The sequence below is a fragment of the Lepisosteus platostomus genome, chromosome 9 (genome assembly GCF_059453375.1).
Source record: "Lepisosteus platostomus isolate fLepPlt1 chromosome 9, fLepPlt1.hap1, whole genome shotgun sequence".
Classification (NCBI taxonomy): domain Eukaryota; kingdom Metazoa; phylum Chordata; class Actinopteri; order Semionotiformes; family Lepisosteidae; genus Lepisosteus; species Lepisosteus platostomus.
The window spans coordinates 35,253,951-35,542,308 of record NC_142619.1 but is presented as its reverse complement, the minus strand read 5'-3'; the positions used below and the strand labels follow the sequence as shown (position 1 = coordinate 35,542,308).

Genomic DNA, 288,358 nt, shown 5'->3' with positions numbered 1-288,358 from the left:
ACCAAGTATTAGCTAAATGCTTAAAGGATCAGTAAATTTAACTTTTTCTGTGTTTTTTTTTCAGGTTTCCACTGACATTCATCCTGTATTTGACTAGTTTTCAGGGCAGTTTTCTGTTTTCAAATTTTGCAGCAAATTCTAGAATTAAAAATATTTAGGTGTGAGAAATATTAGGTCATCAATTTATTGCCAACATAAAAATCTATTTTACAAAAAATGTAACATAATTATTTTTCCTTAATTAGGAGATGACAGGTTGCTCTGAATTAAGATGTCTACCACTGTTGAATTTTAGTGCACAATGTGTTCTAATGCCATTTGAACAAGCCATTCATTCAGACCAAAAGCCGTTAGCCTTTAGGTATTGGGAAGATGCTTTTTAATAAGCAAAAAAAAAGTCAATTTAAATGATTGATAACATCTTTAACATACATTAATAGGAAGTGCTTTACTAGTGTAGTGTGTATGATGAATCAGGCTGACATTCTGTACAATTGAGCTATAAAATCCCATGTGAGACATATCTGAATAATGTAGCTCATCTTCCAGTTAATTCACATTTTTACTATTGTATTTTATATAGAATTCAAATATCTTTCTTGTTCATTGGTAAGTAGCAACAAAGTCTAATTGGCCATAAGTTAATGTTAGTATTCTGGCAGTTACACTTTTACAATCAAATAAAGCAGGCAAAGACATGCAGGATCCTTGGGTAATTCATATTTGCTGTTTTTTTTTGTTCACTCTACACTGATGTGAACTGCTTGAACTGTGTTTTCAGTTTATGTACATGTAAAACATTGCATTAAATGAAAATAGAGATAAATATGGATAAACAAAATATGGCAATGTAATGTAGCAACATTTACGGATTTCTGTAAACCAGCAGCCTGCTGAAGACTTGGAAACTGTATATTGTTCATTTGAGGAAAAAAATAATTAAAAGAATATTGAGGAAGAACATAAAACTGAGAAATCTGTGAGTCCCCCGAGACTGGAATTAGACACTGATGGTTTGGGTTGTCTGTTAAATAGACAGGCATGTGAACAAAAGAAAATAAACTGAACAGATTTTACCTGCCTTACCAGTTTCAAATTATTGTTGATTCACTGCAATATGTTTGAAATCAGATTTGGTCACATGTAAAATGAATTTAGAATTTTGTTATCTTTTCCTAGACTTTGCAAAAACACATTTTACTTGTCGAAGGCAAGAGTTACTGAGGAAAGACAGAGCAGTTATGTCCATCTTTCTGTCACTGCAGTTGTACCCCTTTGGTACAGAGAAGCAAACCTTTTGTGCAAGTGAGGGCTCAAATTATGGAGTCTGCAGGCAGAATAGGAATGACCAAAATTCTAAATTTAACTGAAAGGATATCATTTTCAACTGAAAGATCTCAGAGCTTTAATGATACAGTATTCACAGGGCTGTGTATATTATTATAGTGTGCTGTCTATCACCACAGGTGTGGTGAAATAAATAAAATAACTTGTTTAATAATTAATATGTTTCATATTTAATTTAAACTGATGCTGAATTATATAAATATCAGGATAAAATGGAGTTCAAATCAAAAGACTATGATTACTAAATTGCTCAGTCCGTAATACGTTTGCTGCTGGTAAAAGCACTTTAAGACTGATTTTAAAAAGTCACTGAAAGGTTTACTAATGAGCAAGAACAATTTTGAGTAATTGTTAAAATGTATTTTCTGTTATTCTAATTAATCGAATATAGATTTTAAAAGTATATAATACAACTCATTACCAGCTAATTTTTCTATCAAGACTGATTTTATATGTACCTTTAGTTTTTAAAGAGTAAGTTTATTTGTTGCACACAAGCACATCCTAAAAATAGTTGCAGGCTCTTTATTTCTTAGAATACTGACATTGTGCATACAGTATGTAAAAAGTACCTATAAATTATATTAATTGTATCGTCTAGATATACCAGCATAATCATACCTGTCTAAGCAGTAAAAGCAAATGTATTATTGATCAAAATGGCCTTGCTTCAAACAAAATTCACATTTGCCTGCAGCAAGAAAAAAAAATGCAGTCTACAAAACAAGTCCATCCACCCACCAGCGCCAAGGCTGTGTCTCTAAGAATTTTACTCTTGAGCTTGAGTTTGTCATTTATTTCTGTTAACCACAGTAGAAAGAAAAACAAAATATATGTACTTCAAAGCTCTTCGAATGCTTAAGGGTATAGCTGCTGAAAGGAGGATAACTGATAGTAGTATTTCTAGAATAGTGATGCTAAACAGCTTTTTTATACTCCAAATAGATGGCAGTTTCTATTAAGTTCAAGTTCTGTTTGACTTGGGCATTAATACTTGTCATGAGACAGTAGCTGGATGTTACAGAAGATACAATTAATTCTAATCCAATTAGAAAGGGAATTCTGTCTTTAACATACATTCCCTTAAATGTTTGTTTGTCTGTAACAGCACATTCAAAACACAAACAGGTTCCATTTCTCATGTTGCAACATTATATCTTAGAAATGATATAACATTTCAAATATTGCACAAACCGCTCCACAGAGGATGCAATCTCTATAGCTTTACACACCACACTAACCCACCTGGATAAAAGGAACACCTATACAAGAATGCTGTTCATTGACTTTAGCTCAGCATTTAACACCATCATACCCATAAAACTTTCTACCAAACTCAGGGCTCTAGGTTTAGATACAACCTTCTGTAGCTGGATCCTAGACTTCCTCACCAGCAGACCCCAGACTGTCAGGATTGGCAACCTCACCTCCAACACACCTTAACACCGGTGACCCTCAAGGCTGTGTGCTCAGCCCACTGCTTTACTCCCTGTTCACCCACGACTATACTGCCAAGTTCAGCACAAACACCATCATCAAGTATGCTGACGATACCACAGTCGTGGGCCTGATCACTGACAATGATGAGACTGCCTACAGGGAGGAGATAAAACAACTTGCAGACTGGTGCAGAACCAACAACCTATGTCTCAACATCAGCAAAACCAAAGAGCTGATTGTTGACTTCAGAAGACAAGGAAAAGTTCACTCCCCCATCTACATAAGGGTCTGCAGTGGAGATGGTGAATTACTTCAAATTCCTAGTTGTTCACATCTCTAAGGACCTTACATGGACACTGAACACCTCCAGTCTCATCAAGAAGGCTGAAGAAAATACACCTACATCCACAGATCCTCACCAACTTCTACAGATGTACAGTGGAGAGCATACTGACCAGCTGCATCACAGTCTGGTACGGCAACTGCACCGCATCCGACCGTAAGGCACTACAGCGGGTGGTCAAAACTGCCCAACACATCATCGGCAGTGCCTTACCATCCATCCAGGAAATATACAACACCAGGAGTCTGAAAAAAGCCACCAAAATTATGTCTGACCCCACTCACCCCAGTTATAACTTGTTTGTTCCCCTACCATCTGGCAGAAGGTTCCGGTCACTCCAGTCGCACACAACTAGACTCCAAAATAGCTTCTTCCCCAGAGCTGTCAAGTTGGTGACGCCCCCACTCCCTCCCACCATATTATGATCTCTCCTAACGCCTTCCTGTACCCACAATAACTGTACTCCTACACCACTACACACACGTGTAAGCCGAAATTGTACTGTCCCCTCGATAGCCCAGTAAAACTGTACCTGTCGTAATAATATTTAATATTTATTAATTAACCATACTATTTTTAACCATACTATTTTTGCACTGTTCCAAGAATTACCTTGCACTGTTTTTGTCCTGTTATATTTTCTCTGTTTGCTGAATTTTGCACAGTTTTGATTACTTGATTACGTTATTTATGTTATGTTATTACAGTGCCTTGCGAAAGTATTCGGCCCCCTTGAACTTTTCAACCTTTTGCCACATTTCAGGCTTCAAACATAAAGATATAAATTTTTTATTTTATGTGAAGAATCACCAACAAGTGGGACACAATTGTGAAGTGGAACGAAATCTATTGGATTTTTGAAACTTTTTTAACTAATAAAAAAATGAAAAGTGGGGCGTGCAAAATTATTCGGCCCCTTTACTTTCAGTGCAGCAAACTCACTCCAGAAGTTCAGCGAGGATCTCTGAATGATCCAATGTTGTCCTAAATGACTGATGGTGATAAATAGAATCCACCTGTGTGTAATCAAGTCTCTGTATAAATGCACCTGCTCTGTGATAGTCTCAAGGTTCTGTTGAAAGCGCAGAGAGCATCATGAAGACCAAGGAACACACCAGGCAGGTCCGTAATACTGTTGTGGAGAAGTTTAAAGCCGGATTTGGATACAAAAAGATTTCCCAAGCTTCAAACATCCCAAGGAGCACTGTGCAAGCGATCATCTTGAAATGGAAGGAGTATCAGACCACTGCAAATCTACCAAGACCTGGCCGTCCCTCTAAACTTTCAGCTCAGACAAGGAGAAGACTGATCAGAGATGCAGCCAAGAGGCCCATGATCACTCTGGATGAACTGCAGAGAACTACAGCTGAGGTGGGAGAGTCTGTCCATAGGACAACAATCAGTCTTACACTGCACAAATCTGGCCTTTATGGAAGAGTGGCAAGAAGAAAGCCATTTCTCAAAGATATCCATAAAAAGTCTCGTCTAAAGTTTGCCACAAGCCACCTGGGAGACACCCCAAACATGTGGAAGAAGGTGCTCTGGTCAGATGAAACCAAAATCGAACTTTTTGGCTACAATGCAAAACGATATGTTTGGCGTAAAAGCAACACAGCTCATCACCCTCAACACACCATCCCCACTGTCAAACATGGTGGTGGCAGCATCATGGTTTGGGCCTGCTTTTCTTCAGCAGGGACAGGGAAGATGGTTAAAATTGAGGGGAAGATGGATGCAGCCAAATACAGGACCATTCTGGATGAAAACCTGTTGGAGTCTGCAAAAGACCTGAAACTGGGACGGAGATTTATCTTCCAACAAGACAATGATCCCAAACATACAGCAAAATCTACAAAGGAATGGTTCACAAATAAACGGATCCAGGTGTTTGAATGGCCAAGTCAAAGTCCAGACCTGAATCCAATCGAGAATCTGTGGAAAGAGCTGAAAACTGCTGTTCACAAACGCTCTCCATCCAACCTCACTGAGCTCGAGCTGTTTTGCAAGGAAGAATGGGCAAGAATTTCAGTCTCTCGATGTGCAAAACTGATAGAGACATACCCCAAGCGACTTGCAGCTGTAATCGCAGCAAAAGGTGGCTCTACAAAGTATTAACGCAAGGGGGCCGAATAATTTTGCACGCCCCACTTTTCATTTTTTTATTAGTTAAAAAAGTTTCAAAAATCCAATAGATTTCGTTCCACTTCACAATTGTGTCCCACTTGTTGGTGATTCTTCACATAAAATAAAAAATTTATATCTTTATGTTTGAAGCCTGAAATGTGGCAAAAGGTTGAAAAGTTCAAGGGGGCCGAATACTTTCGCAAGGCACTGTACATGTTAATGTTATTGCTATTGTGTTACTGTCTATTGTCTTATCATCTGTCCTATTTAAATACTGCACCTGATTGACTAATGAGAAACACTTTTCATTATACTATGCACCTGTGTAAGTTTAATGACAATAAAGTTGAATTGAATGTGATGCTGTTACTGCATTCAATGAGCTGCTCTCAACGAGCCTTTGTTTTCAGTCTTAAATATTTTCTTCACACAGAGAGGTGAAGCTAAAGAACATCTATTTCAGATTCTTCTCAAAACGTTGTCTTTCATGCATTGTGTGTGGCATTTGTGAGATCTTTGAAACATTTTGGAAGAAAATCTTAAAAAGTATATGTGGTTGTAAGAGAATCTACATCCCTGAGTGGATTTTTAAGTAGAGGCTTTATAGGAGGCAACCATGTTTCCTCTTATCAGGACCAATAGCTGTCACTGAGCCACTGATAGCTGAATAATTGAGTACAGGTACAATTGAAATAATACAGCTATAATAATATTGAGCGTAAATGGCCAAGATATTCAGGGCCAGATAGATAGATACCCTATGAAGGGGTGGGATATGGGGAAAATTGAGGATTTTTAATGAGAAAGGTAGACAACCTACAGTAAAACTCTGTGCTATCTGAGATTGTGGTCTGTGCATAGAAGGATTTAGCATGCCCATAACAGACAGGAAAAAAGGCCAAGAGTTAGTTTATTGTTCTACGTTAGTTTAAATGATACAACCTTATGGAAATAAAACAATGCTTCTATTATGGAAGACTAATTTTGTACTGCCTCAAGGAAACCATCTGATCGTGTCCATGTGGAATGCTGGTTGAGTCCTGTGGTCCAGACATCTCCAGACATGATAGGTCTGAATCTGTGGTGGACAATTGACAGGGTGCCCATCAAGTTGGGTGGGCTTGGGTTTTCTAGAGTGTCTTTAGCTTGCCTCCCAGCAGCTGCAAATGTTGTTTGTTAGTCAAAGGCAGCTGTGTCTGTTCTCCCTCTGCAGCTGTAGCTCTACTATTGGGTATTGATAACACCAGACAGCCTTTCTTAGGTTCATCACTGTCACATTAGGCAGGAAATAATGAGATAATTAAATTCACTAGGAAATATATCTTTCTTAAAAGTTTCAGTGTTTGAAAAATACATCTTTTAAATGCATCTGCATGTAGAGGTAAACATAGGAGCTCCATTTTAATAAGACATAATGTGGCTGTTCTCATATTCCATATGGCATTACATAAACACCAAAAGCAGAAAAAAGGTACAAACAATGGGCAGGCTTTGACATTTGACTCTACCAGTTGTTCTTTGGACCCAAATGAAACAAGCCTTCTGTATTTCCCATAGTTTGCTTGATCATTCTGTATTTCATTATGTCACCATGGCTACCACAGAGTGCCCAAAGCTATGTAGCTGCCTGAAATTCAGAAGTTCAACTTCTTGTCAGTGCACTACCATCTTCATCTCTAATGGCCCACAGCTGTGTAGCTGCCCTACACTGACACCTTTCTGAGAACCTCTTTAAAACTTGTTTATTGCCACAGGCCCCCTTTAACAACTCTCTCTCCATTCTGAGTTCCACATCTGGCTGGAAACTAAAACCTTAGTGCACATCTCAATGCGTCAATCACCTCTCTGGTTTTCTGTGTTGTACCATTTACCTCTGATTGTCTAAATGTATGTCTTGTCTTTTAAATGCTATTGATTACCAGCAAAGTAATTGGCAATAGTGTTAACAACACACTTATATAGTGTCTTACTTGGCACTTTGAAAAATAACATAAAAACTCATCTCTGTCACACACAAAGGCCAACAAAGACAGATTATAAACATACTTTTCTGCATGAATATGAAAATATTTATATGAACAGCTACAGTATACTGAAACACTTTACAAGCATAATACATTTTGACCACTAATTTCTAATTATGTACATTTTATTTTTCTCCTGTAACAGGGATTAAATTACACTTTACATTCAACTAGATCCTCATTGCACATATAAAGCATACGTTTCAGTATTTCTGGTGGTGTATGATCACTCTTCAGCTTAAAACTGTATGATGGAGAGACTGAACATAAGGACAGACTATGAAGTTTCTATAGAAAGTCAGCCATGTGTAACTGCAGGCAATCTCTGAGTGCTGAAGGAACACATGGTGGTATTTTGCATTTGACCATAAAGTTAGGAAATTTTATGTACAGTATATACTGTATGTGAATATGTCTCACGGGTTTGCTCTCCTGAGTTTAATATCACTAGTTACAAAGCAGCATCTTAAAGATTAAACTGAAAAATTATTTGTCAGCATTATTTTCCTGGAAAAGTTGTTTAGTATATTGTAGTACTATAATATTCAAACTACAGAATATGTTTATAAAATCTACCTTGGTTTGCCATTAAATCATACTCACAAACGTACAACAGCAAACAATTGAATAATTTAACTATTTGAAAGCATACGAAAGGTGCATAGGTAAAGCTGGAAATGATTTGCTGTTTGCAAGATTTTAAGTCCTCCGTGGGTAAGAAAATCAAAACTTTTGTAACAGACAATTAGAGAATGATACAGTATGTTCTATATTGGCAGTCCCTCCTGTCCAAAATGGTGGAATGGCCCTGTGTTGGTTCTATCCTAAGCGCAGTAAAATAGTAGCAGAACGGGCATTATCTTCAGTGTACTATGCTTTGAGAAAGCATAGTGTATACATGTAATAAATATATTTAAATAAAGTGAATGTATCTTAATATGTATGTTCATCTTAAATCACACTTTTGAACACAAAGGATATTTTTGTTCTAAAATGATCAAATTTATAAATGGAATTACAAAAATATTAAACATACTTTTGCTGTTTGGTGGGCAGTTAAATGTTTGGAGTTCCTAAAAAAAGCAATCCATAATAAAAGGATGATATAAAGTTTAGGTACAGTATATACGTAAATTGGCATTATCTGATCATCTAATTGTGAGACAGTCACAATGGCCAAATATCCAGGTGAGCAAACAGGTGGTACTAATCGTTAACTCAGTTAAATCATTATGTCAGCCATTTTAGAACATCAATATTTAACAGTAACCATTAATATTGAACAGTGACTTCATCTTTGTTAGTGAGGTCATTAAGATAGCCTTCATGGGGATGAGGATTCACATCAGGATAAATAGAACACACAAAAAACAGAACATATAACAGGAGGAAAGGAAAGAGGAAGGAAAAAAGGCTCAAGCAGAAGTATCACAACCATGATGAGGAAATCTGAGAACTGGAGTTCTGGAGAATAAAACTTAGGTATTGTTAAGTAAATGGACTTGTTGTCTTATATATTTGTGGAAATACTAATTTCCTATTTGTGGAATCCACCAACTAAAGAAAATGTTTATTGTTGCTTTGTATAGATTGCTTTGTATATTGGTTCCCAGTCATTTAACAGTTGTTTTTAGAGAGTAATTTAATCCTGAGTAGGATCCTTGTTTAATAGGATGTAAGTTGCTTCTTGCCATTTTAAAATTGTGTCTCATTTTTGGGGAGAATATTGTTTTCTATGCGTTGAGGGCAGTACTCTGATGCTCACAGTGTTGTAAATATCTGTAATTAATAGTAATGAACTGTTCTGGTTATTACTGTTTTACCAAGCTGTGCCAGAGAAACAAAGAATACAAGTGTATTATATTCAGTTCTCCCTGACTAAAGGAGATATCATTGTTGGTATTTCTTATAATTCATTTGCAAAGCAAGAAGGTGTCAGGACATGATTTTTATACTGATTTAAACTTCTAATATTTTACAACTACTCATATCGCCCCCTTTTACAATGATGGGCGGTGCGGTGGCTCTGTGGCTAAGGTTCTGTGCCTGTGGTTGGAAGGTTGCTGGTTCATATCCCGTGGCCGGCAGAGGAATCCTACTCTGTTGGGCCCCTGAGCAAGGCCCTTAACCTCAACTGCTCCAGGGGTGCTGTATAAAATGTCTGACCCTGTGCTCTGACCACAAATTTCTCTAGTGTCTCATGGAGAGCAAGTTGGGGTATGCGAAAAAAAGACAAATTACTAATACAAGAAATCTATATGGCCAATAAAGTGATCTTATCTTATATAATATTGAGATTACATTAATCTAATGATCACAAATACACATTGCTTGATAGTAAAATTATATTTTTTCTTTGTGGTTCCAGAAATTTGGAGGGAAGATGAGAAGTCCTAGTATAGATCCCTGTGGTACTATAAAAATGAACATTTGTTCAGTTGTTTCTTAACATGTTCTCAATCCCAAAAAAAACATTCCCTTGAAATTTCCCGACTGCTATCTGCAATTTAAGTTTCAATATTTTTTTATGTACTTTACCAAAAGCCTTTTCTAAATCCATGCACACTAGCCCCTAGGATTATGTTCCTATATATATTATCCTCTAGTAAATTTCTAATTATTGTTTCCATAAATTTACATTTAATAGAAATCAGACTTATTGGCCTTTTTACAAATGGGTTCTAGATTTTCCAATCTGTGGTTAATACCCTTTTTGGATAGTGACTGCAACAACTGTTGGATGAGTTGTGTTAATGTAAGGTCATTTCCTTAAGTACTTGGTAGTATCACATGTGGCCCTAGGGATTTGTTAATCCTGAGTTTTTAAGCTAATTCTGATTTAAATTCAAAAGGCTTTATTGGCATGAGCAATGAATTATACTGTTGCCAAAGCAGAAACAATTAGAGAACATTTACAGACATTTACTATTTAATGCAGAACTTACTCCGTATGCAGCCTGAGGCATGTCTTTGATTTCTTCATTGGGAAACACCTCAGTGAATTTACCTTTAGTTCTTAAGCTATTTCCCTTTTATCGTCTATAAGTTTTTTATTTTTATTGTGGACCTATTTTACTTAAATTGTTACTGTTCTTTTTCTGTTGGTATTCCTGGAATAACATGATAAATGCATTCTAGAGATGTACACAATTGAATGTGTGGAAATAAAGTAAAATGGGGGAGGGGTGTTCCAGTCCCAACTCAAACAACACATTTAAAAAATGTCATGCTTTATTATTACTATATTATAGTTAAATGCATTGACCTTTTCTGTTTAGGTTTTGTGTGTTATTTATAGAGAAAATAAATAATAATAATTCCTTACACTTACATTGCATACTGTAGCACTTTTCTAGATGATCACCTGGATGGTGCTCCAGTACACTCACCACACATTAGCTATCAGTGGCAAGGAGAAGAGAGTAATGACACCAATTCAAAGATGGGGATTATTAGGAGGCCATGATTGGTAAAGGCCAGGGGGAAATTTGTCCAATACCGGAGTTAACAACCCTTTCAGGAAATGCCCTGGGATTTTTAATGACCATGGAGAGTCAGGACCTCCACTTTGTCTTATCCGAAGGACGGCGCCTTTTTATAGTAGAGTGTCTCCATCACTATACTGGGTCATTAGGACCCTCAAAGACCACAGAGTGAGCTCTCTCTACTGGTTTCACTAACACCTCTTCCAGCAGCAACATTAGCTTTCCCAGGCAGCCTCCATCCAGATACTGGCCAGGCTCACACCCGCTTAGTTTCAGTGTGTTGCCGATAGTGAGCTGCAGGGTGATATATTGTAGGTGCTGGAAGTCATGATAGAGGTTTGTTAACTGTTTTAGTAGAGGAATACACATGCTGTAAACCTTTTATGAAGTTGATCATCTGTTGTTATATTCCTGTCTCTCTCTAGTCCTTTCTAATATCTGTTTTTATTTATCTGCAGTTAATTACATTTTTATATAATTTAATGAAGTGCTGTCTCCTCCTTATGTTGTGTGTTGAATTATTTAACCATTTAGGTCACTGCTTTCTAGCCCTTCATCTATTTGCTTTTGGAATAGATTTCTTCTGTTTCACATAGAATCAATTTTACTGTTGTTATTAATTCTCCACCAATTCCATTTCATTTGGCTTCTTTGAAGCTCTACATAATTTCTTCAAACAGTTGTTTTTTGTTTCTAGCAGTACAGTTTATTACAAAGCTTACCATTCTATGCTCTCTGCTGAGAAAATCATGTTTATGCCATTTATTTAATTTTCTGTATTGACTTCTGTGCCATGTTTTTAGTTTATTTCTTAGAAGGAATCACAGCATGTCAGTTAACTCTCACTTTCACAGATATAATCACCTCAAAAAAGGGACCTACGGCACCTGTGTTCTGCATTTTGCTTACAAATCGTAGCACATTGTGTGGCACTGCCTTTTGTTCTCATAAGCTTTAAGATTAGTAGGAGTTTAAAAAACATGAATTACACTCTAGCTCAGAATAATGGAATTTCCTAAAGAAACCCCAGACAGTAACTGAAATTGATAACCCCATTTTTCTTTAATTTTCTCCTCTGAAGGAGTGCCTTTTTCTGCTCGAGATCCATTTTAAACCAAAATGCAGCACAATAGCTGCTTGTATTGATCACTAACTTCATAATAAAGCATCGTTGTGTGTTCAGTAACTCTTTTTCTTTACCTAAATCTTATCCTAACAATGTTGGAGTTTGGGTTGGTATTGTAGCAGACCTACTACAAAAAGTGTATTTAATCTTATAAGGCTTGTGGCTGTTTCTTTCTGGTAGTATTGAAAAATATTTTTATTAACACCTGATCACTACAGGGGCATTGAGATAACACCATAAATTAATAAAATAATTCTTCCACACAGTGTTTAATATAAAATATTTTTCATAATAAAATATTATCTTTCAGGAACTAAAAATGTGATTTTGCATTCTACAGTCTACAGGAGAGTACCTGTAGTTTTCAGAAACACAACAGTCTTCCACTACAAAAAACTTGATTTGCAGTGTACTGTAAATTCTACAATAAAAACTATTACCTGCAGGTTTACAATAAGGAATCAAAGGAAAACTAAACCAAAGCACATAAAGGAGACATGAAGGAGTAAATTACATAAAAAACAGAAAAATGCAGTTGAAGAAACAATGGCCTAAGTTGCTAGAAATACTAGAAATGACAACAGATGGCGGGACATTCAGCTTGCAGACAAAACATCACATTAATTGGTAGTGACCCTTGAACTTTTATGAAACGTACAGCTGTAAGGAAACATAAGTTTAGGTATAAATGTTATAATGAAAAGTGAGTTAACCTTAATAAATCCATTAAAACTTCAAGGCTGAGCTCAATAAGCATAGCACTCTGCCATGGTGCTTCAGAATAGAGTAGGACAGATTGCTTTGAATCAGTAGTTAAAAAACAGCTGAAAAAGTTTAATAGAGGATTATCCAGAAATTAGGTTTTGGATCTGACGCTTGTAGCAGCAGTGTGTAATTAAATGATAATTGATATTTAGATTAATTTAAATATGGACCAAGGGGAATTAAAACAAGACAGCTTAAAGATAAGAATATTGATTACATTTTTGTAATCGCATCAGTCGATCTATTGCTTATCTCCTACAGTATGACAGACACAACTAGTGAGGCACCTTCTCAGTATTAGCTGATGTGTCACAATGTTTTCCCCTAACAGGATGGGCCCTAAGAAATTAAATTGAGTTGTGTTTATCAAATGCACACAAAATACACTAATTATTTTCATTTTTAAAAAAGGATAAATAAATCATTGGAGTTCAAAAACAGAGATGGCACACCCTTTTCCTATGGTGGGCAAGATTTGATTAAAAATTCCATTAAGCAAGCCATACATAAGACAAAGTTGTGATATAGAATATCAAAACACTGAACAACAATAGTTTTGGAGTGTTTTACATTATTGTTGTTTCTTTTACAACAATATATTTCTCTTTAATATGCAATGAGCAGTCATTGTGTCTTCATAGATGCCAGTTTAGCCAAACTTACTAATTATCCTCTAGGTCCAAGAAATCTTTTAGCATTATGAACCACAATTATTATTCAAAATAGAATAGCTGTGATTATTGCACAAAACATAAATCTCTGTTCTGTTAAAAAGAACATTGGTGGGATATCTCATTCAACAACTGGAAAAAAATAAATAAGCAATTGTATACACTCACCCATTGTTACACAACTGCTCAATGCTTTAAAAGCTTTTGCTGCAATGAAATGTAAATACCTAGTTTTCATCGCTCTTTTTGTTACAACAAAGTCTCTTGTGATCTCACTGAACATTCTTTTTATTTGTATCATTATATTAACAAAATGTGTTGCTATTATAATGTTGACAAAAAGTATTACTTCAAGTGTTAGTAAAGCAAAGCATTCCCCTGACTGCAAAATTTGAAACAATATAAAGGACTGAAAGAGCTGAAGGGCAGTTAAAACACATTTGAATTCCCTTGAATTTATCTGTGCACTTGTTCAACAGTAATCAATATTTACCATTCTATTACATCAGAGAGGAGTACTGTGATTGGTGAGAGGTAAAGAACATTATCACCATATATACTGTACATGCATTATGTGTGGGCTTTTTAAGGTTGGATAAGGTGCAAATTGAATTCTGGAGGATTTCTTTGACTGGCAAGTTGGACAAAAATAGTCTTGCCAAACATGATGCTTGACTTCTCGATTATATGAGTTTGTGACATGGCAGTCTGTCACTGATGTATTTACAGGAGTAAATACTTTATTACTTACCTACAAGGATCTTGTATATGAAGGCCCACACTTATAGTAGCCCATTCATAGGAATGCACCATTTCTAATTACAAGTGAATGAATCACTTTTAATCTTATAAATATCTATAATGAATTGTATTGTGTTCCTGTATTGTTAGTGCATATGTATAATTTAAGCTGCCTGTAATATGGATGTGGATTGTTTCATGTATTGCATTATTTTTATGGTTACTTTTTGTTTTGGAACATTCCACGTCCTGTAAAAGTTTGCTGGGAAGCAGGGCATGGAGAGGTTTTTGAGAGTCTGGTTAGTAATTTTGTGTGCAGTAAAGGAGGAAAAGTGGTGGTAATCCACAAATGTTATTTTCCTTGTTTTTTTTTTCGTTGGTAGATAGTCTTCTGTTAGGTTTATGTTTTTATCCTTGTTTTGTGAAGTTGTTTTGTTTTTCTTTGTGTCCCCCGTCTTGTGTTCCAGCGAGACATCCGGAGTTTGCTGGCGGTCCTATCTGGCCCTATACTTTTAATAAATCTATCCTATGCTTGCCCTGGAAGCTTGATTTTTGAATGTTTTGTTTCAAATCTGGATTGGTGGAGGAACTACACTACCCACACAGACAGGATTGTGTATTTGAGTTCTCAAAATACCTTATTCCCTGTCCTTGAAGAGCACTGTTATTCTTATCAAACACAACTTACATACAAGTTTTACTAATGACTATTCTAATCCTTTATCATGTCAGAATTTTACCAAGAGGAAAAATTTAAACAAATCACATTTTAGTCTTAAATTTTAACAATTTATTAAAAAAATAAGTTTACATATGACAATTTCAATATTTAAAGAGTTGTCAACTTCAAAAATATACTATAATTCTAAAGTATACAAGATGTTAAGCTCACATATTTGTTCAACAAACTCACATGATTTCACAATGTAAACTTTCGTATAATGTAACGTTTTCCAGTTTATTTCATTGTCAAACTTCAAAAATGCAATGCAGTTATTTTCTCCATCATTATAACCACCGGTAAACATAAAGGTATAATCTGTAATGCAATTTTTTTCAATGTTTCAGCAAGAAATATTATTGGAAAAATATCAAATTAAATAAGAAAAAATATAAAAGTTATTTTTCCACATCATATTTCTTTACAAACCCGCTGCAGGGTCATTTCACCAAAGGAGTTACCAATGTATTATTAGTACGCTTGTTTACTAAATCTGCACTACAAGACACAACTGATTTAAATCAGTGAATACTATATTACAGTACCTATACAGACAACATGAAAATTATACCTAAAGAAAACGTCTCTGTGAAACTGCCACTTATCAAAGAAGTGAAAGATTAAAAAAGGGCTTTTAATTGCTTGTCTTAAAGGAGTAATGGCAATATGGTTACTTAATATTAAACTGCTTCATTCACATATTTTCATTCCTAAAGGTGCTCTATGCAATGTTCCTGACTGTCATTTCAGAAGAGGCAGGAAACAGCCTGTTACCAAATCAACTATGTTCAAAAATATTATATGGAAATAGTCACTGTTATGTATTAGTGCACTGTTTGCACAATGCACTTTTCATTTATTGCTTCATTCTTTATTAAAATATAAAAAAATAAAATTACATTTACAGTATTATACCTCACTTGTTAAGTGCTTTCCTAAGTATTAGGAACTACGTGCCAGTAATTATAGAAAATACCCCTTCTGCAGAAACCAGCAAAAAATCATGAAGAGTTAGGAATCCAAACAAGAATAAAAATGTGTTTTTGTGATTGTGATATTTACATTAGAGATATTCCTGCATGATTTGATGTATGCTTAAACATAAAAATAAATACATTTATAGTTATTGAGAGGTAGAAAGTCATTACTGTACAGTGTACATTTCTCTGACAGCTTTCCTGACAGCAATTTATTTATCAGTAATTATGGAATTTGAGTAAATATGACTAAAAATATATATGCATGTTTAAACACGTGCATGTTTGATTTGTGGATTGTTAGGGTCACTTTATAGCCCAATATGAAATTTACTGTGAATCTCCTCTTTGTAGGATGACAAAAATCCATAGATGGAAGACTAAATAGCCGTGTAATTCTATGAGAAAAGCAAAGCAGCTAGCTTTAATTCCCCACAGGAAAGCGATGAGGAAATGACTGAGTGGACAGAATTGACAGGTGAGGTAGAAGTGACTAGTTGTGGTTAGCTATGGTTGGTTCATTATTTACTGCTACATACGTTACAACAGTAGATAATCAGAGGAATAGCTAAGAAATTAATTCTGCAACATCCTGTGATGTTAGGCTGCATACATTCTAATATTTGAACCAGCAGTGGATAGATTTATGTATAATAATGAAATGAAATCTGAAATATTTCGAAAACAAGCATCTGCTTAGATTGGAACAAAACGCATTATACGGCAAATCAGCAGCAATCAACATACTACTGTCCATTTATTTGTTGGCTATCTTTGTTCACTAGATGAAAAAGAACAATAATTACAAAGTGTTCACTTCTGTGCAAGACAAATAATAACCAAATACAAGCAACACCAGAAAACCTTTGTTAGCAGTCTAATAAAGTACTTCAGAACTGTAGTTGACAACACCATGCATGATTACAGACTGCAGCAGTCAAATCTCTATGCATGCCATAATGAGATCATCGTTCTGGTTCAGTCGGATATTAAAAAATTAGAGCAGTTCTTAGGATTGTGTTTAATATGTCCTGATTACCATGTCAAGCACAAGGAAACTCTGGGCATCCAAATTCAATATTCCACAGGTTGAAGATTTTATGTCACTATACTGCTGGGATTTTTTAAAAAACAATCTCCATTTCATGGAACTCTCCAAAATACCACATGATAACACTGACTTAATCAAAATAAGGAAATAATTTGACCTTAATCAGAGGAAGGTTGAACAAGATAACATGGAAATGTGTCTGTCTGTGGACAAGCAAGTGATTCCATTTAAAGCAAGAAGTAATCTGAAACAGTATTACCCCCCACAAAACCAAAAAAGAAGGGTTACAAAATGTTCTGCCTTGCTGGTGTTAGTGGCATCATCTATCACATGGAGATTTACGCAAAGCAAGCCGACCATCCAGCCGATTTGCCTTCAGTTGGTGCAAGTGCAAATGTAGTCATCCGGCTGCCCAAACTATACCCTCTCATTGCAATTACCAGCTTTTCTTTGACAACTGGATTTGTTGTCTGGAGCTGCAAACTGAATTGGCAAATACAAGTATTTGGAATGGTGAGGTTGAACTGTGTTCCAAGCAATAAAATGCCATCAGACACAAAACTGAACAACAAGAAACAAGATGGCAAAAAGAAACATCAGCTTTCCTTCTCTGACGTCCAGTGTGACCTACTGTAGCACAAACCGCTTGCTGGGCAGCCAAAGGCTAAAAGAAAGGAAGTCCAAGTTGACCTGAGGAGAGTCTGACAATGGTGAAGAAGAGAACGTTTTAGATGCTGCCTAACCTGGACTTCAGACAGGATAAGCGTACATGGATAAGGCACAGCAATGCAAAGATGGAGGGTGCCAAGAACACACAAAAGTTAAGGGTCAGAAATTTGCCACACGGAATTGTTTTATGGACTTAACTAAACAGACCTTAGGTTGGATGAACACCTATGCTAGCTTCTAATGCAGGGTAAAAGCAAAGCCCTGACAGAAGTGTGTTTTCATCATTTGACTACTTTCCAATTGTTTATATTAGTTTGCATTATCCACTATTTTTAAATGTTATTAAGAAGTGACTGATGTAATGATAAAATATTTTTGGTGGGTCTAAAAACCTATGGTCAAATTGCTGGGTTTATTATAAGCAATGAAAAAAATGGAAAAGCTGTTTAAAATGTTAAAATTCAGGAATTTGTCGTTTTAGAATGAATTGAATAATTGAATGTTTTTAATGTAAATCATTTTATATTTGCTTTGTTAACAGGAAATGTAAAAATTGTTAAAAATCTTTTATAAAAAAATGTACTGTTTGTAAAATGTATTGCTAAAATGTTTTCTTGAAATGATACTAAGAAGTTCATTTGTAAATCAGAACAATTGAATATGAATTATATTTTTTATAATTTTTTATTTTTTTATTCAAATGCTGTCCAATAGTTATGGTACAATGCATGTTTGAACATTGTGATCAAATTTGTGTTTCTGGGACCGAATTCATTACAAATTCATGGATGCATTTTGTTTGTTGTTCTTTGAAGTGTGTACCATAGAGGGATACAATTAAAGCTTAAGATTTAAAACTAATTAAGGTGAAAGACATTGCACAATGATCTTGCACAATATAACGATATTTTGCCTGTCAGAAACAAGGAGACAGAAAAGGTCACAGAACAAATGCTGGTGTTAACATATTTTGGTACAGTAGCTTTGTGTTTAGTGTCCTGACACACATTTCGAGTTTTTATGCTGGTGCTATCGGTATGTGCCCTTTGTTCAATTTTACAGTCAAAGAAACATTTGTTAATGTCAAACTTTGGTAACTCTTTTTTCAGTGAAATCCCCTAGAAGAGAATAAAAATTGCAGCTATTCAAATCAATGATTTACATTTTTAAATGAGCAAATGCAACTGAATCTGAATCTATAAAATCATTCACTCCATGTGCAAGTAAAAATGAGTAATTGTAAAAAAAAAACTTGTATTTACTAACAAAATATGACTTAAGTGATATGATTTCAGAGCATCATAACACTTTCTAATACAATGTTTCAGTCTGAGGTACATTTACTCTACTTCATCAACATGAAAATAATTTAAGTAATAATAAACATGTAAAATATACTTTTGAAATTGTCTTTCTACTGATCTTAAACAGTTTGTGTTTGTTTACACTGTTGAAAAGCAAAAAGCAACAGCAGAGTCTTGTTTCTCACACAGCAGAGTCCTGTTTCAATTTTATCTCACATTTGATTTTTTCAAATCCTTTCTTGCATGATGGTACTGGTTGGGAACCAAAGCCCTAATAGTTGTCGAGTGTTTCAAAATAAACATGTTACAGAAGACAATTAAACAATTAAGCAACATCTTGCATTTACAGATTCATATTTAGTGCAACTTATATACTGCATTGAGAACAACCTACGTAACATTTTTCTATAAATTTTATTAAAAATATTAAATATTAAGACGTAAATAAAACTCTCAGTATTGCTTTGCAATTTTGTGATTCTAAATTATGCTGTACATTAGACAAGAAAATGCCTGTGAGATGGAGAAAAATGCATTTTATCTATACTTGTGGAACACAAAACCTTGGGCTTTCTGTCCTCATAAAAAATTCAAGCTTCAAGTCTAGCTAGAAATGACAAGGAATTTCTTAACAAGGGTCAATATGTAAACTGCTTTCCATTGATTATGAGACAAAACTACACATGAAACCAGTTTTGTTTTTAAAGCCAATACAGCCAATACATAAAGATTTACTAAATGGATGTGTTTGCTTCAGTGGCATTAATTAGCACACAATTGTGTTTTCTGAATATTTTTCTGTCATAAATGGTATTTAAGAAATATGTAATTGTGTTGCTTCTTATGTTGGTATATTTATGAATTTATGTCAGGATTAAATTTCTGGTTTTAATTTAATAATTGAATATTTATGGTTTTGTGTTTAAAGATGGGAAAATAGCTATTCACAATATTATATATACTTGCTGTTGTGATGTGAAATTTTCCACTTGAATAGGATGAGTTAAGCTCTAAAATAATACTAAAAATAATCATCTGAAAACTGCATTTTGACAAGAATTATTCTGATATTTTAATATTCTTTAAATGCATTATTTCATTTATTTTAAGAAATGTAGCCTTTCCCTTTTCTCTTTTTACTTTTTCCTTTGCAGGACCTGCACTCAAAAGTTCAGTGACCAAAATACCTATTGATACTTTTCAAAGATTTGAATAAACGTATATGCCCATATAACAGAAAAACAGACTTTCATTCACCAAAAGTGATACCACGTATTTCAAGAGGTCTTCGATAGTTTTTTTCCACTTTAGAGAAAATGATTGTCAAGTAACCTCTTCATATTATGAAGCATCATAACACACAACTGCCAAATGTTTCAATTTGCCAGCTGTACAGATTAGTGCTTCTTAGTTAGGGTCTACTTAATTTGCAGAGAAATATCAATATGTTTTTTCTCTGTAAAATGCCTTTAGAGAGCCTTTTGTAGAGCCTATGACAATTGCGGAATTAACAGATGATAGTTAAAGTAACAGTTTAAGAAAAATGGATAGATCATTGTCTTCTCAGCCAACGAGTTAATAAAAATGCATACAGTAAGGTATACTTGTTATTTTGGCTGTTAAAAATGAAAAGAAGTTCTAAAATATTTTTTGTAGATTCTGGACGATCAACTGGTAAAAGAACCAATTTCTGAAGAAATCAAAAATCGCATGAAGAGATGAACAAATCATTTACCGACATCTGCATGTAAGGTTCCTGCTTTAAAACTTAATGTAAGCTTCATGCAGCGTAATAAAATTATGTTCTTCCAATTTAACGTGAGTCACTTGAAAGCTCTTTGTGGACAAAATAAATGGTAGACAAAGACCTGATGATTGTAATTCAGTCTATTCATTGTAAAGATGGTTTCAACTGATATATCAGATCACTTATTACTTAGTAACTTTATTACTAAAGTTATTTTCATTGTCAAACTCTTACTTCATGACCTCCTTGAGATCTATGAAATCGCAAACTGAGTAGACCCCAACTCCTTACAAACTAGCAATACTTCTCACTGCCTATTGTAAAGAAAGGAGCAAAAAAGCTGCTTCTTTTTCTTAAACTTCCAAAACATTGGAATTATGTTTCCTCGTAAAATATATGACAATTTCAGAGACCCCAAAACCTCTGCATTAGTCACATATTATAGGTTCATGTTCCTGAAGCCAAGAGCAGATCCTCATGTAGAGATACCTTGAAAACATCACCTTCCTCTTGGGATAGTACCTTGGATAGTCTTTACAGTCTCTTGCAATTTCTTTGTGAATAAATGTCTGACTCTTCCACAATAACTATGAGTTGTTCTTAGCAATTGTTCTTCAAGGGGTCTCAGTAGGGCATCAACTGGATCTTCTCCAAGTGTGTACTGAAAAGAAATGCAGAAATGAAATATCAGTAAGACCAAATTCATTAAAACAGGATTAATTAATCCTATTATATTAATATATAATAAAAAGAAAATATATACTCTAATGTGTTGGAAGTAGAAAATAACAATTAATGAACAAAGAAATGGCATTTATGTAAATTTCTAATTTGTATTTTTCACTAACCTGCTCAAAATACTTATGTTTGGATATGTTGCAAAAAAGCTGAATCATGCTAAAAATTAAACTTTACCATGCTCTTCCTTTATCATGCAACAGCAGTGATCTGTTCCCAAGACATATATTAATTTGTTTCTTTAATTAGAGTAACACCACTACAGAACAAACCCTGTCTCCAAAAATCAATTGCTTGGTACACACATCTACAGGGACCTTACAGTAAAGTCATGTTGAGAAAGCTGACAATTTAGAAAAGATTTCAGAACACAAATTCAAACATCATGTAAATGAATGCTGTCGGCAAATTTGTAAACAATCCTGTAAGTTCTAGTATTAAAATCAGTCTTTTGATTAAAATATAAAATGCTTGGCAATTTCTTTTCTTATTTGGATAGTGACTTGAAATTAATGAATGCACTCAGTCTATCTACATTTAGAGTAAGAGCTACTTCAAAAAGCAGCTAAGCCACATCAGCTCCAAATACTGCAGTCAACATCATTAAATCAAAGTGTCATGGACAGGCCCTTTCCAGTCATATTCATGAATAAAGCATCAAAGTAATTTTTCTTTCCAATAATGAAACTACTTTTACAATGCTCATAGGAAATAAAGAGAAATTACATTTTTATGGGAGCTCATTTACTTTCAGTTTGGTCTAGCATTAGGTCACTAAAAGTACATTCGTTTATTATGGTATGCACACATCAACCAGCAATAAAGTACCATTTACTGTCTACTATTGATTTTATGTGGATAATAGTGCATTGTCCAGATCTCATCCTGGATTTTAAAAGTACCGTCAGCACTAAATTTTTACAACTCTAAATTTTTACAACTCTTCGGTGAGCATGGTGATATAACACTAGAGCACTTTATTACCAAAGAAACTGCAGTCTCAGAGATATTGTCTATGGAGGGATCACAGCCATTGCAGATTTTGTTTGCTGAAGTTCCGAATGACAATCAGGAATTAGAGGCAACTGAACACTTTTCTCCGGGGAAGTCAATATTTAGGACATGAAAGGCTATTTAAGCTTTTCTTTTTGGAAGCACGTTTAGCTACAAAAGCTAAGCTACAAAAATCAATCTCTGCAAAACAGATCTTTGCTACCTCCAAAGTCCCCAAGAAGTCATCAAGAAGGCGTCGCCTGCCTGCAGACTGTCATCCCATTAAAGAAAGATACCAAACCTGAGGTAGAGCCAACCCATGCTACCAATACAAATTCACTAAATGAAGTGACATCATTATGCATAATTCCAAAAAAAAATCTACACTGCTGTGTAAAAAAAAATAAAGTAGTCATTATAGACAAATCTATGGTAATCTTATGATTTTATCAAATGTTTTTAGTGCTTTCAGAAATGCACAAGTAAAGAATAGCAACACAAGAAAGGAGCTCACAAGCACAAAACATAAAATGTGAGAAGAGAGATTAATTATAACAAGAAAAACTAAAAAGGCATCTGTCCTAATAGATTTTTAGCACCAACACTATACAAATTACCAAAAAAATGTAACCATGTACTACTACTTCGTGGTATTTTGATATCCAGCCTGACCTGCAAGATAAGAGTCTTTGGGTGCAATTAGGTCTGTTAACAACAGCTGTCAGACATGAAGACTAATAATGACTTGGGAATCATTGCTGAGGAGGAGTCCGAGATTCACTGGCAAAGTTACCTCAGTACCTCAAGTCAGAAAGCTCAGCAGTTACATGTGATAAGAAGTGTTTTACCAGAGGGCATTCCTACGACATAAGATGACAGATGCCATTTGCATCAGTACATCTGTGTCATAAAGAATTAGGAGCTATTTTAATGTGACATCGTTGACTGTGGTGTGTACATTTTGTGTGCATGTTTAAAATGAATTAGTGGTGTAAACAATTTTTTTGAAGACGAAAAATGTTTACCCTCACATCTTCACAGATTATCTGATTTATACAGTGACAGACAGAGGACTATCCTGGCATATAAAAATCATGTGATGGACTAGACCACTAGTAGCTGCTATCAAGACAAATCAGACACTGAAATGGGGGGTGGAACTGGGATGCGATAGGGTGAGAGAAGCATGAAACTTCAGGGAAATTAATAAGTTTACATTCTAAAAGGCAACTAAGTCATTATCATCAAAGGTATTGCCCAAAGTGTGGATGACCACAATGGATAGATCTGTCAACCAATATGTGTTGTGATCATGAGATTAATATGAATTATAAGAACAATATAATACACAAGTATGTTTTTATTCTAATATGATCAAATATATGCATGAAATAACCCAAAGATAAAATATTCCATTGTAGGGATCTTTCACATTCTTCTAATGATCACAAACATAAATAGGTCGACTGGAAAGAAAAACATAAGTTTTCAATATGAATCTAGAGAACACCATATATATAAATACATATAACACCTTTTATTTCAACCAAACAACAGACTACATTTCTATGGTTGGGAAATATAAATAGAATGCAGTCAACGTTCCCTCATTTAATACCAATTGCTGCAGGTTCTCCTTAATGCTAAGTAATGTCAAGTATGTTGATGTGTGCCCCATAGTATAAGAGGGAGATGACTTTCTATTGGGAGCTGAGATAATGAAGCAGGCTAATTTAGCTAATGGCCAGGAACACTGCCACATTGATACTAATTGGTTTGGAATAGTTTTAATGGATGAATGGTTGCTAATGAAACATGCACACTGATGATATCAACAGAAAAGAACAAAATTCATGGCAGAGGCAAAGATGGAAACTGCTCTTTGGATAACAGCGTTGCTAACACACCTATCAGTTGATCACTGGGAGATGGGCTACAAAGCTAAAAGATTAAAGCAATAATGGGTGACTGGAACACTGGATGTCTAGAGCCCAGATTAGCGATTTTCTCTAAACTGATGGCACCTTGACAGCTAAGTTAAAAGAACTATCGATCGATCTATCATTTCTACAACCCGCTCCAAAGTTTCTTTAATAGTACGGCAAGGATGACTCAAAGTTCACTGAAAATGTGATAAATGTTACTTATATAACTAGTGTCATTACATCTACAGCAAACTTATATATATCTTTGGTTCTTTTAAACAGTTGAAGAAGGATTTTGTTCTAAACATCTGGAAAGTAATGCTTTGTAGTTTGTGGACAAAAAAGCTTACTTAGGTCATTTAACTGTAAACTACAGTATAAATCACTATAAAATTACTATATAAACATGAGAATTCATGCCTGCAAAATAGGAGAAATTCATTTCTTGAAGTAGATGTTCTTGAACCCTCAAATTTCTGAGCTACACAAAAAGGTTAAAAACCTAAGTGAACCAAGTGAAAATATTTCCATAGTTTTCTTTACAAATGAAGGATCTTAATCATTTATCACTGAAGCTTGAATAAAACCTGTCTTATTTATTGCCTGTTTATTAAATTACCTTTCAGAAATTGCTTTTAAGTTGATATCAGGACCAACTTAAATATCTGAAAATCATTTGATCTTAATCATTTAACCTGTACACTAGTATTACTACTGAATCTCCTCTTTTTGTACCTACGTAAACAAAAACAAAAGATGGTGCATACTTTTTGAATGACTTCATATACAGCTCTGAAAGAAGGCTGTTTTTCATCATGATAAACACCCCGATTTCCATGAAGAATGAACACTCCTTCTTCTTCAGCTGGTATGCAGTTGCTTCCATAAATGCAGTGGTCAGGGCGATAGTTCCATTGGCAAGGGAACACAAAGAGACTCTCTAAAACAAAAATAGCAACAAAAGGACTTCAAAAGTACAGTACAAAACACACAAATTATATTTTGGAACACAGTTGGAGAGAAAAGCCCAAATGCTATTTTACATTATTGCATGCCATATCAATTATGGTATCATTAACGGTACAATTACATATTAGGACATTCAACATACAAATTATTAAAGAGGAAATAGAAAATGTTCTTTTGTTTACAACACCTACACGAGGTGAAGTATACAGTACCAGTTAAAGCTAAAACCCCTTGTGTTACTGAATTCTAACATGGCTTTCAGGAATACAGAAACACACAATACTCATAGTGTGCAAGACTGGAGTGATCACATTGTATTGTTAGTATGTAAGAGTAGAATTAACACTGCAACCTCTGGAGGATCCAACCCATCTTTAAGATCGTAAAAGGTTAGTAATCTACATAAAACCCAAATTTGAGTAAAAAGCTTTGTAGGCTTATTGCATACGATGCAAAAACATCACTGCAGGATTTCAGATCCACAACTTTAAAAAAAGAAAGCAAATGGTAAGAGCAGGGTTTTATAGAATTGTGATTAGTTATCTGACCCAAAAACTTTATCCCTTCTTACTGATGAGTGACCACAAGAGTTAGGAACAGAAGTATCAATACAATGCTAGTGACAAGGATTAAAAAATGTTCCTACTTCTGAAACAGGTTAACCTGATCCATTTCACTTACACTGGAGGTGTGCTAGTACCAATTTTGAAAGTCCACTTATATTTGCAGCCCTTAGCCATCGCCAGGTTTAACAGCACTAAACAAAATAATTCTGCTCTGAAATTTGTGGTTTGTAGAGATGTTCATTAAACTGCTATCATTCTTGTCAGTCATTCTAATGCAAGATCTCCCAATGTGAATTTGTACTCACACTGACACCTCACTCACGCACACATTCAAAACCAAAGAGGGTCCTCTGTAATCACCAGGATTCTGCTTTACTGTGACATAAAAATTAGTATTTTCCAATATGAAAATATAGTTCTGAATTTTAGATTCCCTTGTCATTGTCACAGCCATTAATAACTTATGCTGGAGCTGACACTTCTCGGTGGCGAAAGGACATACTGAAAGAACATTCTGAGAATATAACATATTTAACGGGACTGCAGCTAATAGTTATATCAATATATAAAAAACAAAGTAGAAACACAGCTGTCTTGCAGAGCAAACAAACTTCCAGCTGCATGGAAAAGGCTTTGTTTAATACAACAAAGGCGTTAAAATCAGTGTCAATGTTTGGCTCAATGTTTTCAAGGTGGCCCTTACCCTCTTGCCCTAGGAACAATAACCACAGGACGAATAATACATGTTCTAGACAATTAAATTAATTTAACATTTTAATGTATAACATTGGTTATATTCTTTGTGATTAGCTAGAAAAGAGGGTTCGTTATTCCTAAAGTGTGTTGTACTTTCAGTTCTAGTGTGTTAAACTAATTTGCTTTTCTTTAAACAAAAACACTTATGCAGACTGACCTGCAATTTAGACCACAAGACACCACAAAAGGTAAAGTTCATGGTTTAGCTCAGTACATAGATATTTATGATCATTTAAGAATCTGCATTCTTCAATTTCTATGACACTGTCTGCTATAATGTATTCTTGTAAAAGTCAACAAATGAATAATGTACAAAGTTTACCTGGGTTGTGGTGAAAGATGATGTTTAACAAGTCTTGGTCTCCCCAGGTTATGTTCAGCTTGTACTTTCGAAGTAGTGGCATTAACAGCTCATCCCAATGAAGATGAACAGTAGTCATATCATTCTGTGAAATGGCCAGAGAAGGGATACCTTTGATTTTTACACCTCAAATTTATAATTTGTGATACTTACAAGCAAATTAATAAATAATATTAAAGTTTTCTAAAAAGCCATCTTTTCAAAACATACATAAACAACATAAAAGCACACATTCCTAAATACAGAACTACAAAGTCCCAAGTGTAAAAGCTATAGGAGACCTAATCTGACAATTTACACTTGGTGACAGACCCGAACCTTGACTAAAGTAACATTTTTAAAATATACTCTTAATATCCTAAATACCCTTAATCATGAATAAAGGTACAGATAAAAGAATAACTTGTCAATAGCCATAATATAAGAGCTATAGCTAATTACTAATCACACATAAAATATTAACTTTCAAATAGGTGGTAAGCATTAAAGAAAGTGCTTGTTAGCATGTTGTAACAAGCTACTGTACTAGAAACCTTTTCTCAGCATTGAAGGTTTCACAATTAAGCTGAACAGTTCTTTCAGCAGAATGACAACTATGACATCTTCTGGCCAGCAATGGAATAACAAGGAGTCAGAATGAGCAATAGGATGGTAATTCAAAAGCTTTTCTTTTCTCTTTTCTTTCTTCTTTTGAGAAATAATTTAACTAAAAAGCCATTATATTTTAAGCTTTTCATGAAAATGAACACTTTCTCCTTATCTTTCAGCAAACACAGTAATTCCTCAAATAAAGCAATAAGTTACATTTGCTTCTGAAAAGGCTGTCTTAAATAAAGCAAAGATAAGATGAAGGTTTTGTTTTCCATTTGCAGAGCACTGGTATCAATTTGCACATGCGTTCCACTCATGGTAATGCTCACACAGTGAACAAGGTGGTACAGTGGCCAGCATTACTGCCTCACTGTGCTGGGGCCCTGGGTTCAATTCCAGACCTGGGGTGTTATCTATGTTTCATGTTCTCCACATTTGTGTAACTTTCCTTGAGGTGGTCTATTTTCTCCCACCATCCAGGCGGATTAACTGGCTTCTGGAAAAATTGACCGTGGCGCGAGTATGTTCATGTTTTGTGTCTGTGTGTGCCCTGCAATGGACTGTCGCCCCATCCAGGGTGTATCCTGCCTTGTGCCCATTGCTTCCTGAAATGGATGGATGGACAGATGGATAATGTCGATGATAATGAGATGGATAAGAGTACTTCTCGTGTTCATCCGCTCTTGCGTATTCCCACAATTTATACCACTCAGTGAAGTAATCGGCCACCAGATTTGCCATCAATCTGTGCGAAGGGCCGCTTTAAGTGAAAAATGATCCCAAATAAACCATATTACCAACCAAACCAAATTAACCAATACAAAAACATGATAAGGAGATATGCATTATTTGAGGGATTCCTGTAGTACAGTTACATAAGAAAAAATATACTCATAATAAGAAATAGGAAAGCAGGATTTTGATGGTTTGGGATAAAAAATAATCTGTTCTGTATTAAAAGGGGAAAATGGGTTAGAAAATAATCCAATACTACAATAATCTGGCACTGACCTGCAGTGATCTGGTAAAACTCAAGAGAAAATGCTGCATTCCATTTCTTATACAAGAATGCACTTCGCAAAAATGACATACTGCCAGTGCAACTTTTAATTACGTAAACTTATACTTGTTTCTAGACACTTTAAAACCCCCATAAGCCTGTGTGGCAGAGAATCAGACTTCAAACAAAATGGAAAGTACCTTAAAATGTTTTTGTCGAATCCTAGTCATATTCATTAGCATTACACCGGAGTTCACACCAGTCTTTCCATAAAAAGGATGCCTGGCAAACCGGTTATACCATCCAATACGGGGCTCTTCGTGCTCTGAAGCCATGGCAGCAATCTGAGTAGAGTTAAATTCACTGAGAAAAGACCAAATCTCATCTACCGGCTGTAGGAATAAAATGTCTGTGTCAACATACAGCAAAGAGTCCACGTCCTTAAGGATTATCTGAAAAACATTTAAACACAAGAGGTAATCAGTGCTGCATCATTGAAAACATTATGTAAATCCAGCAACATTACGCAGGATTGTTGTAGCATTTCCTGCCAAAAAGATCATTTTAACATTTGATTCCAATTAGGAGCTTCCTTCAATTATGACAATGAAAAGCAGGTTAATGCAGCAGCAAAAATTGGCTTCTCCACTGCATTGCTTCATGTTCAGCATAAAAACTCATTTCAGAAGCTAGTTCTGTTGTAATGATTTGCACTGCAAACATTCTAAGCAGAAACAACAGAGAACATTAAAGGCATAGCACAAAAGGCAGTAAAGGAAAAACAGTATTAGCCTCTCTTTAGAGTGGATGATGTGAGCTATACCTCAAGTATAAAATTCAGACTACTGCCAAGACTTACCTGTGTTGGTGCAAAATTGACTGAACACCACTAATAAAAGGAAAAGTAATTTTCGGAGATCCTTCAAATAACGTACGCATGAACTCTATAATTTCTGTTCTAGAATTCGAGTAATTACAAGGAATTACAAGACAAGAATTCTGTCTGCCTGTTATGAGGCTATGTAGTCACTTGTAAACACTGCTGTGCTTCTGCCAAGGATAAGAAGGCACACAGATTAAAACAGCTAGAGGTTCATTTGTTAGACTTTAGATTTGACTATAAACTATATTTTAAAGTAATCAACTATACACAGAACAAATCAAAGATATTTACAAGACACCAATGATCTTTATCAGTCGTTGCACTGAAATTGTCAGTCACAAGCCTAAACCTCCTTCACCCATGTGTCAATGGTGTGTGCAGGAGAGCACATATGCAAGAGGAAATCAGGGGATTGGCGTCAGCTGTGTACAGCCTGTTTCCCTACAAAATGGCCAGTGCGTGAGTCCTAGATGACTCGGAGAAGTTAGGCCCTCGCATATGTTGCAGCGTGTCTCCCAGAAAGTGAATAGGTTCCAGCACAATTCCCAGAGGGGACTGGTTATTAACAGATGTTATAGACAGCATGATGAGAGGGAGCACGGCCATCTGAACGAGACGTCTGTGTGACTTTTGAGAAAGTAGCAGCCTAGGTGGTTTTTAGCGTAAAAAGGAAGACGGGAACAGAGCATGACCAGCTAAACAAAAAGGACCATGATGGACTGATTTATAAGAGTAAGTCCACTTCAGTAAGTAGTGTGAGGTGTGTTATGTGAAGAGGTGAAAATCCCCCCAAACAAATTTCACCTTCACAGGAGACAAACAAATTAATTATAAGGCCCCTTACAAATACTCAAAATGCCCCTTTTATTGTATAGGAAATCAAGGTTCTATTTGCAGCTGAATGTATCACCCTTTAATTCTCAATCATTCCTATGTACTTTCTAATAAATAATAATAATTGCTTACACTTATATAGCACTTTTCTAGACAATTCACTCAAAGTGCTTGACAGGTAATGGGGATCCCCTCCACCACGACCAATGTGCAGCAATCTGGATGATGCGACGGCAGCCATAATGAGCTGTACACTGACCGCACACCAGCCATCAGTGGGGAGGAGAACAGAGTGACGAAGCCAATTCAGAGACGGGGATTATTAGGAGGCCATGATTGGGAAGGGTCAATGGGAAATATGGCCTAGACACCAGGGTAACACCCCTACTCTTTTCGAGAAGCACCCTGGGATTTTTAATGACCACAGAGAGTCAGGACCTCGATTTTATGTCTCATCCAAAGGACGGCGCCTTTTTTTTTTTTACATTATAGTGTCCCCATCACTATACTGGGGCATTAGGACCCACACAGACTGCAAGTTGAGCACCCCCTGCTGGCCCCATTAACACAACTTATAGCAACAACCTTAGTTTTTTCCAGGAGGTCTCCCATCCAGGGACTGAGCACGCTCACACTTGCTTAGCTTCAGTGGGCTGTCAGTTGTGAGCTGCAGGATGATATGGCTGCTGGTTACTTTCTAAGAAAAGCCACTCTTTTTGCAATACTTTTTGCTCACTCTGCTTTGCATTTTGTTCAACTGGCAAATGAAACTTGTATGTCCGAAAGTGTGTTTACTGCAAACTTACAGGCAGAAAGAGCCTCTGTGAAGCACAGGGCTTGAACAGTTTCTTCCACTCGGCTGCATTCTCACTGGGAAATGTGATGGAGTAAACCGTGTAGTTAAACTTCAGACGAAACTGCTGTGGCCATGACTCCAGCTGTATCAAAGTAAGAAATTAAAAATAATAAAATGAATCATGTGTTCCTTTAAGTCTGAAAAATATTTCAACCTTTATACTAGTGAATACAAAAATGAACAGAAATTAAACCTAACTGTCATATTGTTTTTTACTATACATATGGGGAAAGAAAAACATTTTAATTGCTTTGTCATTTTATTTACAACAGGTTAAGTATGATGTTTCTCTGTGAGGATTTAAAATGATATTAACATCTTTGCAAAATATTCAAAAACTCAAAAACCTCAGTAGCACTACCATTAACTGTTCATGCCATTTTAACTACTTACTTTTTATATCACTGAAAGTTTTTTTGTAGAAAAAGAATCCATCTTTAAAGTATTGTTTTGTTACACAAACTAACAATGCCTCTGGCCATTAACCTATATTGTTTTAGCAGACCACTTTATTCTGGTTCAATCAATATTTATTCAATCACTTATAATATGTTATCCAATTGATTTAATAAATTAAGTGTCATTCTCTCGCACAGACCAATTTGCTTAAATTGAGCTGAGATCACCAAAGGCAGTGAATAATACAGAGAATGGAGAAACTTTCCATTTAACACCACAACATAATGCAATGTCACACAATAACGTTCACAATGTTTTCTAAATAAGAATTTTCTCATGGTCTGTATAAAGGAAACCTCGAGCAACAGAGGAAAGCTCCAAGCTTTCAGTTATATAATGTGTAGAATAAAAAAAAAACTTTAGATGTCATCAAACTACATTTTGGGAAACGTTTGGATTTGTATCACACTCTGTTAGAAGCAGACTGAAATGGCTTACTGAGAGAAGTAAATCTTCTGAAAACAAACTGAGAAAACTAATTCAACCAGTATAGGAGCCAAAAGAAAAATCGTCTTTCTTACCACTTCTTTAAAATTCCCATGAAGCTGATCTTCTGCAAAGATGTGAAACTGCAGAGGTTTTAAACTGAAAATGACAGCAGACTTCAGCATTGTAACAGTCTCTTCTAGCCTCTGTCCACAGGCCACCACTGCAAGATGCATTGGTTTGGGAGAATTCTTGGACACTTCAGAGTCACCTGGCTCTTTATTCACGTATCTGTGATGATAAATATATAATTATTTCTAACATAATTAAGTCATATTAATCAATATTCAAACACCTAGACTAATAACTAACCATGCTCCTCCAAACAAGGCGCTTCTTGCTTTACAGCAAGGAAGAATAATACACTAAAACAAAACTGAAAAAAGGAGTAATACTTTAAATAGCTCAAGTGAACCTATGATAAAACATGAGTAGTGAAACAGAATTCTAACTCTTTGCAACAGAATAACAGGTAGTTAAGCAATGAGTAAATAGTTCAAGCAAAATTTGGTATATAAACTGATGTATCTTCAAGAGAAATCTAAAGCACTGTGTTGTAAAAGTTATTTAGTTTTTGTAATACCACATTTCTGTTTTACGTCTAAGATCTATAATCTTTTCAGTTGCAGTTAATTTGGGCCTCACAAGTTCATTAACGTTCCTATCCAGCTACTGTGCAGGAAATGGAAGAGGCATGCTCTGTTCTGTCAAGGGGAGGTCCAGTAAAGAACAAGGGCATGTCTCAAGTGGCTGTACAAATTAGGCTTGCATCAATGACTATGAGTCTTGTGAGGGGTGATATGATCTCTAGACACCATTATAAACATAAGGCCACTTTGAAGTATTTTGTGACCTTGTCATTTAAAACAAAACCTTTAGAAAAAATATGCCCTGAACAACCATAAAAGATACAAAGAATGATTTACATCTTCTTCCTGGGTTGTGGAAAACTCTTTACACAAATTTAATTTAAAAATCTGTTGTGGGTTCCATAATAAAATTTTCATGTTAAGATAAGAGTAAGTAAAGAGCAAGCTTCTTCCCCAGATGTACAGTGCAAAAATAAGTGTAATGTGGTTTTCACCAGGTCTCTGTTTTACTCTTCTGGATTGGAATCATGTCAGGGAAGCATCCAATTGATTTATTTAATTCTTTAAATTTAAGTTTAAGCCTTTAAACCTTAATTAAAAATGCAGTTTATATTAATTTGTTAAAAGGTCATTCTCATTTGTTTATTGTGATGTATATTTTTAAGTGAATGCTAAATTTGGTGTTCAATTATTCTCATCATAGGGTTTTAAAATGTTCTTTCACTCATCTTTATTTCAGTTGTCCTTGCTTAAATGGCAGAAGCTTTTTTTCTCTATTTCATGAATTGCTACAGTAGCTTCTACTATGATCTGTCTCTTGTGCTCTACACACCTCTGTGATTAGCACACAAACCTGTTAACCATTTAAGGACAACAAACCCTGAGTGAGCCTGTAATTTTGCTCTCCTGTCCCTCTTTCATCACTCAGACACAGCAAGGGTAAATAACAGACAATTGCTGTAACATTATGAACTGGAATTCTCTCTATATATTCAAGTGACAGCTAAGAAAAGGTCGCTAACTTACATAAGATTTGAGTTACATTAAAACTTGAGGAAATGAACCCTTATGTAACCTGGAGAGTGGGTGTGTTCCGATTTTCAGAAGGCTTTTGATAAAGCTCCTTATAAAACATTAACTCTCAAATTGCAAATGGTAGGCATTCAATGTAATGCAAATATTTAGTTTTAGAATTGGCTAATGGACAGAAAACAGTACAGATAAGGTATGAATTAGTTCAGGTGGGTAGCTGCGTCAGCATGCGTAGGCTGCAAAGGAACAAGTAATAGGTTTATTCCATGCTGAAAAAAAGAAGAAAGAGAACACAACGTTTCGGCCGTGGAGCCTTCTTCAGGTGTGAGAGAGACAGGGCCCTGTCTCTCTCACACCTGAAGAAGGCTCCACGGCCGAAACGTTGTTCTCTTTCTTCTTTTTTTCAGCATGGAATAAACCTATTACTTGTTCCTAAGGTATGAATTGTCAATTTGAACATTACTGAATGTTAGTGGAGTACCACAGGGATCTACATTAGGATCATAAATCTTCCAAATGTATATCAATTGTGCACATTCTCTTACAGTTACTAAACTAGTGAAGTTTAGAGATTACAGAGACAGTAAAAACTGATCAAACACTTTAGAAGTGGTAATTGAAATTTGAACTGTTTTAGACAAAATTCATGATTGGGTAAAAACCTGGCAAATATTTAATGTAAACAACATAGTATTACAACAACAAAGCAAAAACGGGCAACAGATACACAATGGGAAACCGTGAAACAGAGACGCCACTAATGTTCAGGACTAGAACAATCATATCTAGCACACTGTTTACAATTCACAGTCACACTACAAAAACATGTAGCAACCAAATACATTCCCAGGCTTAAAGGAATGTCCTACACTGACAAGCTGAAGGAACTGAACATTGTGTGGTCCTCAAGAGGACCCAATTCAATCATCTTCAAAGCCTTTGGCAAAGTCAGCCTAATGGTTGATAATACTATTAATAGAATCAACAGTGAAACAAGACCAGGGACCACAAGTACAAACCATAGGGAAGAACAATTTTAACTAAAACCCCAATCAATTATTTTACAGAAAGAGTTGTGGGAGACTGGCTTTAAAATACTTTTAAATGAGATCCTCAGATCAAATATCAACTTGCACCAAATGAGTTAGATGGGCAGAGTCCAGAGCAAGAGGCAAAGTCCCCTGTGTATATGCAACCATGCACAAAATGCTCTGTATGGCATTTACAACTTTAAACACATTTTACAAAGACGTTTTATTGCTTTACAGGACATCTGCTTTTCCAAAACAATGTTCACGTACATTTTTCTTTCTTGTTAAAAACATTGCATTTTGCAGCTTATGAGCCACCAATTCCTCTGAGAGTCTACACAGTAAACAGTCACCTCTGAAGAGAGTGAGCTGTTCGGTTCGTTTTAGGTGTTAAATACCTGATAAAAACAACAACTTGGCACTGGAGTGGCTAAACCAACCAAGGCTCTCGCTCAAGAGCAGGTTGAGCTGCAAGATGCCGAGATTGTAGGTTCAAGCCTGGGCTGTGACCACAACTCCCCCAGGGGCGGCACACAGCTGGCACAGCGCCGTGGATTGCAGGGCTGGGGTGAGCTGGCCAGAGCTCTCTGGGCTTGCAGAGATACAGCTACCCTCAGAGGCTTCCCAGGTACTTGCCAGCTTCCCGTGTTGTTGATCAGAGAGGCACCGCTGTACCAATCAGTGCTGTACCTCTCCCTGTCTCCTCCATGTTGCAGGGCGCATAGCCCCAGATGTGACCAACATGTAACTACCAAATTCCAAATTAAGTGCATACAGAAAATAACTGGCAATTCAAAGTGAAAAAAATACAACTGCTACATTAACTAAGTGATATTATACACAATCGTCATAGATTTCATGTGGATTTTCCATTTCTGTGCAGTAATTTGTCTCCACAAACTTGATACAAATTGGAGATTAACATTTTTTCCCAAAACTAACTTCGCTGGGTTACTCAAAAACTCATAATGTTTATTACTGTGTGACTGTTAAACAAAATGCTTTATGAAATGCTCTGGACATAAATGTAAAACGCTCACAGTGATTTCATAACCACCTACACTGAACCACAACATCCTCGTCTCCTTTAAGCTTTCATACCTTCATACTGTTATCGCTTACAAATTATAAGCAAACAAAATAGCTGGGGAATATTTATAAAGACTACAACATCAAAAAGACTTTTCATTATAGTTATGTAAAAACAGAATTGAACATTCAGTAGTAGACCAAGCAGAAATACACCAGTGGAATTTTACTACAACAATTTATTATATATCATTTATAGTTATAAAACTATATACAAAATTGTATTTAAGTCTAAAAACGTAATGACAATTTTGTTTTTGAAGAATAAACCTTATACCGTATATACTATGTCAGCCAGGCCTACCTAAAAGCCGATTCCATAAAGCAGTTCATTCCACAAACACCAGGGGGCGGTCTCCAATAGGGATTCCAGTAAGACACTGACAAACTCTTACACCTGACAGAACGAGACAAAAACAGGCTCCACATAAAATAGCGCTCACACTTATTTCAGATATTTTATCTCAGTATCAAAAATATCTCCATAAGACCATTTTCCAAATAATAATAAAAACTCACATAAGTTCTGTGATTTAGTAGATACACAAAGCAGTTGTCAAACTGTGAAAATATATTTTTACAATGCTAAAAACCTTTCATAAAAAAAGGTTTTTACAAATAGTGATCTGACTAAAATTAAAGGGGAGAATCTAAATAATTTGAACAAATATAAGAATTTTTAACCAAAAACAAAAACGGCAATCTTGTTAAAGTCACGTTTGTAATCATGTGGTCACTTTGGAATGTCAATTCTGAGAAGTAGTGCAATAGGTGCAAAAAGTGTAGGAACAATAACATCAAAATTCAGGAGGCAAAAAGAGGTCATGTGATTTTGCAACTCTCCTTGCAAGACACCTTGTCTTCTTTAACCAGAAGCAAACTGTCCCTTCCAAATTTGTTTAATGGATCAGAGGGATGATGAATTTTCTTAAATTTAAGATAATTAAATACAGTTAACTTTTTAAAGTCTTTGAGACTTTGAGCCTCCCTTCCAGACCCTAGACCTCAATCTGTTATCAGCTGGTTATTCAGGTGAAACCTGATAGGACTGGCCTTCCACCTTTTTTGGCTTAATATCATTAGTACTTTGCTTTGCTCTCTGTATTTTGTGTCTGCGTCTCATGCCTTTAGTTTTACTTTTTTGAGGGAAGATTTGGGAGGGACATGGGAAAGGGATTGGAAATTATCTTTCTTTCCATAAATTACTCTGACATGAAACACTGTATGAACAATTTGCTTATTCTGTAATAGTTTAAAAGATCTGTTGGTGTAAAATGCAATAGAGATACTTGTAAAAAAGAAGTTATGATACTTGGTAATGGGAAGTGTAATCAAAAACTTACAAATGACACCTTTTCACCGTCAACAGTGGAATACATACCAATAGGGAGCTAACATTATCCTGCCTTCACTGGCTACAGTTTCACTTCATACTGTTTAATCAGCACTTGCATTGCTCTTCCATGTACAGTATAGTTACTCTCAATTTATTAACTTAATTTTTATTTTTACCATATTATACTTGCACAATTGCACCTTGATCATTGTGAATTCTATGCTGTATGCTGTCTTAATAAAGGCATCTGCTAAGCAAATAATAACAAAAAGGGGAGTTTTATAAATATACACAGTGCTGTGTTCAGTCTTTCTTTGTTCTGTATTACATGATCCAGTGAACAGATCCTGTAGTCTGACAATAAATGTTTTATTTGCTCAAGAAGTATGAATTTGGCCTAAATCCTAGTGCTACATGTACAGAAGGGCAAGGCCAATTCATACTTCTGTAGAATTACTCAGAACACCCAACACAGTTTTTATGCAAATTACCAGCACACCCACTCTTTTAGGTTACAGAAGACAAGACTTGTGCAAATTTGACTTTAAATATAACATCTATTTCAGATATACAAGTAGTGTGGTAGGTTCCTTCCATAGATGAATAGCATAGAGTTAGTGGTCACCACCAGCATTGGCTCAATCTTATACTCAGTCTTGCTTTCTTTTCACACACATTGGGCAAACTCTGCATATTATCGCATCTCACAAAATGCTTTTTCTTTGAGAATTTTGAATAATTGTGTCAGGGGAGCACCCAAATGATGTTATTTACTGTGTGTTTTGTATTTAATTACTAATGGTACAGAGCAGTGAAGTGACTTGAACAGAACATCCATTTCTAACTGAGTTATCCAATATAGTGCTTCTGACAAATTTACATAAAATTCAGGTTGCATAAAGACTTACAGAACAGAATCTTTACACAGCCTGAGGAGTGGGTGTAATTAGGTTGGGAAAGAAAATTAAAAGAATTCTGAGTAAATGACAAACTACTTAAATATTACTTTTTTTCTCATCTTACCTTTAACTATGAAAAAAAATATTTTAGTGGTCACTGTTAGCGGTCACAACAGGCATTTGTCACGGAGACACACTGGGAGTGGAATGGCTGATCCTGGAACTACACACTGGTGTCAACCGCAGAGGAGAGAAAAAGGCGACTGTGGAGTAACTGGATTATCTTCCTGTAGGCCAGCATATGGAACGGTGCAGGCCTGCACTAAACGTAAGGCTGTGCAACTACATCAGAAATTTAGTCTGACCTACAGAAGCTTTTGCCACATATTTGCAATATCACAAATCAAAGGCTTTGTTGCAAACTAAAAGTAAAATTTCAAACTGGCTTGCATTCTACCACACAAGCTTTATGGAGTGGCCTGAGAATTACTGACCTTGGCCATTTTCTATCATCTTAGCCACTGAACTCTCAATGTTCTCTTTCAAAGTTACCTCTGCCCTCACATCCCTAACCAGTTTTCTCCTTGCCCAGCAGTTTGGAGGGATGGCCTTATCAATGCATTGGTGTGATCCACCTTCCATTTCTTGAGGATTGAGTGCATTCAGTTCACAGGGATATTAAGAGACTTAAAATATTAATTTGTTCCCCCCTCCTGATCTGTGTTTAAAAATTAATTTATTCCTAAATTATCTTGAAAGTTCCTTAGTCTTAATGGTTGAGTCTTTGCTTGAAATTTACTAACTTACTAACTGATGCTGTATTGTATTACTGTCTCATATGTTATATGTTATGAGCTCTTCATGGGCAAGACAAATTCCCTTAGGGGCAATATGGTTAATTCAAATCAAAGAGTTAACCCAAGTTAAGCACACCAGGGTGTCTCTATATGTAAGGGACACGTATGCGTTTCATGTAATGGAGAAACACGGAGTAGTTGAGAAGAATTAATCCATTCCAGCCTTCCCGAGATTGAAGACAGAAGAGGTCATCTGAAGAGAGGAAGAGGAATTTAAGTGACTGTGTTAGTTAGATGTTCTGAGGAACGAACAATAGAACAGTAGACAGTGCAGGCTTCTCCAAAAGAGAACCACCAGCACATCTGGGAGCCGGGAGAGATCCCATCCACAAGATACAGTTACAGACTGTATGTTGAATGCTGGAATAAATAAGCACCCTTTTGCTCACGGTCTAGGGTGTTCACAGCCAGAAATATTTAACCTGGCAAGATCTCACAGCCCATCAATGGTAGGCCAAGAACTGGGACACTAGCACAAGTCATGACATCCATTCATATATCTATTCTCTTGTGCCTTAAGAATCATTAAAGTGTATTGTATTCTTTGTGGGTACATTGCCATTGTGATTGTTTCCCAGTAGCTATAAGGTACTCTCTAAATTCAGAGTCTCAACTACTAATTAAGAAGAAAAAACATCCAATGACTACAGTGATCTGTCCAACACTTTTCTTCCTTGTTCTGACATTAGATTATTCTTTATTGCCACACAACAATTTGTTGAATTTGCTATCAGTACAGCAAGAACACAGATGAGACATACATACAACATATACAGTACAAATTGAAATAGGACAGAAGACAGACAAACATCGTAAAATACATATGCAAACAACTTTCCATGTAGCATCATAAATTATATAATAGAATTGTATGACATTTCTGGGTCTCAGAAGTGTTGGGCCCCTTCCCAGATATTCTTTTTCCCTCTACTTTGGTCAACAGCCATAATCTCCCAGAATCTGACCCTGTATTTCTTAAAAGTGTGCTTTCATCATATTTAATGAGAATGATAAATATATACATCTATCCCCCAGCCACTGATTTATGCAAAACTCTTTCAAGGCAATGCACACTCCAGCTTGGACCAGTTGAATGGAGAGGGGAGCACAGCACAAATTGCCAATTACACTTGAAGTCTTTAATCTAACACTTCCTACATTACATGGCATAGATCTTCAATATAAATACCAAAATAGCTATTTATGTACAGTCCTTACAGACAGTATACACACCCTTACCAAAGTTATATATTTTGTGGCCTAACAGTCTTAAATCAAGACACATTAATTTAGATTTTCCATTTATTTAAACATTGAAACACACAACCTCCAAGTGAAAAACAATTGCTCAAGCATTGTGAAAAATAATTTCAAATGAAAGCTAAAAAAATGGGTTGTCTAAGTGTACACACCCCTTAGTAATAACAATTGTAAATGAGCTCTGGTGTAACTACTTTTCAAATCACAAAATAAGCTAATTAGACTCCACCTATGTTCAAATTTAGGCTGCTTTACTTGGCAGTGCTTCTTAAAGTAAAGCCATAGTTATCACTGCTTAAAGAAACCTAGGGACCAGCCTTCAAAATTTGTGAAACATTTTGTTTTCAAATCCCTCCAGGTTCATTGAAACAATTTATACTTGTTGGAGCTGAATTCACTCAAATGGTAGACACCAAAAAATCACCCATAGACATTTTTGGAGAGAAGTTGATGAGATCAACACAAAACAAAATTGTTTTTCTACAGGTCCTGAAGTAGGGATACTAAAGTAGTAATAATAATAATAATAATAATAATAATAATAATAATAATAATAGTAATTGCTTACACTTACAGTGCCTTGCGAAAGTATTCGGCCCCCTTGAACTTTTCAACCTTTTGCCACATTTCAGGCTTCAAACATAAAGATATACATTTTTTATTTTATGTGAAGAATCACCAACAAGTGGGACACAATTGTGAAGTGGAACGAAATCTATTGGATTTTTGAAACTTTTTTAACTAATAAAAAAATGAAAAGTGGGGCGTGCAAAATTATTCGGCCCCTTTACTTTCAGTGCAGCAAACTCACTCCAGAAGTTCAGCGAGGATCTCTGAATGATCCAATGTTGTCCTAAATGACTGATGGTGATAAATAGAATCCACCTGTGTGTAATCAAGTCTCTGTATAAATGCACCTGCTCTGTGATAGTCTCAAGGTTCTGTTGAAAGCGCAGAGAGCATCATGAAGACCAAGGAACACACCAGGCAGGTCCGTAATACTGTTGTGGAGAAGTTTAAAGCCGGATTTGGATACAAAAAGATTTCCCAAGCTTCAAACATCCCAAGGAGCACTGTGCAAGCGATCATCTTGAAATGGAAGGAGTATCAGACCACTGCAAATCTACCAAGACCTGGCCGTCCCTCTAAACTTTCAGCTCAGACAAGGAGAAGACTGATCAGAGATGCAGCCAAGAGGCCCATGATCACTCTGGATGAACTGCAGAGAACTACAGCTGAGGTGGGAGAGTCTGTCCATAGGACAACAATCAGTCTTACACTGCACAAATCTGGCCTTTATGGAAGAGTGGCAAGAAGAAAGCCATTTCTCAAAGATATCCATAAAAAGTCTCGTCTAAAGTTTGCCACAAGCCACCTGGGAGACACCCCAAACATGTGGAAGAAGGTGCTCTGGTCAGATGAAACCAAAATCGAACTTTTTGGCCACAATGCAAAACGATATGTTTGGCGTAAAAGCAACACAGCTCATCACCCTCAACACACCATCCCCACTGTCAAACATGGTGGTGGCAGCATCATGGTTTGGGCCTGCTTTTCTTCAGCAGGGACAGGGAAGATGGTTAAAATTGAGGGGAAGATGGATGCAGCCAAATACAGGACCATTCTGGATGAAAACCTGTTGGAGTCTGCAAAAGACCTGAAACTGGGACGGAGATTTATCTTCCAACAAGACAATGATCCCAATCAGGGCGGAGCGGTGGCTCTGTGGCTAAGGATCTGCGCCTGTGACTGGAAGGTTGCCGGTTCAAATCCCGCGGCCGGCAGAGGAATCCTACTCCGTTGGGCCCCTGAGCAAGGCCCTTAACCCTAACTGCTCCAGGGGCGCCGTACAATGGCAGACCCTGCGCTCTGACCCCAAGCTTCTCTCCCTGTCTGTGTGTCTGTGTCTCCATGGAGAAAAAGCTGGGGTATGCGAAAAGATGCATTCCTAATGCAAGAAATTGTATAGGGCTAATAAAGAAACATTATCACATTATCATTATCACATACAGCAAAATCTACAAAGGAATGGTTCACAAATAAACGGATCCAGGTGTTTGAATGGCCAAGTCAAAGTCCAGACCTGAATCCAATCGAGAATCTGTGGAAAGAGCTGAAAACTGCTGTTCACAAACACTCTCCATCCAACCTCACTGAGCTCGAGCTGTTTTGCAAGGAAGAATGGGCAAGAATTTCAGTCTCTCGATGTGCAAAACTGATAGAGACATACCCCAAGCGACTTGCAGCTGTAATCGCAGCAAAAGGTGGCTCTACAAAGTATTAACGCAAGGGGGCCGAATAATTTTGCACGCCCCACTTTTCATTTTTTTATTAGTTAAAAAAGTTTCAAAAATCCAATAGATTTCGTTCCACTTCACAATTGTGTCCCACTTGTTGGTGATTCTTCACATAAAATAAAAAATTTATATCTTTATGTTTGAAGCCTGAAATGTGGCAAAAGGTTGAAAAGTTCAAGGGGGCCGAATACTTTCGCAAGACACGGTATATAGCGCTTTTCTGGACACTCCACTCAAAGCGCTTTACAGGTAATGGGGTCTCCCCTCCACCACCAATGTGCAGCATCCACCTGGATGCGACGGCAGCCATAGTGCGCCAGAACTCACCACACATCAGCTATTAGTGGGGAGGAGAGCAGAGAGTAATGAAGCCAATTCATAGATGGGGATTATTAGGAGGCCATGATTGGTTAGGGCCAATGGGAAATTTGGCCAGGACACCGGGGTTACACCTCTACTCTTTTCGAGAAACGCCCTGGGATTTTTAATGACCACAGAGAGTCAGGACCTCGGTTTTACGTCTCATCCGAAGGACGGCACCTGTTTACAGAATAGTGTCCCCATCACTATACTGGGGCATTAGGACCCACGTGGACCACAGGGTGAGCGCCCCCTGCTGGCCCCACTAACACCTCTTCCAGCAGCAACCTTAGTTTTTCCCAGGAGGTCTCCCATCCAGGTACTGACCAGGCTCACACCTGCTTAGCTTCAGTGGGTTGCCAGTTGTGAGTTGCAGGGGTAGCACTTATAATTTATTTCACAAGGTGAAATTAGAGCATTTACAATGATGACCTGGACAAACATTTACTGAATCAATCTGTGCGAAGTATCTTGCTCAAAGGTATAATAGAGTTTCACCCAGATGGTATACTTACAATGTCACTTGTCAGATACAGAGGACAATGCATCAGGCTGTGCTTCCAGTGTCACTAGCTTAAAGGTAAGTGGACTTGTGGCACATTTTTATTATGATGACGCACAAGTAAACTGTTCCAGAAAAATGTCAATTTTCTGGTTCAGCTGGTATGAAGTGACCAAGGACTGGTCTTGTATTGGTCCTACATTATTGGTCATAAGGACAACAATTGACTATTTTTATTTTATGCCATTTAACGGTATAAACACTAAAATCAGCTGCTGACAAATAAAAATTAATGGCACAGCAGTCTTGTTACTTTCTTAAATAGAAATCTCACCTATTGCACTGCTGTATTTTTTCAGGACATTTCCAATGTCTAAACCTCCTTTCTGACTCTATAATGTAACCACCTTTATTGCTACTGCAGACCCCTGACTTTGTTGAGTCCAACTGAGATAATCAGGGGAAATGGCCAGCCATAAGCAGAAGAAATACAACAGGCTTAGCCTAGGTTTACAGCTGGACAGCTCAAAAAGCAAGTGAGGTGAAATCTCCTGACTGAGGTCAGCTGGTGGATATTTTAGGCAACAAAAACAAGGATTTCCTGTCTTGGGCTGTAGGTGGAACATTTAGATTAAGATGCTGATCTTAAATATGATAGACTAAAATTAAAATTAAAAATTAAAGCTAAAGACCATTTTAAAACAGTCCTTCATAAAGAATTAAAAAAACACCCTCTGCATTATATAAAATGACTTTTCAGTAATTGTGTACATAATATGCTTAAAAATCTCGTTCACGAAAGCGGGTTCAAAGTAACAGGCCTTACAGGATTTATAATAGGCATGTCCTGTGAAATAAGGAAACCTAATGGATGATCTCATAATAAATGATAAACTAATAAATGCATGAAAACAAAGCCATTTTAGTGCAATAACAAAGCAATATAAAGACAGTCCTCTATTACTTTTTTGGTATATGCAGATATGCACAAGCACTTATCTGTGGAAAGATTTTTAGCATGCTAAATAAGAAATATTGAATGTCCCTTATGCCACTAATTTTCAGTAAAGGTTACAAGCTAATTTCTTTTCCCCGCATACCTAAAGAAATATACTGTACTGTAATATCTGAAAGACAAAATGTAATTAGAAAAAAAAAATATTTTTCATGCCATTTTTTGTAAAAAGGTCAAAGGAATTTAAGGAGAAACAAAGTGTGTTATAAAACATTCAAAAAAGAGCCAGGGAGCAGTTAAAGGAAAAGTGTATAATGAACTGCCAATACAGTAAAAAATAAAAGGTATACTGCAAAGAACCTGAAAAAAAGACAGTATTTCCATATAACAAAAGCAAAGAATGATAAAGGGTTAACCTCTTCCAACAGTGATTCAATACAAATCCACTGATTGGAAAACAACATGAGCAGCACATATCAATAAAAACAACGTAACCAAACCAAGTAATTACAGATCAATAAGTGCAACACAGGGTGGCATGGTTAGCATTTCTGCCTCACAGCACTGAGGCCCTGGGTTCAATTCTCATTTTGGGGTGCTGTTTGGGGTTTGTGTTCCCTGTGTTCACGTGGGAACCCCACGACCCCACGTCAACAATATACTGGTTAGTGGGAAATTGGCTCTCTATCTGCCCTGTGTTGGACTGGCGTCTCTAGCTCTGGGTGTACCCTGCCTTACCCCGCTTGCTTGCTGGGATTGGCTCTGGCTCCCCTGTAAAGAAGGAATTCGAAAACGGATGGATGGAAGTGCAACATAAGCGTATGATACGGTATATTTAGATTTTCAGATGGCGCTAGTAAAACTTCCCAGAATGGAACAGAACAAAAAACTCTCTGCCAGCACGCACTTTGCCACTGAAAAAGGAGCAGCGCAAAACCGACAACAACAGGAAGCATTTTAACTGTGATTCCTAACCAATGAGTGATGTTATATGAGAGCATCCCAATACCCAAACGCTGCATCCTAAGTCTACTCCTGCTCTATGTCACAAACGTGCTGTCCTGAAGGAAGGGCTTAGGGCTTAGTGTGACTGTTGGGTCACGGCCTTAGCTTTATTAGACTCTCTAACAGAGGTTACAAGTGATGCTGATCACTGATCCCATAATGCATAAAACTAATTTCAGTCCTACAGCAAAACCAGCTGATACACATGGATATCTCAATTTTCAAAGGTAATTTATTCCCCAAAAGCTGTCCATATTGTGAAATTTCAAATAAAGAAAAATTCCCATTACTTGCAAATCATCCAATATCACAGTACCATTAAGGTAACAGAATTTTCAAAATCACTACTACAATTTTATGATAATTAGCCCATTGAACTTTTAAAGTAGTGAACAAGATACAAAACAAATAAAAATTGTGAACTGTTGCATATATGTACATCATAGCTACTTTCAAGCCAGTGCAAATGTCTCTCAGGTGCTTGTCTCTTTCAATTCTTTCTCTCACTTCACACTTTACAATCGGAAGGAATGGTTTCCTTGTTTTCTTTGCTTTTGCAACACCTGAACCACCAGCAACACATTTGGCAAACACAATCTTAAAAATCACAAGGTGTCTTTGGTTTAGCAGAAAAAAAAGCTATGCACAGCAAAAAACAGGTCTTACAAATTTGTTTCATTTTAGAAAAATGTACTAATCTAGCATTGGTGTAGGGAGAGGTTGTTGCACCTAGTTATTTGGTTATTTTTACCAATTATTGAAGAATGTCTTATCAATTATTTTCAACAGAAGGGAGATTTAAATAGTGTACAATATCACTACAATATTTTAAATAATCATGGTTAGTAATAATAAAAGTGCTTTATATGATATATTCTGTCATCTAGAGAATATAAAATGACGGATAATTGCATCAGTATACATGTATGTTAAAAAAATAAGTACTACAAGCAAATACTAAGTTATGGTTATGTCTAGTTATGGCATTTTGATGGTTTACTATATGTATGGTCTGCTTGAAGTACATATAAATCTAATCTGGCCAGCCATTGCAAATTAACTTGGCACTCTTGCAGTAAACAGCATTCTTTGATGCTCAAAGGCTGCACCAGTTGGCCTGGTGTGACTTATTTGCCAGTTAATCAAGACAATTTAACTTTTAATACAGTATTCCCAAGCTGGTCAGTCAGGCGCTCAATCAGGGAGGATATCGTATAAGAACTCCAGAAGCCTTACTGCTCAGTCAAAAGACCTTACAGTATTTATTGGAGGTGTGAAAAGTCAACACACAGTCTGTAACCTCTTTTAAAAGGTAGCTTTCCTGCTTAAACAGAACTGTGAAAATGACGCACTACAAAGCAAAGCAATCTGGTGCATATACAAACAGGACCATGTGTAACAAAACATCACCAGTATCCACCACATGAAGCCCGTGAGCCACCACGGACACAAACGATAGGCGCTCAAGACGTTTAAAGCACTATCTGTCGAGCATCAACTTATGTGTTAAGTTTTATTTTATACATGTCAACATCAACTAAAATATTACATTACAGCAATCTGAAGTCTGTTCGTTTTAGGTTTATTACCAAGTATGATTCTATAGAGAGGTGTGTGGGGATAATTTCTAAACAGTCTGAATGGGCACCACTCACACCAGGTGGTGCCCCCCTACTTAACCCTTCTTAGCCTCTGTGAGGAAAACAGAGGTAAATTAAACGAAACGGACAGCAAATACAAGTTACCATGGTTAAAAAAAGGCTTCCCCTATGTACAGTGTATTGCAGAATTCAGTTCTTTACCCTTTATTCTATTCGGATTGAAAGCTTGCGATAATGTCTCGCGTTTCCTCTGACAATTTAACTCGAGTCGAACCACCTTAACATTAAGGATGCCTCCTGCTGGCTGCACTGCATATGAAGTGGTTCACAACTGGTTTAAAAGGTACTGCAAGTTCGTTAAACAGCGTGAAATACATACAACTCTTAATTCACGATCTTCCCTAAATCAGCGCAAGGCATCTGTAATGTAGAAATGCAGTTCAACTTCTGAAAAGTACAATCTGCTGATCAGTTTTTTAAGTCACCAATACTGGATGACCGACCCCCCCCCCCACCACCACCACCACACAACCTTATAAATAATTAAATTCTAAATCATCTTTTGTTTCAGGGCTTGTTTTATCAAGATAAATATGTAGATCTTCCCTTTTCACCACCACCTCACCTGTCGTACGAGCTCGGATTCTGGGGGCCTGTTTTTCCCGCTCCTTTCCTGACTCCGTGCCCGCTGTCCCCCTGCAGAAAAGCAGTTCTGTGCTGCGGTTTCCTCCCCGTCTCTCCGACTTGTGCTTCCAGTGAGGAGGCGAGTACACTGAACACATACAAAATAGAGCAGAAAGCAAACACTATGCACACAAGCAGCACACGCAGATATCGCCGCATTTCGATGAAAAAAAAACAATAAACAAACGTTAATTTCTAAACTAAAATTCCCAACATGAGAAGAGCGACAGAGGCAAGCCTTACAACTGCCTATGGTTACCGCAGACACCAGAGAAACTACTACCTCCTCCTCCTCCACGACTGTCAAGCTAGTAGGCAGCACTGGCTTCTGGGAGGAAGAAGCTAGAAAGCAGACATTCAGAAGCATTTCAACAATGCATCATCTACGTTAACTAGCTCTGCCTTTATCTATAGGGGAATTCTAGATGTTTCTAAAGACCAGATACGTTTTTACTCTTTTAAGCATGTATGAATATAATTTTAGGGGAGACAACATTACTTCAAAAAACTTCAAAAAACAATGAATGATTTAAATTAGATTTATTTTCATACAGTATGTATGGAAAACAATTATCTGAAATAAAATAAGTTCTGCAGAGATCTTGCAGTTGAGGAAGCTGAACAATTTTAAATCTAATTAGGGTTTTTTTATGTTTGATTTTATTTACAAAATTGAATTATGATGAATAGTAAAGGTCAGTTGTTCCCCTGTCACTGCCCATGCCTGTCTGGATGCCCTTAAAAAAATAGGGAAGTGTTTCAGCATCTGCATCTGAAATTACACAATGTGTTTGCTCTGACTTTACGCTTCATAGACATATTAAATTAAGTTCAACTTTAAATATGTAATAATTAATATTATAAGGAACAGGCAGAGATTGATTCCACATTGAAAACTAGATGAAAATACAATGTCGGGCCTGAAGCAGGCTCAACAGCTTAAACATTTTTTTATTTCTGCTTTGAGCATGTAATTATAATAATTATATCCATTAGAATACTATGTATGTTTAAACTGGTAAACTCTGTGAAAACCTCTTGTTTAAGCTATTTGTGTTTAAATTACCATATCAGGTGTACTGTCCCATTTACACAACAAATATTGAATGGCTTTGTTAAAAAACTATTTTGCTTTGTAGAACATTGCACCTTAGAAAGAAGGCTTGTGTTGAAACACCCTAGGAAGTCTTGTTTCCTGCTTTGTTCCACATTGACACACAGATGTAGAGCAACTCAAACTATAGAACAAAGATATACACTATCTCCACACATCTGCGAGTAGACTGTGCTGATCCCTCTTCCTGGAAACTACAAAAGACAGTAGGCAGATTTAAATTAAACTTAGTCAGAGATCAAATAAATTTAATCCATCTTAATCAGAGATAAGTTATTATTTGGAATCTTAAGTACAGATGAGGTGTTCCAATGTGTACTGCTATCTACCTCAGCAATTTGAAGAGATTTAGCTTTTGGGCATTATATAGACTTTGTCCAGTGAGAAGTCCAAGATAAGTATTGTTTAAGCATCCAGTAGACAGCAAATCACAAATGATAGCGATTGAAATCATATTATGAAGTTGCAGTATTTGTTGTCTCTTACAGTTAGATAAAACCTGAAATTTGGTTACAGTTAAGGTAAATATATAGATATCAACTAATATTTATATTTATATCAACTACTTTTGTGTTTTTTTGTAAGACACAAAAAAGAAAAGATGGACTATACTGACATTTGCAATGGTATGTGGGCACAACATGTAGTAATTCACACAGTTATTTTATGATTACCTATATTATTTTGAAGTAAGGATCACCTCAGAAACATTTCATGTGGTACACAGAACTGGACAACCCTTAATATCTCATCGCATGCCCCATAAGTGTTTTATGCAATGAATTTCAACCAACTGGGCCACTGGTTTCTCTTCCATCTTACAACACCTAAAACTGTCATATCCACCCTTATATTTCTATTTATTAAAAAAAAAATTAAGCTCAAAAGTTTTACTAACCATTATAGACCTATTAGTGAGACAGGATGTACATTTTACAGCCCCCAAAAAGTGAATGATAATAAATTAGTAACACAAAAAAAACAAAAATTATAGCCATAAAACTACTAATTATTTATCCTAGTAGTAGGGGTATGAGTAAGTAAATTAATTACAATGTTGCATTAACCTGACATAGAGGTGCAAACCCAGGGCACAGGGATTTAAACTTCACAGCAAGTTAACTGACTTTGATTTGGGGATTTTCACCGAAGACTGAAGACTGCCAATCAGTATAGTAGAAATACTTGTTCAAGTCAATAATACTTGTTCCAGATAGTTTACATTCTTAGAAAACCATTGCCCTTGTCAGTTTTTTTGGGGGCCCCTTTGGATGTCTGCCTAAATGTAAGATCTCCAGCCCTCTATTAAATTTCTCAAGCTCTCTGCTGCCTCTGTGTTCCGAGCTGCACTGACTGAAGATGTGCGATGACTGTGTGAGGCAACTTTCACTGAACAGTAAAACAAACTACAAAATGCCTATGTATCTTTGCTACTAGATGGCGCTGTGTCCCAAAATAGTTTTATGATCGGTAGATTTATAGTTATCGAAATAGATGTATTGCAATTATATTACACAATGCACATGATCACCCACTTTAAGCAACCAACCCCTTGCAACAAAAGTTTGTGTTACAGCTTCTGGCAAACAGACAGATATTTTAAAAATACTGCCACTGCTGTTGCTACTACAAGCATTGTACCACACAGCATCAGCTAACATTCAATAACAATCTATTGAGAAAGGCAATATAAAGTAGTCAAAGTATTATTATGTTATTTAGATGTAATACAGAACAATGCTTAATATTCAATAATAATAGTAATAATTAATTACTGCTTACACTTATATAGCGCTTTTCTGGACACTCCACTCAAAGCGCTTTACAGGTAATGGGGACTCCCCTCCACCACCACCAATGTGCAGCATCCACCTGGATGATGCGACAGCTGCCATAGTGCGCCAGAACGCTCACCACACACCAGGGCAAGGTAAGGGCAAATGGGAAATTTTGCTAGGACACCAGGGTTACACCCCTGCTCTTAATATTCAAGCGAGAAAGGAACAATATGAAATATCTATTTACAAGTTGTAGAAATATTCAGGTTTTCATATACACTATACATACCCACCAATCTATTTTCTAACCACTTCTTCCAATTTGGAGTCACAGGGGAGCCGGACCCTATCTCAGCAAGTCACAGGAGCAAGGCGGGGTACACCCTAGACAGATGCGAGTCCATCACAGGGTCTAAATCTAAGACACAGACACAAACACATACTTACATCAGGGTCAGTTCTCTCAGAAGCCAGTATGTTTTTGGATTGTAAAAAGAAATCCAAGCTTTCAGAGAAGCATGTTCCCACATGAACACAAAGAGAACATAAAACCACACAGATAGCACCCCAGTCTGGAATTGAACCCAGGGCCCCAGCACTACTAACCACTGTGCCACTCCATATATATAGTATACATATGTAAAATATTCTATTCACACTTATGAATACAAGTATTTTTAAATATATCTTAACAATGAAATAAAACCATGATACTGAAATAAAAGATGGACACCTCTTCCAAGACCTATCCTGTAATTTCAGTCTTTTCACTTTTCCTCAGGCATTGTGACTGTGTGATTAAATTTCATATGAAGTGAATGAGATAAATGTCTCTCATCACATCTTTATTTTCATATTACAGCACATATTCGTGCTGGGGTGGAATGGTGGCTAAGGCTCTACACTTACAGCTGGAAGGTTGCTAGTTCAAATCCCATGGCTGGCAGAGGAACCCTATTCTGTTGGGCCCCTGAGCAAGGCCCTTAACCCCAACTGGTCCAGGGGTGCTGAACAATGGCTGACCCTGCACTTTAATCCCAAGCTTCTCTCCTTGTCTGTGTCTCAGAGAGCAAGCTGGGGTAAGTGAAAAATGCAAGAAATTGTATATGGCTAATAAAGTGATCTTATATTTATACTCATAATTGCAACATAATGAACTTTTACAACAGTGGGTGTGTTTGTCAGGGGAGTGTTCTGTCAGTTTCACTTGAGAACAATAAACCTAAGCTTATTTCTAGAAGAAACAATCCATTTCTTTCATGTGAGATAGTTCAACCAAACTTCAAAGGGTAAAAAATACCCTTTTCAAATAACACACTGGAGTATCACATTTCAAACCAGGTTCTAGAAAAACACATTTGAAAATGTTAGAAGCCTCCTTTTTATTTTTATGATACAGTGATACTATTTGTAGTTTTCAATTAATAACAATCAGCAATATTTGATGCTGTCTTCTCAGAATACTGCTAACTTATGTGTTATGAGGCATATTTAAGTAGGACACAATGCTCCTGAAGAAAAAAAAAACTATTGTTGCAGTTTCTGGTGAAGATTGTTAAATACATTAACTTAACATTTTATTACTCTGAGGTGTGCGGTCTGAGCCACAATTATTTTAGCCCCAGTACACCACACAAAAGTCTGATATATTAGACAATGGGGGAGAATGAGAAACCAAATTGGTATTAGAAGTAATGAAAGTTAGCAACAATATAAATACACGAAGGTGTATTTTCTCTTGTTTCTTTCCCCCCATTTCTTCTTATCCAACAACAATGACCACAGGTAGTATTGAGAGTGTTTGTCAGGTCTTTAGAAGTGTGAATCCTTAAAATCCTGTGTTGACTGCAGGATCCTTCTGGTGTGAAATTAAGGCTAGTACCCGAATTGCATGATTTTAGTGCCCCTGCCCAAAGTGTTGTTTGGAGTTGATAAAGTGTTAATTTAGCTGTTTACAGTACACTGAAATGCTAAGTAGGTTTTCACAGCCTCCATTCACACTATCTAAATGATTAATGCTCATCACATTTTGAAAGCAGAAATGTCAACAGCAATCACATGGTCTGAATGCACATTTAAATAGGTTGCCTGAATAGGAACGTGATGACTAAAATAAATTACTGAGGTTGATTAAATGTATTCTTTCATCCCCTGTAAAAAAATGGTTGGTTTTTCAAACAGAGTATATCTTAAAAAACATACACAGTGCTCTGTTCCAATGTATTTGAAAGAGAAAGAATGAGCATAAATAAATGTATTCAATTAGATTTTTCATTATTAGAATAAAGAAATATAGTAGTGATCAAGTGAATTGTCATCTATGACAATTATAATTATCATTGTTTCTATCTCTTAATTTCTTTTTCCAAAATAACTACAAAACCTGATATTGACTGTTAAGGGATAGACTTGAATATTAGTTTTGTTTTGCACAATGTTCATTTTAGCCTGATATATTATATATATATACTGTATACAATATATATATATAAGTTAACTTCAGCCATACATACTATGTCAGAATAATGATTGTATACTAGTTAAAAACCACATTAAAATAGAAAAGGTTCTAAAGGGTTTAGACATTGATAACCTTGGGGAACTCTACAAAGGCTTTATAAGGAGCCATTGAAAACGATACTTAAAATCCTTTTAGAATTTACTTTATATGATATCTATTTCATAAACCTTAAGTTCTTCGTCATATCCCGACCATTTGTATACAGTGATCACCATTATAGAGAAGCATATGAACATGTTTGGCCCATGTACTTAATCTAATTTTACTGCTTTGAAAGAAGCAAAGGAATCTGCTTCAGTAACCTTGGTAGACTTGGTAGACTTTGTTTTATAACAAATAATCCTGTAAAATAAATTAAAAGAAAGCATAATTCTAAAATTTAAAAAATTGGACACTCAAGAACAGTTTCAGAATGCATGTGCACATTTTTCCCATTCTAAAGATACAGAGATTCTGATGACTGCTGGATGATTTTTTTAATATTCAGCAAGCATTAGTCACACAAATGTCAGGGAAAGAGTTTATTTAAAGGAGGACATATACTGTATATATTAAAAGGGAAAACAAGGTGTCCCCCTCCACTGATCCCCCTCAGTTTTAGCACTGTAAAGAAGCAAGCAGATCGAGGTGAACAGGTTTGATTGAAACAGGTCTGGAGCTCGAAATGAAATGAAATGGCCATATGATTTACATCCAGGTAATCATGTTTCACATGCGTATTAATACATATTTCTAATGTGCCACCAGAAGGACAGCCGGCAGCTATCTGGGGTGCACTGCAAGCTGAAATCTCCATACATGTCCATTCAAACTGGCTTGGTGTACAAGAAAGAGGAGGGGGGTTCTGGCCAGTTTCTGTCCTGCAGTATAACCAGCTCTCTTGGACATTTCATAGTTTCACACCAATACATATCTGGAAGACAGTGCCACCTGTCACACATCCAAAATGACAGCAGTATGGAAGCAGAAAGAAGGCATTATACAACTTTCAGGGGTTCTACATAGCCCTGATATGAACTATGTTTAACACATATAGGAACATCTAGAAAGGGAACTAAAAAGAACGTCAGCTGCATTTCACTTCAGAATAAGGAGCAAAGTGTTATTCAAAAACTGATTAATAGAATTCCAAAGTGCTTCTAATGCACATGGTATTACAATTAAATAATAGTAATATGTGGACAACAAAATCTTTTATTGTATAACATCGTTCTTTTGAAAAGCTGATCAACACATTTGTGTTCTCTCGAATTCACTACTGTAAATATTACTCAGTGAACCTCAAACTTGGTTTACTTATGTACACTAGTCACTTTCAGGTACAACTTATTATTCTGGTCTACTTACTGTCCCCCAAGCCTATCTACATTGTATGGGTGACAGGGCCTTCTGTTCTGCCCCCAAGCTCTGGAACTCCCTGCCCAAGGATATCAGAGTCACCTTCTCTAAACTCATTCAAATCCAGACTCAAAACCTTCTTTTTTAGAAAAGCCTTTACTTAACGGTTCCATTCTTCACCCCTCTGTTTTTCTTCTCTCTATATTGTAATTGTTTTCTCTTATGTATTCTTTTTATTTATTGTTGTTGACATTCTGTAAAGCACTTTGAGAAGCCACCTTAAAAGGCGCTATATAAAATAAGGTTTATTATTATTATAAAATCCTGGCTCTCCACGGCCATTAAAAATGCCAAGGTGTTTCTTGTAAATAGTAGGGGTATTACCCCAGTGTCCTGGCTAAATGTTCCCCTGGCCTTTACCAATCATGGCCTTATAATAATCCCTATCTATCAATTGGCTTCATCACTCTGTTCTCCTCCCCACTGATAGCTGATGTGTGGTGAGCGTTCTGGTGTACTATGGCTGCCGTCGCATCATCCAGGTGGATGTTGCACATTGGTGGTGGTGGAGGGGAGTCCCCATTACCTGTCAGGCGCTTTGAGTGAAGTGTCCAGAAAAGCACTATACAAGTGTAAGGAATTATTATTATTATTAGAAATGTAGTCATTCTTTAAAAAAATCCTCTGAAACTGATGTTCATATGTTCTGTACATACTGCACTACAGGGTGCCATAATGGTGCAGTGGATAGGATTGCTTGCCTTGCTGCTGCACTGGGTTCAATTCCAGACCTGGGGTGCTATCTCCGTGGAGTTTGTATGTTCCCCCTACATATGTGTGGGTTTACTCTCACAGTCCAAAAACATACTGGTAGGTTAACTGGTGCGAATGTCTGTGCCCTGCTGTGGACTGGCATCCCATCCAGGGTGTCTACCGACTTGCATTCATTGTTTGCGCTTGCTCCGGCTACCCTGTGACCCTGAATTGGATGAAGCAGTTAGAAAATGGAAAGATGTACATACTATACGAAGTGGTTGTCTTTATAAGAAATCACATGGCAATAACAACGCTACTTTAAAGATGGATTTCCATAGATCTCAGAAAAAAATGAAAAAGAGTCCTAGTAGGTACCTACCTGAGTGAATTTCAGGAAAAACAAACTGCTGCTGAATGTGACACTGCCGAGCCCATGTGTGTCACTTTCCCCTGCACCATGATGGAGTAGGACACACAGTGGAGTAGGAAACATTGTCTTCTCATGTCCTTTCCATGAGACCTTAAACCAAACTCTTAATCACTTTTGATTATATTTCAGAAATTGGAGCAAATTAAAAGAGCAACAGGCACCAAACTCCCTTTTCCTGTGTCAATACCTATTCTTTCTTATCTGGCCTACCTTAATTTTCCCTTGATGCACAATTGTTTAATGCAGTAGACTGCCGCAGTAGGATGCAACTGATTAGCACTGCTGCCTCACAGGTCGTATTCCAGGGATGCATTCTGCGTTAGGTCTGTTTGTTTTCCCCATATTCATGTGATTTTTCTCAGGTCTCCTCTTATATTCTAAATATATAAGATAAAGATATATATCTCTAAAGTGTCTATTTGTACTCAAGTGTTGTCCCATTTTGTGCCCTATACTTTCAGAAAAGGCTTCACATTGCCCTGTCCCTTACTAAAAGGAAGCAGCTTTCTATTCATTATTATGAAAAGCATTATGAAGGCAAATGAAGGCTGCTTATATAATCTGATTTTTGAATGCAGAATTTTCCCATTAATGTATAGAGGGTGTGATGCTGGGCACTGTTAGAAGACTGTGTGTGTGAATTGTCATTAGTTGCAAGTTAGTAGGCCAGAGGTTATAGTAGTAGCAAGCTTTGTGTTTTGAAGGTGGGGTTAGTGTAGTGTTTTTACCAAAATAATTAGAATTTTCTGTAAAGGAAGAAACTTCCTTTACTTCCCAAATAAGCCTCTCAAGTAAAGGATTTTTGCAGTAAGTAAAGTACTGTATATGTCCCAAGTAAAGTATTTTTTGCTGTAAGGAACATATGAAAATTATTTATTGTGAAATGGACTACCAGACAAAATTGCCTAACGATTGTTGCCATAAAGGGTAGATGTGGCGAGTCACCATTTCCAGTGCCTATAGAAAGCCTACATCTCCTCAAACTTTTTCATATTTTGCTGTGTCAGTGCCTTAAGAATCTCATGCATTTAAATACGTTTTTTTTCCCTCGTATCTACATACCATACTCCACTCCTTTAAGTTGAAAAAGCTTTTATTGGGCAAATATAAAAGAATTGAAATATCTGAACTGGATCAGTGTCTTCCCCAAGTTAGTGTTTGTTCGAAGCACTTTTGGCCTTTTGGCAGTCTTTTGCCACAAGTCTCTTCCAACTTTGCACACCTAGATTTAACAATATTTGACTATTCCTCTTTCCAAAACGGTCAAGCTCTGCCAAGTTTCTTAAGTCATGCATCATTATTTTTTATCGTTTTAGATTGGAACTTTGACTGGGCCGCCCAAAAATTAACATTTATGTTACTTAGCCTCTACAGTGTAGCGACCTGTGTGCTTCAGGTCACTGCAATGCTGAAATGTGAACTTTCATCCATTTCATCTTTCTTGCAGAGGGCAGCAGTCCTTTACCTCAAAGACTTCTCTCATTTGCTTCATTCATTTTCCCTTTTATCCTGACAAGTGATCCAGTCTCATGCCCCAGTTCCAGTGGATGAGAAACATCCCCATAACCATAACATGAGGCTGCCACCACCATGCTTCACAGTAGGAATTGTGTTCTTTGTGTAATGTGTTGTTTTGTTGGGTTTGTATCAAACATGACACTTTTCTTTTAGACCAAGAAGTGTTTTTTAAGTGTAGTTCAATTTTGGCAGACTACAAATCCTTTTGCCACTTGTTTGCAGTTTCACTTAAACACACTTAAATACCTAAATACTGGTACTTTTTCAGTAATGCTTTGCTTTTGCCCCCCCTCCTACCATAGACGCCAGATTTGTGGGGACTTGGGATGTTGTTTTCTCACGCACACTTTGACCAATCTTGGCCATGAAAGCCTGCAGCTCTTTCAAAGTTGCCATTGGTCTCTTGGTTGTCTCTATGATCAGTTTCCTTATTACTCTGTCATTAGGTTTGGAGAGATGGACTGATCTATTATCTTGATGGCGTTTTACAACTTCTGCTTCTTAATAATTGTCTGCTCCTAAGAATATTCAAGTTCTTTGAAATTTTGTTATCCATTCCTTGATCTGTGCCTTTCCACAGTTTTGTCCATAAGTTGTTTTGAAAGCTCCTTGGTGAGTCTTTGCTTTGAAATGAAAAACCCAGGAGAGGAACCTACAGATGCTGCTGAATTTATACTGCAATGATGTGACTCGCTATAATTTAATATAGGTTGAGGCCAGTTAATATGCTGTATAAGTTTGAAGGTGACTGGTTATATCTAAGCTAATTACAAGGTTACAAGGGCAATAGATACTTATCCAACCAAGTGATTTCAGATTTTAATTTTCTACAAAATTTCTAGAATATTTTTTTCACTTGGAAGATGTAGGGTAGGATGTGTAGACAGTTTTAATATTTTAATTCCCAAAAATGTATACACTTATTTGCAGTCTCCAGATTGTTTAATATTGTCTTTTTCATAGATATATAATTATAACATTGATAATTATCATTATATAAATGCTTTTTACTAATTTATAGTTATATTTTAAAATATAAAGAATATAATTTATAATTAAGCCTAGTCAAATCTAGCAGATATTAGACATGCAGAAAATAATTTTGTAAGCTGATTAGACAACATAAAATGCAAGGAAAGTAATATTTGTCATACCATATTAACGTTTTGTTTTGCAGAGTAATAACCTGCAATAAACTCATCAGTGATGGGTCCAATGACAGGAATGTGTCTATAGACCAAATTAACAAAAAACTAGACATTGAATTCATAATATAAGTTACTGAATAGATAACTGAACCTTAATAAAAGCCATCTTTTCAAGAGGATGCTTGTTCACAAAGACATCAATATTATCCCAGTACATAAGTTATTAAATGAAAGTAGATTTGAAGTGAATTAAGCAAAACAAAACAAAATTATGAAATGTTTCTTTTAACTGCTTATTACATAACAAATCCTTATATTGGTCACTACTCACTTGTTGAAGGCTTGTGGAATTCCTAGGATGGTTTTCATAAGAGTTGGTGAGGAACTTCATTCCATATCCATTGTCCCAGCTGCCAAAATTATGGTCTAAGAGTGTGAAAAATTATTCAGTTCCCTGTTTTCTTTCCTTCCACAAAAAATGTTTAGTACAGAAATTAGCTATTACCTTTGCTATTAACTGACATGAAACTACCATGACAAATAAGAAAAGCTGAACATCTTTTTACTTCCTCAAAATCTCTGGTATGTAATTTTATTCACCATTTCTAACATTTTTTAGTAAGAGTCCAAAAACTTCTAAATCTAGTTTTTTGGGGGTTAAGGTCTCATTTTTGAAGTCTGTTCATTGAAGACTGGGCTAATTAAATATCATATCTCATGTATTGCATATTGGCCACTGCCTGTTGGAATAACCTGTTCCTCTCAATCAGGTTCTTCTGACAGTATGTTGTGTGACTTAATTACTGCAGCACTTGTGCTGATCTCTTTTGCAGAACTGATAAAGATTGCCTTCATCCATAACTGGCACTGATTACTCACACTATTCAATCCCACTTCGACTGGTCCATGGCTATTTGGCAAAACACACAAGGCAAATGTAACCAATGACCTGGATTTTACTCTCTTCTTAAGAACGTTTTTTTCACTTTGTTGTAATCTTTTAGTAGAAAGGGTAGCTTTTTCTAGGAGATTTGCAGCTCAGGTGCTGGGTTCTGGATGAGTTCATAGATGCAAATCCCAGATGGGATGCTGGCGTTGTACCCTTGAGCAAGGTGATTTATTTAGATTGCTCTAATAAATATCCCACATAAATTAAGACCCTTTAGGTTGTCATTGTAAATGTAGATGTTTTCAATTCCTTTATCTGGATATAAAATGATTAAAATTAACCCCCCCCCACCACACATTCAAAAAGATGTCTTGAGGTCTTTGGACTGTGCTTCTCAAAACATTAATTTTCTGTATGACTGTCATAGCATTCCTCTTCTTTGTGGTTCTCCAGCAGTTTTTAAATATACTGTTTTAGAATCTTATGTTTCTTTCTGTTTTTCTGCATCACCCTCCTAGTGTTCTTATCACACAGCCATTTTTAGACATATTTGCATCAATCTTTTTTAACAATATTTTCTGCTACATACCCACCCAATTTGAGATAAGCAATTTTGTGTTTGCGAATCTTAGCTCACAGTTACATGCAACTACACATGGGGAGAACAAGTGTGAACTGACTCTTTGGACTCATCCACATTAGTTAACACATCACAGGCAATTTAGCCCCATACAGGAGGATCAAAGCTGACTGAAGCAGAGATGTGTCAACAGCATTTGAAGTCAGCAAATGTTGCAGGGGTCACTGGGAACCCAGAGAACACTGACTGAATAATCCCAACCCCATCTTTAGCTGCACTCCGAGAACTATGTGCCAGCCCTTGCGAAATTGTAGTGACACTCAGTACACTCAGTGACATGATGCCTGCTGGAACCTGTGACACCTGAATAATAGTGCTCAAACTGCATTCTAACAAGCAGTGGAATTGCTCGAGGGCGACCTCTTCTTCTTTGTGAGACTCACGAGTAGACCCCAGTGCTCAGGGAATATGTTAAGAATGTGGACTTTACACTGTGGGGATATTAGTAAGGAGAGCGTAGTTTGCCTAAAGTCTACCAACTGCAGAAAACAAGGGCCTTTATCTTTTGCAGTTCCATAAAATCACACAAAATTCTGACCGCTGTGTAATGTACACTCCATCATACTGCTCATTCTTACCATTTAGATAAGTAAACGACGAAACCATGTAAACATTACACCGGCAGCTAACTGCTCAATAAAGAGCCTTGAAAATTGTGGGGGAGTGTGAGCAAAAGGAAAGCAATTATGTGTGCATGTATTCATAATTAGTGTCCACAAGAAAATGTAATTTTTGAAGTCCATTCCAAGAAATATTTTTTATAACAGAGTAGATCCACTTGAAAAAGTAGTAACCATGCAAACAAAGGATGACAGACATAAAAACAGGAAAGCAGGGAAAAGATAAGACTTGGTAGTTTGTCTACTTGCAGCTCAAATGGGAGCTAAAACCTGGAGATCAAAGACCTTTGTTCAAATGAGGACAAAAAAAATCAAGAATGGAGAATAAATCCTGAATAGTGATTAGAAGAGCAAAAATAAAAGTGTCATCAAGAGATTAAAAAATACAAATAATTCTGGTCCTTCAGTTGGAAATTCAAGTAGAACAAGTAGGAGATTGACAGTATGTTGTGTAGCTCCTAACTAACATATTGGAGTCTGTACCATAAATGTATACAGCAAATCTGACAATGAACAAACAGGAAATACCGTATTTACAAAGGACCTGATTGAACCTGAGGAAGACTAAAGGGTTCTTTTTCCTAAGTGGTGCTAACTTTAAACATAAAAAGACTTAATCTTAATTCCTGAAAGTAAGGAAGAACAATTTGAAATTTAAAATATTATGGAATGACCCCGGCATCAGAAAAAGCCGATCCTTATTATGCCTGAAAGTCACAATTAATACATGACAAACTCATCAAGACAGGTGACAATATGTAAAGTGTAACTAAACCTGCTATCAAAACTAGATACTTTGGTGAGAATAAGATGGATTAAAATGCAGAATCCTTTGTTGCACTGTACGTTGAAAAGCAAAAAAAAGCCATGTTATTCAACAGTTGAGATTACTTTTATTTCAGTGAAATGTCCAGGTGTCTTCATAATTATGACTACTAATGTGTATTGGTTGCAAACCAGTTTTAATTGATCTTTTGTTTTTTTTTAAAGATAATCTTCATATGTTTTGACTTCATAGGCTGAAATCCTTAGTCAGTTGACCACCATATGGTATCCTTGGGGAAAAGGTGTTAAACCCTTACAAGACTTAAAAAGCCTGTGATCATATTCAAGATGAGAACAATAGTATGCTGGGGTGATTAACAATCAGTGAATAGAGTAATGGTGAGTTTTAATAGGTTGGAGTGCCTGTTTTCATCAAACTTTCTTAAATGTTCTTTTGAGGAAGACTTGGTTATCTAAAAATACTTTAAAATGCTTCAAAACCTTCTTGACTGTGATAAGGAGCACACACTGTGATTGATGCATTAGTTATACTACTGCTGCAATTTCAAAAGAATCATCCCCAAACCATGAATAATAGCTGGTCTACAAAAGAACAGCCACAACAAAATGTATTAATTCTATATAAAAAACTAAGGTTATTACAACAGGTTAAAAACTTTGTTCTAGAAAATTAAAAGATCCTATGATCATGACACTATGACATCTAAGTAATTTCCCTAATGACACCAACTTTAAAGTTAAATTTAATTTAGGAAAATATGCACCTCTTGAAGATTTTACTCAAAAGCAATTAAGTAGTTAATTGGTACATTAAGGTCATTTTTTCCTTTGGGAAAAACAAAACCTTAATTACATTCAGTACAGACCGTACATTTAAGACTACAAGGAATTATTTAAATTTCAAAACACCCAAATTCCCATATTAATCACTGATCAACGTGAATCACAATAAATTCTTTGCTATTTGAAGCTCATGAATGGCATTTCTTTTAGTTTTGAAATTCATGCAGTTTCACAAGAGTAAATGACAGAACATGTTTTGTAGAAATTACTTTTAAATCATCACCCCTTAATGCTAAATTTCTAAACACCTAAGAAGTATGTTTATCAACCAACTCTCAAATGTACAGTGTAGTGCATTAGTCCAATGCTGATCCAAAAAGAAATAAAAAATATGGACACTGTAATAACTTCATATTTAGGATGCATTTTACTAAGGAAGGAGTCTATAATTTTAATTTTATTTTGTGATCATTTCTATAATATAAACCACTCTAAATAATGACAAGCTAGCATCTATAATATAAAATGAATGAGAAGCAGATCGAGATAGATCAATCTCTAAACAATGAATTCATCATTTCATTCTTTTACTTATAAATTTTTTTGTTCTGACAGTAAAACCATGTAATTAACTGAGATGTTCATATACATATAACAGCACAGTTTGGTAAAACCGCAACATAACAGTGATATGATCTATTAGAATATCGTGCTGTAAAACGTTGGCAAAACTGTATACAAATGTTTTTTTTAAAAGAACATTTTCCCATTAAACCACACCAAGTACCAGCAGGTGCATTAAGCCACTGAGAAGAAAGCTCTGTTGCTATTACAGCTAATCTGTTTTATCAATGTTACTGTACACTTAGAAATATAGCTGCTTCCCATTTTCTCCCGTAATGCATCATCAACAATCTGGAACATTTCCTTAACACTTTTATCCATTTCATGCCATGATAGAATCCACTGTGGAAAGGGACAGAAATTCACAAATTTAAGTGTATATTGACAATGTAACACTGATTTGAAGTAAAATACTACCACATTAACATGGCACTGTAAAGTTTTGTACCTTTCAGGAATATAGGACAAATTCTTTTTTGCTGTATACTTAGCCAAGGCTGAAAGACATCTTTACAGTATTTATTTTAAAAGTGCACTCAATGCTCCATCTTTGTCCAAGGACCAAAAATTGACCAGTGCTAAGGACATTCTGGAAGACTTCCAAAATGCAAACCATCATGCCTGCATGTCATGAAACTGGGGTGTATCTCGATTAAAATTTGAACTTGTACATCTTGGTGTAAGTTTTACATCTGTTCCAGACCACTAAAGAAACTTAAGAGGGGTTTGTGGGGGGTGGTGGTGGGGAAGGGTGTGAGAATGAGGTTTAGTGGGATTCTCCGTTTACTGATGATCCTTCTCCTCGAGGTGAGGACGACCTGGAGATTCCTCTTTCAGTGTTATCAGAACTGGACCCACTTTGACTGTGCTGGTCAGCAGATGTAGCGCTGGAAGTTGGTGTGGACTTTGTTTTCTCCTTAAAGTCTGTAATAATAACAGTCAGATCTCCTACTGTGACTTCCAAGTGCTGTGCACTGCTTCTGTCCACGTTTTTTAATCTTGGCCTGCAGTTGCAAAGCAGAAAAACAACAGTCAAAAATTAGTATTCCGACATCTGTCATGGAGAAAGAAAAAATGCAGAGACTGAAAATTAAATATTTAGTTTTCACTGATAGCTCCAGTGGCAAACCTTTGAAAATTAAAGCAAAAGTATGAAACAAGCGTTAACCTAGCAGTCACCAGGTCCCAATGGCTGCGGTAAAATGACTGAACATCACAGGGTAGAAAATAGTTAGTTATGGGTTCCCGTGTTTGATGAGCAACAGCATTTCCTGTGGGTTGTAATAGACCTACAGAAGGCAGTGCACAAGGGGAGGTTCCATCTTTCCAAAAGCCAAACTTGACAGTCACAAATACACTTTATAGCATTGACTGACATTGTGGAAGATGCATTGTGCTTTTGATTCCTTCAGGCTAGCTTGAAAAAAAAACTTTAACAAAAACATTTAATCAGAAATTTTGATTCAATTGGCAAAGAAAAACCATAACTTCATAATGAATAAAATTATTTTAAATACAGGCATCTCTGCTTTAATGCGATAGGTGCCTTCCTGTAAAACCTCTCGTTATGCAAAACCGCACAATAAAAATAACAGGGCTTATGGGAAAAATGAGATTAGGGGTAGACCATTCAAAACGTAACCAAATGCCTAACCAAAGCTTAATAATTTATTAGTTATCCTAATTAAAATGTCTACACAGTTTAAACACGTCAAATTCATAGTGTAGCATTTTTATGGAACGGTTCATGTGGGCAACAAGAAGACATTTAGATAGCACACGCACTCTTTATTACAGGCCTCCATCAGCCTGTTACCTGTTTCCTGAGACCATAAACCCCTCGAACAAAACTTAAACACACAAGAGCAGCAAAGGGAACACATACACACGTTAGGGTGGATACAGGTCTTGAGAAGAAAACAGGGGTAAACATCAACCAACCAAGTACAATTGCCTAAAAAAACACTACATAGCTAAGGTTAGCTAGGTGTTAGCCTGCGGGCCCTAAGACCATCTCCTGACAGTGGTTCCCAGCCTGCACCGAGGCGCATACTAATTATCCAGGTGTTCTTCCACCAAGACACCAGGCGAGGGCGCTACAATAATAAATACTATAGTAAAGTTAGGATTTTACCTTGAAAAAAAGTGAACTTCAACACCTCAAATTCTAAGCTTTAAGTATATATACATGTATAAGGAAAGTGATTAGCTTTTTGATGCTCAGTGTACTTTTTTACACTTTTGCCTTGAAAAATCAAATACAATAATAATAATAATAATAATAATAATAATTAATAATTGCTTACACTTATACTGAGCTTTTCTGAACACTCCACTCAAAGTGCTTTACAGGTAATGGGAAATCCCCTCCACCACCACCAATGTGCAGCATCCACCTGGATGATGCGACGGCAGCCATAGTGCTCCAGAACGCTCACCACACATCAGCTATCAGTGGGGAGGAGAGCAGAGTAATGAAGCCAATTCATAGAAGGGGATTATTAGGAGGCTATGATTGGTAAGGGCCTATGGGAAATCTGGCCAGCACGCCAGGGTTACACCCCTACTCTTTTCAAGAAACGCCCTGGGATTTTTAATCCACAGAGAGTCAGGACCTCGGTTTTACGTCTCATCTGAAAGACGGCGCCTGTTTACAGTATAGTGTCCCTGTCACCATACTGGGGCATTAGGACCCACATGGACCACAGGGTGAGCGCCCCCTGCTGGCCCCACTAACACCTCTTCCAGCAGCAAGTTTTTCCCAGGAGGTCTCTCATCCAGGTACTGACCAGGCTCACACCTGCTTAGCTACAGTGGATTGCCAGCTGGGAGTTGCAGAGTGATCTGGCTGCTGCCTCATACAAGTATGAGTGCAAACAAATCTTTACAAGAGCAATAAAATTAAGTAGAGTTGATGTAACAAATCAACAGTACATTGATAGAAATAACATGCTGAGACAGAAAAACATGATTGATGTATTTTATTATTGATATTATATTTTTTAAATGGCTTTGAACATTCAGACAGGGAGGCTCATAAAGTGTTGGGCACAGCATTCCACAGTATATGGAAATTTCTGTGGAAAGCCCTATTATTCAGTGTAAGTAGTCTTGTCCTGGGGACACTCGGTAAGACAGAATTTAAAGAGCAGAACTACTAAGATGGAGCATTCCACCTCAGCAGGTTTATGAGGGTTATAATGTTTTTTAAAAAAGTGGGTCCTGAAATTGCTTATAATTAAAAACTCATCTGCTAGAACACATAGAAGTATTTTGATAGTTGACAGTGCTCTTAAAAGCACCAATAAACAGTACATTATAGTAGTAAACATCTACAAAACAAAATTGTAGGAACAGGTTCTCAGGAAGTGCTTGAGACAGAATAGGTCAATGTTATGGAGATGATATGAGATATACATATACATGAGATACACATCTGAAATGATAAAGAGGTTTGATGAGCTTACCAAACTGTCAAAGACCATGCCAAAGGTATCCAAACTGCATAGGCTGTGTGGATTCTAAGACCTCAACTAAGATCTGAAAACAATTGGTCATGCACATTTCCTTGGGGCTGTCATATGCAAGGTTTTTGTTTTGTTTGGCAAGTAATGAAACTTCTGCCTCATTGTTCCATACTAATATATATTTCTGCCACAAGTATTCCTTCTTCTGCTGTACTGGAGAATAATTATTCCCCAGAGGTCCTTATATCTTCCTTCTGATGGCTAACCTACTTTTCCTTCTTACCAGTCTATAACCTTCCCAGGGATTTCACTACTCCTTCCCAAAATACACCAAAGACAGGGCCAGTGACTACTTCTTAACACAGCTATTAAGTATAGTTTTATCTTCCTTGAGTGGTCAACAACAATGTAAAGGGTTCTTTTCCTACATTTCTTTACCTTTGGATATTGCCTATTATTTATTCAAGTACAACAAATCAAATCTTCCTACCCAAGACCCTATCTAAAGGTTTTGTAGTTATCTTATGTATTTATGGACTATATAATAAAATGAGCTGAAAAACATCCAGTGTGATATATTAAGATACTAATATTTTGAAACACAATTACTACAATTTGTTTCATGATTATTAATACTGGCATGAAGAACTTTATTCTCAAAAATAGACAGTAGCTGTTTTCAAGAGGGCCTTAGTTTTTTTTCTAAACATATATACAAAACAAATTCTGGGTTTTTACAATTTATTAGGTATAATGATAATAATAATGTTATCACATTACAAAAAAAGATATTGGTGTGCTGGAATCAGGCCAAAGGAAAGCAACTCGATACATTCGCGGGCATAAAGGATTGTCCTCACTGACAAGCGAAAACAACTTCCGGTTCAGGAATTTCAATGTAATTAACTTTAAACCACAAAAATATATTGCAGAGTGCCTTTCATTGCAGAAGGTGAGATTCGAACTTAAATGCCATCCTTTATAGGAGCAGCACTCTGTGCCTGACACATTAAGATAATAAAGGATGGACACTTGCTTATTGATGTCAGCAGCTATCTATCCCAAGATGGGTAGTTTTCATTTTCTATTGTAACTCTGTACATTGAAGATGGTACCATGGAATTTCCTGGCCAGTTATTGGACTATGAAACCCTCTAACATTTGTAATCTATGTTTTGTCAAATTAAAGCAATCCCAGAGTCCATGACTGCTGACCTCACTCACGTTATGTGGGTTTTGATCACTTGCACAAGGTAGGGGGAACCAGAACAAAATTATTCCTCCTTAAATAGGGTCCCAGAATAAACATTTATTTCAAATCTGATCATATCTGTCCATCACAACTCCTGTACTTCAACCTTACCTCATTTTCTTGTGACCGTTTTTTTTGAGTGTCGTTTCCTTTTCATTTTTTTCTTTTTCTGCTTTGTCTTTTTTCTCTTTCTTTGGTTGTGTTGGGGAAGCAAACTGCTGAGTTACTTGTTGTGCAACCAGCTGGGAAACTGGCCGCGGTTTCCTGTAATAGCAAAAGGGTACAAAAGCGTTATAGAGGATAACTGTACAAAACCCAAAAAAGCACACCATTAAAGAACACTATATTTTGTAATATTTACAAAATAATCACAAACCAAACAGTGAACAATTACAACCTGCATTAAGGTGTGTGCATAAAAAATCTGATCTTAGTTAAAACAGGCATTAATTTCAGATGTCTTTAGAACAGAGCCAATGACAAAGAAATTTTAACAACTTAGCACTTAAAACTGTTTATTCATTACACTGTTTCACTACTTTAAAAGGCTTGCTTAGCGTGTACATGTATTAAATAGAATTTATCTGGTGGTACCAATAAAACATTTATGTTTGAGATCTTACACACAGAAATATAGACTGTTCATTTTAGGGAATTAATAAAGCTTTAAACAAGAAAAATAAAACATTTAAAGTATAGTTTGAGAATCCTTAATGTCATTTGATATTAAGATGCATCACGTAAGCACTCTGTCCACCTTTTGAAGAGAATATGCAATACAACAAGCTTGAAAATGGTTATTAAGGTATCTACACATTGAAGTGTTCTATTTTCAGATATTTGTTGTTGGGAGTTTCAGGATGCATACTATAACTATGCAGGTAACTGAAGAGTGGACAATGACAATGTAAAGTTAAAACCAGAGACTGTACTGAAACTTTAGGATACCAAATCTTGGAATTGCAATTATTAATTTACTAAAGATTAATCTAATTTAATTATTAGAGACATGCTATTTGTTCTTGTATTAGCAAGTAATGGACATCCTTTATATTTTAAGTCACTGGATCAGGCATTTAGTAAAAAAATGGCATCTACTTAAGTAAACAATGCTGCATGAATTATACTCTAAATTTTTCCATTTAAAATCTATACTCAAGAGCCTGCTTCCCATGACAAAACACTGACAACTCTTTAAAGAACATACCAGTATTGGCAGGTATGTAAACAGCATTAGCCACTGAGTCTGTGATAAAACAATTGGAACAATAGAAAGTTATTCACACGAAATAGAAATAGAAATACCAACCCCAAACATCTAATCCAATAACAAAACACTAATCTTCCCTTTCATTTAAAAAATTTAAATTACCATAATGTTGCTTCGGATTCCATTTTTGCATAAATATATTTAGGCACAAATTCATTACAGTTCTTGATAGCACAAGTTATTACTTTTTAAGGTAGGCAACCTTTTCATGATGTTAAGTTTAAGTTCTATATTAATATGAGATTTTCATCTGACCTGACTGATTTTTATACCAGTCCAAATTAAGATGTCACTTCAAATTCAACAGAGACTGTAATAATTTCCCCTCATGTGCAAAAATTTTCACAGGAAGCAAGGACTTTAAGAGTGAGAGATATCTTTACATATTAAGCCCTTCAACTGCTCCACATTGTGCAAGTGAAAGATATACCCAGAAACATGCATATTAAAATGTACAGCCTATGTTTTTCAATTAAAGATTATTGCTCAATAATACTTTATATGTATACATATTGCAGTTTAACAGAAAGCTTTTACCAGAGTACAGATGACAAAAAAAGACTAATCAAAAGTAAAATCAAAGACTGCATTTTTCTGGAATACTGAAAATGTGTAATATTGAGGGTGATATGAATGCAGAAAGATTTCATACATAAAAAGCTAAAGCACCACAAATATTTCACGTCTTCATAATTCAGCACAGAAGCAATATGTCAACTGAAAGACTTACAAGCTCATCAGTTTCTGCGGGTTAAAATATAACTTTAAATATATTTTGCATAGACAATATCGCAAAACTGTAAATAATTAAACTAAACACTGAAACAAAACTGAAAATTTTCAAGACCTCGACATGGATCTTTTCAAGAGCTCAGGAACCTGCATCTACAAGCACATAAAAATGAAAGGCATACATAGGGATGTTATGAGTTTATACATAGGTCAAAAAGAATCTCATGCAAAGTGGAGCCTTAAAAAGGTCAAATAATTCATTTAGTGTAGGTGCATAAAACAAGGCTACTGTAGGTCACTGTTATTGGTCTATTTCTGCACTCAACGTCTACTTAATCTCATAGCAAACATCACTATCCTGTATCATTAAAGTGAAGAGGCTAAGAAGCACATCACAAAATAAAATGTATGCAACCATGTTATGATTTATAGTTTACCATCCAACAGTATTATCTTTCTATTTTCTGGCCTTGACTCATAAAGAAGCCCAAAAAACAATAGATCTTGATGATAGCTCCAGTATTCTCAGAAGCTTGGAATTCATCCAGTGGATGTCTGGCAAAAATGTAACTTTATAAAAATTCATTAGTGTAAACTGCGCTACTAAAAGACCCATCTGTTCTACTGCCATAGTATGAACATGTAACAGAAATCGCCCCTGGAAGTGATCTTTCAATCCAATCACTCCCTTTTTGTACACACTGCCCTGTTTTCCAGCTGACATTAAACAGATGAGCCCTACAGGCCTCTGACACAGACTGCACCAAAAGCTGTACATTTCAACTAATGTGGACTGAAAACACAGAAAAAAAATAATAGGCCAAACGCAGAGAAATATAATAAAAGACCTGGAAGAGCAAATGGCAGACAAACAGAAAATGCTTCAGTGCTGATCTCTTGTTAGTAGTCAATGACTGCTTTCTCAGATAGTGCTGTGAGATGAACTGCCACATTAGGAAAGGTGTGATTTTTTAAATATTTATTACCATCATAAGCTAATATCAGTCTTTGAATGGATCCTGTAATAAAGAAAAATGAAAAATAGAAGCCGAAAATGGATATAGAACAAAACTCAAATTTAATCAATTTTAAGCACTGAAAAATACTGTAATGCAGAATGCTTCTGCATAAATAAGGCCAACTAATAGGAATGCCAAACACAAATGACAAATCTTTTTTCTAACTAATAGCCAAAAAACATTTTCATCAAAGTATTTATCTTTATATTTCACCCTTTAGTGAACCTTTATCACTGTATAACACAAAATGGTGGGGAAAGGTGATCTAAATGGGTTGTTTTGTTCTGCATTATTCTTGTTCTTCTTCTATTCATTCATGAATTCACTTGGTCTTTGCTTATCTCAGCTACTGCACAAACAGCTTCAATAGACTTGCTGGTTTCCTTACAATTTTTACATTATATTTTCTTCATTGAGCAATATAACATTAAAAAAAAATATAGACTGAGAAATGAGATCCTGAAATGCCTCATCCCCATTATTTTTATTTTGGCAATGATTTGGACATTTTCAGCTATTCAACCCAATTATTCAAATTCAACTTATCAAATCTTTTACCACAGAGCAGTTTACTTCATATCATTCTCATATTCCAATACTGAGGTGATATGCACACATATGCTAGCTAAATGTCTGACTGAGACAGGAGTCAAATGATAACCTAAATATCACCCTTCCCTTAACAGAAAGGGGGACTATAAATGTATTGTTTCCTAGGTTGTGGGGTATCAATTAAAAAAATATAATTCTGTAAATAGAGGCAAGGTACACACAGTACTCATTACTTTTTATCTGAAAAAGAGGTGGAAACAGGCTTAATTTCAACAGTAATCATTCAATCAATTAAGCTGCCACATTAGAAAAAACAATTTAATGGAAACTGTACATCCATCAAAGGAATAACTGCAATCTAATGAATACCTTAAGAAAGATAAAAATAGATTAACTATATATCAAAAATAACAAAGTTGCATTTATATAGCACTTTTCATCTCAAAGGAACCCAAAGAGCTTGGAATGTACCCACTTCAACAACCACTTAAATGCAGCACCTTACTTTTACCACCAGAGTGACCTGAGGCAGCCATTATGTGCCAGCAGCTGTACGGTACAGTAGATCAGGTACAGAAGTGAGAAATTCATTCAACAGTTGAATCAAGTAGAACTGACAGGCAGAACAAATTCTGGTGTCCAAAGTGGAAATATAGAAATAAACCAGGATACCTGGGTTCAACATCTCAGCACCTCATGTATCACATTGTCTCACGTTACCATACTGGGGTATTGATTTGGAAATACTGGTCAAGAAGGAAGAGTGCCACTTATTACTCCTCCAACACCACTTACAGCAACAACATGGCTTTCCTTTGAGTTCTCCTATTCCAGTAATGACCGAAGTGACCTCATACAGAAATACATGGATGACTGTTTATTATTTTGTACAACCTGCAGTTTATCTTTGGGCCATGACTGAAAGGAAATAAACAGCATCTGACATCTAGAACACATAAAAATGATATGGAATGGAGAATCTGCTAAATTGATTAGAAAGCCTATAATAAATCATCCTCATATGTAATATACCATCCAATAATACAATCACAAATTTAATACATGCCAGACACAGGCCAGAGCTGTATGTCTGGTCACAACAAATTGTAAAATCTTTCCACTAAATTTCAGAAAAATTGAAAACTAAACCATGTTTTATTCAACTTTTTCATCCATCAGTATTTGTGATCATTGGATATAGAAACCCTTCTGTTACATTCTATCAGGGTGTGATGCTTTTTGTAAATCAGAAATATAAGAAAACAAGTAAATACAAAGGAATGATACAAAAGAAAACAAATTAAACTAGAGTGCAATTTATTTGAAAGTACTTCGAATAAACGCAGAACTATTTCACAATTTAACAAGGAAGGCAGAAAGACTTTTGTCTGTTACAAGCTCTATTGGTGCTGAAAGAAGTGTTTTTCTGTCAGCCTGAATTAACAGTCTACCTGGCATACTTTTTGGATGAAACAATAAACCTACAGTATACAATACTGTTTTAACGTGGATATTCATAAGAATGTAAAGGTTAAATAAACGCCTGTAGCTATTTACATCGCTTTTAATCCACTTGATAATTACATACTTTGAAGCAATGGAAAGGGGCTAATTCAACTGCAGAACAGAATGATCCTTTAATGAGTACACATTACATGGCTTGATACAAGGCTAGTTCAACTTCTTTACGCTAGCAGACTGAATTACATGCTAAAATAAATAGGGAAAAACACAACATTTTAATTATATGATGCTTTTTTATGGTGAACACCTGCTTATCTTCAGCAGAGCAGTAACTGTCTCTAGACAGCAAGGTCTAGCTCTTGGGAGTTTATAATGTGCTCTAACCTCAAGAGTCCGAGGCATGGTCTAGAGGTGTGATAATACACATTAGAAAATGTACTACAATGCATAGTGGAGAGTAGCTGACATCGTGATTTGGGGTATATTACGTGTCAAGGTTCCTGCAGACTTCATGGGAGAAGACAAGATTATGGTAGAATTCACAAAAATTGCGGGTCATATAAAAAGTAAAGATGATGTTAACTAATTGAGCAAAAAACATAAGACATATGGAGGTAGTATAAATATTGTTACAGCTAGATGGGAGTGGTCAACACCTAGCTAGTATCAACACCCGCAGTTCACAAAAGCTTCAAAGCAAGAAAGGAACTGAGGTATTGGCTGAGGTTAGGGAGTCTGGGACATAACATAATAAGAAACTTGCAATGGACATAGGGAAACTTGAATTATTGTTCTTTTCAAAAAAGCTGTGCCAGAGAACAAAGAGTTCACATGCCTCTAATTATAACTACCGCTCAGGTATATTCCTAGAGAAATCCTTGCAAGTTGAAGGTTATGATTATTTCTTTTAGCCACTGACTAAGCTGCTTGGTCAATTCCTATTATTCACCATTTTCGTAGCCCCCCCCCCATTTGTAACAATATAAACAGAATGTTCACTTTTCTCTGTGTAAACAGAATGATTACTGTAATGACTCATTAAGTTGAGCACTTAAAATGTAATTTAACCTGGTCTGAAACGTTTTACAAGCACTAAGAATTTGAAAATTAACAATGAATGAGAAAGAGCTTATGTGTCAGAGAGAGATAAAAAGATTTTGTGTGTTTGAGCCATTCACGACACTGAGAGACAAAGCTGTGGGGGATGCTGTACACACACAAGATGGCATAGTGTATTGTGTATATGCAGTACACTCAAAGACAAAAGCAACACAGCCTGCTCTTCTCACTGTTTTTTTTTTTAACTTGCTGGGGCACTGTGCTCAGACAAGTAAAGTTGGGGCATATAACAGACATATAAAATTACATAAACAGCTCAAACACACATGCAGTTATAGAATAACAGTAATATACTGTATAGCAATAACGATTTTCATATAATACTCTGGACTCAGTTTTTAGGGTGCAGTTTCTGTCCCTCGGAAGTAGGGGAATAATTAGGACTGTGGTAACAAAAAGTCAAATGCAAGTAAGACATAAGACATAAGACATTAAATGGGAACCCCTGTATATAAGTTACCCCTTCGTAAAAAATATTTATCTTTGAAATTATGTACTACAACAGATTAAACACAACTCATTATAATAATGTAACTCAGCTTCTTCAGGAGCTTTTAGGCATAACTCCCATTTGATAATTTACAGCACATTCCTGAAAATCTTTAGAATACACCAGTCACACACACTATCTGATTGTTTAGAATGTCTAATAAAATAAATACATTACAGTTAATCAAATCAGAATTTTCATTTATGATCATTTTTATTTCAGATAAACTGTAAAATATAACACTCAATATGAACACAGAATACCTAACAGCCCTTACAGAATGTTCAGTAATGATAAACATCAGCAATTTTTTTTCCATACTATTACTCCTCCTTCTAAACAACTACAGTACCTTGAGTTTTAAAAAGAAAACATTCATTTACTTTGAAATCTACGTTATATTGTGTTAAACCATAAAACAATAAAAAGAACACTTTGTGCTTATTGAGAGCAAATGCACTTTAAAGCAATGGAAATTAGGAGTGTGTGGGTGAGGTTGTCAGCTGTGTCTGCAATCAGGCTCCCATGTGGATTTGCAAAACAAATTCATGTTACACAAAAGTGAATATAATACTTATTTTTTATTTACAAACTTATCTACGCAGCCTCTCTAGGATTCCCAACTGTTGATTGTGAGGAAAACATACAAAAGCTGGCTGTAATGTTTTTTCTTTATAAAACACAGGTACTTTGGGCAGATCATAATACATTACTGGGCATTTCGTAACTGCACTAAATTAGTTCAAACAGTGCTAGAGAAGTACAGCAGCAATATCCATTAGCTGAAATGGCTGAAATGTTGAAAAAATGCTGTCCTTTATAATTAAAAATGAAAATATGCTTCTTTCTTTGTGAAAAACATGTTTTCAACAGTGATTAAAGCACCTCAACAAGCCTGATGGTTTTCAGTGGCTGCTTCAAAAAGACTGCATCCTAGAATGAGATAAGCACAAGGGATGAGACAACGTTGCTACACTGGGATCTATAGTCTCATGGGGAGCAGGAAAAATAACAACAGTTCACAATCAACAAGGTAAGACCAGCTCTCAGATGTTGTATTGAGTTAGTGCTTTTGAAGACCAGGTAAAATGTTCAAACAACCACACAGAAGTATTTGACTAATCCAAATGGAAATAGCCCCAAATCAATGTAAGTATACTGACATTAATACTGTATATGCCCTGCATTACAATCGATACTGGATTTGTGCAATTGATTTTATAAAACAAAATTTAAGCCTAATGGAGTCTCACATAATGGAATTACGAGCTCTGAAAGGCTAGAAGATAATGTGCAAATTTTCATCACACCCTGAAGGAAACAATACAGGGCTGACACTACCCCCCCCTCACCATGTATTCTATTCTGTACTAACTGTCAAACCCTTTTATCAACCAACACCAAGACACATTATCCACTTTACTAAACCACATATTTAGATGTAATTTACATATTAAATTTTGAACTATTCAATGATCAATGTCCAATTTCATTGCAACACTACAAAAATTCATATCAAAAGGACGGGCATACTCGACTGATAATGACTAATAAAACTTGTAATGGACGTTTGCCCATTTTAAAAAGCAAAATTCTCAAAAAAATTGCAAAACATAATTTTTTATATAGTGCAGGAAAATGGTATTGCCCCCTGTGTGGTTTTCTGCATTACTGCATATTTTTCATTGAATATCACCAGATCTTCAACCAAGAGCTGATATTAGATAAAACAGACCCTGAGTTAATAAATAACACAAAACATTAATAATTTATTTATTTATTAAAGTTATGCAACCCCTGCCCTGTGTGAAAAGGTAATTAGCCCCCTTAAATGTAATAACTGGTTACCCTATGTTTAGTAGCAATAATTGCTTAATCATCAATAATTGATTATTGATCAGTCTCTCACAGCATCGTGGAGAAATTTTATCCCACTCCTCCACGCAGAACTGCTTCAACTGCTCATTGCAGGTTTTGCCACAACATCTCAATGGGGTTTAGGTCTGGACATTAATTAGGCCATTCCAAAACTATAAATCAACCATTCTGATACAGACTCGCTTGTGCAGATCATTATTTGCTGCATGACCCACTGCTCTTCAGCTCAAGATGGGATGGTGTAGAATTCTCTGATCCAGAGCAGAATTCGTGGTTCCTTCAATGATGGCACGCTGTCCAGGTCCTGATGCAGCAAAGCATCCAGAAACCATGAAAATACCACCATGCTTGACTGGTTGACGTCTGTAATGAGGTTCTTACCATGGAATGCAGTGCTTGGTTTTTGCTATAAATAACGGGCCCGTGTCAGCCAAAATGTTCCACTTTTGACTCATCTGCCCATAAAATATTGTTCCAGAACTCCTGAAAATCATCCAAGTGCATTTTGGCCAATTTGAGGCAAGTTCTCAAGTTCTTCTTAGTGAGCAGTGGTTTCCACTTTGCTATTCTGCCATAGGTCCCATTTTAGCTCAATGTCTTCCTGATGGCAAAGTCATGAACACTGACCTTAGCAAAAGCGAGAGAGGCCTGCAGATCCTTAGATGTTGTTCATGGTTTTTCTGTGACTTTCTGTGACTTTTTTTTTTACTGTGGCATGATGTGCCTCAAGAACCTGTGTGATGACAACTTCACTCAGATAGTTAATCAGATTTAAATTGGGCATGGCTGGTCTAAATCAGGCCTGATTGTTAACCAAAATACTCAAAAAGCTGACTCTCACTGTTCCTTTAATTGGGTTGAGTTCAATGGGGGGAGCAATAACTTTTTCAGTGTTGAAGATTGCATGTTTGATTACCTTGCACACCAAACAAATGAAAGACGCACCTTACTTTGGTGTCATTTTTCCTCTCCAACTTTTCTCCATGTACTAGAATAATTAATGAAAAGATCTGACCACTGTGAAAAATGCGAAACTATGCAGAAAACCAAAATACTTTTGCACAGCACTTGCTTACCTTAAGCTTGGCACAAATGGTGATTTTAGCTGTACTATTAAGTATATTAAAAAGCCCGCAATTTCTATGAAAGATTTTCACTCAACTGTGACAGGACAACACAAGGGTGCCTTCTTTCGAGTAATGAAGATTTCCTGACCCTTGTTGGCATGATGAAAGCAGTACATCTGTGAGAGAAGTTCCTTGAAGAATTAGACACTCTGCTTTAATAATAAATAAATAAAGGTTGTCTAGAGACACCAAGGAGCAGGCTACATGCAGGTACGCAACAGTTGACCACTGCTGAACATGACTGTCGCACTTGAGTGTCAACAGCACAAGAAAAAAAGCTGTGAAAGCAGAATTGACAAGAGAATGCTGTCTACATAAAAATAATTTGCATGATCTGTGGTCATTCAGGAAAAATCTAAACTGTAAGTCAGGCATCAATGTGAAAATGGATAAAATAACAGAATTTAGAGACGGTCTGTTGGGATGATGACTGCATACAGATATAGTTCTTTAGCACTTAAGGACAACTAAATATCACTAGGTAAACCATTTGCAGATTCAACATTCACCATTGGTGGTGGTGGAGGGGAGTCCCCATTACCTGTAAAGCGCTTTGAGTGGAGTGTCCAGAAAAGCGCTATATAAGTGTAAGCAATTATTATTATTATTATTATAACACTAAAAACTGAAACAGCTATAGTGCTACTTTGGAGCTATACCACAGCTTTACTGAATTTCCCTCCATGCTATTGCACTTCAGACGACCAAATTACAATGTTTTTCAATCAGTTACTATGAGGTGGGCTGCTATAAATGTGTCCTTCTTGACAAAACAGAACATTATAAATCCCAGTAGTTATAACTGAGATTGTGATAATTTCATAAAGTGATCCTATACTGGTTAATTAAGTAAAAATTCAAAACAAGTACTACAATACCATAGAAACCACAATCTACAGAGCTTTGGATGTGAACAGCGTTTCCTTTGCTGTACAGAACAAAATATTTTTCCAGCAGGTAATAAGAAGGAAATGATTTTTTACTTATCATTTCATCAAGTATAGATCAAATAATTTAGTAGGCCCTAAGACCCAAAAATAAATACCGTGAAGTGACAAACACTTGTGACAGACACCCACAAACGAGAGAAAATGATATTTTGCTCTTCTGTATGGTGCTTCCTGTCTACAGAAAAAGAAATCAGTAAGTTAGAAGTAAACTAAATGGCAAACACTGTATGACTCATAAGTGCCATTAAGAGGATTATGAAAAGATGATGCAACAGTTTTTTTTTGTTGCTGAGACCGAAGGGATAAACAAAAAGATTGTATCCTCCATGCTTTCAAATTCTAAATGTCAAGTTAGACCAAATTCATTCTCTATTAATATTATGGCAATAAGATCTTATATCACTTTAAAAAAAACATGAGTATAAAACAATAATAAGCAAAAAAACATCTGGACACAAACTAGACTGCACAAGGAAAAAAAAGACATTTTGATCACACTGAAAACAAAACATTAACTAAAGAACATTTTGAGAACAGATTTCACTAAAAGTGTCAAGTCTTTGCAGAGATTAACCTTAGATTTCTGACAACACAATGCTTTAAAGTCCTGTCTAAGTGTCTTTAGTATGCTCTTGTAAGATGCCTGACCCATTTTCCTTTACCACTTTTCTCATCCACTTCAGTGATTTCACTCCAAATATATGCTGTGGTTTCCTTCTTGTTGTGCCCAACCTGCTTACTAAGCACATTCTGGAGTGTATTCAGTCCCCCTAGTTAATGCTGAAATCAAAAACACAGGTCCATGCTGAGAGGACACACTGGCAAAGTTTTTATATTTCTTTGTGTTTACATATTGTAACAAACTGAAGTTTCATTTTACCTTGACTATTTTCCTACTCTTGTATTAAAGGGAATCAGAACATCATCATATAATTAGAAGTGGCAGCATAGAATAACAAGTAGGAATGGCACATTCTCTTTCAGGTAGTACTGATGTTGACCTTGAACAACAATACCTTTTATCAGATTTAATTCATGTCATTTAAAAATAACATTGAAGTTTCTGGTGATTAACAAACCACTCAACCTTGACTCACAGATGCACTGTTATACATACAGAGACCATACAGTGGCTCAGCAAGTGTAAATCTAGAGCAAAAAGTCTCCAACCCTGAAACAGGAGACCTCTTATAAATGTCATCCTATAGGCCACCCTAAATCATCTGTTTTTTTAAAGATGAGGACATTAGAGATCAATTAAGCATGTAATCTGTGCAGTTAACATAATTCTGGCTTTTGATGACCAAAAGATATTCTTATTTTTGTTGCAAATGATCTCTAAATTACTGAAGCAAATCACCTGGTAATTTACCACAATAAAACTGTTCCAGATCCAACCATCCATTTTCTAACCACTTCTTCCAATTCAGGGTCACAGAGAACCTGGAGCCCATAACAGCAAGCAGCGGGCACAAGGCAGGTTATACCCTGGACAGGATGCCAGTCCATCTCAGAGCAGACACAGAGACGTACACATTCACACCTATGGCCATGTTTTCCTCAAAGTCGATTAATCAACCAGTAGGTTTTTGGACTGTGGGAAGAAACTGGAGCACCCACAGGAAGCCCACGTGAACATAGGGCTTCAAGCTACACACAGATAGCACCCCAGGTCTAGAACTGAACCAGGTCTTTTATTTGTTTCAAATGATTAAGACCTAGAAAACCTGCTGGTCTGGAGCTCTCCAAGGCCAGGTTTAGAGACCCCCGTTTTAAAGTGTGAAGTACATTTGAAAAAGGGTACAAAAGAGTTACAATCGACAATGGAAAAATATGCACCAATGAGTCTTCTTCAAGCAAAAGCAAGAGGAAATGAGGGCTTTAAGAATGGTTCAAGCGGTAAAAGCTCTTATGAAAGCACAGAGAGAACTCTATGATCAGGGGTTCAAGCCTGGGTCATGTCACATTGTCACAGCATTGTTTTATTGAGAAGATAAAGCCCTGTGGAATGTTCTCAAACTGATGGGAACATCATGCATGGCACACCTTTTTAAAAACTGAGATTACAGGCACATAAACACACAAAGCTCTAATCAAAGAGCCATTGTGGCAGAAGGGGGTCACAATAAATTAGTGAATGTACTTTACTTACTTGCTCATTTCTATTTCTGAATCGGTGAATTGGGAAGTCTTTATCATAGGCCAAAGCTTTATTTACTAGCTAAAAGCTACCACAACCTTCTGTGCAAAGAAGTACTTAGTTTTCAGTCCCAAGTGCCACCCATATAATGCATATATAATTCATGCATATATTGTAGGTATTGCACATATACTTGAGGAATAAACTCATTTACATATTTATCACTTTTAATAGAGTATAGTTATAGTAGATGGGTTTGCCTTTTCAATTTCAAAATACCAGAACATATTGTTCTATACTTAATAAATTAAGCCCTAATTTAAATTAGGGCTTGCTTATACACATTGTGCATTTACTTTTTTTAAACAAAACAGGCCTTCTCTCAATCTTTATGTACAGATTTCATGACTGGTTTTGTTTCCTTGGCTCAAAATTGTCATGTGCATCTTTTTATTCAAAGCTTTCATATTGGGTTCGTCTTTCATCATTAATTATTTCCTTAAAGCACTCTTTTAGATAGTTGGCCATGAATAATATGTTTTTAAGGAAGCTATCTGGTTACAATAAGGCCATCAACCATATCACCCTGCAACTCACAACTACAATCCACTGAAGCTAAGCAGGTGTGAGCCTGGTCAATACCTGGATGGGAGACCTCCTGGGAAAAACGAATGTTGCCGCTGGAAGAGGTGTTAGTGGGGTCAGCAGGGGACACCCTGTAGTCTATGTGGGTCCTAATACCCCAGTATAGCGACAGATACATTACTGTAAAAAAGGCGCCATCCTTCAGATAAGGCGTAAAACCGAGGTCCTGTCTCTCTGAGGTAATTAAAAACCCCAGGGCATTTCTTGAAAAGAGCAGGGGTGTAACAACAAGCATCCTGGACAGATTTCCCCCTGGCCCTTACCAATCATGGTATCCTTATGATCCGTATCTGTGAATTGGCTTAATCTCTGTTCTCCTTCCCACTGATAGCTGGTGTGTGCTGAGTGTCTTGGTGCACTATCCAGGTGGGTGCTGCACATTGGTGGTGGTGGAGGGGTCCCAATTACCTGTAAAGTGCTTTGAGTGGAGTGTCCAGAAAAGCGCTATGTAAGTGTAAGTAATTATTATTACAAGAAAATCAGTGTTTTCAATTTCAGATGTTCATTCTTAGCAATACCTCTGAAGTACTTAAATTGGAAATAAAGAAAAGTACATGGATTTTGAAAATTATGTTAAAATGACATTATAAGACAATCAGATGGATTCCTTATTCCATGTAAGAGACAAAACGAATGTGTATTTCATGAACTGTCAGCACAGGAGGCATGGGCAGTTGGAAAGTGGGTATGAAAAATACTAAAAGAACTCATTAAAGATCGCTGTAAGTTCGCAATGCTTACTTCAGACCTTAAAAGGGTGGTCTGGCAGATCTTGTCATGTTTGGTCCTCCCACCTACTAGGCAACTGTTCTCCTTTGAGCACCATGTGCTAAGGTCGACGTTTGGTTCAGATTTGCAGCTAAAGATGACTCACTGTTGTCTAGCACATTAATGTCTGACTCACACTTACATATAATTGTTTATAACGGAGTATAATAAGAAAATACTTGTGACACTCAACTTTACATTTTCAATATGATGTAAACAGTGCATTTAAGAATAATCTACTTTGTATCTTTTCAAAAGGGATTTGAATTTAATTTAGCTTGTATCACTGTCCCTCTAACCCAGTCTAGTAAAGATACAGTACAACAACAGCAAAACCTGTTACCTCCGTGCTGTTCACACACCATCCACTCTATGTAGCTCCATGCTTAACAGATGGCTGATTGCCTCCCACGATTTCTAGCAGTTCAGATTTCATTCTCCTTTTCCTTGACAAAAACATGGCCACTTAATGCATACTTCATTAAGAAAAATCCAAGTCCCCCACTGCAATGAAGAAAACTGCTCCACAAACTCACTTTCAAGGTTCTTTTGCCATTTTTAGAAGAAATATATATTTGTATATTTTCACTCCTAAAACAGTGTTTGGAAGTGGATACCTTTTCCAGAAATATTTGAAACAATAAAGGTGGGAGGCTTGGAACAAACTACCAAGTTGAAGCCTAAGCAGCTTACTATATCTGCCACAGAATATTACAAAGCAAGCCAAAGGAAGAAAAATTATATAAATAACTTTATGGCTTCATCAAAAATGATTGAATCTATGTAATCCCTCATTTTCCACAGGGGGTGTTTTTTTTTTTGTTTTTATCAAGGCCGCTACAGTTCAAGTCATTATGCCAACCACAGTTCCCAACACAAGGCTATGCCCTGCAAAAGACTGTTCTTTTCAAAGTGTCAGCAAGTTCATTATATAGCCATAGATCAGCCCGGTGCTGTCATTAAGAATTCTAAATAATATATGTTCAGGTGAGATTATTTAATACAGAACCTGTTTTAAGGTACTCTGATTATGTAATTGAACTTTAATGCTTAACAAATACAGAAATACCTAAATATGTAGTAACTACATTAGACAATATTCTGTATTTCCTGGAAGCTATTATAACAACATATTAAAATGGCATGTTCAGCTTGACTATTAAATATAAACATTATTTTCTTTTTACTAACAACAGAGAAACCAAAAAAGGAACATATATACTGTATGTTAACAGATAAGATATGAAATAGAGTAAAAGTGAGTCATTCCTATGAAAAACAAAGCTTCAGATGCAACATAATCTTGAAGAAAAATTACCAATTTTGACATCTTTTAGCACCTACAGGGTTGATTAAAATTGATTCTCTAAGCTTTACTTCACAGTAATCTATTCAAAAGGATAGAAACGTGAACAACCTCAACACGTTTCCTTGATAGACAATTCTCAAGTATTCTTTTAAAAATAATACTAAAATATAGATTTACAGAAAATGTAGAAAAGGAACAATGTTTCTCATTGTCCTCTTAAGTGCCATCAAATAATGGATATTTCAGTGTTGCCAATCAAGTTTTATCTTAACTGAACGTACTTTTGTACATCTTTTAACTTCTTTAGGAGTGCAAAATGCACCATTAAGACACATCAGATGACAACAACGATGAATTCAACATCGACATTATCAATTTTTTTTAATTGCTAAACATGATCTGGTAATTCCCTTTTTAGACGTCTTCCCATGTAACTATCCACTATTAATCAATTTAACTATAGTACCTCATAATATCTAGGCGTGGGTGAGGAGTGTATGTGTGTAGTAGGAGTAGAGGGTGGTGATAAAACCTGAATTGCATGACGGCAACACTGTTGGCATTGGTTCTGGGAGCTTTTGACTCACCTTGGCACTAAACCTCCAGTACAGGGCTATTCTGTCTGTGACATGCTAAAAGATAAGTGGGTTGAGATGTTTATCTAAAATGTGAAAAACACTAAATCAGAAATTCTAAATCAGGTGGATAACATACAACAAATAATTGGTGACATTTTACTTCAAAAACTAATTAAAACATCTAAGTACTTCAATAATCCAAAGTTTTCATGATTGACATTGCAGCTAAAGCCCTGAAGAGAAGATGGGTGTTTTGTCATCTGGTTTTAAAACTGATATATTTTTATAAAAAGCAAGGATTCAACTGATGAAGACCCCCAATTCAATCCCATTATGGTTTCTTTTAATGATACTCCTCTATTCAAATTAACATCATAGTTGTTAATGTGTGCTTAATGTGTCTTTTAGCCGATTTCTTTTTGCTGGTAACACTTTACCTGGGATATTGATTATTTGTTCTGCAATTTATTTATAACATCAAGCGTACAACAGGCATTTTCAGTAGATTCAAAGATCTTGTCTGACTCAACAACTACATTTTTGCTATTTACTTACATCCAAAAAAAACAGTGCAATAGAAATGTCCCAAATGTGTCAGCATTCACCAATTAGAATTTCTAGGTTTCCAGCTGCCCACTTACTGATTTTGAAGAAAGGTGTATTCATTTTCATGAACTTTTTAAATTTCTTATATTAGAAACAATGCCAAAACAAACCACTTGTTTTCTTGGTTTTGAACCTGTCTTGGAAAACATAGATGATGACAAAATACACAACATTTAATAAAATGATCAAACTCAAGTTCAAGTATGAAGTCAAACAAACATGGCGTGCCATATCTATATTTCACACACACAGCTCCAACAGGCTAATACTACAGCTCATCCTTGACCAAACTTATGAAGAGGATTCGAGTGTAACCTTATAACCTATACTTTTATCCTGAGAAGAGGTTTGTGTAAACATTTTGCACTTGAGGTTTAGGCCATATGAAGGATGTGATTTCTGTGATTTTACAGAAACTAATCTAGTTTCCACAGCCTACATAGCCAGAAAACTCAACAACTATATCTCTCTATCCAGAAACAATCTATATCAATTATAAGGGTAACTTATATTAACCAGAACTTAACAATGAAGAAAAAAACATCTGAAGCTGCAATTACCAATGTATTCATGTATAAATGCTTATATGTCCTACATTTTTACAGCAGAGGTACTGGAGGCACTGATTGTTTTTGGATTCCAGTAAAAAGATTTTCTTGTGAAATGTCATATGTCCGTATCTTGTTTGGAGATTTTAAGTACTTAGTAAAAAGTCTCTCTGTAAGATATATCATCATCTCTTTTAAATGGAGATTTATAAAAACACAGAACAGAAGAATGTAAGAAAAGGTTATAAACAAGAGGAGGTTCAGCCCATCAATCCTGTTTCACTGTTAGATGGTAATTGATCCAAAGATCTAATTTAGATATTTCTTGATAGAAGCCAGGATGTCAGCTTCAACAACACAGCTGGGTGGCTTACCCCAAAACACTCTGGGTAACAAAGTACATCCTGTTTAAAATGCTCCTCCATGTAGTTTCCAATTATCCCCTCGGGTTGGTGTTTCTCTACCCATTCTGAAGAAATCTTCTGGGTTCACTTTGTCAATGCGTTTGAGGATTTTAAATACTTGTGTCAGATCTCCTCTTAATTTTCTCTGCTGAAAAGTAAAAACTTCAGTTCCTTTAGTCTACCAGTATAGGACGTTGTCTTAAGTCATAGAATATATCTGGCTGCTCTTTTCTGCACTGAATCCAGAGCAAGAAATTGTTTCTATAACATAGCGACTACAATTGTAAACAATATTCTAAATGAGACCTTACTACGGTCTTACACAATTTTAACATAATTAATAACAATCATATAAATTAAAAAGAGCAGTGTTCCTAGTAAACATACGTGTGGTACACCAATAACTACATCTCAATTGAAAATTCATTCCTTACCTGTATTTAATTAACCAATTATCAATCTCAACACTTGTGTTTCCCTGAATGCCTACTGCATACAATTTTATAATTATTTGCTCAGTACCTAATCAAAAACCTTCTGAAAATCTACATACACCATATGATATGCCCTGTTTGTATCCAATAATGTTGTTGCTTGTTCAAAGAACAAGTTGGATATTATTTCCATATAGGTGAATCCCTAGTTCAGTACTAATAATTGTTTCCATATCCTTACATGTACTAGAAGTCAGACTTCTAACTGGTTTTTAATTACTTGATTCAGTTTTCTCATCCTTTTTATGGGTGGTTACTACATTAGCAATTCACCAGTCCCTAGATCTAGCTCTATCTTAAGGGACTGTTGGAAACATTATATCAATGGCTTCTAAATAACATTTCCTTGAGTTCAATTGGTAAGATACCATCAGGCCCTGGGGATTTATTAATCCTGAGTGCTTCTAGTAACTGAAACACTTCTGCCTCTTCTACGCTTCTACTATTTAAGACAGAACTTTGACCTTCAGCTGCCTGAGGCATGTTGTTGATTCTTCCTTAGTGAATACTTCGGTAAAACAATCTTAGTACATCAGCTATTCCCCTTTCATTGCCTATAAATTGCCCATTTTTGTCTGGGATAGGATATTTTATTTTTTCCTTGACAGTTCTTGTGCTGTTGTAGTACTAACAAATGTATTATTTATTTTAAATTCAATTTAATATCCTTTACAATTTCTCTTGGCCTTCCTATTAAACATTTTATGACATATAATGTATGCACAAAATATGACACATACTAATGCAGTAGTATACAACATACTATACAAGTAGTATACAGAAAAGCAGGGGAAACCTAGGTTACTGCACTTCACTTGCAGACTACAATGACTGGCTGACTCCTTGCACAGCTGTAGAGCGAGTGAGGTGATGCACACATATTCTGAGACATTCTACATTTTTTAAATGATATCTCTCAAAAGAGTACAGACCAGGCATTAACAGTACGAAAGGGCTGGGATCACTTTCAATAAACTGTTTCTCAATTTAATTTACAAACCATATCATTAAAAATTCCTTACAGTTGTGCAGTGCATTTCTTCCCAAAGGATATAACACTTCACATAAAGCAGGAGAACCACGTTATCCACCACTGACGATCAGCGCCTATCTGAATCATGCGTGGCAGCTATTACACACCGGCTGCCCCACTACAAATCTCTGCTTTTAGTTTGTGGTACAAGCTGACAAACAACATTTAAAACAGAAAAGTACGTCTCATGACTTACAGGATGAGATTTCATAGCTCTTCCAGGAGAAGACTGCTGGCTTCAATTTTCTTTGAGACATTTGGAAATAACATTGCAAGGAACATCGAAAGGAAAAGCTTTTAAGCTTTTCTGCTGAAGAATTCAGAATTCTTCCTTAAATAGCTCATCGTTGTCAAGAAAGTAAAATAATTTCAAATAATAGGTACCATATAAATGTAATCTTTCCTGCAGTCTCTAAAAGAGTCTTATCTGGCTTTTTTCCATCTAGTTGTGAAAAACTTCCCAATGGCTCCAATCACACTACAATGTATTTAAGTTTTTAAAATATGACACCAGTTGTCTGCAGCCCACACAATATAACTGGTTATATGTATTAGATAGGATTGTATAATGAATTGTGTCAAAAAATATTTCCACAGAGACTGAGCCTGAAATAATGCCAAGCACATGTGGCCCAAGTAATCAGTGCTAAGCAGAAACCAGATTTTAAAAAAAGAATACCCTCACACTTGCTACTGTTAATGTAACATACATGGAAAACTATTCCAGCAATTTGCTTTATTTTACAGACAATAACCATAGTGTAACCACATAGTAATATAAAAAACAACCTAAAGACTGAAACTCAAGCAAAGGAAAAGGCTAAATGTGTTGGGAAGCACTTTAAAATGCAACATCACCACACAGCAAAATCTTAGGGGGATTAATTCCCTCCATCCCCCTCCTTTATGCTATTAAAGGCATGTTTGATGACTGAAAGAAGATGATGAATTTGTAAGATATACAGCACTCAAGATTAATGGCTTGTATTTCAGATTCCCATGAGGAAAAGTTAACAAAATCTTAATTCTTTTCCTTTCCCAGCAAAAGTCAGAGATGCATTTTAGCTGGAAAAGATGTTTGGGAATGGAGAAGTCAGAACTCTAGAGATCAATTTCATAAAGGTGAGAAACACAAATCCCAACACAGGAAAATAAAAGAAGGAATCAGAAATTTAAGATCCTGTAACTGCACATGTAAGGGCACATCATAAAAAAACATATGGAAAGACTCTCTTGAAAAATAAACCTCACCATGAAACCATGTTCAACAGTAATCAATAATACTATAATGTCACTCAGATTCCTAGATGCAGATGCAACAGAGAGGGAGTCCAAGGATTGTATAACAGCAAATGCTGCATATTAAACTCAAAAGAATGATTCCTGATCTCTGAAAAGATCACTTTATTGGCCATATACAAGTTCTTGCATTAGGAATTTGTCTTTTCGCATACCCCAGCTTGCTCTTCATGATACATACAGACGGGGAGAGAAGCTTGGGGTCAGAGCGCAGGGTCAGCCATTTATACAGCGCCCCTGGAGCAGTTGGGGTTAAGAGCCTTGCTCAGGGGCCCAACAGAGTAGGATTCCTCTGCCGGCCATGGGATATGAACCGGCAACCTTCCAGCCACGGGCGCAGCTCCTTAGCCACAGAGCCACTGCACCGCCCCAAAAGTGTGCGTTTATATGCTGGTTTCTATTATGGGATGCATATGCACTCAGTGCCCTTCAAAAGTAAATTCAAATGATTACATAAAAGTTTGGCGCGCTCAATGGGTCACAACAAAATAACGAATTTTACAATATGAATCTTTCAAGAATAATATACCACAATACTTATGGTTATTGTAAATCACTGGATTGATTTAGATAGTTCTAAATCTATTACATGAATGGAAGTACCCCCGAAATAAAACACACTATATTGAGCATAAATATTCATATTAATTGTATGATCACAAATGCAACTTGCTTTTCTGTAAAGGAAAAATAACAGTTTTGCAGTTCCAATACAGGAGGAGGGCACTCCATATACTGTACATTTTAGTGTTCCAAACATTTTGGCTATCCAGAAAGGTACATATCTCCATTTTATAAGTCTACAAGAAATGTTTAGAACATTTGGTGCAAATTTAAAAATACTAGTAAAGTTATCACTATTATAAGACTTTACTTGCTTTTTAGTTTCACCATGTTATAATTTTCATTCTTAAACAGTCATCTTGTTCTCTTGTACAATATTCCAAAGTCATATTTCTATCCACTGTACCAGACACATATTTTTGCCATCTAAAAAGATAGGATAGTCAATACACAGATTTTTCCATCAAGAACAGAGGTAACAGATGTCGCACCAACACAGAAAGCACAAATTAGAAATACTTAAGAGATATGAAGTTCCACATTACAACAGAAGACTGTTTTTATAGTTCAGGTTGTTACACCCAAAGAAGGCTCCACTGCTGAAATGTTGTGTTTTCTTTCTTCTCTTTTCAGCATGGAATAAACCTATTACTTGTTCCTTTACAACAGAGATATGCCTCTTGTAAGTTTTCCAAACATCATATTTCCAGACATTCAGCTTCTTAATTGTTTAATGATGCAATAATATGATAATTAATTAGGCTGGATCTGCTCCGGCACTGTGGGTACAGGAAGGGACAGACGCTGAATTGTCATGGTAAGACAGAAAAGTGTGCACAAATACTATAAAGTACTGTCCACTGTGCTATATTTGATTAACAATATCTATGATATTGTTTCAGGTTTTAAAAACACCATTTTACAGTTAGAAATTACTTCTTGCAGGTATGCCTGCTACCTCATTATGACAACTAAAATAACTGTGAACTCCCTTCTCTTTCATCTTTTCCCCAAAGCTATTTTACATCACTTTTTAGAAACCTCTGTTAAAATAATAACAACATAGAGCTTTTAAAGCTTTGGAAAAACATTTTTGAAACACAAATTCTGAGTTTAACAGAATGTTGATCAAAATATATTTATTTTGCCGTGTGTCTTGTTAAACATTGCACACGAGAAATGAAGATGAGCTCTGCTTTTGTCTGAGTGCTTTATAGGACATAGTTTTACCAGACGTTTGTTCATTCATTAAGCAAAAATAATAACACTTTTTTTTCTCTTTCAGTACTACTCATTTTTGTGTCACATTAACATTTTAATTCTAGATCAAATTAGTGAGTAACACAGGGGCTCCTCGGGGGACAGTTCTTTCTCCGCTCCTCTTCACCCTCTAGACTTCGGACTTTAAATACAACTCAAAGTCGTGCCACCTCCAGAAGTTCTCAGACGACTCTGCAATTGTGGGATGTATCAAGAGTGGGCAGGAGGAAAAGTACAGAGGATTGGTCAGCAGCTTTGTGGAGTGGTTTGGGGAGAACCACCTGCAATTGAATGTGGCAAAGACGAAGGAGCTGGTGATAGATTTCAGGAGGAAAAGGGCCCAACCTACTCCTGTCTACATCCATGGGAGTGGCATGGAGATAGTGGACTAATACAAGTACCTGGGAGTGCACATTGACGATAGACTGGAATGGTCTAAGAACATCGAGGCTATCTACAAGAAGGGTCAGAGCCGACTTTACTTCTTGAGGAGGCTCAGGTTCTTTAATATATGTAGTAAGATGCTTCATATGTTCTATCAGTCGGTGGTGGTGAGTGCCATTTTCTATGAGATGGTATGCTGGGGCTCTGGGATTAGAGCAGTGGATTCTAACAGGCTGAACAAGCTCATCAGAAGAGCAAGCTCTGTCATTGGGTCTGATCTAGACCCCCTGGAGGTAGTGGCTGAGAGGAGAATGGTGTCCAAACTAGAGGCCATCATGGACAACATCTCCCATGCCCTCTATGACATGCTTGTGAAAATGAAGAGCACGTTCAGCAGTAGGCTGATCCAACCATGGTGCGACAGGGACCGCTACAGGAGGTCATTCTTGCCTTCTGCCATAAGACTGTACAACGCATCCACTTTGTGTCTGGGCAGGGGCAATATTGACATTGACCTGTTTTTGGGCTAAACAGTAAACTCTCTGCTACATCTGGCTTTCCCATTTACAACCGTTTTTGTGCAATATATGCCAGGGACTTGTGCAATACATTTATATTTATATTGTGCAATACAACTTTTTGTATTGTTCTGGCTTGTTCTTTGTTTATTCTGGACTGTGAGTAACTCTTCTTAGTGCACTTCTCACTGAGTGTACTGACTGTATTGTATGGTATGTATTGTTGTATCATTGTATCATTTCGTTACACTGTGCTGTGTTGTCTGTGTTAAGCTGCTGTTGCACTGCAATTTTCCTCACGGGATCAATAAAGTATCTATTCAGCATGGTAATATTTTAACATCATGACAGAAAACTGCAAGAAAACTGATGGAGATGCAACAGTAAATACATTTCTTTAAAATACAACATTCAATAAGTCTTAATTTTCTCAGCAAACTTAACCTTGCTCCTAACTTACTACTTGAACAATGTTTGCTTTATCTCTGGTACAATTTCTCAATGTGCTTTCAATTATGAAATAAGATTTTTACTTCTCTCAAAGCACAGAGCACTAGCAAACCTGTAGTTTATAAAACATGTCTTTCTCCACAGCTATTGCACACAACCTGCTCCAAAAGTACAAGGTATCGGTATTCTAACATTTTAGACTTACACAAAAAAGAAACATACCCCACTCATTAAATTAATAAACATCTGCTTATTATCATCACGCTAATAAAACACTAAAGCAGGCAAAACAGCAATTCAAGCAACAATTCAAAGTACAAGCTATGCATAGAAGCTGGATTTTCCTCAATAAGGACTACAAAGAAATCTTCACTTTTGACCCCAGCTAACAGAGACACTGACCATATCACCTTCAAATCACTTGCTTAAACTTCCAGCTGCCCTGAGCTGAAATGGGATCCCTGCTGGAAACAAGATATTGCCTCTCATCTTGGCTACGCTAACCACCCGGTGACAATTTCTAAATGAAACAGAAAGCCTCTGATTCCACACTGATTAAGCCATTGCATACTAATGAACTGGGAGCATGTAGAGCCTGACAGCTGCTGTGGTCTCATCTCCTCTGGCAGCTCCGACATCTCGAAAAGGATGACCTGCTTACAATGTGGCTTGTGAAACACAATTAAGAAAACACAAATGAATAGGCTGGGATTTACAGAACGCCGTTATTTTTCTAAACAACTCTTTGAATTAAACATATGTGTGGCATACTGAAAAAGAATAAAAAATAAAAAATTAAACCTGAATTAACCAAATCTAATGCTAATCAAAATCTTTTGTTCCAAGTCTGCAATGCAGTGAATTGCTCACATTTAAAGGAGCATTTAGGGACCTACTGGTTTCTTAAGGGCATGTTTACTACAGAACAAGCACTCAGTAGTCTAGGCATTTTGAATCACAAGAAGTAGTGTCACAACAAATATTACCACAGTACAGTGCTGTCAGCTGGCCTTGCCAAAGCCTCTCCCATGACCATGAAAAGCACTTGCATGACCGACTGCAAGTGAGCTGCAGTAATTTAATGTCTTTCCCCATTCCCCTGAGGTCATCCTCTCATCCTGGCTCAGAAAGAAGCTTGTCAGTACTACGAGGCGAATACACAATTTATCCACTGTAGTTAGATTAAAACTTGGAGAGTTTCTGAAGAATGTCAGCAAAACAATAGGAGACAAAAACTCTCCATATCACTTCTTTGAAAAGCAAAGTATTACCTTCTAGGTCATCACTGCCCTTAATCTCTGTATGGCCTGGCCTTGACAAATTACCACCTTGTGATAAAAATTAAGAGTATACTAAAACAACTGTTTTGCAACACATGTGGTTCTATTTTTTCAGTATTGATAATATTTTGTAAGAACATTTGATCTCTAGTAATAAGAAAAGACTAGACTATAAAAGGCAAAACAAACTCAAATCGGTATGCTGCCTTTGAAATGATCCATCAGAACTGTTTAAACAACCATGACATGACAACAATCAAAATGATTTACATAACCAATTTGGGTCAGCTTTTATGAATAATATTTCCAAATAGCTTTAATTTGATATACAAACCAGGAATGTGGCCAGTTAAAATGTTTAATGGGCAATGCAAAGCAGGGTAGAAAATAAGATGCATTTACTGGACCAAAAACCTGGACTAGTAGGAAGAGGCCTGTGTTAGGTTTTGGGATGCACTGTAATCTACTGATTAAATGTATGGAAAGGAATATCTGAGAATATACTTGATATAGTTTTATAACAGCCTGTGATCAAATAGCTGGCAGCACAATTTAACAAAAAGAATCTGATATTGACTGATGTGCACCAACTTACGTTTGCTCCTTAGATGCAGTTCATATGAAATGGAGGACTGAATTAAAAAACACAAATAGTTTGATCTGTGGATTACTTTATTTTACAACTCAGAAAATAAGCTATTACTGTTTCAGAAAAAGATCTCTTTCTAAGCAGATGCAGTACAGACCTGCCTGTGATGATCAGTGATTATCTTAAACCTCTGCTTGTTCAGAGTGACATTACATGCAATCTAAATGTTTAAACAGCCTGTGCTACTATGGTTACAAATAACCAGCCTAAGTATAGTCCTAGAATTATCAAGACAAGTTGGAGTAATCTTACCAGTTTACTGGGTTATGAAAATAAGAGGAGAGGAGAGCTTTAGCAGGTGGAATGGAATGCTTGCTTGTAGACATTCATATAATATTCAGTAAGATATAATAAGCATAATAAATAAACAGGTTATCTGTTTGAATGCATGCAATTAAGTGTAAATGTATTCATTATTTTTGTTATAAAATAAACCGATTTTGCAAAAGCAACACATTCATTCAGATAGTCCTTGTTGCAAGTTAAGTCGGGGAACGGCAATGTCATTTTGGCAGCAGACACAAATGTCATATTTTCTGGGACGTTTACATGCCAGGCAAGGCTACTCTTGAGTGTTTAAACAGAATCGCAAGGACTCCATTTCGCCAATTAACATTTAAAGCCAAATACCCATAAATACTGAGTACAGAGATGTAAAATGTGCATAGCACTTACGACCCAATAAAAATAACTATTTGGTGCATGCGGTTGTTGACTGGGTGAAATGGCTTACAGAACCCATTTTCTTTAGGCCTATTATGCCTGCATATAGAATCATTATAAGTACATGGCGGTTAATTCAAATTATCTTGAATTTATGCTGATGACCTGCTGGAAAAAAATGTATATACCCAGTAGAGGAGAACCTGAAGATTCACCAGTTCCAGCTCCCCTCTCCATTTCTTTTGATAAACTTTTTGATAAAATAAGTAAAGGAAGATACAATCAAACTGCATGTGTCCAGATATGGTGTGGATATGGAATCACGGATGATAAAATAGGATATTTATTATTTCTGAAGTGCGAAACATCACATTTGTTACTAAGTTAGCTGCCAATGTTTAAAATAGATTTTTATTATAGACATTTACATACACTAGGTAAAGTTAGCTTACAGTATTTATCAATGAAGAACAGAGACCCCATATTTAATTGTTAGCTATACATAAGATTGCCACCCTCTAATTATTTGAAACAGACTGCCTGAGCCCTTTGCTGACGTTTTCACATGTTTAAAGTTTTTCCTTGGATATGTGCCTGACACCATCAGTGTAAGTGCCTCTGCTTGTGGTACACACAGAAGTATCTGTCCCGGCTTAGGTGGCTGCACCAAAAACACTGAATCTTGACATTGGCAGCATTTTGGAGCATACAATTAATACAAAAAGTGACTGGTATTTAATGTCCTCAATTATTTTTTCTTAATGAAATAATTCATTTTATCACACAAAAGGCTTGCTCATTCTGTTCCAACTTCCAAACCAGTATAAAAATGTTAGTAAACTGAATCAACTTTGCTAATGGTGTTAGGATGTGAAAACTTCAATTTTGTATTTACAACACATCTAATCAACACATTGACCAATTCAAATACCAGATGTAGTATAATGTAAGCTATTCACAGTGGAATTTGTTCTGTAGATCTGCACCAACACTTTAAATCAGAAAGTGATTTCACCAGGGTTTTTCTAAAGCAAATGAAGATCTGGTGAACTCCATATACTTTAAACCACAATACTTCTTAAAATAAAACTTATGCCATCATATAATTGTGGTCAGTTCACACTGGCTGAATATCAGGGATTGCATTCAATAGCAAGGGTCAATAATTCAGGGCACCTTTCCCCTGTGAAGAATGTCATAACCAAAGCATAAGTACATAAATCATCCAAACTGATGAACCTTGTTGTTCACAAGGCAAGCCTTGACTTCTGCTCTGCACAGCAGGAAGGACAAGTGAAGACTCAATCAACACTCCCCTCCATGCTAATACAGAAGCTGAGACCCTGTCTATGCCATTTAATTGAAAATTATAAACCGAGATCCCACAGAAACCACACTGCATTTATTATTAACTCATTCTATGTATTCTGGCTGCGATAGAAACACAAAAACCACAGTACAGTATCTGTTCTTTATATTACTGTAGCTGGCTTTATTGTACGTCATTAAAATGATTATGATTGAATCGCCTACATCATTATTCAAAAGAAAAAAAACATTTAAAATGAACATCAATTTTTCCTGTGTTACTGGGGTGTTCAAAGACATGTAGGAAGCAGACTTTCAACGCTTAAGACGAAATAAATGTTCTCCCGTGTCATAATGGCAATGCACCAGACGGAAATATTCACTTGATAATACTGAACACAGCGCTTACGTATTTCATGATACAACAAATGATTCATACGATGTGCTAGTCTAGCGACTCAGGATAAGTATAATCGTAGGAGTTGGGAGAAACATTTTGGCAGGATGCTGTGGGAAAGCCCAAGACAAGCGGTCAGGCTCATGTAAAGCAGCCGGTCGCACGGTATGCCCACCGAAAATAGCAGATCAACTTCGCATAATAAACACCGGTTAAAAATTATAAAGTTGCAGATACAAGTTAATTTTAAACAATTTATATCGCCTACTTAGTTTCACCGCTCTAAGTATGTATTTTACAAACAAGCAGGATCCGTTGTGAAATAACAATGACGATAAGGAGATTCACTTATGCAAAAGAAAATTGTCATTCATCAATATCTAATTAACCCCGTTATGGTAAACATTAGCTACCTTTTCAACATTCAATCATTTTCGCTGAGCATTCCGGCCAGTCTCAGGTATTATTGTTTTTTTTTATGTTCTAAAGCATCAAATGTAAAATACCTGCCCTTGCACATAGCATCGTGAACGGTGACCATTAATAATAGCGATTAAATAAATCTACTTACCGTGTTGATGTTCCCTTCCTGACATCACACATCATGCACTTGAAAGCCTCGGCGCTGTTCCTGAATGTGCAAACGCTACAGTCCCAGTATCCTTCGTCAGAAGAAGGCTTGGGTTGCCGCTTTGGCCTTCGAACAAAATAGCAGACGGTCAACACTGGTTTAATGCAGCGCTTACAGCCCCTTACATTCAGCTTTGAACACTTGTTTATAAACAAAAAAAGTACGGACCCCTTTTGACTTCAAGAGTCAAATTTACGAGGTATATGTTTTGACACTGTAATAGAACAGCCCGTCCGCCATGGTTGCTACACTACAGCGGCCACCTCATTCACACACACAGCGTTGAAATGCTTTAATTATTCAGAGCCACCGCATTTTAGAGCAACCCTCTTTCTTATGCATTGGTGAACTGCTTTACCTTGTCGGGCTCTTCTTGTCTCCCATGTTGCTGAAACCTGATTTGTTTATACTGAAATACGAACAGAAAAATTTGATACAAAAAATGACTAAGGCGCCCGGATCACAGCTCCCAGCTGTCGTGGAAACTCCAGTAGGAGGATCACGTGGTGGGGGGCTAACCAATCAGCCGGCAGACAATTTCCTGAAAGAGAAACATTAAGCTGAAGGCGGCAGGTTTGCATATGATGGAGGTTACGGATGTTGTTTTGTTTTTTTTCTTTCTTCTCGCTTGAGTCATCTGAGGTCTAGCGTGATCCAAGTCGTACGAGGATCTTTGAGTTTCAAACTGATGTTTCATAAATATTAATCCAAACGGGAAAATCAATTTCTTTTCGTCTCAAAGGCAGTTGGGGCGTGCGGTGTTTATGTCGGATCAGCTGATTGAACTGGGGGAACTGTGCTACAGATTAAAGTTTGAAGAAATGCTTTTCAGTTCCAGAAAATATCTGAGACTCTGAGAGATGGAGCTAAGCTGTAAAAATATTTTTACATCGTAATAAAAACTTAACCTGTCTATTATTGTAAAAATATATTGGTCGCGGTGACAATTTTCCCTTCTGTTTCTCGAGGATCATTGTCCACTGCATCATCCTGAGATATTTTGGGACATTTCTGTTGATTGGGATCCCCGAAGGAATTATACTATATGGCCATGTTAATAATTGAAGAGGTCTTTTACATCGATGTTAAACTTCAGGGACTCCCAGTATTTTGGAAAAAAAATGATTGTTCTCTTAAAATGAGGGGGACTTCATCTTTGTAAAGTCGGTCTAGCTTTCTTTGAAACCTGCAGAAAATGAATGGATGGATGCCCTTTAATCTACCCAACATAGTAGTGGATTCTATTAATATGCAATTACAAAACGAGCTTTGGGAAACATAAATGTCATACAGTACTAAATGAGGGACACAGGACCACAAATGGGTGGAAGTGTCCATAAATTTGGGAATTTTGCAGAAGCAAAAGGTAGCATAGTTTAAATAATAAGCATTCACACAAGCAGTGTGTTCTAGGTGGCAGGACAGCCTGCACATAGCAGTCAAATATGTCAGGATAAGGAAACAGTAGAGGACTCAGGATTCCCTTCCCCTAGCAATACCAAGCTCTCCAAGAAGGACAGTTATACAGGTGCGGATAATGGAAGAAGGCAATCTACACACAAAGAATACAACATTAGTTTACAGTTACAAGTAGTTACCTAAATAAAGTAATGAAACCAGGTATCAAAGCACAGCCATAAACAAGAGAACATTATAAATAAGATGCAGTCCATGGGATTACCAGCTTCTCATAGGAGGTGAGTCACCGGCTGCCACAGTGAGGTGTAAGGTTCCCTAAAATGGTATCCTGTTACTGTACATGGTTACTGAAAACATAGTGACAAACCATACTATCTTCAAACATTTCCATCAGCTAGATACCATCAGCACCAATGATCAACTTCGAGTCTGATCTTGTTAGGTCTCAGAAGCTAAGGTCTGGTCAATACTGGGAGGAGAGGCCTCCTCTCCTTCTCTAATTAGTAGTGTTGCACAAGCAGGGGACATTGTTCCCTCTGAACCTGATTCAAAGTCTTAGTAGAATGACCAGGAATGCTTTTAAGTGATAGATTAAGTATATCGTCTCCTATTTGTAAAGCAACTAACTTCTAATAAAAAAATCTCTTTTTCCCCAAGCTTTGTTGTTGTGTTTGGATATGTCACACGTTTATTTTGAACATTTGTTTCAAAGCATGTACTGTATCCTTCCAATGGATTCAAATGCGACTCCTGAACAGGATTCCATATGTTGATAGAGAGAGGTTGTGATAAAGAAATGCATCAACTTTACACTCAATTCTTCTGCCGTGGACTTCTCAGCATGGCGCCCTGCTGATCTTCTTCCTCTCTGTGCTTGTTGGCAGTGGATGTTTTAAGAAGCTATTATTTGTAGACTAGTTGGCATCACAAGTAGACGCTTGAAATATATGAAGGGATCAACAAGCACAATTTTGTATGCTTCAAGAAAGAAATTGAAATAACAGTAAAATGCGTGAGCTGAAGATAGTGGTCAGGATGCACATGAACAGTTATTCTGATGCTTCTGATCTACAATTCTGCAGGCACTTCTGCTACCATGTTGGGGCCTCTTGAAACAGGATGGAGTACTGTCTCATTTACCTTCTATCTCTGCCACTTGAAAATTGCAGGTTTGATCTCTGTCTGTCTCTGATAATGGCACTTGTCTGCTACCTGCTTTAGTATCTTTTTTGAGTTCTAATGGACATATGTATTTCTTTGTGGAATTGAAATTTTCTGCAGGCTATAACCCTGCCACAAATCATCCAGATGGTTGTGTCAGATTGCAGGTCATCTTTCTGGGCACATTGTTTGACTATTCTGTGAATGACTGGAACAGCTCTTAAGAATAGGCAGCTGTGGCAATACCTGGGTTTTGTCCAAAGGTTTAGACATTCTTACATACAGTATATAAAGTATATTTAATCTTAAAGGGACAATTTATATTATCTGTATTTTCTTAACATTTTTGTTGTTGGGTAAACTATAGCTGTTTTGTGTTATGTGTAAATTTTCATATTACTATTTTGTTTTGTGAACAAATGTAGAAGCCTACAATCTATACTCAACATCAAAAGAATAGCAAGTGTGCTGAGTATGTACTGTATTTTAATGAATATACATGACATTGGTTATTTATGCTGATTAACATTTGCCATGAATAGGTCTGATAAAGAGGCAGTCTATTGTGAAAGTTACATACTAGTGGTTTGTGTGGTCAACCCTGAAAGTAATTCAATCTGTAAAGCGTGGTTTGCTACAGGTTGCAGATTCTGTCCTAATCCTCTTGTAGTGCCTGGACAGAGGCACCCATGGCATAATACAGCCTTTAGTTTAGATTTTTGCTTTTTTTTTGGTAAATCAAGCCATAGTGAATTTCTGTGTTTCACTTTACTGATTTTCACCTGGCTTTGCGTTTAACAACAGGTAAAATCACCTCACTCTCTCACTAATAAAGTGATTTAGAACTTATGCAATGGTCAGGTACTTGAGTGTGTCACATTCTAGTTATGAATTAGCAATTAATTAAAATGATGATTAAACATTTAATTAATACATTAAAAAGAGCAATAAATTTAGTGGATGCTCAGTATTCAATCCAATAAGTTGTTTTCATTTTCATTCTATTTTAGGACCTAAGCAGAAACTAGACATATGAAAAGAGTAAGAATATATGTACAGGTACATCCATCCATTTCCTAATCCAATTTTGGGTCACAGAGAAGCCAGAGCCTATACTCATAGGATAGGTAGGATATTTGCCAGTACATCCCAGGGCACAGAGACACACACAGTCATACCAGGATCAGTTTTTCCCAGAAGCTAATTAACGTACTAGTATGTTTTTGGAATGTTGGAGGAAATTGGAGCACCTGGAGGAAATCCACATGTACACACGAAGAACACTCAATGTACTCAATGTAGATAGCACCTCAGGTCCAGAACTGAACCCAGGGCCCCCAGCGATGCTTACCTCTGTGCCACTGAGCTGCTCAATATTTGCATATGAAATGTATGGAGGATTCAAGAACTTAAATGAGATCACAGATGATATATAAAGTGTTATGAAACAGTTGTTTTCTGCACAGTGCAAAAAATATTAAACAACAGTGCATGAAGTCTGTAGGACTACTTTCTAGGAATGTGAGAGTAATGATTACTTCTTGCTTATGGGAACATCTATTCCAACTAATTTCTTAGAAAAAAGCCCTGTGAAGATTGCCTTCTGCATAGATAAAAACAGGTATTCTGGGTGTAGCAGAGCAGCACTACACTTGTTTTCACACCAATTTTCTCTGGGGAGAAGATGTAGTGATGGAGTGGAAAACTGCAAAGACAGGATGAACAGATGGCAGTACAGTTAAATAAAAAGTGCCTGTTCCATTTAAAAAAAAATATTTATTGAAAGTAATGTAAACGAATTAGCTTAATTACTATCATAGAATACTTAGACTACTTATTTAGAATATGTGATTTTGACATTAGATAGTGACATTGTGTTGAGAAATATTGAATATACTCATATTATTTTTTATTACTTTATCTATACAGAAGGTTAAAGCTGCACATAGAAAGTCATGCAGAACGTCTTGTGTAATGATCTGTACTGTATATCACCTGACCTGAAAATGACCTGAACAAATATACCCTTACCATATACAGTTATACAAAATATTTTTTCCCACTGAGACCAGGAACAAATTCTGTTCAAGTACGTCTCTAACTCAGCACCACGAAGACTAACGTCTTGAAACGACTTATACTTCTGTAGAGGTAATGTAATACTTCACACCTCTGTGCTACATTCTATTGTACTGCAATTTCTCTGTACGTATTTTTAAGAAGTCTTAAAACATAAGGTGCTGTGTTAAAAAGTGAGTATATTTTAAAAGCAGGCCAAAAGTACCATTTTAAATGATTAGCAACTCTTCTCTGCTCACATTTAACTGCAGATCGAATTCCCATAATAACATACTGCTCTCTTCATCACTCTTTCCCCTCATCTCCAACTCATGATCTATTTTAAATCGCTCCATTGCCAGCTCCTGTTAGCCACATAGGTGTTCTTTCTCCTCACTTTTGCACTCTCATCCTTCGCTATGGCACCCCTGTGGTGGTATCAAGTAAGTACGCAAAATCTGGACGGCACTATTATTAACTACCTTCTGCCACCTTCTTGAGACCCATCTGTTCAGATTGCACCCATAGATCCTCCAAAATGTTTTCTATTTTTGTATAGTTTTGCTTATTGTATAAATTAATGCATTATTTTATTGACACGCCATTCTACAGTTTTGCACCTTTGTATACCTTTAACAAAATAAAGGAGTCAGCTATATTAATGACCTATAACATAGGGGCTGGGTGGGTAACTGCCTCAACCTTAAAAAGGCTATTAGTATTGGATCCCTTAAGCTGCATTATTCATATAAGTAACTGGACACATGACTTGCTCTCATCACACAGGCATTCAGTTAATTGTCCACTCAGAGTGTACAGTATCCTCCGTCTACAAAACATTGACATCTTTTTGGTGGAAATTCAACTTTAGGTTCTATAAAAAGACAATGAATTTATTAACTGGCTTGGATGTCTGTTAATTGTAGGTCAGGGAAAATAAAATACTGCAATTTTACTCACATTCATGAGTAAAAAAATAGTAAATTAATTTGACCTTGCATTTTTCTTTGACTTTGCAAACGTTGTGTGCTGCTCCTGTGCACTTAGTACACACACTTACAAGTCATTCCTAATTCCATTCAGGCTTATATGCGAGTTAAGTGGTAACAGAAACTCAACAGCAACTTAAAATACATCTACATGCAAGAAACAGATTCTTTTGGGAGTCTGTCTCCTCACAAAAAAATTGAGTATAGCAGCAGGTAAGTAATCACATAAGTAAACCTCTAAAGAGCTGTAATGTAACAAAAGAGCTACAGAGAGAAAACAAAACAGATTGTGTATTTTACATTATGGATTTGTAGCCACATTTAAAAAAAAGTCAGTGTTTCACATTCACTATAGGGCTTGTGAAATCTACGCCATATAGAGTTATGTAGCTAACAAAAGTATTCCTCAGCTCAAAACAGATTTAAAAGATCTTATTTACACAGACGTGTTTTTAAAACAAAATGTTGCTAAAAACTATATTTAGTTGACATCATGTGGACAGATTCTGTTTACAACTTAAATTTAAAGATTGTGAAGCATTCACAAAAAAATGAGGATCTAATTTTCAACACGACTTTTACAATTTAACAACATATATAGAAAATAAAACTTGTATTACCCTTTTTACAACCATAGACACTTATTTAAGAATAAACCATTCACTGGGAAAATAAGTCTAAACAGTGATGGTAGTGCTCTGAATTGTTATATCCTGCAGGCCAGGATAATGAGCACAAGAGACATCAATCAAACTGTAACATGGAACTGATAAAAAGATGATAAAAGAGCACCTTTACCTCAGGAAGACTTTATGTATAGGACGTTATACAGGAAGGAAGTGTATCAGCAATTTATTTTGTAAAATGATAAACCACATTATACTGTTTGTTTCATGATCAGGTATTGTTAAACAATTATAGTTTGGCTTTGAATTTAACTTTATACAAAGCATTTTGAATTTACAGATGTTCTAAAAATTAGCCCATATTTTTCCAGTAAGCATTGAAAACAGTATTCAACAAATACATTTTTAAAATAAAGTGATTCTACCACTATATCCCAGGAGATTATACTTTATGTAAATATCTGTAAAAACATTTTTGCAAAAATATGGTTCAAACATTTATTCTAAAACACACTGGAAAATGCATTCTATGTCCTTTATGATCATTGAAATAATGTGGTTAAAAGTTTGTGTTCCACGCCACTACTTGTAATACATCAAAGCTTGGAAGTGCTGATTTACACAGGTTTCAATCTTTACTTTTTATATAATAAATGATATAATACATAGATACTGTACAATGAAAGCTGTAATATTATATTAGGCTGATATACAAGCAAGATGCAGCCTTTATTTAGATAAGATAAGACACCTTGAATGGGAAGCCAGTCCATTGCAGAAAATGGGGGACAATTTAGAAATGCCAGATCTTATGTCTTTGGACAGCAGGAGTAAACTGGAGCACCAGCCAAAACCCACATGGCCACAACAGAACACAAACTCCTCGCAGGAAGGGCCCCAGGCTTCGAACAGAACCACCAATTGAACCCAGCATAAGGCTAACAGCCTTAGGAAAAAATAAATAATACTTGTTATGAGTAATCTTGATAAAAAATGTTTAGTATTGCCATACTTATATCTATATCTACAAATGTTGGAGAACAAAAAAAGAATGAATTAAGAGACATATTTTTAATGTTAATTACTTAACTGAACTATCTGGAAAGATGTGAAATCACCTCCTTTTTACATATGTATTATCTGTAAAACCTATAGGACCCTGGCCCTTGAGAACTGCAGTTACCTATTCCTGCGGAAGTGATTGATTCTTGCTTCATACTTAGACAAACCAAAAATAGAAGCATCAAGTAAACTGTGACAAATAGGGTTTAAGAAATAAGGTATGTGAAAATGCAATATAATACATTGTGTAGATTGTTCTGAAATAAAAGTTTTATCTTCATTGCAGTTAAGAAATACATTACTTTAAACTTTTATGTTTTTTGTTTCAACCTGAGCAATTAATGACACAAGCTAATAATTCTTATATACATATATAAATGATTTTTTAAGGTATTTTACACTTGACTGTTTGGAATCTTCACTTCATAAAATATATTGTTACCTTTTAAACACCACAGAGTCTGCTTTAAAACACCTACACAGTATTACAGTAATGAAGCTAATTTTATCATTAGAAAAACTATGTAGCTGAAAGGTGGGGTGGAATAAAAACAGAAAACAAAAGTCCCTTTAGGAACCAAGAACTAGACCCCCCCACTCTAATCTGTTGTAAAAGTTTCCTGTTTCGAATAATTCACAGATCTCAGTCACTCAGCTCTTCTTCATCACTGAAATATGCACTCTTTTTAATCCTTGGTCGCCTCAGCTCCTCAGAGGTGGAAGCTTGGTTAGCATTCTCTATATTCTGCCTCCGTCTGATTTCCTCTTCCTCAAGTCTTGCTTGCTGCAAACAAAGATATGGGTAATACATTATTTCTATGATAGATTTCTTAAAACCAAACTTTATAACTGAATAAGATACAAATAATTCACATTTAAAACCATTAACAAAATGACTTAGTGCACACAGAGATGCTATTTGTATAGTGATGACTGCCACTATTTTTACTGGAGGTTCAGAACCGTTTCACACATCAAAATATCTAAGGACGGTGTTATTAGTGGACTTCTTTAAATGTTCAGCTGTTTTTGCATGCAATATTTTTTTAAGATTAAACAAAAGCTTGTTGAGTATAACAAAACTCCCATAACACATGGTGAATATGATTATGTTCTACCAGCACAGGTAACATTTTTTAAATATCTTTTCAAAAGTGTAGGAATTCACTTCCTACATTCTGTAGGAAAAAAAAATCAGAACATGAAAGAAAACAGGAACCACAAGTGTATGGAAAAAAATATTGTGTATTGATACATTCTTATAATACCTTAAGGATCTATATTGTTCCACAACTTACCTGAAAAGCAATTGCTTGGCTGAGACTGTCAAGGGCAGGGTCTTCTCCTTCATCTTCACTTTCCTCTTCCTCACTGAACAATTTGCCAATAAATTACAGAATCATTATGTAAATGTCTTTTGCTTAATGTTTTGGTTCTTAATCTGCTGTAAATGTGTAAAGATTTTTCTGCTTCTAATTTTAAACTTTCACATGACTATTTGAAAAGATACTTCAAGTATGAAGGGGAGAAAATTATCACAGACAGAGAACATTATGCTGCATAATTACTATACACATTTCAGTACCCAGTGTTTCAGCACATTTTCAATTTTGAGAAAGTTATTTAGGGTACCTATATTAAAAAGTTAGGCTGGTAATTGAACAGGCTGACTGAAAATGTATTCAGTATGCAATCTGCAATTGAGTTGCACAAAATTTAAGTGTGTGGATTAACAAAACCCCAAGAAAACTGCTACATCAGCTTTCAGACTGATTTTAAGATCCTCTTTTTCAGAAGTGCAAAAATGAAGTAAATTATGTATACAATATATATTTTAAAATACATGACTGTGAGCTTTGGGATGTTTGCCATTACCAGTAGCCACAGGCTCAAATTACTGTACACTGCATTTTATATCCAAGGAGAGTGCTACATCAGCTTTGAAACTGATTTTTAGTTCCTCTTTTCCATAAATACAAAAAGAAGAAAATGATATACAATCCCTTCCAAAAGCATCTACTTCCCTTCCCCATTTTTCTGAATTACCAATGATTTATACACAATTTCTGAAACCTAAATTTGTTTGGAAGCACAACGTTACACTGAATGCCCTCTGTCTGTGTGCAACAACAGTCATTTACGCAATTTCGGAATAATTATGTCGGTCTCTACAAGATCCTCAGTCTAATAGTATATTAAAGCAAAGAATCAAACTTTAAAAGAGCTTTCAAAACAACTAAAAAAAATAAAATGATGGAAAAACAAAGATCAAAAGAAGGCTTTAAAAAAATCAAAGGAACTAAATATGATGTTGCATGATGATGTCAATCTATAAGAAGGGATTCAAGTGAAGCTTGAGCGAGTCAAAAATGGTGGTGACAGTATTATGTTGTGGGGATGCTTCTAACAAAAAGAGACTGGAAATCTTGTGCAAATAGGAAAATGGAGGAAATTACAGGCAAATCACAAAGAAAAGTGAATAAAAGAAGAAAGTGAATTCTTAAAGAAAATATTGAGTCTCAGTCAAAGTTCTGTCCTGAATGTGATAGAAAATATGTTTCAAGACTCAAGAATTGCTGTCCATCAGTGATGCCCAATTAACCTTATAGCTTGAACTAGTGTACAGTAAGTATGTAAGGCTTATGCACAAAGACAGCTATAATTGCTGCCAAAGGTGCCTTAACCAGGTATTGATTCAGGGGAGTAAAATCAATATATTTTTGTTTTTGCCGACATTTAATTTCTTTAACCTAAGAATTCAATTTGAGAGTTCAAGTAAAATATTCACTTTAAATGTGTCTACAACTTTTGCAATTAAACAATAGGGGCATCATTACAAGGGGGTGAATACGTTTGCTAGGCGTTGTATATAGTCGCTGTATATTTTAAAATACAAGATTGTGAGCCTAGTGACTTCCATGCTATCAGTTGCCGTGAAAAAATCAGTTTAAACTGTTTTACAATGTTTGTTTAGGACATGACAACTGTTTGTTCTTGGAAAAGAAACAGATTAGTCAATGGAAGTACGCATAGGAGAAAACTTTCCTAAAACATTGCAGAGTGTACAGTAGGGTTACATAATTTATTTGAGAATGCAACACCCTCTTACCTTTGGAGAACTACAAACACTACTTCATACTGTGTGATCTGTTGTTCTAATCCTCTGACAAGCTCATGTGAACGTCTTTGAAGGAATTCTACCACCCACGGTCATTTTATAGCTACAAAAATGAAGTACCCCAACTCAATTTTCAATATTCAGGTAATCAGGATCAAGTTGCTTCAATATTCTCCAGAAAATAGAATAAAGTAATAAAGGCTGAAACAAATGTTGAAACCATCTTATTAACACTAACGATAAGCACTGACAGCACTTTACTTACATTTCTTCGGGTTCTGCTACTTTCTTTTTCTTCTTCTTTTCTTTCTTCTTAGGAGGTTCTCTTTCGCCGAGCATGTTTTTGGGGCATGCATAACTTAAGTGACCTGAGTCCTAAAATGAAGAAGGGGAAATCGTGAAGTCTTTAAATAACATTGAGAAATCTAAACCACAACACTGCCTTTGTTTCTTTGGTGTTACAACATGCTTTGAATTTAACATTAATTATGCAGCTGTGAGTATGGTAGGAGACTTAAATTTCTAAGAAAAGTTTGAGCCAGATAAGATATATATTTTAACTTACACCACATTCATAGCACTTCGTCTTGTCTGTATAGTTGCGTCTTCTGATAAATTCGGGAGCTCGCCCATTGTCAATAGCAATACTGGCCTTCACTGTTCTGCCAAACAACTGTGTAGACAAAGAATATTTCATATTTTTCATATATTGATTAGACAAGGCACACCTGACATAGACATTAGCACTTCTTATTGCTTACTTGCTTATTGTTGAGGGCTCTGGCACAGTTCTGTGCTGATTCCTTATCCAAGAAAAGCACAAAAGCCACACCTTTGCTTTTTCTTGTCACTTTATCCTTCACTATTGTCACCCTGAAAATTTAGAATTGCAGAGACAGAATTAGAACTCCAGACAAAAGTTCCTCCATAAAGAAGTACTTCCTTGTTCTCTTTTTCCATATAACAAATGTTAAAAAAGTAGCCTACATTTTCCCCAGATGTTTAATTATTAACAAAATGGAGGGTAATTGTAATAATCCACCTTAGTAATATAGTACATTACTCTCAGGTTTTCTCCCTTCTGGGTGGGAATCAGACCTAAAAGATCTAATTAAGTTAGTAGTAAACAGCCAATATAAACAATAGGAAAAACAATAATATTAAGTTCACATTTACAAATTTTAACTGAGTTTTAAGTTACTTACTTGACAACTTTTCCATATTTAGTAAAAATCTGAAAGCAAATAACACAAAATTAAAAATAAAATCAGTTTAACTGTCACTCATTTCACATTAAATTATATTCCAGTGTTGTTCAGGTGAAAGTTTAATTCTACTGTTTTGGGGTATTATTCTTAATATCTTAGCATTGCCAGTTTTTATAACAATAAAACCAAGGAGTGTAAACAGTCTAGCATACAAGCCACCTCAAAACCTGAAAGATCGTCAGTGTATCAACACCAAAATAGGAATGATGATCCCAGCCAGGATTCAAGCTATTAAATTCTAAACATATTGTAATACATTGAGAGTAGGTTTTAAGACTTCTACAAGTAGAGCAATACAGTAATCAATGTGTAATATTAAATGCTTTATTATTCAGTACACAGTAACAGTAATAAGGAACAAGGAATCAACATTCTACACTGCTTCTCCGTTGAAAGGAAGAAAAAGAATATTTTGGTAGTGGAGTCTTCTTCAGGTGGAAGGAACCTGATCTTTGCATCTAATTTGCTGATGAGGCTCCCCACTCTACCTTACAATAATAATTATTAATTGCACTTTTATAGTACATTAACCCTAAAAGATCCCAAAGTGTTAATATATAGGAGGATACACCGTCTTCCACCTCTGAAATGTAATTGCCCATAATCCACGGCAGCCACTTTAATGAAGGAAGATTTATACAGAAGGTAGGTAGGTACGGTCATTCAAACGGGTTAAATGATCAAGTCGTGAGGAACAGATCAGGATTAAGTCAAGAAGTGAGAGATCATGTAACCAAATGAGTTAAGGAGGGAATTTAGGTAAATCAGATTTTGCAAAACCCAAGTGGGATTTAGCCAAGGCACTGGGATTGATAGCTCTACTCTTAGTAAGTAGTCAGTTCCTCAGTTTATCATTTAGTCTGAAGGACAGTCCCTCTTACAACATAGTGGCCCTGGTCCCCATACAGGAGGATTGAACTGGACATTCTGGTCTGGAGGGGAAGGGTGACACCCACTGGTGCACCAAGAGCACTTACAACAGTAATCTGGCTTTCCTTACAGGTCTTCCATCCCAGTACTAAACAAACCCTGCCATGCTAAACGTCTGAGATTTGAGTTGAGACTAGGTTAGAAGTGGTCTGTTTCCAAGCACAGCACACATCCTTGCAATATTTCCAAGACAGAAGATGAGACCTTCAATATTCTGTACATGAAGTTCAAAAGTCAATTGATGATAAAAAAAATCATGCCAAAATGTTCCTTTTGGAATGATATTTGAGAATAGTACCAGCAACTCACAAGGTTACACCATTGGTTTTGAGTAAGTGATGAGATACCCAATAATGTAACTTCAATCTTCTCACAATTAAATGACAAAATGTTTTTTGTCATCCAAGCTTTTAAGTCAGAAATGCAGAAAGTACTGACATATTTACTTTATTTACCTTTCCCCCTGAACAAGAACTTCCAACATAGTCACTGGGGACACGTGGGCTAGAAGGCACAGCCTTTAAGATGTGACTTTGATTCAAGATCCTGTCTACTTCACCACTAAATTCCACTTTGGGTTTGCACAATCTGGCATCCCCAAAATACTGTCCTTAATTAAATAAATCAAAAACTCTCTGTCTGATATGCTGTGGACTATTGGTGCAAAATGGCTGTAACATGTTAATCAGGTTTGCACTGATGTTTATGTGGTACATTAAGTCAGATATGTAAGCCCTTATCTGTGGCACTTTGGGATCCTCAGGGATAAAAAATGGTATACAGATATAAGCAGTTTATAGTACTCATTATTAATATCATATTAAATGGGCTCTTAAAATGTAATAAAGAAAATGTCTTACCAAATCTACATCTTGACAACAGGAAAACATAATATTTATAACTGAATAAGATGTCCACTGGATTTTTAAACTTTTCAAGATCAAGTTTAAAACTTATTTTTTTCATTGGCAAACACAAAAATACATATATAATTCAGTGCAGCATACGATTTTAGGCATTCCGTTTTACCTTATGTAAGTCGTTATTAGTCAAAGAAAAGGGCAAATTCGACACATAGACTGTACTTTTACTTGGTGCCAATCCACCGCTCATATTGTCTTCAGTTTGTTTCTACGCATATCCCAGTGCTGCAAAACACAACACAATTTTTGTGAATACACATTAGCACGAAAAAGTGCACAACTAAAATATCATAGCTATACGGAAAACACAGATAGAATATATACTACATCTACTCAAGCATCCATTAGTTAAATACTTTTATTAAAAACATAAATTACACATAATTTGAGTATCAAAGAAGAAATCAATCATTTAATTCAATAACTAAATAGTATAACTTTAGTTTAAGGAAAAAGAGTAACCATGACTGGAATCTATAATCCTATTAAAGAATAGCTGTAGTTAATGCTTTCATTCCAGTTTTAAAGGTACGTGTTTTGTCTCGATGATGAATCAAACGTATTGACCAACATAATTATATAAACAAACTGTAAGGACTGAAACATGAATCAAACACTAACATTTACAACTGCTATTGCCTCTGCGAATATTAGAATGGCAACTAGATATAACAAAAACGTATATAAACTCTTTCTTATATTAAATAACACTATAATATCATAAAACATAAACAAAACCTACATGCTGCAGTATATAATTTCTTCCGCGTGCAGAACCAAATCGCAATATTATACCAATCTAATATAAAGAGCTAGATTAAATGGCGCACAAAGATGATATCACCAGGACACTTTGACTGACGTGTTGAACATCGAATTAGAGTTGTAAATTTTAAAAGCATCCTGTTCCGTTAGCCAATCACTATCGCTCGGTGGAAGCAGGACGTGACGACAATCTAAGGCCAATTCGCGTGGATGCTGCGAGGGTAAACAATTTATATGATTTAGAGCAGTGCGAGATAGCGTTTTATGTTGTTGTCATTGAATTGCAGGTGATCGCAAAAATATAGTATAAACGTTAAATGAAACTGGTAAGTAGGTTGTTTTATATTTATTTATGAATTAGTTTTGTATATGAACAGCGAAATGTTTTGTAGAGATAAAGTCAATATAGATTATCGGTCTTGTTGAAAGAAACCGAAGACACTGCTTTATCCTCTCTTAATAGCAAATATGCTTAACCTAATGTAGGAAGCTCACCACAGTTAAATTAAAAACGGTGTTTCGTGGTTTCCCGATTGCAGATTTTTTGGGTCACCTGGTAATGTGTTCATCGCAATTTATTTGTGTCCGTCTTTTTCTTTTGCATATATTCGCCCTCCTTTGACCTCATTATTCAACGTTAAATTAATTAATTCCTCACACTTACATGGCGGTTTTCTGGACACTCCACTCCACGCGCTTTACAGGCGCTGCAATATGTCATGTTGGCAACTGTAGTATTACAGACTGTTATGAAGCCGCTGAAAACATGCAAATCTTGTGTACTGAAGAAAAACTTTAAATTCTGCGTTATCACTGCCAGCTGGAGGTCGTGGCGACAAACATTAAAAATCTTTCGTCACCGTTCGTAAAAAGTCGATGTCTCGATTGGGCTTGCAGTCTGGTGTAAGTTCCTCCTCCAGTCTTAGGTGAATATACTTGGTGTCACCCTTCAAATCTGCAGCGGGAAAGTGGCTGTGAACCGTGGCATTACCACAACGCGATATTTAATTCATTTTGCCAGTTTTATGTTTGTGTAAGTCTGTGCTATATAGTCCTATGGACTATATAGTCCTACAAACGTTAGACTCACCCAAGAGAAAAATAAAAATGTTCATTAAATGTTGTCTTTTGCTACCCTGTTACACGGTTAGGAACAAAAAAAACCCCAAACAACTTTCTGAAGACGCTGCATGTGTTAGCAGTCCTGAAGAGTCCCTTTGATCAGGGAACCTCCCCACCCCTTACTATAAAATGTTCTTATATTTATCACATTTATAATGGGGATACAGATTTAACTATTAGATAGCTGTCCTTAAGATGTTGTATAGCTGTTACCATGCAAATAAAATAATGGTAATAAAATGGTAATACAATAATTTTGTACTTGAGTACAGTGCAGTAGTTGAAATTCAGAAATGGTGGTGACCTGTAGTACAACTAACCAGAGCTGAAAAAACTTTTTTTAAATGATCATCTGTAAAACGGGGATATAACTATACATTTCTTTTGTACCTTTATCAAAAGTAAAAACTCCAGCTTCCCCACAAACGTGACTTGGATAAAGCAGTAAAAAGATGGATGAAATCTTAGTGGCTGAGAGCCATATTAGTTTAATATTTTGACATGACAAGATTTCTCTTTTATTCAGAGGTGCCTGTGTGCTTTTTATCAATTTATAACAATAATTTTCTTCTCGCAGACCTTGAGATTTAAGGAGGGGAACCTAGCTGAAAATTTCAGTTCCTGTATCCCATAACAGTAAGTCACATTTGTTATTTTTGTGTGTGTCATTTTTAGATTGTCCTTTTGAAGATGTAGTCTTTGCAGTTATTGAATACTATAGCAAAATGTTTTTCAACTTTTCATCTCATGTATGAAGTTGTGCAATCTGCAGTCATTGAGAGTATAAATTAGGAAATTTTAAAATATTTATTTTGAATCATTTACAATAAGGTCATTCTGGGCCAAAGTGCAGCACCAACATCAACATTTTTTCACTTAAACATTTAACTGCTGCAGTTTCAAAACAAAAACCAAAGAGGCTTTGTGTAGTTAAAGCATGTGCTAAATGAATGCCAATTTGTCAGTCTTTCATTTGAAACATCCAAAATGTGTATGTGATTAAATTAATGTGCACTTTAAAAACAACCTTAAAGACTTTAATTTGTTAATGTTAATAAAAGTATATTCACATTATGAAAAATATAATAATTCACACCTCAAAAATGCAGGAAAAGCAAGAAAATGTTGCTTAATCGAGATGTATTGAACTGAAAGCCACAAGGTATTTAATTACAAATTCACTCAGGCCTTTCAGCCATGAAAATCATACTAAATTGGTTTGATTGTTAATGGATCAAGTTCTTCTTTTGGATTTTATGGTCAGTGTTTGAAGCATACATTTTTAAAAAGGAATGGATGGTCCAGTTTCTCTTCACATGCTTCAGTTTTAGTGTGGTGAAAGTAGTTTTAAAAATCCCCACAAAGTTTCCTGAGTTTCTTTGTGTCTATGAAGTCAATAAAGCAAAAGACACATAATTAGATAGATAATACTTTATTAATCCCGTAGGGAAATTGATGGGAAATTACCTTGATATTTCAAGAATACTCAGGACCTCGGTTCAAGAATACTCAGGACCTGAAAGACAGCGCCTTTTTATAGTCGTGTCCCTGTCACTATACTAGGGCATTCGGACCCCACAGGTCGCAGGGTGAGCGCCCCCTACTGGCCCCACTAACAGCACTTCCTGCAGCAACCTTAGTTTTTCCCAGGAGGTCTCCCATCCAGGTGCTGACCAGGCTCACACCTGCTGAACTTCAGTGGGCTGTCAGTTGTGAGTTGCAGGGTGATATGGCTGCTGGCCATATTATGTAACAGGTGTTTATCTCATCACACAGAATGGGAAGTTCCTCCATGTGTGCTTTTCAATTGTTGGGGAACTTGAAAGATTTTATGCTCTTATAATGAATACATCCTTGCAACAAGACTTCAGTGGAAATAATATTTTGGGTGTTGAGCAAATGCATCCCAGCATTATGCTAGACAAAAATAAATGTGTTAAACTGTCAGTACACTTAAAGAGGTAAATGTGCAAGTGGTATTTTCTGCTATTTGGGACTATTTCATTGTTTCCTTTGGATATATCCTACCAATTATGGGTCTAACAGGGTTAAAGTAATGTCTTTCCAGTTGCTATTAGCCTTATTTACATTATTTCTAATGGGTAAAATTCCCCACTGTACATAGTTTTGTTGTAAATACACTTTTTTTTTGCTTGTCTTGGGCTGGACTGCTGTAACACATCAATTTCCCTTCGGGATCAATAAAGTCTTATCTATCTTTGCAGTGCACGTCACATGACTTACTGTGGGGACTCTATAAATTATACATATAGTAATGTGGCGAATAATTGCCTTAGCAAAAAGCAAAGGAAATGTTGCCCAATCTTTTAGAGGGAAGGTTTCATAGAGTTATTTGACAGCACTTCACCACATATTATATAAAGTTGCTGTTTACCTTCTCCATTTGCAATATTGTATTCGTATATTCAAGAAACAGGCACTTAATGTTCTACATGATTTTTAGATCTTTCCATCACGATCCGTCTCTTCATATTTACTGCATCTTTCTGAATCCAGTTTTCTGTTTCTAAAGATCTCAGACTTTGTGGATTTAGTATGAAATGTAAACTTTTGACTAAATGTGATTATCTACCTGGAAATCAGGATTAAAAAAACAAGATGGGTATGTTTAAGTGTTTTGACCTGATTGCCTGTATAAAAAGTGTGTTGAACACGTAAACTGTATTTATAAAATGAATAATTAAAGAGGCTTAATTTTATTTATCTAATTTTATTGATTAGCTCTTCAGTTGTGCAGATTAACTTATTCAACAGTTTTTTTCTGATCAAAATGTAAAGCACGCCAAACAGGATAACTACCATTACAGGTTGAAAAACACTTCTGTAGGTTGTTGGTGGCAAGACATTTATCTTGTGTGGGAGCTGACAGCTTTGCTTGCCATTATGACTTTTGTCACAGTGGAATGGAAAAAAAATCTAACTGATTATTCTGATACCTCTGGTTGTTAAAACGTTTATGCTGTATATGTGAAATTTCCATTTCCATTTATGATTTGTGTGGTTTACAAATTGTGATCCATACAATTAATGGTCAAAAGGCATTTAATGGATAATTACTACAGTATATTAGCAGTTTTCTAGCTATAACTGGTTCTTGTTTCTAGTAATATTTAATGTTTAAAAATAGATTTATGCTCAGTACAATATGCTGCATTTTTTCCTTCGTGTGGCCCACTACTAAGTTGGAAACCTTGAAAGTGCTGTTTGCAAAATAGATACTTTGGTCATGATTAGTTTTTTGCTCTTTAGAAATCACTCAGGAGTGACATCAATTGTTGTTGCACCCTTGGGAAAATAATTATTGGTTTAGAAGAGTGGCCTGTTTGTGCAGTGAGAGTTTTAATAGTGTAGGCAGTTTTCTAACAGTTATGTGCAGGGATGTATAGACTATAAGGCAATCTCTTGGGAATGTTGGAATAGGAATGCTTGTGGTAAACTCCCCTAGGAGAAAACAACTCCAGTTACAGCCACTTTATGATGGATTAAACCCAGAGATGCATTAGGTATATTGTAACAAACTACCTTTGCAACAGTTAGAATATTGAGAGAAAACTAGGACAGCATGTACTAGTTAATGCATACTGCCCCACTAAAACTGTTAAGAAATATTATTTGTATGCTTTAGTAGCAGTTTTTGTTGTCACACTGTAAGGGAAAAATAATTGTCCACTTTTGAAATGTGTGATACCATTTGGTCGTGTGGAGCTTTGAATTCTAACAGTAAGTTGATGGGACTGGATGGTTTAACCAGTAGAGTTCTCTTTTTATAGTGTACGTTGAATCCAAATGAACCTTGAATTTAGGCTGTGTAATTGTCAGCTATTGGGTGAGAGTGTAATTCAATTGGTCTAGTGTTGTTAAACTTAGATGGAGTCTGTGAATCCACAAGCTTACCCAGACAGTACCATGTGGAATTCATTTGGGATGGTCCTTTTATCCCAGCAAGCGTTAGTCTCGTTTTTAAGAGTTTTGGTGTTTCCTAAACATTTTGGGAGAATGGCAGTGATTTGCATAAGCATAAAATAATACAAAATTTAATTGAAAAAGAGAAAGAGACTTTCTTTTTCCAAGCTTTAAAGAAATGACGCAAATCTTTCGCAAGGAAAAAACTGGCAAAGATAAAAAATTGCGAGAAATATTTACAAGATATTTGTGAATTTGTAGTCATCTGCCAAAGGTTGGAATCACAGACGACAGTCAGTGATGTGTGTGCCCTAAACATATTGTAAATAATATACTGTATAATAAAGAATTATATGTAAAACAGATAATTGTAGAATGTCCATAATCATTATCTTCCACAGAGCAAGCCTGGGAGTAGCCATCTGTTATTTAGCTTACACTTGTGCTTTAATGAAGATGTTATTGCATGCACAATCCATATTAAAGAGGAGGTAATTGATAAAAGATTTACTACTGCAGTCTTCTCCCTTGGGGAAAAATTGAAGAGTTTGAACAGTGAAAACATTTACTATAAAAAATAACTGGGTTTTGGTCTAATGAAATGATGCTGTTTAAGCCGGACACTCTGTGCTTGATTTGTGAACCTCTCACTTTTAAACTGGGACCTCTTAGCACCACAGCTCCTTGTGACATAAAAAAATTAACATGCTCATTTAAAAAATCCTTATCAGTAGGCTTAAACTCTAAAAAATAAACATGCATCATCATGATTGGCTGCACTGCTGATGCACTGCAGACTCTGCCTATGTTTTAAAATTGCACTATGACTTTTTCTGCTCCTGATGCACAAAAGCAACAAAAGGCTTTCTTATAAAAGCTGTAGCACATGCTATAACCAAGACTTATTAAAACCACATCTAATATTTTGGGAAAGTAGAAAGGAACAGTCTAGTGTCTATTTATAAATGATCAATCTGAACAAACATCCATTGTAGTCAGACTTTTTCACTCAGTTTTGCTATGAGCACAAAGTTGAGATTGACGTGGGATAGATTTTACATTGTGATGGTGCATGCTCAAACAGCAACTCATTTGCTCAGAAATGATAAGAAAAATGTTGAGGCGATATGCTCCTAAAATCTGACCAATGCTAGATAACACTAGTAGTTTAAAGAACAAAAGTGCCTTTATTGTGTTATACATCTAGTCATGCCTTTTTTTAAACCAAAAATTAGTTTACATTATGGTTGAACATGTAACATTTTAACTGCACTGAGTCACGTTACATATACAAAAAAGGCTAGTGGGAGATCATACAGTCATATTTTGAAACCTTACCGATGATGGGTCCACCAGAGTAGAAGATTTTTAAAAATGGATTCTAGCATATAATAATAATAATAATAATCACTGGACACTCACTCAAAGCGCTTTACAGGTAATGGGGACTCCCCTCCACCACCATCAATGTGCAGCCCCGCTAGCCATAGTGTGCCGGAATGCTCAGCACACATCAGCTATCAGTGGGGAGGAGAACAGAATGATGACGCTAATTGATAGATAGGGATTATTAGGAGGCCATGATTGGTAAAGGCCCGGAGGAAATTTGGCCAGGATGCTGCGGTTACATCCCTACTATTTTCAAGAAACACCCTGGGGTTTTTAATGGCTGTGGAGAGTAAGGATCGTAGATGGGGATCATTAGGAGGCCATGATTAATAATAGCCAATTGGAAATTTGAAATTACGAATAAAAATGTTTTTTTTGTTAGCAGGTTATTGAATGTGGTTGTTAGTGAATGCATTGTATATCAAAATAATGTACTTTAATCACAATTACTTTCTGTGGTACCTGTGTTGTCTTGTGGTTTAGAAATCGAGCACTTTAGACACTGGTCGACATTTCCATGTAAATTAGGATTATATAGCATTCCAAGGTTATAGTAAAATACAGTAGATATGTTTGATTACATAACTCCAAATATGAAAGAGGAGTAGAAAAGATGCATTATTTTAATGGTAAGATAGTCAGTGGAGACACATTGGATCTCTTTATACTTTAGCTGGGAGTAAATTTGTGGTTCAATCTTTGGAAATGTAAATATGTAGAAAGAATACATACCAGATATACTAATTTAGTTTTAAAAAGAGAATTTAAGTTAATATTGTAATAAATTCAGGTGAGAGATATTAAATGAAAATTAGGAGGGTTAATATGCACAGTTTTGTTTCAACTATGGACAAAAGCGTTGCACAATATGAAATTGTGTACTACACTTAAGTATTTTAAAATAGTTATACCTTTATCTGTTACTTTCTGCAGTCTTTAAGTTTTGCTTTTAACATTTTATAAAACTGTGTCTTTTATATATCTATAATAAATCTATATTTATATTTAAGCCCACGTATGCAAAACTGTGAGTACTGGGGAAGAGGGGAATATCAGGACACCAATTCTATCATTGGCTATTTTTACATTGCTCCTTCCTTACAACATTTTATCAGTACGGTAATTGCTCATTTCTTTAAAACAAAACAATAGTGTTTAACGTTATCTTGCACAACTTATTTTTAGGATACTCTAAAGAGCATCCAGGGTCTTTTGATTGAAATCCAAGAGTTTTATAGTAAGGTGTCTACTAGCCTCCATTAGAAACCCTTTTAACTGCAAGACAATCAACAGGAGAAGTAACAGAAAAACTCCAGCTTTCACAATGATTATCATGAAAATTGCAAGCTGTTTTGTAGCAGGTCTGCAAACTAGTCATAGGTCAATTCACTGTGAAACTCGCAGGCTAGTAGCGTGTGAAGCTACTGCTGGAAGCAGTATAAGCCATACATCTGTGATGCATACTTTGCTCCAGATTCCAATTGCTTTCTAGTGGGATTCTGTCTCGAAGCTCTTAGATGCTTCATATGATCGCAGTCATCCCACATATGTTCAGTGGAGCTTAAGTCATCCTTGACATAAATGTCACATTCTCATCCTGCAAGAATGTCACTGTTACACAAGTCGCATGAGGTCTTGTGTTGCCCTGCTAAAATTGTCATGTTTGGATGAGCTCTCAGAAAGAACAGTAAGTAAAATGATCTTGACTTAGGGCAGTCATCAATCACACTTGAACCTCCCCTTTAATCTTGACAGGATGTCATGGTGTCCTTGGTCGCCAGGGTAGATGTAAATGTAGCTTTGAGATAGTTTTGGCTTCTGATATCTTTCTAGTCTTTTAAAGGGACAAAGATGAAAAGGTCAGTGTAATGGCCACGGGGAGAGGTAAAATGCTCAACTATTGTCTTGGAGGTCTCTTAAAACCTTGCAGCTCTGACATGATCCCGGAAGCTGCTGGCTAGTTTTACCTTATTAAAATTTTTGTATTTTATGTCCTGTGCTGGTATATCATTATTTTTAAATGGTCTCTCTGATTTCTTACCATGCTTTTTTTGTAGTGGCATACAGAAGAGAGAGAGGAGACATGAGGAGCGAGTATGACAGAGCCCAAAGAGACCGCTATGTACATGGGAAAATGGTGGGTATTTTCTCCAGTTTGGCATTCCCCTTTATCACTAGTTAAATGAATGAGTTCAGAAAGTTTTTTGTTGGTCACGTTAACGTTTTTTCTATTGCTGCAGTACAGGTGAAACCCTGAATATGTGTGTTTATTGCATTACTGTTAAGACTGTAAGCCACATAGTGTTTATAATCTTTGTTCCATTAAACTGTAGACAATTATATATGTAGACTTTCCGAACAAATGCTGTTCTTCAAAAAACAAGTAACGTGTCTTTTTGTGATTTATTTGAACATATTTAATATTGCTTTCGGCAAAGGGGGTTATTTTAACTTGCTAGTATCTGTTCATATCTGTTTTCTCCATTCATTGGAGGTTTCATTTCACACCTCTCTACACCTATTCTGACTTCACACCACTGGATTGGCCTCTCTTTCTGTCCCCTGCTCCCGCCTCTCACTTCCAGCCTTTGTTCTCCTGCTACATTACCTTTGCTTACTGCCTTGTCTTTTTCACACCTGAAGAAGGCTCCACGGCCTAAACGTTGTGTTTTCTTTCTTCTTTTTTTTCAGCATGGAATACACCTATTACTTGTTCCTTTGCAGCCTACGCATGCTGACACAGCTACCCACCTGATCTGTTCAAATATTATAAATGAAAATCAGTGTTCTTTCCCATGCTGAAATATATACAATTTTTATGTTTGACAGTGTGATTACAATTACACAGAAGTATAGCCTAAATAATATTATGTAAGGGTATCATTTGTATATGACATTACATTTATATATATATATTACATCAGACATTTATATTAAACTGTATCCATGTGGCATAGTGGTTAGCAGTGCTGCCTTGCAGCACTTTGGTCTTGGATTCTGGTTTAGACCTGGGTTGATGCAGTACTTATGTGTTGTTTGTATGTCCACCTTATGTACTTGTGAGTCTCTTCTGGAAGCTCTCATTTTCTCACACAGTCTAAAGACATACTGCCAGATTAGTTGGCTTCTGGGAAAGCTGGCCCAAGTGTAAGTGTGTGTATCCTGTGATTGACTGATGTCAATTGACTGAGGCTCCAGTTCCACCGCGACCCTGAATTGAGTAAGCAGTTTTGGATGGACTCTTAATAGTTGAGAGCGATATTGATTTCACATTTTGATGTCTCAACATTTCTTTATTTGCCTCCACTGCTGGCCCAGGGGCAATTTTCTTTCTTGAGACTGCCCCCCCTCAGCCATTGCTGGTTGTCAACATCCTCACAAATGGCTATGACTTTCTCCTCTAGAATCGTCTGATGCAATCCAGAATTCATGGTTGTGTCAATGATGGCAAAGCCGATCATGTCCTGATCATTGGTGGTGGTGGAGGGGAGTCCCCATTACCTGTAAAGCGCGTTGAGTGGAGTGTCTAATCCGTCACACTCCCACCACCATGCTTGACAGCTGGGATGTTGCGGTTTCTTCTGTTTGAAAGCAGTGTTTATTTTTTGCCAAGTATAATGTTTCTCATTAAGGCCGAAGAATTCTACCTTTGACTTGTTTCTGCAGAGAAAGATCATCTGTGTGTTCTGGCTAACATCAGAGGGGCAGTAATATTCTTTTTGGAGAGCTGTGATGTCGTCCTTGCTATTCTTTCAAGAATGGAGGTCTTGTTCAATCATTTTGTTATAATTGAGTAATAAACAGTCGCATTAGGCAAGGCAGGGGTGGCCTGCAGTTCCTTGGCTGTTACTCTGGGATTCTTTGTAACTTCCCTTCTGTTCTTTTCTTGGAGTGCCCCAAATACTTAGAAATGTTTTTGTAACCTTTCTGGACTGATGGGCATTATGTAACTCTTTTCTGACATCCTCTGTGATTTCCTTTGATCTTATCCTGACTTGTTTCCACACACCTGTATGGTGATAACCCAACTCACAACGTTAATGATTTTTATGTATGGTGGGGCTGTAATTGAGGTTCACTTACTTTTTCACATTGCTTGTATCTTAATAACTCATTGTTTAATTTGTACATCACTTTGTTTCAAGAGACATGGAATTCCTTATTGGACATTTACATGTCTTGAATCAAAATCATCCTATCTATCATGGTAAAATTATAAAATTGAAGACTGAACATCTTATGGTTTTGGAGAAACAAAAACTTCCATCTGTAGTGGTGGTTGTCTGTAATGCTAAACAGTATCTCCCAACGACATAATGCAAAACAGTTCCATTTATTTTTGAATAATGCGCTCCACCATTCAAGTGTCACACATCAAAGGGTTTTTCTATAATCAAATAATTCTTCCCACCATTATTTCCCATTACAAAATAGTTTTTGAAATAGTGCTATGGGGCTGTTTTTTTAGGTGATAAATGTCTAAGAGAAACAATGGTAAAATGATTGAGCACTTTACCTTATGTATTTTTCTATGAGTGCAGTCTCTTAGTATCTGACCATCACTGATGCTTTCCTATGAGTCCCCGTTTATCCAGTCAGCTTCCACTGTACAGTCTGAGCACTACAATAATACCAATTAATTTAGTCTGCCAGGAGCGCTATCATTTTCACAGCAGAGGTGCTGCATAATTATGCTCGCTATGATTAAGGCTTCCATTATTTGCGATGGGCTGTATTACTCAGTCATCCATGCTATTCTTTGGTTAATGCATCTGATCTTGAATGACATGAGCAGAAATTCAAGGACAGCCAAGAGTGCTACAGCTGGTGATCCTGTAAAGCGGTTTTCCTGAGGGAGTGATGCATGCAGCAAATAGAAACGAGAGATCAGAATGAAAAGCTTCTAGCACAGCAGCATGGTCTGTTGTTCAGGCAGCATAGAGCATACAAAACTGAAGACGTATAGTTCTTGCTTGAGTGCTGATGCTCCACAGTATGAAGAAATGTCTTCTAAGCTTGACACAGGGAAATAAAAGAAAATGATATAGAGAAGAGACCTTCATTATTTTTCTATTAAGAAAGTGTTCATTCTGGCTTAAACCTAGCAAATTCTGGTTTTACTGTTGTGGGTAAAACTACCCTGAATTTTGAGTAAACTGAAATTTGTGATTTAAGCTTTCCTAAGCAGTATCTCAGATTTTTATTTAAGGTAAGCTATTGCTCAACCATTATAACGTCTCAAAGAACAGATAATTATGTCTCTGCTTTTTAGAAGTGCTAACTTACACTATGAAAATAAAAAAAAAGTTTGTGAGAATGACTAAAGTTACATCTGTTATTATTTATAAATGTTTTGTGTGTTATTCTGGACTTCTTCCATTATAGAAATCATTGATTATGCTTTCATTGTGGTAGTCACTAGTGTAAATGACCAGTTCCATGAACGCTGGAGCCTCACCCAACAAAGTCACTTTAAAATGCAAATCTTATAAAAGCATAGCACCACCCTTCTACCAATACACAAGATTTGTCTTGTGTTTCACAGTTATAAAGTTTTTGTTTATATTAGAGCCGGGTGTGTGTATTTCATTGGCATTTGACCTCAAATGTCATTGTATTTGCATGCCTGACTCTATATGTGGTATAAGGTTCTGTTCTTTATTTGTTGTAGGGACCATATCAAGGGGTAAACTTTGCTCCACGGAAGACCTTTTTTGAAAGACCAGGTGAAGGCTTCAGTCGAGAATTTGATTACGCAGATCCTCGGATTTATCATGATGAAGGCCCCCGAAATTATCATGCTGAAGTGCCAAGAAACTATTATGCTGACAGCATCAACTTTGGAAATGAACGTAGAAATGGACCTCCGTTACGCAGGGTATGTATCTCCTTGCACTAATAGTATTACACACAGCAAAGAGGCTGCTGTTTATACAACTGTTGAACTCGGTTTCGGATCTATGATCCTTAGTGACAGAAAATGACATTAACAGGTGATGCAAGACAATGCTTCTAGTGTTCATTCAGTTTGGCGGGGATGAAATTGATGGAAAGACAAAGTGCTATATTAAATAGTTTTGGAATAGGTGGGGAAGAAGTGTTACTATAAGGACGTAAGATAAACATCTCAAGGACGTCATGGTAATATACAATTTTTACTGAGGGAAATGAGGGATGTTATTTATAGACCACTTGCAAAATGGTTTCAACAGGCACTCAAGTAAGGGGTTATACCTCTTGCCTGGAAAACTTCTAATGTAGCATTCATCCACAGAAAGGATAACAAACTCAATCCAAGTAATTGTAGACCAATAAGTCTTCCTTCTGTTACATATAAGGTTATGGAGACCAAAACTGAACTAAAACAGCATTTATACTCGTAGGAATCTACAGGATAGTCACCATAGACTTAGAAAAGGTAGGTGGTGAAGTGATGATAATGGATATAGAGTGTATGTGATGATATATGATTGAATTTTCAGAAGGCTTTTAATAAAGGTACAAATAAAAGATTATTTTAATATTGATGGCAGTATTAATCTATGGTAATGTGCGTTTAGACTGAGAGTGGTTAATGGTTAATGGATAGAAAACAGTACAGATAAGGGCTGAATGCTTAAATAGGGTGACAATTAATAGACTACCAGAGAAATCTGTCAATACTGGGAGATCTTGTATTAATTAAAAGAAGCCATTATATCAACTTCATTAACATGGCTGTGCAGTTTTGTTCAAAGTTTGTTTGAAATCTAATTTATTTTTTTTATATATGCTTTTTTACCTTGAAATTACTCTATTACAATGACTTGTAGATGGTTTTGAAAGCTGATGGGCAGCATCTGTAAAGCAGAAGAAAATCAGTTGCACCAAGCTCAGGAAAGTTAGATGATAAAATCTTATTATTTGTGCTCATTAAAAATGTTTATTAATGTTTCAGCTTTGTTAGCCACATTGTTCCCTTTCTTCATTACACATATAATACTTCCTTTCAGAAGCTTCTTTACATACTATAAAATACAATTTTGTATTATGCACCATAACAAAGGTATTCTTGATAGACTTTTGTGCTGATTTGAATAAAGATAATGCTAAACTGAAGAAAAGAGGAGAGCAAAAAGTTTTCTTTATTCACAAAATTAGGAATCTGTTTCATCCAAGTACTTTTAGGAACTCATCCATCTCCTCATTATCCAGGCTATTTTAATGAAGCACAAGAAGCTTTTATTTATCTTGGTTGATTGCATTCTTTCAGGAGGAGTCTATTCATGAACAATGTACAATCTTTTTACTTTTAGTGTCACATCTGCAGCAGAGCAGCTTTTGAAAGCTCAGAATTGGGGTTTGTGCACTGCATAATTTCTTTCACCTGAAACGTTTTTCAGTTATCAAACAAAACAAGACAGCCGTTGAGGCTGGTTTGGTAGGTGATGGTCAAGGAGTACATCTGAGTGTAATGGAAGCTTTATAGAAAATGTTAGCTTTCATTCCAATGACCAAGACCACACATTCTGTGTGGATAAGTGAACAGTTTAGTTGGTCATTTCAGTGTCAAGTGAATGACTGAGGATTGCAGGTGAAATGCCAGCTGTAGTTTAGCTTTTTATTCATTTGTGCTTAAATTGGGATTATATTCCTAGTACAGAGATATTCACGTTTAAATGTTTTACAGCATAAGAAAACGTGCTTGTATTCTATATCCCACTGAAAAGTGTTATTAAGCTGAGCATGTCTTCAACAGTGTTTTTATGAAAAGAACAACCACCATTTAATTGCCTAAAGTATTTCTATCCTGGAATGACCAGAGAAAAAATGAAATAATCCTATTAAGTTTATGAAGAATTCTTTCCCAGTGATAAAGAAGAACTTATGCTGTGTTCCTAAATTAAAGTAAGCTGTCTGCTGATCTACAGACAGTCAAACTTTAAATATTTGCTGAATGATAGAGTATGAACTTTGTCTTTTGCATAAACTTGGCAAAAATATATAGATACTTCAAATTGCAGTTGGTCGACATAAAACATTGTGTTTGTGCAGGACCACTACTGGACAAAATAGCTGCTATTCCCAGAAGAGACTTTGAACATGACAATTGAAACTTTACTTTTCATTCACCCCTCTTAAATTTGACATTACTTAAATAATTGCTGTTTATTTGTAAACCTGAGACAACTTTTCTCCTCTTATCTGACATGTTTACTCTATGAGAACTGAATGTCATAAAAGAAAATTGGTATACAGATACTTGTAGTGAGTATTAAACATTTTTGTAGTATTAGCATGGCATGCAAATGAAGAGAGTTTTACTAGAGGATGGGCAATACAATGATTTGAGATCACTTTGGCAAGTTTGTTCTAGTTCTTTTGTTTTAAGCCAAAATATTTTCATATGTAATAAAAAAAAAATGAAAGGTAACACAGAAAGTCACGTTTGTAAGGTTTTAAGACCTTATAAAAGACCCCTGAAACTCTGGCTAAGTTAGCTTTAGATTTGTATTAATGTATTAATTCCACATGAGAACTAATATGCAGTCTGTTCTCATGATTGAATTTGACAAATGCAAGGAATTATTCTGGGATCATGAATAATGAAAGCTAGAATATACTGTATACTTTTGTATATCCATCCACCCAATTTCCAACCCTTTCATTCAGATCAGGGTTTGTTACAGCAAGCACAGCAAGATGCACCCTGGAAGGATGGCAGACCATCGCAGGGCAGATGCACAGACATGCATACACACTCACAACAGGGCCAGTTTTCCCAGAAGCCAGGTAGCCTACCGGTCTGTTTTTGGACTGTGGGAAGCTGTAGCACCTCGTGAAAACCCACGTGGACACAGGGAGAACATACAAACTCCACGTCAATGACACTCCTAGTCTGGAATTGAACCCAGGGCCCCAGCACTGTGGGGCAGCAATGCTGACCACTGCTCCACAGTGCTGCCCTACTTTTGTACTTCTAAAGCTTAAAATGATTTTAATTTGTGTTCTTAAAATCAGCATTTTGCATTTTTTAAAGTTTACTTCGGATTTTTGTTCTTTATAAATAATAGTATAACTCACAAAGTAAGACTTCTAGAAAATATTGCAAATTAATGCAGTGGTGTCTCATGTTAAGGCTATAAATATTGTTTTTGGAAATACGTTTTTCTGCACTTCCTTATAGGAGAAACGTAGGTAGTTAGCACGACATACAGGGTGAATGTCTTATACCTTTTTGTCAAAATACAGTCTGGAAGCACTTGATGCAGCCCCTAATATTTTCCTTAGTCTGAAAATTCAAGCATTTTGTTATTATTTTCAATTTTGTGGAACTTTTTTAACAGTTCTGTGTTATAAGAACCTTGTTATAACCAGTAAAAATGTATTCTCATTGTGAGTTTGGAAACTAAAAGTGACATAGTGAAATGTTATTTTCTGATTCTTACTCATACTAACAACTAAGTAAACTGTGAAATTCTAATAGTATTCTTCATGTTTCTGTTTTGTTCTTTAAGTGGAAGAGCATCTTGACTATAGACCTGTGGTAATTCTATTAATGCAAGTTCACTAATTCACAAGCAGTTTTGTTGATCTTACAATTACTACAAAAGAAGTGCTTGCAATATCTTTTATAGTTTGTGAAAATATGATGTTCGTGTTCTTTGCTCTTTAGAAACTCTCAGCTAAACTAGAAACTTTAGGTTTGGCAAAATTATTTGTCCTTCAGAGCCTTTGAAGTTTTAATGAGACTTTATTTGGTTTGTACTGTTTACTCTTGTCAATACAGGTATGTCAGGGTGCTTCAGCGAGATTTACTGTGAGAAACTAGATACATTTCAGGTGTGTTTTTGTCCATAATTCTCAAACTAAAAATAAAGACAATGCAGGTATTGTTTTGTTGGAGGCAAGGTGTTTATTGTATTTTACATGTTTTTAAAAATAAAAATATATGTATCTTTAAGTTTGAAATCTGCACTCTTTGTTGCCAAAAAGAAAACACCTTAATACTTCACAAATTGTGTGAAAACTACACCAGGAAGCTCATTTGTCCTGTTGTAGCACCTTATCATGGCACTGTAGTAATGTTTGATAGCTTTCTGGAGAGATCTGTTTTGGGAATAGAGGAAGATGCACATTACCCCATGTGTGTAGACCACAGAAGCAGTTATAGAGGATAGAATTTCATTATGATGTTTTTCATAGGTGTGTATTAAATTTCAGTGATTCCAAGTGCCACACTGTGGATATTTTCATTAAAATTTGTTATTTACTTTCAGCTTTCTGTTGTGCATTGTATAGTCACAGGAATTCTACAATTTGATTTAAGTGATTTTAGGTTTTCCACACTAACGTGTATGGTCAGCTCATCCACCACTGTCGAGCCTTGCTGTCATACTTTCATACACTATGTTGTGTGTGTATCATAATGCCGAAATTGATGTAATTTTCTTCCTCTCTCAGGAAATATATAGTTACAAATGAGAACTACTAAGAAAGAAAGAGAGATATCCATTGTATAGTTCATAGTATGTATACAGTAAAATGTTACTGGAATTTTTTTCTGTAGTGTAACTCTGCCATGGTAGCACAGCACCACATCAAATTTACCTTTGATGCCCCCTAGTGTTCATGCTAAGACATTATTTGGATTTTATATTTTTTGGAGTTGTGAAGACAACCATACAATATTTTGAAATATATTCCTTTTATTATATTTTAAACATATTTAAAAGTCTCTCTTTATAATGCCTTACGCTCTGCTGTTGCTCTGTTATCTGTTTCCTGAATATCAGCCCTGCCTTCCGCCCTATACTTCTGGCATAGGTTCTGGGTTACTGCAGCCCTTACAAGGAAGAGGGGGCTTTCTGATAATGGGTTGAGGAGTAGCATCAGATAAAGTGATTGAGTGTGTGGATAGGTACAAGTAAAGGTTCATTTCATGCTGAAAAGTAGAACAACTGAAAAAACATTACAGCTGTTAAGCCTTCAGGTGTTAGGCTGAGAGAAAGAGGAAAGTATGTCTATATAAATTACAGCCGAACAAAGGGCTGTGGGAGGGAGAATCTCCCTAGAACGGGTGAGAAAGAGTGTCCAAATGAATAGAGATCCGGGGGAGAGGAGTTAAATTTGCAAACAAATAGAGAGATCCTAAAAAGAAAGTCTGGATTTTTTTTCAGCATTGGGATCAACAGCTCTCTGTGAACAGGTATTTTTACCAATCTCCATTTGTTTTGGGGTACTCTTTCTTCTTCCTCTTTAGTACTGCTAATGTTATATCTCTGCAGCATTTCTCTCAAGCATGTGAGTATGCAGGTACTGCTCTAGCAATGTATTACTATTAATAATGCTAATAATAATTAACAACAATAATGTTCTCCACTCAAAGTGCTTTACGGGTAATGGTACAAGTCTCCTCTACCACCATCAATGTGTAGCACTACTCCGGATGACTGGATGTACTTGCATTGAGCTGCAATCCTTATGCTATCCAGAATTAAGACAGTTTTAGCAGTTGATGGAGATGCTGTTTAGAGAAAATTCTTTGTTATATTTTAATTGAAAGAACACCAAAAATTGCAAAAGAAAAGTTGGTGTGACACAGCCAAAGAAGATTCCATAGTGAAGATGTTCTTTGTTTCTCAATTCTTTTTGCTAATAAAAGTGTAATTAACCTCCATTGGTTCTTTTTGTTTCCCCAATTTCTAGTAAAAATCTAATCTAGAATTACTGTTTTTTAATATATACGGTATACATGTTGTTCTATATTCCACTAGGGGGCAAACATGCAGTGTTCTGCTAGTGCATTGCTTACATTAATGATTGCTTATCCGGGTCCTTGAAAAGCAGCTACTGCTGCTTCTAGTAGCTTGGTTTTGTATGTTTCAGTTACCGTTGTAGCACTTGTAGACAAGGTAGTCTACATATTCTTGTTCTGTTTACAGTAATTCTCATATTTATATAATGAAAACAGTAGAGTCTAGAGAAATAATTTCAGTTTACAATAATTACAATTACAGTTAAATATAGCTTATAATAGCACAGAAGTCAGTACACATAAATGTAAAATAAAATCTAAAATACGTATTTTACCAGATGTGAAAACAGGAACCTGAGGGACATCTTGTTAACCTCTGTAATAATTAACTTAGGTCAAGTGATTATTAGTTTTAGTCTGTTGGGTTGTAGTTGGTAATCCTTAGTTTATGAAACCTGTAAAATATTTCATAGACTTATACATAATTGATTTTTGTTGTTCAGTAATTGTGATTCAGAACTGAACTGACAGTTGATGCTGATCCCCTTACAGTCAGAGTGTAGTAATTGACTCTATCTTGGCAAACTGTACTTTCATCTTGGTTTGGTAAATCTTTGTTCATCTTTGCATCAGTATTGTAATACAGACTTTTCAGCAAAAGAAAACACATAGGTAGACATGTTTTTAGCACAGTATTGGAGCAAAAAACTTGGAAAAGCAAACAAATATTAATAAAATAGCACCACTCAACAACATAGAATATTTCACAGTATACATCACAAACTCATACATACATGTGTCTCAGAGGCATGTGTTCTACAGATGCAGGAACCAAGGGTGCTAACCCTAAATAAAAGAATGACTCAGGATTAAATCCCCCCCTTTCTTGAAGATGGATGCCCAAAAATGAATGGGAATCGATCCCCCTATTCTAAAAATGCATCACCTACTAGGAGAAAACATTTTTAGTCTAAGGATTTCACAGTAAAGGAAATAAAAATGTTCTTTAATAACTAGGACAGCAAGGTCTCTAGAATAAGTTTAGGGTTACTTAGCCAGAATCTGGTCTCAAGATCAAGAATAATGTCCACTTGCATGGCACAAACTTAGATGAAGTGGAGGGTGATGGTGTTCCTTCTTCTCTGTATCTATTTTATACTGTGTTCTGTTGAATACTCTAATGATTTACCGTGAAGTTAAGTAACCAAAGTAAACCAGAAACCCCCTTTGATCATCTGTGTTTACCTGCTGTAGTTCACCTGACACCTTGAATGATACCTGTGGTTTGGATAAGGCTTTGAATAGTGCAATAAAATGTGAAGTGCAAACTTTATACCCTCCCCATCTCATTACAGTATTATATTTCTTATATACTGCTGTGTAATTTAGTTTGGAAGAGATCAAAATTGAATGCTTAATGCTACTTGGAAATTTCTGCTGGTGCATAGTATACAGGTTTTAACTTATTCAGTAGTCTGGTAGTGTAAAGGAGTTAAGCAAAAACAGTTTAAATTAATACACAGTGCAGGAATCTCCTGGAATAGAGAGAGACAGTTTGTCTGTCCAAGGCTAGGCTGTGCCTCCCACATCTAGATGTTTTGCTGGTCTTCTGGGATTTGCTCTTGCATAAATGGATGTAAAAATGTTGAAGCTCAGTAAACACAAAAACACGAAATGTGAGCTTCATGTTCATCTGTATATACATTTTTTAAAAAAAATATGCCTTTGTATATTTATAAAATGATAATTAAATATAATGCCAATGAATCATTGCAATCTAGAAATCTCTAAAACAATATACTACAGTCAAAACAGCATTAGTGTCTTGTTTGCCATTTAGACTTTGTACTGTTTTTTATTATTGTTTTGCAGTGTATTGTATATTGTTTTTTGAATATGTTTTTATTTTTCTGTTGAATTCTGTTTGAGAAGGTAACCAGGATATGAAGATAACACTTTAACACACAAGAAGACTTTGTAAACTATATATATATACACACACACCATATATAAAGTTCCTTGGTTATATTGCCAACTCAAATAGAAAAACATATCTAAGATGTTGAAATTTCTCAGGAGCCCCATCCGATCCCTCAGTGCTACATGGTAAAAACGTGGAACCACCCTTCTTAGAGCAGGTCATCTTCCCAAAGAAGTGACCAAGAACCCATTGACCACCCTGACAGGAATAGAGTCCCACGGCAAAGATCGGAACTTGTCCAAAACAACCATTTGTGCAGCATTACACAGGTTTTGCTTCTATGAGAGTGTGGCTAAACAGAAGCTAATAGTACACCTGGAGTTGGCTAGAAGGCATGTGGAAAGCCCTGAAGGCCCTGAGACCATGTGGCAAAAATTGAACTATTTGGCCTCAATGCAAATTGCTATTGCCTAGTGCAAACTAAACACAGGTCATCATCCTTGTAAAACCAACTAGACCATGAAGCAGGGTGATGATAGCATTGGAAATTCTTTTCAGTAGCAAAGACTGGTTTTCATGTTTCATAAATTTTTGTTACACAGATATTTGCAAACTGAAATTGTAAACCCTTTTGGAAAACAGCAAAATGACATGGTGTAAATCTGTAGATTGTCTTTTCAGTATGTGAGCAAACCTTGCTTTTTCACTGCAGGAGAGATTTAAAAACTCAGATTTACATTCTGAAATGTAGGCTAGGTGCTAGAATGATAAGGTTATGTAAAACACCTGGGAGACCCTGACTGCCTTCTCCCTCAGGTATTTGTACACTTCATTGTACATTAAAACAGAGTGTAGACACAAGGACCAAGTTCCTTGGATATAATTAACAAAGGAACAAAGGAAATGTGCTAAAGATGCAATAAAATAAGTGACAATTTGAACAATAAAGTAAACATGACCTTTACTTAATAGTTCAGCTTCAAAAATAAAACCTGAAGGAATATAAGACAGAGGAAATGAAGTGGGGATGTATGTTATAAATTTCATAAAGATTCACCTTGAGACTTTCTTGATTTGTCTAACACTGATTTGCCTCCCATGTGCACATCTTGACAATCACCTTTGACATTCTTCTCAGAAGCTTTTCTGACCTGTTTGATGTAGCACTGTTTTAAGACAGAAAATAATGGTGAGAAAAAGTAACGGGAAAATCTCAGGGATTCACATGGTATAGAAAATGTGTCTATAGTTTGCACAGTGTGCTGACTGAATATAAAGCTGATCATAAAGTATGTGAAATGTTTAATATTCTGTTATCCAAAATTAGTAATTTCTTCAGTTTTGAGATTATTAATACTGAAAGGAATGTTTTGTTAATTCCTGTAGGAAGATCCGGACTACCGAAGGCCAATAGAAGACTACCATGGGTCAAGAACGGTAGAATTCAGGTAAAATTGTCATATTCAGCCTAAATGCTGACTTCTGAAATAACTTTTATTGATCCATATATGTTTTATTCTTGTATGAGTTGACCGCTTCTGAATATGGTTGAGCTGTTGGCGTTGTAGAGAAAGTAAGCATTTTGCAAGACGTGGATATGCACTAGTGGTTGTGTTTCTTGTTTGTATTGGTTGTTTTAATGCTTGTCATTATTCCACACAAACCTTTTTAAACCCAGATTGGCATCCTCTTGTTTCATCTTTAAAGATATATAGGCACGTAGCATCCTTGAAAACGCATGCTGTCATGACAGCTGCTGCTTTTTTCTCTTTGGAACGAGAGCAGCATGGCTCAGATGCCAACGCTGGGATAGACAACACTCACTGAAATTGCCCAGCTGACTGTAACTGTGCTTTTCTCAGTTTTGATGATGATAATTTAGTACCCCGAACAGTGACTCTACATCATACATTGTAAGCAGATGCTTTTGTCAGAAATATCCAGTAAGGTTTCATTTGTGTAAGCTTTTTTAGCATTTAATCTTTGTTGCCTGCAGGAAAATTTTATGAATTAATATTTATGTGTAACTATAGGTTTTTAGTTTAGCAAACTTAAATTTGTAGAAAACCAAATTTTTTACACATAAAACTCACTTATAATGTATAGTGAAACATTGTCACTTTTAAAACTCTCCTGTTCATTCCTTTCAATAGCTCTACTTTTCTGATATTATTCTAGTATACACATGCTTTAAAGAACATTCAAGCTACTCTCAAGAAAAGGAAAATAATTAAGTGATAGTTCAGGTCAGAATATTTTCCAAGTAGGTTATTTTGTGAACATTTCTTTTTCAACGTAGTGCTTTTCATCCCGCATACTCAAAGTGATTCACATGTAGGAGATCCACTTTATCTGCTACTAAATTAAAGTAGCCGTTTGTATAATACAGCAGATCAGGTAGATTAGTTAGAAATCACTTGATTTTAAATTACTTAGTTGAATTAAAGGAGATATTTAGAGAAGTCTGATTGTTGAAGCCTTAATTAGAATTTAACTAGTTAACTTTCTACACTTATTAACAGTACATTTGTTTTAGTTTTTTTCTTAGTTTTCTGTAGGTAGCCAGTAAAATCACATTTTCCAGTTGTTTTTAAATGCATTGAGTCTCATTAAAGTCCCACTAAATCGGTTTAGAGTCAAAATACAGATCGATCTGTGTTGTGAGCAGGACAAGTGGACCGCATATTATGCTAGGGCACTTTGACACATTCATTTTTAAATCCTTCTTTACATCAAAATGAGTCAATTTCCAATAAGGTCCATTTTTTCAAAGAATGAGTTCAGAATCTCAAATGCCCTAGAAATGCTTGTACCTGATATGGCATTTACTTTATTACAGATTTTATTTCTCTCTAATAAATCCTGTTTTGCGTAGCCTGATGTTCTACATGTAGCTCAGAAAGTGTACATGATCATAGGTTCTTAGAGCACCTATGCTGATTTAATATGTCCCAGAGGTGCTCTGTGGAGGTCCTGTTGAGTCAGAATGGTAACAAGGCCATAACCGGCACATTGTGCCGGGCCAGGAAAGTCTGACAGGTCAGTGTGACGTGTCCATTACACAAATGCACTATACCAAAACACACATATTAAATGTAGTTATAAGAGAATAATTACATATTATTCTTTTCCTCACTACACAAAGTAAGATGCAGCATTTGGGAATACAACATTAGCTCTTTAACATTTCACAGGCAAAAATCCATCATTAACTGATATCCATTCACACTGTTATGCAGTGCATATTATGGCATCTCTGCCTGGTCTACATGTGCAACCCATGTGAATGATCACTTTCATTGCGTCTCTGTCTATCTTTTGTCTGTCAGAACAGACTGAGCTGCGATTTCTCACTGATCACAACTCAAAAACAATTTGTGTTTGAGTTGTTTGAGTTTAGAATGTCATTGTGCCCAAGAATGACATGTTGACCTATCCTAGTTATTCAACATCAAGTCAAAGTGTGTAGAAGGCTCTGATACTTTATTCTGGAGCAGCCATCTCCAACTCCTCTGTATGGGAGCTGGTTTCGCCAATGTGGTGTCTAGGTGTCTATTTAGCAGTCTGTAATGCATAACAATGTCAATCCCAGAAATGCCTCAAAAGGATGTACTTCCATGGAGGTATGTACATTTTGCCGCCCTGGCCACTGTCATTCATGACTTGAACCCACCTGAATATATTGCTACTGCAGGTGTCACCAGACACCCTCAGCTTCCCAATGGCTTCTTCCCTTTTCGTCTGTGCCACTTGGGGCTGCCCTGGTCAGTGCATGTAAAGGTTTATTCCATGCTGAAAAGATAAGAAAGGAAATCCAACGTTCGGCTGTGGAGCCTTCTTTGGGTGCGAGATCCGAAGAAGGCTCCACAGTTGGAATGTTGCGTTTCGTTTCCTTCTCTTTTCAGCACGGAGTAAACCTTTACTTGTTTCTTTGCGGCCTGCGCATGCTGACGCAGGTATCTACTCGAACTACATGGTTAGTGCATGTTTTCTTCAGCTTCCACAAGTCACAGGTGCAGGAACACATGAACACCACAGTTTCACCTACATTTGTGTGTCTGCAAACCAAGTGATTGAAAATTGATTTTTCAAAAATGAAGTGCATGAAAAGGTTTTACTGATTTGTAAATGTGCATTTTTGCAGTGAAAAATTTTGCAATGAAAATCATTTCCATTTTTAATGCTTTTTAGTCTAAAATGGTCTTCAAAATGGGAGTCTTCTATGTTCTGCCTTTTGAACTTGGCAGACATCAGGCAGAACTGGACAAGAGCCTCTTTTAAAGACGGAGAAGGCAGTAACCCAAGGAAAACAATGTAGTGGTTGGCAGTGAATTATAGTTTTCAAGCAAGTCTTGTATTTGTGGATTTTTCTTTCATAAACGAAGTTTGGAAAATTGCTGCTTGGCACATTTTTTTTTTAATTGCTTAAACTGTCAGAAAAATAAACAGGGCTGCCTTCAAAAGGGAAAGTTAGTGTAGAAGCAAGAAAATAAGTACTTTTAATATTTTTTGAAAGCAGCGTCTTATAACTGGAATGATCTGGAATACGTTTAATGAAAGAATCCAGGAAAATGTATGTAGTCTGTGGCTACACATAGTCTGGTTGTAAAATTAAAAGCATGTTTTATTTGCTTCTTACAGTCTTTCCTTGGCTTATAACACCACTAGCAGGCAACATTTAGGAATGTGGGAGATTACATGTTATGATTTAAACTGTCTTGCACGCTTTTTTAAGCTTTGATTTAGAATTTTGGGCGTGCTTCACTTTTGCAATTTCATAAGTTTTGAAGACCAAAGAAAATCATTTTTGTAACTTTTTGAAGAACTAATCCATAAAATACTGCATTGCATCAAACATTTTAAAAATGTGAATCACAAGTATTTTGATTATGCATGACTTTTGAACACGCTTATGTTTGATGGAGTAACATGAATCATGCATGTGAATATCTTTTACCTTGTTCCTAACCTAGTCTAGATCATTTTTGGCAATCTCTTTTATATAGTGCTTGTTAAAAATGTGCATTCCTAATACTAATGGGTCTCCATGCTTCAGAAACCTGAATAGAAATCTAGGGTGAATCAGAAAGAAAACCCTATAGATGTTTGTCACTTAAACAGGTTTGTTAAACTATATCTACATGAATTTAACACAATAATTCATCTTGAATTAGCTTTTTTTGTATCAATTGTACAATTGTATTTGGGTAGTAAATTTGCCTTATAACGTCTTTATAAGTATCAGTACAAATATCAGATAATGCTGTTACAGTGCCTTGCGAAAGTATTCGGCCCCCTTGAACTTTTCAACCTTTTGCCACATTTCAGGCTTCAAACATAAAGATATAAATTTTTTATTTTATGTGAAGAATCACCAACAAGTGGGACACAATTGTGAAGTGGAACGAAATCTATTGGATTTTTGAAACTTTTTTAACTAATAAAAAAATGAAAAGTGGGGCGTGCAAAATTATTCGGCCCCCTTGCGTTAATACTTTGTAGAGCCACCTTTTGCTGCGATTACAGCTGCAAGTCGCTTGGGGTATGTCTCTATCAGTTTTGCACATCGAGAGACTGAAATTCTTGCCCATTCTTCCTTGCAAAACAGCTCGAGCTCAGTGAGGTTGGATGGAGAGCGTTTGTGAACAGCAGTTTTCAGCTCTTTCCACAGATTCTCGATTGGATTCAGGTCTGGACTTTGACTTGGCCATTCAAACACCTGGATACGTTTATTTGTGAACCATTGTTGGTGATTCTTCACATAAAATAAAAAAATAAAAAAATTATATCTTTATGTTTGAAGCCTGAAATGTGGCAAAAGGTTGAAAAGTTCAAGGGGGCCGAATACTTTCGCAAGGCACTGTACATACTGTATTAGGGGCCCAGGATCATATTGTGATGCCATATAACATATCCAGTATAGTCAGGAATGAAAACTAGTATTTTCATTCTAGTAAAAAAAAAACTAGTAAAACTACCATTGCAAAATCCATAAATAAGTAAGTAGGGATGTATCATCTTACAACTTATGCATTAGAAGTAAAACATAACTGTTTATATTCTACCCATGGAATTCTGCTCTTACTCCATTTCACACCATTTCTATATTTTAGTTGCATTATTTTATATACACCTATGGTTACATTTACTTCTCAACACAAATTTAAAATTAAATCAGACTGTAATCACATTACAGCTTTATCAAACTGAACACATGATAAGGAAGAGAAATTATTTTCTACTTCTTTCCTTATTTATATACAAATTAAACATATTTCTCAGAGGTCAGGGAGGCCATCTCTGCTTGATTTAGTCAGTAAAGGAAAGTTTATACACGCAGCATTATCATCTTTTTTTTTTGCAAAGAAATGCTCATGATGCTCATTTTGAATACTGTCCACAATATTCTTGATTGCTCTGTCTCCTTATCCTCTCAGTACGCGCAGAAGTCTCTCTGCAGACATGAACATGTTCCATCTTCTCTGAGTTGGTTAAATGAACTGCAGGTTGTCTTCAGCTTTAACGATTCCTGATGCAGTACTATATTGTCCAGTGTTATTCTATTGAGTTTGGCACTTGGCAAAAGTGGACCTAGATTGCTTTTTATTGGTGTCGTTGGATTCTGCCTGTAATGGATTTACAGATGTGAGGCTGGCACAACATTGGTGTTTGTGTAGCTGATACACAAGACTGTATTTGTTCAGATGTTCAGATCACTAGCTAATTTAGCCGGAGTAATGTGCAGGGAACTTTCTCCCTTTACAACTTTTCATAATGTTTTGGCAGTAAATTATATCAATGTATTGACTTTATTTAATGTTATAAACTGATCAGATTATTGTAAAAACGAAAAGATTTTCTCTGCACTAAAAAAAGCATTACCATCTTTCAAGAAAACATCAAATATATGCAAATACCTATACGTAAATAATGATGTCTCTGACTGTGGATTTGTGGAGCCCCTGAATTTTAGAAATGGTTTACAACCTTTTTGCACACAGGCATCATTAAGGAGGTCTTCAAGAATATCCTTTGAGAAGCACATGTTTCTAGATTCTTTGTAGGGAACCTCACTGTGATGATGAGAGCCAACGTTTGTAGGTTTTATAAAGGGCAGGGCTGTCCCAGATCGGCACTAATAGTGTAATAACGTATTCACATAGCTTGTCCTAGTAACCCATTTAATTGAATTGATTTAACTAAGGTGGTGTTAATATTTTCACACAGGAACATTGGATGTTGGATGACTATATCAAATAAATGAATCTATCACCAAACTTGGTGTTATTTGTTAATGTAGACTCCCTTTATATATGTCTAGGACCCACATGAAGCTTTTGTAACATTCTAGGACCCACATGAAGCTTTTGTAACATTCAGAAGTGAAAATATGCAAAAATTCAGCACATCTGAAAGGGGCCGAATGCTTTTTCATAAAACTGTGTATATCACTTTTCTTCCCATTGCTTCTACTGGATTAATACATAGAATGGAAACCACTTCATCCAGCAGCCTCACGATATGAACAGTTCAGGCTGAAAAGTGTTTCACCAGTTTAATTACGGGGAACTTTAGGAAGTTACATAGAGTTGTCTTTTGCCAGGACACTGGGTTTAACAGCTCTTTTGGAAAAAGTTGTGAATTCATTAAGAACCTAAAGTAGAATAGTTCAGATAGTTTAGATCTCTGTACTTAGAGTTTGTGACTCATGTTATTCCCTGCTGTTGAGATAAAAAAATAAGTGTTGTTTGCATTTTGGAGAATGTTTATAGACTTCATTAGTGTGGGTTTTAAATACAGTATTTTGTACATACTCGTTAATATTAGCCTTAGTATGCTCACTTTTTTTCTTTTAATGCTTTATTCGTGCACTGCAAAACATGAAACTGGACACCTTCGTAAAAGTCTTCAAAATGATTTTCCATCATTTGTGCAAATTGTCTTGTTTTTTCTTGAACCATATCCATAGTTCACTATAACAAAATATGTGACATTTGACATGCATATCTGGACTTGACAGAGCCCTGTCAGTAGAAGCTTTGAAGATTGTACAGAAACAGATCCATTGATTATTCTGTTGTGTATGTCTCCATACACATAAGGGTGAGTCATGAATTCCCCTTAGGTCTTTACAACTCCAAAGGATCTTTTTTTTACATGCTGTCCATTAAGCAGTGTAACCCGGTGGGCGGTTTTGAATATTGAACAAATTAATGTTCAAGGAGACGGTTATTTTCTTGAACTGTCCATACAGACAAAACAAGATTGAGATACAGTGAACCATAACCTGTGTAAAGTGAAGTTGCAGATTTCTGGAAAATAGAGGTCTATTCATAGAAGTATTTATTTTGATTAGTAATGGCAAACCAGAAGAAAAGGTCTGCTATGATGTGTTTTAACTTACATGGTGTAACTTAAGCAAAATAGAGATGAAGGATAAAATGAAAAAAGTATAAAAAGTATTTTCAAAGGATTCTGTTGAGTAAAGGAAATATATCCTTTAGTATTAAGTGTTGTGAAATGTCTGTGAACCATTAACCTCACCAGGATGAAGGAAATTGTACATCCTGTGACTTACATTGGATGGAAAATAACACCATGGAGGACCTGTGAATTATAAACATTTCTGGGTGGTGAGAGTCAAGGAAATAAAAATTCAATTATTCAATCAATACTAGCAGCTAAACTATCAAGAATATTTTACTGTCCTTCTTGCCTTTGTGAATATATGATATTGAAGAACAGCAATAAAATTATTTTATAAAAAATAAAAAAATAGTGAAAGATTCCTAAAATCATAAAGTGCATACTAAAGATGTCAGCCACGTCACAAAAACTTGATTCTTACCTGTATTTCTTACAAGAGTGCAGTAGGGGGCAGTAGTGTCCTGCAATGGAAGACCATCGAAGGCCCTGTTAATTTCAATTTTCTTAAGTTGAAAACCAAGCTTGATGAAATATAAAAAATGAGAAAGCAATAAGCTATGATTTATGTGTTTTTTTGGTGCACTGTGCTCCTGAGTATATTTCAGTTCCAATAAATTAAACACCTTCCAGAATAGGGGCAATTCTACAAATTTCCACTTTTTTCTGTTGCCTTCTCCTGTAGGTTATAGTCCATCTATTGTTATTAATTTAAAAATGCATCCCATCTGTTTTTTTAGATATTAGATTGATATTTATGCAATGAAATGTTTAATTAATTTTCATAATTTTATTTTAAAATAGAATATGTTAAATAGTTTACTGGGATAAAATGTTTGGCTTTTGTCATTGATTTGTATTCTAAACAAACCACGTCCTTACCCACCATGCCGTGTGTGTCCTACCCTGACATTAGCCATCCTGAAATATTTGTTTCTGTTAATTTCCTCGATGGGAAGTGGTTAAATCAGTATTTTCTTAAATCAGTAAGTTCTTTACTTTGTATCTCAGTTACATCATTTTTTTTACACTCTTCATCTCTGTAACTGTTTTTGCTTTGCCAAAATTGTATGAAGGCAAGTAAAATTCCTATGCGTTTTTTAGCCATCTCCTAATAAAGGCTTTTTTTAAGTATCTCTGAAAAGCAGGGGAACAAGGCTGATGACCTGCGTGGAGGGGATTTGAGGGCACCCAACTGGGCCCAGCTTTCAGCTATTAGTGTGGTCGGGAGGTGGATGGCCTAACCCTGGTTGGGAAGCCTTCAGGAAATGCTGGCAGGAAGTCTTAGGAGAGGAACTCCCAGGAGCACAGCTTGATTACACTGGAAGGGCTTCACAGTGACCCTGCACGGAGGTGCCAAAAAACCAGCCAAGCAGCTAAAGTCATATTATAGGGCTGCAACCTGGAGCTTAATTGACTTTTGCTGAATTTGGCATGTATGTTCATACAGTTTCAGTACTGAGCCAAAGGGAAGCGGTGAAGTGCACCAGTGCTGTGTATAGCAGGGGGAGACAGTGACAGCAGTGGCCAATCTGCTTGCTCCTTTGTCTAGTTTGTGACCTCATAAGGATAAGTTTAGATAGTAAAAACAAAGACACCTTTTTCCAGAGCTGCACCTTATGCTTTACTGCAGACCCCAGAACTGACCTGTCCATTATTTAGTGCTTGAATGACCCAAGCACATTTTGGTAGCGGTTTCATTAATGGAGTCATTTTTTTCTTAGAAGAAATTTTAGGGTAGGCCTTCAGGTAAAGGGGAGCTGCAATGTTACTTCTATATTTCAGTGTTAGAAAGAATTGGCATTGATGAGTGCGTTTCAAAATACAATAAAAGAAAAGCGAGCACCGTGTTATGAATAATTACATTTGAAAATATTTTTGATTTTACTAGAATATTCATCATTTGTAAATAACATTGCTTTATGTAAATAATTAGTGTTATCTTGAATTTTCTTGACCAGGATTTACTGGAATGATTCTGTAAATCGTTAAAAAGGAGCATGCGACAAAAAAAGGTCTAGAAGTTTTTTGTGGGGGGAGTTTGAATTGACCTGGGAGAGTAACGGACAGAGTTTGAGCATGGAGGGATTCAACGTGTTTTAAAGTCATTTTATACTTGGGAACAGGATTTATACAATATATATTTGGATTTACTGTTCATTGAGCGATATTTAACTTTGCTTCTTGTTCATCAGTTTTGGTGGACATGAATTGAAAGGGAAATCCTAGAAACAACAATCTACATGAAAGTGACAGAAGCCCATTGAAAGATAGGGACTCTTGGATAAGTGAACTTTTGTTATTTCTTTATTCATTATAAGTTATGGTATTTATTGTAAATATATTTATAAATATAATATTTAAAATAATCGCTGACTGCTTTTATTTTTCTGTATCGCATACAGTAATGTATAAAACCTTCCATTTACATTGCAAAATAGACCAAATTTCTGGATTTGTGCAGCACCATATTCTGTAATTCATAAAGAGGCAACCAAACTTCTGAGGTGAGTTTACATTGTAAAAAGGCAGGCTCTTTAAAAACCTCTTCCAGTGTCTGCTGCACAATCTGCACTTATTCCTCCTATACTACGTTACATTAGTTATTATAGTGACTAGTAAGCAGGAAGGGCAGCTTCACATCACAATTTGCACAAACTCTCGTTCTTGCCTGTGGCAACATGGCGAGGTACAGTGCAAATTTCATGATTTGTGTGGAATTTGTAAAGTTTTGCGATACCATCAATTAATTTATTTTGTTACTGAGATTTAAAAACCAGCTGAGAAATTGGAGCTTCAGTTCCCCTTTTAGGTGAAGTGATCTTATGGTATGATTTTATGCCTTTAACTGCACACTGTTGACTTCAGAATAGGTTGTGTTCCAAATCCAGGTTCATACCTTAAGTTGTTCTTAAGCCAAAACCAAGTTTCCTGTAATGTGATGAGCTCTGTAGCACCACATCTTTTTTCATAATTATTGTTGACTGCATTGGTATGGAAGGTATTACAAATTCCAGAATTCTTTCTTTGTCCCTAGTAGTTATTCCAGTAGATAAATGATTAAGGCCGTTCTGAGATGGCATTTCACCTTTTCCATACCTTTTTATGATATCCACATTCATTTAAAACATTATTGCCCTTCATTTTTAGGATTTAATACATCTTTGTCACTTTCCGCTTGTGCCACTATTTTTATGGGCTTGGAGTACTCAAAATAATAACAAAATCCCAAGGCAAAATCTGTATATCAACATAAACAAAACCACACTGTCACTGAGTGAGTCACTGTATCCTGTAGCCTTGAGGCACATCGTCTCGCACTAGTGAGTGGTCCTCAGTTGGGTGTTCATTTATTCTGAGTGCCTTTGCTGTCCTACCATGTGAAATTCTTCTCATTTTTTTATGGGAGCTAGTTTGTATGTTGTTTGTATGCAGAGATGTTTACATCTCAATTGTCTGTATGCTTAGGACCAAGTTTACTTTAATAACGTTGCTACATTTTTGTAGTTTTGGAATCAGCATTATAAATCTATCTGTAGATCTACAAATCTACATTTTATGCATTATGAGTCGGACATTTATCAGCTTAAAAATTATCTCTGATATCAAGAACAAAAGTAATAGTAGAATTAAAACTAGTATTTTCAATATGGTAAATTATTAATTTTCTGACAGTTATTGTTTTAATGACAGTTTTCTTGTACCTTATGGTTACATAAAGTCAAATACTTTTCCTCTGATTTTCTTCAGATGCCTTAAACCTACTTAAAGAGCTGTGATATGCTTATGTTCCCTTTATATTCAGTAAAAGGATGTGATCCTACTCCTATGTCTTTGCATGTTTCTTCTGGTTGGAGTTCTTCATCTTTCATCTTCCCCAGACACCCAACAAGGATACATGCCTGAGCTATCTTAGCAGCACCTGTCCTGAGTAAATAAACACTAGGTCTTTTAGTCTGGACCTGGATACATGTAAGCCAAGGTAACAGTGGTTATATACTGACTGAGCTATGTGGGGTATGTGCTTTAGGCAGTTGTTCTCCTATCTTGACAGTACTGCACTTTCTCTAATTGAATGTTGACATAGTAAAACAAACCCATTTTATAGACAATAGTTTATATGTATATCACGTATAAATATTTAGTGCCTTCCTGATTAATTTGAACCCCTATGACATCTTTCTATATATTTCTATATATTTTTTTCTTATGTACTGGCTAATGTCTTGCTTGAAAAAAAAATATTATACTCTAGTTTTAATAGCATTGCACAGCATGGGGAAAAGCCATATTTGTCATCAGTATGTAATTTGTGTACAGAAAACACAAGGGTCACAGTATTCACAACCCAGTAGTTAGTAGTTAGCTACTTCTTTGTTGATTTAGATGTATGCTTTGGATTATTGTTAGACTAAAATGTCCATTTTCAGCCAGGCTTGAGTTTCTTGGCTAAAGGAACCAGGTGTGCAAAACTGTCCTAGTACATGTTGGAATTTGCGATTTCCCTAGGGCTCCAGGACTCTGGACCCACCTAGACCCACCTCCGTATTTCTCAATAGCCACGTCGAAAAAAACTGAGTTTCATTTGATCATGAGACATCGGTTCCATTACATCATCCAGATGTAGTTTTGGCAAATGTAGAGTTGTCTCTTTGTGGTTTGTCTTTGCATCCCAACCATGAACGTGGTGCTCATGCAGGCAGCCTTGAATGGAAGTTTTCAACACTTTGGCTCCTAAAGCTGCCAGTTTGTGCAGGAGATCTCCAACAGTTAACTTTAGATTTGCAGTTGCCTCCTGAATAACATGCCTCTCAGCCCGTTTTCATAGCGATTTCAGCTTTTTATCAAGATACACTTGTATCTTCCTCCTGGCATAGTTACCACTATAGCTGTAGCCTTATTCTTTAAATAACTGACACTACACTGGAAGGTAATAGTTACCATTTTTTTATTTTATTAATGGTTTTGTTAATATTCAGGTTATAGTAAATAGGGTTCAGGGACCCTGTAATGGAGGATTAATGTGTCGGTCTTGCAACACTATACTACTATTATAGGAAACTTTCGGAGGCCTTTATATAGTTCTAGAGGTTTCAGTTGTGCTTATAAAATAAAAGGATTGCTTAGAATTGTGAATAAATGTGATGCTCATGTTTTTTGGAAAGTCCAGTTTTTACAGGTACTGTATGACTTTGCTCTGTGCAGTACTACTACAATTATAGTACAGTCTGTTTAGAATTTTTAAGCAAGGTCCAGAATGCAATTTGTAACTCATTCTGTTATATATTTGGTGTTTATTCAATGTTCCCATTAACTCATTTGTTTTTTTTCCCTGTTTCATTGGGGGTATTAATACATTTGCAGGAAACACTGTATGCTGATATATACTTGCACATTATGTTTATTGTGTCTTTATGGTAGGGGTGCATTATTATTGATAATTATTGAAATAGTGCTTGTAGCAAGTATAACCTACATTTTTTTTCTGTACACTTAAATTAAGCATTTCAAAACCCAAGACTGCATGATCACACCCGTTTCTGTTTCATTACAGTGACAAAACACCTACAAACACCATAGATTAAGACAGTTTATGGTGTGTGAAATTAAGCATTCCACTGGACGTATTAATTTTCATTGATGATTGAGATCTGGGGGTCATTTGTGCCAGTTAAGAACATGGATGTCACTCTTAATTAAACCATGTGCTGGCCACTGGGGGTAGTCTATTTATTCAACTGGTGGTTCTTAATATTTTGACATGTAAACTTTTTTAATCAAATATAGCCTCTATAATAATGTTTTACATTCTAGTTTATTACCTCATGTTTTGAGAGGATGGCTGTTGCTTTGAAGAATCAGATAATTAGTAATAACCTTATTAAATCATGTTTGGAGAGTGCTTTAATCAAATATAGTTTTTGCATAGGTCAGATTTGGAAAATTTGACCTTATGATTAAAACAAGTGTAAAAAGATATCTGCATGAGATTTCCATGGTGTAATCAAGTAAAAATGTTTGTCAATATGGGCTGATGTTTAGCAGATTGCTAAAGGATGAAAGAAAATAGAGATGTGAAAATAGTTAAGCCTACTCACAATTTATTCGTTCAGAAAAATAATACATGTATTTTTTTCAGTGCCTCTTCCTGACATGATAAGAATGATTTTTAAGGGATTTCTTTGCGGTAGACCATATTTGTTTAGGAACACCTACACCTTTGTATGTGAGCTTAAAAATTAATCAAGTTTTGTATTTTGTGGCTACATCTTTCTTTAAAGTGGCTTTTACTTCTATCAATTGGACTACAACATCCTGTCTCAGAAGTTTATGAAACATAGAAATTGAATCACCCACAAGAAAGTAGCCTGATTGATGGTTCGAATTTAACTTTGTGTGGGGGGTCTCCGAAACGTGCTTCATGGATGTTAGCTTGGTTGAGTAGGCCAACAGATAAATGCATGTCTTTCAAACAGGGTACAGATTGGAATCCAAGTGTGAGATGCAATGTTAGAACTTACAGCTATAATACACCCAGTTCAGATTTTAAGTAGCCAGTGGCATAGCAGTCCCTTTAATAATGATAAAAAGGAGTTAAACCCTGGTTGTGATTTGGTTTGGGAACTGGAACAGTAATTTCCTGAAAGGATGTATTCTTTATGATTATCAAACTAGAAATCTTAACTTCAAAGCTTGTAGTTAAACCCACACAGTGTAACAGAAGACAGTCTTTGTGCCTGGCTTGACATGTATGTCTACTACCTTTCTGTAAAATTTGCAAGTTAATTTTAAGTCTACATATATGGTTATTATGCATAATAGTTCAACTTTGGATTTTACATACATTTAAAGTATTAGATTGTATCTGCCATGATGACTGTTGTAAAAATTAAAAAAACAAATTCCTATTATTAAAGTTCATTTTACAGTGTCACAGTTTAGTATTCTGTGGAATTCATTAGGGTCTACTAACATTGAGTTACATTGTAATGTTAAATATTTTCCTGGATTAAGTTTAGATTTCATATGAAGATAAAAGGTGTGTTGAAAATGCATTAAAAATAAAATGCATTTTTAAAAACAAAGTTGAAAACTCATAGTTTTAGTAAACTTCAAAATAAAACCGTAAAAAGTAGCAAAGGTGTAATGTTGCTTTTCCCATATACTCTTCTTTGAACAAAATAGACACTTTATACTGTATATCTTGTAAGAAATATACACATTTATGTGGGCTTCCCTAGTGCAAATTTCTTTCTCACTTAATGTGGTTTGTTTGTTTGGAACCCAGTGTGAAAGGTGTGATTTGAATGCTCAGATAACTTAGTTTACCTGAGAAGTCCTGATGGGGAAAAATTGGAAGAATTCGGTTTCTTTTTTAAACTTTTTAAACTTAAAGGAATTAACCATGCATTACAGACGGTTTTCTGTAATGAAAAAGCCTGTAACTCTTTAAGTTCCTTTTTTAGAACATGCCCAATTTTCTGTTAAAATGTACTAACCTGTTAAAAATCAGCTGATTTTGTCTAAAAAGATATTGAAATGCTTTATTGGAAAAATGAAGTCTTGTGTGTACCACATCATATTGATGTAGGACTAATTTATATTTTCCTTGGTAGCAGTAACTTAGTTCCTTAAAGTTTCATGTATACATTTTACCATGAAATCATTTCAGCAATTTAGGAAATAAAAGTGAAATGAGATAAAACAAAAATATTGGATAATTTCAAAGACTTTATTATAGTAATTTATTTTGTTACCACAGGGCAGCCTGGGTTTCAGATACTTTAAACAGACCCCAAGTCATAAAACTTTGTAAGGCTATATTAGGCCTGTTCTTTGTTTGGGACGAGATTTAAGTTCACACAAAGGTCAGGAAAACCAGGTGCCCTTAATTCATTTATACCCCTGCTGTGTGTAGCGGTGTGTCATATAGTAACAAATAATCAGTATGGAAAAATGTAGGGATCAGGACTTATAATAATGGAAATAAACAAGCTACATAATGATCTTTACAGTGATTATTATAGATCTATTGCAAAAAGTAGTCAGCTTCTGAAAGTCCACAAAATGAAGGAACCACTTAGCATAGTACCAGCAGAAATGCATGCTGTATATATTTTGTTTCAAAATATAATCATCATAATAATTGCTATACACTTATATAGCGCTATTCTGGACACTCCACTCAAAGCGCTTTACAGGTAATGGGGAACCCCCTCCACCACCACCAATGTGCAGCCCCCACCTGGATGATGCGACGCCAGCCATAGTGCGCCAGAACGCTCACCACACATCAGCTATCAGTAGGGAGGAGAGCAGAGTAATGAAGCCAATTCATAAATGGGGATTATTAGGAGGCCATGATTGGTAAGGGCCAATGGGAAATTTGGCCAGGACACCGGGGTTACACCCCTACTCTTTTCGAGAAACACCCTGGGATTTTTAATGACCACAGAGAGTCAGGAGCTCGGTTTTACGTCTCATCCGAAGGACGGCGCCTGTTTACGGTATAGTGTCCCCGTCACTATAATGGGGCATTAGGACCCACATGGACCACAGGGTGAGCGCCCCCTGCTGGCCCCACTAACACCTCTTCCAGCAGCAACCTTAGTTTTTCCCAGGAGGTCTCCCATCCTTCCAAGCTGCTGGAAGAGGTGTTTATAGCAGTGATTGCAGATCTGTGCTGTATTGACTTAATTTATACAACTCAAGACTTAGTGTGATAAGTCACAACAAATAAGGCACTTTCAGAAAACATTTAAGAAAACACAATTGTCAAATAGCTGTGTATACATAAAGGCATTGTCAAGAAGTGTGCAGTTTGTCAATAGATCACATTGTCTGGATTTAAACATGAAAACATACATTTTAAGGCCGGCATGTGTTTTTTTCACTTTGCAGCATATAAATTAGGTTTCTAAAACAATTACTTTCTCCTTCGTACATTATGTCAAACAATTGGTAAACGTGTGATTTTTTTTTAATTCTGAAGATATAACTGTTAGAAAAAAATGCCATGAACTCAGTTTGTTTTTCTTGACTAAACCTACATTCCTGTGCCTTGCCTTTGCTCTTGCTCTTGTGAAGCCTCTGATGGTTTCTGTTTTCCTGACCATAGGTCAGATACTGGAATATAATTGTGCAGAAAACCCAACCATGAGCTTCATTTTGAGATTCAAGTGATTAAAAAAAAAAACACATTTAATTCTGTCAAACCAATTCCTACAATGTATGATAACAAGCATATGTTTTGAAGTAGTCTTATTTTAGTAAAATTGTTTAAAAATTTCAACGTTTTGAATGCTCAATGTAAGTCAATGATTCTCTGCATTACCGAATGTTAAAAGAGGGCACATAAAAGTTGTTGCACGGTATTTTCTATATTTCTTCCCTCAAAAATAGTAATCAACAGTGCCAGGATGAAATCAAGATATTTTTGTCAGAACTGTGTGATGAAAAATGGATTCCAAAACTAATGTTTCTAGCCGACATTACCATGCATATAAAGGAACTCAACCTTTGTTTGCAGGGAACAGATCAAACTTATGTTTTTTTTTCCAAAAAATGGAAGGCGTTTCTTGCAAAATGTGCCGTTTTCAGACTCCAGACATCTCCCGACATTGACACCTTAACTTTCTGCTGTTTCCAAAATCTTAAAAGACTTTCAAAACATTGCACAATCTGTATTGCTGAGTTTATGTAGATGCGAGAACTGGCAACAGATTTTTCTGTCATATTTATGTCATATTTCATATTTATCATATTTCCAGTATTTTGGCCTAATGTTTTCATTTCTTATTAAACCATGCAGCTTTGATACCAGCGACAGGGATTTTGCTGTGTTTCAGTGGATAGGTTATGAGGAATTTTAAATGAACCTCAGTAAAGTTAGCTTGAAGTTCGATTTGCTTGATTTTTTAAAATTCATTTTTCTTTTACTTCAGTAACGTCTTAACAAAACCACCTAGAAATGTAAAACTTCTTGATTTTTGTTCAGGGTGATGTATGGAATTTTTCACTACTATTTTTTTTAAATTTCAAAATGTTTTCTAGCTACATCTTATATAAACTGATATACTTCTGGTTTTTAATTAAGGCAACTCGATATGTTGTTTATTGTATCTTTTGGAAATTCATTAACTTTAACTGCGTAACTCAGCTCATTAGTTCCAGTCTGCTGACAGTCATCAAGAAGTATGATGACAAGAGGTGTAAAAGTAACGAACATATTTGGACTTCAGCTTTCTGCTTGTGATGTTTTCAGACGGGTGTAGAGGATTTTCACATCTGCATCCCATACGTTTTGCCTAGTGTTACTTTGTCCTGAACCAGATTTCTGCTCTTAGCTGTCCTCAAGGGACCATAGTGTTGCTCCTAAGCAGTCAAAGGGTCATTAAGGGCATTCCCGGACAACTTTAGTATCATTATGTACTGTCTCTGCAAGCTGGAGTATTGATTTAAAAGGCTGGAGAGAGTTCTCAAAACAAACTGTTAAATACTACAAAAGAGAGCTTGCTTTTCTATCTATTCAACTGCCATTTGAGACTCACTGTGGCAAAATGCATATTGTAGTCTATGATTTGATATATTAAACAAGGAACATTCAGAAAAGACCCTTTTCTTTTTAATGCAAACATATAATGAAGTTCAGGCCATTCATAATATAAAAATAACTCTCCTAACTGATGTAACCACATCATAAATCACTCTTAAAAACAGACAGTTTAATTTTGTACCTTAACATTTTTTTATGCCGAGAAGAGATTTCACAAGAATGTCTTGTTTAATCTCTTCTATGTGACAGATACATCAAGCTTTGTCTGGTCTTAACTGATGGCATTATATGCACTTATATGCACAGACACAAATTTGAGACTTAAAGTCTACAGCTAATTATATTTTCTTACCAGTATATAAGGATTTGTTTAATAAATCTCCAATAATTCTGGTTCAGATTCTACTTGGGTCTCTTTACAGTAACCTGACCTTAACTTAAACGAATGATAGATTGTATATTTCAGGGTGTTGCACCAGTTCTGAATGAATTGTTTCATTTGGCATAAATGTATGAACCCCCTAAGGTGGGTGCTCTATGGCTTGCACCATTAAATTAACAAATAACAAACAGTATTATGCTAGGAGGTTGAAGCTAGCATAACATGCTTATTCAGGGTCTGCTTCATTAATTAATATTGTGTTTACATGAGTTGGTCAAAAACGGTATTGTTTTATAATAAGTAAATACGTTTTTACTTTTTTTGTACAAAGCAGAGATAACATTACCTTTTCATAACTAATTTTCTAACTTTATAACTTGTTCTTCTTTCTCGTTTTGAGAATATCCATGGCATCACTGTGAGCTGATGGGCTATATGCAACAAGCTGTGGAAGATGTAGCAAAGGAAATTAGATTTTTTTCTGCACATTATATTATTTATTTAGGCAGCAGTGTTAACATCTTGGAGCTTCACTTTGTCAGTTTTCAGACGCTAAGCAAGACTAGGTCTTGTCTATACTGGCCTGTAAACCTCCAGGGAAAATCTTGTGTTGTGTTCAAAGACCAGTAGGTGGCACACTGCCCTGTAGACCATAATTTCCAAATCAATTTCCTGGTTGGTGACCAGAGACATGGTGGTGTCATTCTGGTGTCCTTTGGATGAGATACTGAACCATGGTCCTTACTACTTGGTTATTAAAGATTGTGTGGCACTTCTTGAAAGACTAAAGGTGTTAAATCCCAATATCGTGGCTAAATTATATCCTCATGGGTTGGTCTTCCTCAAGTTCTTTCTTGATTTTCTATTTTCTGAAATAATTTTTCACCCAAATGTGTGTTGAAATTCCATGGTGAGTGAAGCAGGTGACCTCCTATATGTCAAGTGCTTTGGAATTTTCTGGGATGAAAAGTGCTATATAAATGCAAGGAATTATTATTTTTAAATCTTTATGAAAGCCAAGGCTGTACTTTTATAGCTTAGTACTATTTTTATATATGCACATGAAATTAGCAGTAGCTCTGCTGTACTGTGTGCGTTATCCTTTGCATAACACAGCTTAACTGGGCTGGCGTTTTGTATTGAGTTTTACTACTTTATACAATTAACATTTATCTAAAAAAATGCAGTGCTGTCTCATAATACAATAGTTTATTTCTTTATGGGACCAATAAATTGCTCTGCACTTCTTAATAGAAGAAACTATATTAGCAAAACTAACAGGATGATTGTCTTACACCATTTTATCAGCACAGGCACAGCCTGGAATTACTTGTTCCAGCTCCAAATATTTCCCCCAGAAAGCAAAAAGTCACGTGTCTATCACTAGATTTAACTTTGGAAACTAGCAAATGTTGCAGTGAAACAGTCTTTTATGATTCTCATTAATCACACAAACAGCTGAATAAACACTGAAATTATGATAGCCTTCTGCCATGCTTCTGCTTGGTTCTAGAAAAAGAAGAGCATCTTCTGAGTTCATAACTATGGTAACTCAGTCAGTATAAGACCACTGAAATTCAAGAGCAGTTTTATTGATCTTACAAAACTACTTGCTGGAGTGCTCCTCGTACCTTTTGACACTGGGAAAATGTGTGATGTTCAAATCTTTGCTCTTTAGAAATTGCTTTGGCAGAATGGGCCCCAGACGGTGCTTTAGAAATCAAAGATTTGTTCCTCTTCCAAGGACCCCAGTTGTCCCCAGAGGTTGTTATGGGAAGCCAGTGGAGGGGCTTCAGAGTATGGATCTTTGGTATGCACGTCTATCTGGTAAACTGTGGGGAAGGGTTGATAAGGAACACCAAACAGGTTTAATATTGATTACTTGAATAAAAAGACCAAACTTTTTTTTGTATCTGTTACTCTAGGGAGGACCGGGACTTCAGGAGAAAAGGCTCATATCCACATCCGCACATGCGAGAACGTTCTCCTGTGCAGAAAGAGATCCCCTCCTTCAGAAATTCTCCAAGCAGCCGGCGGGAATCTCCACACAGCCGTTCTGGGTCCAGTTTGAGTAACAGGAGCTACTCACCTGAGAAAAAGAAAAGCTACTCCTACCAAGCTCAGCAGAAAAAAAGTATGTATGCAGTTTTACAATTGTGTTAGCCACTTTAATCACACCGTTCTTAAGAATTACTTTTTCAGGTGTCTGGCATTGTAGACATTAGGGCTAATGAAATCGGTAACATGCAGAGACAATATGAATATCATTCATATAATAATGGATGTGTTGAAAGTTTCGTAGCAGTTTGGTTTTTTTTGGCTAATTTGTAAAATGATATAAGTTTGATCATTTTGCTGTTTTCATTATGATCAATCTGTAAAAGCCAAGTCATGAATATGGAACAACAAAGTAACCTAGAATACTGTGATCTGTTAAAATAGTACTCTACAACAAATGGAAAAAGAGTACCTATAGCAGCAATGGCCTGTGATGTTCTTCTGTTAGGTTAAGGACCTAACCAGTATTGAATGTCAGTCTGGTATGAACTGTCTTTGTAAGTCCATAACTTGTTTACCTAGAAATACCCTGGAATTTTTTTCCTCTGGTTAGATTATATGCTGAACTACTGTAGGAAGCTGGATACATTATTATCCTGCATGGCATACAATTACTGAATTAACTTACATCCATCTTTTCTTGTAGTTTTTACCTTGCAGATGCACGTGTCATGATACTCTTTTTATAGCTCTATTTGTTAAGGGATATGCTACCGTTACGCTTAACAAAAAAGTTTTACCAAAAGTATAAGTTGTAAAACAGTTCTTTAAATTCTGCTGATTCCCTGCCACAAAAAAGGTTTGCAAAAAGACCTCTCAGTTTATAAGAGAGAATCATTAATACTTCCATTTTATGGATTTGCTGCCAGATTATTTTGAAGAAATGAATACTTCCAGGAATAAAAACTGTATTAAACCTCTTAATCTCATTATTCAAATCCACATTTAAAGATTTGTAATATACACAGCTTTATTGGTACCTGTAAAACAGAGTATGTTTCAGAGGATTGAAATAGCATGTATAAAGACATAGTACAATTGATTTTTTTTTTTTACTGTAATCCTTAGACTCACTAATATATAATGAGCAGTTACTGATTTTTTTTTACCCCAGGTAATGATGTTGTCTCATCTATAATTCACATATTATGAAGTGTGGTGGAGGTAAAAGCAAGACCTGGAATGAATTCTGAATTTTAGAGAAATATTTTGTGTTGTTCTTATGTACAAAGAAAGGTATGGTTCCATACTTGCTGGGTAGAAATTCACCATGTGTCATGACAGTGACCAAAAATATATGGCCATTGCAGCCAACAAATTCATAAGGAGAAGAAAGCAGAACATCTTAAACAAACTAAATCAATATCCAGATTTCAGTCTTAGTGAGCATGCGTTTAAGATGCAGTAGAAGTATAATGTCTTAGCACCACAGGAATTGACAAAAACTCAGAGGTGGGTGATGTAGTTAGCCTTCAAGTTAGGCTTATAGAGAGAGATGTTTCTTGTTCTAGAGCTTAATTGCTGATTGTGATGGTTTTTCCACTTTTTCTAAGTCAGTGAATAAGGCATTAAAATGTTCTTAAACGTAGGATATAGGGACTCACTATCTTTAATATCCTGTAACACAAAACCCATGTTTCTAGAACATTTCATGTTTAATCATTGTGAAGATGGAACATTTGTGGCTGTGGGAAATAAAATTGGGAGGGGCTTAGCTTTCTCTGCACTGAGAAAGCACAGATGACCCAGTATGGAACTGCATATCACTAGTGAGAGAATTTTGGAAATCAAAGAGGTTAGGATCTGTAGAACTATCCAAGAAAAGTTTCAAAGCAACAATCCTAGGAAGCTGTGTGTTAGTTTGATTGCCAGGTTTTTTTTCCTATTTCAGTTTAATCTTTTCCTATTAAGCAGTTGAATTTATTTCTCATATTCTCACAGCACTTTGTGAATCCTTTCACTTTTGGCTACAAACTAATATTTAGGATAAGAAGGTCCCTTGATGAAGCAAATACCTTTTGAACTTAGAGGTCACAAGTCGGTAATCTGTTTAAAGCTCGTTTTAAAGCTGAAGAAATGTCCTGACTTATTCTATTAATAATAATAATAATAAACTTTATTTTATATAGCGCCTTTAAAGGTGGCTTCTCAAAGCGCTTTACAGGATGACAATAACAATAAATAAGAAGACTACAACAATAATTAAGAAGATTTCACAAGATAGGACACAATTATAATTACAACAATACAACAATAACAATAGAGGAGACCGTGGAAGGTGGTATTAAGAAGAGCAGAGGGGTGAAGAATGGAACCAGTTAAGTAAAGGCTTTTCTGAAGAAGAAGGTTTTGAGTCTAGATTTGAAGGAGTTTAGAGAAGGTGACTCTCTTATATCCTTGGGCAAAGAGTTCCAGAGCTTGGGGGCATAGCAGGAGAAGGCCCTGTCGCCCATACAATGTAGACGGGCTTGGGGGACAGTAAGGAGGGCAGAATTTGAAGAGCGGAGGTTGCGAGGTGGGGAGTAGGGCGATAAAAGTTCAGACAGGTATTGAGGTGCCAAGCCATGTAAAGCCTTATAGATGAGCATGAGGATTTTAAAGTCTATGCGGAATTTGACCGGAAGCCAGTGCAAGGACTCCAGGATAGGAGTAATGTGAACACTTGCACTAGACCTGGTCAGGATTCTGGCTGCTGAATTTTGGACATACTGCAGCTTGTTCAGAGTAGATTTAGATACCCCAGGCAGTAGAGCATTGCAGTAGTCAATTCGCGAGAATACAAATATGTTGATCAGCTTTTCAGCCACAGTTAAAGATAGCATAGGGCGTAGTCTTGCGATATTTCTAAGGTGAAAAAAAGATGTTTTGACAGTATGCTGTACATGTGGGTCGAATGTTAAGCCAGAATCGAATATAACCCCAAGGTTTTTCAATTTTGATTGAAGCTCAAGTACAGAGCCATCTACACACAGAGTTACAGGACTGGCTTTACGAAGTTGATGGGGGGTACCAATAAGCATGACTTCAGTCTTGTCACAGTTAAGATGAAGGAAGTTTTGAGTCATCCAAATTTTTATGTCAGAGATGCAATTAGATAGAATAGAGACAGCCACATCAGTGTCGGGTTTGGTATGGATGTATATTTGAGTATCGTCAGCGTAAAAATGAAAGCTGAGGCCATGTGATCTTAAAAGCTGACCAAGTGGGAACATGTAAATGCTGAAGAGCAAGGGGCCCAGTATTGAGCCCTGGGGGACACCAGACTTGACAAGACCAATTTCAGACCTGTACCCATTGAGAGAGACAAAGTGACAGCGATCAGTGAGGTAAGACTTAAACCATTTGAGGGCAGTGTCAGAGACTCCAAACACAGTCTCGAGACGAGAAAGTAAGATGTTATGGTCAACAGTGTCAAAGGCAGCACTGAGATCAAGAAGGATGAGTATGGAAAGAGAACCAGAATCAGAAGCTATTAGGAGATCGTTGGTGACTTTGACTAGGGCGGTTTCTGTGCTGTGAAGTTGACGGAAGCCAGTTTGGAGGGGTTCGAAAAGGTTGTTTGTCATGAGGTGGTTATGTAACTGAAGTGTGACAGCACGTTCTAGAATTTTAGAGAGAAAGGGTAAGTTGGAGATGGGGCGAAAGTTGTTAAGATTGTCGAGAGCCATTCACACACTTTGCTACAGTGAGTGTACTGCCAGGTGTGGCTAAGGGTGAGCTCAACTGGCTTGGGAATTCCTGGCCGTAACAACAGCAGCTAATGAGTAAAAGGCTATTCAGTGGATGTACTGTTATGCTAATGAACTGCATGACTATAGGAGTTGTTATTAAACACACTATTATCTAAGAAGAACTGAAATGTTCATAAGCAAAAATTTAGATCTAATAAGTGTGAGTGGATATCTTATAAATATGTTGAGTAATGTTTTGCATTCTTGTACTCTAATTTGAGCAGTAGTTCTAGCATTAGATATTGCAGTAAAAAATTAAAAGCATAAACAAATTACATTGCTAAATACAGTATCTGTGTAATGTACAGTGCTGTTGGTAATGTAACTGTTGAACATTTTCAGTTAGAAATACATCACTGCCATTTATAAACCGGAATGCTGATTTGAGATTAGAATGTATAGTTTGGTATGTATTAAATATGTATTATGAAATTAAGAATTATAATCTCTAGATCTATGAAGAAATACAGTGATTTTTCATATTTCATATTTTAAATTATGATTTACATTCTGATATAAAAATATTCCCATAACGTTTGTAACAAAAAAAACTGAGGTAAAAAAATTCGAATATCTGTGGGTCTCAACTCTAGTCCTATTGGACATTTTTTATTTGGGGCATATTTTTAAATATTCTATTTTACAATTTGCAACTAGTGTCAACCCTGTAAACAAGTTTCACAACAACCATGATTAAGGTGTATTGGCTGAAACATAAACTGAACTGTTCACCTGATCACCTGTTCAAAGCTATTATGTCAGAAATAGGGATAAGCACAATGAGGAAGTACTACTTAAAATAACATTTGCTCAGATTGCTGAAAACAGTATTCTTTAAGGTAGGTATTTTTGAAACTCTGGAATGAATGCAGAAACAAGTTGACCAAAAGTGTAAACAAGCAAGCGGATTCAAGTCATTAGGTAACTGAAAATTCTGAACTCAGCTGGAGTGAAAACCAGTAGACAATGTGGAGAGTTACAGATATCTCAGCTGGTTTGATCTCATATCCAACAACTAGTGTTGGTAACCATTGTCCTACAGTGCTTTTTAACTTCTTTTTTGATTGTACACTGTAATGGGAATTCATTTTATGTAATAAACATAATTTATTCTTCAGTGCAGTACTTCTAGTGTTCTGTAATGCTACCAATTGATAACGGCTCAATGTGTATATATTTTAAATATAGCATAATTAAGGATCCAGATAGACTAAATTACAACTTTGTACAAAAGACTGCATGTAGTATGTATTTTTATGGTGTAGCCTCTGCTGTGTCATCCTGTAGTAAGAAATACTTAAATGTGTCTTCAAAATTGCACAGCATGGAATTATTTGTGAAGCACTGTACAATGTTATCCTAGTCGCAGGTTTTAATTTCTACAGTAGTTAACATGGAAAGACTTGAGCAAAACAAAAAAAACACAATGCATAGATATATGTCCTTTGGTATGTTGTGGTCTCAGTTACCATTTTTTGTTTTAGTTCCACCAGGATTTGAAGCTAGACAAAGCAGAAACAATAGCTCTTGTAAGTAAAGATAAGACACATCTTAGGAGGAATTAACTGTTTAATTTGTTAGTTAAACAAGAAAGGCATTCCATGAGAACAAAAGAAATGTTTGAAATGAAAGGAAACCATTCTGCCATTGTTGTATGTACTTTGATAGTGCCATTGAGGATTTCAGGTACATGCATCAGATCGTCTCATAATCTTTTCTGTTCAAAACTAAAAGGATTCTGCTTGTACTCTAGGGCATTTCTTTGAGCACATTACTGTTCTCTGGACTCATTTCAGAGTAAGTGATTTATTTTGTAACATAGTGAACAAAATATATACAAATATGGAACAGATTAAACCATACTGTCTTACTAGGCCTGTACACTTTTAGCATATTTAACAGCTTTGATTTTAATTTTGTTGTTTGAATAGTGTGCTTTATTATTGCTCTGCACATTGTCTAAAAGAGGTAAATTATGTCTACATAAACATTTACAATTTGTCATAGTTTGCTTCTTGCTTGGTTTCCATTTCCCTTATTATTGTAATTTGTTTTTGCTACCTGCATACAACACACTACACTTGGCTACATTAAATGCCATCTGCCAGGTGTTTGCCCATTCTGGAATTTTTGTCTGTCACTTTGAATTTGTTCCTGAGCTTTTCTACATTGTTTGCTTCGTATTGTAGTATCTTGTGTGAGCTTGATTAGTTAGTGAACTATACTAGACTCTAGACCATTGACCTTTATTAGGAAGACCAGTTAAGCAAGGCCTACCTTTGCTAAACCTCTGTTGACTATCCACATCTACCTCTTTTGAACTAATTATTAATTGCAGAACTATTTCTTTGTTCGGAGCCTGAGGAATATGGTATGTTTCTTCCTTGGTAAACACATAAATGAAATATTCATTAAGTGTATCAGCTATTTCCTTGTCTTTGTCAAAAGACCTCACATTTTTGTATCTATGACATATTTTACTTATTAATTGCTGTTCTTATAGTTGTACTTCTAAATAAAAATTTTCATATTTTATCCCCCATTTCAATATTTTTTTCTCTTATTCTTCTTGATAATTTGATCATGTTCTACTTATACAGATGCAGCCATTCAAAATGGGTGAGGTCTTTCGCGGCATACCCCGGTGGGCGTGTCACAGTATCACGCGGTATCACGCGGTTCACGTGTGTCACGTGACTAACTATCCGGCGTCGCCTTGTAAAACCGCCAGGGGGAGCTTAACCTCTCATGTACAGCATTTGAGCCTTTAATTTTGAACTGTGTATTACAGCATGTTAATCATCAGTCATTAAAATGTTGGTATATTTTATGAAAGCAAGATTGCTCAGTTGGACAAAAGTACACAACCTACCTTTATCAGAAATATTTATGCATCAAAGCCTTTACTGAAGATATTACTAATAGTATTAATAATGGATGACTTTGGACAAGCTGTATACTCAAAGTATAATTTCTTTAGCACATTTGTACAAGCACTTGGAATCTGTCCAAGCCATACTTTGTCAGGCATTTTGTTTTACTTCAACGGGGCATAAAAACTTCCTTGCTTTTAACAGGGCGTTTCATAATTTCTAGCTAAGAAAATGATTTAAAATGCGACACCTATCATTCAACTAGAGCTTAAAATATCACAAGGAAAAATACACACCGGTATTCCATTTCTCCCTAAACATTGTAAGCTTCGAAGTCTTTAACTAACGTGATACCGGAGTCAACAAGCATACTTTTAGAATTTGATTAAAAGGGAATATAATATGGAATCGCGTATCTCAAGAATTTAATAACGGTATGATTATATCCGTGTACTGCGGCAGAGCTATGTAGGGCTGTTTCGCCTGCCTGATCATGCGAGCTGTCTTGTAGCCTTCTGGTCTAGGTGCGTGACTACCAACTGGCAGGTTGTGTGTTCGAATCCAGCTGGTGCTGGACTTTTATTTTAACAAACATTTCTTCGAAAAAATAGGTAAGCGATATTATGGACAATCAATTGACTTTTATATTTCAAAATATCGCAACATGATCGATATTTGCGATATTTTGAACATATCTTCCCTTCTGACAGCGGTTCCTGCTTCTATTGTGTGTGTGTGTGCAACAGTAAATTTTTATAGAGAAATGGAGGCTGGACAGTATGCGTTACAATATAAACATTTATATTGATTTAAATCGTGTTCTGATTTAAATCGCAAACGCGTGTTTAATTATGTGTTTTTTAATCATGATCAGGCTAATGCATTTCTACATTTTCTGTATGAACCAGCTTAGAGGTTCATACAGAAAGACAGCTTGTGTTTAAATTGAGTGTAAGGTAATTTATGCTTCTAAAGTCATGGTCAGTATTGTTGTACTGTGTCACATTATTTTATAGCGTTTTTATTGCGTTATTAAATCCGGTGGCGCTGTGTTAGTTTCCTGACTCACATTATTTAAACTGCGACACTGATCATTCATCTCTAAATAAACTTTATTTTATATAGCGTTTTAAGCGAATAGGTAATTAGATTGCTCATAAACCTAATCACTTTTTCTACATAAACACAGCGTGATTGCTCTCTGAAAATGCTTTTCCTTTATTTTTAAAGTAGGCTCAGATTTCAACTATAGATCGTATTATTATAAACTTTCTTGGAAAAATGTATTTTATGTAAACCATGTTTGCTATTAATTCATTTAGGGCTAAAATACGTTCATTGTCTTCTAATCGAGTCGAGTTGACATTGGAAGCCTGCCACACCCGGACCGTTAAACCAACGCATTAGCATGTCAAAGCCCATTGAGCCAGTATTGGCTTTAGTATCCCCCCCTTCTCCCCTCAATTCAATTCAATTCAAGGTGTTTTATTTGCATGACAGATGGGTACAAGCAGTGTTGGGTACTGTATGTATATTGTAACGCTTACGGCAGACAGGCACTGTGTAGGAGCCGACGCACCAGAGCAGCGCCTGCAATTTTTATATTTATAACTTAGTTTTTAAAATTAGTCAAGCAATACGAAGCATCTCCTTTTACTTAGTGCCTGAGCATACTGCAACGCGTGTGAAGCCCATAAACGATATTAATTTTGGAACTTAAACATACAGTATATGGCTGGTCTCGGTACTTTAAAGAAAAAATACACACCAGTATTCCATTTCTCCCTAAACATTTTAAGCATCGAAGTCTTTAACTAACGCGATACCGGAGTCAACAAGCATACTTTTAGAATCTGATTAAAAGGGAATATAATATGGAATCGCGTATCTCCAGAATTTAAAGACCAGACAATCGCAAACTCGTTTTCAATAAAATTATTTTATTCATTCAGCAGTTTGTGAGAGGGACATCCAGCAGGGAGAGACACACACACCGGTTTTCATTGACAACATTGTTTTTTTTTCAATTCCTCTTGTCTAATAGGAATGTTTTGTTTGTGGACAGACTGTTAGACGAGGAAAAGACCACCTCCTCCTACGAAGCATTTCGTTGATCCGATCACGAATTCTTTTCCAGTCGTACGCAGCAAGGGTTGAGAATCTCCGATTCACCATCGTACTAATGGTTTCCCGGAGATTGGGTTAAAAAAAAACAAAAAACATACTAACAACTGTGCCATCCTACTCCTTAGTTAATACATTTTATTATTCATAAACAGTTAACATTGTTAGCAAAATATTTTGAATTATATTTAACCCTATTTTTTCTTTAGTTTTGTATTTAACTTATTATATGATAGTCAGACTTAATGTATATTTGAACAATGAAAATATATTTTTACAAGATTTTACATTAAGCACTTAAAATTAATATGGTTAATAATAGTAAACTGTAACATGCTGTAACAAGATCGGTTAAACTGCGAAGAAAATGCTTTCAGAGAAAATGTTTCAACCAAACCTGTTCCCACACACCCCGCCCCCACTACCATTAGAATATACACAAACATTTTAGCGTTTCATTCTGAGCAGAAGACCCTCACACCTGAAGAGTGCTGGCTGTGACGAATTAAACCGGTTTTACAGGTTTCAATCACAGACCATGTGACATGGGACTCAGTAAACTACAGTAACACCGTATTTGATAACGCTTTAAAAACGCTATAAAATAGTGACTTGGCACAGAACAAGTTTACAGCACAGTACAAAGATAAATGCTGACCATGACTTTAGAAGCATAAATTGCCTTACACTCAATTTAAACACAAGCTGTCTTTAGCCCTCTAAGCTGGTTCATACAGAAATGTAGAGATCTACATTCTTTTGCAACATGAATATAATTATATCGTTATTAATTTCTTGAGATACGTGATTCCATGTATTCCCTTTTAATCAAATTCTAAAAGTATGCTTGTTGACTCCGGTATCACGTTAGTTAAAGACTTCGAAGCTTACAATGTTTAGGGAGAAATGGAATACCGGTGTGTATTTTTTTTTTAAAGTACCGAGACAGCCATATACTGTATGTTTATGTTAAGATTTCCCTTCAGTGGTAAAATTAGATATGAATATTCAATACTTAAACGGGCACAGTTAAGACATTAAATATACATATACATATTGTATACAGTACAGTTTGCATACGGTAATATGTTTATGTTACGTGATTAAAAAATAAATAAATAAAACTGGAAGGTCCAGCACCACCATTATGTTTATATGGTTGTTTTTGTTGGTTGGTTGTTATTATGGTTATTAATAATTCGATCTATAGCTGAAATCTGAGCCTAAATAAAAAGAAAAAGCAAGTGATTAGGTTTATGAGCAATTTAATTACTTATTAGTTTAAAACGCTATATAAAATAAAGTTTATTATTAATTTGCTGGACAGAGCGGTGAACATTATTATGCATAAGACAAAGATAACGATCCTGATCAGTTTAGAAATCTGTGTACGCTGTAAGGTTTTTACTTCTTAAACTTTTAAAATACAAGTTTTGAACAGAAAGAAATCCTCTTCCTGGTAGTGTGTATAGCACACCAGCATGTCTTTTTTCTCCAATCAGAGGGGTGTCAGATAGTGTCAGCCAATCACCATTCTGCGTTGGGTAGCAACGGGTGACTGTTCTCAGGCGGAAGATGTAAACAGCTTAATGTTCGTGTTAAATATTTTTTTTTTAATTCAATTAAACGGGCACAGTTAAGACATTAAATATACATATACATACTGTATACAGTACAGTTTGCATACGGTAATATGTTTATGTTACGCGATTAAAAAATAAATAAATAAAAATGAAAAGTCCAGCACCAGCTGGATTCGAACACACAACCTGCCAGTTGGTAGTCACGCACCTAGACCAGTAGGCTACAAGACAGCTCGCATGATCAGGTAGGCGAAACAGCCCTACACAGTCCTGCCGCAGTACACGGATATAATCATACCGTTATTAAATTCTTTAGATACGCGATTCCATATTATATTCCCTTTTAATCAAATTCTAAAAGTATGCTTGTTGACTCTGGTATCACGTTAGTTAAAGACTTCGAAGCTTACAATGTTTAGGGAGAAATGGAATACTGGTGTGTATTTTTTTCTTTAAAGTACCAAGACCAGCCATATACTGTATGTTTACGTTCCAAAATTAATATCGTTTATGGCCTTCACACGCTTTACAGTATGCTCCTATTCTTTTTATGCTCAGCTACTAAGATTTCCCTTCAGTGGTAAAATTCAATATCTACAACGGGCACAGTAAAGACGTTTACAGTAAGTCTTTCTACGACAGACCAACGGACCACGAGTGCCCCTGTCGGTCAACCAATCACGCACCGCGGTATCGCGTGTCATCATACCTGCGGTATCTGTACTGCGGTGTCTGTACCGCGCACTTTGAATGGCTGCATCTGTAGCTTTAGAATTTGCCTTTTTTTGGAATTGAGTTATTTAACCATTTGACCCATTGCTTCCAAGCCTTTGAACTGATTGTACTTGAATAGTACTTGATTCTAGTTGAATATCCTTAAATTGCTGCCATCCATTCTCTGTAGATGGTCTATCCTATTCTACTTATTTTAAGCTTTGCCTAATTTCTTCAAAGTTTGCTTTCCTGAAATTGTAAACTCTTTATTATGGCGTCTGTAAAGTTTCAAAATATACTTCAAAGCATGCCATATTAAGATCACAGTTCCCTAATGGCTCTCTCACCTCTGTCTGTTTACTTGATTGTTTAAAAAGACTACATAAACACAGGCATTCTCTGTAGTATGTGTTGTGCCAAACTGAGTAAGGAAGCAGTCAGGATAGTCTGGTGTCTTTTACGTCATTTGGCAACCTGGGGATCAGTTCCCCCCTCTCTCTCATCTTTCTGTTTTAATATTCTTACTAATACCAATGTATACCTCTGTAAATGTGGGATTTGCACTTTCATTGAGGTATGTGTGCCACTTGAGTTTCAGCTGCCAACAACCCTTATGAGCAAAATGAAAGTTTTACATGGTGACCATTTCTCCACCCTTTTCCACCTTCTCCTTTTCTTCTGAATGCTGTATATCAACAAATGTTGTATTCATCATTTTTACTCTTTGTCAGCCAAGTTTCGGTGATTCTAGTTAAATCATAATTCTCTACTAATGGAGTGGCTGCTATTTCTTGTATTTTATTCCTGATTCTCATGATAGTTATAAGCATTTAAGATCCTGGTCCTTTAATTTTTGTTGGGATCTCTTTTTGATTCTGTACCCTGTATTTTCTTAGTCTTTTACAATTTGGAGTTTACAAGAGAGGAAAATCCAAATAATTTATGTTTTGAATCCTCTGTAGATGCTTACTCCAAGTGCTCATCTCATTCAGTTGTAATATAATACATCTTTTCATTGTTGATTTTTTATAAATCTTCTGATTGGCAGGATTCTTTTGGAAAGTGCCACATATTGCAAATCACAGGTTAAAGAACCATATCTGATGCTTTATGTATAATTATCTTTCTATGCCTATCAAGAGTCTAAACCGGTAGAGGCTGTAGTCCAGTGCACTGATCGAGTTCTACTGATTAGACAAGTGTTTGAGCCTAGACAAACTGTGACTGGGAGTCCACGAGTGCATTGCACAAGTGGCTAATCGCCACAAGAGGATGAGGATTATTTAGCATCATCACCCCAGGGAGATCCATTGCCTCCTTCAGTTGGCATAAGTTGCCTGTCCGAAGAAAAGCTGTGTGAGAAATTGCAAATGGCTCTACATGTTAAAGATGTGATGTGAAAGTAGTCTTAAAGCAATTGGCAATTCCCAATTTAATGAGTATATAAGGAAGAATAATTCGTAAATTTCTAAAATTAATTCAGGGTTTAGGAGCTAAATTACATAAAAACATCACATTAATTAAATTAGCAATTTTAATACATTGTTTTTGGGAATGTATCGTCCTTTTGAAATTAACTGAAAAGAACAGGAAAAAGTATGCGCTGTGTTTTTGGAGGTTACTATTGGTTGTGAAATACTTCATCTAACATTATCTCACTACGAAAATCTGTTAAATATTAAATACTGAAAGAAAAAATTCTGAAAGAAACATTCGTGGATGTTGCTCGACTTTACAAATTCACAGGCTTTTATGATTTCATGAACTTGTTAGGGGAAAATAAAGTATCTTTATGCTATTTTCCAATATAAGAGATTTTATGTACCTAATATTTTGAAATAATTTTGACTGAGTTCATATGCTTGAGTGTGCACTGTTTTAATAATTCCTTTCTCCTATTTATTTTATGAAACTCAGTCTTTTGTTAGGTATTAACAAACCTAACAAAAACTTTGACAAAAAGTAGCATATAATATAGTCATACAGCCATTTAAGAAGATTGCTTATCCCCTATACACTGTCTGGGCTTAGTTAGATTAATCTCTGTTCTAGTAACTTGAGAGAATGTTGTTGGACTGTTGGCAATACTGCATTTGGAAGCATTTCCCAGCTCATTGGCATACAACATAAAAGAGGTCAAGTTGCGCAGGAGTTCTCATATCAAATGCCTAAGAGCAACACCTGCTACACAGACAGGACCCTAGAAGCCATGCATATCACCACTGCTAGTGCTCGTCTGGGCCTGCCTTTTCCACAGTGTGAACTGTTTGATCTGTCCCCAAGTTGGTTCCCATTAGACACATTCCGCCAGCTTTACCAGGGTCAGTGCATCAAAGTACATTTGGCTCCACATTTTATGAAAGGAATATCAAAGAGTTCATGCAGAAGGTCATGTAATATACATAGCGGGTGGCTAATTCAATTACATAGAAGCCAGATTTCTAAGATTATCAAATCAGATTTCTAAAATTTAGAAATTTACTTTTTATTTGAATTGTGGTGCAAAGTGCTAAGGTGTTGAATTATTTTTTTTTCATTCTGTGTCCATCACATCCCCTGTTCTCGCTTTCATTTTTCTGCATGTAGATTCTGTTGTTTAAATACCTTTACGTCATGTATAAAAGCAATATTTTACCTGCAGCCCTCGCTTTTTCAGTGTCTTGTTTTTTTTAGATTCGTCATAGTAAAAGCCTAAAAGTACTAAATTCAGCCTGTTCGTTTTCTCGTTACCTTGTATTTTAATCTTAAAGATTTTTTTGCTTCATAAAGTATTTCACAAAAATACATACTTCTTAACAAACCTTGAAAATACCCAAGCAAAAATCCTTCATGTGCATTATCCAAAAGTTCTAATTCTGATATTTGGATATGGTAAATGCCTCCAGAGCAAATTGTAAAGGTTAAAACAAAATCACCATCACTCTTTGAGGAAAACATCTGGATGTGTGGACAAGGTGCATATTTACTGAGGAAGCTGAGTTTGTTGGAACATGTTAATTACACCCAGAAAGGCTGGAAAAGGATACCCTTGATTTATATAGGTGATTTTGATACAAGCCCTGACCTTTCCTTTCTGTGAAAACAGCATGACTTCAGAACTTGCAGATGTCTTTAAGGAGATCAGACTGTTCTTTTTTTTTCTCTTGGCCTGGATGTTGTTTTGTTTTTTTTTTATAGGTATTTTATGATTGACAAGAGTTAATCAACAATTGGTAAGAATTTCAAGCAGTCTACAATGATTAATGGCATCTTCCTGGCAATGCAGTAGAAAATTCTTATTGTTCTCTACATAATATCCCCTAAACCTAGCAGATTATTAGACTTGAAGGAACTTGTTCTTTAAGTGTTTTCTCTTAGGAGGTTTAAGATAAAATTGACAAGAAGGCAAAATCCTTGCAACAGGAAATGTGGTTGAATTATTAGGCTTATTGGTTTAATTTGATAGGCTTGTGTTCAGGGTACTACAACATGTGTAGGCTTTCAAAGGCTTTATGGAAGGCTTTAAAAAAGTCCTTTTATTGGGTGCTAAAATGGTCAGCACAGGACCAAACATTTTAATCAAACATCACCTTTTATTTGGGTTGGATATTCTGCTCCTTTTGAAGCTGTAATAAAACAGCAGGCATTTTTTCTGTCTTTCTAATTTCCTACCACTTCACAGTGATTATTTTTTATATATGTAGATTTATTATTTGTGTCCAAATCTAAATCTTTTTCTAGTTTGTACAACCAAATGTTGAAGTTGTATTTAAGTATAGGCAATCAGCTTTGCTTTAATCACTAAGTCCCCTGTTGTGTGTTGTGCACCTCATTATAGCTATTATGTTAATAGAGACTTTCATCTAGATCTTATTATATTTTAGGTTTAAAATATATGAGAATACTGATCAAGCTAGAGGGTTTACAGTTTTATCTCCGCTTTGTATGCATCAGTTTTTGTAGTATATTATAAAATATTTTGTAGCCTTTTCAGATTTAAATTTATTAAGTGACTGTAGGGTGAAGTTTTTCTCTCCCCAAGCCTTGATGGATATAAATTGGTAACACCAATGAAAAGTCACTTAGCTGGGTGATTGGTCACCACATGCAACCAGTATGGCCTGTATGTGCTGTGGCGTAGAGTCTACCAGCATCTGGAATACCGTTTGTGAAGAATATGGTGAGGGATAATCATCCGACCATATCGCACTTCTCCACTGCTTGGTAACCCACTGCATATGCTCTCTGCAGCACCGGACTCACAAACGTGCACTGTGTATGTACTGCAACCCAACAATGGTATCCTGACCTATTGAGTTCCTGGCAGACTGTTTTTGATTAAACTGGCTGCTCTCACCCCGGGTTTAAATTTGCAGTCAATTGCATTGTTTCTGGAGTATGCCATCCTGCCCATTGTCCCCTTTTTGATGATGTCTTTCCCAAAGAGGAGGGGAAAGGGAAGGATGAGATTATCTCAGACATTGTTTCTCCTGAACCGTCAGCTGGTTGTGCAGTCTAGGTCACTGAAGCTCCTGCCTAAAGTGGCCCACCAATCACTGTTCTTTCAAAATCACTGAGGTTTCCTATCATAGCCAGACTAGCTATATTAATATATAGCCTATATTAATAGGCAACCAGACTTGTCTAACAATTTTTATACATGATCCTAAGCATGCAAGGATCATGTTTGCTTAATTAATGCATAAACTACACCTGTGTAGAAGCCCTTGATTTCAATTTAGGATGGTAGCTGTTTTCCCCAGATTGTTTTTTTTGTACACTACTTTGTAAAGTAAAAGTTTAGCAGATTAAATGCATCATACACAAACCTGATTTGTAAAACAATATTCTTAAAATGTATCAACATTCTAATACCAGACACTGGTTGCAAACGTGACACAGCAGTAATATTTTAAATGAAAAATCAATCTGGAGTGAATTCTTAACTCCGTTAGGAAACAAATAGCAAAGCTTAAAAAGACACATCTCATCATTTAAGCAGCAGTTTAATACCTTATTAAACTGTTGTTTAAATGCTCAGTTGTCAATATCAGAAGTATTTTTTATTTTCACACTGAAAGTAACTTAGTGCCATTCAAAAGTGAAGAATAATTTTGATTGAGGGTTTTATTTCTGTTTTCACTCTCACGAAGTACAAATGCAAGCCCTATACAGGGTTCCCACACAACCAGCAACAATCTGAGTGTTTGCTCTTACGGAGATTTTTTAAATCTTCGAAAACACCAGGAATGTACCATTGTTGGTTGATTGGACTAGCTGGAATTATGAATCTAAAGATGAGAGAAATCAGCTGTGGATATTTCCAGTAATTAGTTTTGTGTTTTCCATGATATATTTGTGTTCTAAATTAAAAGTTAAAGAATAGTAAGTAGTCTGTTTTCTAAGTTAATATTTCTTAAGTAACCATTATTTTCCTCAAAACCAATCTCTGTTTTTATGAATATTTATTAATACTGTCACAAGAAGAAAGGTTACAAACACGATGAGGCTATTTGGCCAATCTGTCAATGGGCTCGTTAATCAGGTTTTTTAAAATATCGCCAGTCATGTCATGAGACAACGTTAAATTATTATTACCAGGACCATTTATAGTAGGTTCGAAAATGTAGTCTCTGGGTGTTGCCCATTAATCAGCTGCCATTAATTAAGCTACTTGCCAGCTATATTTGCTCTCTTGCAGTATTCCAGGTAGACTTCTAGCTTGAAAGAGTGAGTCATTTTCCAAGTTAAGAATCTAAAAGAGGTGTCTGTTTAATTAGTGTGTAAATTATAATGAAATACTCTTGAGCCTTTTTCTAATTAATTCTTCAAAAGCTTTGAAATTTATCATCCATAACTTAAGTAGCTTCCAAAACATTCACATTAAAATATAATACATACCATTTTCTACATTCTTTATAAAAAAATTAAAACATTTTGTCACTTCATTCTCCGTAGAAGTTGAACATATCTTTTAGATATTCCTGGGCAGCAGTTGTTAGGGTTCTGGACTCGTAAATGGAAGTTTGTGGTTTCAAATCCCAAGTCGACACATTGCTGTTGTTGTACCCTTGAGCAAGATACTTCAGCCAAATTGCTTCAGTAAAATACCCAGCTGTATAAATGAGTTAATATGGCAGTTGATTTGAATATAAGTGTCAGCCAAATAAATTAGTAATTAGTTGTAATAATTAGTAATTTCTTGTACTTCAGCTATTCAGCTTTTGGTGGTCTCTGCATAAACAAGAAACAGACGTATTAATATGTCACTGTGAATGTACAGATAGTGGACAAAAGATTGGAAATACCAGTGTTAAGTCATGTAGTAGTGCGTTGGGCCAGTTGTGAGGCATGTATGCTGTGTGACATAGAGTCTGTCAGGTCTGAAATTCTGCAGGAGGGATGCAGTTCCAGTCTTCCATAAGAAAATCAATCAACTCATGCACGGTTGATGGAAGTGGAAAAGGCTGTCTCGGGTGTCATTCCAGAGTATCCCATAAATGCTTCATTTGGTTCAGATATGGTGACTGACAAGGCAGTGACATATGGATAACATCTGTGTCATGCTCATTAAAAAACACCCCTCCTGGCAGGAAAGAAGTAATGCAATATAGTGTGAAGATAATCCCTCAGAGCCATTACAATTAGTTAGCAATTAGAATTGAACTTGACTTCCCATCTAAGAGAATGAGAGTACCCTTAGCCACGCCAGGAAAATACACCTACAACATTATGGAGCCACCAAAACCCTTCATTGAGTTTGAATCGAACAGTATAGAGGTTCCCAAGACAGATATCAGCTCGATATTCAGTAGCAGAATTGCAAGTGTTGGATATTTTGATATATACAGGAAAGGCATATTAATAATAGGCTCTCTAGAATAGTTAATGCAACATTTAAGGTTAAACTGCCAACTTTTCTGTGAAAATTATGAAAAAGAAATGGCAATCAGATGGCAATCTTGGTTTGTGCAGGAATTTTCACATATACTCCTTGTTGTTACTGAAGGGGCTGAATGACCTCCTCTCCTTTGCAAATGTTTTTGAGGATGCTAATGATGTTTGAAGTTTTTATCAGGGCCTGTTTACATGATGTACTGTTTCTCAAAATGCTTTATAAACTGCAGCAGGCGTAAACATGACCATACCAACTTTCCTTTTACAAACTTTAAAAGCTTTTAATAAACAGTTCTGCGTGGAATAAGCCTTTAAACTGATATAGGAACTAGCTCAGGTGGAGCTGCTTGAAATTACCCTTTTATACATTTCTTAAGACTTAAAACTTATGCATATATACACTAACTGACAAATGCAGTATGGTATTCTAATCTGATTTATCAGTGAAGTGGCATCACAGTTAGTATCTCAGATCATAATGAATGTAATAAACCAAGAATCAGGCAGGAATATAAGGCAGACAAGGTCTTTATTTTTGGTAGACCATCTGGTAGGGAAATTCATATTTAAAGTTCTGCATATGGGGTTCTTAAATGTAAGAGCAAATGAACGGTGAGGGTTTTATCTTCAAAACACATTTGTTGTTTGATGTCAAATTTATGATGATATCTCATTGGGTGAAGTATTTAATTTCACTTCACCTTGAAAAGAGTCGTAGTCTTAAGAGATCTTAATTTGCAATTCATGAACATCTGTCTGTTTTGCAGTTCAGATACTGTAATAAAACAAAGGTAAAATAAATCTAACCCATTTTACATACAGAAATAATTTAAATACCTTTTAAACAATTGAAATTACCTGTTACTTTTCATTTTATAGCAAATTGTGAATTACCTGTTATCAGTCAATATAGCTTAATGCTACAATCCCTATACCCCCAGTGCACCCATTCTCACAACACATCCACCTATCAGAACTCTTAATCTTTTTACACTGTAGGAGCAAGGCATAAATTCATGCAAAACCCGAAATATACTATCAAATCCAAGACCATAAAGTGCAAGACTTGGAAATGCAACATATTCATAAAGTTATTAGGAAAAATACCAAATCTTTATTGCTGCTGTTACACCAACATTTTTATTGAACTGACATGGCATAGGCAAGTATATTATTATGCCAAACAACATGGGTCATCAACAGGGCATCTTACAGGGAAATGCACACACTAATTGATGTTGCCAACATAGTTTTAAAAAACATGCTTTTTACCAGTTTAGAGATTTTGTCTTGTAGAATTGTGTTCAATTTCTTTCACAGAGTGTGGAAAGTCATGTTCTTGTTTTTCTGAGCCCTAGATGGCAAATGTCCCAGTTCATCCCAAAAATGTTCAGTGGGGGTCAAGTCTGGTAAATAACGATCACATATCTCGAGAAAGCTGTTGTTACATGAGCAGCACGAGGGTGTTTTCGTTGTGCTTGATTATTGCCACAAAGTTTGGCTATAGTTTGACCGGGCCAAAAAAATTCTCATGCCTGAATATTGATGGTAACAATCAATAGTACTGTTAACCAACTGTCTTAAACAAGAAAATGGAGAATTTAATATGTGTTTCTTCTTTTCAATCAGAAAGTTTTCAGTCTTAGTTGATTTTCTGAGTTGACATGCAGTATCCCATATTTTCCTTGCACTACCCTTACAGGATGCCATTAACTTTGGAGTGCTTACAATATAGTCAACACTAATTGGAGGCACAGGAAGTCCCAGGAGTCACAATTATATGGCACACTGAGGAAATCCTGGCCCCAGTCAGCTTATGCCATAGCCTTGACTTGTGCACTTCCCACTCTTGTAAAAACAGTGAATTCATCGGCAACGTGCCACAACAGATGGTTGAGGAGATGAATCGGCGAGAGTGAATGTTGGAATGTCGCCTTGGTGTCACGTCAGTGACCATTTCTCATCTGTTTGAACATGTTAGAAGTTCTGGTACTCTGGTATTCATCCTCATCCATGGTCACCTCACCAAGATAGCACCAGAACATTCATCTTCAACATCTTTACCACCGGTTTAATTTGTCTACAGCAGTAGCAATTGCTGTTGTCAGGACTCAAACTAGGCTATATAGTTATTTAACAATCCTGAGATATTCAGTGGATTATAAAACAATATACATTTCTTCTAGAGCAAATCTGTTTTTAGTTAAACTAAAAGAAAAGCCTAAAACAAAAAACAAAAAATGGTTGTGTAGTAATGCAGTGGTTACCATTACTGATGGTTTATCTTAAAAACAATATTTTTCTTGGGTTTTATTTCTGCTTCACTCAGATTTGGTATTGCGTGTATATGCGGCCATTTGTTTAATCTAATCACTTACTCCATTATGTTAGGACAGTAGGAAGTAACTCTGAATGCCTGTACATTAGAAATTTAAAACGTGAACCTGCTATTTAATAACATTTTGGAATTTCAGTTATTCTTGTTTTTCTCCATGTTTTTAGTAAGATAATGGGTTTTGCTCATATTAAAGTATTTGAAAGGAAATGTTAAAACACCTTATCAAAAATTAGGTTAATCAAATACGTGTTTTACGTTTGTTACATTTTGAGGTATTTTGTTTTCAGTGTAAAAGGTAAAGATAGGTTTCTACAAACACAATCATGTCAACTAAAATAAGATGGTATGGGCAAGTTTAGAAGTGTTTACCATTCAGATTTTACTGAAATGTTTAAATATTTCAAAGAAAGATAACAGAGATTAGGAAGTCTGTCCCAGATGGGCACTTAACTGAGTTATCTGCCTGTCTATGTGGAGAACCTATTTATTGGAAAGTTTACCAAAATTGTTTTTCTGCTTAGTTTTACAGAGGTAAGCTGTGGTCCATTGAAGGCAGAATTGTTTTTCACCCGAGAACTGCAAACCTTTCTATTATATCTACATATTTGATCCAAATATTGAGTCCAGACCATTGCTTTTGTCCTCTGTGTGAACATGTTTTGAACTGTTGGAAAAATGTAGTTAATTCTACACAATCTATTCTGTTCTACATAAATGTTAACTATATGATCTAAGCTATATCCACATTTACTCTCCTACTGTGCATAACCTGTTTTTTGCATAAGCATTGGTCTGCAAATGCGTAAAAAAGTGGCCACTGATAATTTTGGTAATTAAGTGAATTTGCAAATGTTGAACTTGTGAATATCAAGTATGAAAACTATTTTAAACTTAACTTTTTTTCTTCTATAAAATGTTTATACACAATGATGGCATTTGTGTGAGTTCAAGAAGAGGAAGTTGTACACATCAGAAAAGAGAAGAGACACATCCAGACAGCATGACCTACTGTCTGCCATGAATATAAAACCAGCATGGGTGGAGTGGATATTTATGACAGTGTGCTGAGTTTCTACAGGATGAGAAATAAGACCAGGAAACAGGCATGCCAAAGAAAATGCAATGAGAACAGAATATCACATGTGATTTGCACTTAATACAAAATGAAAATTTTGCCCTCTTGCCAAAAGAGGAAACGGTATCCAGAAATACCACCCAAGATGCATAAAATAAAAAAGTGGAAGTTTTAATATGATTGTGTTTTTTATTTGACGTTGTTTATATGATAATATTAAATGTAAAATAGATAAATCTGAATGCATGTATTTGTACAAAATCGTGTATATAATATTACCTTTATCTTTTATGCATTGTGTGACAGATGGTAATTTTATCTTTATGACAAATGCATTAAAACGGTGCATACAATTCCAGTCAAAAAATACTTTCAAGGATTTTAACAAAAAATAGTTTTTCTTAGTCATTTATTGCATTATTTCCTGTTCCTGTTCATGCAATTTTTAGTGTTGTCCTCTCTAAAGTCATTTAGTTTGCTAATGTAATATAGATAATTCTGACATTCTCAGTGGCACTGCAAAATTAATAACATGTTCGTCCCTGTCGACCCTGTATCCTCTGGATACAGCAAAACAAACTAGAAGTAGGAAACTGTTTAAAATTATTCATTCTGTACCAAAGTATTGCTGCTCTTTTATCTACCTTGTTTATTTTGTGAAACATCCTTTAATAACCATTGAATAGAAAAAACAACACAAACTCTCGTCTATCTTCATGTATTAGTATATACTAAGTGAAGAAACATTTAACTTTCTGTTCAGTGCATTATAATGAAAGGAAGAACCATTTGTTCCACCTTGAAATGAATTTGTTATATAAATTATTTGTATGTAGTTTTCCCTAATGTACGTTATATATTCCATAGGCCCTGCAAACACTATCGTTAAGGTGTTTCATATGCCAATACAGTATACATAGGAGGAGTTATGGTATAGGTTCACAATATTGCAGATTTCATAAACTAATACAGTGTGTAGGTTCATTATAACAGGCGTTTTTTCATCTGCAGACTATTTTTGTGTATGTCTCCCCTTTTCTACACTTTTTCACATGTAACGTAATCTAAAGTTTCACTTTATTATGGTTTTAAACACTTTTTTATTTCTATTTTTACATTATAAATCAATCGACAACAATCTCAAATTTACAGTGTTGAACTGGAGACCCATTTATACAACAGCAGGGCTTTTAGTGGAGATACCTTGCTTAAGGGTGCAGTATCAGCATCAAGTCTGGGTCTAGAGTCCAGAGGTCTAACTTCCATTTCTCACTGCTGCCTTAGTGGTTATATGACAGCTTGTCACATTAAAATGGAATTATCTTAATTTCTGTTAACCTCTACAGGCTAATTAGAGAACTTTTGTGAGCACTTCTTAAGTGGAAGCTGAATACCAGGGAATACGTTATCACAAAGTTCCAGTCAGGTATCCTTCTTATTCTGAACAGTACATTGTTGGGTAACAATATGTCTGTATTTAATTTTACTTTGGCTATGATTCATCACAATGGAAAATCTTATTTAAAAAAAAAACATTTTTTGGTGTTTTGTAATCATTCTTATAGACATATTGGAGCCCATGGGGCACAATATTATTTCAATATTTCTGAAACTGTAAACTGCTGTTCTGTGATTATTGTTTTGGGTGAACATAAAATGTAAGCAGCTGTTTGTCTTTGTGTTTGAGAAACAGATCACATCTCTAATACTGTGATGTTTTTGTCCTGTTTATCCATGTTGACTGAAGACTGAAGATTAATTTATAGCTAGATTCTCTTGAGAATGACCCAGAAACAGGAAGTCCCACAAGATGGAAAAATTATATATTACAAATCCTTAAGTTAATACATGTGTTTTGTTAAAACATCGAAAACATTTTTAAAAGTAAAATAGTCACCGATTAAAAGAATACACAGCAAATAAAATAACTAATTTTATTATTTAAAAGTTATTGATTTAAAAGTTGGATTGTGGTATATGTGGTACATCTTAAAGTGTTTTTGTGATGTTTGGCTTTGTTGTTTAACCATTGTAAATATAAATTTGCTGTGCAAACTAACAGTTTGCAGTAACTTTAGCTGTTTGTTTGCTTTTTTCTACAGACAAAGAAAGACCATCAAGCTATTCCTTAAACACTTCAAGAGATGCCTCTCCACAGAGTTCCACATCTGCTTCAAAGGTAGGCTTGATTTGGAATGATTAGAAACAGCTGTTTGTGCAGTCCAGTGCCAGCTCATAATTATTGAGACAGAGAAGACATTGATACTGACTTTAAAAAATCATTCATCTTCCGTATGATGCAACAAAGAAAAATCTTTAATGATTTTGGTGCCTGGAACTTTTTTATAACATCACACCTGTTTCTTTGACATACTGAATTAAAAAACATTTTAAATACACCAGATTGTGCGTGTTTTGTTGTTGTACTAGAAACTATAGTGACAGGGACAACAAGTGTTGCAGCAAGTAGTTGTTTATTGCTCAAAAGCAGGCATCATGCTTTGTAAGACATAATCAAGTGCTTCCTTACATGTTGAGAGAAGAGCCCATGTGGTATTCCTTTGATGATAAGCAAAATAATTATTTTCTGTTCTGTGTGAACATTAAAGATGTTGCTGTGCTGGAAAGAGTCCTGGGAACCACACATGAAAGTATTCCTGAACTGAAAAATGTCATGAACGCAAGTTGAATCTCTTGACTGGAAACAAAAACCTTCTGGGAATTTTGTTTGAGGTATTGCAATTCCAAATCTGGAAAAGAACTGGCAGTCAAAGGATCACAACAGTTTCATTGCAAAGAACAGAATTTGAGGATGCAAATGTGTACAAATGCTTTATTAGCTTTAGCTTTTAATAAGGTACATTTTATCACATGAAGCTGTGAGTATTTGAACTACCCAATGATATTATGACACTGCATTAATTATCAAAAATAACTCATACTGCAGCAGAGCAGATAACTTATAATTGTTTGGTAACTTATTTTCTCTGTCAGGTCACAGTTTGTGAATAAAATACTGACAGTTTGAGGCAACACCCTCTCTTTTTTGTGTCTTAACACCAGCTCCATTTCTTCAAGCTCACTACAGTCATAATGTCACCTATATGTTAAAGATACAACAGTACAAGTACCTTTAGATAACCGAGCCTGCAATGACTTTTGGCTTAACATGAGCTCTTCTCCTAGTTGGCATTATAACAGTAGAATGTGGTGTAGCTATGTATGTGTATAAAGCAGAGGTGATTAACCTTACAAAAATCTCCTGCTGAAGTTGACCCTAGGGACCCCTGAGATCCTGGGACTTCAAGAGGTGAGTTTATTAACAGTTTGACTCAGCACTGAGCCACGTTACTCCAGGAATGCCAGCGAGTATTGCAGAAATATATGATTTTTTTATCATTTAGACCAATGCTTTACTTCTGAAACAGTTCAATGGAAACATCTGTAACAAACATTTTCTAAAATATTTTGGACAGGTTAGATGAAATGGGTTTTCACTGGATGCCTGTCAATTGGAAATACTGATTTAAACAAAATGAAGACAGATGGAATATGTTTTTAAACAGCCAGATTATTTTGTCTGTGCATTACAGATCTGTGACCGTTTATTTTGTTTGTGCAAGTTATATGGGGAAAATGACGTGGCACCATGTCACCAAGAGGAGTATGCCAATGTGATTAATCTTACGCAAATTAAGCTGTGCCTATCAATGCATTCAAGATAATTTAAATAACAATAAAATTTATATATATATTTGTTTAGTTTGCCAGTCAGATTTGTGCTTTTATTCTAACTTTTTTTACTTATTAAAGCAAAAGATTATTTTTTTACTTAATTAAAAAAAAGTTCTTTAGCTGCTTACAAATCATACCAAAGTATAAAATAAGAGAGAATAAACTATTTAAAGGAAACATACCCCCAGGGGAGCCCGAGAGGGGGGGAATGAGCACCCCAATTTGAAGGACCAAAGGTTAATAAATTATGGAAAGTGACAATGAGTACGGTATGTGTGTGCGGAAAGATCTGCAAGAACCATCGAGGCCTAAAGATTCATCAGTCTAGGATGAAATGTTTGGAGGGGCAAGTAGTGACACAACGCAGCAGGAGCCAGGCCCGGAATCACCCCACAGTGCCTGGAGCCTCCATGTGTTGAAACAAGTCCAGCCAAGCAGATTATCTGTGAAAGTTCGAGTCAAATGGTCGTAAGTTTGCAAATCCAAAGTCTGGCAGCAGTTTGATGAGGATGTGGATAAAATGCTGGAAGTGATGGCGGAAGGAGTTATGTTGAAAGAAGGCTGCAGACTATGACAACAATCATAGTCAATTTAGCTGCAGAGAGGTTTGGTACAGAGGAGCAGAGGCCAGCTAGGGCATCTTACTCCATGAATCAGAGAGCTGCGAAGATTTTGTACATTTCTAAAGAAGCAGTATAAAGTGAGAAGGAATGACCACCTTTGGTCAGAGTTAAGGGACATTTTGAGGAAGAAGTTGATAACCCTATGTAGAGCTGAGTGGCGCAGAAGATGCCGGAAGGAGAGAGCTAGAAAACGAACTGCCTTCATAGCCAATCCTTTTGGCTTCATGAGACAGCTCCTGGTGCAGAAGCAAAGCGGGAGCCTGGAGTGTTCTAAGGAGAAAGTCGATCATTAATTTCAGAGTTCCTTCAGTGATCCCCGAAGGGAGCAGGAATTGGGTCAGTGCAGTATTTTGGTGGATCCGGCAGCACCAAGTACTGAATTTGACACCAGGGAGCCACTCTTGAAGGAGGTGCGGGAGGTCGTAAGAAAAGCAAGGGCAAGTTCAGCCCCTGGCCCGCATGGAGTAGCATATAAGGTATGGAGCACACAGGAGTGGTGACCCAGCTTATTAGAGAAGAGAATCATGGGAAAGTAGGGGTAACCTGGTAGTGCTCTGGTTTGACCTGACCAATGCCTATGGATCCTCTCCCCACAAGTTGGTCCAGGCAATTGCGCAAATACTACGTTCCAGGTAGAGAGGTGAATCTCATCCTTGATTATTACGATCAATTTAACATGAGTGTTTCCTCGGGGTCAATAACATCAGAGTGGCACAGATTGGAAGTTGGGATAATCACAGGCTGCACCATCTCTGTGACCCTCTTTGCCCTGGCAATGGATGTGATTTTCAAGTCTGCTGAACCTGAATGCCGGGGCCCTAAAGCTAAGGCAGCCACCAATTTGTGCTTTAATGGACAACCTGACAGTTACAACGGAGTCAGTGCCAGGAAGCAGGTGGATCCTGCAGGGGCTGGAGAGGTTGATCGGATGGGCAAGGATGAGCTTTAAGCCAGAAAAATCAAGGTCGCTACTGATGAATAGGGGTAAGGTTGTGGATAGTTTCCATTTCAACTTGGCAGGGACGCGCATTCCGAGTGTCTCTGAGAACCCTCTAAAGAGCCTTGACAAGGTGTTTTGATGGCAGCCTCAAGGACTACACTTCAGTCCAGGCCATGTGTCAGGAGATTGAGAGAAGGTTGAAAATGGTGTATCGGTCAGAGTTACCTGGCAAATTTAAAGGGTGGATTTATCAACATGGCATTCTCCCAAGGATACTCTGGGCACTACAGGTATATGAAGTCCCTATCTCCATGGTAGTGAATTTGGAGAGAAAGGTCAGTGGCTTCCTTCGAAGGTGGCTGGGCTTTCCCAGGAGCCTCAGCACTCTTTAAACTCTTCTTCCATGCACTTCAAGGGCAGCCTCAGCTCTATGGAAACGTTACTAAGCTTAGGCTGCCCTTGCAGTCCCTGAAAGAAGAGTTTAAAGTGGCCAGAGCAAGAGAGGTGTTGTGTAAAGAATTAAGAGACCTGAAGGTGGCCCAGGAGGGGATAGAGGTTAAGACTGGTAGGAAGTGGAGAGCAAAGAAGGCCATTCATCGGTTAGAGTCTTGTCTGCGTCACAGAGCCTTAGTGAGAGTAGTTTCCCATGGAAGAGCTGGACTTGACACCTTCTCACCCCTGCGGTATGACACTGCTAGAAGGAAGGAGTGGCATGGGTTAGTTCAGGAGGTGAGGGCAGCTATGGAGGAGGAGAGGTTTAGTAGGGCAGTGGGAATGAGACAGCAAGGAGCCTGGACAAGGTGGGAGAAGATATTGGAGAAGAGAGTCACGCAGGCAGATCCTCAGCAGATTAAGTTCCTGGTCCAGTCCATGTATGATGTCCTTCCTAGCCCTGCAGATTTGCACAGCTTGGAGAAAGTGGTGTCACCAGGATCTCTGGAGCATATCCTGATCGGCTGTAAGAAGGCTCTTGGAAGAGGGCAGGTACCATTGGCATCACAGTCAGGTGCTGAAGATAATTGCAGAAGGGATCAGCATAGAAATTAGCAGCAGGAAAAAGGTATGGCCCATGTCTCAGAAGAAAGCTTTTGTCAGAGTTGGAGAGCACTTAGGCTACGGAGTTCAGTCAAAAGCAGGGATACAGGAGACTGCATGGGACTGGCAACTCATGGTTGGCCTGGAAAAACAACTGGGGAACACAGCACATTGTCAAGACCACTTTGAGGCCAGATATTGTTCTGGTCTCCAAGTCAACCAAAAATATCATCCTTTTGGAATTGAAAGTGCCATGGGAGGATCGGCTGGAGGAGGCCTACGAGAGGAAAATGGCCAAGTATGAGGGGCTGGTAAATGACTGCTGGACACAAGGCTGGAAAGCTAAGTGTATGCCTATTGAGGTTGGCTGTAGATGTTTTGCTGGTCAGTCTACAAAGCCCTCAGCATATTGGGCATCACTGGAGAGAGAAGGAGGAGAGCTGTTTGTAATATCACTGAGGCAGCAGAGAAAGCTTCAAGATAGCCCTGGTTAAGAAGAGAAGGTCCATGGGGTTCTGCAGCTTAATGCCACTTGAACTTGTCACCCAGTGAACATCAGGATGTATCTTGTAAAAAAAAATTAACTTCAGTTTAAAACTCAGATTCCTGAGTTTGTTTCTGTATTGCAGTCTTTAATCTGTTTTCTGCACCCCTGCTTTTGATCGGTGCTTTTTTTTCAAATATTAATTGTTTGTTCGTGAGTGATAAGAAGTTTAATGACATTAGTTCAAGCCAGACATTAGGAACAATAGTGAGACAGGCAGGTTTTTAACAGTATAGATGATGATTGATTGTTTTGAATAATGGTTGTTGCTTAAGATATTATCATAAACATTTACATAAACAGGCTTGTCGTCAGTGTCTGTTCAGTTATCCTACACTCTCACATAGGAAGGTTTAGCCTGTTCATTCTAGATGTAATGAACCTTATATTGTGTGGATAACTGCAGTTACTGCAAGTGTGCTGTTGCTGGGAAGCAGGAAAAGAGTTATGAAGGATTTATGACTGTATAATGCACTTTGGTTTCATTACAGAAACTTAATGAAAAAAGTCCCCCTACACCCACTGGCAAATAAAAATAATGAAGTTCCAAAATTTGAGTTTTGATACAAAGAGCAGAAAGAAAATGAAATGTGTTTGGGGAGATTTTTCTTATTTAAAACTTTGGGTTTTGAGCTGTCTAATGGTTTTGGCTTCCAAATATCTGTGTATTGTCATTGGATTAATCATGTTTTATCCTTGAAAAAGTGGAAAACCACTTTTCGTAGTCCTGTCTGCCAGCATGTCTAAAGCCTTCCTCCAATGTTTTGTCCATTGAAAATTATTAGTCTGGTAATTGATCTATCTCCATTACTTTAACAGGGTTATGCTTTCTTGCTTTGGAGCATGTCCTTCTTTTGGATAACAGAATTTTAATGGAAACATGCCTTCGTGTATTTGTTCATTTGTTTAGATAAGCTCGGATAAAAGCAGCAAACCTCCTGAGCCTCAGCCTGCAGAAGCTTTGAGTGAAAAGGCCGATGAAACACTGGAACAATCTAATGATGTGTCAGAGGCTCAGCCAGAATTTGTAAGATTTGTGTTTCCACAACTAACATTTTGCATGCAAACAGTTTCCCCTGTATTGCTAACCTCAGAGGTGTTTCAAACATTCGGACACATTCACTGGTAGATGAGCTCACAAAATTTGGTTTAATACTTTGCCCCTTTTGCAGAATGTACCACCATTAATTACTCACTCTTATTGAAATATTCTTGTGACGTTACATTTTGGTCTGATTTCATTGCCTAACTCACTGCTAGCTAAAGAGATTGTTGGAATTTCAGAAGAAAAGGAGGGCAGGGCAGATGTGCTGATAATATAATGCACAACATTGGGTGCATAATCCACAATGTGCTAACTGTATAAACCAGAACAATACATAATTATTTCTCCAATCAGTTTAATTTATGATGGTTAAATTGTACAATAATTAAAATCAACTGATTTTTACCATTACATTACGAAGTAATAGGTATAAAGGTAATTTAAAAAATGCATGACAAAATAATTATTTAAACAAATCCATCCATCCATCCATTTTCTGTATTTTTTTTAAATATCTACCCATTCAGCTGCAAAGTACAGAATACGTCACCCCTTGTAATGTTTTTTTTTCCAAAAATCATTTAATCAGTGCCCTCTTTCACAGCAATAATATTTTGTTTTAGTTCTTTAATTAATTAACTATTAATTATGAAAACATTTTAGACAAGTTTAGTTATTTAACTAATATTCATTAAAGAAAATAAGTCTTTTGTTGAAGTGCTTTAGATTGAAAATGAAAGTATGGGTCCATTGATAACATGAACTTAAAGAAAAGAAGGTGACATCACAGGAATGTTTTCTCAGTTTATCTACGATAGTGGGAAAAATAGTGACAAGTGTTGAATCTACAAATAATAAACAATTTGAAGTTTAATGGTGTTGGGTATGAATGATATTGCTGATTCAACACTTGCTATGGTTTATCCCTTAATTACTCTTACAACAAAAATTTGACAATTGTTGACCGGTTTGGAAGAATTTAGTTTTAAATGCTTGTTTCTTGTTAATTCAATTGTGTTTTAAAGCAATTAAAGAGAGTTTTTCTAAGAGGATTTAATGTACAGTATAACATGCTTAACCCTTACATTTATGTTGCACACTTGGGGATGAAAAAAGTGTTTATAATTCAGATTGAATTAAAACAATACTTTTCATTTGTATTTATAGTTACAGCTAATTCCTTTTCTAAATTGGGTGTTACAGTGCCTGCTTTTATGTATGAAAATGTCCCTATCCTGCTGAGGCTGGGATCATTGCAAGCAATGAAAAGCACTACTTAAGTTGACAGTAGAATCTACCTTTATTATGAAAGTCTGACATATCCCCCTTTAGTAGCTGAGCGTAGAGGATCTGTACAAATTAATTCCCATTTTATAAGCAGAATTTTGATGAAGCCAGACTAACCTTTTTAACCTGTAATTGGTATGTTACTTGCATGCCTCTCACCTTTTCATTCTTTATTAATAGTAACTGGAATTTTCCTCGACTTGGTCGATCCCATTTGGCCAGAACCGCTGGCTGACATGGTAATGACTGAGGCTGCAACTTTTCGAGAGCCTTTCGCTGCTCTCAATTACCTTTTCAGTAACCTGAAGTATCATCAGAGACTGATAACCAGAAGTCTCCCCATGAGACTGAATGACAGTGAAGGTCTAACCCAAATCAATGCAGATAACCTGTTTACTTCCTGATCTCTTGTATAGAGGAACAGGTGATGTCAGTCCCTTAATGACTTCTTGCAAATTCAGATGATGCATTTTTTCTTCCTCTTTCTGGAGTGTCGTGATGCTGCCCCTTGGCAACCTTACCTAGTTTTGTTACTTTAGACGTGACTGCTTTGTTACATGAAGTTAATGGAAATCTTTGAAGTTCTGAATTCCTGTCTCAATTTCCACCAAGCTTAATGTTATGGTGAGGCACAAAATATAAAAATGTGAATGAATGAGACATTTTAAGTTGCTGCTGTGATGTCAGTAGTGTTTTATTTATGTGGTCTTCAGGAATTGTGTACACACCAGAAAGATGGTGATCAAATGTGATTTTGATGAGATGATGAACAGCAGTTGCTTAGCAGATATTCTTATCTAGAATGACTTCAATATCTAAAAACATTAAATTGTGATATGTACGTTGATATGACATTCCTATCTGAATCATAGATAACCCTTATAGAAATCTGAGATTCTCATTCAAAATGTTTAACTTATGCTAAACATAAGTATAAGCAAGATTACTTATATCAAATTAAGAACAACTGTGAAGGTCTGAAGGTGCCTTCTGTGTGGAGTGGTTATGGTGGATAGATGTGAATGGCTGTTTTAAGATGGCTATTGTCTGGTTCTTTTTCCATGGCCCTGCAATGGACTGGTGTTCACCAGGGTGATAATAGTCTTTTCATTCAGAGAAAGACTCTGGGTTGTTGCAGCAGAAAAACTGCTGCTGATGGATGGAAGAGCATAATTATTTTTTGTTCACTATATATATAACACAGCACAATCTGCTTAGCAGTCCACCTAATGCCCAATAGTGGTAAAATCTAACAATACACACAGACAATAAGGAAACTCTACTTGTGTTTTTTAACCATTAAGAAAATGCACACGTTTGAATCTTAATGTATATTAGGGGATATTTTAATTGATTTAATAATGATAATGGTACAGTTGATTTTTTTTCTATAAACTGTAACTGTGCTTCTAATAGTCTCTCATTGAAAGAACTTTCATGAACTTTGCAGACATCCATTTATATATACATAAGGTTAAAGAAGTACCATTCATGTTGTTCAGATACACAGCATTATTATTTGAACGTCAAATGTTCAAATGCATGTATGTCCTCTGTTATGTACTTTATCATGTTTGGTTAATATTTTTTTCTAATACATTCATCAGAAATGTCAGAGCAGCAACTGTCAGATGAGCTTAAGCCCAGTGGAGCCCTGTTAAAGTCCTAATCATAGAAAGCATCAAACACTAAGTTGTGGGTCTCATGGACATTACATAAATATTTTTAACATTACTTTTTAAGACCATTTGAGTTAAAAATAACTTTTCTAAGGGTTTCTGATGTAAATGTGTACAAATGGACAGAGAGATCAATGTATGTTTACAATTCAGTTGGTGAAATTAGAGTACTCTCACATTTTCTTAAACTTCCATTAGCTTGCTTTTCAGGTCACTTTAAATTTGCATTCAACATTTAATCTATCTAAATACGATATACTAAATACTACTACTGTCCTATCTGCATCATACTAAACTTACCTTATCTGCTAAAATTACAGCTTTAGTTGTGTGGACATATTTAAAACTTTCTAATGTATTTGAACCGCAATGACACCAACAATATATTTGAAATTAGCCCAATTTTAGAGACGGTATAAACTAAGGTTGAATTACAATGATCAAGATTAAGTTAAAATCTAAAATATGGTTCTTGAAACCTTAATAGTGATTTAGAATTGATGTTATCATGTTATAAATACCATTTATCACATTAAACAAATGCAAATTCATGTGCAGTTACATTAGCTTATTACTTTAACATACAAAGCAGGAAACTGAATTACAGAGTGATCACTCTTCTATTTGTTATATGTGAAAAATATTCAGTTGTTCAATCAGAAATCATTATGAAAAGCAAAACAGACCTGATCATTAGCTGGGTGTTTTATTTGAAAAAGGATATTGTGAAGATAAGAAGTGGCACATACTCCTCTCCCTCCATCCTTAGTCTTCAAGAAGTCTTGAAGTTTTTATTTCTTCTCAGAAATAAATTTGGTTTTACAAAGTTGAGGAAATTACTATTTTTCCTTTTTTCTTAGGATGATTTACAAGTTTTTGAAGGGGAACAAGAGGAACATCAGCCGAGCAGAGATGATACAACCACATTTCTGAATGATGACTTTCAGGAGCGACGGGCTATAGCCATTGCAGAAAAAGCCAGAGAAATTGAACAGGTTGGGGATTTCTTTTTTCTTATTGGTATATTTTAATATATTTATAAGCCCAAGGCAGGGGCCTTGTGAGATATTCTGCTTGCAATGCAGAAGTTATTTATGTGTTTAGATAATAAACTCAAATACATAATTATACTAGAGTTTAACATTATATTACTTCTAGCTTTTTTCCCGCTTAATAAAAAACCTAAATATACTTGATAGGGTTCTAAAATATAAGCACTCTTCAATGTCTTAATAAAAAACCTAAATATACTTGATAGGGTTCTAAAATATAAGCACTCTTCAATGTGATATACATATATTTTAATTATTTATTAAAATATTAATTAAATTAATTATTCATAATTCGTTTTTGTGGAATTATATTGCTGTCTGATTACAAACCAGAAAACCTGTTTATTCAGACTGGTATGTATTGGTTTATTGTGGAACACACAATTGCAAACACCATTAAGTAGCTATAAATTTAATTTCATTTGCATTTTGCATTGACAAAGAACTGTGTCTGTGTTGCTTATTGGGCACTGTGGTTCTCTTCATAGTTTAATTTGAGTAGAATTAGCTTTTAACTTCTGATGTACTCATGGCATGGACTACTTCCTCACCATAGTTGTTTTATAGCCAAGTAAGTGCTATATTACGACAGTAGTGTTAGTGGGCAGTTTTTCCTATCATCAATTAAGTAATTAAAGTTGGAAAAGATGTGTTATGCAAGTAAAGAAGTTTTTCGTAATGTTACTTTAGGTACTTAAGAGAATAGCACTAAGAAGAGCATCTTTATTTACATAACCCATCAATACAGACATTACTGACATATCAAATGCGCCAGTTTTCTTTACAATTTCAAAGCAATATTTTTGTTTTAGAATAACCATTTATTTTTATTTTTGAAATAGCCAGTTGTGTGTTTTTCACATTTTGGCTTCCAACCCCACAACTGCATACAGGGGTGAATGAAAAGGTGTAAGCAAACTCCTCCGTCCTGCCCATTTTGGGCAATTTGTCTTTTACCATATCACGCAACATATTCCAACATCCCTGCCTTAGAGTACCAAATGTCTGAAATTGACTGGAAGGGTCCAGAGTTTACTGTATCACTGCTGGTCCAGAGATCCCTGGCCTACCCTCAACCCTACCCTTCAAGACACACTATGTGCAGCCACTTTGAGGAATCCTGGTCACCATCAGCTACCCAGGTTTGATCCCATGATTATGGTGCTCAACCTGCACTCAGGTGATCACTTTTACCAGTTGAGCTACTTGGGAGGCTCCAGTAATTGTTTTTTGGTTTAAGTTTTTGCTGGTTTGTTTGTGTGTTCCAAGGTGGAATGCAGTGGAATTACGTTTCTTTGTGATCAGAAAGTGTAAACAGGGAGTGTGTGTCATGTAGTAAAAATGGCTACCCTAACACTTTCTCCTGCACATAAGTTGGTTTTTTGTTTTAGCCTCCTTGAGTTTCAGCTGCCTGAAGCGCTGTGGTATAAACTATAATTTCAGCACATATGTGTGACACACCTTTCCAATTTGGAATCAAGGGGAAGGAATGGATGAGAAGTTCACCTGAGGTCTCTGATGGCAAATATTAACTGATGTAATTACAATTTCTCCCTCTTCCAAAGTAATTAATTTAGACCTAACTGTCCCTAAACGGCAGTACTCGGCCACCCGTGAAAAACATAGTGATAGACATAGTGTTTACTGGAGGCATACTTAGCCTCCAGAAATTAGCTAGGAGTGCACCATTCTTAATATTGACAAACAAAACGGTTGTTCTGATATCTTATGAATTAGAGTTAGGGGGTCAGGCTGAGATACGAGTTAATGCTGATAACATAAACATAAACCAAACATAATAATTCAACAGTACTTTTAAGTATCTTTAAATAATTAGAATTTCCCTTATTTGAACACTTTTGTATAATTTTTCATTTCCTTAAATGTAATAGTAGGTTTCCCGTCTCTTAAAAAACAAAAGAATAAAACTATTTAAACATAGCACCACAATAATGGGCAAAAAGAGCTGGTCATCATGGATGACCTAGTGAGTTTTTATTTTAATCTTGGAAGGGTTTGTGTATTAAATAATCTAAGGCTACATTTACTGTTTTTAATTTTAATTTAAAGACTGATGAATATTGTTAAAGAAATTGTGTGTATATATATACATCTAAGCAACCAGTGAGATTGACTGCAGTTCTTTAAGACAAGGAGGAACACACTGGACTCTGGCTTCTTGCTGGTATTTAAGTGCGTAACTTCATGTCTGCATAAATATTGTGGCAGAGCTGTGAAAATCCATGTTTTCAAAAGGAGTAAAGAAAGAGGTTTTGGTGTTTACATTGGATGCTCTCCAAAGAGTAAACTGTGGGTGCTAGATTCACTTGTCTTCTGGAATCCTATAGTTCTTTTTCCAGTAAAAAAATCTGACTTTTTGACAGTTTGGATCAAAGGAGGAAGTGTTAATGGATTATGCGATCTGAGTTTTTAAAATTGCATTACTTTTAAGAGCAAAGAAAAGCAAAAATGTTTACTTTTCTCTACGTGCAAGTATTATTCATTTGAAATATGTATTCCTTTAACTGAATACTGTTAACTATGGTGATAGTACAACAAGTTCAGACAAGGTGGCATCCTTTGTCTGAACCACATTCCCCAGAAAGCTGTGGGGAATGAGCCACTGACCTCAGTCACCTGGTAAGTTTCTGTAAAACAATTGGTGTGGTGACAGTTTGAAAAGGCGGAAGCTGAGGCTTCAAAAGGCCGGTTTGATCTGCTGTTTGAAGACAGAGCGCAATTTCTCTGTTATGCTTATCTACCAGAGGGAGAAGGAAGCAACCAACCAAGTGGCTGTGAGACTACAGAACCATGAGGTTTTTGCATTTTTAGAAATTTCAGAATTTCTGAGAGAAACCCATTTTGGAAAATGTTTTATGAAGGTCTCAGAGACTGTGATTTGAGAGGTTGTTTTGAACCTGGTAAGCATCTTAGCTGCTGGGTTATGCTCATCAGTTATCAGCTCAAAGAGGAGCTAGGTTGTGTTTGCTTTTTGTTTCCCTTACAATGAAAAACAGGAGCAGTGGTTTGTACTTTCTGGCTGCGGTTGTGTGTCTATTTTCCTGGGCTCACCTATTTTGAAGATACCATTATGGCACCCCCACCCCATTGTTTTACCTGTCTAGATGGTCAAAGTCAGTGCCATTTGCTTGGGTAGCCTCTGCCACTGCTCTTGGGATAGTCCAAAGATTATTCTGCATTTACCCCCAGTATAGCTGAAGAGCTGTGCATGACTCAGGACAGTTGCCAAGCAACAGCCAATCTGTCATTCACTGGGGTTTTATTATTTTATCAAAATAAGTAATTTTTAAATCAAATGTCAACTTCTCTGGAGTTTGAGTTCTTTGAACATTATTAGTGAAATTAGAATTATGTAAAGACTGTTATAATTTTAATATCTGATGCTCAGTTGACCTAAATACATTTACAAAAAGCAGTCACTGAAAACTGCAGCTAATAATGTAGCTGTAATAGCTGATGATTTTATGAAATCCTGAATTCTTTCAACCACAGGCATTACCGACTATTATAATGTGGCATACAGTCTCCAGTGCATACCAAGTATCTTTCAGCTGTTGTTCTTTCTTCTCAATCTTGTCTAGCCATCGCGTCTACATTGCTCCTGTGCTGACCCATCCAGACCACTCCTGAAAATAGTCGTTTCTCAGGTTTTGAATATGCGTGTTTTACTGAGTGCCACAAGAAAATGCACACTATGTTCCATACACCAATACTGCAAGAGCAGCTAAACAGTCTAATTTACTTTGGCAGGAATTCAAATCTATATCCCTTGAATAAGAACTATCCATCACAGTCACGTTCTCTGGTTCTGGTTGCCTCAGAAATCAGTTTACCATGGTCAGGCATGTGCACAGCTAGTGTGGAAAGGATTGGGGTCTTTATTATAATTGGCACTTTAGGTTTTAGGGTACTAGAGGGTACTGAGAAAACCTACTCCACATTTTATTAGCTTAAACTTTTTGTTGGTCAAATATTGAGCTGGCCTTAAAAATTGTGTAGATATGTTTTTGCTGGTGAAAGGCGGAAAGGAACAGAATTGAGCAGTCTTCTCAGCATTTTAAATGACCATCTTCTCCAGCTGTTACAACTAGCAAGCCAGTGAAGTACTGAGACATTAAAATAACATACACATAAAAATAAAAAAATGCACTCCCGTTTTTTTGTGTAGGATTTCAATATATGATGATGAGCACTTAAGAGCAAAGTTCTCAAGCCACAGAGATGTCGGGACACAGAACCTCACTGGGATCCTTTCTGTCTCTCCCCCTGTACTGAGCCCCGAAACAGTTCTGGGAAAGGATGAGATCATTTGTCTGTCTACTGTGATAAAATGCTGTTCGTGCAGGTGCCAGGCATGATGTCAACTCATCATCTGTGTAAATGGGCAAAGAATCTTTGCAACTCATTTTACACATAACCCTGCTCAGCCAAATATACCAAGATCCATGCAGACTTACACTAAAACGTTGCAAAAGACTGATTAATTACTCAAAAGGCATTAAGATGTTCAGGACTGCTTTCTAAATTTAAAAACACCTTTTCATGCAAAATTATATTATTTCAAAACTATTTTTTTCCCTTCTAACAAGGTGTACATCATTTTAAAGCCTTTTATATACTTGATTTTGAATATCTGTAGCTAGGTTTTCGGAAATAAACAGAATTCAGTGCATGTGAATAACTGCGGAAGTATGTGGGAGTAGAGACAAAGGAGCAGCAGAGTGAGTTTTATTTTAAAGCACAAGTTAATTAGCATGGCTTGTTAAAATCAGTGCCAGGCAGCACCATCACATAACCATTGCCTTCAGTATTTGATTACTGCTGCAGAGATAATGAAATGTTACTGATGGAATCTTTCTTGAGTTGTTGTTTGTTTCACCTCGTCAAAGGTGAGGGTAGTTAGTGCTATATTTTCCAAATGGGTGACATCTAGCATATCCATTATGCTTCAGTGAAAATTGTAAATCTTAAAGGAAAAAGGCTACAGAGTTAAATAGTGTGTTGATCAAACTCAACATGTGTTTCACAATGAGTATTATTCTGTTTTTCTTAAATATTCTCTCATTTGTTTGAGATGGTGTTAAGATGAGCAGGATACTAATCATTTCTTTCTTTCTCCTGTCTGTGTCTCTAATATCCTGGCAGAACTAAACAGTCAGATAACTCTAAAATACATTATCATCATCATAGGCTTACAATTACACAAGGAATTGTGGAAGATTTCCCACAAGCAGCTTGATATATCTTCTTTAGACAAGACAATTTATAAAGGGTATGCATGATGTCAGAACTCAAGCACACCTACCTTCAAATTAAATACCTACCCTGGTTTCCCTGGACAACTAATCATTTCTATTTCAAGACTATTTAAGAAGATAGGAGTAAAATTTGGTGCAATCTTGACAGGCTTTTCTTCCCCAGAAAGGCCGGAATTCAAATACTTGTTCACTACAGAGTGCATTTTTTTAGAATGTCATTACTGTTGTTTTTATTGGCACAGCTTTCAAAATCATCAATTAACAAACCATCTGCTAGCAAAAGTAAAGCTAAAAAATATATGCAGTTTTACACAAAGGTTTACACAAAGAAATTAATGTTGCCCAATTTATCTTCAGTTGGATAAGAAACTGATAACATGTAATCAGTGCAGAAATTCTAGCCTTTTAAAATCAGGAAAAATGAAACATTGGTATTATCTCATCTTATTACAGAATTTGCAAGGGTGTCTACCTATTAATTAGTAGTATAATGCAGTGTAGCAATCTATTAAATAAGTTTCACTGTGTAATTACTATTTAGAGTATTATTTTATGTTGTCTGTGTTTCACAGTTCCGGTTTTCTAAGTGCTACGGATCCTGTTATGTGGGTTCTGCATAATTGTCTTCTATTTTTGCTAGTCTGTTAAAAATATCTTCTAAAAAGACTGCTTTGTGGAAAACAGAAAAATAATCCTATTACTGGCTAGGTAACATTAAACTCATGTTACCCAAGGACAGCATTTACCTCAGCTTGTCTGCACATTTATTTCTTCTTCAGGGTTCATGTCAGAAAGATTTTATTGTACTGTCAAGGGAGCAGCTCTTTTACACTTGTTTACTTCAGGATGTACAAGGTAAAATGAAACAAATACAGCTGAAAATAAAGCACTTGGGAATAATTCTTATTGTCAGTCACACCAATTACATATTTAGATAACCTTTATCCATTATAGACTTGTATAATAACCTGTTTGTTTAACCAGCTGTGATTAAGGAAGTTAGTTTATAGTACCTGGGGACATGGCTACTATACAGGCTTTTATAAGACAATGTTATAAGGCATTTCTAATGTATACATGTAACATTTATCTTGTCCTAGTAAACAGCTGACAACATGTTTATTTTATAAATTTAAAGGCCATAAAATGTTTAGATTAAAAATGAAGTATTTTAAACAGAATCTTCAAATCTATCTTCAGATGTTCAAATCAGGGTAGCGGGGGTGCCAAAGCCTATCCTGGCAAGCAACAGTCACAAGGCAGGGTACACCCTGCAAGTAACACCAGTCTGGCAAAGGGCAGACAAATGCAAACGCACACACACACATAGAGAGGCAATTTTCTCTGAAGTCCCATAACCTGCCATTATGTTTTTGGACTGTGGGATGAAACCAGAGCCCCCGCAGGAAACGCACATGGACACAGGGAGAACATACAGATTCCATGCAGATAGGACCCCAAGTCTGAAATTTGCGAGGCAGACATGCTAAATACTGCACCACTGTGATGCCACATTTAGTAAAAATGGTATGGTATGCACCTTAAAACAAAAATTTGTATTGGCAGAATCACCAGATGTTTTCTGGATGGTGGATTTGAAAGGATTAAAGCAGTTCAATGCAAAGAGTGTAATACATATGCAGTTACAGACTTTCTTCTGCTTGTGTACCAATAACAGATGGTTTCTATGCAACCACTAAGTCAGTACATCAGACACTTCATATGATAACATGTTTAGAGCAAGCTAGTGAGAAGATACCTGACCTAAAGCTTTTTGAAGGAAAAACCACAGGCGTCCTTTTCTCTCTCCTGTTATGCCAATCTTCCTGGATCTCTTGTTAGTTTTCCAGTATCCCAAATCCAGTATTACAAAGAAATGTATATATAGGCCTATGGGATTATGGAAGAAGCTAGTCAGCCGTGTTTTTGAAGCTGATACCCTGGCTTCCTTCAGGAAACAGCCTTTGAGTTCCTCAGATAAATTAGCAACTACAAATTCAGCTAATTGTCCTCCTCTCATTTGTAACCATTCTACCTCTCCTGTGCTTGCATCTCTGTACATCTAGTTTTTGGTGTGTCTGAGTCAGTCTTATCTGACAGGCACAGTGTAAGACAAAGCACTTGGCTCCCTGTCACAAGATCTGGCATGTAGCTGACAGTGACACTGCCAGCATTGAAATGGGATACTTTTGTGCTGGTACAGTGTTATTGGCATGAATATATTGGCTTGTCATTGGAAATGTGATATTAGTATTAAACTCAATAAAATCAAGTGCAGTGCATTAAAGATCACATTTATTTGATTTCTTCATTTGACGCTCAAATATTTGTCACTATTTAGATACAATGTTGGGTGCATTTTCTGAAATTTGCATTTGACCTGATGTGTTGATGAATTATCTGGACAGATTTTAACATCCACTAAAGTGGCTATGATTGTAAAAATTGTGGGGGAAAAAACTATGATTCAGGCTTTCGGAGATATATTAATTTGCACAAACTGTAATGCAGCAGAAATGTAACTGTATTTAATGAATGTGTAAAACAACTAAGGGCCCCGGTACCGTTTTCCCTAATGACAATGATTAGAAAAGGAAATTTGAATTTGAAGCTAAAATCAATTAACATAATATTCTGACTTCAGCTTTGTTTTTTTTTCCATAGGATGCTTACACCTTTAGATTAATGCCAGGTTAATAGGCTTTGATTTTGATCTGTGTATCACATTTCTTTGTATTTTGGAAGTTTCTTATTACATAGATTACACACATGGTCCAAACATCAAGTGATTTTCTGTTTTCTTTTTGATCCATGTTGTTCAACGAATGCAAACCACTCTTTCATTGTTGATACAGCATTGTTATGGGTAATGTTTCAGTGTAAACTGACTTACTCTTTGAATACATTCTTTTGATGGAGAATCTGATGGATAGTGGACAGCATTTTTTTGTTTCATCCAGCTGGGGTTTCATTTTGGTTGTCCCTCTTATTAACACATCATTGTAATGTTTTTAGACATATATAAAAATACACAATATTTGTTTACTTAATCTTATTTATATAAATACCAATGCTTTGATTATCTGTTTTTTTTAGAAATAAGTTGTCTGCTTTTTAAAAAAATACTGTTCAATCCAAAGCATTTTTTAAATTTAACTTTAATGATGTGTAAAGGATTAAATACCTGAAAGAGGTCAAAAAAGAAAATGTTACAAAATGTTAGTTTCAAGGTTTTTTTTTCGGTTTTAGTTTGGAGGTATACCTTCAGGCATATTAAATTTAAAGTCATTCTGTAATCATGACCTTTCTGAAATGTGTTAGCCTTTTTTCTTTTTTTTCAATTGCACTTTTTCCCAATGACTGTGCAGATCTGTGTGGATTCATGTTTTTTCTTTTATTATAGCATTCCTCTTACAAGTTATAGCAATAAGTGGTTTGTTGGAGGATTATCTGACAGAGTAATTTCTTTATCCCTCATCCCCACAAAGGTGTCTTTCTAGACACACAACATTTATTAACCGTGATGAATGATGACTGTTTTTTCCCTTGGTTTCCAAGTTATTTTGAAATATATTTCTGAACAGATCGTTTTAAGCATGGTATCAGATTGCATCAAAGTACGCACACTAAAATTATTTTATTATACGAGTCATTATGTAATTGAATAATACTAGGTGTGTGAGCCAGTATACTGGCTATTTTTTTTCCTTTATAGAAAGACAGTAGAAATAATCTTTGTGTTAAGACTAGTATTAGCACATAAAAACATAAGAACAGTTAAAAAGAGAGAAGACCATTTAATTCATCTAGACTTTTGGATAGTTACTAGTTAATTACTACAAGGGTCTCATTCACCAATTTCTTGAGAGAAGATAATGGTATTGGCTTCAACAAAAAGGCTTACTAGCTTGTTCCGTCCAACCCTTTGGTATCACTTTCATATGCGTGTCCATGAAGTTTCCACTTGTGTCCTCTGGTTGGAGTTTCACTGTTCATACTAAAGATGTATGCTTTGTTGACTTTGTCAGTACCTTTGAGGGTTAAATAACTTATATCAGGTCTCCTTGTCATTTGCCTGTTAGTATAGAACATTTCTTGAAACCTTGGAATGTATGATTTCTCTTCTGTGGACTGATTCCAAAGCAGCAATATAATTTGATAATATTTTATGCAATATCTTAAAGGAGGCCTTACTAGTGGATTTTGCTATTTTAAACAAAAGGATGACATACCTTTATTTATATTTTAAAATTCAAACTATGTATCCTAACATTGTGTTTGCCCTTTATGCTTCCTAGAAGTTGTAAAGTCTTCTTCGTAAGTAGTTATCTCAGCTTTACAGTTTTGTGTTTATAGTTTGTTTTTTTATTCTTCCTTATAAAACTGCACTAGTCCACATCAAATGTCATCCACCAAGTGTTTTCCCATTCTTGACTTTTATTTAAATGTTTTTTAATTTTATTGCTGCTATCACTGTGTTTGCTAATTTGCCTGTTTAGGTGTTGTCTGTAAACCTAACTCATTTATCAACTATACCAGAATCTAGATCTTTGATATAAATTAGGAAGAGCAAGAACTAGGGTCCTCATGGCACTAATTGTATAACTTCAATCTGAGCATTCTTACCTTCTCTGTACTCTGTTTTCTATTAACTAAGTCATTCCAAATACAGGCATTTCCCTGAATGACTTTTGCTTGTAATTTGAGAATTATTCTTTTATGAAGAACTTATGCTCTGCGTGTGTCTATTACTGTTGTTGTTTGTTCAATAAACCAAGTTAGTTGATCTATCTTTTCAAAATCTACATTGTTTAATCCCTAGGATCTTATTTCCGTATAGGTTCTCCACTCATATAGTTCTAATTATTTTCACAAATAACAGTACGCCATTAGTTTGTTTTTACTCCGATGAGGATACTTAAATTAACATTGCTGGCAAAGAACAAAATAAGTTGTACAGCTAGGCATATGGGTTCTACCTGATTTTTAGATTACTGAGCTATTTTAAAGAATGTAGCAGTATTAAACTGAGTTGATTAGATTGTATAACTTATCAGTAGCTAAAATAAGTATTTTTAAATATAAAAAATAATTTAATATTCATTAAATGTACAGTAGCATTATTTGAAGTTGATATAAAAAATGTGTAATTTTAAAAAATCCTTTGTTGTATTTTGCATTTGTTTTCACTATTTGCATGTCCTACTGTAACCTTAAGTGGTTTAATTAGGTAGTTAGAAAAAAGAAGAATGTTCTTTTTCATAGTTGTTGGTATTGAAAGGGAAACTTTGAGCCTTGTATTTGACTCCAGTCCTGCAGTGTTACTACAAGTACAAATAATCTCCAATGAGGACTAGAAAGGGTCCTTACTTAAGCAGCATTTATTTTTATGCTTTATATTGGGGGCCATAGAGGAACATTACAGGTTCATTATCTAACCTTGTCAGCATTTGTCTCATGGACACAAACTCTGAAGCTAAGACAGGTCATTAACATTAGTTCATATAATAGTCTTTATCCTCACAGCTGGGTAGGTAAGACCTTTATTATAAATGCTTTTCACTCAACTTGGAAGGAGACAATATGCTATTTATAACATATTTTTACAAAACTGGTTAGAAATATCATATTTATATGCATGTAAATAAGATCAGATCTCTTTATTAGCCATATACAATTTCTTGCATTAGGAATTAATCTTTTCGCATACCCCAGCTTGCTCTCCATGAGACACAGACACACAGACAGGGGTCAGATCGCAGGGTCAGCCATCGTACAGCGCCCCTGGAACAGTTGGGGTTAAGGGCCTTGCTCAGGGGCCCAACGGAATAGGATTCTTCTGCCGGATTTGAACCAGCAACCTTCCAGCCACAGGTGCAGATCCTTAGCCACAGTGCCACCGCTCCGCCCAATAGTACAATAGTACATGGCTTCAATTTAACCAGTAGTGGGAATGGGAAAACTGCCTAATCTAATTAATCTAATTTAATTCAATATCTTAAATTTATTTTAATACCTTCTATTAAAGTTTCTGTTGTTCTTGTGTCTGCGTGGATGGTAAAAGCATATAAATTAAACTGTTTTCAGCAAAGACTAAAATTATTGAAAGGAAGCAAGGGATGTAAATTAACTTTGTCCAAATGTCTGCAGCCTGTTGGTGAAAGTCATAAATTCAAGGTGCTTCGCTTTTGATCTTTTCCTGTCCTTCGGCTGTGAGCAGTTTTGTAAAAAACACTTTTGCTGTTTCTGTAAGTTAACATAAATATAAAATGAGCAGACACATAACATAGATTGCATATTATACGGTATGCAAGCAATAAAATAATAGAAAACTGTGCATTCCCTTAATTTAACTTTTGTTTTGACCAAAAATACAATAAAAAATAGATTTAATATTCCCAGTCCTACTATCAGTCGGTGCTTGATAATTGTTCTTTCAATATATTAGAGTTTTGGCACAGTCTGCCCTGCTTAAATATATCAAATGACACATTGGCACAGAATTTGATTTTAAAATTACTGCATAGTTACTCAAAATGAGTATAAGGTCATTTTTATCTTATCTTTTCAATCTATAGAATTAAGAAATACTAAACAGTAACAAACACAAGCTCTGCCAGATTTCCAAAATAAAAGGAAAAAACAGACAGAGATGAATCTGTGTTGAAGAGCATACCTCATACGTGATTCTTTATTTGATTTATTCTAATTTATTCTTTATAAACTAAATGAAAGACAGATTCAGTTTATCTATACAGTTCTGCTGAATTAAATACATTTTTCTGCATTTTTTATTAAAGACTATATGGTTTTGTATGGAAATGGATGACAAGTTTCTTTCCTTTTTCATTACTGTTTAAGAATATTAAGTATTAGATTGTTCATTTTGTCAGTGGAAAAACTTTACATTCTGTACATATCACCAAACCCCAATATGACCTGGAATATGCTACTGTCAGTTTTGTGGCGTTTTAGAATATTCTAGAATAGGCATCTGTAATTTATGTACATCTGGGCTATAAACAATGGCAAACAGCCCTGCAACTTTGCACAGCTGGTTTTAAAGATTTTTTTTCCTGTTTCTTGGAAATGTGATCTCTCAGCTGGTGAAGGGCGTGGTAATCAGTATATGTTCCATCTTATTTTGTTTTTTCTTTAAATATTTGGTAAAATAGTTCATTATTATATCATTTTACATTGGATTTGCTCAATAACTTAAGTTGAACTGCAAAATCCTGAATCTTTAACTTCTCATTTCCTGTTTTGCTAGCTGTGCCAAGCTGTTTTACATTCAGTCATTAGTAGGAAAAGATAATCTATTTGCTTCCTAAAAGTCATAAGCTGTTTATACCTCTCCTGATGTAAAACAAAATCAGATTTTTAATTTAATTATCACCTTGACGATAGAAATTAAAGGATTTATTATTGCAGATAAATAAATATAAAATCAATGTTCACAAAAATTATGCAATCATCAGTGTATTCTTGGATTTTCATAGTCAAGGGAAGGTAGAAATGCTGTCAAACCAAATTTATATTGTGTCTGCTAAATCAACACATATATAGATTTTCCTACAAATTAATGTTATTTTTAGACTTTTTGTTTACAGTTATTCTACAGAATCTTTAAGGTTAATTTTTTGTCTTCTTTGATGTCCAAGTAACTAAGAATTTTAAATTAGCTTGCGTTTTTTTTTCTTTATATATTAATAGGTCGGGTAAACACCCCTTCCTCTTTAATCATCTGTGTACCAGAAAATGGTCATGTTTACTGCCTGAATTATTAAAACCACAGTTCTTTATAATATTCTCTAATCTGTAACAGCCCTTAGAAATAATTATTCCCACCCCCTTTATTACACGGGACCCCTGCTAACCGCTGTTAATTTGAACTGCAGACTGTGGAATTGCTGTCTGGGCCTTAAATATCATTTTACAGACCTTTAGTCTTCCCCTTATAAGTCCATCTTATATGTTTTCATGCTATTGAAACTGTTTCTTTGCAGAATTCAACTCTTGTACAGTTTGAATGAGGCGTTAGTGAAAGCCCTTCCTGTGTGGCCTGTGAATGTAGAATCTAAAGATCAGGCATTCACTCCCATGAGGAGAATTAACCTGCGCCAAAAAAATAAAACCTTCATGGGTCAACTGCACCCTTCCTGTTATGAAGTAGCAAGGGGCTAAGTTATGAAAGTACAGGGAGCTCTAGGAAATGTCTTCCTAGTTTTTGTTGCATTATTATAAATAAACCTAACCTAGGCGAGGCCCTTCCTTTTGCTTGGAACAAATTGTTTCCTATTTAGATGTTGTGCCACTTCTGTAAAACTGCTTTGTTGAATTCTGGCGTGTGCACAAAAGCCACAGTAAAATAGTTTACTTTTTTATTTTTATTTCATGTTTATTGTCTAGGGAAATAGATCAAGACGTGTATTGTCACTTCACCAAATTACAAATCTGCCAAATGTTTTATTTGTAAATAATGGTAAACAACCCTGGAGCTTTTTAACTTTTTTAAATTAAAATAGAAATTAAAATGTCAAGATGTATATAATTGTTAGCCTTTATTTAAAGTAAATATAAACAAATCTGGATATCTCTCATTGAAAGGTTGTGCCCAATTACAGAGGGTCTCTGTATTCTGCAATTATATGTAGTCTTGTAGTTTTAAAATTGGATTTTGTATCCTACATTAGAGGAAGGAAGAAAAATATTTACTTTAAACGTACTTCAAATTTTAATACATGCTTTTAATTGACTGTTGACCTTCATAGTTGATGTTGTTTTATGTTGTGGTTAAGTGGATAATTTCCGAAAAGGGAAAAAATGTCTTATCTCTATATCAGTGCAGTGAGATAAAAGGGTACAAAACAGTTAACTTGCAGCATGGGGTTAATCAGTCCTGGGGTTAGAATCTGAGGTAACTTTACCCTCATCTCTCCCATCTGTTGTGTAAAAGGCACTAAGAATGGGGCCACACAGAAAGCTGGTCTCTCAGGGCATTTAGGTTGGTGTTAGAATACTGTTATTATGTGGGTTGATTGGTTTGCTAAGAATTATCTCCAGTGAAGCCATGAAACAGGATACCTTTTGACTTTTCCCACATCCGAGCTTACTGTTGCCCAGTCTCTCCTACTAAATTGTTCTCACAAAAGCTTTCGTCATAATATCTGAGAGATAATCTAAAGTCTGCCCTAGTAAAAGACTTGAAAAAGACTACTGAAGAGGATGATTTTGTCAAACAATCATATAGTACATGCAAAACATAGATTAATCATACTACATAGAAATGAGGAACAGCTTCTATGCATTTTATACAAGTACAATTCCTCAAATGTTTGTGTCCCAGGTTTTTCAGCTCTGCAAAAAGTTTTTTTGTTGCTGTTGCACTCATTGCTAATTAGTAGGCACTAAATTATAGAAATTAAGCATAATAGGTTGCCCTCATTGCTCAGTGGTCTTTTAAGGTTGTGTGTGGGGATTGGTGGCTGTCATTAGTTGTATGTTTTAGTGAAACCCAGTGTTGTTTAATTTACAATAAGGTTATGGCAGCATACTGCAAAATGAAGTGTCATCATCACTGGGGAAAAATAACACAATTGTGCCTGTAGTTCTTTTGTCATGGTTTTAAAAGCAGATTTGAAACCTCATTGGATGCACAAGGTAGAAACAAATATTCCAAAAGATAGATGCATGGCTACCATTTTGTAATTGTGCACTTCATAAATTTCCATTTGTTTGGGGCAGTGTGATTTTTCATTATTCCTCCCTCCTTGGTATTTATGCTGATTTTTGTTCATTCGTTTTTCTCCTAATACGGTTTATGACCATTATTGATAGTCTTGTGTATGGTTTCTACAAAGATTGGCAAATAGACATACACCACATGTACTGTGCACTGAGTCATTTTTTCTTTTCTCACAACTGTGGTCATGTTCCAAAACATTTTAAAGTTTTTAAGATTAATGCCACATTTATGAGTGTAGTTAGGCAGAGACTTTAGTTTTAAGTTAGTAAACTGGGGAAAAGTTTTGTAATAAACAGCGGTGAATTTAGCCACTTCTTTAAATCACTTGGTCTTTCAGTTAAATCGGAAACAATTTTTCCCTTCTTTGATTATTGTCATAAACATGAAAGCTGCCTGAGGTTTGTCTCACTCTGGACTCATTCTGGCCCTTGTACTCTGCACCATTAATAGCACAGTCTTCATCAGACATTTCAAAAATGAGAAATGTTTCCTAGCTGACAAATGTTAGACACAGCAATTATAATCATCAAATTGCTTAAGTATAAATAATGAAATTATTTTCATTGTTATTTTTAAGAGCTTCATAATAGTTGCAGAAATATCAACTTGGATAAGTTTTAAAAGGACAGGAATAATAACATTTGGTAAGCTGTTAGAAGGCACAGTCTTAAATTCAGTGTTTAACTTATGAATTCAGTAAAATAATGTTTTACAGTAATGTAGCAGATAGAAAAGCTGCAGCCTGTCACACTTCCACAGATGTGGAGACCATACTTTTCAGCATTGATTTCACATTATAATTTGATAACTAAGTTTAAAAATGTGGGTGTTTATGCAAGATCATGTCTTAATGAAAATAGAGAATGAATGGTATTTTTGTTTCCTGTTAAAGCACAGTGATTATTTGCAAACTTATTTTTTCCAATGGCAGCCAAAGTATGACAAATAAGGCATAATAGCTCGCATTTATTTAATTTGGACATTACTTTTTATGACTATTTTTGATGAAACAGACATTGATTTTTACATTATGTAATGTACTTGTGTACATCCAAAAAATACTAGAAAAAAAACTAGGAAAAAGTTTACAGAATACAGTTATTTGTTTAAAAAACACCACAATACTTACAAAAGTAGTACCAGGGTAGATTTGGTATGTGATTATTTTAATTCAGTATGTACTTTCAAACATTAATATTATGTTAAAGGCTGACTGACATAAGCTTAACAAATTTTACATCACTTAAAATGACATATATCTGACATAAAATAGCTTTCTGCCGCACTTAAGGGTATCTCCACCAGGATAGCAAGTATTTCTAGGTATTTGCAGTAAGAAAGGAAATTGTATCTGTTTTTCCTGCCAGTATGCCAGTTAGGTGGGTTTCTGACAGACTGGAAGATACAAGTAAGTGGTGTACAAGTACAGTATGAACACAAATTTGTATGCTGATGGTCTCTTCACTTATGGACTAATCCAGTTTAAAGTGTAGGTCCAAGCTTGCAGCCTGTTCAATGCACTCCATGTTCAAGACTAATAATCCAAAATTCTACCACCATTCGATTTTCTTGCTCTGTTCTTTCTTAAACTAAAGCAGTGCCTTTCAGTGGATCTACCCCATCTGCAGGCAGCTGATGCCAAACACTAGAAGCCTTTGTTTCCTGGTTTTTAAATTGTTACTTGACAAGTTGTCTTTCTCTGAGTTTTCAGGAGATAAAGTGTGACAGGTCATTCCTGACATCTTGTGGAATGTTGTTTGAGCAAGGATCTCCATCTTGTCATCTCCTACCACAATGGTTACCTCCAACATGCTGTTGTGAATTGTCCTGATGTGTGTCACAGCATTAAGTAGATCGTATACACATTCAATTATGCATCTTAAGCGCCTTAACTGGTAGTGCCGACCTAATCTGCCTGGAATTGTATCAGTGTCTTCCTTAAAGGGCTGCAGTATTTCAGATCATAGGAAATTAATTAAAGGGAGCATGAAATGTAGACATAGGTTTCTATTTAGGCTTATTGGATCTCGTCATTTTTATCTATTCATTAATCAGCAGTCCTCAAAGCTTGCTACTTTGGTTTTCCAATATAGTTTTGGACTCAGGTTACATCTAGATTAAATTTAATAAACTGGTTTATTTGCATTATTTGACCTTTTCTGATTCTTTTGCTTCAAAATGGTATCCACAGTTGAAGGCAAATATATTATTAAATCAATAATTGTTGTATGTAGCCTTCTTCCAAACATCTCTACAATGGAAATGCCAGTTGTTGGATGTGGAGTATTTTCTGTGTTTTTTTCTTTTCTATTGGAGGAAGGTTGATGCCATATAGTGCAATGAGAACTTGCTTTATACCTTTGCTGTTGAGGAATGTTTAAAATTCATCAATTGCTTTATATCTCTCATTTCAATCAGGAAATGTATGATGGATCAGTCACCATAAATGCACTGATATTCACTCAGGGTTCTGGAGGGCTGTCACAGCTTCTGGTTTTGATGAATCAAATGTTCACTTATTTGGTCTTTATTACCACTTTTTCCAGGTCTTTACTCATTGAAGATTATAAATTACCATTTAAACCCGGTGAACTGCAGCTCCATGAGTGAATATCACTGCCATAACCAGATGTGTCAGGAGTCTGGCAAAGAGACAACTTTTCAATAAAATGTGCCTGGACTTAAAGCAGATGTGAGGTCTTGCCTGGGAATTTTGAAACTTCTCCTGAAACCACTCCAGTTTTATATTTTTCTTAGTGGATTAAGTGGTATTGTCTTAGTAGTGAAGCTTACAGCAAACATGCTGCAATAATTCAGAATTTTCAAATTGTTCTTTGTCATTTCTGGGCTGTAGTGCAACAGCTGCCTCAGCCTTCCTGGGTGAAATTAAGAGGTCAGTTTCATCAATCACTTGGCCTAGATATTCCACTCAAGACCATGTTGGACTCTACTTACATTGTCCAAATTAAATGGGTAGTCATCTTAAAAGAAATGATGAGCATTTTGTCTTAAAAAAAGATTACCCATGGAAGTCCCTCCATTATTTTGACCATAATGAGCTGCAACAAAGCTGGTAATGTTTTCAAATGTGGTAGTCTTCTCTACTCATCCAATCCCTTGCATATGCTGATGTTGGAATCTGCAATCAACTGCATTTGCAAAAAAGCATGGGACTTATAATTCCATTGTTGCTTGAATGTGTTGCCCATTGTAGCTGGATCAAAAAGACTAATGGCTTGAAGTTGGATGGGTTGGAGTTTGTCTGCACTCTCTTATTCTCCCTCTGTGTGAATGGAGAGTTTGCTGTTGTGAGCATGAATGTGAAAATACTGTGATTTGAAAATGGATGAATGATGATCAACGATGAAGGCTTTACCACCATTGAGTAAAGAAGTACTATTTTCCCCTTTTGTCTTATCTTTTTGACATGAAGTATACAGTTTTGTATTTTTTAATTTTCTATTGTTCAAAAACTAAGGCCATCTTAAATTTGCATCCATTCTATATTAATGCCATTACAGTAGTAAGCTTGATGACAGTACTATACTTCTAAGCAGCCTTCAAAGTCCTTTATAGGTAAATGGTTATTAGAAAAATGTACTTTTTTTGTTTTGGGTAATCACATTTAAAAACCTTGAAGAACATTCCTGCATATGCAGTTATAATTTGATGGATATTAACAGTCAAACTGGCATTCATCCAAGGTGACTTACATTTTTATCCATTTATAAATCTAGGGATTTTGCTGTAGCAATTTGAGAGAACTATCTAGTTTAGTAGTAAAAAGCTGTGTCCCCATCTGGGATTTGAACCCACGACAATCTAGCTTCATTAGCTGTTCACAAAAAATCAGAAGACTCTAGGTCCTCCAAGAAATATAATGTAAAGGGTTTCAAACAAAATGAAGTGCTGAAGGGGTTTTGCTATAGCACACCCTACTTGTAATAACTGTTATTGAATTTAATTTTAACTTAAATGTTAACATTTTACAGAAGAAGTCTCAACTTAAAAGGAACGTCACATTCTACATGAATAACCTAATTTTTTGTCTTGAGCTTTTTCTAAACATTGTCACTGCAGTGCTGTATGGATTAAGCGTTTAACAAAAATAGCACATCTGGTTTATGAACAGTCCTTGGACGTAGTTTTTACATTTGCCCAGCCACTAACTTTTTTGTTAGATATTTGCAATCCTTTTGTTAATTGTCTACATTCATTGTTTTAAACCTCCAGTGCCTTTTATTGGGCTGATATTTCAAAGCCCTTTGTAAAATCTGCATAACTGTTAACTTATTTCAAGTCCTCTTTTTGAGGTAACTTTAAGTTTTTTATAGTGTTCATTTTTAGCATTATCCTTTTCTCCCCATCCACACTTTGCAAACATTAAACTTTTACGCTTACACTTACTCATAGCGCTGTAAGTTTCATAGGAGCATTGGAGAATAAACACAGTCCAATGCCCTGTTATCTCACTACCTAGTCACATTTTCATTAAAGACTCTGGTTATCAATAGCAGTTGCTGAGTCTTAAAGAACTGACCTCAACTTTAGTTATTTTCAGTTTTCAGAAAGCAAAAAAGTTTTTATCTGAGTTTAGATACTTGTTTTGTTCTTCTGAAGAGCCTAGATAAAATTCGTGCAGAACCATGAAGGATGAAACCTCTTCCTACTCTTTACAAGCTTTGCTTCTCTACTGGCAAAATTCTAGAATTTGTCTGAAACATTCTAGCCCATTCTGATGCTTATGTTTCAGAAAAGGATTGTACTTTGTTACCCAAAAAAGGAAAGGAGGATAGTGATGTGTAACAAAGAGATTAGCAATCTCTGAAAATGTTTGTATACAATGAGATCCTAGAAACCTTGTAGAAATCTTTCCTTTTGTACATATTTAGATTTGGCAAAGCCTATATTTCTAAATTCTTTGGATCTTGCCTATAAAATGGCAAGGAAAATGGAAAATGTGCATTTTATTGAATAAGCTGCAGCATGGAAATACTTACAATTAATTCAGCTGTGAGCCCAAGACCTTGCATATCTCCAAGGCTTCTGTAGACTCTGTGATATTCTATGCTATTGGAAGCTACAACCATATAATCTTTGGTCTTACTGATCTATATGAGATTCTGGATGACAATGATATGCTACTATGAAAAATTAAAATGTCTGAAAGTGAAATTTTATGTCTAGTTAAGATGGCATTAGTTCTGTCTTCATTGCTATTGCTTGAATCTTATTTACTTGGCATTGACAAATGATAAGTATATTCTCAGACTACTGCATTTTATTCCATTTTGTCTAAGACGTCACTATGAGTATAAGACTTATTGAAGTATAATGCATACGGTACCTCAGTTCTGCATTGATACAAAAATTAATCTGAAAATTATGTAATAGTCACAATGGTTATTTTGAAGCAAAGTGATAAACACTATACTGAATAGGAAAGACTGGGGAATGGTAGGGTTGTGGGATTCTGGAACAAGATGCATAGTTATATTGTTAAAACTGATACAGTTTTCAGGAAATGGCTGAATGAAATCCTCATATTAAATAGCTAATATGAGATAAATTTGTGTTGTTTCCCATTTTTCATATAGCTCATAATGTTTAGTTTTTTTGAATAAATGTTTGGATGGTGTCAGAGCTGTGTGAGTAAACAGCACAAAAAAGACTGTGGTATAGTAAGGGTCTTGTTGATCAACAGAATCAAGTATGAAATGTTTTATTATTTGGGCTTTATGCATTAAAGATTCAACAAGACCTTGAGTAGTGAAGAATGCTTTAAGTTAATATTTGGATTTTTTCCAAAGAATCAGATTTTCCATCTTTGTTTTTTTTTTTCTGAGAACTACACTTTTCCAACTAAGGCAAGGAAGAAAAAAATCAGGTGATTGCTTGCTTTCAAAAGGGATTTAATATGACCTTAAAATCTGGTTTCCTCTGTGACTGTCTTGTAAAGTACTGCTAGGATAGTGGATATAAATGTGCAGCACTCTGGGGCTCTTTAAAATAGATTTTGCAATCTGAGAATACTTAAAAGTGCTGTGTGAAAGCTGGTTTAGACCTGGCCTACGTGAGTGATCAAATAGAATACCCCGCAGTCTAGTTGTTACTTACAGGTGACAAAGGGGTATTCAACACACACCTGTGATGCTCATTGGCTTTAATAAAGTGTTTAATAGCCAATCTGTTTGGCAGTAAAATTGCTGTTGTATCAAGGAAGGCGTAAAGGACTGGTGTGAAGTAACCTAACCGTTTGTTAACAGGATTAACACCTTATTTTAGCTGTGCCTCCACACACCTGTTACATGTCTCTCCCCTTCTTTTACAAAACACATTTCTTAAAATAGTGAAGAGCATACTTTAAGACCTCTTTTGAAACTCATAAATATCTTACATTAGCCTCTTTCTATTTCTGCTCAAGCTACTGAAGCAACAACTAAAATAAGTTTGCATAATTCCTGAAAAACAACTGATTGAAAGTGGAATAACAACCCTCCTCAGCATGTGGTCTGATTTGTGTTCTTACATCCTTGACGGTGAACCTACAAACACAGATGCAATACAGTGTTATGTCATTTCCCTTTTTGAACCATTTAAGTATTGGTTCGTTAGCTCCACAGTAATTATTTTCTTGAAATGTTTTACAAAAGTGTTTAAAGACATGGACTATGAATATTTCAGACAGGAAATAGTATGTATTATAAAATACAGAGGAGAAAAGAGCACAATGTTTTTACACTGAGCTTTACAGATGTAGAAGGAGAATGAGTCTGATCTGAAAAAGGTTCAGAAACCTCCACTCATATAATGAATAATGTTCCCTAATTTGGATTTTCTTAGAGAAACAAAGCACCTTCATAATTGGAGTTGTTTGTGTTTTAAACAAAATAATGTGCACAAAAATAGTTCTCAGTCATTTGCTTCAAATCTGTCTTTTAAACTTCTGCAGAAGGATATTTGACATAAAATGCTTCTTTTTTCATTGTCAACCATGATGTACAGTGGCACACCCACTAGCCTCCAAATAAAAGTTGACTGCAGGTCTCCCTCTTTTAAAAGCCTGTTAATGTATTGAACTCTAAGGTGCTGCAAACCATTGTCAGTCTTGTATCTCAACAGATACTTGGTCAAGCTATCAGAAACCTTTACTGTTTCAGAAAATATTTTTAATTTTTTCTGTAATTGAACAACTTTACATTTAACAGTCCAGAAACCAGAATAGAAAATTTGTTTCATTCATTTTAAAATAAAATATCTGGCAGCCAATTAAGAACATAACCCCAAACCGAAGTGTTTGTTAAAAAATAGTAATATTGTCGGGTTGATACACTCATATATCAAATGGCCTATGTTAGAAAGCATTTAATTTCTTTTAGATGAAATTGTACTTAGCTAGAGCATTTGTTTAAATAAAGTGTGTATAGATTCCTACTGTTAAAAGAGAATTACAAATGTTTAAAATCCCTCTATATGAGAATTTTATTAGGAGTGCAAACATGTATGTACATAGGGCAGAGCTTTTATTAGATTGTGATAAGTGGTTGTATTTCCTGAAGTTTCTTGGAAAACATGAGGAAAGATCTGTTTTTTGCTGGTTAAGAAACTTTAAGAAGGCAGTGGCTGAGTTCTTAAGTGTCCTCTGAAATGCAAACATAAGTTGATTTTTTGTTGTTAAAGAACATGGTAATACTGGTATATTACCTATACAAATGTTGCATCTTTTAAGAACTTTATAGCTTCAAAACTATTATCCATTGAAACAATTGTCAACAATGCATTTTTGTATCCAGTTTCTCTAAAAGTTAATATTTTTTCCACTCAAGTTAACAAAATGGAAATTATAAAAGATTACTGTAAAAAATGCATCCTGTGTGTTGCTGATATTAGCTTTTGTTGTTCAGTGAATTAGCAATGTTATAAGATGAAACAAGTGAGAAATGAGATCTTAATAAATATTCCTTTGAATGTAAATCTACGATAGTAAGGAAACAAACCCAGCTTTTATTCACAATTTACTGGGAGATTAAGCCTTCATTTTTGTAAATCTTAGGGCATGTCTAGACCATATCCCAGTTTGAGTCTAACTTCAAAGCAAAGGATATACAAGCCTAATTATGCCATTGTAGTTAAGTCCTAGCAAAGCTGTACTCAGATCAATTGCATTATAAATTGAGATAAAAATCTCTTAATATCCTTAGAAGAATACATTATTTGGATTTAAATGTTAAATAGTTGTAGTCTACAATACTTATTGTTTTTAATGTCACATTATTTAAACCTTTAAGTACTTACTCTTAGGCTGCATTGTTTGGTGAGTGAGTGCCTTGTGGGTGTCCATATACACACAATGAATTGGAATTTTCTGTTTTAACATTAATGCGTCATATCAAAGACATTATAAGTTAAAATGTTATTATATTTTTCTTAATAATTCTTTAAAATAATAATAATTCTTTAAAAATAAAAAATGAATGTGCAGAATCATACAGCAATTTATTTATATAAAATGGATAGGTTGAAATCAGTCACATTTTGTCATTTTTATTTTTGCAAAAGGAAATTTTAGTGATTATAAGCTTATAGATCCTTCCTGTTAATTTTTGAATTTTAATTACATGGTGCTGGGCATACAAAAATAGGATTTCTGTGGTCATTCCACAATGTAAACTACCTTGTATTTAAACTTAACTGTCAAAAAGCAGAAAATATTTACATGTATTTTTCTTTGGTTTGCAAGTGATATACTCACTATGCAAAATCGGGTTACTTACCCAGAAGGATTAAATAGCAGTTTTTACGTTCTACATAATACATAATTCCTAAGGGGAAATATCACATAGGGAACAGTGAGGTGTACTGAGCAGTTGAGGAGTACAAAGGTAATCACAAAGGACAACTATATCTCCCTGCAGCTCACAAACTGGCAACCCATTAAAGCTAATCAGTGGTGAGCATGACCAGTACCTGGATGAGAGACCTCCTGGGAAAAGTAAGGTTGCTGCTAGAAGAAGTGTTAGTCACACCAGTATGGAGTGCTTACCCTGCTATTTGTGTGGAGACTAATGCCACAGTTTAGTGATAGGGACACTATACAGTAAAAAAAAAGTACCATCCTTTGGCTGAGATGTAAAACTGATGTTCTGACTCTCTGTGGTAATTAAAAATCCCAAGGTGTTTCTTGAAAAGGGTGTAACCAAATTTTCCCCTGACCATTACCAAGCATGAGCTAATAATCCCCATCTATGAACTGGCCTCATCACTGTTCTCCTCTCCACTGATAGCTGGTGTGTGGTGAGTGTACTGGCGCACTTTGGCTGCTGTTGCATCATCCAGGTGGGGCTACACCTTGGTGGTGGTGGTGGGGGAGTCCCCATTACCTGTAAAATGCTTTGAGTGGAGTGTCCAAAAATGCACTATATAAATGTATAGATTCTAATTATACAGTTATAAGGATGAAGGGGTGAATGTGTTTCTGTTCTGTATTGCTTAAGTGACATTGTCTGACATCTGGTTCCAGGTTTACAGACAGGACTGCAAAACGTTTGGGATGGTTGTCAAGATGCTGGTGGCTAAAGATCCCGCTTTGGAAAAACAACTACAAACTCCTCTGAAAGAGAACCTTATCGAGATTCGAGAGCGCTGTCTAGAAGACCTTCAGCAATTTATCTCACAAATTGACGAGGAGATTCTGCAGCAACAGTGACTACCTGGTTGTATTGGTACGTGTGTCAGTATGATTTTTTACTCCAGAGAAACTAAGAAACTCTATCCAGGGACAATATTTTGATAGGACAGTATCTGTCAAATATTTGGACTGACAGCAGTGGGTACAAAGCATGTGATATAATTTGGTATTACTTCTTTAAGTGTGATTTTTATAACCAAGTCCTGTTTCAAAGCTAACATTAGAGGTATAACAGGCCTATGTCTAAAAGTAGTTAACTCCCTTTTAGGTATAATTATAACATTGAAATATATAACCATTTGTCACCGACAGTACACAAAATCTAGGCCCGCTGGATGACATCCAACCCCTTAGGTAAAGCATGAATCATCCTGAGTTTATATTCTAAAATGGGCTGTATGTATGCATTCTTTAGGATTTTACAATATGTTAAATCTATTACATATAATACAGTTTATCATTAAAAATGTAATTCAAAATGTAAAAATTCTAATCCAAAAAGTGCTTTATAGACCATTATAAAAAGTATTGCCATTTTTAAATGTCTGTATTACACTGTCTTCCTGAACCTTTCATTTTCTGTATTCATTTTGGGCAAAGAGAAAACCATGCCAGTATTCTTCAAAAAAATAAATAGTTCATACTATATGATTTCATTTCTCATTATACTCCATGATCTCTTTTGTATTTCACACACTGTAATAATACATGTTTACATACATTTGATGGGACTGTCAGGATTAAATATATTGTAAATCATTAATGAAACTATTGTCTGGAAAAAATATTAAAATGGTAATGATTTCAAGGCTGTGTAGAAAGGTTTTATTAAAGGTAAAAATGTTTTATGGTAATGTTTTTCTTTAAGAGGGTAACCTCAGAGACATTTATTCAGTGAGATTCTTGAGAGCTACAAAGGCTTTTATATAGTCATCAAGTTATTTAGGAGTTATGTCCCTGAACCTGCTATGTAACCTGAATTTTAGTCATATCTTCATATATTCATAGACATGGAGGATTTACAATTGAGACTAGCACCAATGCATTAGACAAATGATTCAATGTGTTTATACTGTAAATAAAATTACAATATTATCTTTTACATAAAAAAAACATTTAAAATAAGCAAAAACATAGAATTGTTGCATTTTATAGTGGGTTGATACTTTGTGTAACAATATAGTCAGAACCTTTGTGTGGTTTGTGTTTTACTTCCCCGTGGGACCTACAACTATTGAGGGGAAATAACATCTTATAAGATGGGGCTGTTACATAAGTACGAGTACAAAGTAACTCAGTTACCACACGTATTTCAAATTATCTCAAAAGTGCTTAATTGAACACCTCTCTTAACTGGTCAGTTTTTTGCAAAGGCATAGAAATTATTGGTTTGATAGAGACCCATAAAATCTATTGGTCTGTGGCTCCCTGGGACCAGGGTTTGCAATCTGCAATACATGCCTTAGATATAGAAGCTGATATATACCAGGTAGGTACGGTGTGACCTTCTTTCACTGGAACTGGAGATATGTGGGGAAATGGATACTGCAAGACCCAGAGGCTTATTTATTTTGAAGCCTATTTATGCTAGCTTGCCGATGTCACAGACTGAACCCTTAACACACCTCCTCAAGCAGAACACTCAAGTCCGCTCCTCTAAAGCAGTGAATAGATGCCTAAGGAAAAGAATTAAAAGGGCATTTGTTTTCAACTCATGACCCATTTCTGTTCTCTTAATCTGTAGTACAATATGTGATCTTAAAAAATATCAACACGTTTAAATATAGTCTAAATCTTGAGCACAAATAGCCTTGGAGAGCCAGCATGAAAAGCTAAGTTCAAATAGTCTTGTTTGCTTGTTATCTTGATTAATAAACAAAACCAATTCTGCTAACCGTACTTCTAAAAGTAAATGTCTAAAATTTTATTTAATCAGCAATTAAATTGATGAATTAATATAAAAAGTCCCAATACTACATTGCACTGACTTGAATAGGTTCATATCCATGTCTATAATTAATTACCTTTTATTACCTCTGTTTTTTGCCCATTTCTATTAAATTTAAAAAAGTGGTTGTCAAAAATCTGAACTTTACACAAAAAACAATAAGAGACCCCAAATATTACTTTTCATTGGGTTTAAAAGACCAATTTTAGTTGTAATCAGGAGCCATTAATTACAGGACATAGATCTGTATAGATCAGCAAAATAATTTATAAGTTTAAAGACATTTTAAATTGTTTTTTAAGCTATAAATGACATTTAAATACAAGGGCATAGCTTTTAATTCTTAAAAGCTTCATTGTGTAGTTAACTTGAATTAATTTTACAGCATTAAATTAATAATAACTCCTTTTTATGTTAATTTTCGTATCCATTTTGATACTTCAAACATCCATCAGACCAGTTTTTGAAATTAAATGTGAAAACTTACGCGAGGTCATCTTTAGAGAACCTAACATTTTGCCCAAACTAATACTTGCATAACCATTTTAGTGTTCTAATGATGCAGGCAATTCTGTAAAGACATCCAACTCTGAGTTTTACCAGTTCAATATGAAATTTCTTACTGTAAATATTTATAGAGCTTTTTAAGTCACATGAAACTGAGATGTTATTTCAACAAATGAAAAAATCAAAAATTGAATTATCATGTCAGTTTTTATTGTCTTCAGCCATGTGTTCCAGTTTTTACATCTATACAGAATACATTGATTTGTTTACAACATAATATGACCCATAAATAAAATAATGCAATCTAGCAAAGCAGTTAATGCAGAGGGGTGGATGAATGTCCCCATCACATACTCAGGTAACCTAATACCAAAAGAAGCAGTTAAAATGTAAATAGCAAGAGTCAATATACACCATTGCTGGCATCACATTACGCTTTTAATTTTTAAAACCCTGATTGACAAAAGTGGAGTTCTTCCTATCTAAGAATGCAGCTGGCTGCACTTATAATGCTATTTCTTAACAACAAAACATAAAAATGTCTTTTGAAACTCAGGGATATAAAAATATCAGTTTTAAAATCTTAACTTTACAATATATACATTAATATTTGCACCATTAAATTATGATAACAGTTAGTTTCTAAATGCTACATTATAAATACACGTTTTTGGGGAAATTACTATTATGCTGCCATTTGTAATTCATACACTAAACCTGCATCACTGTGATGGTATGTGACTTTAACCTTATCTATATCCTTGGATAAACTAATTAGGGCATTCTGACCCAAATTGTGAGTATATTGTATTGTCATCTACTAGTTTTTCATGGCTTTCCACTGCAATACTAATCCACTTAGAAGCTTAAGCAATGAGTGTAAACATGATCACACAAAAGAGCAGAGCTACTTTGTAAACAATGTGCCAAATCTTATCAGCAAGTTACAACTGAAAAAAGACCTCCTTGATATTCAATCAGATTCAACTGAAATGTAACAAATGCAAGAAGTTCACAAGAATAAGTGTTGAACTGGATGGATTTATAAGCCTAGGAAATTATGCAATTTTTGCCCTTATGCCCTTTTTTCTTTTTTGATTTAGTTGTCCTTGGCCCAAATGGGGGCGAAGGTAATGCTGATGTAGGACTTGAAAGGTCATCTGTGTAATAATGGTATCTTTGCTGTCTGGGTTGAGGGATAGGTTGACCAAGAAAATACCCCTCTTCTTCTGAATCTGAAGAAGAAGAGGAGCAGGTTGAACACCAGGAGTCTTCATCACCATACAGGCCAAGGAATTTATCCACCACCTGGTTCTGCAGTGCGTAGTCTGATGTAGCATGGGAGTACTGTCCGTACATCTCCTGGTTGGGCAAATAGGCATGCAGGTCTTGAGGACACTTAGCTTGCCCAAGCTTCTCATAATCTTCATGGAAGTAATTGCGAGCCCTGTCCTTTGGATAACATTTCCGGTCTGTGGCTAAGTGTAGTGCATTGTCTGAACGTGACTTTCGGCTCCTGCGCCGTCGGTGGTGGTGGTGGTGGTGGTGATGACGACGAGGATGCTGGCTCTGCTCCTCAAAATGATAAACCCGTCGGCGAGTCCTTTCACTCATTGGGGGCTGGCGAACCTCTAGGTCCTCATACTGTCCATTGTCGATGACATCATCAGAAAACTTCACCTGCTGTGGCCTGGAGTGCGACTTGGACCTCCGTAACACTGGCATGTGGATTGGCTTCGGTTTTTCTTCTGGAAGGCATGCCTCCTCTTCTTCTTCCTCTTCCTCCTCCTCTTCTTCTTCTTCTTGCTCCAGCTCTGAAGTCAGGCTTTTCAAGGAATTGGCACTCCTGTGGAGCATTGAAGAATTCAATGTCCCCATGTTGCTCATTTTCTCACAATCCTCTGTTTCAAGCTCTTGGAAATTCTGTAGTGAGTATAAGGATGGCCTCTGCTTACTTTCTCCATCAACCGAAGCCCCTGTAGAACAAGAAGTGTTCAGAATTAATTTTGCTTTTCAAGACAGTGCATTGTTACAAAATATACAGTTACAGAAACTGCAAATTATAAAGAATTAAAATATATAAAATATTATCTTGGTAAATACAATGCAATTGCCATTAAAATATAAGATTGTATATTGTGATTGGCCTCAAAATACATACAGTTATTAGTTTTGTTAATGCTTTTATCCAAATTAACTAGCATATGAATCCAACCCATTTATAGAGCTGGGCATTTTATTGGAGCAAACTTAAATGTAGCACCCTGCTCAAGTGTAATATTATTAATCAGTGCAGTGGTGTGTGTCATTATTTTATTCTTTATTTGGTTTCAATATCAACTGTATGCATTATTTAAAAATGTACAGACAAAATTATTTTAACTGGTGATGACAAAAAAAATGATATTTTTAACTAAAAATGATAAACCATTAAAAAAAGCTAATGTTTTCAAGCTGTTCTGTTATTTTGAATGAACTTGGGAGAAAGAAATCACAAAGATGCATGCAGTTATCCAATTACAATTAATATTCCAAAGATTTATTTTCCCATTTTTTATGAAACTAATGGTACATAACACACAATATCCATTAGTCAGACTGTCTCATTGCATAAATGGTTTAGTTAATGTCTGTAAATAGATATCTAAATCCAGATCTTTACCAGTGATATTGGAGAGTGCTAAAGAATCCATGGAATCCCTCACACACTGCTCTGGATGCTTCAGTTCATCAGTGATGCAGTCTAGGGAGCCATCATACCACTGCTTCTGCTCATGCTTATAACTAGCAGCACCATGATCCATCTCAAGCTCTTGAATCTTTCTGCTGCTAGCTGGTCCTGGGTGGCTACCATAAGCTGAATCCCCCAAGCCATCCTGTGATTGAACCCAGTACATATCTGACTGATACTTCTTGCTGGCCAGACTTTGTATATTTCCACTAGCTTTTAATTCGGACTTAAGTTTCCCCTCTGTGTCAGACATCCAGAGTTCTGCTGCTCTTGTGTCCTCTGACTGTTGGAAGATACTACGATCCCCAAACTTTAGAAGCAGTTGTGTCATGTAGTCCTCATGTTCTACCCATTCTTCATGGTCCTCTGGTGGCTCTTGCTCCTCCCGATTCTTCCAAAAGTGATCAGGAAAACTAGCTTCCTGCTGAGACAGACTGAGGTCACCCAGTTTGCGAGACAAGGTATCATCCGCATTGCCTGAAAAGCCAGGGAACTTGTAGTTAACAGCAGGGGAGAACAACAATGACTGACGACACTGGTCAGCAGACCTGCTGCTTTTTCCCATCCGTACACTACGTCGGGATTCCCTTGATCTTGCTGACTGAAAGGCAGAATCTGAGGAGTCTGAGGCATGAATGTCTTCATCCAGGCTGCAGGCTTTGGAACAGTATATCCTTCCTTGTTTAGGTAGAAATGGACAACCTAACAAGGAGGTCTTGCATTGGGCACAGCAGAAACAAGTCTCGGTAGCATGCCAGTGTAGGCCATCATAAGTCATCTGAGCATGGTCCACTCCTGCATAAGAAAATGAGAAGAAGCAATGCTTAGCTTCCTTTTTATTGAGCATACATGAGTTATCAATTGTGTGACAACAATGAGAGCAAAAGACTTACCAATGTGTTCTCCACATGCCTCACAGTACTCCGCATAAAGAGATTCAAAGCAGCCACAGCAATATGGACGCCCATCTTTCATGATGTACCTTTGTCCACCCAGTACAGTCTCACATTCAAAGCAGGAGAAGTGCTTCATGTGCCAATGCCGACCTTCAGCCTCTGTGCACTCATCAGCAAAGATAATCTAGAAAGCCAGAACATCTCAATTACTTTTTTTTATCTCAAAAGTATTCACTGAAATAGCATTATATGTAGCTTGAAACATGTCAGATACAGCACAAATTATTCTTCACTGTTTTCGGTCAAAACTATAACTGAGGTAAAAGAAAAAAAGGTAAATCAGTTATATGGTATATTCCATTAATGCACTTACAATAATGCTTTCTGAACAAAATATCAGTCAACATTTATTATGAAATGCTTGCCAATGCTAGACCTTAGAAAGATGTGGTCTGATCATCACTGCATACAAATGAAACACTTGCTGTAGGAAAATAATGCCTGCAGCAAACACAAAGCAACAGTTGCCATGTCTGTATTTTTTTAGTTTAATGATAGAAAACACACTACAATAAAAACCCATTTACATGTGATGACAGGATAGTATAGATCTAATTTGTCTCACCTCATCACAAGCAGAGCAGCGGGGTTTCAGGAGCTCGGCATGATGCCTGCCACAGTGAATTTTGCCATCCTGGTAGAAGTAGATGAGGTCAACCAAGAGCTCGTTGCAAGTCGAACAAACAAAGCATGCTGGGTGCCAACACAATCCAGAGCCTGCCCTCGATGCAAACACTGCAATTTCTCCTCCATTGATGTTTTCTCCACACTTTAAAAAAAGGAAACATTAAGAGATGTTTAACCACACATTAAACAACATTAAAAATATATAAAAGTGTTGACGTTTTCAGAGCATCAACTGTCTCATCCTTAGAAATTCAATGATTTCTTATTTGATATGTTTTCATTCATATTTACCCACTATATTGTTATATTGATAGTACTGCCAAAATACATAATGCACAGTTGTTCTCCATTACAGGCTTGTACAGCTTCAACTCCATGAATGTGGGTATCATACACCATGGAGAAATTCTGCAATCAAAACTATGACATTCCCCTTTAATTCTGTTCTGATATCCTACATCTGTTGACTGAAGAAATTACAACCACAAGCCCCACACTTTTTCAGTTGCACAGGTCTCTTTTTAAACATTCCATGGTGAGAGACAAATACTCTCACTGTTGCTTTCCCAAAGTGGTCAGCTTTAAGATGGAAATAAAAGACAGTGAAGCAGAAAGAAAAATATCAGCTTAGGCTAGAGTTAATCAGAAAATGAAGGCCATATGAAGAGAAGCTGCCTAGATGTGTTTTGACAGGATTCAGTGGCTTTCCGGAGGCAACTTGTGACCAATGTATACACACTGCAGGGCACATTACCGTGTCTGTAATGCAAATATATTAAAACTTATCAAATTTAAAGGTCTATTTTAGACCTCTATTCTACATGGACTGCTTTAAAAAGCAGACATTGTCTCCTAATTCTTATGTTTTTACTTCCCTAGTCTTGAAAATGGTGGCTTAATGGTTTAATAGATCACTAATGGAAAATGTATAGACAAAGAAAATGATAGAGAATCCAGAAAGACCTCAAGAAGTACAGAGAATACGCTAAGGTACACACAGTTAAAAGGATAATGGAAAAGCCAGGAATATTATTCATAAGTATAATTATGGGATCCATAATCAATGCTAATAGCATTTTAAAACGTAACAAAAGTGAAACAAAATCAGTCAAGTGTCTTGAAGATATAAATACTTAGGTCTGTTTCTGAAGTTGAGCAGGAAATGGTGTAAGTTTTCAATGATTATTTTATTCAGGTGTTCACAAAGGAATAAATAACATACCGCGTTAAAAATAAAAACCCAGTTCCACTTGGTTCCAAACAATTTCATCACATTGAAGAATGAGCTGTTAAAAGGCCTAGAATAACTTCAATCAAACAAACTGCCTAGACCAGACACATTCACAGACTCCTCACTAAGATATTTCAATCGATTTTTAGAGGAGGAGATGCATCTACTGTTGGGTAAATTGCAAATATAATGTCCATTTGTAAAGAGGTCACAGCTGGGGAAATTATAGACCAACCACATTTATCTCAATTACATTTAAAGTTTTGGTGAAGTTTGAGAGATAGTTAAGTACAATCCATCTCTTCTAGGTCCATAACTAGAATTCTGTGAGCAAGTAGCTACTGTTGTGGTGGATTACATCAGAGTTATGACTTGGTACCTTCGGACTTAATACCTTCGGATATAAAGTACCACATGAAACACTAATCCTAAAGCTGAAGCATCAAAAATCCAAATGAATGCATGCACCAGTGTTGCCAGATCTTTGTTCAGAAATTCTGTCATTTTTTCACTGTTTTCTGGACTAGTTTAAACTATTTTGGGAAGCACAGTAAAATACATTTAGTACATTATCCATGTCATATGTTTTGGATAATCAGAAAATCACAAACAGTGCTGGAATAACATATGACAACAGCTGCAGCCTTAAGGCTTTAAACAGGTCAACACTCGGGACTTCAAGATCAGCAGCAACACTAGGACTCAGGAACAGGAGTGAAAAGTTTGGAATCAAGACCAGATATTTACACAGAGGTTTATGGGAGTCTGAAACCTAAGTCTGATGAGTAGTTGAAGCTAGCTTGGTGGGATCATTTACTAAACAAGTAGATTAATTTTTGTATCTTATTTAGCAACCAAATAAGCAAGATCAGATTATCTCCTCATGATATCATAATATTGATAAAGTGTTGTAAGAGAAATATGAAAATGTTACCTAAATGTACTTGACCAAATGCTAATGTGAGGGTTGCAACAATAAACCTTATGATCAGCTGGTACAATTGCAGGAAAATCTGACAATTTATTGGGAAAAAGGAAATACACACCTGGTCACAGATTGTGTGCATCAGTGCTCTTGGTAGCATTTTAATGGTGCCTCGTCCCAGTGCTTCTTTCTTGCGCTGCATACTAAACATCTGTAGTTCTTTCTTTTCTTCTTCACTGAGGGACTGGCAGTATCTTATCTTAAAGTGGAGGTAAACACAATATATTACACTTGAACACTGCAAAATGTGTCATTGGAGCACGACTTATATAGGCACCCACATGAAGGATTTATGGAGATGCAGGCACAAAAAAAAGTGCATTTCAAACCAATTCTACACCTTCACAACAGGACATTTGCACAAACAAAAAACAATATTAAAAGAAGTGTTTTCATTCAGAAGAATGTATTTTAGGCACAAAAACCACACTACACTATTACATTCTAACATAGTTGAATGTGCATTTTAGTGGAATATTCTCAAGTATTTCACACACAATCATGCTAGGAATGCTAGGAAGCATGTTTTATAGGGATTGGCTACAAACATCATAAAAGCATCTTGTCAAAAGTGTTATTGTACTGACTCCCACTATTACAGCAAGAAACAATGACGCTCTCTGTTACAGCACTACACATTTCCCCACATAATCTCTCATAGAAAAACATAAGCACAGCAACACAGTACTACTGGCACATCACCTTTAGAAACAGGATTTAAACCATTAAATGAATTGGACATCCAGATACATCTCTTAAGATTCCTCTTGTAAAAACCTATTTAAACAGAGTGCCTGCGGAGGTTTTTGCTTGCTTCTTTTTGTCTAGCATTTGCTTTGGTCTTACTTCATTATCATGAGGTGGCAGTTGGTACAGGAGCTGTTTGATACGGAATTTCTCTCCAGGGCTGTTAATATAAGGAACTTTTTCCTCAGGTAGGCAGGAAAAATACAACTGCACCTACATAAGAGAAAGAAACAGACAAAAAGTTTACTGGTATGTTAAAAAAAAGTTTAACAATGGCAAAAGTTCATTTCCGTGAATTTTGTGGGAGTGTTCACATCATTAAGTTGCTTCCATTATGACAAGAGCCACAAATGGTGAATAGCACACTATTGGCATTTTGAACAGGATGCTACTGTTTTAACTGCTGTAATGCCACATTAACCATAAAGGCCCATGACAGATTTTATGAGCTTTAGCCATTAGAGTGACCAGATAAGGGAAAGCAGTGGACTTGCATTGTACCTGATATAACAAGCACCCAGTTGTTGAACTCATCTTGTGGAATGCATTTTAAACTCACAATTGTGGTGGCAGTGGTGGGGGAAGAGTGTGAAAAGCGGCGTCATAAATTATGCACATTTAATGCTGCTATTAGCTCCACCTTCCCCCTCTCAAGCTGGACAACAAGGTGGCTAAAATTCTATGTTTCACACTGCAATTACTGCACCTGATGCGGAGGGAGATAGCTGCTATAAACAAATTAAATTTGCCTCATGTGTTTTACACTTTGGGAGGACAAAAGCGGTGTGTTTGGTTTTAGTGGTCTCCTGTTGATCTGACCCATCCCTTGTATCAGCCTTCATTGCTTCCATGTGTGCATTTACAGAGAAATTGGACTCCCCCCACCTCACTTTAGGAAAGTTCAACATCTCCTCCAGACACAAAGTTAATTCTGTTTACTGATTGTAAAAAGGCCCAACAATTTATTGTTACAAACCTTGTTTGCTAGGGGCACTTGTCAATAATCACTTGCACACTACAATGAGAGTGTCATTAAAATATACATTTGCTGTAGCTAAAAGGCTCTCCAGCTGGCGGACAAAAAATAAGTATAAAAATACAAGTCTGATTTACCTGGTCTGATTTACCAACTCATTAAAAATAACAAACAAAACCTACAAAAGGATTTTGCATTAAAAGAATAAGCTTGAAATTCAAATGCAAATATGTATTCAAGTAAAAAATGCAATTCTAATGCTTCTCAATATACATTCATATATATTTTCTAAAAACCTTTTATAGAAGAATGTTATTTGCATTTACTTTTCCAATCTGCATTTGATAGGGAAAATTGCTGCTATATTTTAAAAATTATTATCCCAAGTGCTTCTCGGATTTTTATCAAGGATTTACAATGGGTGACCGAACATGCTTACTCTGAGCATATTATTTGCTGTGAAGTGTATGTCAAGTTAGAACTATTGCATAAGGTTAAAAAAATAAAATAAATAAATCAAACAATGGGAATGATCTACTGACAGGAAGAAAATCTTATTTGCCAATTGTTTATTATAGTTAATAATTACAAACAATATAGACATAAAGCTAGAGTGGCCATAGAAGTGTTTTCAGTCAATCTTGAAATTGATATAAAAATTGTAATACAATGCAATAGTTTTCTTTGTTCTAGCCTAAGGTCAGGAAGAACTAAAAAATATTATAAAGCACACCACAAAAATAAATGGAAAGTTGTTACTAAACTTTTTTTTCCTCTCCCTTTACAGGAAAGCCTTCGTGAACTTAGGTCTTTTTTTAACAAGAGAAACACATGGATCATGTAAAACATAAGACTCTAGAAAACAATGAGAACAATGTTGTTGTAGACCAAAGCTTTATTTTCAAGACTGAAAGAATGATGTGGGCTTTTACATTTTTCTGCTAACATCACCACCTGGTTAGCTTCTTTTTAACTGGGGAAAAAACACCCAATGCAAATTAAAATTACTCTGCTTCACCTTACGTTTGAAAACCACTGCATGTTCCTTTTCTTCATATACCGATAGTCTCTAAGCGGGATGATAAAAACATTTTCGAAGTCTGATGACAGATCTATTACAGAAAAGCTACAGAAGTCAGCCTCATTGTGTTCTGTGTCCTCTTCCCAACACCTAATAAATTCTGTTTTCCCAAGCAGCTATATACAAGTATAACCAAAGGCAAGATCTACCTACTCTTAAATTAATAAGGTCAGGGCCCACTTTCAAGGCTACAGTAAATTTTGAATGTTAAACTGAAGTTTAAACACCAAAGCTTGGTATTCCACTGTTACCTAACTCAGCTAAAGGTTAAGAGCTTGACCTTCAGCTGTGCCAATTAGGCCAACTTCAAAAGTCCCCTCTAGGTATGTCATGAACTTTTAAATCTATGGATCTGGTGGCGTTACTGCTCATTTCAACACACACTTCAATGTACAACAGAATCTATTTGTTTTTTGTAAGATGTCAACACCCTGTCAGATAGTTTTAAATGAGAGAATTCGTTTACATGTCTAAAGCTGGTAGTATTAATCCATTAAGTATAATCTGAAATCTTTTTTTTCTCTGATCATATCTGATTTTCTCCACGGTTAGAACCTCAAATTACTACATGAACAAGATACATTCCTATTCATACAGGGTATACCTTACACCCTGCTGGTCTTCAGAGTTAACACTTGATAACAGCTATTCTGGAGCTGACATTATCTTGTTTTCTCACTACATTAAGTTCAATAATTGTGGTAACTCAAGGCTGCCGGTTACCAAAGAGACCTGCAGCAGTATCTCTTTTAAAAAAGGTAAATGGAGCAAAGCACCAAGAACCTGCTTAACGTCCACAGTGATTTTTGGATTCATTAAATGGATGTAATGTAGGTGAACATGAGGGTAGGAGATACAGTATGTGAAACAAATATTATAGATTGTAAAATAATAAAATAGGAAACACTTTTCACTATATCATTTAACAAAACTACAGGTTTTGTGTGCCTTTATTTGATTGATCATGTTATGAATCTTACATGGAGCCTAGACAACTAGTTCTATATTTCAATGATTATTTCATTTTAAGTGAATTCCAGTATTTTGTTATATCTTTTAGTTTTGTGATGCTTTTTTGAATAAATATTGCCCGTTTTAAGAGAAGGTTTTGGAGTATCTGCAGGGTAAAATTGTGAAATACTGGTTAGGCTCTGGACTCATAACTAGGCAGCATGTTCAAACTGTGGGTTGTTACCTTGAGAAAGGCACTTAAGAGTGCTCCAGTAAAATGAAAAATGAGAACAAATGTAAATTACTTTGGATTAAGCATCAGACAAATAATAACAACAATGCTTGAAGAATCTATGAAGACAATTGTCTACGCTGACATTTTTTTCTCCTTCACAATGTGGGGAAACAATAGAATGATAGGACACAAAATTGTGGAAATTTGATTTAAAAAATGTTATCAAAATTGTACAGTGCATTAATCTTACCATTTAGAAAAAAGGTAGTTTTGCAGAACATTATTTTCACTCCATTATGCTCTTTGACATTTCTGTGATTCAAAATATTACAATACCATCCACAAATTAAATTAGGATGAATGAATGGTAAGCATGGTGTACAGCTAATAGGTACACAATTAAATAGATAAGGAAATGATCTTACTTGTTCTGGCCTTAGGCCAGGAGGAACCCAGGCATATTCTTCCAAAGCACACCCCGAATCGTCGTCAGATGTTGAGCTACGCTGGAAGCCAAAGGTAAGTTTGCCTACTTGCTGCTCCATCTCTAATGGCAAAGCTCCTTGTTGATAAGTGATGGGGTTGTCAAAATTCATGAAGGAGAGATTCTGTTCACAAACAAAAAGATGCCACCTATTAGAAAACAGAACGCCAAGCCATCAGAAATGTGATTATGAGCTCATCTTTTCATACCATAGTCAAATATTTTATGTGAATTGTTCAAGAAACATTTCCAGAACCCCAATATGTGTCTTATCAATAAATTACTCATCTCTCTTGCTGACTGGAAAGAAAGAGCAAATATATCCAAGAATACGTGATCTTCAGTAGCACTTTAAATTGTCTAAGTGAGATTTGCCTTAGGTTTCTAGGCAACCTTCCTGTTCTTATGGAGATAATTTGCCTATAAAAAGACACAACAAAAAAGCTGAAGCGACTGCTGCAGTTTTACTGTTTCACTGCCAGTCTCAGTGTATATCACCAAATGCATATGTTCATCTTCACAATCAAATTTAGGTGTGAGTTATAACAGATTTCTATGGTCCATGATAATGTGTTACCTTTGAAAAAATTGTTGAATACCTAAGTAATCTGTTTTATCATAGTGGATGGGCAATAAAACAAATCATTTTGAGTCCTTGCTAATATTTTAATAAGCAGAGTTGACAATGCCAAATATACAGGTTATTAGATAGTGACTTAAAAGCACAAGACCCTGCATAGAATACTACAAGGTTCTTGTGTTCTAAGAACATGTTTAAAATTGTTTAATGAGAATAAATTTTCCATTTCAAATCTTTATATTTTCATTGTGATTGGGATATGGAGTAATATGGTACAATACCCTTATTATAACATTTTAAAACCATTTTTATTAAATAAGCTTAAATATGTACAACTGAACAACAACAATTACAGCCTTGTGATCCTCACTTTCTGTAATTTTTTTAATAAGGAAGTAAATTTCAGAAGCAAACCTTTGGCTGATGGGTAGAAATTCAAAACAGAATATTTAACAGTTACTATGTGATTTGAAACCTTGGAAATTGGAAATTCAATCATATAAAGAAATACAGTAACAATATTGCCTGCAGACTAGAAGGCCCTTGATTAATGAGCTACATAATATGATATTTAGACATAATGTATGAAAGGCTGGTTGTGCCATCACATTGAAAGGGTAGAGATTAGTCCATAATGTTTTGCTAAGGAATACATAGTCTTAACAGCTATTAGTCTTGGATTTTGCACAACTGTTATAGATTCACAATGGCTACTTAGAACATATTTCTGTATATGTAAATACAAGTCTCATATGCAAAACTTTAAAAGGTTTTTCTTGATTAAAAACTTGCTGATTATGCACAAAATCTACAGTTCCTTCTTTCATTAAAATGTAGTCAGCATATTGTTCTTACACAGAAGTTTGAAGTTGATATTAAAGCTAATGGAAACATTTGATTATATACACCTACGATTTAAGAAAAAAAAATCTCTTGGATTTTAAACATACCATTATTTTTATACATGACAAATGCATCAAATAGAACTGACTGAAAATCACTTCAGTTGTTCTGAACCACTGAAGCATCAATAACAAAAGTGATATAAATGTTAGACATACAAGTTCTGACACAAAAGCAGGCAAGACCTACACAACTGTCTTATAGTAAACATTACTTAGAAAACTATTCGATTATAGAATAATGTGAGCCTAAAACGCGCAACCATGACAACTCGTCTACCAACATCATTAAGCCAAGTCACAGATGTTTATTGGTTTTGCAAATTTTTCTAAGTTGCACAGACACCAAACATTTCTCAGGCAGTGTAACATGGGAGCTTGTGGAATAAATATCCCCACAGCAATGTCACATTCTGATCCCTGTCTGCAGTAAAAAGTTCAAACCACTACATAATAGTGAACTTGATAAAGCAGGAATTAGTGTATACTTGAACTAACAAGGGGTTCTCCCTTCCATTGCTGAAGTAAAATGTGTGATAGCACTGTATGCAAGTACTCATTAAGGTTTTCCCACAATGTGTTCTCCCTTCTGTTGCTGAATCAGTGTGTGATAGATAGCGGGTTGAGTGAAAAGGGATGCTTTTGCAGTTGTGTCCATTTCTCATGAGATGAGATGAGATGAAGCTCTTAAGAGAGGCCCTTCAGAGGGGCCAAGACAGTGTCCAGCAGCCACAATCAACAGCAAGAACACAGCTGAGAAAACCTACCAACCCCATGCGCTGACTTTGAAGAGCAGCTAGCCTGATGGGTTTCAACTGAAATCCAGCTTCTGGAGGTTTTTTCACACAAGGCCACTTTTGAAGTGTCAGCTGCAGTTTCTTGTTTAATGACTTTTTCTTTGTCAGATAGCCTACATTGCCTTTGACATGTTGGCAATGATTAACCATTCCTTAGACAGCAGCTACAGGCTATTCATAAAACTGGGCACTGAAGTCAGATAGCAGATACTTGTTACATGTGACGTGTGAAAAGCATGTCTACTGTATTCAACTGCAAAGGTGTGAAATGTAGCAGATTTCTACTGATCATTCATATTGTTATATACTAGCTTTTAGTATTCCAGGTTTGAAATAGCCTATATTCTCTTTTTAGTTCTTCTCAATATTTGCATATCTAATCTCCATTAACTGTTGTTCTGATAATTACAGCAACAGAATTAAATGTCTTTGGCCTTTTTATCTAAAAGGATTAGTGTTATCTTTGCCTTCTTTTACAGTCCTTTTGTCCATGATAGCTAACCTTTAGTCATTCCATTACAGAAAAAAAACAAACAAAAAAAAAGTATTTTATTGGTATTAATTCACTTATCAGTCTACAATAGCTCATGCAATTTCCTTCCCTGGGTTTTAAATGAAGGAGCCAATATGTTCTGGCTTTTCATCATTATCTTTAGTTCTGTATACAATGTGTTGTGGAAATGGAAAGAACAAGGAATGAAAGCTAAAGAATAAGCCTTATCATAACCCATTCATCCATCCATTTGCTAACTGCTTGAATAGGCCAGTCCATCATGGAGCACACAAAGACACCTAAGAGGGGCAGCATGATGGCGCACTGGCTAGCTTTGCTGCCTCGCAGCACTGGGGTCCTGTGTTTAATTCCATACCTGAGGCACTAATGTACATGGAATTTGTACTTTCTCCCTGTGTTTGTGTGGACTTTTGCCAGGTGCTCTGGTTTCCTCCTGCAGTCCAAAGACATCATGCTGGTGGATTAATTGGCTTTGATAAAAACTGGCTCTAGGTGTGAGTGTGTTAGTGTCTGAGTGTGCCCTGTGATGGACTGGCTTCCCATCAAGGGTGTATCCTGCCTTACGCATGTAGCTTGCCAGGATAGTTTCTGGTCCCCCTTGACCCTGAATTGAGCTATGCACAATCACCTGTTTTGCATATTGGGTTTCCTGAATGCATCTAAAACAGCCAGTGTTGTGGCCAGTTTGGATGGAATTTCTAAGACAGGAGGATATAAATTAATTGATCTAAATGGAAAAACTTTCATTAAATTCATTATGGGTTTTCTAACCTTTTTTGAAAATTTACTTTATTCACGACTGTCAATTGAACTCTTGAGTGATATGAGTATGGGAAATGTAAGAATTACCAACTGACAAATTAGTTCAATAGCTCAGAAACCAAATTGTAAATACATAAACCTAATGGGGAAATACAAGTACAGATTTTGGTTTCATAATTATACGGAAAGGTTTAAAACGCTGGGACTAACACACTTGTTTAATTCTCACTCTGTAATTTCCTTCTTGAACTGAAATGAAGAAATGCTTTGCTAATTTTGCCAGGTAATACCTTTGTGCTCTTAACATCATTTCCTAAACTACCGCAGTCAATCTGCACTTTTTTGGAGATTGAAACAAGATTAGGGACGTCCTGCTAATAAAACCTAAACATATCTCCTTGGCTATTTTCACGTCCATTGAGCTTCAAATCCTGTAAAGTCACCAATGAGCAAGTACAAGAGGTCATGGACTGTATGGTCAGTTCCTGAACACCCCCACACCCTTACCACCTCCTGCTGTTCTGCAGACCCCTGTGGGGCAAATTGTTTAACAACCTCTCTTTTGTAAAACCGCTTGTTAACATGGCTTTGGGGAATACAAGATGCATATCACACAAATCCAACTACAATGTGCTTGTAGCCTGAAGCCAGTGGTGCTGGGAATGACAGGTGATCAGGTGATCAGGCTCAACTATTGAGTTGTATTGTAATTCAGCATCAAACAATGGCAACAGTTCAACAAAGGTATGAGACATGAATTCAGAGACTTACAGGACTTTGCACTTAGTTTATAACCTGCAGGCCTCCATAACACTTGCTTCTGTCTTTGATAATTAAACGTAAGCCACATAAGAAAATAAAAGGGGATTATTTCTTGGGACATAACAGACAATCTTCCACAAGGCAACTGAGACGAATGCCTAATTTCATACTAATTTAATGTCAATCACCTGTATCGCATATTGTGTTTTCTGAACGATTATAAAATTCCTGTTTTAGAATTGATAATGCACCCAAAACAGCCAGTGTTTTGGCAAGTTTAAATGTTTGCCATAACACCTCAGTTCACTAGCACACGATCAGGGTACTATTAAGGATGTTTGTAGTCAACAAAATAAAATAACTGGAATGCACAAATACAGTATTAGCTTGTGGATAAAAACACATCACAGGGAAAGATAAAAGAGGCAAATGTCTTCTTCCAAAGAAAAATCACCAGCATTTGTTTATAGCTGAAAAATGAGATAGGTCCATGACAGAGGTCAGAGAAATGGTCAGTGCCTAATTAAATTAATAGCGTGTCCACCTTTAGTAGGGATGCCATGATTATATCACAAAGCATGAACCATTGCACTGTCAATTTCACCCATGAAGGGATAGATTTCAAGCACATGAAGACATGCTGCAATTGCGTAGTGCTAAAATGTGACCCCAGGAAAGAAAAGGTCATAAGACAATATTTCCTTATTTGAATGCCCAATCTATACCAAAATAATAAAAAAACAGGCAGAAAAACTCTCAGATTTCATTTTTGGTACAATATATATATTTTTCCTGTACCAGAATAGCTGTTAAAAGATCTCATTAATGTATAAAGAATTAATATAAACAAAATGAATCACTGGAGTTGTTGAGTTGTCACATTAGTTATGCAGAGAAAGTGTTTTTTTTTCCTCTCGTCAGAATGACAATTAAGAGTACAAAAGGATCAACAGAGGCTCTCTGTGTACCACAGCTCTCTCATATTTCACTGCTGTCTCTTTATATTGCAATAAAAAAGGATGAAATACACCAAAAAATAGTGCTCCTTTTCAAGATTCCTCAACATCAGTGTTACAATAAAATTTTTAAGTTAAAACAAATTAATTGCCCTAGCACATAAAGTCTTAAGAAATTGAAAATTTCTGTAAGAGCTTTTTGTGCAATATCACATATTCCGTCCAGATTTTTTTTTCCGTTCCACTGAATATTTCTATTCTAAATGCACTAAACATAGGACGAAGCCAAAGAAGAATTTCATTCCAACATACACAAGCACTCAAGTTTCACCTTGTCACCTGCTGGCAGTTAAACAACATGTTCCTTTGTTAAAAGACACATAGGCTTCATTTCAAACAAGCTCAAAGAGAAAACACTTTTAAGAAGGCATTTAAAATGTAACAACATCTGAGTTGTATAAACAAATTCCATATGTAATGCAGCCCATATGCTGACAAAGTCAAAAGGTTTGCATTGGTTGACATGGTAAAAAAATAGTTGTTAATGCAGGAAAAAGAAAACAAGACTATTGAGCTGGAATCCTTTTATACTTGTGTCTTACATAGCATTTGCTTTTCTACTTAATTACAGGGAAATCAAGTTCTTTCTCATGCAGTATTTAAAACCTCACAGGAAAGCATAGCTCCCAACAAAAGACAAACTTCAAAGAGTAAAATGTTTTGACTAAATATGGAGGAAAAAAGAAAATCACATATTTGTATTTCAGATTTTGGATTCTAATGAAAAATTCAAGATTGGGAGAAATCAAACAAAAACAAAGGTTCCATAATACCATATGGGATGCAATTGTAAAATCACAGTAATCATTTTACAGAATATATTTTTATAATAATCACAGGAATTCATTATTTACATATTTGGAAGAGCCCTAAAAATCAGCAGTGACTAAATGATGGTCACACATGGTAATCCTGAAATGAAAGGGCAAGGGAATGCTTTTGGCAGACCTTTAAGAGGAAACTCAGTGCCAGCAAAAATCCTTCATTAAAACTATTAATTCAAGGCCAAATCACTGGGGGGGACTAACTCTAGAAATCAGTCTACCCTTACAAAGACCACCTGCATATGAAGGATTCATGAGCCCAAAGACAACTTGCAACATTGAGAACTTGCATCCACTACCCAGTTCTGTTTGAACTAGACAAAAGTGTTACTATTGCCTTGTGTCACTTTGCAAACTGCACTGAGCACTTCAGGTTTAGTCACCTTTATATCTAGCCTCAGCAGGCCTTAATATCCACTTCAGTTAAACCTGACCTGGTAAGATTGTTTATAATCTGTTAGTAGTTCATGACTTGATACACAATAGAGCTAATTATACATAATGCATATTATTACACAAAGCTCATAAGACAACAACATATCATTATATGCGATTTAGTATTTTATCCATTCATTTTTAATTGCAACTATGAATTCACAAAAAACTGCAACAGTAATATCATGGCGTGGTGGAGAAGACTTACCAAAATGTACTCAAAACAAACTTTACATTACCAGATGGAGAAGTTTTACAACTCTTATATGATAAACTTACAAATTGTTTGAGTCTGAAAATTTCTGTGCCAGTGAAAACATGCTGTGGAGTCTTACCTTTACCACTGGCTCTGCTCCATACGCAACAGATTAAACTCTTCACAGGTATTCCTGTACTTTCTTCCAGGTAAACTGTTAAGAGCCTTGCTGCATGTCCAGAAGGAAAGCTCTTCTTGGTTTGACTGGGCCAAGCTGCTCTTGGTCTGGTTTTAGACTTGTAAGTCCCCCCTTTAGCTGTGCGTTTTGACATGCATGCTCAAGCTGTCACCCTACCCACAGCCCGTATCAAAAGACAGACTAGAAAAACACTCCTTGAAGGAAAAGAGCAAACCAAGATGACTACCAGCACTCTGAACTCCCCACACCTCCAGCCTATGCAGTGAACCCTGCCTACTCCCCCTGAGCAACAGCAGAGGAAGACCCTCCCATTACATTTCAAACACATCAATAGCCACTTTCAAGTAAACTGCCCGGGATACTTCAGGAGGGTAAGGACAGTTAGAACACCAAAAACACTACAAATTTAAATCCTTGCATTTAATAAATTTCTAAAGCACAAACATACACAAATACAATTCTTATGTACATAAAAGCTTACCAAACAAATGTCTTATTTTCACCAGTTGGTAGAAAATGTTCAGCACTTTTAGAAGTCAACTTTTGCAGTTTTATTTCCAGTATCCAAGTATTCAAAGTTCTAGTGACATATTTTAAAGTTTAAACACACCGTATTAAAATTAAACCTAATATATCTTAAATATTAGGTCTTTAATATCTTTTCATTTTTAAAGGAAAGCCAGATTTTGATTTTGGCTACTTTTTAAATAAATTATTTTTTTTCTTCTGGAAGGAACAGTTCCACTTATCTGAAAACCTCCAAAGACATTTATTTTATTTTGGTTGAAAAAGTTTCAAAAATGGATTAATCCTCAACTCATTTCCCCCAAATTTTTTTCATTTGATTCAAGTCATTCAGTAGCCAGTTTTTCAAGTACATGGGCCAAGGGATGGAATTATAATTCTTTGGTAGAATTTTAAACACATCCCTTCTCTCACAAAAGTCTAAATTAAAGTCTCCACTAAAATTCATCTAACTTCCCCAGATAACAATGATGTCAGCAAGTCTATACTATTGTGCCAGAATAATTTAACAACTCTCAACTGAATCTGAAGAGGTCATTACCATATGAATCTATAACTGTCATCCATACCACATGTTAACCAAGCCTACCAGGACAAGACTACCAGAGATAAAAGATTTGTATCTCATAAAAACAGAAAAGGAAAACAAGATCTAAAACCGGACATACTATCATCATGGCATGTACTGAACCAAGTGATTCATTTAATATTCATAAGGATGAGTTCAAAAGCCACACTGCCAGCATTTAAAACCAACTTGACAAATTTGTTGTATTACCGTTCGGCCAACAAAAGTCCTGGTTACAACCATAAAATAAAAAGAATCAAAACGAAGGGTACCTTTGACTGCACCTTCAAATCTAAAACAAAACTTTACATGGCTAATCTGTCAGAGTTTGACAAATTAAATACCACTAGAAAGAATTGTTTTTTCACCTGATAAACTGTCAATACAGCCTTTAAGAATGAAAAATATCACCATACTATGTCAATAGAATTATCTTTCTGATGTAACACAGAAAAAAAAAACTAGTACCCCATGACTGGAAATAACTTCTATTAAGGGAGAAAGCGTAAAATAAACGAAGTACTAGATTTTGATCTGCATGATTTTGAGGGTTAAAAAAAACCATTTGATATATTTCTAAAGTTTGGTTGACAAGTATGAAAATGAATCAGGAACATGTCATAGATTTAGATGCATTTTCAACAGACAATGGAATGATATTAGTAATTCAGATGTGCTTGGCTTGTGGCCAGTGACTATGGAAGTCTTTCAAAGAAAATCCCCAAAATGGGAGGGACAGATGACCTTGCCGTCTCTTTCATTTCCTTGGGAATTTCAAAAGGTGTAGCCTTTCCTGTTGCTTTAAAAAAACGTTTCACTACCCCAATCTAAGTTTCTGTTAGTCATTTGTGGCCAGCAGACAGCTTCCTCAGCTAAAGTGGAAATGTTTTACTCTACAAATAAGGTGCATTTCCTTTTTTCCAATTTTAAGTAAATTCTCCTTCCCCAGGGAAGTCATTATATGTGATAATTTATAGTTTACTGTATTGCTGGGTCAAAAGAGTCAGTGTTCTCTAGTAATGAACGCATCTCTCCTCTTTCTCATTGAGATGTCCACAGTTATAGAGGTCATATAACTAATGAGGGATTTATTCAGTAACCCCTGCCCCTGCCAGACAAACATTCACAGCCCTTCCCTGTCTAAAATGCCTCAGAGGATTCAACTGAATGTCTATTTAAAGTTCAGAATAAGCATGCAAAAGACAAGGCAAAGGTATGAAAAAAACAAAGCACTTTAAAGATGGACAAGTACAAGATCTGTAGGCTCTACATGTTACACAAAGAACTCTGTTTACTTTATATTTTTCAAAAGCAATGGCTGTAAAGATATTAACTAAAACTAGAAACCAGCAAGCAGTTTTGAAATGTTACTAAACTTGGAATTAGTTGGCCAAATACTTTTTTGTGTGTAAAACCAGTTTGCTGTATTTGGCCCAATATCTGGTGGTGTGCTTGTGTGGGCATAAAAGGCATTTGTGCAACCTGTGAGGTGCAAGTCTCGATGAGTCTTGATGAAACCTGCTCAATCTGAAATTCAATTCGCACAGTAGTTCCCCATGACAGAAGTGGTATACATTTGCAGAAAAGCATAGCATGCACACAGCTGTCTTGGTCTAATCAGGAATCTCTTACTGCAAAATATAAACATGCAATAAAAATATACAATTTGAAATAAATGATACCTACTAAGTTTGGACTTAACTGGCCAAATAGTTTTTCACAAGAATAGTTTGTGGTAGAAGAAGAAGCATATAAATAGTACAAAAATGGTTGTCCGGAATTCATCCTGGTCTAAACAATCATATTTTTCCTATATTTTACTTGCACTTTCATTGCAACATAATCTGCTGTTTGTTGGTCATTGACCAAACAATTTCTGAAAAAAAGTGGTTACTGGTATAGGGTTAATTTTTGCTAAGCAAGTAATGACATGTTGTGGACTCCCAAGTGTCACAGCAATACTTCTGGTGCATGTCTGAAGCACATTTTCGAAACCTTCCAAGTTTCAATTCAACTGGTGGAATGATTCCTAAGAAAGCAATACTTTGAAGTGTGAGGAAAAACAAATGTAGGTCAGATAACTATCCTGATTTGAAAAGGAATCATATTTCACCATATGCAATCATTCACTATGTTATATTGTACTTAGAAAGATACCAATCAAGTCTGAAAATAATTGGCTGTACAGTTTTTGCTCTGGAGTAGTTTATAAAACAGAATACAGATAAAAAAGTGGACAAAATGACAGTCAAACCATAGTCCATTCTGGTTTATACAGGAACCCTATTTATCAGTATTGTAATTCTAAATCCATTCAATCACAAGTGACGTTTCTGAGGTATTATATGCTATTGGAGAAAATTTACATGTTTTCCCATTACAAATGCATTATTTTTTTCCAAATCCATGTTTTACTGTGGACACCACACAACATTCTAAGAATCTCATCCGCTGGTATGTCTCATATTTTTACGTAATTCTCTTGATCTCAGCTTGGTCAGGTCCACAGAATTGTTTGCAGCTATGTGACTAAAAAAAATAATGTCCACTATCGCAAGAATATAAGTTTTAATAGAAAGCTAACTCTTGTAAATTTATTAAAGGCAATGTCCATTGTTAATACTGTCTGTATAAATTGATCATATGTTTAAATTGACGTAATTGATGTATATATTTTTTTCCATTTCTGGCAAGGAATCTAGGAAATTCCCAGGTGTATTTGCTATTTTGACCAACAGTTTTATGTGTTAAGAATTTCTCACTCTATTACAGTGCCTTACGAGTACCTCTCAGCATGAAGAAATTACCAGATACTGTGAAGGATTAAATAGCAGAAATACAGACTTTCTCTGCAGGGTTCCAAGGAACTCCAGCCTACTGTGAAAACCATTGTTGCAATCAAGAGCACAGGCTCATTCACAAGAGGCCCAGGCATAAGCCAAAGTCACGCTCCAACAGGAACTCTCCTTTGTTTTGGTGAAGTTTAAGAAGCCTGTGGTTTGCACTCAGCTATATTATCATTGAAAGGAGGGCCAACCTGCATCCTGCCGAGACTTCATTCCTTACATTTAAATATGAAAAAGGCAAGTGTCAAAAAACACTTGTACATTCTTTTTAAGATAAATTCCCCAAAATAAAAGAAAGTTCACACTGGTCAGTCATATTTGTTAAATTCCTGGCCTTCAAGAAGATGGAGCTAAGAACATTCATATGTATGACATTTGTTGAGTGGTGGGTCCCAACCTTGGTCCTAGAGGATCACTGTGACTGTAAGCTTGCACGCTTTCATTACAACTGACCTCTAAATCTCCAGTGTTAAATGGTGCCTTTAATTATGCTTGTTTGTTTAGATTTGTTTCTACACTCAGTCATGTGTTTCACAATCTCCACACTTCAAGGGTAATGTCTCCTACAGACGCAGCAGCATACAGACGGTTAAGAAGTCTCTCCTCAACTTTCTTACCTTACTGTGTAAACAACTCTCTGGTGATCCATTTATAATAAACAGACCCAAGGCGGATGACAATGCATCTACTCTTTCTCCTTCTGCAGAGGTCCAGTTGGTTAAATCTTAGGAAATGCCCCAGAAATTACAAACCTCATTCAATTTTTCTAAGAGCTGAAATCAAGTTTTAGAAATATGACCCAGAAGGAAAAGATTAAGAATATTAAGATTATGGTGGAACAAAAACTAGAAGCCTATCTGCCCCAAGGAACAGGGTTGGGAGCCAATGTAGTAGAGCATATTGTTTTAGAATTTTAATTCAAAATGGCATAACATTGCTAAATGTTACATGTTGTACAATGGAATAAGACATTAAACAAATACAGATAGGAAATTCATCAATTGCCTAAAACTGTGTTCAGAAGTTAAAGAGTTGCTAGGGGCCTTACTAATAAGTACAGACCTCAAAGCTAAACAAAGTAAAATAATAAATAAAATTCATCCAGGACTTACAGGTATAAAATTGTTTTAAAATTAAATGTATTCTAAAGCAGAAAGGCAAGCACTAAACCACCTTTTCTCGAGCATTGGAATGCTCTAAAAATTATAAGTTGGTCATGGGCCGAGACATCTCTCAAGTGTGCTCGACTTTCAGCAACTGTACGACTAGGGAAGTTAAGTGTAAGCTGGCCTGACTCCTGGGTCACCTTTACCCATCATATTGCCAGTTAAAACATGTAGAAAAGAAGTCACTCCCAGTAAACAAAATGCATATCAACAACATTATGGCACTGGAAAAATAACAGCTTTTTAAGCTGGTAAATTCAGCACTTGCATTTGTTTTTATAAGAAGAATTACAGTCGTGTAAAAATTGTCTTTAGCAACAATAGCTAGGGTTTTATATTCTTATATTAAAGATTATACAAACTCTCAATAGAATACTTTAGTTGTCATCTTAAAAGAGTGATTCTTAGAAAAAAATGTTTATTGGGTGTATAGTATATATAGTTTATTGTGGATGAGCAAGTCATGGAGAGCAAGCTGGGGTGTGTGAAAAGAAAAATTCCTAATACAAGAAATTGTAAATGGCCAATAAAGTGATCTTATCTTATATACTAATATATTAATTACAATATTTTTAGTACATTACATTCTAATAGAATAATGTCAAGCTACCTTTAAACTGACAATAGAGCCTGGAAACTGCTGGCATTACAACTGAAGTAAAGCTTCTCTGTTGTAAATAACTGCATGGATATTCTCTAGTGCAATTGACCACTATATATTGTATGTTCTAAAGACTACCCCTGTACACTGAGGAAACCTAAGCAGTTCAAAGCCACTACTTCAGCTATTTCATGTAGGAAATAGAAAAGCAGCTACATCTGTTAACAGATTGAATACGTCATTGCACATTTTTCATCAAAGTATGTCTTAAGATATTATCAGAAAATATTTATAATAGAAACACATTTTTCCTTTTATGTTGTTTATTTAGCAATACATAGGGACAACAGGTAAAATTAATTAATATTTAAAATATCCCGTGTGCAATAACTACTCATTGCATTTATATTTTTCATCTAAACAAGGCCCAAAGTATTTATTATATGGAGAGGACCCACCTCATCGACCACTGAAGTGCGGCACCCACCTGGGTGACACAAACAGTGGCAGCCTTTATATGCCAAGAGCCCCAGTAAAAAGCAGACCAGGAATAGGAATTTTCTGGGGTTGACACCCCTATTCACTTAAATAGCGTCATGGACTCTTTAATGACTAAATAGTCAGGATCACAGTTCCAAATTTCGTCCAATTCTGTGTCAATCTATTCACAGATTACAGTGATCCATTCTAAAAATTCATAACATTATGTCATCTTCATATGAATATAAAGTATTAATATCTCCTTAGTAAAGTACATATTTTTTCATTGTACATGTTGTATTTCTCACTGTAAGTAGCCAAAAGTATAGATCTTCAGCAATAATAGCACTTAACCACTGATCTTTGACTTAAATTGACTTTTGGCACCATATATTTTTCAAGACAATAATGTTCCAAAATGTAGGCTTCTCCTTTCCTGATAAATATATTCAGCACAAACACATGTACAATAGTTCAGGACACTGCAATTGAAAGATTGATTAAGTTCACACATTTGGCTTTTAAAATTATTAACATAACCAACACTGCACTTTTTTCTTGTGAGAAAAGGCGTTGAAAAAGTATGTGTATTCCATGTACACTGGATTCAATGTTTCTTCACTGATGCTAATGCTTGTCACGTCGTCTAAAATCTAAATTCAAGAATGAGGTAATGCAGACATGTATAATGTTGTCAAACAGCATTATTCTAAACTATATTGATAGACAAGATGTTTTTTAGTTGTTCTTTTACAAAGCTGAAACAGTGTGGACAAATACAGATTTATAGCTGCCAGGCTTCAATGCTTTAACTGTTTACACAAATGCATGACAAAAACAGCTGTTTTAGTCCTTTGCATATGAGAAGATCAATTGCTTAGCATGCATTATTCTCACATACATAATAGACTCAAAAAGCTGTGAAAACAGTTCACTTCCTGTTGAACAACAAGATATCTCATAGTCAGGGCTAATTTCCAACTCAATGGACAAAGTTTTCTTTTGGCTGGAAAACTGTTTACTTACATTTACATGAGAAACGTTATCCATTTTAAGAGGGCCTTTTCTACTTTTTTTAAAACAGCCGTCAACATTCTCAGTCTTTTTCCAAATATTAAATAGTGCACTCTGCATCAAAGATCTACTAGAAACATCTGCTGGAATATGGTATTCAAACGTTGCCTTACAATCATTAATGACCAGACAGTCAGGACTTTGGCCTAATGTCTCCTGATGTTAGGACAGCACCTCCTATCATCACAGTGTCTCTGGACACCATGCTGGGAAACTTTAAAAGCTCTTCCTCTCTAACAGACTTTAAAGGGAATACCATTTTGCATTAAAATGCTACTGAATAAATAAAAAAAAGCTTTCTTAGAAGTAACTGATAAACAGACTTATGCCGGATAAGTAGGCAATTTTCAAAGCTTTTAGCTATATGTACTGCAGCTCAAGCAACAAAACCAAAAGCCATGACCTTCCTCACTGCCAGATGCATCGTAAATCTCTTCCTAAAAGTTTACAGCCTATTTTTCTGTCACTAGGTGAACAATTTAAGCAGCACTTCACACCTGGTGCTCACCTCTTCCATGTTATAAAACCCCCAGTATGCTGAACCCTCCCAATGAACTCAACATGTCCTGACAATCTGGGAACCCACACCCCATCATAAAACCAAATTCTTTAGCAGAAAGCACCTACTCCCTTTCCAGGACTCCCAACAGCTTTGACCCACTTAAGACCAATGGAATTTACAAGTGGGTATATGAATCACACATGATAGTTAACATTAGTATCTCCATTTGGAATGAGAAGCCCCACAAATAACAGTGCAGCTGGGGTAAACCAGTGGAATGCTTTCTTTTGTGTCGGAAGTTTAGTAGGGTTTTAGAACTGTCCTCCTTAAGGTGCATTAAACATCTTAGTATTACAACTCTTGTCAGAATGTAAAACTCTTGTGTGTCTTTAAATACTTACAAAAAGGTTTTTATCAAGTAAATGGGAAGAAAAGAATGACGTGAAGTCACAATCATCCCCCCTTTTCTTTCCAAAGAAAACCATCAATTGAAATGATAACCTCTGAACTCAGCTATCTAATGCTTTAAATTGATTATTTGTAGTTTATGTTCCTTTGGGAAAACAAACAAGGATACTTTGGTAGGGTACAAACATGAGGAAGCCATTTAACCCTTCATATTGTCTTAGGTGCATTTTTTGATTTACTTGATTTGATTTACTTACGGGGCTCAAATATATTACAATGAAAACTGATATATTAATACGTTTCTATTATAATAATACGTAACTTATGAAGTGGTCTAAAATATTTATGTCTCTGCATAGCACATTGTCTTTTTTAACCAAGCAAGCCCCTGATCCATTTTCTTATTTCCTACTTGGAGCAAAACTAAAATAAAGCGGAAAATAAACCTCTCCTTCCCTATCCTTCAGTGTTTTTAGGCAAGCACTTGAAAATAAACTGAAAATATTTACATCCATACTTGCATAAAATACCTTACTTTTTTACAATCCCAAGGTATATATTGATATTGAAGAAAAGCTACTTATGTTACAGACTTAACAAAAGCCTATGGCAACTGACCCACTAAAACTGAAAAAGAAACTTTGACAATTACAAATCCCTTATCAGATGAAGTATGATCAAATGAAGAATGGAATTATGGTCCATCTTTAAAAGTAACAGTATCATTCACCATAGAAAAACCTGTCCAGATTACAGTGGTCTGATTTAATCTTACAACTGCTTCACACCAGTCAATTACGTCTTTTAGACATTCCTGCTCACAGAAAATTAAAAAAACAACTCAAATCACCATGTTAAACCCATCTGGAATTGCACAGCACTTGAACACCTTTACTACAAATATTATTACAGTGATTGGCCTAATGGCAGGTGTTGTACATGCCGGGGGGGTTACATTGTATAGATTCCTTTACCTGTTAGAGGTAGTAGATAAAGCTGGAATATCCTGGTCTGTGCTTGCAAGCTATTTGCAGGTAGCCGATTTCCAGATATAATTCCATCGCATCAACAAACCATTTTAAGGATAATGGCATAATTATATAAATGGAATAAAGAAGATATTATGAATGAAACACACTACATTGTCATTATTAACCTAGCTCCATATAGTCATTTAGCAGAGTTTAAAAAAAAATCAAAATCACGAACTCTGACAGCAGAATCATCTACAATATGATCAGTTTGATTTAAGCAATTTCCTAGCCCATCTCAGTCATTGACCACTGGGTAATGTTACTTCCAGTACAATTTCAAAGCCAGACTTTACAATGTAGCTGGAAATAAAAAATTCTATAAAAAGTGTGGAAAGTATAGTTAATATCTACATTATTCACACTTTTCCCAACTTTTTTGTATGTGAAATGGCTTGTATGAAGATAAATGATAAATTGTCATTCATAAAAACTACTCCCTGTAAAGCTGGTTAAATTTAACAGTGGATAAAACACACACATTTTTGTTTGTAATGGATACAAAGAATATAGGTACATTTGATAAAGATCCTCATAAAAGATTAGTTCTCAAAATGTAGGTGGTAGGCATTCAAGGTAATGTATGTATGTGAATTAAGAACTGACCAATGTACAGGATACAAGGGCACTGATAAGAGATGAGGGCTCAAAATGGGATAATATAATTAGTGGAGTACCACAGGGATACTTATTGGGATCACTGCTCTTCCCAATTCTACTGTATATTGATTATCTTGTTTCAAGCATAGATAGTAAAATAGGTTTGTAAATGATACCAAAACAGGAGATACAAAGGAAATACAAAAAGACTTAGAGACTTTAAAAACTCAGAACTCATGGCAGATGACATTTAAATGTCTTTAAAAACATTTAACCCTGAGTTTTGTATAACAACCTACAAATATAAAATGGAAACACTGACCTTGAAAAGATGAATTATGAGAAAGATTAAAGTGTTCATGTAGACATCATTTTCATATTGTAGATAATGACAAACAAAGTTAAGATCCATAGAAGTGTAGAATTTAAATCATGTTAAAAACCACTGATAAGACCTCAAGAACTGAGATTTACTGACAATATTATGTGCAATTTAAGTCACAACAATACATATTGGTTTGCTGGGATCAGTCCAAAAAAGAGCAACCAAACACATTCCAGGGCTTAAAGAAATGGCCTGCACTAACAGCATAAAACAATTTAGCCTTTTAAGCCTTTAAACAAAGGAGATTATGAGGGGATATAATTCAAGTATTTTAAATTCTGAAAGGCACTAACAAAGTCAGTTCTATGGATTTCTTCAGATTTGAAAGTGATACATAAATTAAAGGAAGCAAGTGGAAACTATGGGGTGGTGTAACTAAAACTGATAACAGGAGGCACTTTTTACACCAATATGTGTCTTTCAAGAATTAGCTGAATAAGCTACTACATGAACATTACATTATGTTATTAAAAAACATTTAATGTTACTAAAGTAACCTTTTTCCCCCAAGTGAAAATCCTGCCCATCATTTTCATTGCACTGGTAAGTCTTATTCTGCTATATTTTTAATTTAGATTTTAACTATTTTTTCTCTCTATTTTTTGAAAGATTGAAACTGATTAGAGGTAAATCTAACACCCCCTTGAATACATTCATCAGAGAAGGCTGCTAAGTGCCTGTCTCAAAAGTACCTTCTTCTCAAAAATAGTTTAATTCTTTAGGAATATGAAGCCATTTGGGGATGAGGTAGATGGACTCTTACCACAGGGTTAATTAACACATCAACTCCTCAAGAGTGCTCTAGCTCACTGTCTCCCACTTGTGGACCTAAGCAAAAACACAGATCAATTAACTTCGTAGTTTAATACACAAAAATACACAAGCACCATTCTAAAGAAAACCTAAATTCCGCATTTAATAAAAAAATATTTTTTAAATAAAGCCCCATATAAAATACGTATGCATCTTCTGAAAATACCCATGAAAGCATCACAGAAGAATACAAGTCTGTCTTATGACTAATGTCTGTCTTAAGACAGTGAATAAAATAACTAGACAGTGTCTAGTAAATCATTTATATAGTAATTTCTACAAGGCATTCAAAACCATTTGAAAGTCTGATTTTCTAGAGAACGCAATTGTTGCTTTGAACAGTATGCCACAGAACCGTGTGGTTCTAATGATTTCGTGACAGCCACTTAATCCAAACATTGATTTGAGCATTTTTTTAAAAATGATATATGTCATAGTGATAATACATTCAGGATTAGTGTATTACCCTAAGATTAATTTTCTAATCTTAGAAACCACCTACAATGATCAGTGATCTTTGAAAACTGAGGTAAAATGACACTGCCAAGATTCCAACACCCCGACAGGCACAGAACTTTCAGTTTTCACACATGATTTCAAACACTCTTCTTCAGCTGTGAAACAGGGTAATCAAGTATTATGCTCATTATCTCTTGTGCTCTTGGTGTGATCCAATTTAAGAAACATGCTTAAATTAGTTAAGCAAGTAGATCAGGGCTATTCTTCATCATTTTGTTTTAAATTTAACATTATACCTCAGCTAGGTGAGGAAACAATTTCTTCTACTTACACACCAACAATTAAACTGGCACATGCCAGACTTGTTGAACGTGGGTGTAAGCATGCAGCAAAGATATGTGGATTGAAACTGTAAAACTGCAATTCCCACACATGGAAGTATTTCCAACCACAGGGCTTCAAAAGAATCACCACATTCAACAGTACTCCGCTACAGTTAAACTCTATTCAAAACCCCACTAATCATTAACATTCCATGAGAAAATCTTTCTACAGTCTTTTTTAACTGCCTAATTAAACACATGCCCCAGTGCAATGTTACAGAGGAAAAGATACTCATGATGGAAAATGAGGATGCCTATTTAAGAAAACTTAAATTGGCCCCAATTTAGTCATTATGCAGTAAAATGTTAACTGTATAATGCCATCCTAACACCCACAGTTCCAGCTATACTATTCAATATGTGCATTAGTGTGAACTGCAAAATTATCATTGCCCTGAACTGAGCGGAACTAGATGAGGCTACCAATGTTTGATTGATCTCATTTCAAACAAAAAATTTCCAATACTACAAATGTTCCTTAATTGCGGCAGTAGCCAGAGTGACCTCTTCTTTCTTTTCATCCTTTAGGTTCCAACTGTGAGTCCCATTGTGCACTCATAAAAGCCTGGTTTTATTACAGTTTATGCGACTTATACTGCTTTAACCTCCCTCGTTAATTTGATATTGTAACCGATACATTCCAGTTTATTAGACCACAGAGGTCAGGGCTCCTTCCCCCCCCCCCAATGAAATGTGAACTTTCTGTGCAGAAAAAAAAAATCTTATTTCATCATGTGCATAGTATGTCCTTATCATTTTATAGAAATCCCCCACAAACAAGTGACCCTTGAACTTGTCATGTTACATTAGTCTTGGTGTTCGTGACCCAGACCCCTTACCCTAAAACAACGGATGCGATTTACATTACTGGCCACAGAGGTGGTTGCCTGCTGTGGTGCATATGAATGGATTTAATCAAGTCAGGCTACATCTGTAGTCAAAGAAAAGGGAATAAGGCCAAGCATAATGCTCCCCCTGTTGGAGTGCCTTAAATGCTGTAGTCTAGACAAAAACCCAGCATCACCAATTAGCACTATTGGAATGAAGTGGAAAGTGAGAAACAGCTTTCATGCATATGTAAGTACTAGGAACAAAATTTTGTTTAAAATAATAGATTTCACAGATAGCATGCTCCCTACCAGTGCTTTATCCTTAGGTACAAAAATACAAAGAAAGTTAATAAATTGAAAATAAGAACAACTATGTCTGAGAGGGGACCATTCACACCATCAAGTCATTTGGTTCTTCTGGTCATTTTGATCATTATGTAAGTGAGCACTCTGCATCATGAGACTGGTGTGGCTCAGACATCCATCTAATTTATGTAAATACAGGAAGCTTGTTTCCTTTTTCAAAGCTTCTTATCAGAAGTTCTTCCAGCTCCTGCAGAACCATGCACATTACTGGTCACGTGTTTAGATAGGACTAATAACTAATCGATCCAAAGACCATATCCAGATATTTCTTGAAGGAATCCAAGGTAGCTGAAGCTAAGCAGGTGTGAGCCTGGTCAGTACCTGGATGGGAGACCTCCCGGGAAAAACTGAGGTTGCTGCTGGAAGAGGTGTTAGTGGGGCCAACAGGGGATGCTCACCCTGCAGTCTATGCGGGTCCCAATTCCTCAGTATAGTGATGGGGATGCTATACTGTAAAAAGACGGCATCCTTTGGATGAGATGTAAAAACAAGGTCCTGTGGTCATTAAAAAGCCCAGGGTGTTTCTTGAAAAGCGTAGGAGTATTACCCCACTGTCCTGGCCAAATTTACCATTGGCCCTTACTAATCATGGCCTCCTAAGAATCCCCATCTCTGAATTGACTACATCACTTTGTTCTCCTCCCCACTGTTAGCTGATGTGTGGTGTCACTAAGTGAGACAGAAGGTAGGGTGCGAACACTCATCGAGGGCATAACGTACTCAGCAAACACAGGAACCCTTAAGGCCTCCTGGTGCTTTCAGTTTGCAGTGCTGTCAGTTAGGAATGGGCCTCTTCTCCATCCCTTCTCTTATCCCTTATAGGGCTGCATTGCCTGAGATGTGTTAAAAGATGAGTGGCTCAGTTTGGGTGGGTCAGAGGAGTCTGCCAGGTCTTCCTCATTCTCAGCTGTTTGAAGTTGTGGTGTTTGCCAAGATTTTAAATTCCAACTTAAAGCTGCAGATATAACAAAATAACTGTCAATTGTACAATTAGAAAGAATAACTAGTCTAGCAGTAACATTAAAATAATTCTTGGTAAGGTTCATAACCTATGCTGTATGGTCAATAGCTCTGTATGTATACTGCCAGATTTTAGGAATTGTTCAGATATGCTTATTGCTACAGGAGTAATAACTACAGTTTGGTTAAAATATGTTTTTGTATTGGTTTGGCAACCAGAGGAGAACCAATTTTTAACCTTCTTTTAGCCAGAGAAAAACTCAATACAAACCCCCCTTTAAGTATGGATGGATCTGCGATTCTGTAATGCACTGATAAATATGTTTGCTTTAATTATCCCAATAGCATTTATAAGACATTTGAAGATCATATTTGTCCAAAACAATTGCATAATGAAAAAAGTGTACATATTAATTATTTGCAACTTTCCACAAGCATATAAGGAACACACGACTGTGACTTTTTGTCTTTATGGACAATATTATCTGTTCAAAAACTTGCAATCTTATCTGGAAATCACAATACCTTCAGACTTTTTTCAACAATGCCACAATTCAGTCTTTGTCAGTGTAACAATTGCATGCACACACACACAAAAATGGAGAGCTACTAGAGCACATAAAATGTACTCATTTCTAGTTAATAGAAGCATCTAGGAGAACTCACCACAGTACATTAATCTACATTTCTGAGACAACCCTGAAGTACAGCTTTCAATGTGCTCCAGGCAAACTTTGCATATAACGTCAGACAAGCCTTCTTCCACAGATCTGTCATCATTATCTGAATTGCTGCTAAGCTCCCACACTTCAGCATGTAATGGTGATACATTCACTACAGATAATTTACTCATTTCCTAGAACTTGGTGCAGTATACCAAAAATGCCAAGGGGTTTGCAGACACTCAGGAGGGTCAGGAGGGACAAGCAGTCCTTAGTGAAAAAAGTTACCTATGGTCTGGTAGACAGATAATTGTAGGAAGATGTAACCTGTTCAACTTTCCTTAGAATATACTGTATGAAATGTAGATTAAACGTAAAAGCCTATTTTTTATAACGAAAAGCTAAAATTAAACCTACATCCCTTTTTATATAGTGGATGGCCATATTTGTTACATAAATTATACTTTGTTTATGACACAAGTATCTATATTCCTACAATGTACACCAAAAATATATATAAACTTTAAAAGAATGTAAAATATCATTGATTATGTGAGCATTAGACTTTCATTTTCCTCAACAAACAATATACATGGATTGTATGGCACTTCATATACACAAAAAAACCCAATGACAATAAGAAATCCTTTTGCAGCAATTTTAACTTTAAGGCCCCTAACAGTTCTTCAAATGTCCACAGTGTAGCGGAACACACAACACCGAGGACTTAAATTAACAACAGCATTTGTTTCTTTAAGAATGCACTTTCTCCGAGGTTGAAATTGGTATAACTAGCTTATCTTAACTGTCCCCAGCTACTCGTATATTTCAGAATTAAAGCAAAACGTAAAACCTTTGCGATTAAAGATCTTAGACCACCCTCTCCAAAAACATAAGAGGGTGCAAAGCACAGCAGCTCCTGCAGGGATGTGGATGAATGGAAAAGTCTTGACTTAAACATCTGGTTAATTACAACCATTTACTTTCATTCCAAATTAATAGAAAACATCTGCTTAATGAGACTGATGCTTGTAATTATTTACGAAAAATGTGGTACAGTCAGCACAAAAGAAAAGAGCACGAAAGGAAGCACACGAGACAAAAATAAAAATATAAAGAATTCATAACCTTTCTACTATCCATTAATCTGAAAACCACACTTTTTATCAGTTGTTTATTATTCTATTACTGATTTATATACATTATGTAAGTGAGCACTCTGTGTCATGGGACTGGTGTGGCTCAGACATCCATCTTATTTTTAATGTGAAACCGGAAGCTTGTTTCCTTTTTCAAAGCTTCTTATCAGAAGTTCTTCCAGCTCCTGCAGAACCATGCACATTACTGGTCATGTACTTAGATTAAGCCCGTATTTGTTATTTAAAAAAAAAGATTAAAATCACTGAATAAAACATTACAGATGGAGGTCATACAATCTCCATACCCTTATAATGAAAGTTCATAAGCATTATATTTCGTAACATAAAGGCCTTGCTATCAAAAGACTTGCAAAGCATGACCAACGTCATTTTAAGAAAATAATAAATAAGGGTGGACGGCATCTTTTTGAAGAGGAATGATATAAGCTCATTATTATTTTTATTATAAAATAGTGATAGGGTGGCATAGTGGTTAAGATTGCTTCCTTGTAGCACTGGGGCTCTGGGTTCATTTTCTGGGCTGCTATCTTCATGAAGTTTCTATGTTCGCCCTATGTTCACATGGGTTTCCTCCCACAGGTTAATTGGCTTCTGGGAAATTTGGTCCTGGCGTGCATGTTTGTGTCTGTGTGTGCTCTATGATGGGCTGGCATCCCTGTTGTGCATGTTGCTTGTTGGGATAGGCTCCGGCTCCTTCCGAACTCTGCATCGGCTAAAGTGGTTAGAAAATGGATAGATTTAATAAATAAGTGTATCATTATTGTTCATAATTAGGTATACATTTTTCAGATATTTATCTTGCTGAATTAGAAGAATAATATTTACAATGTTAAAACCCCAACAAAGAATATTTAATAGTAAAATAATTGGGGTTTGAACATATTCCTTTCTTATTTCTGTTCAACAGTAAATAGTAATAAAGAGGCAAACTGTCACTGGCATAACATTAAAAAAACCTCAGAAGTAAAACTAGTTTCAGTCAAACTTCCTTCTCATCTCTCCTGCAATTACAACACAACACTTCTCAGACCAGTTTGACAAATACAAAATAGACAATTCTAAAAGATTAAGAAATTAAATCATAATATTATTTCTTAAATGAAAAACAGTGAAGGGAACAATGGGAATTATGAAAAACAGGATAGAGGAAAATTTTGATTCATATATATGATATAATGCATAAAACAAATAAACACTGTTTAAATCACAGCTACCTAAATGTCATTTTACATTTCTAAGATGTACACAGTATAGACTAGTACAAGTAGGTAGCTGTGTCAGCATGCATAGTCTACAAAGGAACAAGTAAAGGTTTATTCCATGCTGAAAAGAGCCTTCTTTGGGTGTCAACATCTGAAGAAGACTCCATAGCCAAAGTGTTGTGCTTTTCTTTTCAGCACAGTATAAACCATGAAATTATAATTTAAATATCCAGGGTTGTAGGTTTAAAAATACATACACATACTATATATATACACACACTGTAGCTAGAGCAATTACCTCATGCGGTTGACCAAACTTTGTTTTTTAACACTGCTTACTTTTTATTTCACCAGCACACCATGTGTAAAAACAAACCAGTTTACAATACCAAAATCTAACAAGGCTGACTAAGTAATCTTCTTAATGATACTTGGCTTTGTGTAATTTATTACAGCCACGTTAAAGTTATGTGTGTATTCATCTGGCAGTTTGCAACACTATTGTTTTCCTTGCCCCTGCCACCAACAGGAAGACTGTGAACATTCCAAACAGATTCTGCTCTTTGAACTGCTTTATCTCAGAGCTCTGCGGGGCTCCACCAACATCTCTCTCTGGGAGCTGGCATGTGGGTCATTGGCAAACAGACCTTCTTTGTCAGTTCCCAGAGCCATTGTAGGTCAGGTATTATAAAGAAAGGTTTGTCCGCAGCTGGCCACTGTCAATATTGACCCACCTGTAAGCAAGCCCCTTACCTACATTTCTCTCCACAGAGCATGTATAAATATCACTTTCTGAAATCTTACATTGGCTATCCTAATCAAAAAGTAAAACAAACATTCTGCTCGCCATTAAAACTCCCCTTAAATCTAGGCTGCCAAATGTCTTTTCTTCTAAACAACAAACTCAGCTTGAATCATAGCCAAACACCATTTTCACACTAGCCAATTAATAGTACTAATTACTTAGACAATAAACTACTGAATTATTATAAAAATGCACCTTTTTTAAGAAAAACAAAAAAATACTTTCTCCTATTTACAGTTGTACAGAGTTGTTAATATGCTACCATCAACAGAATTAATGACAGAAATTCATATTGAACTCAATTGAAAAGTAAACAAGAAATAAAACATCAGATTTATATTCTATGTAGACATAAGAGGAGACCATTTTGCCCATCTGGTTGTTAGAAACGAATTGATCTGAGGATCTTCTCTAGTCATGTCTTGAAAGAAGCCATGATATCAATTTCAACAACATGGCTAGGTAGCTTGCTCCAAACTCCATAATCCTTTGGGTAAAGAAATGCCACCTGTTCTGAGTTTTAAATTCACTTCCATGTAGCTACCATTTGTGTGATCTGATTTTTGTGCTTAAAATATTTGCATCAGGACCTGTGATCATCTCCATTCAAGACTAAACAGATTTTGTCCTCTTAACTATCACTGAAGGACATCTCATTAAACCTGAGAATATATCTTGATGCTCTTCTCTGGACTGAGGAATGAATCTAGAGAAGCAATATTATTATGAAGAAACAGTAATGTATTTATAACATTAGAAAATACAATCTCATTTTTTTATAATAATCTCAAAGTGCTTTATATAAAAAAAGATTACACCACATTAGATCAATTATAAAATAAATCACAAAAAAATACATTCTTAAATATATTTAGGCTTGTTTTAAAATCACCAAATGTAACCAAGACCCTCCTTTTGGGATGCCGTTCAAGAGCTTAGCAGCGCTGTAACAAAAGGTCCCGTCATTCTAAGAGTGCAGATGAATAGTGGAAACACGTTGTAAACCAGAATCAGCTGAGCTAAATTTGTGTGGAGGGGAGCACACTTGACAGGAAACCAATGTAAGGACTCCAAGATGGGAATTATGTGATCACATTTCTACAGCCAAGTCATGTTTTTAATTGCCGTATTCTGATCTTATTATAATTTAAATACAGCTTTAAAAACTCCTGCAAGTAGGGAGTTACAAAAATCAGTCCTTGAAAAACAAAGGCACAAATCAGGTTTAGACACTTACAGCATACGGCAGTTGGTATGATACCTGGCAATATTTCTCATTTAGAAAAATTAGATCTTTAATGTATTTTACATAAGGTTCAAAAGATCCGAGATCAAATTTCCCACAGCGACTCCAACGCAGTGCTGTCAACCACAAAGTTACTGTATAATTTTATGTAAGTGAAGGAGTAACTCAAAAATACAACCTCACAATTAAGATGTAAATAATTTGTTTTATCCAAGCGTGTATAATTCATGCAAACAGTGTCTGGATCGATGTGGACACAGGTTTGAGTATCATCTGCTCTGCATAGATATGGCCATTCAAGCCATGTATGTTTAGTGTTGAATAAAGTTCAATGTAAATACCGAATAGCCACAAGTCCAGTATTGTACACTTTGAAACCCCAGATGTTACTAAACCCAATTTCAAAATGTCAACACTCAGCAAGGCAAAATTTAAACCACTTAAGGGCAGTAACCGAAATGCCAAATTAACTTCCCAGCCAAGTAGAAGTAGAATGTCATGAATTTTAGTATTAACAGTATGCTGCTAATATTTAAGAGTATTAAGACATGTTGTGCACCAAGCTGCCATGAGGAGATCAATAGCAAGTTTAACCTGCATGCACTCACTTTTTCAAAGCTGCAGACAATGCCAATATTGCAACGTGGTGGCTAAAACAGTACACAATATTCTAAATGAGGTCATACTATTGCAAAATACAATTTAAATACAACATTACTTGTTTTGAATTACTTATAACTATATGTCCTGACAGTGGAGGACAGAGTGTGTGAAGAGATAAAACACTTGCAAAAAATAATGGAACAGCAAAGCAGATGTCTCAAGTTAACTCCAAGAAACCTTCATTACAATACAGAAGAATGTGCAAAATATTTCAAAATTTGTAAAGCATGCATTAAAATAATATTGAATTTAAAAGATGTATTTCGTTTTATATGTATACTGGGAAGCTAGCATGCATGACTGCTATTGAGAATTAATAAGAATGAAAATATCTATATTAAACGGAAAAGTCATTCAGTCATTACATAAAGAAATTAAGAATGGAAAAGAAACAAAAGGTAGACTGAAACATTTAGTTTTTAAGATTAACTACCGCATTATTGAAAGGTAAACTTTCCTTACAAATCCAGATGTTAAAATGCCTCAGGGAAATTCCAGAAGGACTTTCTCTAGTGGAAAATGCAGTGACTGCTCAAAAACAGGCCATTGCTTGTTTGATTATACAGTTGGCTTACCTCGGATAATGAAGCTTACGCTGAGTAGTCAATACCAGAAAAAATCTGTTTAGTTCTGTCTCATGTATGGGCTCAATGACAAATATACATACAGTACATGTATATTATTTAACTTCATTAATGCCCTAAAACAAAATTAAACCTTTCTACAGTTTAGGGTAAAAACTAACAACTGCTTCCAGTGAGATTTACATATCTAATTTGACAGCTACACCTTCTAACTGATTGCTTCAACATATTGGTTGTTATAGTATTTGGAGAAAAGATTTATACACTATGTAACAAGGTAAATCTAAAACTATCTAGATTCTTAATAACTCAGCAAAATAAAAAAAGCATTCACTGATTATCAGACAACACTATGGACACAAGTATTTAAAAAACACATTAGGTAGGTTTATTTGATAAAACCTGACAACCTAATACATTAAACATATCATTTTAATGTTCAAATCAGAAATATTTAGCAAAATGAATAATGAAAGAAGATTTGAACTTTTTAACCTTCTTTCCAAGAAAATGATTAGTCTTGAACAGCAGACTTATTTGGATGCTTTGAAACGTAAAACAAATCAGTCAGTGAGATAAAATACTCCATCCACTAGACAACTGAGCAGAGGTTGTACTTGAGATAACTTCCTCACTAAGCTTTTCATTAAAAAAAAAAACTCAAGCTTCCAGGTGAAAAGGACAGAAAGAATGATCATGATGTATTATCATCCCTCAGCTGTCGCTGCCATCCAGAGCATCTTTAAGTGTTGTAAGTACTCCTTCTAGTGACATGACTCAGAGGATGTGAATGATAAGGTACTGCAGACTGGTAATAGCTGACAGGGGTTTTCTCCCATTGTAAGACAGGATAGTCTGCTGTTTAGCTGAAACTTGTATCTGAAAACCAAGACTACCTGATCCCTCACAGATGACACGATGTTACAGTGGGTGGAACTATTGCCTCCCAGCTCTTAGCGAGTTTGATTCTGGTGCGAGTGCCTTCTGAGTGGTGTGGGAACCTATGTGGCCACGTTTGTTCTCTGGGTGCTCTGGTTTCTTCCCACAGTTCAAAGACATGCTGTCAAAGTGGGCTCTCTAAATTGCTCCCAGTAAGTATTTGCCTTGTGATGGACCAGGGTAATATGTCTTGCACCCATTGTCTGTCAGATTAGACTCCAGCTCACCTCAAACTCCTATTAGACTAAACAGCAGCTGAAAATGAATGGATAACCCCTCACAGATTAAAATGGTAACTGGTTCGTATAATTTAATTTTGTGGAGGGAATAAACAACTTTAATAGATGGGATCAATTGAGGTCTTGAAATGTTCACTACAGTGCACTCTGTTGGAGCAAACTCATAATTAGATTGCAGCAGAAAAAGGTGGCTTTGATACATCCAGAATTCAACTAGTATCTTTTATTAGCACTAGTGGTTTAATGATGTCCACATGCATGTCATTTGAGGACAGTTTAGTCTTTTATCTGAAAACACTGATTTTCCTCAGTGGTCCATGTGGAAGCTGACCTTTCTAACCTTACATAAATGACTGCAGCTCCCTTGCAATTATGTACCTGGAATGCTAGGGAAACAGGGAGCTGAGGTCTAATAACTAGCATTTATCGTGCTAAGTCAGTTTCAAGAACACAAACGTATGAAAATGTGTACAATGTAAATAAGACTTGTATCTAATTCTGGAGGTGACAGTCTATCTCCTTTATGGTGGCACCAGTTTTTCATAGCTGTAGATTCCAACTTGAAAATCCAAGAGTCCAGAAAATAACATTTGTCCATTTTTTAAAACAACATAAAAAGTAGCCAGGACAATGCATGTTAGAGATAAAAAGACATGTCATGAAGACAATTTTTAGGCTGTGAAATATTCAACCAGTGTAACAAGTATGAACCCCCTTCCTCCATATTTCAGTATAGGTTTAATACATCTAATGTTTTATTCACAATTAATTTGAATTACTGGGTTTAGTTTAATCCATAGATGAAAAATGAAGTTATTTTTTGCTAATCCACTAAAGTTGACAAGAAACATAACCTGAAGTGGGATATTTAAAAGTCAGTGCTGTTCTTTTGTCAGTTGTGTGTTTCTCAGGCTTGGTAGCAAGCCCATGAATGTTAAAGCTGAGCATTAGATTTAAAAGTAATTTTACTTCCTCATAATGAAGGTTCAACAGGGACTGTGTGGTGATCAGAAAAATTATTTCATTTTTAACAGGAACTGTACAGGGACCAAGACCCTTCAAAGGTAAAAGAGTAGACAATTAAAAGACTAAAACATTTGTTATTTCCCCATAGATTTTTAATCATGAGATCAGTGATCGTGTATGCTGCATTTGACACTGGTGTGACTGGCTTACAAATTGGCAATTTGATCCTTACATCAATGTCTTCACTGAACATTATCCTAATTTAGCAGGAAAGGCAATGAGAATTCTTCAACACCACTCTTAGACATTCCTAATATAACCACAATTAAGAGACCTTACTTCAGCTCAATTCAATTCTTTGTTTCTCTATGGAAATACTTTTCTTATACTAACTTTGCCAGCTTGCATTACTATACTGCTACAAGGTCAACTCACATTTTTTGTCAAATCATTATTAAAAAGGGAAAATCCAGAAGTAAATACATCACTAGTTTGGATATTTATGGATTGACAAAATTGTTATATATATACACACACACACTAACTCAACTTTAAATATTACAGAAAATGTTGCTATTTTGTTTTAATCTGCCAAAGGGAAATACAAAAATACAATTTACCAAGTCGAATTCCCATTTTTACCAGACTGCTTAGCTCTTTTCTGGTCATCTAGTTTGTCTGATTAAAGGTCATACACCCAGCTTATTTTCAGATAAAGGTTTCTTTCTTATATATCTTCATCTACTTTTTATATGTAAACCTTATACTGTACAGGGTAACTGCATGATTATAATTATCTAGAAACAAAAAATAAATAAATAAAAATCACAGGGTGCTTTTTACAGGGAAATGAGGCCAAGGAGACGTCTTACACCCTCTGGCTTTGCATGGGGTAATGTAAGAAAATGCCGTACTTCAAGTATGGAAAACCTATTAACTATAGTGCATGGTATGCTGCTCTGTTTTTAAACAAAGTTGACCTTTTCCATTTCATCAATTATACTTGTCTCTACCCCCTCTGACAATGAAGACAAGTCCACTGGAATGAAGCTGCCTGGGGAGGTAGGAAAAGGATAAAAAAAAAGTGTTTTACATACTTCAGGCCAGGGGTCCGGAAAGCTATAAATGATTATCCCAGAGCTGGGCAATTAAGCTGGGGCTCTACCATCTACCTCAAGCTAATGTTTTTATGTTGTTGTTTTCCCTTAAAACTATATCCTTAAAAGATGAAAGAAAAAAAAACATATAGTCTGTATCCATCTGCTCGTTATCTAGATTCCAAAGCTCCAGTCTGTTATCAAGGATACAAAAAAGGTTTATTAGTGGCAACTCTGTCCTCTGCTCCAACAGACTACAAACAGACAAACATCTAAGTTATGTCCTGTTTAAAAGTATTGTCATGGAAATGCTATTTAGCTGGAGCCAGACGCAGCGAGTATGCAGGAGAATCTAGACTAGCTCTGATAATGCAAACAAAATCAATGTGTCATTTTAATATAGTGTATTGTGTGAGGCTTCTGTTGTCAGGGTGGTCTGATAATTTTATCCACAATTAAGCAGCAGTTTGATGAGGACTGGCTGAGTGCTGTTCTAAAGCTCGTTTGCAATGTCTGTTTTTTTATTATCTTAATAAGCAGAGTGTTCTTAGTTACCAACTATGCCTGCTGGTGCTAAACCATTAACTAACTTTAATCAGGTTCAAGTAATGACTTGCATGTGTGTCTAAACAATGGCAAATCTGCAGAATATTGGGAGGCAGAACTTTCAACAATAAATTTTTAAAATAACTTTACTTTCCAGAAACAAAAATAAATAGTATTAGTTTCTTGACAATGCAGGAAATTACAAATTAAGTATTGTAAGAAATATTTTTTCATTATGTACTTTGGATGATGCTCTTTACTGTTAAAAATCATACCATAATAGGTACCAGTATGTTAAAAGAGCCAATATAGCAATCTACATTTAGTCTGTGACCATATACTTACAGACCACCATCATTTAAACAACCCACATATGATTTGGTTGCCCACTAACCTACCACAAACAATTTATGCACAGTGAATAGTACACTTAGCGGCCTGTCTATGGGAATGTTCTGTGACCACTGCTTCTTGTCTTGAAAATAAATGACAGTGTTATTCCTATAGCCCCATAATGTGGAGGTCTGGTCTCATTTGGCAGCATCTAAGGACTTTTCTGGATAAAAGCCTGCCAAAGTGTTTAGGTTTAGAGTGAGTTACAAGGAAACCTATATGATTAATTTAATCAAACAAACACTACTTTCTGTATGTTTTCTAGTACAAAGCAGTAAATCAGCAGTGTTATGATTTATGTATGCTGTGAACCTCGGCTCAAAATAACCCTGTGTTTAGTGACTGAACTATTTTAAAAGAATCAATAAATTACTTGGTGCATAATGTATTAGATATTAACTTTTCATGTTTTTTGCACTTTCAACTGTTTCACAAAACACATTCATCTATGATAGTGGGGTAGCTGATGGATTATCATCTAACCTGGTACTCTGGTCTCCAGGTGAACCTATTCAGTAGAAGGTGATACACTGTTTAAACATTAACAATGGATATTGGGCTGTGCAGTTTCAACCTGAAATATGCTCTGTAGGAGTCTTGAAATCAAAGATGGGCAAAAAATCCCATTCTGAGATTTTTCCATTATAAATCCCCAAGAACAAATACAAAATTAAGAACCCCTTTCAAGAACAATCACAGACTAGATCTACACAGGTCTCAAGCTAGCAATATTCAAGATTAATGGTACAACTGGCACATCCTGCCTCCAGTACGCTAGATAGAAGTGTTGAGCTACATTATTTCCACATTGCTTACATGACCACACCTGCTTATTATTTCAGAACAGTATTTTACATGTCATCTGAAATGTTCTGTAGTACCAGTTTAAGTATTTAATACAAACATACATGATATCTGAGTCTTCAGCACAGATCACTTGTTTTTCCACTTGTGGGTACTTGTACACTTCAGTTAGACAGGACAACAAAACAACTGGGAAAACTTTTAAAGTTAGAAAAGGTAGATCAAAATCCAGACCTGGAAGCTTAGTCAAATGTATATTTTAACCAGTGAAGCCAAGGAACCTGAAAAAGCATAAAAGTGTTTCCAACAGGGTCTGCAATAACATTTAAATGTCACATTTTTGGTGGTAAGGAAAAAATAAAAACAGACTGCTAGAGAGGAATAAAATTCGCTCATGAGTTGATTAAATAAATGATTGACTAGAAAAAGAAGGGAAACAGAAACTTAATACAATGTACTCCTATAACCTAAAATATTCTTAATCTTGTCAAAATCTATTTAGCAGGAACTGTTCATTCCTTTCAGAGCCTCTGAAAAAAAAGAAATTGTGAAAAAAGTTATATCATCATAATCCTTACACAAATATGCTTGCTGTAACACTTTTTGACTGAATCTTATGCAAAGCAGACCTGTGTACAGCACTTGTTATTCCCCTGGGCTTTCCCTGCTGTAAAACACAGAACACAAGGTTTTCTTTTCACATATTTAAGTTTTTAATTTATGTTGAAATATGGGCTCAGGCCTACCTTCTAAGAAATATCAAGTAAGGAAGTTCTTCAGACATATCTAAATCTGCATGTCTACTCAACATGTACCACAGCTACAACTGAAAAAATCTCTTACTATATATTTCTTTCAGTATGAGGCTCAGAACAATTCTACAATTGGAATTGTTAAAATATATTTTTTAAACTACTGTGAGGGATATTGCATTTGGTGTTCAGCCACCTTCTCACTGAAAAAGTTCTGTATAGATAGAAATATGCCAAGCATTATTTTTTACCAGAGTTCAACACCACAACCCCTTGCAAGCAGGATCAGTATCTCTTAATAAACCAAAAGCATGTAGGAATTCAAAAGAACAAAAAACAGGGGATAAGCCAGACTCAATTTAAGGACACAATAGTCCTGATACAACGAGAAAAAATACAACATGGAAAAACATGGCTTAGAAAAATACGAAAAAGAGAAGATACAAAAAAAACAGAACCAGAATTCTGTATGGCAAAAATCATGATCACAAATGGCATTTGGCATTGACAACCAAAAGCTGGACACAGAAAAAAAGAAAAAAAAATCTAATTTCACTAAATAGTAGTAAAGGAAAAAAGGAAGCACCGTGCCTATACTACAGCACTCTTCACATATAACTTTAGTTATAACAGATAAATGAATCTACTTATTACAAGTCCAGACCCTCTTTTCTTTTAACCATCTATTGAATGAAGGGCAATGTGGTATACATAAGGATCTGGGTAATAGTATCTTGATGATTGTGTCTCATCATCATATATCTCAGTCTATGGATCTGTTCTTGAATTGTAATCAGCTGATTTTAGTAGCTTTGAAAAGTGTGTAAGTTTTTATTACACACTTAAAGGTAACTAAGTAAAATAATTTACTTTACAAATTTAAAGTTCTGCATCCAACCTTTTAGTTAAGCAAAAACTATAACAAAGGGAAAATATAGAGTAAGTCTCTTTGCCAAACAGTTCAAGCCCTATAATGAAACTGTAAAGATAAAAAAGAAATAAAGTTGCCACTGTAAAGATAATTGGATTGTTAAATGGATGTGATTTATACAATCAGCTAAACAATTTAGATGATACTACTTAACTATACTCAACTAGTATAGTTAGCTAAACTTGCTATACTTAACTCTATTAATCTTAATACTCCACATTAATATAAATTCATCAACAAATAATCTATTACAAAGTATACTGTATGTTAGTCTATGTATGTAATGTTAAGTCTATACTGTATGTAATGCACGCAAAAAGAAACAAATTTCTCATTGTTCACAGCAAGTTACCTCCAATATACTATAACAAGTAAAACCCCAAAAGAAAAAAAAATACCAGCAGACATGCAGAAAAATGCAATCTTAATAGTTTATGTATTAACCCTGCAGCATATTTTACATGGCATTTAAATTTATACACTGAGCCCAAACTGGCTCCCTGCCATTTGCTTCATTATGTATGTAAACAGCTCACCTACTGGAATTAATTCTTGTGGTCAGCCATTTATTATCCACAATGTAAATTGGGGTCCTTACTTCAGTCTTACACATTGCATGAATGACAGTTCTTTCAGAATCAACTTTACAGAAGCAATGTAAGCCTCTGTAAAGCACCATGAGAGCCTGACTGTATCCTGTTCACTGTACCACTTAAAAAGACCAAAACAAGGACAAAAAAAAATAAAATTTTCTCATTAGCTCCCTTTGCATCACTGCTGTTGTGAAAACAGAAAATCCTTACATTTGCAGAACTTTAACAAGAATTATCAACAAAAAACATTCAGCAGATTGATTTACTTTCCAGTGTATTCAGGAACACGCACCATGTACAGTATCTACAGAACAGCTAAATCTGTAAACTCCCAATTTACAGCTCTAACCACTAGGTGACACTGCCACCTTTACTACCACTGCTGTAGAAATTCTACTTAGAAACGTGGCTTTCATTTCCCTTTAATAAAAAAAAAATGATTTAGACAAGGCAACCTAACTCATAATATATTTTTATAAACACACAAACGTTCACTGTTCAGCCTTAAAGTGAGGTTTGCAAGTCTTTTTGAAAATTTCTCTCACACCTCTGTTTTGTTCAAACTGAGGATAAGGGAATTAAACTACATACTGCTATAGAAAGAAACATCTTTTTTAAATAATCCATGAATAAAAGCATTTTGGCAAGGTTTCACTTATGGTGCTACAGAGTACCTATTGGGAAGCTAAAGGAACAACAGTGTGAGGAACTACATTTTATAGATCATTCAGAACTCCTTAACTTAATTTCATTGGATAAACATCACAACTGGAGCCTGGAAAGTCACCCCAAGTGGTTCCCACCTTCTGGGACGATAGTGCTTTAAGACTGGGCTCAGCAGATTGCAGTGTTTTTCTTTCCTCTGCCCCCTAGCTGGGGCCACAGTGATAGATTCCAATCTACAGCCACAGCCCCAGCCACTCTGTTCTGGGACTAGACTGCAGGCATGCCGAATCAAAACCCCAAACGATCAATGGCCGCTGTTTAAGTTTACAGTCCCCTGCTGGGAGTAAATATTGTTTTGAAAGAAAAAGCTTGTCAAATACTACATCACTTCATACCACCCCCCCCCCCCCCTTCACCACCATCACACCCGTTAGTGTCTCTTCAAACCCAGCAGAATCTTTTCCTTTCTCGCCTGCGCCTGTCCTTAACGTATCCATCAGGACGTGTAACACATAATGAGAAAATGGGTATAAAAGAGACATTGATGAAAGGAGGTAAACACTACTGTCCTCTCCCACGGGACTAGTAAGAGTACTCTCGAGAAGAAAGATAATAGGTGCTCGGAGACGCGGACCCTTAGCTGAGAAAAGCTGACAGGCAACAGCTTATAGGGAAACGCACCAGTTGTCACCTAAGTGACAGGCAACAGCTGAGTTTATACATCTGGAGGACTTGTGGAGTCAAACACACCCGAGGTTACACAGCACCGCATACTTTAGCGACTTCACTAATTAAAAGCAAAGCACCACGTCTTTAGGTCTGCGGGACAGATTAATTTGTGTATACAATAAGAAAAAAAAATCCCTTCATTACCTGTATATTTGTAAAGCTGTAAAGTAGCGGATTTTTATTTTCAAACTTTTGTGCCATTACGTGTGTTTCTGCGTGAGTCATGTTTTTATTGTTGCTATAAAATATCTTCTAGGCTTGTTACCGTGCTAGTTCATATCCGCTGTTATTAAATACATCTTTTATCACTGACAAAATCACTGCTGTGGGTTCTTTCAGTAAACAAGCACATTTTAAGCCAATATTTCAAGTTATAACACCTTTTCACAACATTAAACACACAGAAAGGGACTGGGAAACAACATAATAAAGTAATTAAAAAATATAAGAACGAACACACTCTCCCACTCACAGAGAAACCAGTTACTTTGACACTCTATAAGATCTTCTTAAAACTATGCGGGAACTACGTAACTTTTTAAATCTGTATATAGAAAGAAGTCCATCTTGAAACAAAAATCAAATATTCAGCGATATATACCCACCGGTATGTAGGTTAATACGTATGGTTAACACAAATAGTTACTTTAATAGCTTGTAGTCAAAAGGCTACACAAATTGGACTCTTGGTAACAGCATTGCAATACCTCCTGGAGCTCTTTAAACTAACTGCGAGTGTGAAAGACATTAATGACAGCAGACAAACTGAACGACGTCCTAAGATGACAAATATAACCGTGAGCTTTCGCTTAGTGTTTTCATCTATTTCTTTAGATAAATAATGTAAACAACTCAAACTCACCTCAGAAGTGTTTGAGCGAGGAATATAAAGTATCCCGAGCCAGCTATTCCTTTATTTGTAGAAGAGAATCACATTTGGTCTCATTAGCTTCAGTTCTGCTGTCCCCAAAGCGAGCTCAGAGCCGCTGCGTCCTGCTTGAGACAGCCCAGTCAAAGTCAGTACAATGTAAATGAAAGCATTTTAGGCAAAGACTGAAGAAAGAGGGTCTTGTTAAACTTCAGCTGCACAAGCTTTAGCATTTGAGTAAATAGCTTTCTGTACTGACTCGCTCGTTAATGGGCTGAAGGCTTCATGCACACTGAAATGACATTAACATTACTCCCAGCCTATTGGCTTAAACAAGCAACCCCCACCAATCCTCGGGAGACTGACATTCTTGGTAGTCGGGAAAACCTGGAAGCTTTTTCCCCCAGCGTTTCTTCTGCAAAGAGCAGTTAGGAGTCCAAGAAACAACAAAGTGTTCAAAAGACAGTTGGAGACGGGGTGAATCGTTTAAATTTGTCTTCCCCTTTATCCTGCATAAAAGGACGTGTTCCATATAATCAGATTACATATGTGATTTACTGAACGAGAATAGCGTCGTCTGCCGTCCGAGATTCATTGATGAAGAGAGATGAAAAAGTTTATTTCACACTCATTTCAAAAACGTTGAAACTGAAAAGCCATGCTTTGTAGTATAACAAATAAAATTCATATGCAGTTAAGCGTTGCGCTAATGAAATATTTTCAGATGTATTGAGCCTCTACGGTTCCACGTACATGCGGTTACAAAGATATATACATTTTCAGAGAAATACAATGAGACCTTCTGTATAAAATATAGACGGTATATATACAGTTTATTTGGATTCCTCAGTTAATGTTGAAGAACATGCATTTATCTTTACATTTTGTAGTTTCTTGTAACAGTCAATAATTCTGGCTGAAAATAGAATTGGAATAGCAAGAGTTCCTTAGTAAAAACAATGCCTGATATCTTCATGCCTAGTTCATGCAGAAATTGTTAAACTGTCATTGTAATCAAGACAAGGTCAACCTTCGTGGGTATGGGGCAAAATCCACTATCTTCCTTATGAAACAAAAAAATAGAAAACTACACCTGAATCCCTTTAAATCATTCACCCATAAAGCTTTATTCACTTTTCCTGGTCCAAGGCAAGGCATTCCTTCAAAACATCTGACCATAAAATCTGTTATTCCTAAATAAAACTACTGATTTAAACTAACTTTAATAACTGTAAACATTACATTCATGTTAGAAACTGTTCTATAACTGTTCTGTAACTCTTTTAACTTATTACTGAAAAAGTATTAAGAGATGAACTGTTGATTTTGTGTAACAAGGTTGTGAGAGCTGGAATGCAATCTTACAGCCACAAATTGTAAAGACACTACTTTCAGTAATGGGTTAATGATTTAAACTAATAAATTATTTATGGATTTCTGTTATGCAACTTTTAAAATAACGTTGATGATATTTTATTTTTCATTACTCATAAATAACTCATTTCACAGTATCAAAATAATTGTTATGATTAAAGTATGCAACAATGTACAGACAATCAAGTAAAGATAATTTATTAAAGCATACAATATTGCCTTTCTCAAACATTATTTTTAAGGATCCATTGAAAACATCTAAAAAAAGTTGTAGTATAAATAAAATCTATCCACCCATTTTCTAAATGCAACTTCAAATTCAGGGTCATGGGGTAGCCAGAGCCCAATCTGGCAAATAAATGGCACAAGGCAGGATGCACCGTGGAGGGGACACCAGTCCATCGCAGGACAGAAAAACAAATACAGACACGCAGAAACTCACACTAAGGGCCAATTTTCCCAGAAGCCAGTAAACCTATCAGTATATTTTTGGACAGTGGCAGAAAACAAGAGAATCAAAAGGAAACCCACACAAACATGGGGAGAACATACAGTACAAACTCCAAAGAGGACTTCACAAGAAAACATAAAAAAACATAAAACTCCCCCCAAAATGGCTCCAAATACAGAAGGCTTACTTTTGATTTAGCAAAAGTGGCTGCATCATGATTGACCAAACAGTCAAAGAAATGGAATGTTTCCACATTCCCATGATGGTCAGTCAGTCAATTAAGTCCCCATGGGCAAGCAGGTCTGAAGGGCCTGGAACATTGTTAAACACATTTATTTACAGATGATGGGCAGAGTCTGTCTTGCCACCATATTAACAAATAAGCCTTAAACAACAATGGCCCAGATTAAGTCAAACGTTAGGGCCACCTACCATGTGCAATGTACCAGCCCTGTACTTGATGATACTTTTCTACTTGGCAAAGAACAGACTTTTTTAGAAAACTTTAAAGATATATTTGCAAATTGTAAAAGCTTTCACCTACAGATTATGGCCTACAAGCTTTAACTTCTTAATAACTAGCAGGAGTACATGTACTTCATAAGGCATCTAAATCCATGTTTAGTTGTCTGCCCTAAAATAATCCCATTCCCATAAAAGCTATTGGTAATATGGTAATATGTGACCCAGCTTTTCCCTCTTTAACCTGTCAATTAATCTGCCTAAACTGGCTCTGCCACACAATTGTTTTTGGAAGTGCTGTGTTTGTAGAAACTTGATCAGCTTTAAACTAACTTCATCTTTTCATTTTTTCTTCAAGCCCCCCCGGTATTAGCCCTTTTTAACAAAATTGCTTGCTGCAGTGTGCTTAATCTCATTGTTTATAAATAGATACTGTAACATCAATCCTGTTGGCAGTGGAGCATAAAAGGTAAACTTATATGCAAACCCTGGGAGGAGAAGCATTGATCATAATTCTATGGGGTCAGACAATGGCTATTTTTCTCATCACTTTAATCTTCATTGTAAACAGTGCATGTGAGAAGGTGCAACACCTACAGCTCTGGAAGCAGATGCAAGATTATAAATTTAGCAAATTACACAGAAAAATAATAACAAGCCTGAAACTGACTAATACACATTTGGCAGGCGGGCACATCCCCTTGACAGCAACACACAGAGGTAAACATTAGTAAATGATCCAGGAAGTCCCAGTAGTCCGTTTGGAAAACATTTTCCTTTTCTTTGAAACCTAGTAACAGGTAACCTAGTAACTTCTATGAATTTAGAATTTTTGAGAAGAGTATGGAATAGCTAACACTCCCAGGCTAACCTGGGCAAAAGGATTGTGGTTTTGGACATATATTTGTTTTTTACAAATGCATCGTTTTGTTTTCTAAAATTATTTATATTTGCCTTGAAAAAATGTGGAAAATAATGCAAAGGAGATCAAATCTGAATTCATGGGTTGACTGTTTATTTACTAGATGTATCACAAGTGCTTTGTTGTTTCTCCTCAGTTATGTATTCTAAAGAACACACACTGAGAGACTAAGAACCTATGCTTTGTTCTTGCCTTATAGAGTTTGTCTTTTTTCTCAATACTTGTTGTCAAGCTGATAAAACTCACCAAGTTGTGGTAAAGTATTGTGTTCTACTAAATTTGGTGGCTCCTGACAATTACAGTAGCTTAGTCCAGGAACATCCATATGAAGCTTTCTTTCAAATACATACATTAAATTTCATTTTGCAATCTTCATGGCTAGGGCAATGAACACTACACCGAAGGGAAATGTATTGTCCTTGGAACTGGACACTCCCTCCCCCAAAACTAAGGGTAAGAAAGCTAGTGAACAGCTTCTTGCCTCACAGTCTGCAATTGGAGACACTGCACATTCCAGCAAAGACTCATTGGGAAAACTACCTTGACTCTCTAATTTACAGCTGTGCTTATTCAGGGATTTTATTTTGGGTTGCCTCAAGAATTCCGAAAAACAATCTCTTCTCTGATGTTGATCTTTTCTCCACCAAAGTAAGAAAACCCATTAGACCCATGATAGCAAAAGAGAATCAGAGAAGGAGATACAGTAGTTCTGCTTATTTCTTATCTGAATGAATTTGTGGAAAAATGATTCTATTTTTACTTTTGTATTGTTGGCCTGCCAAAGGGTGCAAAGGCAGAAAATTATATAATTTTTTTTTACAAACATTTCCTCTAAATAACTATCCTTATTGGCCGATGGAAGGACTGGCGTATTACTGTACCTTTATCTTTAAAATTCTTCACTACACTGATTGACAGCTCATGCTTTAATTGGCCAGAAAATTATATGCTCTAATTGGAATGACAGATTTATTCCAAATAGATGTACATAGTTGTTCTGGTATTCTGGGGGCTATTTTTGTGTTTCATTGTATCCATTTCTTGGGGTTCCTTGGGTGTTTGTATCGTACATTATAATACCATTACTCTTGTACATCCACCCTTATTTTTGGCTTGTCGGTGTGTGACTACATCTTGATTTGAAACCATGGAATCTAAACTTTGTTTGTTGTCTGGCAATAAGGGTTATAACATAGTTAGAGTCCTTTTCTAGTCACTTTTGTTGAATACATTTGTTTCTGTTTCTTAGATTAATTTTGTTCATAAACAGAAACATGTGGTGGTCACTATTATATTATTGTACAACTATTTCCTGAAAAAGTTTACTTCTGATATTTCCAACTGATCTTATGTTATTTAACAAAAAGGCATTGAGTGGTGGTGTTTTTTTAATCAATGATGACAAAGTAGATGTTTTGTATGTTATTTGTCAAATGAGGTTAGTTTTATGTACTATTAGGATTTGGTGAGGATAGGTGAAGGTCAAATATGTTTAAATAGCTTAAACCATAAAATCTTATCGGCTTGTACATACTTTTTTCACCACATTGTAGTAATAATATTAAAACTACTTACTTTAGGAAGCCCATTTCAGTCTGCTAAGAGATGTCAAAGTAAACACCATAAAGTCATTGCTTATTCTATGTGTTGAATAAAGCAGTTTAATTCTGCAGTAGTTGATAGAAAGATAAATATGTACATCAGTGGTTTTAACAATGATACTGAATGCCTTTTCTGTCAAATAACAGTAACATTTATTAACTATTATTTTTGTGCTTTTCATCAGTTTGTATAACCAATGTTTTTGCTCCTGGACTATGTCATGTTTCTGGACTATGTAAGGTGTGAACTCTGAAGGGAAAAATAATTAAAACCCAGGACTGGTTGCTTCTTCGTCAAGTATATTTCTATACCTTCCTTCGGCCTCTAAACACTTCAAAACATTCACACATTATTTAAATGCATATGATAATGGTGTCAAATTCTTTACTCATACAGATAAAATATACTCGCTCATGATGATAATCCAGTTCTGTATCCATTTGACTTGGTTAAAGAAATCATTTGTGGTACATGTGGCAATTAACCTAATCTTTTTTCAGTGTTTAAAGGAGTTTTAGATATTAACAATAATCCTAAAAATAACCATCATTCTTTATGGTAGGTATCTAAATGATCTTTGTGGGGATCTTGTACTGCTTTTGCTTCTAATGTGAGTAAAAAAAGAGGATTTCCTTGTTAGACACTATAATCCTGTACTCAGAAACTGAATAAGAATGTAAGTTCTTGGAAAGTAAGTCAAGATATCAGGACAATCTGAAATGCAATTCTAAACTCTAGTAGGAGTTTTGTTTTACTCATTTACTCCTTCTTCTACATATACTTATTCTCCCTAGTGTGAACATACAGGGTGCATACAGTAGCTGTGGGCAGAGCTATATAACACAAAGAATTTGCTATGCCAAACAGGTGGATATATCCAAAATAATTGGTGATATAAAATTTGAATAAAAAAATAAAGCTAGATTTCATTTTGCTAGACCAAAAAGTGTGTCAACGTGGTTAGATGCTTTCTGTTGTCTTTAAAATCTGATTAGCCACCTTCCCCTCATATTTTCTACTTTTGTGAGTTTCAGTGTTGTATTCCTATTCATTTGGTTGTATATTATTTTTTCTTTCGTCCTTTGTAACACAAAATGATAAACAGTTTGACATTACTGTCACAGAAAGTATTAATAATACATTTGTCCAATCACATCTGCTATTAATTACTTAGAAGCACACTCTCCCAAGACTGTTAAATTTAATATTTTGTGAATTAAAGGACAAAATATGGTATTAAACTATAATCAGCATGCATAAAATAATAAATATTGTATTGTCTATTATTTTATTAGTATATTTTCTGTATAAAATTATGTTTTGTTGGAATGCGACATAATCATCAAGCTAATCATAAATGGAATTACTGCATAACTTTTTTATCTTGTAATGACATTATTCAACTTGTACTTTTGTTTTAGCAGTTACTAAAATTAATGTACAGTTTATGGGGATTATTACTATTTATCATAATCCCATTATGAATAAATATACTTACAATATACCATTACTTCAGCAGAGAAACATTAAATGTAATCTTCCTCAGTAATCCTGTGGTGATTATAATAAGCTAATGTAATCACTTAATAATAGATTAACAATTAAAATTAAGAATATGTAAGAATATTTGATAAGATTAAACTTGACAATATTGCAAAGAGATGGGCTCTGTGAGGAAACTAGGGCTCAGCAGTATACTTGTTATTTTTACTGAGTAAATGTCAGAAAGTGTTGAAAATAGGAGTGAGGCAGTTATTATGCACTATATTTATTTAGTTTTATTTTAGTTTGTGTACATACTCAAACACTGTTGGAGTTTTAAGCACTGGCATATGCAGAAGCATTAATGATTTGTGGTCTTTTCCCCTTGCGCTTCCAAGCAGCATTCATCACGTTCTTGTTGTTACCTGCACACTCTAGAGGTTTAAACCCCAACAGGCTGGCTCCCAGGGACTAGATCGGAGGGTCAAAATGAATAGAAACATTGACCTGTGGCGGAGGGACAGACTCTGTTCTCACTCAAAGCATCCTTAATGTAGTCGACTGGTCAGGAGTTGGGGTGGGGGTCTTCTGGAGGGCTATGTGGAGAACTGGACACTTGAATTGCTACTACCAGGACAAGGAAATATGCCAGAAAGTTGTTTATATTTTCAGTTTGGACTCTTTAGTTTTGGAGTACTTGCCAAGGACACAGACAGAAATGCCATGGAAGAAGGTTCATGATGTACTGCCTGACTGTTGTTTTCTCTCTTCTCTTGTTCAATGGCTTTCGCATCCTGCTGGAGTGTGGAGACCCAGACATGCCCACCCCCCACTTTTGGACTTGGCAGTGAAGGTCCAGGAAGAAGTGCAAAGCATAGCATGACGTAACAGAGAGAGCTTGGATAATGCCAGTGACTGAGAGAGACAGAGCAGCAATGATGGATACTGTTGTGTTTTTCATTTTCGTTTTCATGTGTACACCGTGTACAAATTTATGTTTTTTTTCTCTTTCTCACATTTGTCTTTTTTTTCTCTGTCGATTCTCATCGTGTTTTAACTTCTTAGATCGCTTGGCCAAGACAGCAAGTAGTAGCTGTTTTTTGTTGTGTTTCAGCTTTTCAAATGCCTTTCTTTGTTTATTGTTAATTGTTTATTGTTATTTACTTTCTTTAAGGAGGTATTCTGCATGTTAATATGTTGTGTGCTGGTCTGTGATTGTGCTGGAGGTTCTGGGAGATCCTATGGCTTGTGTGGGAAGTAGGGTACCAACACTGTTATTGCTGACTGGCATAGTTGGCTACTTCCATCCATTTTCCAACTGCTTTTTTCAATTCAGGATTGCGGGGGAGCAAGCAACAGTTGCAAGGCAGGATATACGCAGGATGGGACCCAAGTCTATCACAGGACAGACACAGACACACACGCACTCACACCAGGGCCAATTTTCCCAGAAGCCAATTAACATACCAGTTTGTTTTTGGACTGTGGGAAGAAACAAGAGCACCTACAGGAAACCCATACAAACACAAGCAGAACATACAAACTCCATGCAGACAACACTGCAGGTCTGGAATTGAACCTGGGGCCACAGCACTGCAGGGCAACAATATTTACCACCGCACCATCATTCTGCCGACTACAGTTCATGCAAATTATGGCATAAATATAACTGAAGTTTCTATTCAACACAAATTTATAGAGATTCAAATAGACATCATAACACTAAACACCCCTACTGCATAGCTCGCAGCTCAAAACCTTTTGGTCTTGTATTACGGATTATGAAACACTTAGCTGAAAAACAGATTTCTGGTTTCTTTAAAGAAAAAGACAAAAAGTAGGCCAGTGACAGTGTTCATCACGTTTTAACAGAAGTATATGTGTTAGCTAAATCTATAATCCTTTTAACAAGATTCGGAGCTTAGAGAAGCTCTTGCAGTGATAGTCTTGAAACAAACCTCCTCTAATTAGGGGAAGATACTATATTCTGGAATAATTCCTAATTGAATGCAGTCCTAAACATACCTACTTAAGTATTAAGTATTAAGTATTTTGCTGCATGTTTCTTTACTTTATGGCTCTGGGCAGTCTTTGACCTTTAAGGAGAACTCTTGAGTTTTTCTTTTATTAATCGAGAGGAAGGTTCCTGTGTGAAACAGGCAATATCTTATGTAATGACAAAAGCTGAGCATGCCCTAGAGTCAGGCCTGCAACAATAAACCACTGTTTCTGTTGCTTTAAAGAAATACATGTTATTCATGAGCCTCTGGAGATTTCTTGTTGTCGACTGCACAGGAAGCTCAGGAACACATACACTTTAAACAAACCAGCTAAAAAGGATCTCTTATGTGAGAAAAAAATCATTACTTTGTTTTCAAACTACTTATGGGAAATGAAAAGAAAAGGTAATCTAAGCAATGTTGCTGTTCAAATGAAGAAATGAAGACTAAAAACCATCTTAAAGAGAAAAGAATGAGTTCCTTTTTTATATCTGTATAGATTATGCTTACTTTTGTGTGTTAATACATGAAATTCACTACAGAGCTACCAATGTGTATATTGTCATACACACAACACAATTAATCAGAAATAATTAATATGAAATGCCACAGATGTCACATGTCAGTATACAGTACAGTATGTCTAAAAGATTTTTTTTGTGTGGTACAAATGTTCTATGAGTCATTAGAATAGTTACCATTAACTCACTTCACTTTTTAGGTTAAGTAAAGTTACCTCTTTTCCTATTTTAAATATTCACTTGAGTTGACAAATTTATAATTTAATGTTACAGCATTCTCAGACCCTGTACCCGAATGGATATCGTACTAAAATTGAAACCTTCAATTAATACAGTGGCATCCACACGTATTGAGACAAAATGTTATTTTTTGTTTTACAATTTCTATATGTAACTATGAGATTATATGAATAGAAAGACCTTATAATATGTGTTTTTATTTTAATTAATTCCATGTTTATATTTGCATATTAAAGCAAAATATACCTCAATTCAGTGGTTTCAAATGACCATAAGTGTTGCAACACTTTCACTTTAAGTAAATATTAACCGTATGTAGTCTGTGATCCACTGAGATCACTGCTTTGAAATTTACATTTGGGGAGCACTTTAAATGAACCATTCCTTGACCTGTTTGAGTAGAAAAGCCGAAAGGTGAAATGTCAATGTTTTGGAATTTTCAGATATCCTTAAGACGTAAGTACACACTGACAGTTTTTCACTTTTCATGAGTTAGAAAACAAGTCAATTATTTATGCATAATGTTGCTGTAATCAATAGGTAATTTCCATTTCCAAACATTGGCTCAGAGCTTATCCTGGTTTCCAGTTTCTTTTGCATTCTGGATGATAGAGTGTTTGGTTTTTCTAATCCTATACCCAAGTAGTTAAAGGAAACTATTCATAAAACTTTAAAATATGAAGTATTGTTATTATTTTTAGCGAGTATGTCCTTAAAAAAAAACTTTTCATGTTATAGAGAGCAGACTGGTAGCTTCTCCGTGGTATCTGACCAAGCTCAGAGTTGTACAATGTTACGACCCCAAGTGTCTAGGGGTAAAGGGGTGTAACATTTAGGATAATTCTTTTGGAAGCAGGGGGATTCTGGTGAGGGACTAGGAAGCGTGATAACAAGGGTAAGGAACTAGAGTGGTGCCAAAGGAAAGAAAATAACAAACAAAATGGAGCTGGCTAGGACAGTGAGGGAAAGCTAATCTGACTACAAAAGAAAACCCGAAACACACGGTCTTTGGCGTCTTCAACACCCTAGCTAACCTGCACTGACTACCCAAAACCATACAAGACAAATGGCACTCACCCGTACTAACCTAGTGTACTAATACAAAATCAACTAAGTGTGTAAAGTGTACCCAACAACCTAAACTATCCTTATATACAAAAGTTCACACAAAAACACAAGTTAACCAGGAAGACAAATAAGGGAAAACAAGAGTAATAAACAGGAGCAGGGTACAAAAGAACACAAAAGTTGAACATGTAACACTGGGGCAAGGAAATGACAAAACAAGGATGAACACACAAACAAACGGAAGTACAAAGAAACTAACAAAAAACCAACAAAACAACAAAGCCGAAGCTATACGAAAATACACACACATACAAAGAAAAGAGTGAATCATGCAGAATCAGACTGCACCTATTTTCCAAAGTTTAATTGCACAGAAATGCAGGACTCTGGAAGAACTTATTCATGCACTGTTCATACTTGCTTGCTTTGCATTTGTGGATTGATTTAGATTATAATTTAATTCTATATTCCCATAAGATTCCTGTTCTTTGTGGTATATTGTGCATCCTCAGCTCATTCTGTTAAGTCAAACTTCCTTCAAGTGTATTTATGTCCTGCTAGAGATATTGCAACAGGCTGTCCCTCTACCCTAAAAAGATCTGGGTCTTTAAGACAAACCTTTTAATATGGTGTTTTAGAACAATTACTGTTTTGTATTTATAAATGGTACACTTATGTCAGAGTGGCATACAATAACTGGATACTTCATGGAGAGGTGAGATTTCTGCACTAATACTGCTGGAGCGTAAGATCAGCAACTTTAAAGAGGAAACAGGCAACTAGTGAAGTCTGAAGAATCTCCAACTGGTTTTTGCCAATGAATTCTAGAAGCCAGTGGAAAAATCACAGTAGCTCCTTAGTGACATTACTATCAGAGAAGGTAATGACATTGGGATCACAGGTGAAGACCAGCAGATGTGAGTGAATGCCAACCTGGTGAGTACCTCATTGACTTTAGATTGCAAAATGGTGGCAGAAACCTTCAAACAGCGAAGACAAGAAAAGCAGTAAGAGATTCCTCTGCCTTACTCACCTTGTTTTTTCCCTGTTTTTGTGTAGGAAGCCATCATTTAACACATCAGGCAGAGCTGTCAGAGTGGTTGCAGCCATGAGAAGAGCACCATCATCAGCCAGCTCTTCTTTAGGAACCCAAAGACAGCAGTTCCATGATAGCTCCTTATTCTAGAGCAAAGTCATGGATTTGCAGTCAGCTGACTAAGACAAAAGAATAATTCCAGATCCTGCACAGTACAAATAGCAACATCTTTCCCAGGAGCCTCCATCAGTAGCAAGTGAAAGAGGTATTGGAATGTCGAATATAAGTGTTTCCTTGATGAAACAACACTCCAGCAGAATTCCAAGGAGATGTTTTATTTCTCAATGGGTGAAGGTCAGGCCAAATGCCCAGCCCAGTGGCTGTATCCCAGATGCCAAACCACTGAATCTGTAGTTGGCAGCAGAGGCACAATTGCCCTAGAAGTTTTTGACTTTTGTTTCTTTTTGAAATGCAGTTAATATAAAAATTAAATTGAAATGTTCCCACTAAATTGTGTCTGTGACAGTGACTGGAAAAAGATTTAATTCTTTTTCTTGGTGAAATCCTAATAACAGATACATACAGAGCTGCAAAGTGGAATCCAGCTGGTGGTGCATAGACAAGACACTGTTCTATTACATATGCTGCAATTATAACTGAATGAAAACATTTTTAGTCAGTAATGCTCCAATAAACATATGGTTTTTCTTATTTTATACAGCTTTTTGTAAAGAAACATGATTGGATTACCAACGGCTGAGCATTTCAGTCTTATACATACTAATAGAACTGAAAGTATAATTTTATTTTATATAATGTGTTTTAGTGGCTGAACTTTGTGCATTAGTAATTCCTTACGAAGCATCATAGTTGCGTCACCATGCAAACATGATGGTTTACATAAATTTTTGTTGAGAAAAACATTTAAACATAACGAAAAGATAAAGGTTGTGCTTTTGGCATTTCACACTTTCATTTTATTATTGTTATTTTTAAGCACAGTTTGTGCTTGCATGTATACAAATTATATATATAATTATAATATTAGCAGAAATGTTCTGTGTATTTATTTGTACGGTCATGTTTGAATGTTTATAGCTATGTATGGATTGACACATTTCCTTAAAAAATGTTATCCTTGACAACTAATAAATTTGACTACCCTAAAATAATTAATTATTTAACATGAAAATAAAGAATGAAACTGGCCAAATGGTATGTATTGGTGACTCAGATTCAAAGTCAAGACATTTCACTTTTTTCTATATGCTTTATTATTTAATGTTTCTCTTCTCATGATATGGCTTTTCTTTGCCTTTTATTTGCAGAAGCACTATGATCTTTTGCACACTTGCTATGCACAGTAAAGGACAATATACAGTACAGAAATGAAGACATATTTCAACCACCCAAAATCAAAACTGGTAAACAAAATACTGAGATGAATGATAATAGTTTGTTCCTCTATGCAGCCAAATACCCACAAAACATTGCTTAAAAATTAAACCACTTTTTATAAAGAGGTGTTATGGGGGCTGGTGATAAATGAGGAATACCCAATTAATTTTTCACTAATATTTTCTGTGAATCCAATAAAAGAAATTTCATAAATTACAACATAAATTAAAGAAAAGCTTGCAAAATGTTGAAAGTGACACCATATGATTTTAAAACTTAGACTTAAGGGGTGAGTAAAAAGTAAAAATCACATCAAGAGTGAAGCACTTCCCCACAACAGGATTAGACCTAGATTAATCTTTCTTTACAAAAAGTCGCCCCGAGAGAAGTGGTGGTTGCCATTTTTCCTCCAATATGTGTACAAAAATGTAAAATTAAAATAAGTTGATCTCAGTACAGTATTATTAAACTGAAAATAATTTGTTAATTCTAATTTTGTGGTGATGATAAAATCAATAAGTATATACTGTAGGTGCAAACTTGAAAACAAAGGTAATGAACAAAATGTGAAAACATACTCAGTGAGGATTTCATGCAACAGTGGAGAGAAAAATGAAGTGAAGATGAAATGTGATGTGTGGTGCTCTAAATATTTCAGATATTTCAGATGTGTTGCTTTAGTAATTTAATATCAGTATTGACAGATTACACAAGAGAAGAAAGTTAGAAAACAATCTCTAGCAGAGAGCACAATAATTAGCAAAATATTTAATTTTCAGTTTTTACAGTAGGTATGGATTTATCCCGTTTTCCAGTTTTGGCTTCCCTATTTAAAATAATCAAATTTCATTTTCATTAAAATATTAGTTATTCATTAATGGACAAGATTAGCTCAAAGTCAGAATATCTCATAAGCAAAATATGCCAGAGAGTGATAAAGTGTTTTAAAAATGTTTTAATGTGTAAAGCACACTTTGAATACAATATTTCCACAAAGAATGTGGGCACAGACATTGGAATTTTTGTATGGGAGCAACATCTGACCCTCTACAGTGCCAAGTTTAATATAAATATACAGTAGGTAACCAACATTCTCTTTCTCCAGATTCTTTGCTTTCAATATCCCAGTCAGTGTTTTTCAGTATGTCTGCCTTACCAATATTGCCTGGGGCAGGTTTTTAATAAATTATTTGCTGTTTGAATCAGATTTTATCTCAAAATTGAGTTTTATAAAATCTTTTTAAAAAGATCAAAAGTGTTCTGATCTGGATTTAGTTTAATTAATCTGATCTGTTGCAATTATGTTTTTAAGAACTTGATATAGAGGGGATGGAGATTAGCCTGATCAATACTGTGAGGATAATTCTGATCCTACTGGGAAAGTGGATTTAACTCATTAAAGATATAGCACATAGAACATCTGTAAATTGTTTGAGATAGTGTAGAAAACACATTTTATATATAAAAATATTAGAAAGCAATAATCACATTTAATACAAAATGCTGGAGTATTTGTTTTTTTCTGTTTCTCAAATTGTATTTACATTTAGACAATGTGATGCTGTGATTCACCTTCTAGTTGACGGATTCTTTCTGTTTACAGGTTCCCTTATTTTATAACTATCTTTGACAAGGCAAAAAAATTTAGGATGATTTGTTGTTTACTAGGAAATTTAATGAACTATGGTTTTTATGTTTCATAGGCTATATTACAGTAAATTCATTAGATCGTATCCTTCAAGAAATGAATTTCATAATCATAACTATCTGGAATTTGGAAAATTGTCCTGCACTGACACTTTCTGAAAAAAAATAATCTAAATTGTACTGTAATTTCAGCTGCACGGCATGTCAGATTTAGACCACTTAACAGACTTTGGACTAAAATTCTAAATATATCTAATGATTTAATGTATTGGCCTCATTGAGCCTGTAAGAAAGTGACATAGTCCCAAAGGAAAGCTGGAGAGCAATTCATTCTCACATCGTAGGAGGCCTGGATTGTTGGCGTTGCCTACTTCTGGTACAGAACTAGAATTGTATCAAGTTCCTGCTTTGGTATACGCGACAGATGTCATGCAACACAAATAACATTGCCACCCTCTCCTCTGCCTGCAAGGAATTCTCAGCAAGCATCGCCTTCATGCCTACAGCAGCTGTTTTTTTAAGCTTTTCAGCTGAGCAGCCTGAAACTATGACCAAATCTGTGCACCCCTTTCTCTTTCCTTGTGTATTACAGGTGCACTAGTAAACATGGAATCACTACTACTAGTTATTGTTAACTTATCTGCTAAAGAGATGGCTGGGCTTGCATTTCGGATTTAAGTTTAGTGAAGTCAGGTTTAATAGAAGACAGTTTTACCCGCACTCAGTATTCAGCTTTGGGCAATATTTCTTAACTGCTATGAGCGCAGAGAAACCAGCATCACAAAGCTACATTGTGGCAAAGGGCATCAATGCCTTTGATAAGTCGCGATATTCTTCCATAATTTTTTCCCAGAAATTCAAGAGCCTTTTCCATTTGAACTGTAACTGCAGTTCTCCATGCGACATCATCTCTAGCAGTTTCTCTTGTTTGTGAAATTACATTCTTTGGAACCTTGGGGTGTAACTTAAAATGGATTTTGTATCCAGCTCTGAGACATGTACATTATTGGAAGTATTTTCACAGCTGTTGACTGAGGTGATCAACATGTTCTATTGTGAGTCCTTTCACATTCTTATTTAAGAGCATTTTGTTTGTTTCGTGTGTGAATTCTGTCAGAGCTAGAAAGCAATGAAGAGGATTTTGCTGGACACAGTTTGCCTAGAATTTCAGTTTTTTTTTATTGTTTCGACTTTGTCTTGCAAGTTGAGCACTGTGACGGTGACTTCCAGGAGACATAAATTCAGTTTGTTCACATCTAAAACAATGTCTGTGAAGTTTGTTAGTTTCTATAGCCAGCCTTCTTCATGCATACAAGATGACAACTCAAATGGGCTGTCCAAAAAAATTGCTGAGTTCAAAAAGCCTTGTCAAAACTTTATCATGTGACAACCAGCACACTTCCATGTGCAGGAGAAATGTCTTGGGTAAGCCGCCTATGTTATTGCACAGTGTTGTAAAAATCCTTGAATTCAGTGGGAGAACCATAATGAAGTTAATAATTTTCACGGAATCGTTCAATACTGACAGGAATTCTTGTGGCATATTTTTAGCGACAAGGACCTCTGACTGAATGCTGCAGTGTACCGAAGAAGAGTGTGGAGCAACCTTCATGATGGAGATACATCTCTTTTGCGTCCCCTGTCATTGACATAATGTCATCTGTACAGGTGGGAATTGACAAGCAAACAAACAAAAGATCTTCATGTACTGTACCCACAAATAATTAATGAATGTAAACCAAAATATATGCCAGAATTGTAATGTCTGTTGACTTGTCAATTTGCAATTTGAGTAAAATTATATATTTTTTATATACAATTGACTTATTGGCAGAATATGTTTTCAGATCTTTTTCTCAGTTGGTCCCTATATTTTTTCTTATTTTTTTCTCTATTACACTCTGTTTAAACATTAGGCTCCCAGTATCATTTGTGGCAAGGTGAATACGACCAAAAACCCAGAGTACTCAAGGAAACTAACAAGCTAACATGAACAATATGTTTTCCCATCTCTTTATTTAGTATCTCTCCCCCTGTTGGTTTTCCCTTATCTATGCAGAATGTCCATTGTGAAAACACAGGAATACCTCAACAATAAACTACCTCTAAGAACTGTGTCAATGCTCCAGAGCCAGTCTCTGATATTTTGTGTGAATCGATACATTGACGTTTTTTAAATTTTTTAGTCATTACAGATTTTTTCACAAACCCCAAGAGCTCAGCCTGCACACAATAGTTTGAACACTACAAGAACATAGTGTGCAACTCAGAATATTCCACTATCTTAATCCTTGTATTCCCTTCTCTTCCTTGCTGCTGTCCTATTTCCTCTTGCTTGCTCCGCTCAGCTACCTGCTGCTCTCCTCTCCTACAATTTCACATATCCTGCTCACTGTGCTCTTGGCCAAAGCTACTTCATTCCCTTTCTGTTATTCTCATCTTGTCACGGACGTCCAAAGGGACTAACCGTGGGGAGCAGGAGAGCGGAAAAAGACCCATATGCGTAGCGGCGAGACGGGAAAAAGGCCCGGGCTCATTAGTGCAAAGAGTTCAGGAATGCCGTATAGAAACCTATGCCCTCAGGGAGCGGACGTGGGGCGCCCTGGTGCTAGGCGGGTCTCAGGACATCCGAACGTCAATGCTGAGCGAGGACAGAGTGCAAGACCCGGAAATATATAGCCCAAGGTAAAGAGAGGGACAGGAAGGACATCAGACCGGAAACTAGGGACAGGACAGAGAAGGAGCGCCCTCTGGCTGCAGAGGGCGTGACACATCTCTTTTCTACCTCTGCCTCTTCTGTTTCTTTTGTTATCCTTTACAGCATGAACTCTATACATGTTGCTCAGAATTCCTACATTCTATACCCCAGCTTCTATCCCTGCAGCCACTGTTGGCTCATCTGTCTGTAATTTGGTCTGTGTTTTTGACACAGATGTGTTACTTAGGGGTGAGACAACAGGTGTCCAATCGATTCTATTGTACCACTGACTGGCATTGTCATCCTTTAGCATGCTTTCCAAATCTCATACTCTTCCCTGAATATATTAAACTCTTCAAATGCATGAAGATAAACTGTCCTTCCACTCATCTTACGTGAGAGCTCCAAATCTCTTAATCCTGCAACCCCTCACTTTAAGAGCAAATGCTATACGTGTTTTCATTTAGATTTTCACTCTTATAAATCATTTTCAACATTATTTTCTTTCATCTTCTCGAATGAGGAATTTACTTTTTATTTTTATTACATTCATTTTTTGGAATAAATATTGTGTGTTAAGTACATAAAATACAGGATAGAACCTAATATTTATGCATTTGCTAATGATTATAATGATGTAACTACGTACTGTAAATAAGCGCTCATTGTTTATGTATAGGCTAATGACTTTAAATATATAACTCAGATAATTAACCATGAGTATTATTGCTTTCATACTTAGGTAACATTTTGTGCTACATTAAGGGGACGTTTGGGAATATTGGGGAACATTTTTGAAGGAACCAATTAGAGATTATAACATGGGAAGTATGGATTTAGTAATTTAATTACTAATTTTGTAGAGTAATGGAAGATATTCATTTTCATTGTAATGGTTTTCACCTTCTGAGTGGTTTTCAAGGAACGAATTAAGCTTGTATAATGAAGGATTACTGTATTGAAAAAAGGAGGGGGTGAATAAATTAAATACATTAAGTAGAATTACCCTGAGAAATCTGTTCCAGATACCAGCTTGACTAGCATGACATTTATAGAAGATACCAGAAATTCCCTCTATACCTGGGAATAAGTCCTTCATAATTAAGAAGAGACAGAGATTTATTTACATTAATTACAAAACAAACACTTAATGTAATGCAGACAAACTATTACCCAAAAATGATTTACAAAGACTGCAAGTCCCTGACTCCAAACTTTCTACAGCCCAAAGATGGACAAACCTTAATAAATGAAAACTGACCAAGATACAGGTCTTACAAAACAGACAGGACAGTCTGCACTCTGTGGCTCTTAAACTGGTGCAAAAGAATAAAGACTAGTTCTCTAAACTAGATAATGCATCCCAGGGATTCAAGCTCAGTTTGGTGGGTATTTAATGTAAATACTGTAAAAATAAAAACAGCTATTTTACTATAAATACACTGATGTCATACCCTTTGATGGTACTTATTATGTTTTATGTTTCAGCTCTCAAAGATAGTTGAAGCTTTGGCCTGGTGGAGTTCACTTATAGAACTGGAGATGGAGAAAGAATTATGGTGGCCAAAGTTCTGATATACTAAATTAGACTTCTAGAGTTGCTTGCGATTTCATCGGTTTATCTAGGGGTCTTTTACATAGGTGTCTGTCTATTTGTAACATCAACTTCCTACTGCAGTGTGCATCCTCAACAGCTAACTCCTTTACTCTACTCTGCTCTAAAGGAAACCCATGTGAACACTGGGAGAATATGCAAACTCCATGCAGATAACACCCCAGGCCCAGAAATCAACCCAGAGTCCCAACGCTGTGCCACAATGACACCCTATTAAAACTAATAACAAGGATAATATTAATTATAATCCCGCTTTTATCCCCTGGGATGAGATTTCACTTTCTACTTTCCATAAAATTTTATGCATAATGAGTCAGTCAGTCAGTGGTACGATAGAATGAATTGGACACCTGTTGTCTCACCCCTAAGTAGCACACCTGTGTCGAAATTCAGAGTCCAAAGACAAACTGGTAGGTTATTTGTCTTCTGGGAAAATTGGCCCTGGTTTAAGTGTGTCTTGTACCTGCTGTTTGCCGGGATAGGCTCTGACTCCCCTGAGAAGCGATGTTGGGTGAAGAGGTTAGAAAATGGATGCTTGTTTTAGTTTTAAAATCAAGAATGTAGCATTTTGTCTTTTTTTAATGAAAATGCAAACGATTTGTTTTTGTGATCTGTATATTACCAGGCACCTGTGCAAAACCATGTATTGATAGACATTAAATATGCAACACATACAATTGGCAGTTGTGTTTTAGTCCAATGTGTACTATGAATCATACACATACTGCATATGGAAGAAGACATGCACATTTAAGTAGTTATCAGTTTTTTTCTCCCTTAAAGGCAGAAGTTTCAATCATCTTGGTTTAGATTAATGCCAGACAGTGTTATTTTACTTTAAAACAACTTATTTGATTTTTTCTCTCCCACTGTTACATACAGTATCTGTCATTTCCTGAGGAAGTTGCTTTTAATTCATGTTACTGTACATGAAAGAAGGAACTAGTTAAGAAACATATGAAAACTTTTGCTAGAATTGTTTGGCAATTCCCAGTCCTGCCATTCCATTAGGTTTACCCAAGGATCTGGAGGGTTGCTTGTATTAATTTGGGGCTGTCATCTGGGACTTCCTCATGAATGGTGCATTCTCCAAGTCAGCCTTCTGCAGCATGTGAGATAACTGAGGAAAAAAACCTGCTAGACAATTAAGATTCCTTATGTTGTGAGGATAAGTGGTATTAAAAGAGCCATATGCTTCATTGATGACTGCAGGAATAAGCCTTCTTTACATCATACAAATCTTTTCTTACAAACATTTTTGTTCTGCTTTTGGATATAGTTTCAGACCATGATGTTCCCAAAATGTGGATGTACCGGGTACAGGAAATGCAGAAAAGGCGTTCAGTTTCCATGTCACAGTAGGTAGCTGTGAAATCACAGCACTTTCACACACCAGATTTGAGGCCACCCAAGTATCAACAAGTGCCTTGAGAACATTTCTCACATTTGCTCGAGAATAAGACTTTTAGAAACTGTGGTGATGTGAACTTGATCCAAGAAGGCTTAAAGTATGGTGTGAAACTTGCATTGCTCCTAATTATCCCTCCTTCTTCCTGGCTGGGATTCTTTCATAATCTTGAAACACCAGACAGCACTTTCCTTATAAAAATTATCTTTAAACAGTGGTACCTGTTCTAGCTTTTTTCTTCTGTTAAATAACTTGAAATGAAAGGTCTCTATGGCAAATGTATGCAATAGTGCTTATTCTGTAATTTCCCTTTATTTATATTTATTTGGACCTCAAACTTCTCACATTTTCAAAATATTTGGATTTTTCCCTCAGTAATGAGATTTAAATTATATTTCCTCTAGTGTGTATTTATATGAGCTATAATGCATGATACTTTTGCTGGAACATCTCCTCAAAATATGTTTTATTTTACATATTTTGATGAGAATAAAAACAGTCTAATATGCTGCTTGATTTACATACCATATTACAAAAAATAATGAAGATCGTACTCACATAGACATTTTTCATCAGGCTATATGGATGAATATCAAGTTGCATGACTGTAAGCAGTGTCGTTTGGAGTCAGTATATCACATCCCTTATGCATCAACAAAAACAATGTTATTTTGTACTATTTTCCTTGATATTACAATCATGATTTTCAAATGGTGTATAATATGCTTTAGCAAATCCTTTATTACTTTCCCATACTTTATTAGAATTTCATTGTGACCTATTTTGTACTTAATTCTTCTTTTACCATGATACACTGTGTTTAAAGTTAAAGCTTAGATTTAAGCTAAAACTAATCTCAAAAACATTTATGGGGAAATTGAGCTAAGACAAAAAATATAAATCCTTATAAATATCTAATTGTGTACTATTTGATTTCAGTTCTGACACCTGTTTTCATCCTGTTCATTTTAAGTCCCATCTCATGTTATCTCTGAAAAGAGAGCCTATTAGTGCTCTTACATTAAAATAGCCACTAAATATTTACCAGGAATGTAAAGAAATCACCATACTACGGTCTGTATCTCTTTCAACAAAGAACCAATCAATTGCTTAATTCTCCTAATCTTGAGGCTGTGGGATATTCGACTTATCCTTTCCAATGGCAAGATACTGTACTTGTTTAAATGTAGCACTTCAGAAAACATTCCCATTCTTCTTGAAGAAAGGTGTACAGAATAAACAGGCATGAAATTTAACTCTAGATCCTTCCACTTTGAATTTCAATGAACCACCCCAATCTAATTTGTTCCATTCTGAAAAAAATGTTTCATTGTTATTATTGTTAATAACGATATTTACTTATTATGCACACTGCTATGTAAAAGTATGTTCGACTATGTGAAAAAAAGTATGTTAGTATGTCATCTTAGACACAATCAGGTCTTACAATATACAGTTTGTGTGATATGAGCATCAACAAATCCTCAAACCCTTAACTACTATAACAATGTCATAGTTTTGGTGAGAACATATCAAAACTTTAATTCACACTTATCAGAATCACTTGGTCATGACAACTCAGTATACAACATGTAAACTATACATGAACAGTCAATATGAAATGCTAAGCAATCCATTATATTTACCAATCAAATCAAATTGACTTATTATCAGATGTTATGCGTCACATCTACAAAGCTCAAAGGTTTCTATTTGTACATAAATATACAGATCAGTCACCTGAACAAAACAAAATGATGTAGAACGTTGCCATAGACCTGTTTCCACAAAAGTTGGAAACAAAAATGAGAAAAGAGTAGAACAATTCTGTTTCAACATTAATTATGAAGAGAGTAGAACAATGCAAAGACCCTAGGATTTTTGTTCAGCAGTATATGGTGTAGGGAACTTTTATAATTTACAAAGAAAAAGTATAGTTACAAAGTTTCACTCTGAAGACTCACATATTTTAAACATTGCTCACATTCAATCAATTTTAACATTTTAAATCAAGCATGTTTTAAAACTTGCTTAGGCTTTATTTTTGTCCAGTTTGCCTTTGGCACAGCAAGTTATATATGACCTTCTTGATGAGTTGTACTGAGTTTTCTATTGATCTTTAGCTTTACTAAAGAGTTTATACATGGGGAAGAATTGGCAAATGTCCCAAACAGAAATGTTTAGGTTTTATTTAATGCATACTTATGTATACATTAGACATATACTGTATTTATCTGGTTGGAATAGTTACTCTTTGCAGCTGTTATGATTACGTGGAAGTTCAAATACTTTACCCCATGCCTATGGTTTTGTTTGCTTAGCTTGTGTGGGAAACCAAGATCTCATGGCTGTCAATCCCCAGCCTCAGTGGAGGCCACTGAACAGGTTCACTTAATTTTTTGTCTGACTTGAGTTTTAAGGCCTGTTAAATAAAATCATTTATAAGTAAAATAACATGTGTTGAAAATCATCCACTGGATAAAAAAAGCTTTTAATAGTAAATGTATAAAGCTATATGTTAGGTTAAACTTGGCATTCAAACAACATGCTTATTTTAAAGAGGTATACATGTGAAACCTTATCAGATTCTAAGATCAGTTGCCAACTAAGATTATTTACCCATTAAATTAAAAACATGATATGGTAGATATTTATTTCAATGTATGCTTCATGACACAGCCTTCTGTATAAGAAATGTCTATGGAGATACAGCAGTATAGTAACAATTCTAAATGGATTTATAGCAAATATGTGAACATTCATTTATTACTGGAAATGTATGGCTTTGTAGGACTCTCTAAAGTTAGAGCTATTTCTGAAGTACCTAAAATTGAATTATCTAATTATCTAAGGAGAGATCACTGTAAATTTTAGCAAATGTTTTTTGTGCTCATATACTGTGATATCTTTCCCATTTAGAAAACCTTATAAATCCAAAGGACCAATAAGGCCCTATTGGCAATTTTTGCTTAAAGACTGAATTGATCTACTCTCCAGAGGATCTGTACCCAAGAGGAATCTGCACAGTCTAATTTCTACTGGCTCTGTGCCCAGCAACAGCATGTGGTTGACAATGTATTTTCATTTCAGTAGTGAAACTGCTCTACAGAAACACACAGATCTATGGTTGCCAACTGGCCCTATATTTTTGGCAGTTGAACTTACTGCCATATCTAAATGAAGCGCTATATAAACAGTAGCCTTTGCCGAAGCTTGCTTATATTATCTCTTTTATTCTACTTTGCTAACAACTTCACATGCATTTCTCTGGGGATTAATCAAGTTATCAAAAATATGTAAGACTATATGATGTAATAGGCTGCAATAGAATGGGAAGAACAGATGAAAGATATATATTTGGACCTTTTGGTATCCCTTTGTTTTCTCTTATTATTTTTCTTTTAACATCAAATACACTTACAACATGAAAGACATTAGTAAAAATACAAAACATTGTAACCATTTCTATACATACTTGTGTACAAACTGTGTTATTAAATCCATTACCAAGATGCTTCTTGGATCAAGATGTTTCTAATTTACAGTACACATTGGTGACTAATTAGATTATATAATAAAACATCACTTATGTCTCTGAATACATACCGTATTATCAATTTACATGGATAATTTTCAGGGATAATTCAGGAAACCTCTGTTCACTATGGATAAAAAGAAAAATACATATAAAGAGTTAAGTGGTTTAAAGAAGCTATTGTTTTCTTAAATGATGTGTCACAGGTAGATCATTTGTATGATTAAAATCTAAAAGAATATTGTACTTGCTCTTCCATCAAAGTAAATTACAGTTTTAAAGTCACTTACAATAATGAAAAATTAAAGGAATTCTTTCAAACTTCTTTGGATAAATTTGTTCTTCTTTCACACTTGTTCATTATTAATAAATTAATCGTGACCTGTGGTATTTATTTATGTTCCCTTTATGCAAATGTTTATGCCTTGAATACTACATATAATATGAAAAATTCTGTGATAAAATTCTACAAAGCACAGACCAAAAGTGAGGTGTATATATATACTTTATATAGTTTAATCATATACTGTATTGTTTAAGTAAAAGAACACACATACCATAAATGCTGACAGATATTTATTAATGACTATAGGTGTATCTGAAGCACAGTTAAGTGTTGGCATTATCTGCTTTTACTAACAATGTGAATGATGTTCATTACATGATCTGATTTTAAAAAAGTTTGACAAAATGAATAAAAAATATTTTCATTCACAGTAGAATGTGTTGTTGGTTCCATTTGTGGTATGCAGGTACATGAAATTATCCTGCACCTTGTAAGGAAAGGAAAGTCATTTGGACTCATTTGCCTTATCAAGTAACTCCTATTAACAGGTGTCCTTTGGAGGCAAGCAGATAATGTCAAAACTGATCTTTATCTGGAAGGGCTCGACAGTCACAAAACATCTGCTGCGGGAATTCAGCTTGACACTGAGATTGGAGGATGCCATTCTGCCACCAGTTTTTTGTAGTTTTTTGTTGTCTCTCTATATGAGTTATTGTATTTGTTATTTATATCTTCAGCTGTTAAAAACAAAATCCATGTGTGCCTGCTTAGAATTAATACACAAAGAAATACAAATAATAAAGTTGTATTGTTTTCATGTGTTGTTAATATTTAGTATGGACGAACTTAAAAAAAAATAATTATACACAATTTAAATATAAAATGCATAAGTCATATATTTCAGAGGAGCTGTACTGGCCTTAATAACTGCTATCACATGATCATGTCTTTCCCTCTGAAATCTACTAAGAGTTTTCAAAGTGGTACGCTTTTCTTTTTTTTTAGAATTACTTGAAAGTGGAGATTCTGAAAATGCCTCTGCAGCTGCTCAGTGTAGTAAGGGCTGTGGCTCTGCATGAACCAAGGGAGCAGGGGGATATGGAGGATCTTCCCATTAAACATAAGTACTGGTTTGCACTCTCGGAATCTCTTAGCTCTCCATTCACAAGTGGGACACGACTGACAGACATGTTCCAAACCAGCTGCACAAAGCATGGCCCACAGAACTATATCCCCATCCCTGTTCTTCTTTGTGAGTCTCAGGCACTTTCTGTCACAATTTTACTTTCTGTCACAATTTGTACTTCAGGCCTTTATTCAGACAGATGTTGATGTGATATGGAAAAACATTTAGAAGATTTGCAGTAGGAGTACTACACTTTTTTAAGGACACTATGTCAACCTGAAACTTAAAATTCTTAAAATATGGAAATATGTAGATTTTTACTGAATGCCGGTAGCTTGATAAACAAATTAAATATAAAAGCCCTATAAATGTACCATAATTTAATGTCCCTGATAACTGAGATTTGTGATGTTAAAATATGTTATTCTTAGCTGACTAATAGAGTAGAAAAGTAAGTGGCATTCTTTTGAAAAATACAGTAAACGTATGTACAGTACTTAATGTTAACCATCTGTGATATACATTATTGCAAATTTACCTTTTTAAACAGACTGCAAATTGTTTCTTACTGTAAACGTTCTGCTGTTGTACTAGAGTTACCATTGACTCCTACATATAGTGCTGATAATGTGAAGATGTCTGTAGGTATATCCTGCACCTCATATGACACCACATTAGGTCATAAAGTTAAGGCTGGCTGTCAATAGAAATTAAACATGAGATATTTATTCAAGTAGGTTGCTGCATCAGCATGCGTAAGCTGAAATGGAACAAGTAAAGGTTTACTCTATGCTGAAAAGAGAAGAAAAGAAACACAAAGTTTTGGCTGTGGAGCCTTCTTCGGGTGACATGAGATAGTTATGTTCACCAATGATGTTCTGTTATATCACAAAAGATACCATAAATGTAAATATTTATTTAAATATTAAAGAAAATTGAAGTGAATAAAGCTGATCTCATGCAGTCAGATTTGTGATGGGACTTCCCCTGCACTGCCCCAGCACTGTAAGTGATCTTATGTGTTTAGTTTTACAAACAAACATTTAAGAATATACAAGGTAGTAATCCTCTTAATAGGGTATCAGGTCATCTGTTTGTGTCCCACCATCTCATCCTACCAGGAAGCAGTTTCTTTTAAAAGCTCCAATCAATCATTTTAAAACAACACATCCTCAGCGTATCAAACAAGCATTCACCTGCTGTCAAGAAAGACTAAACCTGCAATAATGGATAGCAGCAGAAAGGGTGCATTTATCTTCACCCCCTGGCTATGAGCACTTGAAACACTCAGCTCTGTATGGCTAGTGTACCCTTTTCTATACCAACAATCAAGCCCTTTTCATGTGAGAGCCACGGCAATATCTATCATAGAAGGAAATGTTCTGTCACTGGAATAATGGAATATCTTTTAAAACTACGCCTGTACAATTCAATACAATACCTCATCAGAGAAGGATTTCTGTAATAAAATCCTATCTACATTCATGATTGCTTTTCTTTATGTAGATTGCCCTTTTTTCTTTTTCAACCAGGAACAAAACTGAATCACAGAAAAAGTCTTATAAGGGTTCTCATGGAAGACATACAGTAGATAATAAGGCTGGGTTTATTGTTCATCGTTTGCCCTTAATTATTACACTAAGCACATACAGGAATGTATGTAAGAGTACAATTCAACAACAGCTAGATAGTTCTATAATATTTAGTATGAACAAGCCTTGATATGAATTATCAATTACTCAAATAGACAAAAGAAAAACACATAAGTAAAATATGACTTTAAATTATGATACATATGTATAGAAAGAAGATAATATATGGAGATTAGAGAACACAGTCCTGAAGACATAACAAAAATTCATCATTGACCTTCCAAACATTTCATCAAGGTATTAATATAAAAAAGAAAAAGATAGTTATTTGAATGTATTATTTTATTTTCAGAAGATATTTAAACGCTGTTCTTAGTCATTCTATAGAATTTGCAGCTAGAAAAAAAACAGACCTATGAGTGTTGTTCATCTACATGAACAAGTGTGGTCTACATACCAGGTTACCACCATACACATCAGGGTGCAAAACATTTCCTATTGCCAGGCCTTTTGGTTTCCCAAGCTCAGTGAGTCTATTTTCTTTTAGTGCTTACTCAGGTTTTAACAAGACTCCTCATTCTTTGGAACTACCCCTGGGCAGCAGTCACAGACAGCACAAGGACCATAAGTGGAAAGACTGAGCCATTGTAAATTGAAGTGGTTAATATAGAATGAAGGAGACGTGTGATCAAATGCAGACCACAGCTACATAACACTTCCTGGGGGCAGAATGCTTTTTTTATGACAGGGTATAAAATAGAAGGACTTTTCACTCCTGAGCTTAAGAAAAAGGAAGGAAATTTATTGTCCAGAATAAAGGTTTTTAACAAGTTAAAGACAGAACTGAATAGGAAGGTGGTTTTTCAGTACAGAAAGTCCCTAATACATTACAGGGTGCATGAAGAACAGCATTTGTTTCCGTTGTTTTTTATGACTATATGTCTTTTTGGAAAGTAGAATGGAACATATTTTAGCACAGACATGCAGAGTGTTCTGTGTTTAAAAACTGCAGTTTTATTTTAAATAATCTTCACTGCATATTTGCTAGATGGTAAAATAATTCTAAGAAATTGGCAGTTTTTGTTTAATACCACTATTAAAAAGATACTTTTAAATAAACATGGGTGTAACACTGAAAGACAAATGTTCCTCAACAAAAAAAAAACATAAACACAAAACTTATCACAGAAGTAAATAAAACAAAATCAGTTGATGTGTGTGTGTGCATCTGGATTTCAGCTGTATACATTTCTATAACCTCTCGTAAATATTAGAAGCTTTAGAAGGTAGGCGACCCTAGGCTCTCTTTTCTGACATAAGCCATTTTGCTTATAATAACACAAACATCTAGCTAATTAGATTAGCCAGACACAAAGAAAAAAGAGAAATAAAAAATAAATGATCATCCTTGGGGAGAAATGTTCTAAAAATAGTGATGGTTAAAAAAAGAAAAAAAACAAACAAACCAGGAAAACAATATCATAACAGTAGAGAGTAGATACAAAGTATTAAACAGGCATGTTTTTAAAAAGATGTGTCTACTGAAAACATTCTTTGAATTAACAGACTACAACATGAAGAATACAGATTTATTTGAATTATATCAACCTCAAAAGTAAGGATCTGCAAACTATCACCAATAGTGTAAATATTTAAACATCACGCTGGGGCAGCAGCCAAAGCAGTGACTTCAGTGATACACTTAAATAAAATGTAATATGCGCTGGTTAATATTTCTTTTATGAATTATTTAGAGGTCTTCCTGCTTAAAATGAAATAAACTCCCCTATGAGATGTCCTTGGAATGGAAAAAAGCAAAAGTGGACCCTGAATCAAAATAACCTCCTAGAGGTGCAATATTGGAATATGAGTTTTATAATGATTTTAAACATGTTTACAGTAGGTCCTCAGTAAAAAATAAAATAAAAAGGTGAGGCAAAAAGATGAATTACTGTAGCAACAGGGATGACTGGGTTTGGGTATTCTGAGTTAGAGTATGAGCCCAACTATTTGGGAATTATTAAGTAATCTGTGGGCAATGTCAATATAATTTCCTATGTAGACCCACAGGGCATTTCTGCTACAAGTGTAAGAGCCGTCAGACTTTTGGTACTAAATTCCATTTAATATGTATGGAGACAGACCCAGATGTGTTCGTCACAAGATT

The 288,358-nt window shown here is 35.7% G+C and overlaps 5 protein-coding genes and 1 long non-coding RNA gene across 14 annotated transcripts; 2 read left to right on the top strand and 4 right to left on the bottom strand.

Annotated features, from left to right (window-relative positions):
• Positions 1-14,833: 14,833 nt before the first annotated feature.
• On the bottom strand, positions 14,834-47,792 carry LOC148654901 (glucoside xylosyltransferase 1-like). Of its 3 annotated transcripts, XR_015941156.1 has the most exons (9): positions 47,392-47,792; positions 35,999-36,091; positions 31,988-32,183; positions 30,958-31,089; positions 28,635-28,886; positions 26,805-26,928; positions 24,959-25,131; positions 20,895-21,196; positions 14,834-20,821 (listed from the first exon to the last, which is right to left on the bottom strand). XR_015941156.1 is itself a non-coding variant. In XM_088644812.1 (8 exons), exons 1-8 carry the CDS (start codon positions 47,607-47,609, stop codon positions 21,035-21,037), a joined length of 1,350 nt encoding a protein of 449 aa, XP_088500938.1. In that variant the 5' UTR covers positions 47,610-47,792; the 3' UTR covers positions 14,834-21,034. The 3 variants fall into 3 exon arrangements, 2 of the variants coding, with proteins under 2 accessions (XP_088500938.1, XP_088500939.1); XM_088644812.1 differs by having other exon boundaries at positions 14,834-21,196; XM_088644813.1 differs by lacking the exon at positions 35,999-36,091 and having other exon boundaries at positions 14,834-21,196; positions 47,392-47,786.
• A 14,418-nt stretch (positions 47,793-62,210) lies between these two features.
• On the bottom strand, positions 62,211-96,160 carry yaf2 (YY1 associated factor 2). The gene is made up of 4 exons (XM_088644811.1): positions 96,002-96,160; positions 95,584-95,709; positions 67,226-67,378; positions 62,211-63,399 (listed from the first exon to the last, which is right to left on the bottom strand). The coding sequence occupies exons 1-4, from the start codon at positions 96,025-96,027 to the stop codon at positions 63,162-63,164; spliced, it is 543 nt and encodes a 180-aa protein (XP_088500937.1). The 5' UTR covers positions 96,028-96,160; the 3' UTR covers positions 62,211-63,161.
• Positions 96,161-102,106: 5,946 nt separating this feature from the next.
• Positions 102,107-110,046, bottom strand: zcrb1 (zinc finger CCHC-type and RNA binding motif 1). The gene is made up of 8 exons (XM_088644809.1): positions 109,940-110,046; positions 109,304-109,422; positions 107,282-107,310; positions 106,838-106,949; positions 106,642-106,749; positions 106,342-106,451; positions 104,257-104,329; positions 102,107-103,742 (listed from the first exon to the last, which is right to left on the bottom strand). The coding sequence occupies exons 2-8, from the start codon at positions 109,385-109,387 to the stop codon at positions 103,602-103,604; spliced, it is 657 nt and encodes a 218-aa protein (XP_088500935.1). The 5' UTR covers positions 109,388-109,422; positions 109,940-110,046; the 3' UTR covers positions 102,107-103,601.
• Positions 110,047-110,125: 79 nt separating this feature from the next.
• Positions 110,126-210,294, top strand: LOC148654897 (periphilin-1-like). Of its 4 annotated transcripts, none has more exons than XM_088644806.1 (10): positions 110,126-110,183; positions 111,662-111,720; positions 118,455-118,534; positions 122,069-122,275; positions 131,442-131,503; positions 151,342-151,550; positions 174,891-174,967; positions 180,576-180,692; positions 184,537-184,671; positions 209,273-210,294. In XM_088644806.1, coding segments are annotated over exons 2-10 (1,074 nt in total). In that variant the 5' UTR covers positions 110,126-110,183; positions 111,662-111,719; the 3' UTR covers positions 209,459-210,294. The 4 variants fall into 4 exon arrangements, with proteins under 4 accessions (XP_088500932.1, XP_088500930.1, XP_088500934.1 ...); XM_088644804.1 differs by having other exon boundaries at positions 110,143-110,288; XM_088644808.1 differs by lacking the exon at positions 122,069-122,275 and having other exon boundaries at positions 110,143-110,288.
• LOC148654898 (uncharacterized) lies at positions 174,974-178,105 on the top strand. The gene is made up of 2 exons (XR_015941155.1): positions 174,974-176,664; positions 177,395-178,105. It is a non-coding gene; the product is annotated as an uncharacterized LOC148654898 (long non-coding RNA).
• Positions 210,295-212,083: 1,789 nt separating the features above from the next.
• Positions 212,084-260,025, bottom strand: prickle1a (prickle homolog 1a). Of its 4 annotated transcripts, XM_088644803.1 has the most exons (9): positions 259,723-260,025; positions 240,836-240,900; positions 222,841-223,023; positions 219,272-219,385; positions 218,487-218,624; positions 216,148-216,351; positions 215,520-215,706; positions 214,558-215,421; positions 212,084-213,871 (listed from the first exon to the last, which is right to left on the bottom strand). In XM_088644803.1, the coding sequence occupies exons 3-9, from the start codon at positions 223,009-223,011 to the stop codon at positions 212,946-212,948; spliced, it is 2,604 nt and encodes an 867-aa protein (XP_088500929.1). In that variant the 5' UTR covers positions 223,012-223,023; positions 240,836-240,900; positions 259,723-260,025; the 3' UTR covers positions 212,084-212,945. The 4 variants fall into 4 exon arrangements, with proteins under 4 accessions (XP_088500929.1, XP_088500928.1, XP_088500926.1 ...); XM_088644802.1 differs by lacking the exon at positions 240,836-240,900 and having other exon boundaries at positions 222,841-223,048; XM_088644800.1 differs by lacking the exon at positions 240,836-240,900.
• Between the last annotated feature and the right edge of the window lie 28,333 nt (positions 260,026-288,358).

What these genes read in the sequence shown, in the direction of transcription:
- LOC148654901 (XM_088644812.1), bottom strand. Translation starts at nt 47,609, where the DNA reads ATGCGGCGATATCTGCGTGTGCTGCTTGTGTGCATAGTGTTTGCTTTC. An exon ending in CACAGAGGCTCTTTCTGCCT is followed by an intron (nt 28,887 to 30,957) that starts GTAAGTTTGCAG and finishes AATGTTTTTCAG; the next exon opens with ATAATCCTTAAGGACGTGGA. An exon ending in CATCTTTCACCACAACCCAG is followed by an intron (nt 25,132 to 26,804) that starts GTAAACTTTGTA and finishes TTTTTGTTTTAG; the next exon opens with AGAGTCTCTTTGTGTTCCCT.
- yaf2 (XM_088644811.1), bottom strand. Translation starts at nt 96,027, where the DNA reads ATGGGAGACAAGAAGAGCCCGACAAG. An exon ending in GACAAGAAGAGCCCGACAAG is followed by an intron (nt 95,710 to 96,001) that starts GTAAAGCAGTTC and finishes TTTTGTTCGAAG; the next exon opens with GCCAAAGCGGCAACCCAAGC. An exon ending in AACGGTCACAAGAAAATGAG is followed by an intron (nt 63,400 to 67,225) that starts GTAAGGTTGAAG and finishes TTGCAACTGCAG; the next exon opens with GCCAAGATTAAAAAACGTGG.
- zcrb1 (XM_088644809.1), bottom strand. Translation starts at nt 109,387, where the DNA reads ATGAGCGGTGGATTGGCACCAAGTAAAAGTACAGTCTATGTGTCGAAT. An exon ending in GAGCCCTCAACAATAAGCAA is followed by an intron (nt 106,750 to 106,837) that starts GTAAGCAATAAG and finishes TTGTCTACACAG; the next exon opens with TTGTTTGGCAGAACAGTGAA. An exon ending in CGAAGTGCTATGAATGTGGT is followed by an intron (nt 106,452 to 106,641) that starts GTAAGTTAAAAT and finishes TCTTCATTTTAG; the next exon opens with GACTCAGGTCACTTAAGTTA.
- LOC148654897 (XM_088644806.1), top strand. An exon ending in ATGGACCTCCGTTACGCAGG is followed by an intron (nt 122,276 to 131,441) that starts GTATGTATCTCC and finishes TAATTCCTGTAG; the next exon opens with GAAGATCCGGACTACCGAAG. An exon ending in CCAAGCTCAGCAGAAAAAAA is followed by an intron (nt 151,551 to 174,890) that starts GTATGTATGCAG and finishes TTTTTTCTACAG; the next exon opens with ACAAAGAAAGACCATCAAGC.
- prickle1a (XM_088644803.1), bottom strand. Translation starts at nt 223,011, where the DNA reads ATGAATTTTGACAACCCCATCACTTATCAACAAGGAGCTTTGCCATTA. An exon ending in TGCACACAATCTGTGACCAG is followed by an intron (nt 216,352 to 218,486) that starts GTGTGTATTTCC and finishes CTTTTTTTAAAG; the next exon opens with TGTGGAGAAAACATCAATGG. An exon ending in GCTGCTCTGCTTGTGATGAG is followed by an intron (nt 215,707 to 216,147) that starts GTGAGACAAATT and finishes CTGGCTTTCTAG; the next exon opens with ATTATCTTTGCTGATGAGTG.